This window comes from Carex rostrata, chromosome 3 (genome assembly GCF_964058835.1).
Source record: "Carex rostrata chromosome 3, lpCarRost1.2, whole genome shotgun sequence".
NCBI lineage: Eukaryota > Viridiplantae > Streptophyta > Magnoliopsida > Poales > Cyperaceae > Carex > Carex rostrata.
In genome coordinates, this window is record NC_135920.1 from 14,959,986 (window position 1) to 15,214,715 (window position 254,730).

The 254,730-nt window shown below is 34.9% G+C and overlaps 28 protein-coding genes across 41 annotated transcripts; 12 read left to right on the forward strand and 16 right to left on the reverse strand.

Moving 5' to 3' along the window:
• Positions 1-21,399: 21,399 nt before the first annotated feature.
• LOC144551721 (uncharacterized) lies at positions 21,400-22,643 on the reverse strand. Its single transcript, XM_078299799.1, has 2 exons — positions 22,189-22,643; positions 21,400-21,684 (listed from the first exon to the last, which is right to left on the reverse strand). Exons 1-2 carry the CDS (start codon positions 22,605-22,607, stop codon positions 21,534-21,536), a joined length of 570 nt encoding a protein of 189 aa, XP_078155925.1. The 5' UTR covers positions 22,608-22,643; the 3' UTR covers positions 21,400-21,533.
• Positions 22,644-24,489: 1,846 nt separating this feature from the next.
• LOC144551881 (putative invertase inhibitor) lies at positions 24,490-25,026 on the forward strand. The gene has a single exon (XM_078299980.1). It carries the CDS (start codon positions 24,490-24,492, stop codon positions 25,024-25,026), a length of 537 nt encoding a protein of 178 aa, XP_078156106.1.
• A 1,735-nt stretch (positions 25,027-26,761) lies between these two features.
• Positions 26,762-30,906, reverse strand: LOC144551722 (Pentatricopeptide repeat (PPR) superfamily protein). 3 transcript variants are annotated; one of them, XR_013510864.1, is made up of 7 exons: positions 29,187-29,428; positions 28,933-29,051; positions 28,546-28,722; positions 27,614-27,661; positions 27,431-27,495; positions 27,154-27,335; positions 26,762-26,788 (listed from the first exon to the last, which is right to left on the reverse strand). XR_013510864.1 is itself a non-coding variant. In XM_078299801.1 (7 exons), exons 2-7 carry the CDS (start codon positions 29,316-29,318, stop codon positions 27,292-27,294), a joined length of 585 nt encoding a protein of 194 aa, XP_078155927.1. In that variant the 5' UTR covers positions 29,319-29,335; positions 30,772-30,906; the 3' UTR covers positions 27,262-27,291. The 3 variants fall into 3 exon arrangements, 1 of the variants encoding a protein (XP_078155927.1); XR_013510863.1 differs by having other exon boundaries at positions 26,762-26,903; XM_078299801.1 differs by lacking the exon at positions 26,762-26,788 and adding an exon at positions 30,772-30,906 and having other exon boundaries at positions 27,262-27,335; positions 29,187-29,335.
• Positions 30,907-39,225: 8,319 nt separating this feature from the next.
• Positions 39,226-40,676, forward strand: LOC144552014 (peroxidase 57-like). The gene is made up of 3 exons (XM_078300125.1): positions 39,226-39,449; positions 39,557-39,896; positions 40,002-40,676. Exons 1-3 carry the CDS (start codon positions 39,246-39,248, stop codon positions 40,421-40,423), a joined length of 966 nt encoding a protein of 321 aa, XP_078156251.1. The 5' UTR covers positions 39,226-39,245; the 3' UTR covers positions 40,424-40,676.
• An 8,012-nt stretch (positions 40,677-48,688) lies between these two features.
• On the reverse strand, positions 48,689-54,539 carry LOC144551723 (Transducin/WD40 repeat-like superfamily protein). The gene is made up of 10 exons (XM_078299802.1): positions 54,121-54,539; positions 53,497-53,602; positions 53,011-53,071; positions 52,523-52,803; positions 52,155-52,294; positions 51,990-52,064; positions 51,130-51,220; positions 50,468-50,671; positions 49,842-49,886; positions 48,689-48,943 (listed from the first exon to the last, which is right to left on the reverse strand). The coding sequence occupies exons 1-10, from the start codon at positions 54,358-54,360 to the stop codon at positions 48,858-48,860; spliced, it is 1,329 nt and encodes a 442-aa protein (XP_078155928.1). The 5' UTR covers positions 54,361-54,539; the 3' UTR covers positions 48,689-48,857.
• Positions 54,540-58,022: 3,483 nt separating this feature from the next.
• On the reverse strand, positions 58,023-62,282 carry LOC144551729 (pseudouridine-5'-phosphate glycosidase-like). 3 transcript variants are annotated; one of them, XM_078299810.1, is made up of 13 exons: positions 62,216-62,282; positions 61,937-62,048; positions 61,560-61,670; positions 61,358-61,440; positions 61,064-61,123; positions 60,925-60,985; positions 60,708-60,814; positions 60,213-60,290; positions 59,937-59,982; positions 59,455-59,575; positions 58,777-58,862; positions 58,388-58,459; positions 58,023-58,288 (listed from the first exon to the last, which is right to left on the reverse strand). In XM_078299810.1, the coding sequence occupies exons 2-13, from the start codon at positions 62,043-62,045 to the stop codon at positions 58,266-58,268; spliced, it is 957 nt and encodes a 318-aa protein (XP_078155936.1). In that variant the 5' UTR covers positions 62,046-62,048; positions 62,216-62,282; the 3' UTR covers positions 58,023-58,265. The 3 variants fall into 3 exon arrangements, with proteins under 3 accessions (XP_078155936.1, XP_078155935.1, XP_078155934.1); XM_078299809.1 differs by having other exon boundaries at positions 61,937-62,068; positions 62,234-62,252; XM_078299808.1 differs by lacking the exon at positions 62,216-62,282 and having other exon boundaries at positions 61,937-62,084.
• Positions 62,283-65,441: 3,159 nt separating this feature from the next.
• On the forward strand, positions 65,442-73,094 carry LOC144551724 (SH2 domain-containing protein A-like). Of its 2 annotated transcripts, none has more exons than XM_078299803.1 (12): positions 65,442-65,737; positions 66,296-66,487; positions 66,995-67,195; positions 67,845-67,937; positions 68,384-68,461; positions 68,863-69,030; positions 69,523-69,936; positions 70,342-70,604; positions 71,146-71,308; positions 72,076-72,416; positions 72,714-72,776; positions 72,856-73,094. In XM_078299803.1, exons 1-12 carry the CDS (start codon positions 65,564-65,566, stop codon positions 72,881-72,883), a joined length of 2,178 nt encoding a protein of 725 aa, XP_078155929.1. In that variant the 5' UTR covers positions 65,442-65,563; the 3' UTR covers positions 72,884-73,094. The 2 variants fall into 2 exon arrangements, with proteins under 2 accessions (XP_078155929.1, XP_078155930.1); XM_078299804.1 differs by having other exon boundaries at positions 65,444-65,737; positions 72,714-72,781; positions 72,858-73,094.
• A 202-nt stretch (positions 73,095-73,296) lies between these two features.
• On the reverse strand, positions 73,297-75,994 carry LOC144551725 (Intron maturase, type II family protein). The gene has a single exon (XM_078299805.1). It carries the CDS (start codon positions 75,952-75,954, stop codon positions 73,819-73,821), a length of 2,136 nt encoding a protein of 711 aa, XP_078155931.1. The 5' UTR covers positions 75,955-75,994; the 3' UTR covers positions 73,297-73,818.
• A 5,342-nt stretch (positions 75,995-81,336) lies between these two features.
• LOC144551882 (zinc finger BED domain-containing protein RICESLEEPER 2-like) lies at positions 81,337-85,133 on the reverse strand. The gene is made up of 4 exons (XM_078299981.1): positions 85,113-85,133; positions 84,336-84,418; positions 82,244-84,231; positions 81,337-81,428 (listed from the first exon to the last, which is right to left on the reverse strand). Exons 1-4 carry the CDS (start codon positions 85,131-85,133, stop codon positions 81,337-81,339), a joined length of 2,184 nt encoding a protein of 727 aa, XP_078156107.1.
• Positions 85,134-86,025: 892 nt separating this feature from the next.
• LOC144551727 (monooxygenase 2-like) lies at positions 86,026-89,779 on the forward strand. The gene is made up of 6 exons (XM_078299807.1): positions 86,026-86,198; positions 86,558-86,704; positions 87,413-87,484; positions 87,974-88,139; positions 88,633-88,861; positions 89,249-89,779. Exons 1-6 carry the CDS (start codon positions 86,125-86,127, stop codon positions 89,752-89,754), a joined length of 1,194 nt encoding a protein of 397 aa, XP_078155933.1. The 5' UTR covers positions 86,026-86,124; the 3' UTR covers positions 89,755-89,779.
• A 1,679-nt stretch (positions 89,780-91,458) lies between these two features.
• On the reverse strand, positions 91,459-97,001 carry LOC144551730 (uncharacterized). The gene is made up of 11 exons (XM_078299811.1): positions 96,800-97,001; positions 96,621-96,683; positions 95,457-95,594; positions 94,773-94,875; positions 94,414-94,484; positions 94,212-94,316; positions 93,753-93,786; positions 93,076-93,176; positions 92,188-92,247; positions 91,811-92,011; positions 91,459-91,681 (listed from the first exon to the last, which is right to left on the reverse strand). Exons 1-11 carry the CDS (start codon positions 96,929-96,931, stop codon positions 91,571-91,573), a joined length of 1,119 nt encoding a protein of 372 aa, XP_078155937.1. The 5' UTR covers positions 96,932-97,001; the 3' UTR covers positions 91,459-91,570.
• A 1,642-nt stretch (positions 97,002-98,643) lies between these two features.
• LOC144551731 (ras-related protein RABH1b) lies at positions 98,644-102,948 on the forward strand. Its single transcript, XM_078299813.1, has 6 exons — positions 98,644-98,890; positions 99,367-99,437; positions 100,245-100,333; positions 100,599-100,710; positions 100,904-100,994; positions 102,417-102,948. Exons 1-6 carry the CDS (start codon positions 98,774-98,776, stop codon positions 102,558-102,560), a joined length of 624 nt encoding a protein of 207 aa, XP_078155939.1. The 5' UTR covers positions 98,644-98,773; the 3' UTR covers positions 102,561-102,948.
• A 3,502-nt stretch (positions 102,949-106,450) lies between these two features.
• LOC144551749 (phragmoplastin DRP1E-like) lies at positions 106,451-111,698 on the reverse strand. Its single transcript, XM_078299837.1, has 15 exons — positions 111,434-111,698; positions 111,285-111,348; positions 110,908-111,012; positions 110,227-110,328; positions 110,094-110,144; positions 109,947-110,008; positions 109,769-109,859; positions 109,598-109,662; positions 109,314-109,508; positions 108,919-109,038; positions 108,756-108,826; positions 108,055-108,280; positions 107,901-107,951; positions 107,210-107,614; positions 106,451-106,805 (listed from the first exon to the last, which is right to left on the reverse strand). The coding sequence occupies exons 1-15, from the start codon at positions 111,575-111,577 to the stop codon at positions 106,677-106,679; spliced, it is 1,881 nt and encodes a 626-aa protein (XP_078155963.1). The 5' UTR covers positions 111,578-111,698; the 3' UTR covers positions 106,451-106,676.
• Positions 111,699-114,433: 2,735 nt separating this feature from the next.
• LOC144551883 (uncharacterized) lies at positions 114,434-129,364 on the reverse strand. The gene is made up of 9 exons (XM_078299982.1): positions 129,314-129,364; positions 117,587-117,683; positions 117,198-117,377; positions 116,749-116,898; positions 116,623-116,691; positions 115,606-116,011; positions 115,235-115,345; positions 114,889-114,993; positions 114,434-114,627 (listed from the first exon to the last, which is right to left on the reverse strand). The coding sequence occupies exons 1-9, from the start codon at positions 129,337-129,339 to the stop codon at positions 114,434-114,436; spliced, it is 1,338 nt and encodes a 445-aa protein (XP_078156108.1). The 5' UTR covers positions 129,340-129,364.
• Positions 129,365-130,924: 1,560 nt separating this feature from the next.
• On the reverse strand, positions 130,925-133,440 carry LOC144551733 (haloacid dehalogenase-like hydrolase domain-containing protein Sgpp). Of its 2 annotated transcripts, none has more exons than XM_078299815.1 (5): positions 133,235-133,440; positions 133,025-133,139; positions 132,357-132,511; positions 131,754-132,015; positions 130,925-131,315 (listed from the first exon to the last, which is right to left on the reverse strand). In XM_078299815.1, the coding sequence occupies exons 1-5, from the start codon at positions 133,264-133,266 to the stop codon at positions 131,127-131,129; spliced, it is 753 nt and encodes a 250-aa protein (XP_078155941.1). In that variant the 5' UTR covers positions 133,267-133,440; the 3' UTR covers positions 130,925-131,126. The 2 variants fall into 2 exon arrangements, with proteins under 2 accessions (XP_078155941.1, XP_078155942.1); XM_078299816.1 differs by having other exon boundaries at positions 133,025-133,136; positions 133,235-133,425.
• Positions 133,441-135,602: 2,162 nt separating this feature from the next.
• Positions 135,603-139,542, reverse strand: LOC144551884 (haloacid dehalogenase-like hydrolase domain-containing protein Sgpp). The gene is made up of 5 exons (XM_078299983.1): positions 139,443-139,542; positions 137,160-137,293; positions 136,884-137,038; positions 136,492-136,753; positions 135,603-136,087 (listed from the first exon to the last, which is right to left on the reverse strand). Exons 1-5 carry the CDS (start codon positions 139,540-139,542, stop codon positions 135,899-135,901), a joined length of 840 nt encoding a protein of 279 aa, XP_078156109.1. The 3' UTR covers positions 135,603-135,898.
• Positions 139,543-141,119: 1,577 nt separating this feature from the next.
• LOC144551734 (replicase polyprotein 1ab protein) lies at positions 141,120-144,495 on the forward strand. Its single transcript, XM_078299817.1, has 4 exons — positions 141,120-141,630; positions 141,729-141,782; positions 141,936-142,061; positions 144,172-144,495. The coding sequence occupies exons 1-4, from the start codon at positions 141,247-141,249 to the stop codon at positions 144,346-144,348; spliced, it is 741 nt and encodes a 246-aa protein (XP_078155943.1). The 5' UTR covers positions 141,120-141,246; the 3' UTR covers positions 144,349-144,495.
• A 2,768-nt stretch (positions 144,496-147,263) lies between these two features.
• LOC144551750 (Man1-Src1p-carboxy-terminal domain protein) lies at positions 147,264-150,903 on the forward strand. Its single transcript, XM_078299839.1, has 9 exons — positions 147,264-147,604; positions 148,197-148,324; positions 148,876-148,947; positions 149,072-149,217; positions 149,590-149,704; positions 149,790-149,870; positions 149,988-150,128; positions 150,294-150,381; positions 150,516-150,903. Exons 1-9 carry the CDS (start codon positions 147,343-147,345, stop codon positions 150,653-150,655), a joined length of 1,173 nt encoding a protein of 390 aa, XP_078155965.1. The 5' UTR covers positions 147,264-147,342; the 3' UTR covers positions 150,656-150,903.
• A 1,487-nt stretch (positions 150,904-152,390) lies between these two features.
• On the forward strand, positions 152,391-157,330 carry LOC144551751 (putative methyltransferase PMT2). Its single transcript, XM_078299840.1, has 7 exons — positions 152,391-152,590; positions 153,406-154,041; positions 154,489-154,699; positions 155,207-155,498; positions 155,775-156,146; positions 156,496-156,573; positions 156,969-157,330. The coding sequence occupies exons 2-7, from the start codon at positions 153,406-153,408 to the stop codon at positions 157,195-157,197; spliced, it is 1,818 nt and encodes a 605-aa protein (XP_078155966.1). The 5' UTR covers positions 152,391-152,590; the 3' UTR covers positions 157,198-157,330.
• A 2,337-nt stretch (positions 157,331-159,667) lies between these two features.
• Positions 159,668-164,124, forward strand: TOM2A (tobamovirus multiplication 2A). 2 transcript variants are annotated; one of them, XM_078299841.1, is made up of 7 exons: positions 159,668-159,880; positions 159,972-160,231; positions 160,680-160,779; positions 161,187-161,267; positions 161,571-161,675; positions 162,490-162,693; positions 163,658-164,124. In XM_078299841.1, the coding sequence occupies exons 2-7, from the start codon at positions 159,984-159,986 to the stop codon at positions 163,766-163,768; spliced, it is 849 nt and encodes a 282-aa protein (XP_078155967.1). In that variant the 5' UTR covers positions 159,668-159,880; positions 159,972-159,983; the 3' UTR covers positions 163,769-164,124. The 2 variants fall into 2 exon arrangements, with proteins under 2 accessions (XP_078155967.1, XP_078155968.1); XM_078299842.1 differs by lacking the exon at positions 159,668-159,880 and having other exon boundaries at positions 159,905-160,231.
• Positions 164,125-168,417: 4,293 nt separating this feature from the next.
• On the reverse strand, positions 168,418-172,156 carry LOC144551753 (ribose-phosphate pyrophosphokinase 1). 2 transcript variants are annotated; one of them, XM_078299844.1, is made up of 9 exons: positions 171,948-172,097; positions 171,472-171,642; positions 170,871-171,073; positions 170,359-170,607; positions 169,860-170,003; positions 169,401-169,568; positions 169,245-169,314; positions 169,024-169,105; positions 168,418-168,860 (listed from the first exon to the last, which is right to left on the reverse strand). In XM_078299844.1, the coding sequence occupies exons 3-9, from the start codon at positions 170,871-170,873 to the stop codon at positions 168,680-168,682; spliced, it is 897 nt and encodes a 298-aa protein (XP_078155970.1). In that variant the 5' UTR covers positions 170,874-171,073; positions 171,472-171,642; positions 171,948-172,097; the 3' UTR covers positions 168,418-168,679. The 2 variants fall into 2 exon arrangements, with proteins under 2 accessions (XP_078155970.1, XP_078155969.1); XM_078299843.1 differs by lacking the exon at positions 170,871-171,073 and having other exon boundaries at positions 171,948-172,156.
• A 789-nt stretch (positions 172,157-172,945) lies between these two features.
• Positions 172,946-175,193, reverse strand: TOM2B (tobamovirus multiplication 2B). Of its 2 annotated transcripts, XM_078299819.1 has the most exons (4): positions 174,984-175,190; positions 174,768-174,833; positions 174,583-174,647; positions 172,946-173,218 (listed from the first exon to the last, which is right to left on the reverse strand). In XM_078299819.1, exons 1-4 carry the CDS (start codon positions 175,128-175,130, stop codon positions 173,092-173,094), a joined length of 405 nt encoding a protein of 134 aa, XP_078155945.1. In that variant the 5' UTR covers positions 175,131-175,190; the 3' UTR covers positions 172,946-173,091. The 2 variants fall into 2 exon arrangements, with proteins under 2 accessions (XP_078155945.1, XP_078155946.1); XM_078299820.1 differs by lacking the exon at positions 174,768-174,833 and having other exon boundaries at positions 174,984-175,193.
• A 209-nt stretch (positions 175,194-175,402) lies between these two features.
• On the forward strand, positions 175,403-178,072 carry LOC144551735 (NADH dehydrogenase ubiquinone 1 alpha subcomplex assembly factor-like protein (DUF498/DUF598)). The gene is made up of 6 exons (XM_078299818.1): positions 175,403-175,559; positions 175,678-175,749; positions 176,272-176,388; positions 177,054-177,088; positions 177,485-177,585; positions 177,816-178,072. Exons 1-6 carry the CDS (start codon positions 175,444-175,446, stop codon positions 177,900-177,902), a joined length of 528 nt encoding a protein of 175 aa, XP_078155944.1. The 5' UTR covers positions 175,403-175,443; the 3' UTR covers positions 177,903-178,072.
• A 4,480-nt stretch (positions 178,073-182,552) lies between these two features.
• PKP3 (plastidial pyruvate kinase 3) lies at positions 182,553-187,351 on the forward strand. Its single transcript, XM_078299848.1, has 12 exons — positions 182,553-182,963; positions 183,441-183,698; positions 184,117-184,282; positions 184,465-184,599; positions 184,711-184,821; positions 184,918-185,006; positions 185,084-185,146; positions 185,659-185,834; positions 186,326-186,428; positions 186,537-186,712; positions 186,783-186,891; positions 186,970-187,351. The coding sequence occupies exons 1-12, from the start codon at positions 182,751-182,753 to the stop codon at positions 187,075-187,077; spliced, it is 1,707 nt and encodes a 568-aa protein (XP_078155974.1). The 5' UTR covers positions 182,553-182,750; the 3' UTR covers positions 187,078-187,351.
• Positions 187,352-187,432: 81 nt separating this feature from the next.
• On the reverse strand, positions 187,433-190,617 carry LOC144551758 (protein NRT1/ PTR FAMILY 7.3-like). Of its 4 annotated transcripts, XM_078299851.1 has the most exons (5): positions 190,399-190,617; positions 190,085-190,226; positions 189,585-189,802; positions 188,692-189,245; positions 187,433-188,362 (listed from the first exon to the last, which is right to left on the reverse strand). In XM_078299851.1, the coding sequence occupies exons 4-5, from the start codon at positions 189,027-189,029 to the stop codon at positions 187,438-187,440; spliced, it is 1,263 nt and encodes a 420-aa protein (XP_078155977.1). In that variant the 5' UTR covers positions 189,030-189,245; positions 189,585-189,802; positions 190,085-190,226; positions 190,399-190,617; the 3' UTR covers positions 187,433-187,437. The 4 variants fall into 4 exon arrangements, with proteins under 4 accessions (XP_078155977.1, XP_078155979.1, XP_078155980.1 ...); XM_078299853.1 differs by lacking the exon at positions 190,085-190,226; XM_078299854.1 differs by lacking the exon at positions 188,692-189,245.
• A 2,716-nt stretch (positions 190,618-193,333) lies between these two features.
• LOC144551764 (putative U3 small nucleolar RNA-associated protein 11) lies at positions 193,334-197,580 on the reverse strand. 2 transcript variants are annotated; one of them, XM_078299862.1, is made up of 10 exons: positions 197,453-197,580; positions 195,450-195,547; positions 195,251-195,341; positions 195,050-195,141; positions 194,751-194,844; positions 194,581-194,660; positions 194,385-194,471; positions 194,184-194,283; positions 193,728-193,816; positions 193,334-193,617 (listed from the first exon to the last, which is right to left on the reverse strand). In XM_078299862.1, exons 2-10 carry the CDS (start codon positions 195,503-195,505, stop codon positions 193,614-193,616), a joined length of 693 nt encoding a protein of 230 aa, XP_078155988.1. In that variant the 5' UTR covers positions 195,506-195,547; positions 197,453-197,580; the 3' UTR covers positions 193,334-193,613. The 2 variants fall into 2 exon arrangements, with proteins under 2 accessions (XP_078155988.1, XP_078155989.1); XM_078299863.1 differs by lacking the exon at positions 197,453-197,580 and adding an exon at positions 195,965-196,146.
• Positions 197,581-217,988: 20,408 nt separating this feature from the next.
• Positions 217,989-223,020, forward strand: BSK2 (BR-signaling kinase 2). Its single transcript, XM_078299849.1, has 10 exons — positions 217,989-218,258; positions 218,365-218,591; positions 219,147-219,282; positions 219,664-219,797; positions 219,896-220,001; positions 220,193-220,278; positions 220,670-220,858; positions 221,584-221,742; positions 221,972-222,085; positions 222,208-223,020. The coding sequence occupies exons 1-10, from the start codon at positions 218,183-218,185 to the stop codon at positions 222,457-222,459; spliced, it is 1,479 nt and encodes a 492-aa protein (XP_078155975.1). The 5' UTR covers positions 217,989-218,182; the 3' UTR covers positions 222,460-223,020.
• Positions 223,021-223,229: 209 nt separating this feature from the next.
• Positions 223,230-225,357, reverse strand: LOC144551763 (F-box protein VBF-like). Its single transcript, XM_078299861.1, has 3 exons — positions 224,995-225,357; positions 224,776-224,897; positions 223,230-223,786 (listed from the first exon to the last, which is right to left on the reverse strand). Exons 1-3 carry the CDS (start codon positions 225,256-225,258, stop codon positions 223,300-223,302), a joined length of 873 nt encoding a protein of 290 aa, XP_078155987.1. The 5' UTR covers positions 225,259-225,357; the 3' UTR covers positions 223,230-223,299.
• Between the last annotated feature and the right edge of the window lie 29,373 nt (positions 225,358-254,730).

Sequence of the window (254,730 nt, forward strand, 5' to 3'; positions counted from 1 at the left end):
AACCCTAATAAGAAACTACAATTGGAGGTGTATACCGCACTCAAGTAGTGTCTCCAGATGGAAAGATAATTTGGCATTTACGACCCTAATACAACACTCTAATTAAATCATTTCGGAGCACACTTGTAGTGTCTCTAACTGACTAGACAATAGGGTATTTACAACCCTAATACAACACTCCAATTGAAGGTGTTAGGAGCATTCTTGTTGTGTCTCTATATATGGCCAGATAATAGGGCATTTACAACCGTAATACAACACTCCAATTGAAGGCGTTACGAGCACTCTTGTTGCGTCTCTATATGGCAAGATAATAGGGCATTTGCAACCTTAATGCAACACTCCATTTGAAGGTGTTTGGAGCACTCTAGTAGTGTCTCCAGATGGCAAGATAATAGGGCATTTACAACCCCAATATCATATTCCAATTGTATGTGTTAGGAGCACTCCTGTAGTGTCTCTATACGACAAGATAAAATGGCATTTATAACCCTAACATAGCACTCCAATTGAACGTGTTTGGAGCACTCTTATAGTGTCCCTATATGGCAAGATAATAGGGCATTTACAACCCTAATACAACACTCCAATTGAAGGTGTTACGAGCACTCTTGTTGTGTCTCTTTGTATGGCAAGATAATAGCGCATTCACAACCCTAATGCAACTCTCCAATTGCTGGTGTTTCAAGCACTCCTGTAGAGTCTCTGGATTGCAAGATAATAGGACATTTACAACGCTAGTACAACACTCCAATTGAAGGTGTTACGAGCACTCTTGTTGTGTCTCTCTATATGGCAAAATAATAGGGTATTTACAACCCTAATACAACACTCCAATTGAAGGTGTTTGGAGCACTCTTGTAGGGTCTCAATATGGCAAGATAATAGGTCATTTACAACACAAATACGACACTCCAATTGAAAGTGTTTGGAGCACTCTGGTAGCGTCTCTAGATGACCAGATAATAGGGCATTTACAACCCTAATAAAACACTCAAATTGAAGGTGTTTGAAGCACTCTTGTAGTGTCTCTAGATTGCAAGATAATAGGGTATTTACAACCCTAATACAACACTCCAATTGAAGGTGTTATGAGCATTCTTGTTGTGTCTCTATATATGGCAAGATAATAGGGCATTTACAACCGTAATACAACACTCCAATTGAAGGCGTTACGAGCACTCTTGTTGTCTCTATATGGCAAGATAATAGGACATTTACAACCCTAATACAACACTCCAATTGAAGGTGTTACGAGCACTCTCGTTGTGTCCCTTTATATGGCAAGATAATAGCGCATTTACAACCCTAATGCAACTCTCCAATTGCAGGTGTTTCAAGCACTCTTGTAGTGTCTCTAGATTGCAAGATAATAGGACATTTACAACCCTAATACAACACTCCAATTGAAGGTGTTACGAGCACTCTTGTTGTGATATGGCAAGATAATAGGGTATTTACAACCCTAATACAACACTCCAATTAAAGGTGTTTGGAGCACTCTTGTAGGGTCTCAATATGGCAAGGTAATATGGCATTTACAACACTAATACGACACTCCAATTGAAAGTGTTTGGAGCACTCTGGTAGCGTCTCTAGATGACCAGATAATAGGGCATTTACAACCCTAATAAAACACTCAAATTGAAGGTGTTTGAAGCACTCTTGTAGTGTGTCTGGATTGCAAGATAATACGGGTTTTATAACCCTAATACAACACTTCAATTGAAGGTGTTATGAGCATTCTTGTTGTGTCTCTATATATGGCAAGATAATATGGCATTTACAACTGTAATACAACACTCCAATTGATGGCGTTACGAGCACTCTTGTTGTCTCTATATGGCAAGAAAATAGGGCAATTACGACCGTAAAACAACACTCCAATTGAAGGCGTTACGAGGACTCTTGTTGTGTCTCTATATAGCAAGATAATAGGGCATTTACAACCGTAATACAACACTCCAATAGAAAGTATTTGGAGCACTCTTAAAGTGTCCCTATATGGGAAGATAATAGGACATTTACAAACTAATACAACACTCCAATTGAAGGCGTTACGAGCACTCTTGTAGTTCTCTAAATGGCAAGACAGTAGGGTATTTAGAACCCTAATACAATACTCCAATTGTAGGTGTTTGGAGCAGTCTAGTAGCGTATCTAGATGACAAGATAATAGGGCATTTACAACCATAATGCAACACTCAAATTGAAGGTGTTATGAGCACTCTTGTAGTGTCTCTATTTGGCAAGATAATAGGGCATTTACAACCCTAATACAGCACTCCAATTGAGGCATTTACAATCCTATTACGACACTCCAATTGAAGGTGTTTGGAGCTCTCCTGTAGTGTGTCTATATGGCAAGATAATAGGGCATTTACAAACATAATACAACACTCCAATTGAAGGTGTTATGAGAACTCTTGTTGTATCTCTATATGGAAAGATACTAGGGCATTTACAACCGTAATACAACACTCCAATTGAAGGTATTTGGAGCACTGTTGGAGGGTCTCTATATAGCAAGATAATAGAGCGTTTACAACCCTAATGCAACACTCCAATTGAAGGTGTTTGAAGCACTCTTGTAGTGTCTCTGGATTGCAAGATAATATGGCGTTTACAGCCCTAATAGAAAACTCCAATTGAAGGTGTTATGAGCACTCTTTTAGTGTCTCTATATGACAAGATAATAGACATTTACAATGCTAATACAACACTCCAATTGAAAGTGTTTGGAGCACTCTAGTAGCGTCTCTAGATGAGAAGATAATAGGGCATTTAGAACCCTAATGCAACACTCCAATTGAAGGTGTTTGAAGCACTCTTATTGTGTCTCTTTATGGCAAGGTAATAGGGCATTTACAACCCTAATACAACACTCAAATTGAAGGAGCACTCTTATTGTGTCTCTACATTGCTAGATAATATGGCATTTACAACCATAATCCAACACTCCAATAGACACTCCATTAGAAAGTATTTGGAGCACTCTTGTAGGGTCTCTATATGGCAAGATAATAAGGCATTTACAACCTTGATACGACACTCCAATTGAAAGTGTTTGAAGCACTCTTGTAATGTCTCTATACGACAAGATAATAGGGCATTTACAACCCTAATACAACACTCCAATTGAAGGGGATATGTGCACTCTTGTTGTGTCTCTATGTGGCAAGAGAATAGGGCATTTACAACCGTAATAGAACACTCCAATTGAAGGCGTTACTTGCACTCTTGTTGTCTCTCTATATGGCAAGATAATAAGGCATTTACAACTGTAATACAACACTCCAATTATTGAAGGCGTTACGAGCACACTTGTTGTGTCTCTCTATATACCAAGATAATAGGGAATTTACAACTGTAATACAACACTCCAATAGAATGTATTTGGAGCACTCTTGCAGGGTATATGGCAAGATAATAAGGCATTTACAACCCTAATACAACACTCGAATTTATGGTGTTTGGAGCACTCTTGTAGTGTCTCTATTTGGCAAGATAATAGGGCATTTACAACCCTAATACAACACTCCTATTGAAGGTGTTTGGAGCACTCTTGTAGTATCTCTATATCGCAAGATAATAGGGCATTTACAACCCTAATACAAAACTCCAATTGAAGGTGAGCACTCTTGTTGTGTCTCTATATAGCAAGATAATAGGGCATTTACAATCGCAATACAACACTCAATTGAAGGCGTTACGAGCACTCTTGTAGGGTCTCTATATGGCAAGATAATAGGGCATTTACAATCCTAATACGACACTCCCACAGAAGGTGTTTGGAGCACTCTAGTAGCGTGTCTAGATGACAAGAAAATATGGCATTTGCAACCCTAATACAACACTCCAATTGAAGGTGTTTGAAGCACTCTTGATGTGTCTCTATATGGAAAGATAATAGCGCATTTACAACCCTAATACAACACTCCAATTGAAGGTGTTATGAGCACTCTTGTAGTGTCTCTATATGGCAAGATAATAGGGCATTTGCAACCCTAATACAACAGTCCAATTGAAGATTTAATGAACACCCTTGTTGTGTCTCTATATGGCACGATAATATGGCATTTACAACCGTAATACAACACTCCAATAGAATGTATTTGGAGCACTCTTGTAGAGTCTCTATATGGCAAGATAATAATGCATTTACAACACTAATACGACACTCCAATTGAAAGTGTTTCAAGCACTCTTCCAGTGTCTCTATATGGCAAGATAATAGGGCATTTACAACCCTAATACAACACTCCAATGGAAAGTGGTTGGAGCAATCTTGTAGTGTCTCTGTATGGCAAGATAATAGGGCATTTACAACCGTAATACAACACTCCAATTGAAGGTATTTGGAGCACTCTTGTAAGGTATATGGCAAGATAATAGAGTTTTTACAACCCTAATGCAACACACCAATTGAAGGTGTTATGTGCACTCTTTTAGTGTCTCTACATGGCAAGATAATAGAGCATTTACAACCCTAATTCGACACACCCACAGAAGGTGCTTGGAGCACTCTAGTAAAGTCTCTAGATGACAAGATAATAGGGCATTTACAACCCTAATGCAACACTCCAATTGAAGGTGTTTGAAGCTCTCTTATTGTGTTTCTATATGGCAAGATAATAGGGCATTTACAACCCTAATACAACACTCAAATTGAAGGTGTTATGGGCACTCTTGATGTGTCTCTATATGGAAAGATAATAGCGCATTTACAACCCTAATACAACACTCCAATTGAAGGTGTTATGAGCACTCTTGTTGTGTCTCTATATGGCAAGATAATACGGTATTTACAACCGTAATACAACTCTCCAATAGAATGTATTTGGAGCACTCTTGTAGCGTCTCTAGATGACAAGATAATAGGGCATTTACAACCCTAATAAAATACTCCAATTGAAGGTGTTTAAAGCACTCTTGTAGTGTCTCTAGATTGCAAGATAAGAGGTCATTTACATTCCTAATACAACACTCATATTGAAGGTGTTATGAGCACTCTTTTAGTGTCTCTCTATGGTAAGATAATAGGGTATTTACAACCCTAATACAACACTCCAATTGAAGGTATTTGGAGCACTCTTGTAGTGTCTCTATATGGCAAGATAATTGGGCATTTACAACACTAATACAACACTCCAATAGAAGGTATTTGGAGCACTCTTATAGTATCTCTATATGGCAAGATAATAAGGCATTTACAACCATAACACCACACTCCAACTGAAGGTGTTTGGAGCACTCTAGTAGCGTCTCTAGATGACAAGATAATATGGCATTTACAACCCTAATGCAACACTCCAATTGAATGTGTTTGAAGCACTCTTGTACTGTCTCTATATGACAAGATAATAGGGCATTTGTAACCCTAATACAACACTCCAATTGAAGGTGTTACGATCACTCTTCTAGTGTCTCTATATGGCAAGATAATAGGGCATTTACAACTCTAGTACAACACTCCAATTGAAGGGGTTATGAGCACTCTTGTTGTGTCTCTGTATGGCAAGATAATAGGGCATTTACAACCGTAATACAACACTCCAATTGAAGGTGTTATGAGCACTCTTGTTGTGTCTATATGGCATGATAATAGGGCATTTACAACCGTAATAAAACACTCCAATAGATTGTATTTGGAGCACTCTTGTAGGGTCTCTATATGGCAAGATAATAAGGCATTGACAACCCTAATACAACACTCCAAGTGAAGGTGTTTGGAGCACTCTTATTGTGTCTCTATATGGCAAGTTAATATGTCATTTGCTACCCTCATACAATTGTCCAATTGAAGGTGTTTGGTACACTATAGTAGTGCCCCTATATGGCAAGATAATAGGGTATTTACAAACATAATACAACACTCCAATTGAAGGTGTTTGGTACACTCTAGTAGTAGCCCTATATGGCAAGATAATAGAGCATTTACAACCCTAATACAACACTCCAATTGAAGGTGTTTGGAGCAGTCTTGTAGTGTCTGTATAGGGCTGATATTAGGGCATTTACAAACCTAATACAACACTCCAATTGAAGGTGTAATGAGCACTTTTGTTGTGTCTCTATTTGGCAAAATAATAGGGCATTTACAACCCTAATACAATTGTCCAATTGAAGGTGTTTGGTACACTCTAGTAGTGTCCCTATATGGGAAGATAATAGAGCATTTACAAACTAATACAACACTCCAATTGAAGGCGTTACGAGCACTCTTGTAGTTCTCTAAATGGCAAGACAGTAGGGTATTTAGAACCCTAATACAATACTCCAATTGTAAGTGTTTGGAGCACGCTTGTAGTGTCTCTATATGGCAAGATAATAGGTCATTTACAACACCAATACAACACTGCAATTGAAGGTGTTTGGAGCACTCTTGTAGTGTCTCTATATGGCAAGATAATAGGGCATTTATAACCCTAATACAACACTCCAATTGAAGGTGTTTGGAGCACTCTTGTAGTGTCTCTATAGGGCATGATAATAGGGCATTTACAAACCTAATACAACACTCCAGTTGAAGGTGTTATGAACACTCTTGTTGTGTCTCTATATGACAAGATAATAGGGCATTTACAACCCCAATACAATTGTCCAATTGAAGGTGTTTGGTACACTCTAGTAGTGTTCCTATATGGCAAGATAATAGAGCATTTACAAACCTAGTACAACATTCCAATTGAATGCGTTATGAGCACTCTTGTAGTGTCTCTAAATGGCAAGACAGTAGGGTATTTAGAACTCTAATACAATACTCCAATTGTAGGTGTTTGGAGCACTCTTGTAGTGTCTCTATATGGCAAAATAATAAGGCATTTACAACCCTAATACAATACTCCAATTGAAGATGTTTGGAGCACTCTTGTAGTGTCTTTATATGGAAAGATAATAGGGCATTTACAACCCTAATACAACACTCCAATTGAAGGTATTTAGAGCACTCTTGTAGTGTCTCTATATGACAAGATAATAGGGCATTTAGAACCCTAATACAACACTCCAATTCAAAGTGGTTGGAGCACTCTTGTACTGCCTCTATATGGCAAGATAATATGGCATTTACAACCTTAATACAACACTCCAATTGAAGGTGTTTGGAGCGCTCTTGTAGTGTCTCTATATGGCATGATAATAGGGCATTTACAAACCTAATACAACATTCCAATTGAAGGTCTTATGAGTACTGTTCTTGTGTCTCTATATGGTAAGATAATTGGGCATTTACAACCGTAATACAACACTCCAATAGTAGGTATTTGGAGCACTCTTGTAGTGTCTCTATATGCAAGATAATAGGACATTTACAACCCTAATACGACACTCCAATTGAAAGCATTTGGAGCACTCTAGTAGCGTCTTTAGATGACAAGATAATAGGGCATTTACAACCCTAATGCAACATTCAAATTGAAGGTGGTTGAAGCATTCTTGTAGTTTTTCTATATTGCAAGATAATAGAGCATTTACAAACCTAATACAACACTTCATTGGAAGGTGTTTGAAGCACTCTTGTAGTGTCTCTAAATGGCTTGATAGTAGGATATTTACAATCCTAATACAAGACTCCAATTGAAGATGTTTGGAGCACTCTAATAATGTCTCTATATAGCCAGATAATACGGCATTCCAACCCTAATATAACACTCGAATTAAAGGTGTTTGGAGCACTCTTGTAGTGTTTCTAAATGGTAAGATAATAGGGTATTTACATCCCTAGTACAACACTCCAATTGTATGTGTTTGGAGCACTGTTGTAGTGTCTCTATATGGCAAGATAATATGACATTTACAACCCTAATACAACACTCCAATTAAATGTGTTTGGAGCACTTTTGTAGTGTCTCTATATGGCTAGATAATATGGTATGTACAACTCTAATACAACTCTCCAATTGAAGGCATTTGGAGCACCCTAGTAGTGTTCCAGATGGCAAAATAATGGGGTATTTACAATCCTAATAGAACACTCCAATTGAAGGTGTTTGGTGGACTATAGTAGTGTCTTGATATGGGAAGATAATGGCGCATTTACAACCCTAATACAACACTCCAATTGAAGGTGTTTGGAGCACTGTTGTAGTGTCTCTATATGGCAAAATAATATGGCATTTACAACTCTGATACGACACTCCTATTAAATATGGAGACACTACTAGAGTGTTGCATATACATTTAATTGGAGTATTGTATTGGGGTTGCAATTACCCTCTTGTCTTGCCATATGGAGACTGTACAAGAGTGCTATAAAGAACTTCAATTGGAGTGTTGTATTGGAAATCAAACTACCTTATTCTGTTGTCATCTGGAGACGCTACTAGAGTGCTACAAAGATCTTCAATTGGAGTATTTTATTGGGGTTGCAATTACCCTCTTCTTTTGCCATATGGAGACACTACTAGAGTGCTACAAAGACTTTCAATTAGAGTGTTGTATTAGAGTTGCAACTAACCTATTCTCTTGCCATATAGAGACACTATTAGTGTGCTGCAAAGACAAATTGGAGCATTGTATTGGGGTTGCCATTACCCTCTTCTGTTGTCATATGAAGACACTACTAGAGTGCTACAAAGACCATCCATTGTAGTGTTGTGTTAGGGTTGCAACGACCCTCTTCTCTTGTCATATGGCGACACTACTAGTGTGCTGCAAAGATGTTCAATTGGAGTGTTGTATTTGGGTTGCAACTTCTATTTTCTCTTGCATATGAAGAAACTACTAGAGTGTTGGAAATACCTTCGATTGGAGTATTGTATTATGGTTCCAATTATCCTCTTCTCTTGGCATATGGAGACTCTACAAAAGTGTTATAATGAATTTCAATTGGAATGTTGTATTAGGGTTCCAACTACCTTATTCTCTTGCCATATGGAAACTCTTATACTGCACTTCAAAAACTTTCAATTGGAGTGTTGTATTAGGGTTGCAATTACCCTCTTCTATTGCATATGTTGACACTATAATGTGCTCGAAAGACCCTCAATTGGTTTGTTGTATTAGGGTTGTAACCACCCTTTTCTCTAGCCATTTGGGGACACTACTAGTGTGGTACAAAGACCATCATTTGGAGTGTTGTATTAGGGTTACAACAACCCTCTTATGTTGTCATTTGGTGACACTACTAGAATGCTGCAAAGAACTTCAATTTGAGTGTTGTATTGGGGTTGCAATTATCCTCTTCTCTTGCCATATGAAGACACTACTAGTGTGCTACAAAGACCTTCAATAGGAGTGTTGTATTAGGCTTGCAACTACCTTAATTTCATGCCATATGGAGAAACTTCTACTGTGGTGCAAAGACCTTCAACTACCCTTGCCATTTGGGGACGATAGTAGAGTGCTGCAAAGATCTTCAATTGGAGTATTTTATTAGGGTTGCAATTACCCTCTTCTATTGCCATATGAAGACACTACTACACAGACCTTTAATTGGAGTGTTGTATGAAGGTTGCAACTACCCTATTATCTTGTCATATGTTGACACTATTAGTGTGCTGGAAAGACCTTCAATTGAAGTGTTTTATTGGGGTTGCAATTACACTCTTCTCATCCCATATGGAGACACTACTAGAGTGCTAGAAATATCTTCAATTGGAGTATTATATTAGGATTGCAACTACCCTCTTCTCATGCCATATGGAGACAATACTAGCATACTGCAAAGACCTTCAATTGGAGTGTTGTATTAGGGTTGCAACTACTCTCTTCTCTTGCATATGAAGACACTATTAGAGTGTTGCAAATACCTTCAATTGGAGTATTGTATTAGGCTTTCAATTACCCTCTTCTCTTGCCATATGGAGACTCTACAAGAGTGCTATAAAAAACTTCAATTAGAGTGTTGTATTAGGGTGTCAACTACCTTATTCTCTTGTCATCTGGAGATGCTCCAAGATCTTCAATTGGTATTTCATTGAGGTTGCAATTATCCTCTTCTCTTGCCATATGAAGAGACACTACTAGAATGCTATAAAGACCTTCAATTGGAGTGTTGTATTAGGGTTGCAACTACTCTATTCTCTTGCTATATGGAGACACTATTAGTGTGCTGCAAAGACCTTTATTTTGGGTGTTGTATTGGGTTGCAATTACTGTCTTCTCTTGCCAGATGGAGACACTACTAGAGTGCTAGAAATACCTTTAATTGGAGTATTGTATGAGGGTTGCAATGACCATCTTCTCTTGCCATATGGAGACACTACTAGTGTGTTGCAAAGACTTTCAATTGGAGTATTGTATTAGGACAACTACCCTCTTATTTTGCATATGGAGACGCTACTAGAGCAAATACCTTCAATTGGAGTATTGTACTATGTTGTGTATTTTAGGTATTGGATAATAGGTCAATTTAATACAGTTTTCACTTTTCAATTTATAAAACCTTAGTACACAATAATTAGTCAATTGCAAGCATACAACCTATCCTTGTAGTAGTTTAGGTATCGAACCAAAGACAACGAAAAATATTACTTTTTACTATATTAATTAATTCTAAACAATGGAATAAAAGTAAATAGGGGGTTTGTTTGAAAATTAGTTTTGTGGGTTCAATACCCAAAGTGAGAGTTGAATTTAAATAATTCAATTTAAAATAAACAAATAAAAAGAGTTTTGTGGTTTAATGAGATAGAAGTCTAGGGGCTTTCTACATGCAATCACTTGGTCAAATCAACACTTAATTGGTTTCTAAATTCATGTTTACTGTTATGGGGTTTATAAGCCTTAAATATTAATAAAAGTCGCTTTTGTGAATTAATGACATACCTAGATAATTCGGATTTCACGATTAAGTCATTCACCTTAGCTATCTAGACCATAACCACATGTTAACATAGTTTATTCCTAAATATCAATACTTCATGATTGAGTTCTTTATACTAATATTTGGTTCAATTCTAGAGGTCCCAATCAAATACAAGGCTTCACGATTAAGTCCTTATCTTAATTCAACATTTATTTCTTGTGGTTCCAGACTAAGAAATAGATTTGGTCATTTCTAATCTTAATCCTAAGGTTATTCATGTATATAAATTTGTACCATCAATTCTTTGATCCTAGCACCGTAAGTTTGTTAAACATAAGCGGGACACTAATTAACAAGCACACAAATCATACAAGCACATGAATTATAAGATCAACAAGAACAAACATACAAGCAAACAATCATCATAAAGAAAAATATCCAACTAAGGTAAATTTTAACACAAGTTCATGTTTAAAACCTAAGCCCCTAGAGGGGAAATCTAGCCTCTCATGGATGCGCTAACATCCAAAAGAAATACAAGAGTAAACATGATAAAAATTGAGAAAAACAAGAAAGAGAATATAGTACACCAATCTCCTCGCTTGCTACCCCTTGTCTTTACCTTAGCTCACTCAAGAAAGCCTTCAATCCTTCACTCCAATCGCCTTCAATCACGCGGAGAAGAGAGAAAAATGTAGAAAGATGTATAGAATAAAAGCTAAGTTGAAAGATGTCTTCCCCTGCTGTCTCCCTGCCAATATATAGCTATTTTCGTGCCTTAGAAAATAATGCCCCAAAATATGAAAGCAAATTTGAGGAGATATTGGGAAATCAGGCCAGATTGGCATTAGTGTGGCCTCGTGTGCGGCCTTCACAAATTCTCTGCGGCCAGTACAAAATTTCCTATGGCCTGCACAAAATGGAGAATCGGCTGGAAATCATTAAGGATGTTGTGCGACCCGCACAACTCTCTGTCTTAAAAGGCTTGATAAATTTCGAATTTTATTTTTCAACTTGAATTTATTTTGTGCGGCCCGCATAGAATTCCTACATACCATAAAAATACCTGCATAATTGTTCCTTTTACTCGATTTTTGCAATTTTAACAAGGCAAATGCAGTAACTTCATTCTTTGATATATTCTATACTAAACTAAGCTAAAATACAAGAGATTTGGTGTAGTTTTAGAGGTAAAACCCTAACTGAAAGTATATATAATTGAGGCTTATCATATTAGGGTTGTAATTACCCTCTTCTCTTGCCATATGGAGACTCTATAAGAGTGCTAAAAACTTCAATTGGAGTATTGTATTAGGGTTCCAACTACCTTATTATTTTTCCATATGGAGACTCTTCTACTGCACTGCAAAGACCTTCAATTGGAGTGTTGTATTAGAGTTGTAACTACCATCTTCTCTTGCATATGGAGACACTACTAGTGTGTTCCAAAGACCCTCAATTGGGTTGTTGTATTAGAATTGCAACCACCCTCTTCTCTGGCCATATGGGGACACTACTAGTGTGCTGCAAAGACCATTAATTGGAGTGTTGTATTAGGGTTACAACAACTCTCTAATGTTTCCATATGGAGACACTACTAAAATGCTTCAAAAAATTAAATTGGAGTGTTGTATTGGGGTTGCAATTACCCTCTTCTCTTGATATATGGAGAAACTACTAGAGTGCTACCTTCAATTGAATTGTTGTATTTACAACTACCATCTTCTTTTGCTATCTAGAGACACTGCTAGAGTGCTGAAAATACCTTCAATTGGAGTGTTGTATTAGGGTTGTAACTACCCTCTTGTCTTGTCATATGGAGACACTACTAGGGTGCTACAAAGATCTTCAATTGGAGTGTTGTATTAGAGTTACAATTGCCCTCTTCTCTTGTCTTATGGAGACACTACTAGAGTGCTACAAAGACATTCAATTGGAGTGTCGCATAAGGGTTGCAACAACTCTCTTCTCTGGTCTTATGGGGACACTACTAGTGTGCTGCAAACACTTTCAATTGGAGTGTTGTATTAGGGTTACTACTACCTTTGTCTGTTTCACTCGGGAGACACTACTAGAGTGCTGCAAATACCTTCAATTGAAGTGTTGTATTATGTTGCAATTACCCTCTTCTCTTTCTATTTGGAGACACTACTAGTGTGTTACAAAAACCTTTATTAGAGTGTTGTATTAAGTTTGCAACTTCCTTATTCTCTTGACATCTGGAGACGCTAGTAGAGTGCTACAAAGATCTTGAATTGGAGTATTTTATTGGGGTTGCAATTACCCTCTTCTCTTTTCATATGGAGACACTACTAGAGTGCTACAAAGACCTTCAATTGGAGTGTGGTATTAGGGTTGCAACATTTCTGTGTCCATTTGTTATGGAGGTTTGGTACCACGTGGCTGTTGGGTTTCGAGGGTGCTAAAATCTGTTTAGACTTAAGCTGTAGAAAGACCGTAAAACAAAAAAATTTACTTCTAACTCAAGCCGTGAATTAAAAGGGATATACTAGAAAGACCAAATGTGAGTTCCTTCACAAGTATTTCATTGCAAGGACCCTTTTAATTCTTTACATATCTACTCCTTAATTGATTTCTAAAACTTTAATCTACTTACCAATTAAACAGATTAATATAACATTTATACCTCATTTCCAAATTCATATTGGAATGCAAACCGAGCGAGAAGAGCGACTCAGGGAATGACTCGTCTCGGAGCACCAAATGTCTGATCCCTTTATCGGTTATCCACCAAGACTAACCGGAGAGCGGTTTATTTCTATTGCCAGAAATACCGTAAACTACAGGATTTAGTAAAAACACTATTCATTAGAAAAAGACAAAAACACGTAAACACGAACTTGTAGTTATTTAGATTCACTAATAAGCAAAACTGAAATACTGCAAAATTTGGGAAAACACTATTCATTAATCCCGCAAATAAACTTCTCAACAACCCAAAATATTATACGTGGGCTACGTATAACTTTCGTTTCTAACTGAAACACTATTTGCGAAAGAAAATTAAGAAAAAGAGAAAATAGATTACCGAATCGATTCGGTATCAAGTGTATTAGTAATTTTCTCTCTATTTATAGCCATATTTGGAGGTTGTGAAATGACCAAAATACCCCCATGTATGGTGATTTTGAGAGGAAGAAACAAAATTGGAATTTTGCACTTTGGCCCAAAATTCAATTTAATTCTTTTGGGCTTTCCGATTTGGGCTTTAATCATTAATTAAGGCTTAATTACTAATGGACTTTCGGTCCAAAATATTAATCCATAATTAACATTTAAAATCCAAATCAAACACATATAATTGTCATGTACAATTATACTTCTTTCGGTTATTGATTCGGTAACTTTTATACAACGTAAATAAATTAACCTTTTGTTTTTGTTTTGCCATTTTTACATGACATTTTTAATTTAATTATGTCACATATAATTAATTATAACCATCTCATTATTAATCATAATCAATTTCTAATTAATCAATAAGATTCTCCGATTAGCTCCTATACGGTGTGACCCAATAGGATATGTGTTATGTTGGTAAATAGAATTAAAACTGTTCTAACTTCTATAATCATAGGAGGCACTTGACAGAATGCACTATGACCATCCAATTACACAAATGATGTTGTACTGTACAATACCACGATCCATTAAATTATTTTACTCGTGTTAATCATTTGTCTCATAACTATCAAATCAGTTTCAAGGTAGGTGTGTGTCATTCTTACAAACTTAATATTTTCTTAATCTTGAGCATATTATCAAATATGATTATTCTTGTAATCATACCGCATGCAGATAATCTTACTCTATCAATAGGTCCAGTGATACTATAACTCGTATAGAGATATGAGGGATAATAGTACTTTTGGCAAACCATCACTTTCTCAGCATAAGTTATCTTTACCGAAGAACTACCATTATAACTGTTTTTTACAGACAGTGTTAGATAACAATCACACATACACATCTCTTAATAGGAAAGATAAATACCTCATACTTTAGAACTTAACACTAAATGACAATATTAATGACACGAACACAATTCCATTTAATGTTTCATTCGGGTTTGTCAAATATCATGTTCCTAGAACATGTATCTATGTGATTAAAATGACATCTCTTGTCAGTGGTCTGTAAAACTTGACCATCTTTTAATCCACATACTAACTTTGTAGCGGTTAATTAGTGTTCCTGCTAATTACCTTGGTTAGAGACTTTTAAGAATATATATCATCTATATTATGAAGTTTCACAATTTCAGTCATTGACTCGAAATGATTTGTTCACACAAAAGCGTATGCACAAAGTTTCAGTACAATAAATTGTACCTTTTAAACCTTAAATACACTTTCGAGTCAGATTGCAAGTGCACAATCCTATCGCATAGAATATTGTTGGGTATCGATCACAGGGACGGTTCAAGTCTTAACCAGATTCTACTTAAGTTATTTAAAAACTAGAAGTGAGAAAAGTTAGTTTGGGTATTTATGTTTCCTAAATAGTTCAACAACAGTAATTAACTACAAGGAAGAAAATAAATTTGGTTTAAATCAATAATAAAAAGGCGTTTCAAAGGTTTTAGATTTCATCTTCAACTCTACCTCTCAGCACCAGACGTGGACTGCGTCATTTCTGACGCGGGGCGTGTGGGCCTCGAGTTAATACATCATGCGTCTGTTTCTGCGTTGTTTCTTTATGTAAGGTTCTACTGACCGTACCTAATGTTCCTAAACCTCAACTCTCGTTTGTTGGCTTAAAAAACTTGGTAACGGAAATGCAATTTCACCTTCTTAGGTTTCCAACCCTAAACTCTCGTTTATTGGTATTCAACCTAAGTTATTTGTCAGGTTTACTAAAGGCATCCACCATCTCTCGAATAATGGAGAAGTTCACCTCTCAGTTACTATTTGGTCTCGCCTCACGGCTTGAAATCCTACCTCAGATACTTAGTTTAATTACAAGAAACATCAAGGCCATAATAATAGAAAAGATGGTATAGACATCTAACAGTAGACAAGAAGAATCATTCAAATAATTTCAATTAAGTAATTAAAATAATACTCAAACAAATAAACACAAATATTCAACACAGATTCAAACAACATGCATAATAAAACAGAGTATCAAACTACATCGTAACCCTAGAAACTAAATAAACTACTTAGACATGATCAAAAAGCAAATAAAACAAGTAAAATAAACAAGGGAATAAGAAATCATGATAAAACCCGGAGAGATCAAGCTTCCTGCCGGGCCTCCTTCTTCCAAACCCTCGAAACAAAGTGGAGAATAATGGTGGTTGTGTAAAGATTGCTTCCAAAAGGGAGAGGTCCCCGTCCTCCTGCTGCCTCCCCCTTATTTATGGCTATTTTGTGACTTGGGGAGCAATCAACCAAGGATGGAAGGTGAATCAATCAAGATCTCGTCAGATATGGCAATAAATATCAGCTGATGCTAAAATGATTTATGTGATTTGCACATTACAAATTCTGATTTATAACCTTCGTAGAATTGTAGATCTCGTTGTCCTCTTTCCAGCAAGCTTTTATTTGCCTAAAACGGAGTTCGTATGACCAAGATATGGTCAAAATATGAAAAGATGTCGAAAGCTAGAATTTCCATATATGCGCGGCCGCTCTGTCTGCTTTCTGCGCGACCCGCATCCTGCCTCTATTTATGCTATGAGCCAAACTTCAAATGGGCATAACTCATTATCCATAACTTTGTTTTCAGTGTTCTACCACTTTTCGGAAAGCTTGCGAGAAGATCTATAATTTGCTCAATTTTCTGAAATTTAAATAGACTTCGGCAGTAACTTGATTCTTGGTATAATTCTACACTAAACTAAACTAAATTAACCTAAATGCATAGAAATTGGTCAAGTTATTGATATAAAACCCTAGGCAAAAGTATACATAATTCATGGTCATCATGATTCATAAATATATTAATACTCAAGGCAACAAAATGACAATTTATTAATCACTCAATTCATGAACAAAGCTTTATATGATAAATTACTGTATTATTGATGAGTTTGGCTAGTATAACATTAGTGTCATTTCAACCTATATAACACTAACTCTAAAACCTATCAAATCGACTTCAAACGGTGAATTCAAACCGTTCAAACCGATCTACTTAATTAGTTGTGCATTTACATGCAAAATTTATATCGAATTTATTTAGTATTAAGTCAAATGTGTGAGTTTTAAGTTAATTTTAATACATTCATTTTTCAATATTTTTACCGCTTGATTTGATACTAAAATAACTCAAAAATATAAAAAAAAAATTGTATGTAAACGCATCACTCATAATGTAAATCGGTTTGAACGATTTGGATTAGTTGTTCAAAGTCAATTTGATAGGTTTTTAGAGTTGGTGTTATATAGGCTAAAATGACACTGATGTTATATTAGCCAAACTCATTATTGACTTCTAGAGTATTACAAACTAACAGTGGCTTCAACTTTAAACATGCCTATTTTCAAAATTGCCAGCACAGTTATGGAAATTTGGGAGGGATCATGGAAAATGGTAAAGGCACAAGGAAATATGACCAAAAAGGAATAAACCTCAAGATTTATTTGTACTATTTAGAACATTTGGAAGAGACGAAAATGGTAAAGATAACCAATAGAATATGAAAGACAACTAGTAGTACATGAAAAACAACTAAAAAAACATGAAAGACAATTAGAAGAACATGAAAGATAACCAGTACAAGATGAAAAACAACTAGAAGAAGATGAAAACAACTAGTAGAACATGAAAGACAACTGTAACGAGATGAAAAACAACTACTAGAAGATAAAAAAAACAATTAGAAAGAAAATGAAATCCAACTAGAAAAGTAGGCAGCAGCAGCAGTAGTGGTAGTGGTGGTGGTGGTGGTGGTGGCGGTGGTGGTAGTAGTAGTAGTAGATAAAAGGCAACCAGTAGAACTTTAAAGACAAACAGTACAAGATGGAAGACATTTAGAAGAAGATAAAAGACAACTAGTACAAGATAAAAGACAACTAGAAAAATATGAAAGACAAATAGTAGAACATGAAATACAATCAAACGAAGATGAAATATAACTAGTAGAAGATGAAAAACAACTAAAAGAACATGAATGACTACCAGTACCATATGAAAGACAAGAATAAGATGAAAAACGACTACTACAAGATGAAATACAACTAGAAGAATATGAAAGACAGCTATAAGAATATGAAATATAACTAGTAGAAGATGCAAGCCATTTAGAAGAAGAGAAAATACAAATAGAATAAGATATAATCAACCTGTAGTATATGAAAAACAACTAGTAAAATATGAATAATAATTAGAAGAACATGAAAGACAACCAGTACAAGATGAAAAACAACTAAAAAAAGATAAAAACAACTCGAAAAATATAAAACACAACCAGTATAGCATGAATGACAACTAGTACAAGATAAAAACTAAATAGAAGAAGATGAAACATAACTAGTAGAAAATGAAAGAGAAATAGAATAACAAGAAAGACAACATGTACAATATGAAACACAATTAGAAAAAAAAAAGTAAAAAAAACTAGTAGAAGTAAAAAAAACAACATGTACAACATGAAAGACTATCACTACAAGATGAAAGACAATTAAAAGAAGATGAAATATAACTAGAAGAAGATGAACTACAACCAATAGTAGATGACATACAACTAGTAGAGTAAGAAACACAATGCGTAGAACATGAAAGACAAATTGTACAAGATATGAAACAAAACTAGTACTAGATTAAAGACTATTAGAAAAAGATGAAAGACAACTAGTACAAAATGATATGTAGAAGATAAATAACAACTATAAGAAGATAAAATACAACCAGTAGTAGATGAAAGACAACCAGCAAAACATGAAAGATAACCAGTACAATATGTAACACATCTAGGAGAAGATAAAATCGACTAGTAGAAGATGAATGACTGATAGGGTGAAAATCAATGCTAATAATATTTATAACCCTAATGTTTACTCTATTGTTGATTCACAAGCGTATGAATCTATCGTATAGTATAGATTAGGGTGTCAATCCGTAAGGATGGTGTATTAAGAGATCTAAGATGTAAACTAAGGCCTAGGTTATCGGTTCTTCTAGGTTAGTTGATTGATTGTTGGTTGCTCGATTTTAATGTTAAATTACAACAGAGAAGTGGTAGTAGATTAAGTGTTTAGAAGATGGGCTTCTAGGGATTCAGACATTCTATCATTCAAACTTGTTTAATCTAGGTTCTGGTTGTCATAACAATTACGCACAGTCTGTCACCAACTGCATGCTACTGCTAATACCTGTCAGTTGTAAAGTTACTCAGTAGCATGCGGCTATGTCACCATCCGCACACGTCTGGGTAAACCGTACAAAGTCTGATTTCTGCTCCAATCGGAATCGCACACAATTTGATCAGAACCGCATATGCCCTGCACTGGTATTAATGCAATCTGAGAACTGCTAATCCTATTCTAGTGTTGATCTCCCGTCGGTCTCACAACACTTTAACTGAGTAAGTACTTATCAGGTACTTAGTACAATTGCATTAAGATTAATGATAAGTCCTAGTTACTAATATTTCACAATACCAATAATTAAGGTTACTCCACTATTAGTCATGGAATGCGACATTCGTCTTCTAAACCATATCCTAATAGATTCCTCACTGTAGTTCGAATACAAGCGGGCACCCTTTCGGTCTTTTCTACTTGTATCTAAGATACTTGTATTCTTAGAGTATTGGTTAACTTCCCAATTAAGCGTATGAATAGATTGCGCACTCCATACATACGAGGTCACTTTAAGCACACAATAAGCAAGAACATGAGGCATAAAATCTCAGTAAGAATTCAGATCATAGTGCAATGATAATTTATAAATGAACAACTAGATTAAACTCATAATTCAAGATTACATGTCTTCACCCTAGAATAGGGTTGCTTAGCCACTCATGGCGGGTTCAACAATAAAAGAGACAAAGTACATAAAGAAATAGAGCAATAAAGAGAGATGGAGGGAGAACACCTATGCTGTCCCTTATCTCATGCACGCTATCTTTACGCCTTGTCTCTTCTTCCTCTTCTAATGGAGACCTTGCTATTCATATTGATTTCTCATTTGCATAGCCTCCACTATAGTGAAACCCTAGTTCTAAGTGCTCACTAATGTGTATTTTTTTCTAGAATTCAAGAGAGAGATATTTCCCTGGCGTCCATTTGCTTATATAGGCCTTGATTGGGAAGTTAGATCTGTAATCGTTGTTCTTGCAGTTTTCTGCGTGCAGATGCCTGAATAGCATGCGGTTTGGCTGTGATCCACACAGGCGGCATAACCGTCTGCGATAGCACTTCCGGGTTGCATGCGGAAGAAGGCATCCGTGCGGCTGGGCTGAGTGTCAGAATTGCATCGTTTTATGGCTATTTTTGTTCCAATATCATTGAAAATATGCAATTCTCTAAAATTAAGTGAAATAACAAAAATGAATATGATTCTCTATAAAAATAAGCAATTGTAACTTGATAATTGGCAATAATTTAGGCTAAGTGATAGGGAAAATAACGACTTATTTGACCCCTATCAATGACAACTAAAAAAATACAAGATAACCAGTATAAGATGAAAGATAACTAGAAGGAGATGATAAACAACTAGTAGAATATAAAACACAACTAATAAAACATGAAAGAAAACTAGTAGAAGATGAAAGTCAACTAAAAGAAATTAAAACACAACTAATAGAAAATGAAAGACAACTAGAAGAACAAGAATGATAACCAATACAAGGTGAAAAACAACCAGAAAAAAAATATGAAAAACAACTAGTAGAAAATGTAAAACAACTATTATAACATGAAAGATAACCAATAGAATATGAAAAACAACTAGAAGAAGATTAAATACAACCAGTAGTAGATGACAGACAACTAGTATAATATGGATAAACTGTACAAGATAAAAGACAATTAGAAGAAGATGAAACACTACTAAAAGATAACAGACAATTAATACAAGATGAAAAACAACTAGTATAAGATGAAAGATAATTAAAAGAAGATGAATAGAACAAAAAATGCAATACAAAATGGTTGAGCTGTTGATAGTATGGATGTGTGTCAATCCAAATATTATTGTTTTCATGCACATGTGTGGGACAGTTAGAACCAGGCCCTCTCGTTAAATTCGCAATGATCGATTGGAACTATTAAATTATAGACTTGTTTTTTTTTTTTTTTTCTCATGATCACTGATCAGGGATATTATCCGATTTCAGCAACAGTGACAATATATAGGTAGATAATAATTAATGTCATTTAGGTCGTATTACTAATCCGATCTAATATTAATATCTCATAGCATGTATAAGATACCTACATAATTCAATTTATTAAAAGTAGCACCAGTACACATAACACCTCATTAGTAACAACTAACAACCGTTATTGATTTACTTTTCAGTGACGGTTTTTAATGAAGAATCGTTACTGATGTCAGTGACGATTTTATATAAAGAACCGTCATTAACATGTGTGACGATTTTCACATGAAGAACCGTCAAGGATGTTATTCAGCAATTGATAGCATATCGAACTTGTCTAAGTCGAAAGCAGCAATTGATAGCATATTATTCACAATCAGTACATATAGAATTAGCAAAGAGTATAGTAACACCACTTCAAAACTATGCTTCAGTCTTCAATCCAAAAATGCAAGGTGTGGAAAACAGTAGATGATAACTAAATTAGTTAGCTAGGTAGCTAACAACAGCCTCAGAGAGCAACGCTATCCTGGAAAATCCATCGTTCTCTTTGCTTAATGGCAATCCTGGCATGGCATCACAGCTTGCCGGTACACCCACTGCTTGTTCCACTACCGGCTTTGCGCCATCATATCTGTGAAAAATCGTAATATTAGAAGAAAAGTAAAAAGAAAAAGATGATTATTGTTTACTTTTTTTTTTAATTCGTTGGTTATATGATTAACGGACTCCACAACACTGACAGGCAAGTGATCTCCAGGTGTCATTATTGTATCACTGCAATCTAATTCAAATGGCTTTAAATCTGATAAAAAAATATTTTTTCCCTTGAAAAATTCAGCTATAATATCGACAGTTCGGTTTTGATTAGATGGTTTGGAGCAAGTAAAGATAGCAATATAGCTAAGTGCCTTTACAATAAGAATATAAGATAGCAGAATCTGGCACGGTTCATCACTGAGACAACTTTATCAAAATTAATCAAAGATTCTGCTCCAGTAAAGCATAGCCCAAGTTTCCAAGATATGAAAAACCAACACATAATTTTAATTGAAAGAAATTTAAAAGAGATGATCTGGTTAATTTGTGTTGCAATTTAGTAGGCCTATAATTAATTTGTGTTGCAATTAACAAGTACCTTCCTGCTGACACCGACTGTGCCGACCACCTGAGAGACGATATGACGTCATCATACAATTTCAAGCAAGTCTGAAGCCCCTTGCGAACAGGCTCAGACGAAGGAGTGGTCGAAGAGAAGGTGGTGGAGGTGAGCAGAGAGTTGATGTTCGATCTGACATTGGTTGCGTTGGAAATTGTGAAGTTGAGGGAAATGAGAGCGAGAAAATTGTAGTCAGCTGTGCGGCTACGTGAATCGGCAGCGAATGCATTGAAGCAGTAGTCAGGGGTTATGTAGAAGCCGCCGAGGTTGTTGCACAAGTGGTCTAGCGGCGTGGTTGTCTGACTCTGACTCTGACTGGTAGTTTCTTCACAGAGGGAGAAAGGTAGAGAGGATAAGAGGAGGAATGAGAAGAGGCAAAGGAGAACAGATGAGTTCATTTTTCTTTTCTCAAGGGAGATAACAGAGGAAGGTAGATAGATCATGAGGGAGATAACAGTTTGCTTAAGAAGGCACTTGTTTCTTTTGCAATTTGACCCCTGAAAGAGGCCGTCTTCTCAAATTTTTCTTTTCAGACCTGAGCATTATCAATGAACCGTTTTTTCTGGAGTTTGGTTCATCTCCAATCCCAACTAATTAATACGCAACTCACACGTCAGTGGTGACTCTTGTGTTTCCGAGTTACTTTTTTAATTTGACCCATTTCATGTCATGTACTTGAGACTAAAATTCATTTGGCAATCAGAAAATTAGAAAATGACTTTGGAGATAATGTCACGAACCTAACATGTTTGACTAATTGGAGAAGGATAGATCCTCTTTGTTTTCATTCAAACTGGAGAAAACCTACTGCTTTAAGAATTGAGATGGACCAATGTTGACGTGCACTGACCCACATGACATGACTAATGAATGAGGCACTGAGGCTAATATGCATATTAATATTTTTATTTTTATTTTTAAAATTCAAATAACCAACCTAATTAAACGGCTAAACCGTTTGATCTTCTATAAAGAACAAATTGATCCGTGATATGCATAGTCTCACTCTTATATAATTTTATTATAAACTAAACAATTGGCTCTAAACTGAGTTATCATCAGACGGGAAATGTCAATGGATGTTTCCAGTTCTTGGGAACGGAGATATAGCGGGCAATTTTTCAAAAGTTTGTCATAGCTTGTTAATTAGGCAATAGATATACTTTGGTCTTTCCAGATGGAGAAAAGCGCACATCATAGTTCATACCGTTCTTCCAAATTTGAAAGGCAGTTTTTGGTTGGTAAGAATCAAAATCGTCACTCTTTTCAATACCGGTGTGCTACTTTTCTTTTGTGTGTGTGTGTGTGTGTGTGATATAAATATAAAATATCAAATTATTAATCACAATCCAAAGGTGGGTATTGTAATTTTATTTTAATAATATATTATCAAGACTCTCAAATTAATTTATTAAAATAGATCCGGATCTAAACGTTATTTTATGAAATGATATAGGTTTTCATAAATTATCTAAGCGATTCAAATAGGATGGTGCCCACAGAATTTATTACAGCATTGTTTGTCTTGGTGACATATGTAGAGTAATTTTTGCCTATTAATTTGTGTATGAGAATCTGACAAATAAATAATAAATTATAAAAAAAAATCAAATCAAATCAAATTTTTTTATTTTGTCATTTCAAATAATTAATAACTAAAATACCCTCCTTCTCATCTTCTTCTTCTCCTACCTCTTCTTCTTCTTTATACTCTCCTCCCATGACCATGGTCATGTCAAAAATAAAAAAAATGAAGCTCTCAAATTATAAAGCCGAAAATTTAATTATATGCAAACTTCATTAAGGCAATTGTGGAAACTTGTAACAGGATAACCTCATAAGAATAATTTTAATTTTAAGTAGATGTAGATATGAAAATGTCTCCACTCGAACCGTACTCATCCACACCCCTACTCGGCATAAGCTAATAAGAATTGGTTCCAATCTGTTACTCTGCGATGCCAGGTTGGATGAACATTTTTTTGTAGTTGCATGCATTTACTCAATTCCCAATTCAGCAGTTGATCAGATATCAGAATCATTAATGCATCTGTCTTGAAGCTCATGACTTCCCTAGCCTACCTTATTAAATGACAGTCAATACCCACTTGCGTAAATTTATGTTGGATTGTACCTTGTAAAATAGTAAGAAAGATTTTAGTAAAAGTAAATAAAATAATTCAGAGTTAATGCTGCCAGATCAAATAAGGTAATTACATACTTATAACCACCCCTCTCTCTCTACCAGTCAAAATCCAATAACTGAAAGAACCCAAACAAATGGTAATCTCTCTTGTTCCCTTGTGGATCATCCTCCTCACACTCTCTCAGTGCATATCCGCCACAACTCTAAATGAAACATGCACCGATGCTTCCGGCTTCGTTCCCTACGAGTTTTGTATGGTAACCCTTCAATCAAACCCACACAGCAGTCATGCCAACACCACAACACTAGCCTTCATTACACTCAACTTGGCCATCATCAATGCCACCTCAACAAAAGCCAAAATAGACACTTCGCTGCACAATGTGCGAGAGCCTGCGCTAAAAAATGGGCTCCAAGCTTGTGATATCGTTTACTCAAACGCAATTATGGATTTGAAATCGACGGGTGATTTCCTACTGAGTTCGCAATACGAGACAGCAAAGGCGCTTGTGTCAGCTGCCAGTACAGCCGGGAACGAGTGTGGAGATGCATTAAAGCATACTGATACTGGCATGGCAAGCATGCCAAGGAGGAGGTTTTTAAGAAAGGAAAATGCGGATTTCGGGCTGCTGACGCTGCTTTTTCTTGGAGTTATTAATCCTCTGTTGTGATTAGTCTCTATGCTTCAATTTATTTTTAGGTTTTGGATTTGTGTACTGTCATGAATCTTTATTTGAGTTTTGTCCACTATTTTTCAGCCACAATTGGCCTCTCTCTTGCTGATTTTTTTAAACCCTAAATAAATTGCAATAGATTAATTTAAGAGAACACTAGTTTTTTTTTTTTTTTTTTTTTTTAAATAGCTAAACATTGAATAATATCCTCGGACAGCACAATCCTATCAATAAATTTCATTTTAAAATATTTCTATGGAATTTTATTTTATTGAAATCTAGAATTCAGTTCAAGAAAAAAATTATTCGGATTTAGAGATTAAACAATTATGGTGCGAGTAACAAATAGAATCCAATTTCAATCATCCACCGATACCGGGTTTGTTCGCTAAAACGTTGAGAAATTATAGTTTCTTGTTTCTCTCTTTCTAACCCCATGTTTGCTTAGTTGTTTCTGAGGTTGAATCATGTTTTTTCTTTGTCGCTAAATGACGAAGATGTTACCTAACCTTCAATATCTATCATTTAACTTCGTTATTAAACCAATGTTTTTATGACAAGCCAGAAAAAGAAATGGATCAGCCTAGTCCATCTTAGGCTAATTGGGCCCAATAACTGGACACCATAGGACCTCTTCTACTAAGCCCAAAATACCTAACGCCGAAGAAACAATCCTCTCTCTTTAATTCGGATTTCGGGATACAAATTTGCATTTGGAAATTGGCAATGCATTATATATCAATCCTGATCATTTCATTTGGGCTGTCTTAGTTAGTACCGGCTGGATTGGTATCCGTATCTGAATTCCAAATAATGCCCAAGTCACTTAAGTGTTTCATTTCATATTTAAAACCATGTAAACAGTTTTTGACTTCTTGTCCGTTACGATCATGATCTGATAAGCTGATTCATTCCAAAAGGGCGTAATGTAGAATGATTTGCAGATACCCCCAAGTTTTGTGAGACACTGTTAACAAGGCAAAGCGTAAGTACGCATTCTAAATGGTACTAGTAGATCAGGTTCACCCGATAAATTTCTCAACCCCGATAGCCGTCATTTTGGTTGATGCAAGTAATCTTTCGACTGGTTGAGCAGTTATAGCCATACGTCAGCATGCATTTCTAACACATCGAGTTAAATTTTGAGCGCTATTCATCACTACCATTAACTTGTTTCAAACGAATTGCTGCCATGTGCGAAATAACATGAATTTTGCTAGATAGAATGGCAAGGTAACATGAAGAGCAGATTTTAGCATTATACTGATATAGACTGAAAAGAAAAGGCACACAATTCTGCGAGGAAAATATGGAAAATTTACAGCATTCAAAAAGCAGATATCACGGTAATAAATTGCCCCTTCAAATAGACATCATTTGTAGCGCCAAATTTTTGAAATAAATTTCTTATGCTCGTGCAAAATAGAAGGAAAAAAAAAAAACCAGTATTTTTTCTTGATTTTTCAAAATTGGTTGATAACTTTAAATATGTTGACTACTGTGAAAAAAAATAATAATAAAGTATTTTACCCTGTAGGTGAACCAACATTTTTCTTGACGGATTTGTTGATGGATGAATTAACAACGAATGTGTTGAAATTCCACCTCTCCTGATGTATGTGCCCAATCTGGACTCCCAAATTATGTTTGGTCAGAAAGAAATTATTTTGCAGAATTAGTTCATAACTTGAATAGGTTTGACAAGCACAAATCCATCTCAACTATTGTGTCAAATACTGAAATTATCTACAAGATACTCCTGAAAAGAAATTCATTAACCATAAACAAAAACAAATAATGCCTATTAACAGTAACATACAATACTATTACCTTGGTAAGATTTCTAACAATTCATAGATATATGCCGAGTAAAACTAGGGTGTTCTTAAGTTCACCAAGCCCCTTTGTGAACTCAACTCTAAAACCTATTGGATTGGCTTCAAATGACAAATCTGAACTGTTAAAAACCCATCAACCTTACGAGTGATGTGTCTACATGCGAAAATTTAAACTTTTGAATTAATTTAGTATAAAGTCAAGCGGTCAAAACTCTAAGGTTTATAAATTAATTTCAATGTATTCATTTTTTGAACTTTTTTTTATTTATGCTAGTGATAACATTACCATGGTAAGATTTCTACAATTCATAGATAAATACTATTGATATGTTTTGCACCATCCACCAAGGAGAATGAAATACCAGGTCATCTTAATTTATATCGAACCTTTTCCCTTTCTTGCTTCTGTTGTTTTGAATGAAGATCATGAAATTTCATCTGCAAATACTAAATCTAGTATCGACTGAACTGCATTAAGAAAAAGGAAACAGCAAGTTGGAACAAATCCTCATTATGCTTATATACTAAATTCAATAAAAAAAGGATAGTGCCTTCATTAATACCTTCATCTTTTGGGATATTTGGCTGGTCTATCAAAAGTCTTCTAAGGTCGGCAATTTCAGAAGAACTGCAATAGTACATTCAATGACATAAAAATAATAGAAATAATCCACAATTTGAGAGGAACCAAAGTTAATTTTACAAACATTCAAACAAAATGTAGATTATAAAGTTTTTCAACTTGCCTACACTTCCATGTCAAAGAGGAAACTATCCCTGATTTAAGAGCAAACCTAGAAAAGAAAGTTAACCATATGATCAATTAATAATTATCCTATTAAATTGATGCGCGCGCGCACACACACACACACAGAGAAAGAGAGAGAGAGAGAGAGAGAGAGAGAGAGAGAGGCTCCACATCTTAGATAACCTGCTGCCAAGTCCTATGCCAGTAACCATAACACAGATGGCAGACCATGCCTTGAATCAAGTGTTTACTGACTCCGGGGACTTTCTGACACATAGATGGGAAAATTCATGCATTGTTTCAGCCAAATCACGGCACAAGAGTCCTCCCGAAGTGGTTAAGCTAAGATTACCAATCAAGGGTAATTGGATATTGGAAGCAAAAGCAACCCCTAGTATGCATGTTTTTCTTCCTTTTGCTGCAAAATAGATTACTCATCCATGATGTCATGACCACAAGAAATTTTCATTTCACCCCTGTATGTGGGCTATGCCAGAACTGCCCTTCAGAGAATACTATGCATGTTTGCCTACTCTGCCTGGCAACAATCAGCCGGTGAATGCTGGTTTCAGCACATACTGGCGTTTGAATACCAGCAATTGTGGATATTGTACCGCAATCCTACCTCTTATCTATGACAAAAGATTGCGCTCAGCGCTGTTTCACAGGCAGAACATGTGTGTGGATCAACATGGTTGTCTCAGAGGCAAAACTTTGCCTTTGTTGGTACTGATTTGTGCAAGGTTGCTGTCCCCTACAGGGACCCTTTGGATTGAAGATTGATAGCCAGTCAACACTATTTGGTTTTTGTTGTTTTGTGTGTGGTTGTTTGAGTTGTAATGTTAAATGCTATACAATGTTTAGATTTTCAATATACATACTTGACAGCTGCTGTCAAGTTTATCAAGAGAGGGAGAGAGAGAGTCATACTCAGCTTGATGCATCTCGCTTATTGATCTAAGGCCAACCAAGCAATCCTTTAGGCTCGACCAAGTACCAACCCGCAATTGCATTTGCTTAGATGTCGGTGAAGATCCCGACTTTACTAACTGATTAGCATCTCTTGCAATCTTATCAAGGGATTTTACAATTCCATGGAATTCTTTTCTGAAGATGCAATTGGAAAACAATAGTACATTTAAGTATTAATTGATGCAAAACAGGATAGATCATACGCTTAATTTAATATTCAAGCTCAATTGCGCAAGCAAAGGTTGGTCAAATGCTTAAATATAACTAAACTGAAACAATAACAAGTACATGTATTCTTAACTAAAAAGAAGAACAAATTTAGAAGGTACAGTAAAATAGAATTACAGAGTATCTCTCATCTGACAGAAATAGGTCTCTAAGCTCTCCAATTGTTTTGCCAGTAGCGCCTCCTTAATTCCAATAACATTTTGAAGTGAACCATAATTTTTAGACGCTCCAAGGACCTAATCAAATAATAGTAAACAAATCCAGAAATTGGAAGAAATAAGACATTACCCTTTTGTAAAGTCGAGTGAATGTCGAATGCAATTTGAACAATATGAGGAATAACCTCAGGCGGAAGGAAAAACCCCACGAACCTGAAGTCGATCAATGATTGAAGAAGCGTTGGTGAATGAAGAAAGAAGGCCTGCTTGCTGCTCATCCCACTTCTCCATCTCTTCTATCGCTCTCCTATATCTCTGCTGAATCTTTCTCATGGTAGTCTCCATTTTTGACTGAACACGCACTTCAAAGATGGAGGGTATAGCATTTGTTATAAGGTTAGTGACTGAACAAGCACTTGAACTTTTGAGTTTTCAGATGCAACCAGTGGCGAGGCTAGGAATTCAATCAAGGGTAGGCAAGCATAACTATATAAATAGTTGTAAAAAAAAAAATTTAACATGAATGAACATCAAAGATTTCAAATAAGTCAAAAGTTTATAACAAATATTCTTTTACATATCAAAAATAGGCAAAATATATTCATGCTACAAAATCAAGTCAATGGAGGGAGCGTTCCTCTACGGTTACTCATATTTTGCCATCATTGCATAATTTGTTCATCATCTACCTCATCAAATAACTCACTCTCAACGGAAGTAACCAAACAATCATTCAAGAATTGATCTCCCATTGAATTCCTTACTCGATTTTTCACATAATTCATCGCCGAAAATACCCTTTCTACACTAGCCGTAGCCACCGGCAATATCAATGCTAATTAGAGTTAAGCAAGAGTCTAAGCAATTCTAAATTTCTAATTATCCGATTCAATTCTAATCTGAGCCTCAGCCAAACCCTCTTAGCCTCATGTACTGTCTGATGTGATGTAAATAAGACTATCTCTGATGGTAAATAATAAAACACATTCATACTCTATTACATTATTGACTTGACCCCTTTTTATTCTTTTATTTTCTTGCCTGCCTGCATAAAACACATTCACTTCTCATATTTAATTTAAAGCTAGAATTGAAACTGTAAGCATAATTTGAATTTCAATTGGTTTTGAGTTACTCAAAAAGATGGTTCATCAATCATATTAAGGTTCTACAAAATCAGATCTGTACTGTTTAGGTCCTATCTAGTACTAGTTTGAACTGAATTGGTTTAGTTTTGTATGGTGCCCAATTGCACAATTCAGAGTGTAATTGAAGCCAATTTAGGTTTCATCAAGGAAAACTGAAGCTTAAGTGCTTCTTGTTCCACAACTGAAGGTAACTGATGCCTAATAACACAATCAGGTGTTTATTAGAAACATATGCACAGACCTTGATAGCTATTTCTCCAATAGCCCAACATATGCTTTCAAAATAAATGGCAAAGCCAAACCCTCTTAACCTCAAATGTAAACAAAATTAAGTAAAATAAAAGAATAAAAAGGGGTCAAGTCAATAAAGTACCACGTCCATACTAGCTAGCACAAGCTGGTTGTGGAAATATAGTAAAAAATTTCAGAATGCCTACCCCTGTTACACATTGCCCTCGCCAATGGAAGCAACGGGTGTAGCATTTGTTATAAGCTGACATGGTCAGCTATTAAACAGCCAGCATATGTGGTACAAACAAGGACAGAGAAGATCCATTTACAAACAGCCAGCCATTAATCACCCTTACAAAGAAAAAAAAAAACTACAGAAATGAAACCAAAAAGAGTAAAAATCTGGGAGAGGAATATACCAGAGGGACGATGGGAGAAGTGGAGCGCACAGGGGCGACTGGGAGAAGGCGAGAAAGGCACAGCCGTCGGGTTTGGAGCTTACTAGTTGGGTCGAGGGAGAGAGAGTTTGAGCGAGGTCGCGGCTGAGACCGCACCGGTGGGACTCGCAGATTAACTTAGAAACGATACCTATTCGGAGATAGCGCGGGGGCCAGTAATATGTGTGCTTTGAGATTCGTGCAAAATTAAAAGAACGGTCCGGATCCAATTACTACACGGAACAATACTCAGAATTCAAACATTTTTATTTTTTTACAGCCGCGAAAAATCCAACTTGAAAAATGTTGATCCGGGTTATTTGTTACAGTCTTTCTAATAAATTAAATTATATTGTATTACATCTATTTTCAAATAAATATATTCAACATTTCTAATATTTCAATACAAAAAATAAAAAATTTAAAAAAATTCTGTTTTTTTTTTTTTAAAAAAAAAATTAGAACCGTGAAATTTTTCCACGGCTTGGAATTAAAATTTCAAGCCGTGAAAAAATTTCACAGTTTGGGTATTTTTAAAAATCTTCCTAAACCATGGTTATTATTATTAAAATATTTTGCTAATGGGGTAATATTAAAAATGTCGGACGAGAATGTATGGATTTGGAGCTCCTGAGGGAAATATTTTGTCCGCACAACCTTTTTTTTCTATCCAATCTGCAGGAGCGGAACTAAAATTTTTTAATAGGAGTGACTGAAAATTAAAATGTAAATTGTAGTGAGCAGAATTTAAAACCAAGACCTCTCAACCATATAATAGAGTTTTAACCACTAGGCTACAACTAAACATATGTCAATTATTGAGGGTGGCTAGACTATATAAAGTGTTTAAAAAAGAAAAAATTTAATTAAATTCCTATACGTATAATTAAAATTTTAAAATTACCCCCACCTGTTATGGCAATGGTACGAAGTCGATCGGATGCTGAATCCACTGGGAGTGGTTCTATTGGAGATGGATCCTGGTGCAGGACAGCGCTGCAATTGGAAATTTGTCCGGGTCCGACTTGACATTTGTGAACGTGATCTCCTTCCGACAAAGCACTGGATGATGGCTCGTGATTCCTCAGGTTATGTTGCTTACCATGATTTATTTTTTGAAGGAGAATCTGAGCGTAATGATGCTGTCAAACCTAATCGATGGGGTGTGAAGATCGAAGGAGCTGGTCCTGTCACTGGCAAAGGGGGGAATAACAAACACCCTCCCCCTCCCCCTCATCCTCCTCCTACTGAGCAAGCTGATCCAATACAAGTGGTGACTGAAGAGGATGTGAAAGGCAAAAAGATAGCCTCAGAGTCAGGTTGTCATTCTGACGATCTTGACTTTCAAACTGAGGACTATACTTCGGATAAGGATAATGGTCTACTAGCTCATTTAAACCAGTACTATGGTTCCAGGCAGGCAGGTCCAGTGGGAGAACCTCATCCCCTGCATTCTGACCCTCAACCTCCTGCTCGTACGTCTCAACAAGTAGACAGTGATGAAGAACCACTTCAGCAGAGAGCTATTAGGCTCAAGTGGGGTGCTACAACAGCAACGCCCAAACCTGCGCCTATTCCAGTTGGTAGCCCTAACACCCCGGGAGCAAACTATAAGACAACTATCAGGCATCCTTCAGCCCAGCTTCGAAGCAAGAGTGTTGGAGCTTCCCCTCCTAAAGGTAGAAGTCTCCTCAAGCAGCCAGGGAAGCGCCGATCTCACAAAGCTTCTCCAAGTTATTGGTGGTCTAAGCTGGGCAAAACTCTGGGAGGCTCTTCTCGTAAGCACTTTGGTCCTACTGGCAGTCGCAAGGGGCTTCGCAGCACAACTCCCAAATGGCCAATCCCTAGCAGACCCCCAAGTCTAATGGGAGCTAGTCCGGACAAGCCTATCATCATCACTGAGATTGAGACTGACATTATCCCCACCCCTACCATCACACAAGAACATGTGAGTAGACCTTCCTTTCATCTCCCACGAAAGAGTCTGCGTATCCAATCGCAACCTGGGCCTACTTCTGTTCTCACCAAGGCAAAAAAAAAGACAGTAGTGTAACTGGTGCAGGTATCCCTTTAATCAATAATTTTTCGTTTAATCGATTAACTACTGATCAGGTAGTATAATTGTTTAGGGTGTACCAAATACAGCTAGGACATTCTGGTAATGATCAAAATACCATGATCACTGCTATCAAGCAGATGGATAGAGCTAGGTTTGAAATTCTAGTTAAGGAGCCCATCCTTAAAACTAAATCCACTTCTTCCAACCAGCTAGTAGTTGTAGAGAATATCGATGACATAGGTGCTGAGACTTCATTAGTTAAATCATGAATTTAAACTTGCTGAATTGGAATGTTAGGGGTTTAAATTCTAGTAGGAAAAGACAAATTTTACATGACCTTTTAGTTAAAGAACATATAGACATAGTCATGCTCCAAGAAACTAAAAAAAGAGGATTTTTCTCATAAAATATTTAGACAAATCTCTAATACTTTAGACTTATGGTTTTGGGTTCCATCTAGAGGTAGTTCAAAGGGTATTCTTTTTGGAGGCGATAGCAATAAAATCAAAGTGCTTAATTGGACAGCACATAGATTCTGCTTAGATCTCCGTCTAGAAAATAAATTGGACTCCCAAATATGGCAAATCACCATAGTATATGGTCCAGTAGATAGGTCACTTAAAAAATTGTTATGGGATGAATTAGATCTGATTAGAGTAAACTCCACTGAAAAATGGATGCTCTGTGGGGATTTTAATGTCATTAGAAATAGAAATGAGAAATCAGGTCCAAATTTTGACCTTAGGTCAAGTAGCTTGTTTAATGCATTTATTGGTAGACACAATCTCATAGAACATAAACTAGAAAATAGAAAGTTTACTTAGTCAAATGGATTAAGATTTGCTTTATTGGATAGACTGTTCACTACTCTTGATTGGGATTCTTGTTATCCTTCTAGTTTCATACAAGATGGGAATAGTTTTGGTTATGATCATTGTCCAATAATCATGCATACTTCCAATATACCCATTAAGACCCTTCATTAGTTTCAATTTGATCCATCTTGGCTTGAACAAGAGAATTTTAGGCAACTAGTCGAAAGGTGGTGCAATGACTTTCCTTTAGATCACAATGACTTAGCTAATAATTGGTAGGAGAAATTGAAGTATATGAAGAGAAAAATGTCTAGGGTGGACTAGGAACCTTTATGGGAAAAAAAAGAGGGATAAATCAGTCTTACTAAATAGATTGCATGAGTTAGACCTGATTCAAGATAGTAGACCCTTTTCTAATGAAGAATATGAAGAATGACTTCTATGTAAAACCCAATTAGAAAACTTATATCGAGAAGAGGAACTTTATTGGGCTACTAGAGCTAAACAAAGATGGTTAGAAGAGGGAGACCATAACACTAGATACTTTCACACCATTGCCTCGCATAGAAGGAAGACCAATAGGATTAATACCTTAGAAATAAATGGACAATCTACAACTAATCTACGAGATATTAAAAAACATGTAATTGACTATTATAAGACCATCCTAGGTACAACAGGGATAAAGTTTGGATTCATGAACTCAACCTTTTGGCCTCCAGAATCTCAACTTACAGATATTGACAATATCCACTTGACCCTTCCTTTCATAGAAACAGAAATCAAAAAGGCAATCTTTGAGTCTTCCTCTTCTAGGGCCCCGGGCCCAGATGGGTTTACATTTTTATTTTATCAGTCATTTTGGGACTTGGTCAAATCTGACTTGTTGGCTCTCTGTAAAGGATTTCATAGTCAAATTTTAGACTTAAACAAACTCAATAAGTCAATTATCTGTCTAATTCCAAAAGAACAGGATGCTTCCATTATTAACAAATTTCATCCTATCAGCCTAGTTAATTGTAGCTTTAAGATACTATCTAAAATCCTTACCAATAGATTAGAGAGCATAATGGAGAGGTTAATTGATCATAACCAATCTGCCTTTCTTAAGGGACGGTATATTTTAGATAATGTACTTATTAGCCAATAACTCATTCATTCTTGTCAAGCTCTCAATCAGCTTGGTGTCATAATCAAGGTTGATTTTGAGAAAGCATATGACACTATCCATTAGGAATATCTTTTGGAGCTGTTAAAACTTAGAGGTTTTAGCGATATGTGGATTCAATGGATACATGCTTGGTTACATAGTTCTCAGTCTTGTATTAATGACAATCAATGTTATAAAATGCGGTTTCTATGCGGTATGCGGAAGGCCACCGCATACCGCATATACGGTATACGGCCGCATATGCGGATTTTTATGCGGATTTATATATGCGGGTTTTTTTCATTTAATATTAAATATAACACCCTTAATTAAATATTTAATATTTTAATATGGTTTAATCTAATCAAATATTTGAATAAAATCATCTATATCAAATATATTTGAGCATTTAATTAAATTTCATTAACAATGCGAGGTCTCTAGTATTAATGAAATATGATTGATTAAAAAACATTTCATAAAAAATTTCAAAAACGGCTCCAGGCTTGAGCGCAACATTATAAATATTAAATTTGGGCTCCAAACCTTCGGCCCAACAAACATTCAGTGTATTGGTATTTAATAATAAAATAAGAGAATCGCTTGGGAGTTTGGACTTCGGAGGTATCCGGCATAATAGAAGTAATACTTAGTCCCACAGCACCAAAACAAAATAAATATAGCGTCGGGTAGCCTATAAAAGAAGCTGGATAGTAGAGGAGAAAGCATCTGACTGGACTGTTGTCCGGATGGATATTTAAATAGGGATTTCGGATTGTATCAGCTATGTGATCCGATATCCCTTAAGAATTAAAATATGTAAAATATTTGAAGTGGACTAAAATCCGCATATTAATCCGCATAGTCGGATTCTATGAGGTCGAGGACCGCATACGCATATGCGGCCGCATAGGCCGCATTTTATTACACTGATGACAATGGAAACTTAACCCCTTATTTCTTCTGTAAGAGAGGGGTTAGGCAAGGTGACCCTCTCTCCACTTTTTTCTTCATTTTAGCTACTGACACACTGAGTCACCTTTTCTCCAAGGGTAGACAAACTCAATTCTTAAAAGGTTTAGGTCCAGCATGTTAGAATGGCTTTCCTATTACCAACTGCCACTACGCAGACGATATCATTCTTTTTTTAGAGGCTGATGAGACTAATGTAGAATATGCTTGGTGGACTATGATAGTGTTTGAGGCTCTTTCAGGAGTTAAAATGAATTTACACAAAACAGAACTGTTTACCATTAATTCTGACTTAGGAGATCACTTAGCAGCCCTTTTTAGATGTAAACATGCTAAATTCGCTCTTAGATATCTAGGTTTGCCTCTTCACAAGGGTAAATTTACTAAGAAAGATTGGGATTTTCTCATTACAAAAGTAGAACAGAAATTACAAAATTGGAAGGGGAAAATGCTATCCATCGGGGGGAGGCTCACTTTGATCAACTTAGTGTTGTCCTCCATTCCCCTTTATACTCTCTCTATATACAAAATCCCCAAGTATGTAAAACAAAAATTAGATAGAATTCGATGTAGATTTCTATGGCAAGGTACTTCTAAGAGTAAGAAGAAATATGGCAAGGTACTTCTATGGAAAACCATTATCTGTCAAAAATATTACTCTACTCCACTCGTTCCTCCCTCTCCATTCTGGAAAGCCATTCTTTCCTTGCAAGATATAGGCAAGTGTAGTGTAGTATATCACCCTAGAAACCAATCTCAACTTAGTTTCTGGGCAGATTCATGGAATAATGAAATTCCATTAAAATTCCTTTACCCCCAGCTTTATGATATTTGTGCCTCTAAACACATTTCTCTTATAGATGTGCTTCATTCTCAAGGGGCAGCAGTTACATTTCAACGACAATTTGATCCTGTTACTCTTCAAGAATGGACCACTATTCTACACTCCCTTAGCTCACTCTCTTTTACTCATTTGCATGACAGGTTGACATGGAAATGGGAAGTATCTGGTTTGTTCACTGTGAAATATATATATATAATACTAAATTTTGGGGATGTATGCCTACTCCAATGCTGTGGTGGCAATTGCCTATCCCTTACAAAATTTAAATTTTCATGTGGCTATTGACTAAAAATCGTATTCTTACTAAACATAATCTCAGTAAAAAAGGGTGGACATGTAGCATTAAGTGCCGATTCTGTGATGCAAATGAAACTACTAATTATTTATTTCTTAAGTGTAGATTAGCTTAACACTTGTGGTTTTGGATGGGAAGAAGCCAAGAGCATTTTACTAATTGGTCCACTGTTCGGGATATTATTCAATTCGCTCCCTCCCTCCCTAAACATTCACAAACTGCATTTTTTATTTTATTCAGTGCTTTTTGTTGGACACTTTGGAAAATTAGGAATGATTCATGTTTTCAGCGCATTCAAAAGAAATCTTTTCGATCTATTGTTCTAATGATAGTATCTCTTGTTAACTATTGGACAGGTAAGGTTAAAAAGCACATTAGGGACTTGGTGATAGCTGACTGGTTGCCCAAGAGATTGAGGTTGTGCCGTTGCAAATCTGGGATCCAACTAAAGTTTGTGCTACTAGTGATCTTCAACTGGTGGTGTATTGACCCCCTGGTGATGGGGATGATGCCCCTGCCCCTTTTGCTGTTTAATGCTCCATATGGAAAGAATTAATCTATTATTGTACATATACTAGTTAGCCGAACTATGCTACTGTTATCTTTTGTTTGGTAGTTAGCTTTGTTGTTTTTGGTCTTTAAACATTTAGTGACTTTTGATTGTAATGTGTGGTACTTTGTTTCTTCAATGAAATGGGCATAAAAAGCCTTTTATCAAATATATATATATATATATATATATATATATATATATATATTTAAAATCACGGGGATTGTTTAGCCACCTTTGATTATTAGATCCGTTCTTGCCAGTAACCTTTAGTGAAAAATGAAAAAAATAAACAATAATAATTATACCTGACTTCATATATTTTTATTTTTATTATTTTTGGCATGGCAACAATGGCGCATTAATTTGCTTTCCACTTTCTTTCTTTTAAAAATTGAAGATAAAATATACACTAGTATTTACTTTAAAGGCCATCAGATTATTAACTAGTATATTTGTTTTTTGACAATATCAATTGATGGAGTAAACAACCTTAGTCCTTAGCGGTAAATATTGCATTACCATGATTTCATATTAAACATTAATTAATTGGTATTTTTTAATATTAAAAATACTTGCGTAAATAAAAACAGATAGTATTAATTTTTGAGAAAAACAATAAGAGTATAGCCTTCATTTCATTAATCATAGTTGGTTACACGTGATTGAATTTCTGAGAAGAAACCCTGGTAGATAGTATTAATTAACTTAAAGGCTTGATTGTTGTAGGTTTTATTAGAAGAATTTTATTCTCAAATCCTCGTAGATTTTTTTAAAGATGAATTTTCACAAATTTTATTAGAAGAATCCGTACCCATTAAATTTATCCCATCAAATCGCACGATTCCACAGTCTTCATTAAGAATTTACTATTTAACGAAACCCTTATCACTGTTAATTGGAGTTAAATAAATATAGAATTTGAAGAAGTACGTACTGATCATGTTAAGGGGAAGCACAAACCGAGCTGCATCTACAATTAATTTTTGCCATTTCGGTTTAATATCTCCCGTACGAAATATATATGCCCCTGTTCTGTTTATTTATTCTTAATTCTTAATTAATTATCTTCAAGAAGCAGAGCAGGATTGTTCTTTTTTTTTCCACAGTAGCCCAATTAATTAACAACGCCTAGCTAGTCAACACTCGCACAAACAACGATACAATTAATAATAATTACTTGGAAACAAAGCCCACAGTAATTTACGGTAAATTTATGCGTCTTCCCAAAAAAACACTTTTTATTTATTAAAAATAGTTCCTTTTGTTCAGTGAAAATAAATAATTATTAATGATAAAAAAAATTACAAAATATATATACGAATGTACAAATAATGTAAATTTTTATGTAGTTTTATTAAAGAGAGAACTAAATATTCTTAATAGGTAAGAGATGGACATACATTAAATGAACAGTCATAAACCCCGTCACTGACAAAAGGGTCCCTATGAATCAAAATGCATGTGGGGTCCGTGTGCAGTCACAGACTCATGCACAGTCGATGAAATGGGGGAAAACAAATAGGGGCACTGTATCTAAACCCTATTTATTTATTTACAAAAAGAGTCTATGAAGCGTACTTTACTGGAATGCAATTTAGTATATCCTATATATAATTGTGTCTCTCTTCCCACGTTCCCTATCTCTGGAGTTTAGACAGGATCTCAGAATTTCAATAGCTTCAAAATTAATTAAACTTCATCATTATATAAGTGTACTCGATCGCCACAAGCTCCTTTCAAACTAGTTCAAAATCAAGGAAGACAAAAGATGAGGTCTGCTTTAGTCTGTCTACTTTTGCTTAGCATGGCACTTTACTGCCATGCTCAACTGCAAAACGGCTTCTACCAGGGCAAATGTAATAGCAGTAATGTCGAGGCTGTCATTAAGCAATACGTATCACAGCGATTTGCGTCGGATCAAACTATAGTCGCTGGTCTCCTACGTTTGATGTTTCATGACTGCTTTGTTCATGTAAGATTTGCTAATTTGTTAATCATATATTTTCACTGCTTTTGCTGTAGTAATGTAACTGAAATGCATAGAATTATATATTTTGATTAATTGGGTGATTTTTTCAGGGTTGCGATGCATCAATACTACTGGATGGATCACAAAGCGAGAAGACAGCGATACCGAACAAGACGGTTTTTGGATTTGATCTGATCGACAAGATCAAAAGTGCTCTAGAGGCACTGTGCCCAGGTGTGGTCTCTTGTGCTGATATCATTATTGCGGCAACCAGAGATGCTACTGTTTTGGCTGGCGGGCAGCAATTTGATATCCAGACAGGGAGGAGGGACGGCACAATTTCTATGGCTTCGCTTGTAAATCTCCCGAGGCCAGACATTTCGGTTGACAATGCCATTAGTCTTTTCCAAACAAAAGGGCTCAACAGCTTCGACATGGTTGTTCTAATGGGTACGTATACCTGCATCTTTACGCTGTTTACGTTAAGAAGTACTTTTGAATTTGATATATATAATCACATTCATTACTGATTAACTGATTAATTACTACATGTAGGTGGTCACACTGTTGGAGTCACACATTGCTCAGTCATAAAAGACCGTCTATACAACTACCAAGGAACTGGCGGGCCCGATCCGTCAATGCCTGGGTGGTACGCGTGGTACATCCAGACATATGTTTGTCCGAAGGATGCCACGTGGGATAACATTGTTTACCTCGATGACTACTCGAGCCTTTATACTGTGGATCACAGCTATTACAAGCAGCTTGTGGATGGAAAGGGCATCCTCCCATTCGATGCAGAGATGGCGCACGCCTGGCAGACTGCTTGGGCTGTGAGCTTGCTGGCCGGCGATTGGTCCAGTGGCTTCCTCGGCATGTTCAGCCAGGCGTTGGTGAAGTTGGGTCAAGTCGATGTTATTACCGGAACACAAGGGGAGATCAGAACGGTTTGTAATAGTGTTAACTCAGGGTAGAACATCAATTAACTCAAAATGCTAGCTTTTGCTTGGAGATCAGATGATCAGCTAGCTGGCAAACAAGACGTACGCCATTAATTCTTTGGACATAAATATATATATTCTTTTTCTTTGATTTTAAAGGCAATATTATTAATTCTTTTTATTCCTTTTGTGTTTCTTATTTCTTTCTTTTTTGTGATTGCATGTAATTAAAGAAGAAGAGATTTTTGGGGAAATATATACAGTATGTAATGAATTCTCCAATAATACTAGCTAGGTTATTGAAAAGATGGACGCAGGGTTCTTGCCTGCGTTTTTTTTTTTTTTGTGTGTGTGTTTCTTCTTTTTATATATATTGACAGTATTTTGGGTAAATAATATGATTAGTAACAGGAATAAATGAAATAGAAAAGAAGGTAAAGTATATTTGCGCTTTTGAAATATGTATATATAGATCTGTTTAGAATAAGAGCACTTCATTGTGCACCCATATCATTAATTTGATTATTTAACATCACTATGCCAAAAGTTTTAAATAATGCCAGTAAAAGTTCTCCCTCATTTAAATGTAAGGTATAGTTAATATGGCCAATTTGGAAGCTCTTTTTAAGTTTCTATCGACCAATTTAAATTTTCAACGATCAAGTTTTGACGGCCTTTCTATTGAACAACCAAACACACGCGCGCGCGCACACATCTGCAACAAAAAATTTCTATATAATTGTAATGATCTTAGATGCCACAAGTATTAATTAGATTTAGATACATATACTAAAAAATATGGAGACAAACAATCTTTCTGACTTTCTTGCCTCCAAATTATTTTTATTGTTATCTTCGCCTCTATTCATAGGTGAAATGGTAATTAATTAGAGAAATGTTCTGGTACCCGGCCCGAGCCATTAAATCCGAGCTCGTCCCCGAACTGATTTAATTGGATTTTACTGTCCGCTAATAACAAAAATTTGTTAATTTTCCATTAATTAACGCATCGATGTTTTAACGCATTGCTATTTTACATTGATTACTTTAAATGTTAGCTTTGCACGGTTTTGTCTTGCGCTTTAATTTCGTGGACAGTCTGTTAGGAGGAGTTGTAATCACTAATCCCCGAGCTAGTCCCCCAGCTTATTAACAGTCATATAATCATTAATTAACTACTTACTTGAACGTACTTTAAAGTACTTTAAAGTACAATTTAAACTCAGTTAGCTCGGGGACGCGATGAGGGATTGGTTCTAATTTTAATTATGCAAATTAACAGCTTTTGATATTTAATAACTAAAAATACAATCTCCATTTTGAACAAGTAATCCATTAAATGAAGATTTTTCAATGTTTGTAAACACAGGTTTATATGCTTTAAAATGTGTTTGAAGAATAAGCTTTAAAATGTGTTTGTAAACACAGGTTTATATGTTTGTAACACAAATTTTTTAATTTTTGTAAACACATGTTTATATGCTTTAAAATGTGTTTGTAAACACAGGTTTATATTTTTGTAAAAAAAAATTCAATGTTTGTAAACACAGGTTTATATGCTTTAAAATGTATTTGAAGAATAAGCTTTAAAATGTGTTTGTAAACACAGGTTTATATATTTGTAACACAAATTTTTTAATTTTTGTAAACACAGGTTTATATGCTTTAAAATGTGTTTATAAACACAGGTTTATATGTTTGTAACAAATTTTTCAATGTTTGTAAACACAGGTTTATATGCTTTAAAATGTGTTTGTAAACACAGGTTTATATGCACAAATTTTCATTGCCAGTATATATTGGTTTACTTGTTTTACACACAGGTTTATATGCTTTAAAATGTGTTTGAAAAATAAGCTTTAAAATGTGTTTGTAAACACAGGTTTATATGTTTGTAAATACATATTTTTCAATGTTTGTAAACACAGGTTTATATGCACAAATTTTCAATGCTTTGTTTATATTGTTTGATTGTCAGTACATATTGATTTACATGTTTTACTTGTTCACATGTACTGCTCCTGGCACATTCTGCACAAATGAAGAAAATTTGTGCTGAGGGACGCCCTCGGGGATTAGTACAAATTTAGAGGTGTAAATTTCGTGCTCGGGGACGCGCTTGGGGATTGGTTCCAGTTTAGATCTGTAAATTTTTGCTCGGATACGAATTCGGAGATTCGTTTTTGTTTTTAAAAATGAAAATTTAACTCATTTACAATGAAAGTTAAACACTTGAACGCAGTAGATTAAACGTTTTTCTTTATATGTTTAAATTATACGATTGTTTCGTTGCATTTGGCGATGCTTTTGTTAAATTTGTTTAACAGAGTGTTTTTCTCTTCATGCAGCGAAATTCTATACAATAAAGAAAGATTGGTACTGTTATTGCGCTGTATGAAGTAAAACCTGATCTTTTTGTCGCCGATATTCTAGAAGGTTGAGGGACGCGCACTGATACTTTGTTTGAGATACAATTATCAGCTTCCAATTAATTAAGCTAACGAACCTTAATTTTTGTTGGGAAGAAGTAATGTTTTATAAGGAAATTGAAATAACATATTATTAATTTGTCTAATAAAATTAGTGCGATCACATAGTTGAAAAAAACAGATTATTGCACGCACATGGACGTTTCTTGTAAATTTGGTTATCACAATTGTAATTAAACATATGAAAGTTGACTTTAATCCTGCTGCTATTAATTGGAGCTCTAGTTATCGTTGTGTGACCGGCCAGGCACATGAAAATCCCTAACTCCGACATTTTTAATTATAACTTACTCTATCTATTTTTTTTTTCCCATTAACAAAAGCATGTCATTATTAATTTCGAGGTGGAAATGGAGTTTCTTAATACTGCGCACATGGGAAGCAATGTACGTACTATGGGCTAGCTAGGTGCAAGCTAGCTGTTCACGATTCATCACAGTAAACAATGTGAAATGGCACTACAATCTACAACCAACAGAAGAAGAAAAAAAATGTTTTCTTATTGTTTTTTTTAATCCACCGGGGGGCTCTTCTTTGTTTGCATGTATTAATTACTGGCTTACTGCCCCAGTAAAGCTAATTAAGTTTTATATTTACTAATAGTTTATTCAGTGAAATATCAGAGTGTGTATAAAATATGAATTACATTATACTTGTCGGATTTGAAAACAATAAATAATTTTCACGGTTGTCAAAATTATCAAATTATCTGTTGACAACAAATATCTCCATCAGTCAAGGATTAGTACACAAATGTTTTACTTGCATACGACTCAACTATACTTAGAAAAATGTAAATAGTCTTGTATTGCGAAAAGAGTAACTGTAAAAATATTAATTGAAGCATCAATCAATGCAACGAATCTTAGACAGGCAAAGTGAGGTGCACATGGTGCAGTGTGCCGGAGAGGATCTAAGCTGGCGGTAATCATAGGAAACAGTTCTTTCAGTCAAAGAACGCGATTTTTCAATAAGGAATGCCAGTTAAGGGTTCTCAATTAATTCCGCTGACATTCGTAGTAAAGAATATATTGAATAAAAGTGTTTGGTAGCTTGGACCACTGGTTGATTAGAGAACTTCAATATAAATTAGTTTTGAAATTCGCATCCCAACTGTTGATTATTAATTAATTAATATCATGTGTAATTAATGAGCAGGATTAATCCTTTTTCCCTTTCTTTTACTATTTTACGAGGTAACAGGTATATATAAGGTATTATCTAATTAATTAATCCGATCGACTCATCCAATTCGATAACAAAATCTATATATGAATACGTACGTACGTAAGATTTCATTGTTAAAATTGGATATATTGGGTCTTGATATGATTTAGAGTCAATCTAATGGTGTGCTTTTTGTCAAGAGAATTCTGTGCATTTCAAAATAAAGGGTAAATTGGTCATTTGCTTAGTTATTAACTGAATATTGAATATGTCGAATTGTATTTCTTGCAAGTAAGTAATTAGGCGTGTAACTGAATATTGATTAGTCCTAGACTTAATTCCTAATCAATTAAAAACTAACATCCTCACTAGTCAGTAGTCACTAGGTGATATATCATACTACCACATCTAGGAGGCATCGATATATTAAAGAGATGGTTTATTTTTACAGTGGATGTATCGATATATTAAAGAGATGGACGAATGTAATTAAATGTTATAAAATAATTTTAGAGCACTCATATTATACATACACTTTGTAAATTATGAAGGACACATCTATTTATTTTATAAATTGAGGTGGAAAGGAAAATTAAATTTTACAAACACTACGGTTCTTATCCGAATCCAAAATGGTGTGAAAAGCTGTAGAATAACAGAGTGACAACCATTTGCATTACATGATTGATTGTCATGTACACATTAGCCAATCTGTTTTGCGGGGTCAACTGTTGCTTCTAATATTATTAACAAAGTTCTTAACGATTTGAACAAAACTTCCACAATATCTACATATTTTGCTCTAAATGTGCTCAGCTCACTTTCATTCCTTTCATTTGAATCCGCCTCTAAAGACATAAAAATGGAGGCAGAGGTATGCTCAGTCAATGGGAGTCAATTAACTCTCTATTTTTTTCTTAAAAAAAAGATTTTCCACATAATTTAGAGTAAAATGGCATGAGTACTTTATAATTGACTTCATTCTAAAGCTTCAGGGCCAGATGGTCTGTCTTTCCAATTTTATCAATATTTTTGGAAAATTGTTAAGTTAGATTTGTTTAAGTTGTTTCAGGCTTTCTATAATCATGAGCTTGATGTATCAAAATTTAATTTAGCTTCAATCTGTCTAGTACCTAAAAAAACTGATGCAGTTATTGTAACGAATTTTAGGCCAATAAGTCTCATTAATTGTTGTTATAAATTAATAACTAAATTGTTAGCTGAGAGATTAGCCAAAGTTATGGACTCATTAATTGACCCTTCTCAGATTGCTTATATAAAAGGTAGGTTAATTCTTAATAACGTAGTTTGTGCACACGAAATACTACATCAAGTTAGAATTAAAAAACAAAAAGGAGTTTTATTTAAATTAGATTTCGAAAAGGCTTTTGATCATGTAAATTGGGATTTCTTACTAGAGGTCCTTCAAGCTAGAGGTTTTGGTTCTAGATTTATTACTTGGATTAAATTAACTTTGCAAGGTAGTAGAACATGTGTTAATTTAAATTGTTCTTTAGGACCATTCTTTTCTTGTAAAAGGGGTGTACGACAAGGAGATCCTCTATCCCTTTTTTTGTTTATTTTAGTTACTGGTGTACTTAACAAAATTTTACAAAGAGCTAAGTTAGGAGGTTATGCTGATGGGTTATGAAACTTTCCTAATGTAGACAATATTATGAATCTGCATTTTGCAGATGATACTTTACTATTCCTTAAAACTAATAAGGATGTTCTATTGCATATTAAATGGCTTCTTTTAGCCTTTGAGAATGTTTCAGGTCTTAAAATAAATTATGATAAAAGTGAAATGTACCCTCTCAATTTATCTGATTTAGAATGTGAGGAATTGGCCACTATTTTAGGATGCAAAGTATCTTCTTTACCACTTACCTATTTAGAGGTACCCATTAATAACAAAGCCTTAACTGATATAGATTGGCAACTTTTAATATATAAGATTGAAAAGAGACTTCAAAGTTGGAAAGGGTCTTTACTCTCTTTAGGAGGTAGAGTTACCCTCCTAAATTATGTGTTATCTGCAATTCCTTTATATTGGATGTCTATGTATAGATTACCCGTAAAAATTAGGAATAAGATAAATAAAATTAGACGTAAATTTCTTTGGCATGAGGGAAATTCCACAAGGAAAAAATATCACTTAGTAGCTTGGAGGGAGGTTTGTAAAAGTAAAGATCAAGGTGGTTTGGGTGTCTTAGATTTAAAGTTAATGAATCAATCTCTTTTAGCTAAATGGTGGATTAGATTTCTTAATAATTTGGTTCGTAGTACATGGAAATCAATACTTTTAAGTAAGTATGGAAATATAAGCAACCCTTGAGTGTGTTCTCCATTTTGGAGATCGATTTTAAAAGACCATGTGATGATTAACTTAGGTTTAAATAAAGAGATAGGTAATGGTAGGTCTACAGCTTTTTGGCTAGATAGGTGGTGTACTAAACATGCTCTACAGCATCAGTATCCCAATTTATTTTCAATTGTACCAATAGATTCGTGTCTGTGGCTGAGGCTTTTGCTAATTCTTATTTGCATCTTAGTTTTAGATGACAATTAACTGATATATATATAGAGGAATGGCTAGCTTTGCAAAATAGATTCTTTCATTTTACTCTATCTGACCAATTAGAAAATAGAATTATATGGCGATGGTCCACAGATGATAACTTTACCGTTGATTCCTTTTATAAATGGTTAGAATATGGGAGAATGCCTAATTCTGAATATAGACCATATGGAAATCTCATATTCCATTAAAAATTAAAATATTTTTATGGCTTGTTCGTAAGGACAAAATTTTGACTAAAACAAACTTAGTAAATAAAGGTTGGCAAGGTGATACGACATGTGTGTTCTGTGACCAAATAGAGAGTACATAACATCTTTTTGTTCAATGTTCTTACATTAGCTTAATTTGGACCTGGATAACCAAGCATAATAACTTTAGTTATAATTGTTAGACTTTAGAAGATTTATGGTTAATTGAACCTTTCAAGGATAGACTATTAATTGAATTATTACGAGGGGTTGTTTTATGGATTATTTGGTTAAAACGAAATAGATTATGCTTCAATGATAGTACCCCTTGTTCTGTTAGGATTCTAGGTACTAAGATTATTTCTTTAACTCAATTTTGGTGTCAATCTAGAAGTGATGATTCTTTATTTAAATTAAATCTTATAATGCCTTTTGATGTTAAGGATCTCCCAGATCTCCTTCTGTTGAAAGAAGCAAGAAGTCCAGAACCGACTCAAGCTTTGGACCTTCTGGTGCAGGGTTCTGGGGATGGCAAACCCCCATCTCCAATGTCTGACGACGAGGAGGATGAGGACTTATTAGATCTGTAGCTCTTAGTTTTATGCATGTTATGTTGTTTTGTGTTTTCTTATGATATTGCCTGCTTTTGTTTTGAATAGCTGTACAGACTTGCCGTATTTGATTTTGGTACCAATTTTAGGTACTGGGTCAGATATGCAATAGTTTTTTATTTCAAATGAAATCGGTGGTAAATACCAATATTTTTCAAAAAAAATAATTGACTTCATTCTCAGTAATAAAATTTCATGTGATTGACTCCATTCACATTTAACTCCCACACCTATAATTTGAAAGTCTAACTTCACCTCTACATAAACAATGATACAAGTCATATGACATGCATGAACCCCATAAACCGGAAAGTGTCGACCTATAGTCTGGTTTCACCTCTACATAGACAATGATACAACTCATATGACATGCATGAACCCCATACACTAGGACATGAATGCCAGTGTCGACGGTGCAATGCATGTCACAGGTGGTTCACTGTTCTCTCAAGATGTTGAACTATGTACAGCAACTACAGAAGCTTGACGCCTCTGTGGCAAAGGGTCTGGCCATCAATTGTTAAATAAAAAAATTGGCCAAAATATATGTTTACTCGCAATATAATTATGACCAAATAAATCTTTTGACGTGACTCGGTTACTTGTGTATGCTGCAATTGCCAAGGCAAAAAGAACAGAGATCACCTGCAATGCAGTACCCCTGCATAACACAATCTGATGGGCAACCAATAAGTTTTTTTTTTCTTATAAAGTCCTTGGGTCTGAAGCAGCGCAGCACCGGAGGACAAGGCCTGAAGGCAAAATATCATAAAGGACGACAAAGCAGTGCTTTTATGTTCTGTTAGCACTGATTTGGTGCTGAGGAATGAAATGTCTCTACATTCCAAGTCCTCAAATCCCATTCAATGAAATATCCTAATATAGACTTCAACAGCTGATACTAATCAAGACGAGCACGCATTAGCTTATAGCTGCTGAACAACTCAGTGAGAAGGGCCCGGTACACAATAGGTATTATCAACTGTTAATTCTGATTTTCTGCTCCAATCACTTCTATTAAATGGACAGCTCAGAATAAGACCAACCCTCTGTAACCATAGCAGCACATGAAGAACATACAGTCACCTTCTTATCCGTGCTTTAAACAAGGGCTTTCATCAAAAATTCAACAGATGACAACAGGAGCAAAGAGAATAACAAACACCCCCTTGTGTCCCAAATCCTCAGTCTTAAATCTCAATGAAGAATGAGAGGAAAAAGAAACATCACGAAATTACTAAAAGGAGCTCGAATCAATCTTCTCTCAACCTAAATTTTACATACTATAACACAACTCTTGTCCTGAAGCACATTTTTTTGGGAAACCACGCCTAAAGGACCCATCCTTTTCTTTTTCCTTGACCAAGTAACAACTATCCCCTCAAGCAAAATTGTTAGTTAAAAAAACAATAAATATAAAGCTTCATTTCACGATGCATTGACAGAAGGCACCAGCCAAAGTTTCACTCTTCTGTCATTGCCAGATGTTGCTAGAATGGAGGAAGCTACACCACCTGTTCAAATAAACAAATAGACATTAAACAAAGTCACACAGCTAAGAATACAGAACCAGATGAAGACATTCTCAATTTTTACCAGCCAAGTCTGGAATTACCACTCTTCTGTTACTCTTTTACATTAAACCCCCTAAACTACACAACTTTGTACATGCTGGCTGTTGTGCTCGGTCTAATTACAAAGTATCCGAGATCTGATCTTGTTCTCTTAACTTGGTAACCGATTGAAAGGGGAATTTACTTGTTATTTTTAGGTCTTATAATTGCTACTTTTGTTTTGTCCTTGTTAGATTCGTTTTAGGGATCTGGTCGTGCTAACAGTTAATAAAAGAAACAATTGGGAACATAAAATTCATTGGTGATGTATCAGCTTGAAAATTGCCAAAAATAGGTTTTAATTTTGAAATCCAGTGTTTGGAAATGTATCTATGTTATACATGTCATGCACATGAAAAATCATGACATTTGACACAAGTTTTACCGCTCATTACAAGACTCGAAATTTTGCAATGGTGCACATTTAATGGTTTTTGATGAAATATCAAATGGCGTGGAAATTGCATGAATTATGATTAGGGTTCTAAATAGCTAGCTATAGCTACGCAACAGCTGCGCTATAGCTTTTTCGGACCTCAAAAGCTATAACGCTATTAACCGCTTTTCTTTTATAATGATTCTAAATAGCTTTTTCGGACCTTAAAAGCTATAGCGCTATAATCTCTATTTAGAACCTTGATTATGATAAACAATCAATATATAAGGGCAACAACATGTCTATAACATTTTTCATTTTTTAGAAATTCTTTTGGCTTTATTTAAAAATTAGTCAAGATTGTAAAGTTAATCAACTGTCAACGGAAACCCAACAATAAAATATAGATACTATTATACTCACCATTAGGAATTGATTGAGGAGCCCAAGCAATGCCAGTAATATCACCTAAGATTAAAGAGGAAAAGTAAGATAATTGTCAGTAAGATGACAAATTAAAGAATCAGTAAATTTAAAGACATGAGAAGAGTAGGAAGAGAAGTTATAAACCCCATCAATTTTGAGGGTTCTGACAATCTCTGTCCTCCCCAACTCTCTCCCTGTTCCACTCAAAGTGTGGAGATCAGCCTTAGATCTGAAGGGTGGGTAGTACCATTCATTTATAATTTCCAGTACTAATGCAATCTCAGATTTTGAAAGTGTTGAATGAGCTGGACATACCACATGGTAGCAGTAAGCAATAAACAAGTGAATGGTACATAAATTTATTCTGCACCAAATACACCAATTATGCACCAAAAAAGTCTACTGAAAATCTCAGAAATTGTTTCAAACTACCAAACAACAAACCAGATCAATACTGACTCAATAGTCAAATCCAGAACTATTGTTTATTTTCTGTATCATTTTCAGACCGGAGTTAAATAAATGCCTCTACCTTTAGTTAAAACCATCTGCATCATCACCATAGGATGAATATACATAATACTAACACTACAGGGACTAATTTGTAAATGACGAGTACCAACCTTCATGTGCCTTTTCAGCCGTATCCAACACGGAGCCAGTTTCAGGGCACAACCATTGTAAGGTCGAACCACTAGTGACAGCCAGAACTCTGCCATTTGGTGAGATGCTCATATGATCATAGTGACATGTGACACCTTTAGCATCATGAAGAGGGATTGTGAACACCTTAAGAGTTTTTGGGTCTTCATCAAGATGGTATCGAACTGGAGATGAAGGCAGTGTTATTAGATTATGCAAAACTAGCACCAACAATTACTGTATTTTAAAGAAAACTCCAACATTTTTTGTATTTTGCAGTTAATACAGTCATATACAAACAACACGGGATGGCTAAAACTCGAGAAACATGATATGGTATTATTTTGGTTGTAGTTTGCAATTATAAATAATGATATGCGTTTAATCAAAAGAAATAATGATATGTGGCTTACAGAACAAATGCAATACTGAAAATTGGGGACCATAAATGCAAATATTGTTTTTCGAGTGAAAGTTGGAGGTCAAGCCATCCAACTACTTAATATCCACAAGGGATTTCCCCATCCGGTTTCGAAGCTGCAACCTCCCACATAGAGGGCATTGCCTTTGCCACAAGACCAAAGGATGGTTCTCATAAATGCATATATTGTTATGGAATTAATAATTGTGTCTGAAAAATTACCATTGATATTCCACATCCTAATGGTACCATCTTTTGACGCAGTTAGGATCTGCTCTGAAGTTGGCATGAAACACAGGCTGGTAACTGCACTCTGCAAAGGAACCATAAATTCATACAACACACAACATTGACATTAGTAATGATGTAATGACTACAATTAGCATCACTGTGCTTAATTTCAAGAAAATAGTGCCATAATGCAATATACTACCCCATCATGGAAGTACTTAGCAATGTATATCTTTTCTTTCTCTTTTTCATATTTCATATATCTTGTTCTGTTACTGAACTTTGATGAACTTGGTAAGTGCATTTTTGGTTTAACGGTGCATAACTGCTACCAACTATTCACTAGGTGCATAGAACCCCTTGTCAAATTCTAAACATGCATTTAACCCCTGTGACCTGTATAATACAGGCACTTCAGTTTAATTAAGGCAAATGATCTGTTTTGCCAAAATCACCCTTAATTGGCACAGGAAATGGAACTCCATTTAATAAAAATTCAGGGCAGGGAAAATGAGAATTGGTGGACAGTACAATAACAAGTAATAAATATAGGACATCGTCTTCTCATAAGTTAAAAGATCTTAAAAATTAAAAAGAAAATAGGGCAATGCAAATGAAGAATCTAAAATTTTCACATCTTAGGTTTATTGGCTTGAAGTAAATTGAGGACATATACGATATAATACATTCTTCAAGTAAATTGAGGACATATACAATATAATGCATTCTTCACTTCTTCTTCTTCTTTTTTAAAAAAGCTCTTATATCTTATGAGTTTTTTACGTGGTTTAGGGGTTAACAATGGCTATCTGCAATTAAGCCTGGCTTTTATTACACCAAGTAAATAGTACCTTGTGTCCTTTGAGTTGCATGACTTTGATGACTTCCTTAACTGACCCATCCTTTGAGTAAACAATCTCCCAAACCTAAATGCAAATGAAACAGCATTACCAGTGATATTTGACTCAAAATGTTCTTTGTTTCATTCTTCTGGTATATAAAAAAGGAGAACAGACCTTCACATCAGCAGTGAAAGCAGCAGCAGCTAAGAAACGGCCATTTGGCGAGATAGTAGCCATGTTGTTCTTCAGCTGGTTGGTCTCAACAGCCCCAAGAAGTTTACCAGTTTTGCCATCCCATACTTTTATCTCACTCGCTGCAACAAATCATAACATTACAGTCTAGACTAAAGAGGCCTCCAAAGGTATTGAGAAAAATAATCAGTGAAGTCAGAAAGTGATAAGTATATATACAATCAGGAAGTATACATTGTAAGGTAGCACCCATCCAAACCCATCCAAACACAAACATGCAAAAGAAAGAAAAAAATCACAGAAACGCCCATGTATGAATCCACCAACAATAAAGTAACAGGAGGAGCCACCTTCGGAACAAGATGCAATAATTGTGCTCCCATCAGCACTTCCATAGGAAGCAACTGCAGAAGACAGATTAAGCACTGATTCCATCCCATGGATCTTCGGATGCTCCCACTGGATCTCTGGCAGCGATGCCTTCCCCTTGACTGGCTTCCCGCTCACATCCCCGTAAGAGTACAGAGAAGAGCCCGCCAGTGCCTGACCTGCCACAACCACGGATGAAGCCCCATCAGAGAAGACAACTCCTGTGGGATGCACCCCCGCATGCAGGTTTACTCTGAGAGACCTGCTCAAAAGAAGAGGAGAATCATAATGGAAAGAGGGTTTGATTGGGCATCGTTTTAAAAAATAAATGAGAGGAAGAGCGCATGTGATATTAGCTTGCTTTGTGTCAGTGTATGATTTCTCCTTGTATCTAAATTTTAGGTTTGCAGAGACAAACGAGGAAGTATTTCTAAAGAACAAAGCGTTCTCAAAGAAACAATACACCTACTTGAAGCTTTTGCTAGAAGTATCATCAATCCTAAACAATCTTATGGCCCCGTCAGCACAAACTGAAAAACAAAAGATAGTTTTGATGTTACCATGATTTACATGAATATTCAGACCATGCTGCAGAGAAACAGATACCCATATAAGTAAAATGATACATCTAAACCTAAAAAACTAAGAATAATATCGAGTGATAACTTTTCTTTTTACCAAAAAAAAGAATAATCTCTGGCCTAGGAAATAATTATGAAAGGCTTGAGTGACATATATTGTGAGGTTAAGTAAAGTGTGCTCCCCAATTTGTAGAGGTAGGAGTTGTATGAAGGTTAATGGAGGAGGGGCAAACAGTTTTATACATTTCTCCGAGCTCCAAAGTAGGAAATGACCAGTATCAACCATTGAACATGCAACAGAGTTTCATATAAGATATTTGGAGATCTGAATTCTAAATTGGACACCATTAAGAGTTTTCAAAATTAAACCTCACCAGTGGCCAGGTTGTGGCCATCAGAGGAAAAGCAAAGAGCCGTGACAGAATCTGTATGGCCTTTGAGTGTGTTGAGGTCAAGTGCATGGTGCTTCTTGTTAGCATCCTGAAAACAAATCAGGAATAACCAGCAACATCAGTAATTATAATTACATTCATAGTTCTTCCATAAAATCATGATGGTGCCAGGATACAAGAAAGATCTCTGTCACAGAAGTCTAACAAAGCATCCCTGAATCTCTCATGGCCTCTCCAAAATAATGCAATTTCAGTTGGGGTATGTTGTGGGAATGCCAAATTCCTGAAGACCAAGACTGTAGCTGGGCAAGGAACAGACTGGTTCTTTGTTGTATTCTGTCTTTTGCTTTATTTTCAGATATGAGGGATGAGCTTGTAAATTTGTTAGAGATTTTAGATTTGACAAATTAGCTAGAGTAGATGGGTGCTGTGCTGTTATTAGATACTGATTGTGGGTGTAACAAAAATACTTGTTTCAGGGAGGAGAAAAAACAAAAAAGCGATCTCAGTCATCAGCGATCCTAATCGGATCAATTCACCAGCCATCACATTTGAGGAAACAAGGAAAAGAAAGACTGAAGAAGGGAGAGAGAAGCAATCAGTTACCCTGTCGGAGTGGTGATGGAGGTGGGAGCGTTGAGAGCCTTTCTTGGGAGGGGCATGCTTGGAGGGAGGAGCATTAGGCTTGGGATCGGGATCGGGAGGTGTGGACAGATGGGAGATTGTAACGACCTCGGCTCGCTTGCGACGGAGGTAATCCGCCAGGAAGAGAAGTGCGATGACCCCGCCGACTGCCGCTGAGAGCACCGGGACGGAGAGCGAAGATAACCATGGCGGAATCTCCATTTCGCGCCTAAACTTTGTTCTCCTTCTTATTGCTGCTTTCGTGACGAAAGATGAGAAAAACGATGACAGTCAGGTCAGGGGACAGGGAGTGTGGTCAAGTCAGGAACCAGGAAGCCTCTTACAAGGAATGACACTTTCGTTGGATTTCACGAATTCTCACATCAGCTGCTATAGTTTTCGAGTGCGTATCCTCTGAGATATTTCATATTTTGCGTGACCGACGTGTCCGGTGCCTATTCGGGGGTGACGTAGGGGGCCAGTATTATTTGAGCTTTGAGATTCGCATAGAACGTATTGGAACGGTTGAGATTTTCCAAAAAGTCATGCAAAATATGAGATATCTCAGAGAATGCGAATTTATAGTTTTCTGTCTATAAAAGATTGTTTACAATTCTTTTTTAATAAAGCTAGTGACCGACAGCTTAATAGTTCGAAAAAGGTTTGACGGAGTCAAAAATTCGTGATTCGGATATAATTTGAAAATAATTCGTTTTTGTAAACATCAAATTAGTATAATTCGGATATAATTTGAGAATAATTCATTTTTGTACACAACAAATAATATACTAAAATACTAAAATTGTAAAAAAAAATGAGATTGCTTTGTTCAATTTAATTTGTTTATTACTGTAAAAATATAAATTTTTACATAGACATATTTATTTAATTCTACTCTATAAGTCCTATCAATTTTATAGCTTAGTTTAATAAAAATTAGCATAGTAAGCAATATAAGAGCTTGATTTGAATTTTTTGCTCCAACATTTTATAGTAATGGGCCATTGTTGGAGCAAAAGCCTTGTATCCGGTGTACTGCCTATGTAATGGGCCTTGTCAATTGCTTAGTCCCACATGCAACAAAAAAAGTGCTGACACCACCAAGATATCTATAAAAAGGGTTGAGGTGCCTGGGGAGTAGGCCCTATTTGAACAAGGTCCATGAGTCGTCAAAACTCACGGCCTAAGCTTGTGGGCACTAGGCAGTGTTTTGCAAAAAAAAAAAAAAAAAAAAATTTCTAAATATCGCTAATAAATCGTTAAAAACGCGAATAATTCGTAAAATTCTTGTTTTTTCGGTCAAAATTTTGTTTGACCGAATAAATCGCGATTTGGTGCGGCTGCATCATAAAAACGTTTTATTCGTGAATTTAAAAATAAAAAATTTAACAATATGTACTCATTTAACATAAATTTTTAAATCTGTTCAAACTGGAGAATTATTCTTCGGATTCATATCTTCTTTCTGGAGAATAATTTTTTGATTTCAGGTATTCTCTTTTCCGAGAATTATTCTCCGGATTCGCGGTTCCAGAAATTAATTTTCCAAAAAAAGTATTTTATATAATTAATCTCATTTTTTTTATTAATTGGATAAATATATAAATTATTAGAATTTAAGATGATAATACCTAATTTAAATTATAGTTTTTATCAATGTTATTAGAACCTGACTGAACTGGTCAGTTTGATCGGAAAAAATCAAAACCGGTCACCTATCCAATTTGGTTCACTTAATGGATCAGATATGTTACTAAACTAGAGAAAAATGGTTGAACCAATTAACGTAAAAACCAAAGGCACAATTTTCTAGAAAGTTGATTCCGCACTCTCACTCATTAAACTCACATGGTCCCTTTGCTTTTTGATAATCTTCATATAAACTTGGTCCACAATGTTCTTTTAGAAACTCACTTTATGGCTGATGTAGTGATGTGTACCGGATCTTAACAAAAATAAAGCAAAAATAAATCATTCAAAAATTAAATGAAAAGTTAATTTTTAACTGGAAAAAGTGCATACTGCCGAGAGAAACAAAAGAAAGAGAAATATTTAGACATGATGATGTCAAGAAAGCTTCTCTTGCTTCTTTGTAGTTGTAGATGCCCCACCACAAGCTATCTGATGGCATGAAGATAATTTTCAATTGGTGCTTCTCTGATCAGCATTTGCTAAACAGTGCTCTCTTATTAAGAGCCCTACCTAGTGATTAACACTGTTACATTTCGGTGTTAATTTTCAATGTTTTTAATCTATAATCACCTTGTACTGGTTTATTTATTTCAGAACAATCATGATTTTCAAACTTTTTTTTTTTTTTAACAGAACCAATTCAGTTATGACTAATCTTTAGTAGAGCTCTTAAGATTATGCCAAGTAGAGAACCTATTCAAATAATGGACTCGAGAGGGTGGGTAATTATCATACAATTATCAGTTTTCCATAATTACATCTTCTTGGGTCAAAAAAGAAAGAAAGAAAGAAAGAAAGAAAAATTGATATTTTCTGATTAAATCCTTTTGCTCCAAAGACAGAGAGCAAGTAGACGTCATTCTTGCTAAGTTATCATCTATACAGGTGAACTGGTATTTATTAGTTGGGTCAAGTTGAAATTATAAATTTACTGAGACACAACGAAAAATATTGTGAGAATAAAAAGTTGATTGTGATTCATGACAAATGACATTGCATTTCTTATATTAGAGATATTAAACTTTTTATTTTGTTGTATGAGGCTATTTCAAATATATGTGTGAGACTATTTGCAAAAGTATATCACATAATCAAAATGTTAAACTTCTTTTATTTTTTGTTAGAAGAGAAAAGTAAATTAACAGTTTGATTTTCAGATAATAAGTTATGAGATGGGCAACAGTGAACCATGGAGTAAAATGAGTTGGTACTTCATGACACTATATTTTTATTTTGAAAATCCAAACGACCGATCCGAACCGCTCAACATGATCTCCACATTGAAATGTGCTTGGAGACCAAATTTTATATTTTTTGAAAAATTTTTACTATTTATTAAGCAATTTTAAAAATCGTTGATCCGATTGTCCAGAAATTTTTACTGTTTTTACTGTTCACAGGAAAACAACAATTTTCAAAATTACTTAATAAATAATAAAAAAAATCCAAAAAATATAAAATTTGGTCTCCAAGCACATTTAAATATGGAGATCACATCTAACGTTTGGATCAGTCGTTTGGACTTTCAAAATAAAAATACGGCGTGGAGTACAAACGTGTTTTACTTCATGGCTCACCGTAGCTCATCTCATAAGTTATATATGTTTTAAAAAATCAGCGATTGAACCACCGATCCAACCAGTGAACCATTGAACCAAAGTTTTGACGGTTTAATGTCCGGTCCGATTCTGATAACATTGGTTTTTATGGTTTGTTCTCCCTCTGTAAAAAGATGTCGGCAAAAATTGCTCTCGCTCTCTTCGCTCAGAGAACAACTAAAGCACTCTTCATATCACACAGTACTGGTGGTGGACTGGTGGATTTTAAGCCTAGATGTGTACGAACTGGAAGATACATCCAAATTCTCAAGTCAGTAAAATAAATAAATAAAAGAAAAATGTAAAGATTGTTCTTAGTAAAAGATGACTTAATCACTACTAAAGCACTCTTCATATCACACAGAGGCTGGTATTGATGTTGTGCCAGCATTTAAAAATGTTCAATGCATCCGTCATTTTCTTTTGGGCTAGAGGTGTTTCAGTGGTCATAGCTACAGATATATCATATATGGTACCTGCACTTAATGAAGGATTACTGGTACCTATCTTATCTTATCTTGAAAATAGATTAAACTGATTCAAGGAACGAGTATTCCTTAACTTTAATAAGTTCTCATGGTAGAAAAACACTGAACTCGGGTGCTCATTTAGAGACCAACATTATTGCTAAGCCTAGAGTAACCGTTCTGCACAATTTTTTCCTTACCTGCCCCCAACTAAATAAGTTATTTCAAAACTCAAAAATAAAGAACATAAACCTAAAAAAAATAATTGGATCATGTCCCTTGCCATCAACCAGGATTACGTTATTCTTGAAGAAAATGAAGCTTTCTGTCTGAATATTATGAAACATCGAGACAAACTTCACTGATCATGTTATAATGCTGACCTTGCGGTTCCTAAAAAGAACGGGTTAAAGAGAAACTTGATGAAATAAGTGAAGTAAATTATCTTGAAACAACAGACAGTAAATAAAAAAAAATGTCTTTGAATTATACCTTGTCTGAGTTTGGCCAAGGCGACTGATATTTTAGCACCCATTCGAGCATTGTTTTTCACAAGTGCAATGTCTATGCAGACCTTAAGAAAATACTAAAGTTATCAATAATAACTAGCATTATATTTACACAAGATATGAATTAATATGTTTTGATTTTTTGTACACCCCAACATCTTTTAGATGCTATTATGGAGAATTGAACCTGGGAGAGACGGGATCTCATGCCACTGCACTAAGCCTGCAGTTTGCTTCTTATGTTTTGAAGTACGCTGATACATTATATTATTTCTTTTCTGCTTCAAGTCAATTTTTTTTGCTTCAACCCATCTATTGTTCTAATAAAATAAAAATATATATAAATGCATAATAAAATAATTATAAGGATACTGGCTGCCAATGAGGCCCCACCAGTCAGCTCATTTACTCTTGCAAGCAAAAAAGGAGTGGCTTTGTTTCCTATTACATTCTTCTCCCTGATACAAATAAAATTGCACCAATCCAAAAATGTAATATGATAACGAATAGAACTAGGGTGTTCCTAAGTTCACCAAGTTCTTTTGTAAACTCAACTCTAAAACTTATCGGATTGGTTTAAAACGACGAATCCAAACCATTGAAATCCTTTACCTTACGAGTGATGTGTCTATGATATATGAATACTTGTGCAATGTATTCATTTTTAGAAGGAAGGTTTATAAATTAATTTTAATGTATTCATTTTTAGAACGCCTTTTGACCACTTGACTCTATACTAAATTAATTTGAAAGTTCAAAATTTTCACATGTAGACACATCACTCGTAAGGTAAAAGGATTTCAGCAGTTAGGATTCATCGTTTGAAACCAATCCAATAGATTTTAGAGTTGAGTTCACAAAGGAGCTTGGTGAACTTAGGAACACTCTAGTTCTACTCATATCATAACATTTAATATTACTTCAACAACAACAACAAGTCAACAACCAAGACTTTAGTCCCAAACAAGTTGGGGTAGGCTTTTTAATATTACTTCAATCAGTAAAATTGCTATGAAGAAAAAAAAATTAACAGGTACAAGAGAGCCATACTTGGCTTCTCTAAGGGCTTGTTGTATGGCCTCTTCAATCATATTTCCTGAAGCAGCATACTCTTTCGGAATTGGTACTGCAACAAGAATCCCTGTACCAAGACTTAGATTCGAGTTTGCATCTGCATGTATAAAACATGATCAAAAGATTATATTATTTGTGAAATATTTTTATAGCTCACCTTTTCCCTTGCCACATCAGTCAGACCCTATATCTTAGCATTTTTGCATTGCAGATAATAGTAAACCTTGAATAATTGTAAGCTGGCAGACAAAATAAGGTGTTTTTTCAATGCTAATTGTTAATAATGGTGTCCCTATTCTCTAATAAAGTGCTTTAATGTTGGGGGTTCTTTTTGAACAAATCATATAAGCTTTAGAGCCAGTTGTAAAATTTAGAAATGTAGTATTAGCATGATATTTTGACAAATACTGAAAGCAGGGTGTTCCTAATGCTCAGAATTATATAAACATAGTAGCAACCTATAAGCTTAGCACACTCCTCAGGAGAATCAACGCGACATGGTACCTGGACAAAACAAAGAACTCAACCTAAAATTACTGCATTGTCTCAAAGACTATCCATAAAAAAATAAACCATACAACAATTTTCTAAAGTTTCAGGTATCTAATTTTCCTTGCTCCATTCAATCAATGTTAGCTTTCTCTTACTTCTCGAGATGGTATAACATTAATCAAATCTTTTCATATTTTACAATGTAAAAACCATAAAATAGAAATATAGAAATTAGATGTGACCTGGCAACCACTAGTTTCAGTGAAAAAGGAAGGGAACTCATTTGATCCGTAGACAGCAACTGTAACACCTTGTGTTTCCTTCAAACAAAAAAGATAAAGATATTACTAATTTTAACCAAGAACTCCAATATTGGCTTAGAAACTACCCATGCCAATGCTCACCTAAAATAGCAATGTATGGTAAGTATTATCTTCAAAATGTTCAATAGTCTCAATTGAACCTCTATTAACCCTAAAAAATGCAATGATTTACAGCCTCAACTTGACCAATGTAACCGCAGTTAATGAACTCTGTAATTGAACTTAAGTTAGCACTTCATTCAGCCATATTAAACCATCAATTGTTGTTCAATTGATCGTAGAAAGAGCAAATAAGAATAGTTATGCCTTGATTGATACCGGTGCATTTGCACAAAGAAATGGCACCAAAAACCAATTTAAAAAAATCTTGTTTACTGAAATACGGGTGACTGAATGCTGAAAAATTAGCAGTACCAAATATTCAAGGGTCCTAGGTATATCCAAAATCGACTTAACACCAGCTGAGATCACTGTCACAGGAGTTTTTCCAAGCTCCGTCAAATCAGACGAAATGTCCATAGCTGCAAATGAGAAATATATGAGATCTGTAAAAATAGGCTCAAACAAACAACATAAATAACCAAGCCAAGTTTATAGTGCAACGCTACTATATTCAGTGCTTAGTACTTACTTTGTTCCCCATGCCTATGCACACCACCGATTCCTCCAGTAACAAATACTGGTATACCAACCTACATTTACAAAGAGGCATAAACTGATAACTAAGAAGACAATTCCTAATTTGATACAATGAACTCATATTGACAAACCTTATGGGCAAAGACCATAGTTGCAGAAACAGTTGTTGCACCATTACCACCAGCTGAAACCTATTAAAGTTCAACACGTAACTAATGTCCATAAATAAAATCATATAATAGGTTGAGATTCCAAAGCAAAAATCAAGGACCATTGTTAGAGATACTAACTTTTGAAGGTAAAATAACAGCTTATCAGAATAATATAGCACATTTGTTGTTTTATAACTTTGGTGCCAGAATAAGTGACAAACATTACACATTCCAGATTAAGAAGAAAGGGGTCAAAATCAATATTTTACTAACAATATGAGGAATATCTCTTCGAGCCGTTTTCTGAACTTTCCTACCAAGAATTGCCAATCTCTTTAACTGCTCCTCACTTAAACCTAAAATTCATATCAGATAGAATCATAAAAAAGGTAAGTAAATCTCAAAACTAATTCAACACACAACTCAACGAACAACCTGGAGAACACAAATAATCGAGTAAACCAGGAGGTAATACCAATAAATGGCGTGCCATCTAAAATGGCAATAGTGGCAGGAATAGCACCATTTTCTCTCACAATAGATTCAACCTCTTTTGCAGTTTCATAATTCTGTGGATATGGCATTCCTGAAAGATGAGAAAATAAAATCAAACAATTTATTAGACAACTAGTTATCTTAAATTAAACAAAACAATTTGCTGTCATGTTTGCTTTGCAGTTTGCTCTTTTGTAGTTTGCTATTGTCGTTCTTTTGTTCAGCTATCAGTACTTTGTATACATGCTTTGAGCTCTAGCTAGTTGGAGCTCTTCGCATTTGACATTATGGTTTCTTAATGAAATTGGTGGGCTACACCCACTTTTTCAAAAAAAAAAAACAAAACAATTTGCTTACCATGAGAGATGATGGTAGATTCTAAAGCAACAACAGGTTTTCCATTTACCAGAGCATGATAGACCTCTGGTGCCACCTTGATATGACCCTTCTCAGTGAACTGATTCATGTCCTAACAGAGGAAAAAAAGCACTTGAGCCAAATCAACCATGACCCTTGTGGAATTTTCAAGTAAATTATTATAAATTTGAATGATAAGAAGAAAAAGAAGAAACAAAGCAGTAGAACTGGCTTCGATTTGTCGAAAAGCTGATTCCAGTATTAAAACAGTGAACTTACCCTCAATGAGAGAAAAACGCACGAGATGAAGAGGCTGTAAAAGTGTCAGGCTCAGAGAAAAATAGCGAAATTTGAAGAAAGAGAATCACAAAATTATTCAAGCTCGACCAGGACAAGCAAGTAGAAACGGGAGAATTCTTAAAATAGGCCCAATAAGGCTCTTATCCATTATATATCTTTTGGGTCCCCAATTTTATATTCGGCCCAGCCTTTATAGGGCCCAGCATGCTATTAACGGTTTCAATTTTTATTCAGTGACTATATATATATATTCAGTGACTTGTATTTTTTGAACGCTTGGCAGAGGCTGCCAAGTTATTCAGTGACTTCTAGGAGCAGGTTGATACCAAAATTATGCCAAACAAGATATCTAGGCGTGTTCATCAGTTCAGTTCAGTTCAGTTGAAAGTGAAATAAAATAGGTAAACTAAAGTTTTATTCATTTTTCAAAAATAAAATCGAACCGAACTTAACCGATTAAATCAATCAACCTATTAAAACTCAAAATGGAAAAAAACTAAAGTAAATTTCAGTTTATTTGATTCAAACCAAGCTTAATTATTTTTTTATTTTTTTTTTTTAAAAAAAGGAGCAAGCTTTGTGTTAGCAGTAAAAAAAAAAACAGTACCAACCCGATAGAGCTGAAAAACTATCAACAGCCCAGAAGACGCCCACAACAAATAAAGCTATTTAATCCAAATTTAACACTTGCATTTGACCCATAATACACTCAATTACCCAAATACTTCACCAAATATACATATCTCCATTATTATGTTACGTAAGTAGTTGTCCTGATCCGTTAACAGCTGAGATTGAAAGATGAACTTTCAAATTGAATATCAGCTCTTCAATCATATAATCTATATTCTTTTGATTAAATACATCTATTTTATGTGTAGAAGTCTAAATTTAGTTAAAAACAAACTCGCCACAAGAACTGCTACATGGTTTGTCACAATTTAAATTGAATGAATTCTTAGTGATCCGTTTTCTTATTTTTCTTTACAACTATCTCCAATTCTTATAATTAAATTATTTCCTTATTTCTCTGTTTTCTCCATTTCATTTCTCATTTCCCTCCATAGTTTCAACAATGAAAATGGAAACTATAATATCTTTTTAGATTTTATTTAGGACTAATGTATCTTTATGAATAGATGAATAGCAGATCTTGTATTGATGGAAAAAATCATATCTTTCCGATCTGAATATATATGTAGAGAAAACCCTTATTTAAATCATTTAATCATATATTTCCCAATTTTGTTTATTTACATATTATTTCTTATCTAAATCGTTTAATAACATGTCTTGCTTGTGGAGAAAATTAGATATTAAATCGCAATGATACTTCAAGATTTTTTTTTATATTATATTTGATCCTTTTTTTTTCATTTGTTGTTGTTTCTTTTATTGTTATTTATTATTTGGATATCTATTTTTTCTCATTTGTGTCTTTTATTTTCATTTAAATATATATTTTCTTAATTTTGTGTGAATGTCAAATAAAAAGGTCTCTTTATATTCTATTCAATTTTATAATATAATATATTTCCGTTGCAACACACGGGCACGATACTAGTATATATATATATAGAGAGAGAGAGAGAGAGAGAGAGAGACTAATGTGCATTCGAATGTATATGGGCCGAAATACATACGGTCCAAATTCGACTTTTCAAAATCCAAATGATCGATCCGAACCGTTCATCTTGTTCTCCATATTAATATATGTTTGGAGACCAAATTTTACATTTTTCTGAATTTTTTTTACTATTTATTAAGTATTTTTTAAAACTGCTGTTTTGCTGTGAACAGTAAAAATTTCTGGACTATCGGATCAGCGATTTTAAAATTGCTTAATAAATAGTAAAAAAATTCCAAAAAATGTAAAATTTGGTCTCCAAGCACATTTCAATATGGAGATCATGTTGAGCGGTTCGGATCGGTTGTTTGGACCTTTCAGTTCGCAAAATATGAGTGTGAAGTAAAATAGTCACTTTACTTCGCAACTCACCGTAGCCCATCTCTCTCTCTCTCTCTCTCTCTCTATATATATATATATATATGAGGAGGGTTCAAATGCACCATCATTTTGGTGCTCCAATATGCTCCACGTCCTTTATCTCCATTTTCTAAGCCCGAACAGTCGATCTAAACCACTCAACATGATCTTCATAATAAAATATGCTTAGAGACCAAATTTTATATTTTTTAGAATTTTTTTACTATTTTTTTAGATAGGTACAATATGACTTTATCGGATAGTCCAGAATCTCCTTAAAAAGTTGATTTTGTGTCTATCTTAAAAAATAGTAAAAAAATTCTAAAAAATATAAAATTTAGTTCCCAAGTATATTTTATTATGAAGATCATGTTGAACGGTTTGAATCGACTGTTTGGACTTTGAAAATGGAGATAAAGGATGTAGTCCATGTAGAGTATATTGGAGCACCAAAATGATGGTGCATTTGAACCCTCCTCTATAAATAGAGTAAAACTAGGGTGTTCTTAAGCTTACCAAAGTGTTTGGTGAGCTTAACTCCAAAATCTATTATATCGGTTTCAAACGACAAATCTAAGCCGTTGAAATCCATCTACCTGTGAAGAATTTACATGCAAATATTTTAAGTGTTCGAATTATTTTAGTATAAAGTCAGGTGGTCAAAATTAGAAGGTTTATAAATTAATTTTAGTGCATTCATTATTTTAGCACTTGTTGACCACTTGACTTTATATAAAATTAATTCAAAATTCTAAAAACTTTACATGTAAATTCATCACTCATGAAGTAAATCGGTTTCAACGGTTTGAATTTATTGTTTGAAACTAATATAATAAGTTTTGGAGTTAAGCTCACCAAACACCTTGGTGAGTTTAAGAACACCCTAGTTCTACTCCTATGTGTGTGTGTGTGTGTGTGTGTGTGTGTGTGTGTGAGACAAGAACATTAAAGCGGAAGCGGAAGATCACTATTTGATACTAGATAATAATATTGAAGTTCCAAGTACGTCGTTATATCAAGGTTTTGTCGGTTTAAAACGCTTCTTAATCTGGGGACATCTATCAGGTCTCTTTTAGATATTCTCCACCTAATTCTTAAAAAGTAAAACCGAACAAATCAGCCGCTCCTTTCACAAAATATATGATGGACGGTCCAGATGAATCGCCGGTTCTTTCGCAAAATACCTAACTCCCTCTGGTCCAGTAGTCGGAACCTCTCAACTAGTAAAGACCGTTAACTGAAGGGGATAAAAAAATAATTAAGAAAAGAGAAATTTCTCAATTTTCCTGTTTATTCTTTCTCATTCTTTCCAACTGTGACTTGACTGTGAGCGACCATCCATGGGGAACGATAACGAACGAGACAGCGATGACAAGTACTGTACACTAAGAGATGTTCAAATAAGCCTCGATAGCGTTGCTCTTGAACAAGGTGAAGAGAACCGAGGGTTTTCTCTCTGCTTCTGGATCTATCTCTCAAATTCGGCGCGACCTTGCTCTGTGATTCTTCATCAGGTTACGAATTGTTTTTTGTTTTTTTGTTTTTTTCTTGCAGCTTCTGTTTTGCTAGCAAAGAAACTCCCGCCTCCGTTTCTGGGTTTTGGTGGAGCGTTAAACTGTTCTTGCTCCCGCTCCCGTCTTTGTAAATTGGGAACTTCTAAAATCAAGTTGTAGTGCCTATCATATATTCAAATTGGTACTGTCGAGGCTTTATCATTTTGTGCAATCTTAATCTTTGATTGAACTTGGATTTCTAATGATGACAAAAGTAAAATTGTAATGCTAGAAGCATTAGCCTATTATATCAAATTGGTATAGTACTATCCATTTCATTTTGCTTAATGTTTCTTCGAGTTTGTTAAGTTTGAAGATTCCTCCTTTGTAATCACAAAAAAATTAAATTAAAATTACTGTATTAAATAATTGTATGTCTTATAGAGGTTTTATAGAGCATTCACAGCTAGTATGGAGAGTGAATTGCAAGTTCTTTCCAAGTAACCCCTCAGATAATATCAAAACTACACAGGTAGAAATTTCCAATGATTAGACAAGTTGCCCTGGTTTGATTTCCAGACAAACCCGACGGCACAAGGTGATGTACCATTTGTTGCATTGAATGAAGAAAATAAATTGATCATTTTCCCATTACTGGGCCTGCATGAAGAGGCACCATGCCCCGGAAGTTCCTTCCCATGGAGAGGTGTGACCCACTTGTCAGCCTCTAATGTATGTCCCTTGGAGAGATGGGTTCACATTGGCTGTCAGGTATGCTTTGAGATCTTTTTTTTTTTTCTTTTTTGCAGCTAGACATTTCCTTTTGATATAGTTTTCCAAATATGCAATTAAATGAGAGAGGACCTGGCAGAACTTTTGATTTCCTAGGCCGTGGTAGGATATTTGCTAACTTTATAGAAACATTAGAACAATGTGAGTCCTTTGCGATCCTTGCTAACACTTTTTTGTTAGTAAGTGTTTTGGAAATTGCCTGTTTAACTATGGGTTCAAAAGATACATACGACAATGGAGGTGAGGGAAATGGAAGGATATTAGTTTTTAAGGCCATAAAGGTAAATGACACCTTTTATGCATGGAAGCAAAAAAAAAAAGACCATTCTTCTTAAAACAGCTTCTGCGTACAATGCAGCAATGATTGTATAATGTTTTCAAATTTCAAAGGTTGTACTAGCTTTGTCTTCTTACTTTGTCCTCTTGTGATTTACTGATCATGCTAGTAACTCTTATACTAATTACTTTGTACCATTATCTTTCCAGGTGACCCAAAAATACATGTGTCTTCATATTAATGGTATTATGGTAGCTGGGACGAACCTTGATTCCTTGTCTAATGGAAAAAACCAAAAAGATTCTTTTAAGCTCACGGCACTTGTTGGTAACAAGGGTAAAGTCGAGGGGTATGTCTACAATTCACAAGTTTTGCCTTCGCCAGTGTCAATAAAAAGCCAATACACAAGGGTAAGACTCTCCTCAAACACTTTTCTTTAACCAAGAATCACCACAGTTGGAGGCTACCAAAAAGCTGCAGAAGGAAGAAGACATGAAGATGACATGTCCAGAGGGATCTCAAAGGTTGGAGGCTCTTGTGGGTATAGCGGATAATTACATATGTGAAACCACATTAGGAGTTTATGTATATGTTTGGTACATGAGCTTGGGTTTTTCAAATGGAAATGAATAGAAATACGTAAATTATTGAGAGGGGTGTTATAAGTGGTACCAGGAACATGGGGTATTGATTAACATGGGGATGGAGGGATGAAAATAGATGAGGGTGTATGTGTAGGTGTCATAACTGGTTTCGTTTAATGGAAACTGGTGGTACTTGGTACCAGTTTTTTTCAAAAAAGAAAAAAAAGAAAGTACTACCAAGGTACATATTCATTATACATGTATGAATGCTGGCAAGCATACATGTGTTATAGTTTCTAAGCAAGGGTGCTGCCGTATTTGATCTTACTGGTACCAACTCTGCGTATTCTGCCTTTTGTCTTACTGCTATACAAGCTGGTCCCCCTAAGGATATTCTTCACTTAAATCATATTTTGTTTTGTGTCCACTATTCAATTGTATTACTAAATTTATTCTAAGAAATGGAAAATTACAGGATCAACCATTGAGGTTATTTCTTGACTATTCATCGCTCCCTGATGGGGTTGAGGCAGGCCCTGATGGAGTCTGGAACATTGTCGGTGGAAAGGTAAATTGATTCGATTTTTCTTCCAACAAAGTCAAACTACATAATCTTGGATTGTGTGCCATATCAGTTGCCACAATGATTGATGCAAAGCCGGTTTCTTTCTTTTGTTTATGTAATAATTTATTTAACTTTTATTTCATCTTATTTAGACATTTGAGAGTTTTTTATGCTTGAAATCAGGATTGTCCACATAAACTCAGAAAAGCTATGTCTAAGGCTATAACTAATAGCATTTACAGTAACTATTGCTACTGAAAATGCATGTACATCCAAAATCCCAGACTTACTCAATTCGTGAATCTTGGTTGGGTCCTTTAGTTCCTAGAGTTAGTATATTTCACAAATAGGTGCTTATAGATAACTCTTTATTTTTACTCTTTTGTAATTTGAGAATCCAAAACTCCTGAGGTATGAAATGATTCTTAATTTTAATTGTATGGATGCAGCCTTCTTGCCGGAGGAACTTCACTTTGGAGATACTATTGTTGAATGGTATTGGTCAACCTGTGTGCAGGGATATGGAGGTTGTTTTTTAGTTCTCATTTTTGTATCTGATTGAACCATTTTGCTCCTATGACTTACATTTTTTTTTTCTTCTGGGTTTCCTTTCGCATGACACCAATCCAAATCTGTAGGAATTAATTCTAGGGTGTCACTTAAGCTTTTGTAGGAGGGTGTATAACGGCTGTTCGGTAGCTTTACCTGACCTGGCTAACAATAATGGTCCAAAGCTGCATTTTGGTTAATCTAGTCTTAAAAAAAATTAATAAAACACAAAGTCAGACATGGAAAGAAGAGCAGCAATAATCTGTCCATATTTAAACCCAATATCATGAATTCTCAGTTATTGAGAAGCACATATGCAATGCTCCTCTTATTTCTTGATGAGAGATTTATCTTCTACTCTTTCACTCTTTTGTTTTAGATTATGGCAACTTTGGTTTACGCTGACAATGGAGCTCCTGTGGAAAAATCTAGAGATGATGGTGAAGACCCATTGTTACTCAGTTGTGATGGAGTGGAGTACCCGTCAACTAATCGGCCAGTTCCACTTGTATGCGGCCGTGCAGCCTTTAAGCTCAAAATGGCTCAGGTAAGGTTAACACAAGGCTTTTTGGGGGTTTCAGAAAGTTAGAACTAATGCCAAACAATCCCAAAGGAGAAGAGAGTTAAGAGAGAACAAAAAAGGAGAAATACTCTCCAATCATCATGCAAGCTGGTCAGATGTTCGATAGCCCATATCATGTGGTACATACTAATACATATTCATGGAAAAGAAAAAGGAAGAGCAAAAATAACCTAAAAAGGAGAAAATTGACTTTAACATTCATTATAAAAATGTCTGAAACACTGACCAAATTATTCCGTACATCATATGAATAGTAAAAGAGGGATGATTTGGACATCTTCTGCAAAACAAGTTGGGAAGTGTAAATATAAGAGATATTGAGGTTTCTTTTTCTTATTTTTATAGCTGGGGTACAGTTGAAATTGACCCTTAATAGAATTTGCTTCAGCTTTTACAATATAATCACATCATAAGCTTTGATTGTTCCTTTTCCCTTTTTGCCTTTTTAATTTTCAGTTATCATCTAAATCCGACAACAGGCTGTTCCGTGTTTTCTTTTACCCTTTTAGCACGCAAAGATACCCATTTCTTGAAACCTACTCCCAGCCAATTCGTTGCATTTCAAGGAGTAAACAGAGCCAACGTCCAACTGGGCCTGGGAGAAAACATTCACCGACTCCGCTTCCCTATGAAACCCCCTCATTGCGCAAAACCAGCAACGGGCATGTCAATGGCAGCATTTGTGGCCTTAAAAGAGAAGCTAGTAGGGAGATTCAGAATCATACTCAGACTCTTAATCAGAATCAAAACCATAATCCAAATCAGCATCAGAATGGAGGTGTAGAGAAGTTTGACCAGCCGGAGAAACGGCCCAAGATAGAATGCAAGACACCAACGATGCAAGAGGATGCACCTGGAAACTCTCTTGAGGTAATGGAAATATTTATCACATCTGACATTATTTCAAGTTTGCATTTAAGGGCCACTGTTAAGGTGCCTTTGGTGCTGATGACATGATAGTAATGTTACCTAACCAATGGCTGATACTTTACTACAGTGAAGTCTAAGTTTGTGCATTTCCCTCCAAATAAAGCACCTGGACCAAAAATCTTGGTACCTTACCAGTAAAACATGCTATTATGCTGGTGCCAGTTTGGTGTAAGACCAACCCCATTTTTCTTTGCTTTAGTTGTTGTTGTTGTTTTGTTTGTTATTTTGTTGTTTATTACCAGTAACCATAGAACTCTGCTACTACAAAACTCTCTCCACTGTTATGCCTCCTTTAATATCTGTTTGACTCATAAATTCTTATATCTTTTACTTTTGAACCATAAGGTATTGAATGCAAAGTCAAACAATGCTGATGCAGACGAAAGCTGTCCTTTGTCGGACTCAGATAGCAAGGGTGCTAATGAAGTCGTTGAGCCAAGATTGGGTGGACCTAGTGCTCTTGCTGACTCAATGGTGTTCAGGTATTGCTTGGAAGGCACATGGGAGAGGTCAATCATTCTGAGAGAGGCCTTGTCAACTGCATCTGATGATGACATTGCAGATTTCGCAAAGCGGGTCGGACTCTACACTGGGTGCTCCCACCACCGGTACTTGAATAATGGCCTCCATTTTTAAATTTTGAATTATTTTTTTCTTTCATCCTGTTTCTAGAGCCTCTCTGCCAGGGAACCATAGCTGAATTTAATCCAGTGATTTTCCTGGTTTGAGAGAGTTGGTGTGGTTGTGCTACGTGTTCTATCCCATTTTCTTTTGTTTTATTATTGTTCTTTTACTGCCTTTTCCAGTACTTCACTTCATTGCTGAGCTTAAATTGTAGCTTCTGTTTATTTCTTGCCTTCTGAACCATTTCACATCACAACTGGGAGTAAGTTGTGTTCTCAAATGCAAAGTGAGAGTTGATTAAAAAAAAATACTGCAAAGTTTGGTTAAAGTGAGGCTTAGTTGAACAGCTGAGGTTCACACGAGGCACAGTTGCTCAATTGAAGATTACTTGAGGATTAGTTGGGTTAAATCAAAGCTTATTGAACAATGACCAGTAGCAGTATATTAAGCCAAACCAGCATAAAATTATATAATGTTATTTTATTTCTTTCTTTGTATTCTCATTCCTTTTCCAATTGCTATTAGAAACCAAATATTGATGGCAAAGAAATTGATTGAAGAAGGGAATGAAATGTGGGCTACAATTTCCTTTGACAAAACTCGGGTGCTTTGGGCATGCGCAATTCCAGAGATCGTTAAGAAATTCATGTGCATCTCCAATTCCAAAAATAGGGGCTTGATGGAACAGGTTAGTTATTTTTTTGTGGGGTCTAGTTTTCTCAGCTACACTGCAGTTGGAAAAGCCATATCCTTTCCCTGGGAATGTTTGATTGGCTTTGCAATTGTTACAAGGGAATATTATTGCATATATTAGACCTTCACTTTTCCTCTCTTGGATCAAGGATTAAAAGTTTGGAACTCATATGTTTATAATTAATAAATATATCAGCACAAGGCAGTGAGTGGTTGGGGTATGAAGGGGGGAAAAAAGAACAGTTAGATTAGGTTTTTAATATTCTGGGAGGAATTGGTCCCTTTTTTAGTGTAGTGTACAGTACTTATTACATATTTCTTGTTTTAGATTTGAATTGAGCTAGCTCTAGTCAATAAATTTATTGTGACAGTCTTTGGCATGGCTGACAAAAATAACTATGAAGAAGGCAATATATGATTGAAACAAGTGTAATCAGAAGAAGCTTAAATATGTTTACTTCTGTAATAATTGATTAAACCCTTCGGTCGAATATTACAAGGATTGTCTTTGTACAGAACAAAACAACAACAAAAAGTACACAATATAAACATTAAAGGAAATAAAAAAGTAGGTTTCATTATTCTTAATTAAAAAACCAGACTATGAAAATGATAGAAATTACTGCAATAGTTGATCATGTTTTGGGAATTAATTCATTTCTGCAAACTTCAGAATCTTGCTGCATCTTATTGTATGTCACCAATTATTCCAAAATTATTAATATAATTATTTTAGAAGTCTGACCAATTGTAACAATTCAGGACATTGAGGTTTTAAGAGAAATAGCTGGCTGCAGTGAAGAAATAGGGAGAGAGGACTTTGAAAGACTGTGGTATTGGATGTATCCGGTCGCTCTTACGTTGGCAAGAGAGAGAATAAACAAGTTATGGGAATGTGTGATTCCTAGATGGATAGAAGGGTTTATCAGAAAGGAGGAAGCCGAAAATGCTCTGAAAGTCCCAATGCCTGAGAGATCAGGGACCTTTCTACTGAGATTCCCTACAACTAGAAGCTGGCCCCACCCAGACGCAGGCAATCTTGTAATTTCCTATGTTGGCTCCGATTTGCTGGTTCGTCATAAACTACTGGCTCTTAATTACAGGCAAGTTATAGCTTATCCTCATTATGAGTTCAACTTCCTAGTTTGTTTTTCTGACCCTAGAGTATAATGCGGACTTTGGTTGGCTTATTATTTTCCGATGATTATTTTACCTAACAGGCTAACACCTGAGTGTATATGTTAAAGGTTCCATATGTTAAAGGTGCCAATCTGCTGTGGAATCAATTGGAGTAGCAATGCTGATCTACACAATACATGCTCGTTGAAGTTACCTAGGTTGGTGATTACTATTTTCTTTTCATTGTTATTTAATTTTTGTACATTTTTGTTGTTTTGCAGTGATGAGAGGGGAGAGCTGCAACACTTGCTTCTAGAGGAACCCGAATTAACTCAAGTGGGGAGGTAGGGTTATTTTTCATTATGTTATTACATATTTCATTTCTTCGTTCATTTATTTCATGATAATGTGTGCTTCCAACAGAGTTAACCGCCCCGAGGTGTATTCATGAAGCGTTCACCTAACAATTTTGGAGCTGATTTGTTGTTAATGTTATAGAGATATTAAGAGGCATGGAGGACGTGCTATAGAAATATGTAATACAAGGCTAGAAGCTGATCATAGGAGTAGGATATGTATGTAAATTAGCTCATGTTTCAAATGGCTGTATGTTTGACTTGGATGAAGTAGAAAGGTGCAACTCATATAACAATATATTCTCCGAGATCTAATGTTATAATTGAAGAGGAAATTTGCGTGTTTGGACCGTTCCCAACTGCAAACTTGACATGAGTACAACAACTGAGAGGTTATTTTTAATTAATCCGAAATTTATTTCTTAGATGTTATTCGTGAAAACAAAATATGTATCAATACAAGGTCCATCAATTGCTAAGCTTACTGCTATAAAAAAACAAAAACTAGCACTTCGTTAAAAAGAATAGAAACACTTTTCTCAAGAAAAATTAAAAATAAGAACAATACGTAATTATCTATCAAGCATGGAAATGTACACGGCGTGGAACGCTCTATTTTTATGTCTGCACCGAATTATATTATCGCATAGCATATTGTTACTTAATATAATTATGTGTATCTTTCCTCAAAAAAATATTACATTATGTATTCTGCTGAATGAATCTTTAAACTTAATCAATCGTGATTTCCTCCCACCTTTATCTCACCACCTTCCAGAGGAAAAAGGGAAAAACAAATCATCCAATGTACGGTTCCACCTCAAAATTTGTACTTGAGCACCCTGTCACCGGGATACACCAAGAAAATGCATGTGGAAGGTACATGTGCATATAATAAGTATGAATATCCATATTCATTTCAAAACAATTTCACTAAGTAACCCTCCTTGTGCTTACCTGAGGATGCAACCAAGAGTTTACAATCCTGAAACTATCCATATAGATGCTCTTCATTATTTCTTTAATTATACTACCCCAACAAAAACAAATCTTTTCCATTTTCCTCTTCATTTGATCCCAAAATCTCCTCTTTGGCTTTATCCACATCACTCTCCTCCAAAGGTGGGAATAGAGATGCATTTTTCTTATAACTCCAAACAAGCATCGAAAGTGAATCTTGTGGGGATATAAGCCCTTCTTCTTTAATTAAGCAACGCAACTCCTCGAGTGTACTCGTATCAGTCAACTTGATATACTCCAACAAACCCCTTTCATGATCAGGCCGCCAACCTCCAGGGAAGGGTGTGTAATCAGGTTCGGGTACTGTTGACATCCGGGTATAATGCAATCCATCAATTGAATCCACCAAACCCATTCTGAGCAAATTGTGGTACTCTGGTGACTGCCCTTTTTTCTCCTTCAAGGGACGACTGAGATTCCTAGAAGCAATCTTGTACACTTTAGCTCTAGATCTTAACTTATATTTTGCTGCGTAAAGCTTCGCTAATGACCCACGGATAATATACGAGCAAAAATTTACCACTTTCTTTCGGTTGTCAGCATACCGATACCACTCTGCCATAGTTAACAGAAACTTGTTCATTTGTTGATTAGTGTGGGCCTGGGTGGCATGGAACATGCGAAAGCATGGTTGTGGATCAGGTTCACGGTCACCCTTTAGAAACTCCAGTTTGCGAAACTGTCTTATGCACTGTTTAAGACTCGCAGTAACTGACAAGAGTGTGCCAACTCCTTTCTCACTAATAATTTTCCCTCCTGAAGCTGTGTACCGCAGCGTAGGATACACGACTCGGCGACACAAAACATGGTCCATAAACATAATTCCTTTTGTTATGTGTTCTATGGGAAGAGATTCATTATCAAGTTTAAGTTGAAACCTTGTGTCACAAAATTCTATCATTTGCTTCCTGAGCACGGCAGCATCAGCACGGGGCCCACGAATACCGATTAGAAAGTGGGCACCAAATCGTATGTAGTCCATCTTGCGGGTCTTGTCAGGTCCGCTTGATGGCACAAACTCAGGCCAGGAGGTGTTCGCTTGCTCTTGGTCCCATGTGTCAGCCTTAGAAGGTTTATAAAACTCACTTATTCTCTCTTCCATCCATTTATCTAATTCATCTAGGCATATGTTAGCTAATAGGGGGCTAAGAACTCCGCAATGCCCCCAATCAGGTTGCTTCCGTGCTTCTTCAGGTGCAAACCCAAAGAAGGTCTGGAGCCAATAAGGATCAGGTTTTGGCTCATCATCGGCTAAAACCCGTTTCTTCTGGTTTTTTCTCTTCTTCTTTTTCTTCAAAGCCTCATCCATTGGATTTGCTGTTATGAGAGGCGTGAGAAGTGCTGCCCGGATCAAGTCCACTACCTTTTTATCTCGAATTTCTCGAATCAGTGCATTCAGTACCAGGTTAATTTTTGGACAATCGAAAAGTGTGCTCAAGTCTCCCTTCAGGTACCAGAGGTATCCAGCAAAGGAACGGCGAATGGTACGAATTGCAGTATGGGCAGTACGGCCAGGTCGAAAAGCAAAAGACTTTGATGAAAATCGGGATTCAAAAACAGGTTCCAGGATCAGCAACAATACCTCATGCACGAGCCTGTCTTGGAAGGGTGCTGGGCCCGGTGTTGCCATGAGAGCCTTTAGCTTTCGCTTGGAGAGAGTTGCTGGGTCGGTTTCGCGGGGCGAACGGATGAACGGCGTAAGCCGGTTGCCCCATTTAAACCGGCCATCTAGCACGGCATTGCGGAGTGCCACAAGGGAATGAAAAGTGGATGCGGGTATATTGGAACGGGGTAAGTAGGACCCGGTATCGTCTGCATGGGCTTTCTGGTAAGCAAGAAGCCATAACTCGAGGCGAGAGAGGTAAGAGGAGAGAGAAGGGGTAGTTGATGGGTCGCGAAAGGAGGAAACCCAGAGGGAGGCACAGAGTGAAATCGGATCTTCTTTTAAAAGGGTTGACGGATCGAAGGGGTCCGTGGTGAAGGTTAAGGAGGTGCGGGAGGGATGACGGCGAGTTGACGATTCAAACGGAGAGGGTTGGAACGGAGAGGGTTGGGAGTAAGGGTGCGAGGGGAGGGGAAGAGAGGAAAATCCACGGAGGTAAAAGGGGAGGCGACGGAGGAGAGAAGAGGGTAGCAGGGGAGGCATTGGACTGATGAGGCGGGGGTTTTAGGAGGGGAGGGAACGGAAGGGGAGGCTGCTCAGCTCTAATTGGGAGCCTCCAGGAGTGTTAGCGGGTCCACCCAGGCTATTGGGTCCGAAGTTGAGGGTATAAGGTCCGGCTTGAGGGTTAATGGGTCCGCCAGACTCTATGTGAGCCCCTGATCCGGTTTGTGTCGAACCCGTTAGGCGGACCTTATACCCGTTAGCGGATTAGCACTCATTGGGGGTGTGCTCATTGTTAGGGAAGCGTATTCTCTGCGGAGGTTTTACCTGCGCACAGCAGCGCAGTTGTTTTGATTGTTCTGGATCGGACGGACCAGATCAGATTTTGTCTGAATTTTAAAAAAACTCAAAATTTGGTGAACTCTTAATCCAGCCCGTCCGATTCGAAACGAACGGATCAGATCAAAACCATCGCACAGCACCGCAGGTAAAATCTCCGCAGAAGATAGCGTTTCCATTGTTAGATGAGTTGGTGAATATCCATAGAGAGCCTCACTCCAAAATAGTAATACGAGGCTTTGCTCTATGTTGAGTAGCCTAGTTGCAACCTGAATTCCAAATTGCATGACATTTTGCTAATTAAAAAAAAAAAATACTTTCTACTACTCAAAGTTGAACGGAATACAGTACGTGAATCCCAAATTGCATGAAATTTTGCTAAGTTTAAAAATATAGTTTCTTGTTTTATTCAAAGTTGATCACAATGCAGCAAGTCAGGGAATTTTTTGCAGTATGGAAAAATGTGATGACGAAACCCAAATAAATTGTGGATATAATTGATTCCGGTACAGGGGCATAGTGAATGGAGACTTACCGAGTGAAGGAGAGGAAGTCCGAGGAGACGAAGTGAAAGAAGGCAATGGGAGCAGTTAGTTCAGAGATCAGCACTGGAGAAGAAGAGGAGGGCAGCAGGATGCGGAGATAGAGAGAGAGCAGGGCGTCGTGGTGAATGGCGGAAATGGAAGCGTAGCAGAGGAAGGGAGCGGAGAGCTAAATCGACGGCCGAATAGAAGGTGAGATACGAACAAGCAGGTAAAAAATAGTATGATGTCATGTGACATCAACTTGAGAAACATGAGCCGTAGATGAAGCATCGAAGAGTAATGAGATGGGGTGGTACTGTTCCTCGCTACAGTACCACCTCCATTATACTTTAAGATATTATAATAACAAGTAAAAGAATCTACATTCAAAATTTACATCTCCACTGCAACAGTGCAAAATTTACATCCTCAATTTTTTAAATGTGTTTATTTTTATAAAATTGTGTAACATACGTACATGAAATTAATAAGTGAAAATAAAATATGAAATATCTGAATATATTTATCTGTAAAATTTGTTGCATTTAAAAAAACAAGTGGTATAATTTTGAACATATGAACAAGATAATTGAGTTACATGAAGTGAATTACTATACAACCGATAATTTTTATAATCAGTCAAACTGATATGAATTTGAAAATTTTAAAACATATGGAAATGAATATTCAAAATTTAGAAATTGAAAATATTATGAGATATAATATATAGCATCAATATCCGTATATATAATCTTAAAATTGAGAATTTGATAGAATATTGCAAATTACGGAAAACAATAAAATAGTATACATCAATTAAAAATATTGTATAATGATAGTAACGTCAATTTATATAGCGAAAATCACTACTTTTAAGTACGAAAAAGCGTATGCAAACTAGCCATTTTTTCGAATTATTTAATACAAACGTGTTTTTAGGCCATTTGGCAGGTTTTGGAGAAAGTTGTGTATTTAGGTCGAAAATAGAGCAAAAATGTTATATTTAGGTTATTTTTGAAGGTAGCGTCAAAATAGAGTATTACATAGAGCATACAACACCTCACACGAAGTGCACAACATGCAACATGGTGAAAAATGCAGAAAAATCGGCTAAGTCAGGTGTCGTGCGGACTGGGGTTTACCACATGCGGGCTCAATGCCTAGCCGCACGGGCACACAGATTCAACCCGTGGACTGTTTTGGTTGGATTAAATCTTAGCCGTTGGCGTGAATTTCAAGCAGTAGCCTTCTAGAAGAACGCACTTATTTTAATGCCAAGTTTTCTAAGATTGAAAGTCTATTCGTGGCATATTATTTACGGCATGAGAGGCTAAAAATAGCCTCCATGTCCACCACTTCCACATGGCTACACTATTTAGGAATACTATATAAAATCCTCATGTAATAGGATTTAGTGTGCGTGTTTTAGTTGTGCAACTCCATAAATTAAAGTAGAATAGTGTGCAAATTCTGGAGTAAAGAAGGGAAGCTCTTGAAGTCCAAGGCAGGAGAAGAATGCGTCATCTAAGGAGGCAATAGTTCTTCAATTTTCAAGGGTTGTGGTTATGTCTTTCTTATTTTATTTCTTTTATTTTGTCATGGCTTTAAGTAGCTAATCTTCTCATCTCTAGGGTTTAGATGTATTTGAATTCTATATTATTTCTTTATATATTTATTTTCCTCTTATGTCTATTTGAGATTTCGTTATTCTTTGAATTGTTATTGAATTGTATCATTGCATACATAGTTCTGTCTACTATATGCAAATGTCTTCCACATACTTATAGGTGTTAAGTCATTGTATTTCGACGTGAGAGAGATACAAGTAAGTACTATAAACACTTTGGCTAACGAGGCTTGGTAGCGGTTCAAAGACTAGGGTTAGAACCCAGTGGCCTCTGTTGGCAGGATATCGAGCATATATTGCATGTCGAATTATAATTAGAAATTTAATTATTACTTAGTAATAAGTAGGGTTTAGGGTTACTACTTACCGAGTAGTAGGGGATGTGATTAATTGGGTTAGTGTGAGTAAGTCAATTAGATTACATATCATGTGATAATCTGAATTGTTCCTCACAAGCCAATTGAAAGAGAAGAGAACCTTTCAAATACGCATACGATTGAAACCCTTATATCCATGGGGAATAATAGTACCAAAGTGCAGTTCTGTTTGCGAAATGGTCTATACCGCATGTGGCAGTGACAGTACCATATGTGGGTAGACATGAATATCATAAATATATTTTGATTAATTAGAAGGATATCATCTAAACCCTAGAGGCTCTCTATTTCTATGATTCACTTACATTTAGCACCTCCATCTAAAATCTAATCAGAGAAAACTGTAAAATCAAACCTAATCTATTATTATTTGTAAACGAAACCCAATCAAACCTGAGAATCTAGATTAGCATATGTTGTTAATTATTTAAAGATCTATCTATATGGATCAACACCCAATACTACTACACGGTATAATTATACGTTTGTGATCTAAATAAATATAGAATTAGAATAACTAAGTATATTTTTATATGTTACCATTTTAATCCATTAGTAACACGTTCGTGGAACTATTTACTCAAACGGTCTAATCAATCTAAGATTATCCTAGCAGTGCGTTATAACATAACATATCTTAGACTCTTACCCAACAATGACCGAAATTTTAAAAAAAAAATCTTACAGATTTTTTTTATTATTTTCTGTTTTTTTTTAAAGTTTGATAGTAACTACCAAGGATTTTTATTATTTTATTTTATGTTAATAAAAATTTCGGATGAATGCCTATTCAGACTCTCAATCTATACTAGTATTGTAAAAAACGGTCTTAATGGCCGTTAACGGTGGTCAAACCATTACGAATACAATTAATGGATGCATGTTTGCAGCTGAAAACAATTAATACAATTAATGGATGCATGTTTGCAGATGAAAACAATTAATCGGCTATTTTTCCGATTAATCATCTGTTTACCATTTAATCATCCGTTTATTTGTGTTTAGTTCCGTTTATTCCTATTTATTTATGTTTATTTCAGTAAATATTTATTTTTCACATTGACTTTTTTATGATAGTGTGTAATAATAGGTTTTATAAATCATATTTTGTAATTTTATCTGTGTTTGGACATACACTCAATATTTTTTATATATGTTTTTTCTTCTTGCTTACTGTTCAATTAGTACGACATGTTCATTTATGAAACTAAGTTGTTATCATAAACTAAATTTAGTGATTTTATATTTGAATGTTTCATTTCTTTCAAATAATATGTTATTAGTATTTGAAAATGCTTAATTCTTAAATTTATTTTTTATTAAATAAATGTGTTACTTACATGAAAATTCTTATGCATTAAAAAAATATAAACATAATGTCATGTTGTAATAATGAAACTAAGTTAAATTAAGTTTATTTGATAAGTTTAATGAGTTAAATAAATTATGATATATATATACATAAATTTAATAAAAATGTTAAATTGTCCACATAATTACGATTAATCGGCCGCATACTGACTAATTGTTTGGCGGTGCCTCGTCTATCCAACGACCGCATACCGTTATCTACAACACTTATGTATATATACCTCATGACAGTTTTCGGATAAAATCATTTCTGTAATTCTCGTCAACATCTACAGTTTTTAGATAAATATGTAATTAAGATGAGATTTAACATTTAAAAAATAATAGATTGGTGGGATCTCATAAACTTGCACTAACTCAAATTGTTTTGGTATGGTTCCTCAGAAACTTGCACCAACTCAAATCGTTTTGGTATGGTTCAATCTATTTTGTGAAAAGAAAAATATTTATTTTTCTATCTGGAAAAATAATTTAAATTTTTTTTAAATAAAATATCTTACTGGGAGTCTTTATTTATATCTCAATTTTTTTTTATTACCATCTTAATTTAAAAAAAAATCCATCCTCCACGCTGTACATTATTAGAAGTGCGCCTGCAGGGACGCTGTGTAACTCAATAGTTCTAATTTCTAAACTTCTAATAATGACAGAATTTAAAAAAATTAAGATGTGTAACTCAATATGTATGGACGCTAGGGGTGTCAATGGGTACGATACGGGGAGGGTGGAACCATTTTCATACCCATATCCACTAAGAATTGGTCTTACCCATACCCTACCCATACCCGTTAAGAATTTGTTTTACCCTACCCTACTCATACCCGTTATGATTAACGGGTAACGAAACGGTAGTGGGCGAATAACGAAAATACTAATATAATAGTTTTATTATTTTTACAAATAAACCATCAAAGTTCTAAGCTCATCATGTCATACATACGCAATCACAATGGCTAATATAAAAATGAAAATACAAATATGCAATCAATTCTAATTAATAACTTTTTATAAAGCAAAAATAAAATAAAAATCACATCTCTTCTAACAATTTCAATTCATTAAGTATATAACAAAACATTCAAATAAAATAATAATCCGTTTAGCATAATACTATTCTTATAACAAAGTGCATACATTTTCTCATGATGTCATTTTTAATAATATCTAATTATTGCTCAAATTTATCTTATGAAATGCCGCGCAAATCAATTTCACCATCAAGAAGAATAGATTCCGATATGGATGAGAGTGCTCCATCGACTACATTCGAAGATTCATCTGTTCATAATATAGTTAAGTTAGAAAAAAAAAAAAAACATCAAATAAAAATAAAAATAAAAACATAAGTAATTGATGATAGAATCACTGTATTCTCTTAACTGAAGCATCTTGCCTCACAATGTTAACTACATGTTTTTCTCCAGCAGACCAGAATTTTTTAGAATCTGAACCAGTCAGAGAAAAACTCGTACCAGTAGACATTAGGGTAACAATTTAGACTAAAGTAAAATATTATTACAATGTTAACTTCAAATCCCAGTTGCTTACAAAGTTTTATGGTCATGCGCCTTAGGGAGACCTAGTTTTGGAGCCTTCGAACTTGACGCAACCTGCTGCAGTTTTCTGAACAGCAGCTGGTACGCCAGTTCAAATGGCTTTTTCTCAAATTTTCCCCACACATTACCCCTTTAAAATTCTACATAACCCTCCCACATATATCTACTGACATTCCACAAAATATAAAGTAAAAATAAGCAAGCTAACATCTCTTTTTTAACACATTTCTTCAACAGTCCATAATTTCTCAGAATCTGGACTGGTCGGAGAAAACACTGTACCAGTAGAGATTAGGGTATTAATTTAGGCTAAACTAAAATACGATCACAATTTTAACTACAAACCCTAGTTTTCCCAAAATTTGAAGGTCGTATCCTTTTAGGAGACCCCATAAATTACTAAATTTACACCAATCCCCCTTAATTTACCAGAAATATATTTCTCACTTGGTGCTTTTGATAACAGACTTTTAAAAGTTACCAATTAGCTATAATATTGGTATTTATTTGTACTAATTTAGATTAATAGATATATACCTGTAGCAAATGCTCTTAGCCAATCTTGGGTACAAATCAAAGCTTCTACTGTTGTTGGACTTAGAGAACTTCTATAATCATCAAGAACCCTCCCTGCTGTGCTAAATGCAGATTCTGATGCAACTGTTGAAACAGGAGTGCCTAGAACATCTCGCACTAAATTGGACAGAATTGGATACTTTGAAGCGTTACACTTCCACCACGCTAAGATATCAAAACTATCATCATCCATGCCCGGAATGGTACGTTCTTCTAGGTACACATCTAGCTCTGATTTTGTGGGTTCGCTGGTATATGATTCTTGAATATACATTACAAGACCATGCCGTCGATTGCTATAGAGCCTCTGTGATGATTCCCCAGTATGGGAGCTAGCATTTTGGGCATTGGAATTAGACCCATGTGATCCATTTCGATTTCTTGAATCGATTACCACATATTCACTGAACAACTTGTGCAAGCAGGCCTTCACATTTGTCACATTGAATTCTGCTTCACCCGGTGTATTGTAAATTAATCGAAAATAATACTCAACCGATTTCAACTTGGACCGAGGATCTAAAATAGAGGCAATTGCCAATAACACACTACTATTACACCAATATTTTTGAAATTTCTCACACATTCGGGTTGCCATATTGACAACAAAAGAATGCTCGCTGATGAGTGAACTTCGTATACTCAAGTAAACCTCACAGAATTCATTAAAGAAGATATTAATAGTAGGATATTTGGTCCCAGAAATTCTCATGGTGGTATCATAAAAAATCTGTAGACACCCTACTATGACAACCACATTATCCCAATCTTTACTAGATGGAGCAAGCTTATAGTCACGATCAACATCAGCTAACCGAGAAAAAGCCTCACGGAACTTGAGAGAATTTATAAGCATCAAAAAGGTTGAATTCCATCTAGTTGGTACATCATAAAATAACTTGGTTTGTGGAGCACGTACCTGTCTTAATACCTTCTCAAATCTTTCTATTCTTGATGGAGAATGACGGATATATTTTACCGTCTCACGGATATTACGAATCACATCCCTCAAAGCCTCCAAACCATCTTGTACAATGATGTTCAAGATATGGGCACCACAACGCACATGAAATAGTTCACCATCAACAGGAAGTACATTTTTGGGTTTCAAAATATACAACATCTCCCTAACTACAGCATCATTGGTGGTACAGTTATCTAGAACAATGCTAAAGATTTTTTTATCAATATTCCAATCAAGTAGCTTTGCCATTATCACTTCACAGAGGTGTTCACTGGTGTGTGGAGATGGAACACGGACAAAGTTTAAAATTCTCTTTTGCATTTTCCAATTATCATCAATATAATGACATGTTAAGCAAAGAAAACCTTGAACACTGGCTGAGGTCCACATGTCCGTGGTAAGACTAACTCTACAATTAATCTTATCAAGGACATTGTACAAATTCACCTTCTCTTCTTGATAAAGTTTCACACAATCACTTCTAATTGTGTTTCTTTTGTTCAATCTAAATTGGGGTTGAAGGTTCTTAACAAAAACACGAAAAAAGAGATGATTGGCCATATTAAAAGGGTACTCGTGTGCCACAACCATCCTTGCATAATCTGACCTGCTTCTTTCCTGTTTAAACTCAAAACTTTCGACTTTTGTTGTACCATCTTCCTTGGTTTCATTTACTTTTAGAAGTTGCTGATGCACATCAATCTTTTGGCGCTTTACCCGTTTGTAAGCATCACAACTATGGTCCAAATGATATTTCAAATGACTCGTTCCCCTTTTAGCACCAGCTGAGAGTACTATCTTGCAGTGCTTACACTGAGCATTGTATGACCCATCAGGTAGTTCCTTCTTATCGAAATCAATCCACACCTTAGACCTTAGCTTTCTACCTTTGTTTTTGGCAGAATTCAATGTTGGATTCGCATCAGTATTGTTTTGTACATGTTCCACTTGCTCTCGTGACTCTCCATCCATTCCAAGAGGCATTCTATATTAAAGTGAAAATGATTTAACATCTAATTAGAAATTATGCAAAATATGAACAAAAAATTTCATTTTTTTTCAAAATAAATAGAGGATTTATATTCTTACTCATCGTCATGATCGATGCTATTATATGACTCTGTATCATCCTCGCCAATGTTAGGATCTTGTGTAGATGACATCGAAATATTCTGTAAATGGAATAATAATTATTTATGTAAGATTTAGATGCATTGTATGTTGATTTAACTTTATTATCATTATTTCCAAAAGACAACACGTCTTATACTATTAGTCTAAGAAAAATAAATGTAGAATAGCAAGTTGGTTTGGAATCTAATTATTTGCATATATAAAGTAATCCTAATCATACCTCAAATGAATTATTTCGTTTCTAAAATTTCCAAGACTACTAGGCAGTTGCAAAATGTTAGTAGATATATATGGGAGGGTTATGAAGAATTTTGAAGGGGTAATGTGTGGGGAAAATTTGAGAAAAAACCATTTGAACTGGTGTACCAGCTGCTGTTCAGAAAACTGCAGCAGGTTGCGTCAAGTTCGACGGCTCCAAAACTGGGTCTCCCTAAGGTGCACGACCATAAAACTTTGTGAGCAACTGGGATTTGAAGTTAACATTGTGGTAATATTTTACTTTAGTCTAAATTGTTATCCTAATGTCTACTGGTAGGAGTTCTTCTCTGACTGGTTCAGATTCTGAAAAATTCTGGACTGCTGAAGAAAAACATGCAGAAACAGGTGTTACATTGCTTATTTTTACTTGATATTTTGTGGGATACTAGTAGGCACATAGGGTAGTGTTGTGTAAAATTTTGAGGGGGTCATGTATGGGAAAATATTGAGAAAAAGTCATCCAAGCTGGCGTACCAGTATCAAGACCTTATCCATCTTTAACTAATTCAATCAAATATTTGGTTTAAGCATTTCATCAAACACCTTAATAGCATGAATATATTCAATCAAATAAAATCAAAAGTCTCAGCTGTAAGTATTTTACAAATTCTTTCTTACTAAATTACAAAGATCACTTACTATGTTCTAAGAAAGAAATCAAATTTTGAAGAGGCTTGGAGGAAGCTGATTGAGATATGAGCCAGGGTGTATCGTAATATCCAAGAGGCCAAGGACAGCTCAAGAAGAAAGAGGAAGATGATGGAAATGTGAGACCGACAGTAGATTATTTCCATTTGCAGAATTGTTAGAAAGGCAATAAGGATGAATAAGGAAGAAAACAAGGCAATAAATTCATTGATATATATGTGATTATATCTCTCCACTCTCCAGCGTTAGCATACAGCAATATGGAAAGAAGGGAAATAAATTATATAATATATTTCATGTAATTACCCGTTACCCAATGGGTACGAAATAACCTTTACCCGTACCCATATCCGTTTATCTAACGAAAAAAAATCTTTACCCATACTCATACCCAATAAACTAACGAAAAAAAAATCTTACCCATACCCGTCTTATCGAATACGATACGGGTAGGGTAAACGGGTAAACGGGTGTCATTGACACCCCTAATGGACGCTGTGCGCGCCAGGGACCCACTTCTAATAATGACATAATAGACATCTCCATGACTTTCTCATGACTTTCTCTGTCTTTTGTTGACCACATGCAAGCTCACTGATGCCTCAACGGTGATCATTTTTTTTTTTCTTCTTCTTCTTCTTACATCAGCAGTGATCTCATATGCCGTAATTCAATCCAATGTTATACACTCACTCTCATATATAAATAACAGAGACCCATCTTTCATCTCCTTTTCATTCTCATTTTTAATCTCAACAGAGATATTTCTTTTAAGCTCATCTGTTGTCTCAATAATTCTTGTTTTCAACTGCTGAAAAGGTGTTTTGAGAAAGAATTAATGGATACGGTAGAAGATATTGTGATAGTTGGTGCTGGCTTTGCTGGTCTGGCAACTGCACTTGGATTGCATAGGTATGCTCATTTATCTCTGTCTCTCTACCAGACAAGACTTGATATTATGTGGGATCGACCTTACCTTCTATTTGCTTTCAGAGGCCAATGATTTGGTACATTTGGAAGATATTTGTTCCATGCAAATCACTTGCCGTTTTAAATTTACATTGTTTTTTTATCTTTTCATGCATGATTATTCAGGAAAATGCAGAGACGGATTTAGGTTATAGCTGAGGTGGTTAAGTCAAACCATTAATTAGAAAATAACAATTTTGTCCACTATATTTTATAATTTTCAACTCCCTTTATAAAAGAAATTATACTACAATAATTTATTTAGCTCTTTAAATCTCAATTTTCTGGTTTTGTTCCCGTAGGAAAGGAGTGAAGAGCTTGGTTTTGGAATCATCACCCGCAATGCGTACCACGGGATTTGCATTCACAATTTGGACAAATGCATGGCGCGCATTAGATGCTCTTGGTGTTGGTGACAAAGTCAGGGATCATCATCTCTTGCTGGAAAGGTGAATGATGCATGAATTCTTTATTTTCTTGCCACCAATTTTGGTGCACTGATGTAGAGGAAATAATATATACATAACAGATAATCAGTTTACTACTGGTTTTTTTTTTTTGAGAAAATGTAATTAGGTCAGCTTCAGACCTTCACTGACACGGTAATTCTTTTTTATTTATTAAGGGACTGAAATGCTGTAATTGAGATACCAGAATTTTTTTTAATAATGGTATACTGGACCCTTAGTTACATTATCGAGTAAAGCTAGGGTGTTCTAAGCTCATCCAGTTCAAGTGTGCTCAACTCCAAAACCTATCACATGGATTTCAAATGATGAATTTAAATCTGAAACCGATCTACTTCACCAGTGATGCATTTACATGCAAAATTTATAAATTTTCGAACTAATATAGTACAAAGTCAAGCGGTCAAAAAATGATGATAATTAACTAATAAATCATATATTTTTTTACCGCTTGACTTTATACAAAATTAATTTTAAAATTTTACATGTTAGTCCATCACTCGTGTAGTTCGATTTTAACGGTTTGGATTCGTCGTTTGAAGTTAATTCAATAGGTTGGTGAGCTTAATAACACCCAAATTTTACTCCCATAAATATGCTTGTCGTAGTTTTTCCTTCAAAATCTAAGTATACAACTATATATACATGATAATTATTCAAGACTGAGCCTCTTTTATACAACTTGTACAGCATTACATTTTTGTCAGCAACATCAGGAGACATTTCTGCAAAAGTGGATCTAGACAAAACTCAAAGAAAAATGTAAGCAATACAGTAGTACCTTTATGAGAAATTTTATATATACACTGAAAGTAGGAAATTAAACTCGTGCATGGTTTCTTATTGAAGCTTATTGTACATTTTTGAACCATCTCTCCACCAAATTAATACCAATCATGTATGATGATACCCGTGTTGGAAATGGTTTTTCTTTTAAAATAAATTGAGATAGGGTCCAAGCCATGACACAACTTTTACTATGAAAGAGAGAGAATTTTACAAAAATATAAATTTTACAAACACAATACCTGTTTTCGGTTTTCTATTAAATATAAACTCCTGTTTTTCCAATGCCAGAATACCCATTTCGCTATTGGAGAGATAAAAATGATCCAAAAGATTTCTAGAAAAGATAGGGAATAACGGGAATATTAATTTGAATATCAAAATATTAAAAAGAACTATTTTAGTTCATATATCCATTTATGAATCTTAAAATTGACGATTCAATATGTCTTTCTTTTGAACAAGAGGAATGCATGAACTTCGTTGCGTACAGAGGGACTTCCTGTTGGAAACCTTAGCAGCAGAGCTACCAAAGGACACCATCAGATTTTCATCTAAAATTGTTCTAATTCAAGAAGATGGAAATCTTAAGCTCCTGCACTTGGCCGATGGCTCTATAATTAAAGCAAAGGTGCATAAAATCATAACACAATTAAAATTTCAATATAAATTTAACATAAAGTCAAGGGGTACACAAAAAGAAAAAAAAAAAGTTTATAAATTAATTTTAATTCGTTCATTGTTCATCATTTTTTTGACAGCTTGACTTTATACTAAATTTATTTCAAAATTATAAATTTGATATGCAAATGCCACACTCATGAAGTAGATCGGTTTTCACAAATTAATTAAATTCATCGTTTGAAGTCAATCTAATAGGTTTAGGAGAGCTTAAGAACACCTAGTTCCACGCCATGTAACATATCTGGTATACTCCAACAAAAAGAAACAAGAAATCGAGCAATAAAGATTTGTCATAGGAAATAACAAAATGGAAAAAATAGGGCAGTTCCAATACAATCTGTCCATTGCCATTAACTGAGCAAGCTAAATCAACAATCTAAGATGCTCATGCAGAAATATGATTTGGATAACTATAAGAATCTAGTGGCATTAAAATACAGGTATTAATAGGGTGTGATGGAATAAACTCGGTGGTGGCGAAATATCTAGGCCTAGAGAAGCCCTTATTCTCAGGCCGTTGCGCGACTAGAGGCATTTCTGAGCACCCAACTGGTCATGGTTTTAAACACGATTATCTTAACATAAATGGAGGAGGATTTCGTTATGGCTTCTTGCCCTGCTCTGAGAAAAACATATACTGGTTTTTCACTTGGTGTCCCTCTGAAAATGGTATATTATTACTCCCTTTTTCGGTAAAATACATCCATGCAACGTAGTTAAAACTACCTACAAACAAAAAAATGACTAAGCTAAGAGTTGAAAGCAACAGTTCAAGTATTTAGATTACAGCTACAAATTAACAGAGCAGCTAACAGTAATAAATTGAAGTTGTCATTCTAGGGATCCCAATGTAAAGACCATTTCTTTATCCTATCCACAAATCAAAAATCAAATGTAAAACTGCTAACCTGTACGTACCTTACTAAAAGTAATAAATTGAAGCTGTCATCCTAGGGATCCTAATGTAAAGACTATTTCTTTATCCTATCTACAAATCAAAAATCAAATGTAAAACTGCAAAAATTAAAAGCTAATTGCAACATTGGAACTTTTCAGGAGCAGAGAAGGTAGATGAAAGCATACAAAAGATGCGAGAATTCGTCCTAAAAATTTTAACAGCATCAAAAGTGCCCCGAGAAATAATTGAAGTGATAGAAAGAAGTGAGATGAGTGAGGTGGTGTCAAGTCCCTTGAGATACCGGTCCCCCATCTCTCTCTTATTTGGAAACATCACCAAAAGAAATGTATGTGTAATTGGTGATGCGCTCCATCCAATGACACCTGATTTAGGCCAAGGCGGTTGCACGTCTCTGGAAGACGGAGTTATTCTATCAAGGTATTTGGCCGATGCTGTTCATGATGGAAATGTTGAGGTGGGTTTGGAGAAATTTGAAAGAGATAGGAGGTGGAGGTGTGCAAATGTGGTTGCCAAATCTTATATCACGGGGTTCATACAACAAAGCAGTAACTGGTTTGTGAGCTTTTTAAGGGAGAAGCTTTTGGCCGGGATCATGGCTAGAGATCTGTTGAATGTATCAGACTATGATTGTGGGAAACTCTGAAATTAGTAACACATTATGAGATTCTCTGTGGATTGACTACGAATAAGTGAATAAGTTCAGATGTGACTAGCAAACAATTTCTTACTTTTTTTTTCTTGAATATTAATAATCAGTTCTGTATTCACTACGAATATGATTTCTCCATAGTTACTTTCTTCTGAAATACCCTTCATTTCAAGTTTCCTACATATCTCTAAAACAAAAAATTCCGGAACTCTTTCAAGCCTCCACTGGATTGACGAAGAGATCCAGTGTGGCTGCCAGGCCACGTCGTAGCAGGAATGATTAGATTAACAGATTTGGTGAGATATATGATCACTAGATTCCCACCATACCCCCTCTGCTCAATTGAATTGTATACATACTGTATCTTCATTTAAAGCGGCAATGCCCGACTTGTGCACATGCAAAACCGAGCCCAATTTCAATTTGAAAATAACAATGTTCAAGACGAGTGTTCAAGAAATATAGAATAAGTTTACAAGCTCACCTCCAAGCACTAAGACTAGGGGTTACAGTCGTGCACATAAAGTGCTCGATTAGATGTATCAGAGAGCAATGAAACCCCAAGCATATATACCTTCCACAACCCAGTGATGCTTTTGACCATTTCAGTCACTGCACCTCCTCTCTCTACTCTTCCACCGCCAAGGCCTGGCAAATGCCAGTCATGCACGTGAGGTGTTTGTTCTCGCAGCTAAGATGATTTCACTCGTATGATAAACTTCGTATGCACATCGTAAATTTTGGTTTGGATTGAGCCTGACCCGGCCAAGAAATTAAGCATTGGGTCGGGTAGGAGATTTGCCTCGGTCATGTTGAGACATGTCGGATTAGTGACTCTACCACGCGTTTCACCTTTCACCGCACAGTTCAAGCTGCCTAGTTTCTTTATTTTGATAATAATAAAGTACCTTAAAAGCACTTTTGCATCTGCTGTCAGTCGAGTAGCCAGCTTGGCCAATTGAGGACACAATTTGTGACTTAATTTTGTATTTTTCGATGCTTAGGGAATATTTTGAATTTGTTTTTTATTTTTTTATTTTAGGCACGATTTCCAGTTCTTTAACACTCAGAGACTTCATGTGTTATTTGAGAAAGAAGTCAAGTATCTTAGGTTATCACAACTTTCCGACATTCTACAACTACAAAGGAGAGTCTGATGATACGGGTTTCCGGCATGACTTCATACCGGAGACGATTGCGATTCACATGTTGAAAGGGAACTCGGAATGGACTAGAACGTTGAACTAGTTCAATGCTACAAGGGGTTGAGGCCTTCTCACCTTTATCGTGTGTGAACTTCATTATTGATTTTTTTAGGAGCTTATATTTTGTGTAATTTCAGTGAGTCCATGACATATATATATTTTGTCTAGCTAGATTTATTTTTCTTTTCTCCAAGTTAGACATATCTTCTTTGTTGGTTTGACGAATAACATCAATTTTTCTATTGTGTTTGCCATGGCTTGTAATGTTCATTTCATTAATCACCACATTCTGGAAGCTAGCATCAAATTTGATTTGTTTCAAAGTATATTTTAAGATTTAGTAAGTATGAATTTTATATAAATTGAAATTTCTTTGGAGGTAATACTGATGAGAAAAAATGCCTCATGGCCTCTTAGTCAAACGGGCCTTGTTGTATTCGGTAGACCAAGGCATAAAGCCAGGTTCAGTAACTAAAACACAATATTCGGTAGCTGAAGGCCCAAAGACCAGTTTAGTAATTCAAAACAGTATGAACATATACTAAGATATCTACCAAATTTACAGTTCTGGTCGACTGAATAATAAAATAAAATTGTGTCTGATATCATACTAATATCTCAAGCTGTGATTGTTTCTTTACCTTCTGACCACGTAAACCATTCCAAAAATCTCGAGCTCTCGTCACCTTTTTTCCCGGCAGTTGTAGCTCAGTTACCTTTGCATGGGTAAAAGAAGAAGACTAGTTTGAGAAATATAATACTAGAAATAAAACAAACAACAGGTAAAAATAAAAAAAAGTTAAGAAAAAGATATAATCATGTGCAATTCCGATTTAATTACTCACCTCAAGCCAGGAGTTACCAGCACAAGGAATCTGCAAAGCATCTCCAGAAAACAATATCTCATCTTTGTCGCTTGTTTTTACTTCCTCATGACACACTCTTGTGCTAATTACTTTAATATCAAGCAAATCAAACCCATTATTTTTACTATTTGAAACATGGATCTTTGCTCGGGTCCCAGGCCAACCAGCAAATGCCCGTACCTGAAATTCAGGGTTTTGTATTATTTACCAAAATTGAACAATTTAAAATATATTCGTAGGTAATGAGACTAATCAGTGCCAGTTGTGACTGTTACAAACGTTGGTTTGTGATAATTCGATTTGACCCCTAGTTATGATCAAACTTCAACAGATGTTTTCCTTTGTTGAACTCATACCTTGTTATGCAACACTGTTGCTTCTTGATCAAATAACAGCCAAGATTCTTCTGAGGTCAACTGCACGAACATCAAAGGCACAGTTAACACTTAACACGAATACTTTCACACTTTTACCAATTTGATCAACTTCAACAAAATAATATAGACCAACTTGATGAACTTTGTCGGAATTATCTCATAAAGTGAGGACTATTTGCAAACACTAGAAAGGAAAAGTCACCTGATAATTTCCTGATAATATAATTGAGCTTGATCCAAAAAACTTTTGATAAAATATGCAACAAAGAAAACTTACGAACATTAATTTGTGAGAGTAAGTTTGGACATACAAATTTAGAACTCCTAGCCAGGGGTGTTCATTGGATCCATTTTAGTTGGTTTTGACCCGAACCGACAAATTTTGGATTAAATGATGGTTTGTTCGGTTTAATCTCTTATTTCGGTTAAACCAAACAAACCCAAATTTACTTGAATTACTTCGGTTTTTTATATTTGGTTCGGTTTAATCTCTCTTATTTTAGTTCGACTGATATTTATCTTGATATTTGTTTATGTAATCATTAAAAGTATTTGTGTATGTATTGATTTTTGACCTTTTAAAATTTAATCTCTATTATTTTGGTTCAACCAAACAAACCGAAACTTGCTTGGGGTTTTTTAGCTTCGGTTGACAAATTTAATTCAGTTGGTTCAGTTAGATTTTTTAAACCGAATAAAATTTTGGTTTGATTATTTTAATTCAATTTTAACCGAACCGCAGTTTGAACACCCCTACTCCTAGCATAAATTAACTGTCAAATCAGGGTAATGTTGCATGCACTAACACTAGAAACATCACATGACGTACAAGCAAAAAAGTTGTCTAGGTTATGAAATAGAAAATACCTTAGGAGCCAATGTAGCTTTAGAGTCATCCTGAGGTAGTGCCTTTTCTTTTGCTGATCCATCAAGAATAAAGGGGAGCTCGCGAATAAGAAGCCCAGAACCTATTAAAGAAAATATTTTGACATATTAATTAATTAGAGGAACAAATACTTTGTGGTAATGTTCCATAGTCACATCTCAGTGCACAAGAGAAACTTTTAATTCTAAACTAACACCAGCCCAATATAGAGAAAAGATAATGCTCATTGATTAATACAAAAATAAGTTCCAAAAATAAGAAGGTTCCTTAAAAGACTGCAAGATATTCACAGGAAAATTGTCATGACGGATTAAAGAAACTTTATTGGTTCTTCAATTTTTTAGTGAGTCAACAGGAAGGATTCAGAAAAGAAAAGAAAATAGAGTGAGATATCATTTAGATAGCCAATGAAAATTTTCTAGATGTATCTAGACACTCTATAATCTTCTTAACAAATGCACAGCAAACGGGAATTTGTATAATCTGCATTAACTCAAATTTTGAGTTAAGATCTGGACCGTCTGATTTAAATTCGCACTAATATTAAAGGGCCCCATGTGCTATAGGTGAGGGCCAGATTTGCATAAAAAAACCAGTAAAAATAAAACAATAAACAAAAGAAAGTACAGTAACATAATCAATAAAAGGGAAGCAGTACCTAAGTCGAACAAAATTGATAGCAACTCTGGTGCCTGCACAAAGGGCAAGTCTCATAATAAGAGCAAAAATCAAGTTATGAGTATTTTCATAATATAAGTTCATTTTGGTATTTGATCAGGGAGCATTATTAAACACACATTGTTGCCAGAAGCCCATTTTGTCTCCTCTATTTTCTTAATTTCAATCTCTATATCCTCTCTTATTTTCCCAACCGAATTATGTAAGAAATCCACATGAATAACAGAAATCACATATGTCCGATCCCAATTTTAAGTGCTAAAAGATATTTTGATTTCTTTTCTTTTGGTTTGTTATGTTGAATTTAACTCTTGTTTGTATTAGATCTGTTGTCTGGAACATACAAAGGATAAACAAATCAAATCAAACAATTCATCACCTTCAAATACAAGAAAAGAAACAAAGAAAAGAAAAGAAAAAAAAATGGCATATATTATACCTTAATGGAATCGTCAACTTGGGTTTTTTCATAAGCAATGACAGGCCCAGCATCTAGTGCACGAATGGTGTATGCAAGGGATACTCCTGTTTCTGTAACACCATCCTAAAACATGAAAATTTATAAATTCTAGCAATTAACAAAGTATTTTTGAGAATTAATTAAGTTCAAGTGATGAAAAACAAACAAAGCTAAAAAATACCTGTAATGCCCTTTGAACAGGAGCAGCACCACGATATAGTGGTAGCAAGCTTGGGTGGATATTAACTGTCCCTGAAAAATAAAGATTGAACACACATAAACATACACACACCAAATGGTAAAAAATAAAATAAAAATAAAGACAATTTGGTTGACAACAAGAAAAAGATTAGCAGCATTCAAGTGAAATCTTAAGGACATAACGCAAGTACGCTAAAAGAAAATCCAAATTCGGTGCTAGAGTGCCATATCGTTTGGTTTAGTATGGCTGTATTGCTGTGCGTACTGATAAGCAGGTCGGCAACTAAACATGACAGCATTTGTTAAATCTAAGATATATTGAAATACAAGAATACTGACCACATAGTGGAATATCCAGAAACCTCTGAGGTAATATATTTCCATACGCTACCGTTATACAAAGATCGGGGTTAAGTCCCTTCAAATCTGAAAGAAAATCTGCCTACAGTAAAAGCACAAACTATCAAATTTCAATGTAATCGCTACATATCTTCTGGAAGTGCAATCGGTACCAGGCAGTAGCAGCACAAGCTCTGCTAATAATTGCGCATTTTTATTTCTTAAGACCAACTACCTTATTTACAAGGAAAAACAAAACAGTTTGACAATTACCGCTCTCATTATATAGTTTGTTTACCCAGTTTATGAATTCAATAACAGTCAGCACCAACATTTTGGTTTCCCAGCAGTAACAAAATATGAATAAGACTCCTATTTGGTTTGCGCAGCAATTACAGTCTTCTGAATCCGATACAGCTGAAATGTGTTCTGAATTTTACACAAGAAATCAAATTTCTTCCCTGTATCCCTTTTTCCCCAATAATTTGAGTGTTTATCACTCTCTTTGGAATAGATTTGAAAATCACAAACTCCGTTTTCAACAAAGTAACTAAACAAAGAAAAGCCAACAGAGGCTCTTTTGTCTGGGAAATTAATTATTACACAAATAACATCTAATTTGATCCATCAAAAGGTAAGTAAGGATCACACAAATAATAGATGAATATACGTTTGATTTGATACCTCCCCTGCTCGCTCAGGTGTGAAAATGAGTTCTTGAGGGAACCCTTGGTCAAGCGCAAGCTGTGCCACAGCAGAAGGCATCAACTTTTTTCTTCCTCTATCCCTGGTAGAAGGGGGCTGTGAAACAACTGCTGCCAACTAAGAAAAAGAACTAACTCCCATTAGAATTAGACACTGATACTTACTTTCTAAACCTAGTTTTGTTTCAGTCATTACTGATAGTGTGAATACTGGTCAGATTACAGTTCCTGATATTAGTAGACAAGTTTTGGCTATTGCAGATTCAAGCAAGGTTATCTTGCCTGAGTCTCATCAAATTAAGGACTTAGATAATTTAAATGGTTAAGTTTTTAAATTGGAATGCTAGAGGATTAGGATCATCAGTAAAAAGAAGATATTTGATTGATTTACTTAGAAATAATAAAATAGATATTGTTTGTGTTCAGGAGACTAAAAAGGAAGTTTCCATGAAAGAACTTTCAGATCATTGAGAAATTATATTACTCAATGGGTTTTTAAACCTTCTACATTACTCAATGGAATTTTAAACCTTCTACTGGCGCTTCAGGAGGTTTACTTTTTGGATATAATGATTCATTATTCTCATTGATTGCCTCTGGTGTTAGACAATTTTCTATTACTTTAAATTTTAGAAATAAAACTGATAATTTTGAGTGGTATTTTACCACTGTCTATTGGCCTTTAACATCTGAATCTCGAAGAGATTTGCTTCAGGAATTAACTGATATTAATAATTTAGGTGTTGATGCTTGGCTTATTATGGGGGATTTTAATATGATTAGAAGAAGGAATGAGAGAACTGGTTTAGCTTTTAATCATGTACTTAAAAATGCATAATAATAGTAGTTGTTAGTTTGATTAGTGTTTTTTGCAGGGTCTGTTATGCATAATTTCTTTAGTGAACTGTTAGAGGTTGTTCTGTTTAGTTTTTGTTGATATTTTGGTGATAAGGATGTAAGAACAGATGTAAACTTTGGTATTTGATTTTGGTACCTATTTTAGGTACCAAATCAGGTACTGTTTGGATTTCAATATGAAATCGGTGGTAAATATCACTATTATTCAAAAAAAAAAATAGACACTGATCCTACAAATCATGTCATTATTCCAAAACTGAAATGTTGCGAGATGAGATCCTAGTACCTTAAAAATGGCATCTGAGGCTTCTGAGGCGGCTATCAGTTTATGTAAAACTGAGGCTGATACCTGATAACATCCAATAAAAACAAAATTACTGTCAAAATGTATATCGTATACAAAAAGCACAGATATCGTGTAACTGAGAGAATAGAGTAGAGTTGAGGAGGGAGGAGGGAGTAGACCTGAGGGGAGCCGAGGAAGACGACATTCTTCTTCTTAGCGGGGGAGGAATGGAGCGGGAGCGGGAGCGGGAACGGGAACGGAGAGGAGGATGTCGCGCTGGCGCTGCAGCTACAGAGGAAGCGCCGGAGCATTGCCGGAGGGAACCACCCGCTCTTATCTCGTCGCTTTGGGCTTCTGTTATCTAGATAAACGGTGGATTAATTAAAGAGTTGCGTTGCGCTTGCGCAGTTGCGCCTAATCCGATCAGATCCGGTCCGGTTCACAAAACCCGGACCGAATTCGCATCTTGTCAGTGAATTTGTGTTAAATCTGGACTATTCATATTCAAATCCTTTTCCTTTTCCTTTTCTGCACGTCTCAAAGTACGAATTCCACATCCTCCCCGTACCGTAAAAGTGAATATTTTCGAATTAGTGGATCGGAACCCTTGTTTTAAATTTACACGAATCACAAAGCCCAAATAATACTGCCCTACCACTGCGCCATCTCTTAATAGTTAATAGGCAACGTATTGAGTTAATCTGGTCTGTCCGTTTAAATTTGCTCGAGTCCAAATTCTAGTGTTGCTCGCATCGGTCCTTATAATTTCATTTTTATAGTTTGTTTAAAAAAATATTTAAAAAAGTTGGGTCATATTATTCAAATGTTTTTTTAATGTGAAATAGTTATTCGGGATTCGAACAAGTAATCCACCAGATTTTTTTGCATATTATTTGATTTTTCTGTTTGATGTTAGTATAAATAAATTCATCCAAAAGTTCATGACAATATTTGGAGCCTATTTAATTTGTTGGTTGTGGTGTTTGTATCACTTGAAATGTGGATGCATTATTAAAATCATGACTATACACTCACAATTCAATGTACATGTACATGTACATGTATTTCTCGAACAAATTCATAACTATAATTAGAGCATATAATGTTGATTTGGTGAATTTATATCATAAATTGAGGCTATTATATTTATTAAAAGCATCAATTGACACAAGTAACCAGATTTAAATGTATTGCATCATCTGATATTTACTAGATCAATTTGAAAATTATCGACATATTCTTACTTAACATAACTCTTAGTAATGTATCTACAACTTGTTGTATAAATACTAGATTTTTTTTTTTATTAATTCTAGACTCATTTCAAGTGATTAAATAATCAAGATTGATAGCCATGCTTCAATTATAAACTAATACATATAGAAGCATTCATTAGATTAATTCGAAAATTATAAATATACTTTTATACATCATAATTTCTAGTAATGTATTTACAAACTATTCTATGCATCTTATATTTTATTTTTTTTAACTACGGACTCATTTCAAGTTATTAAATAATCAAAACTAGCATTCATTAATCAGGTTATGTTTGATTGTGAAGTAAAATAAATAAGGATTAAATTGCTTGCTTTATATTATTTCTCATATTTCACACCATGTTTGATAGTTTAAGTTATAGCTTAAATTAATATACTTGGAGGAGTACTAACATGTTGAGAAATGTATCTCTGTTTATGACAGCTTAAATTAATATACTTCGGTCCATTTGTCAAATAAACGTGCGTGATTTTATTGAAATCCTTCATTTCTATAATAAACAGATGTGTTATTTCTTTATTTAATGTTGTTTTATAATACACATTACATTACACGTATAAATTGTATTTATTTGTTACTAAAAAAAATATATATGATTTTATTAAAATATTTTTTATTTTATAAAAATATTACAAAAACCAAAGGTATTTCATATTAAACCGATGAACAGACTTCCCAGAGTATTTTTCAAAGAAGAAAAGAAACCCCCCTGCTCGTGAGAGAGGAAAGAAAAAGAGAGAGAGAGAGAGAGAGAGTACTTAATCAATTTCCTCTTCCCCAATTCGAGCAGAACAAAGTCCCAGCTCACTCGCTCTCTCCCCAATTCTTTCTCTCCTCTCTCTCCTCTTCCACCCCTTCGTTCTGAGATCGACATGGCACCGGTATCTGCTTTAGCCAAGTATAAACTGGTGTTCCTTGGTGATCAATCGGTCGGAAAGACCAGTATCATAACCAGGTTCATGTACGACAAGTTCGACAACACCTATCAGGTTTGATCCATCACTCTTATTGAAACTTATCGTGATTTCACATACCTATTATCAATTTATCATAGATGAATATTCCGTCCGATTGGATCAGATCTATTATAGTTTGATCTCGTTTCAAACAGATCTCTTTGTTAGTTATTTTAATTTCAGTTAATAGTTGCATCAGATCTGGATAAATGGACTTGAGATCTACTTTGACACGTTTTTCTTATATCCATTAATTCAAAGAAGTGTTAATAGCTATGATTATTTATAAGTACCTCTTTGAGAAGTTACATATTCAGTAAAATCATTCTCCTAATCAGTACTGTCAAGAGATGAAACCAGAAAGTAAGGGAAAGCATGAGTATTGGTGGAGGTCCTGGAGGAAAATTATAGACAGTCTTTTTTAATTAATTTCTTTATTGATTTGAATATGGAATATACTTCCTTTTACTTATTCCAATTGATGGATTTTTTATTCACTTATATTACAGGCTACCATTGGTATTGATTTTCTCTCAAAAACAATGTACTTGGAGGACCGTACAGTGAGGCTACAGCTTTGGTAAGCTTTAATTTTGTTGCATATTATATGTTTTGTGGGTTAATTTATACCCTTTTCCTGGTCTTTTATTACAAACTCTTCTTCTTGGCTTTATAAAAGTTTAAAGTAGGGTTAGACCTACTTCACAAAAAAAAAAACAATGTAGACTTTTATTTTCCCTCATTATTTAAAATTGTATAAGGATCTGAATAGTATGCAGAGGATGGTAAACAAATGAAATGAGGATAAGTCCAACAATATACATCTTTTCTGATCATGGAACAATTTGTTAGTAACTGTTGAGACTGTATCTCTTGGATCACGATCAACCAAGTATTGCGGTACCACTTGCACATGTACATACTGCCTGGTATATTGTGGTACAATATGGAATATTCGGCTAGAACTTGATTCTTAAAGCTCAATAAGGCAGTATCCCAAGCATAACCTTTGATTAATCACTACAGTACTAAAACAAACAAAAAACATCTACTATATGATGTTACCAGATCAGACTGGGATGTCATGATAAGCGCATATCAATATTGCTCTCAATAAGGCAGTATCCCAAGCATAACCTTTGATTAATCACTACAGTACTAAAACAAACAAAAAACATCTACTATATGATGTTACCAGATCAGACTGGGATGTCATGATAAGCGCATATCAATATTGCTTTACAAGAATGGGCTACTTTTTTATTCCTCATTTTTGTTTTCTATTAGAGCTTATGCTATCCCTTCATGCCTTGTTTGTATCACCTATTCTAGGCTCATTTCTTGTTCTCGTTCTTGATCTTATTATTATATAACATTTCAATTACAGGGATACAGCTGGACAAGAGCGATTCAGGAGTCTTATTCCCAGCTACATTCGTGACTCTTCAGTCGCTGTCATTGTTTATGATGTTGCCAGTATGTTATTTTATCATAGATCTATATCCAACTGGTAGAGCACATCACCTGCAATAGAATTTTCCATTTTTGGCTCAACGTTGATATTTAAGCCTCAAATTAAGCACTTAGACAAAAGAACTAACAAATCTTATCACATAGCATTAAAAAAAGAAGATAATTTGGCATTTTCAATTGATACAGTTCTGACTTTTCAGCTGCATCTGTCTACAACTTTTATAAGTAAATTTCATATTTAACTAATTTGCTTCATACAATGAGACAGGTAGACAATCATTTCTGAACACGTCCAAGTGGATTGAGGAGGTGCGCACAGAGAGGGGCAGTGATGTTATTATTGTTCTTGTGGGTAACAAGACTGACCTTGTTGACAAGAGGTACTTTATTTTTCATTCTACTAATTTTCCTTTAGAGCTGATGTTTTTTTTTTTTGGGTATAGTTTCCTGAATATTCAATTGAAGCCCCAATTAGCACAATTAACTATAAGCCTATTCATTTTAAGGATATGTGATCAAGCTTGTCTATTTATCAGACAATTAAATAATTTTTTGTGGCTGTGATGTAAAAAGGCAAGTATCTATAGAGGAAGGAGAAGCCAAAGCACAGGAGCTTGGTGTGATGTTTATTGAGACAAGTGCAAAAGCTGGGTTCAACATCAAGGTTCGTTTCTCTTTGTATGATGCTTGCAAGTATTATCTTTGACTTTTGTGCCTCGTTTGTAATATGCTGAAAATTTCAGTTGATACGGTATTGATACTAAAGACATGATACAATGGGCTTTTATTTTGGCAAGAACTGATGCTTCATCCCCACATCAATTTTTGTTATCACTGTAGCTTTATTGCCCAAAAAAGAATGCTGCCATGAAATCATACAAAAACACCACTTAAGAAATATAGTTACATGTATAGTTTGCCCAAATTGTTTGTATGCCATTATTGAGGTTTTCAGCCTGCTCCTAAACTCATGCTGGATGCCTTTTTTCCATTTAATGGCCCAATTGAGGGACTAATTAAGCTATTTTTTGGTGAAACCGAAAATATTTCCTCATTGACCTACTTATGACCAATACAGGACAAATTATATTATCTTTGCTCTTAACAAGAAACTGAATTGGATCCTTTGACAATCGAGCTGCTTGATGATCTTGATAATATTTTCAAGTTCACTCAATAAAGCTCCCAAGTCCGAATAATAGTTTATGAGTGAGACTATGGTACATTACAATGTGCAGATTGGTCCGTGCATTGTATTCATATCTCCGTTTTCGAAGTCCAAATAATCAATCCAAACCGTTCAACATTATTATCATATGAAAATATACTTGGAGATCAAGTTTTATATATTTTGGAATTTTTTTCTGTTTTTTTTAGACAATTAGAAAATCACTTGATCTAAAAATTCTAGACCATCTGAGAGTAGTGATTTTCTACCTACCTAAAAAAATAGTTAAAAGTTCCAAAAAATATAAAATTTGATCTCCAAGTATATTTTCATATGATAATAATGTTGAACGGTTCGGATTGATTATTTGGACATTGAAAACGGAGATATGAATCCAATGCACGGATCGATCAGCGCATTTGCAATGTACCATAGCCTCACTCATAGTTTATACACCTATTATTAGAAATATTAGCTTAGTTATTGAGTATCATTTGATTTTGCATCAAAGGTTGTTGAACTAAGACTTGTAAATTTATATCGTTTGATGAACAAAAAATTATGCTCTGGATCTCATTGTTTTCTACATGCATGATGTATATCATATCGATAACATCCAAAATCACGAGTTTTTTATTTCAAATTTTACCCCTTTCAATTGTTCATTGTCAAATAAGAATCCACTGTCAATAAATCCTAACCTGAGTCAAATATGGATCAAGGATTAAGAGTGGTTTTCTATTTTTAATCTGAAATTTGAAACGGCCTTGAAAGAAAACTGCATAGAGTTTGTCGTCTTTTCTTAATGAGTTGTACCAGTCCGCAAGCTACTTTGATGTGGAGATTACTTTATGATGCATGTTTCTTTTTAAAGGAAAAGAAAGATATACTAATGTGATCTTGTGGTGTGTTCTCCAGGCATTGTTCAGGAAAATAGCTGCAGCTCTGCCAGGAATGGAAACTCTAACTTCAACAAAGCAAGAGGATATGGTTGATGTTAATCTCAAGGCCTCCAATGCGAACTCCAGTTCTCAGCAACAGGCTGGTGGCTGCAGCTGCTAAAGGAGACAGGAAGAAAAGAACTTTTCACAAGTACTGAGTATTCTACTTTTTTATTCTATCCAGATTCTGTTGATAGCTCTTAGAAGTGTTCGATCAGTAGAGCTTTTGTTATAGTTTGGGTAAAGCCTTGTGTCTGTTTGTTAGCATTTCTTTTAGAACTCATAAGATGTTTTGGATATATGTTAGTATCTGAAGATGTTTTTCTTTTCTTTTTTTCTCTTTTTTTTTTTTTTTTTTTTTTTTTCTCTCTTTTTTTCTCTTGGCCAGTGGCAAAGTTAAAGTTAGGTCAGATTGGTGCCTTGTGGTTATATGTTTGTGAGGACAATTAAGGATTTAAGGGGACAAGTATAGGTGTTGTTACGAGTAATATGATGCAGAATTTTTGCTTAACCTTAGTATTATTGCTGTTGGCTTTGCTGTGATTATTGTACATCTGTTTTTTGTTATGGTCTCAAACTCGAGTAGTAGTTTTTTTTTTTCCTGAGAGGTAAATTAGGTCCATGACGTGTATTGGCATTAATTATCATAATCAAAATTTGTTGTGGTATATGCATTGTTTAATGCTATAATTATGACATTAATCCTGTGTCCTTCACCTGTACACTAAAACTTGCCAGTATCAACAGTTTCTTCTCCCTTTATTGAGGTAAAGCTTAATTTTATTGGCTTGGTCTTGTGCATTGTGGCACTCCAAGAAGTTTTTATATATGCAACTTCCATCATGCCTTCAATAATGGAAAAGAAGAATGAGAATTTGTTAACTTTATTTTTCTTACGAGAAATTGAACCTAAATGTTTGTGCTTTTCTTAAGTTCAGATTTGAATTTTCAGCAGCTTCTGATATCTTGCTGCAGCGTATTTATTCATGAGTTCAAGAGGTAATGGCAGTGGTCGGGTGGTTCAGAAAACATCTGATGGAAAAGTAGAAAGAAAAAAAAATATAAAACAGACAACTAAGTTCTATTTTGTTTTGAATTGCTATAATTCAAACTTATAGATGAATGATCGCTTTTTGGTTTGAGCAATGATACCAATGAACTGTTTGTTACAACAGCGACACAATTTTCTGAATTCTAATCAACTGATGTATTGAACCAATATATCTTTCTGAAGAACCAGCTTAGCCGATTAAAGATTTACCAAATCCAGTCGGTGTTAAGAAAATAAAAGCAAACGGTGCAAGAGGAATGATCTGGCATTTCTTTCTTTGATAAACACTCCAGAGTGACCGAGTCTTGATCTTCTCTATTTCGTGTAAAAGATGCTAAACGCTAGCTGAAGCGGGTTCGAGATTTTCATTATATTTGTTTCTTCATCAAGTGATCATGGTAAAGACTAAAGAATAGACTGCACTGCACGGCCATAAAAGATCCGGTCGATAGTTTGTCGACTAGAGTCTAGAGATAATTCATATATTATTGAGTCATAGAAGCTGAAAGTGAAAGGTACACTTAATTGATTGGTTTGTCAAAACTGGCAGGCCCAAAACACACATAATTAGGTGATTAATTAAGTGATGCCAAATCAAGGACTAATTACAAAGAGACAAAGAGGCATGTGGTCTTTGTTAGGACAGATCAGGATATGGTGCAAAGACAAAGCGCACTTATGCTGCTAAAAGTTAAAAAAAACACACAGAATTTTTCTTTAAAATAATTCCACTGATTATTAAAGAAGTAATAAAAAAAAGTTAGTAGAACGAGCCATATTTTTCTTCGCAATAAAAAATTTCATTGATGATTTTTCTTCGCAAGTGCCGGGAAATTAAGCCATATTTCGGGCGGCACTTCATAAGCGTCGATAAAAAGCTCTGCAAACGCCGGCAAAGATTTTTGCCGACTCTTATATTCCCAGCACTTGTCTAAACGCCGGGAAAAGTATTTAGTGCTGTTTTTTAAAGTATTTAGTGGCGTTTTTAAACACTGGCAAAGGTACATTTTCTTTTAGTGTCTTAAGCTCATCAAGTTTTTTCAAAATCTATCGAATTGACTTCAAACAAGTAATTTAAGTCCTTGAAATTGATCTACTTCACTATTGATATGTTCACATGTAAAATTTATAAAATTTTAAATTAATTAATATGAAATCAAATTGTTAAATTACAATGAAAAACAAATGTACTAAAAGTAAAGTTAAGTTATATTTTTTTTTCCGGCAACTTGACTTTATACTAAAACATATTCAATGGTTCGGATTGATCTTTTGAAACCAATTCAACAAATTTTGAAATTAAATTCATTAAATAGCTTGATGAGCGTCAAAAAACGCCGTAATTCAACTATAAAAAAAAGAGTTAGTAAGCAGCTCGCTCTACTCGTTTTAGCTTTAACGCCACCATCCCACTGTGAGCGAAGCAAGTGAATGAAACGAGAACTCGTGCACTAATTAAAATATATTTTTGGAGGGGCCGGATACAAGCAAAGGCTAAGGTCTGTTCTTATAATTATTTATTATCTATCGGTGTATCACCAGACACCAGCTATGGCATGATTGATATTATATTATATATCTCGCTTATTTATTAGTTATATCCCAGGATGACGTGTCTTTAGAACGCCGAACAAAAAGTTCACAAAAAAATTGAAGCTCTTCATTGAAAGAAAGTCAATCGGAGTATACATGGAACAATTAATACCACCCCAGAATTTTTTTTCCCATATACAATCTAATTGATTTTGACAAGAAAATAAAAATTGAGAACACCAGGAACAAGAATACACTCTAAATTAATTCTTCTTTCCATTTAAAAAAATAATAATAATTCTTCTTTCTATAAAAAAAAAGGCGACTCTAAATCAGAGACATCACAAAAAAAAATCTTCAATTGCATGCGGATGCAGTATTACTTGGTTACATAACTAACTTTTAAGAGTGATATCGATTTCACTTTTAGAGTTAAAAAAAAAACAAAAAAAACCAAACAAATCACAAAACAAAAGGCATCTTCATCCAAATCTACCTTGTGCCCGCTGCTTTCCATGCCAAGTTATTACCACCTTGACCTGGCATAGCTGCTCTACCAGAACACCTCCTTGTGGGTTCCACATCGTCCACATGGCATTTTCTCCTCCTACCGCGTCGCATGAACCGGTACATCCACCCCGAGCTTGAGGAACTTGACCTTGCTTTATCTTTTCTAGCGCGTCCAAAAAATGAATACACAAAGGAGAACTTTCCCTTCTTTTTCGAGCAAGTGGTGGCAGGACCAGCCTGAGGAGTATGGAAGAAATGTAACTTTGTTTCTTGAAACGAGGCAGGGACATAAGGGGACACGGATCGGGGGAAGAGAATTGGTGCTGGTTGGGAAGAAGAAGAAGAGAGAGGTGGTGGAGAGGAACTAGTGTCGGGTTTATTGTTCGGGGAGTACTTATCAGAGGAGACTAGGGGTAGGAGACGGTCATGGAGGCATGCGCCACACACACCGGCACCGTTGTGGTAGGGATGGAGCTTGCACTTCATAGATGATGATGAATAATAGAGATTGACTAGTGGTTAGATGTTGTTTTCTTTTGGAGTGTGTGGTTGATACATGAATAGAAGGGGAGGTATTGTTTGCTTCCGGGCTTTATGTTTTATTGCTAGGTTGGTTGGTTAGCGATGGCGAAATGGAGAATTGGAGATGGGTGAGGAGAAGACTTAAGACTTTGGTGTGTGCTGGTTCCATTTGGATATATAGCAGTTAAATTGAACAAGTTTTGGATTCTTCTTGCATGGAACTGTAGTCAAAAGTTGGTGTCTTGAACTAAAATCATACCTAAAGTACAGTCAAACTGTTAAAAGATAAGGTTGGCGTCGCCCGATAACAAACGCTTTTGCCACGCACAACCTGTACCACTTTTACAGAACATTTATTTGCTTTTTAGCTTTCAAAAAGATAAAATCAGATCTTATTGGTTTGCTCTTTGTCAAAATCAAGTTAACTCAAATTAGCCATTCAGTGACAGTAATAAATTAATAAATTTTCACAAACAAGAATAAAAGAAATAGAGGACAGGTGAGCAGCAATCCTGAAAATGCCACACTGACATTGATGACATAACAACAAAGAAATGATAACCAAAGTGGTTACACATACTATAATACAAAAGGTGACATTCAGCCTCAATCATGATAGGTTTATCGGGCCCACGACACAGCATCTATCTCGTCTCTAGCTGACTTATACAGCTCCAGCCTCCTTGCACACTGTTGTCTCCTCTCCATCAAGGCCGGATCTTCATCCAACATCTGAGCTAACTGCTTTGCCTGAATATTTGCAAAAAAATTAAATAAAGGGGATTAATCAATTTATAAAAGACTTGTACCCCTACTTATTTGAAAATTAAGTTCATCCGTATTTTATTTCTAAGAGTTCTTTTTCTATTGATCTTTCTTGTGCCATTTGCACAATTGGCAATAATTGTTGCCAAGTTAGGCCAAGTTAAAACAAAACTGAGGCACAATTATACAGAGGGGTTAATGACATGAAATCAAATATTGGGTAAAGGGCACAAAACCACTCTCGGCTTTTGGGAATACGAGTCAAAACATCAATGAGACCAAAGTCTACATGGGACTTGATTACGTGTAACTGCAGACAAACCAGCGTAATTGATCTTAATCAACACTACTAGCAAAGCTAAAAGTAGAAAGGTTATGATATTTTGTACCTCCTTTCTCCCCACTTGAGTGTAGAAGTAGTTTAGTAATGACCGTTTTGCCTCTCTGACTTGACAATGAACCACAGCCTTTGGTATAGTATTCTTAAGTGTCTCCGCAACCATCCCAATATAAGACGACACATTTGAGGCTATTCTCCTGAAGTGAGACTCACTGTACCGATCCAAGGTAGGAGCACTGTTATTGGCAGAGTTGGCAGGAGTGGACCCGCGTGCATCGGGCCCTGCCTTCTCCACTTCTTGTGGAAGCTTCCTGAAGAATTCTACAGTTAGATAAGAGGCCTCCATGTCCACAAGCCGTACTGTTGTTTTCCGGCTCTCCTCACGAAACTTTTCTAAGGAGTGGTAAGAGGCAGCAGCAAGCTCGGTTTGTAAGGTTGGAAAACGTCTCAGCTCCTGACAATGTGAAATGAGTTCTCAGTCTATCATAATTATAAAAAAATGACAAAACTACTCATATCAGTATGTGCTTGGAAGAATATTATGCTGATAAAAAAAACCTGATTTGCACAAAGGTACGTGACCAAATTGATCATGTACTATAAATTGCATCCAGGTACATATCTAGGTTGGTATAGCTGATTTTGTGTCTCAAGAAATGATCCCCATTTCAACCCTCTTATATAATTTAATTATAAAAATTTCTTTATGAGCAACACAGGATGACATTTCAATCGCCTACCTGAGTCTCTGCTATTGACTTTCTAACCAGTTCCTTCAAAACATAGTGTACCTGACATTAAAAATATAAAAAAATGAATCAGGGAATAGAAAAGTAAGATATCATTTGTGTGATTGGAGAGTGTATGTGGGAGGGGGAGGGGGGGGGGACTAACAGCATCTACAGAAGCTTCTGCAGGGCCTCTAAAGTAATTAAGAGAACTCTCAATGAGGCGGCGATAACCTTGCTCAGGAGCAATCAAGTGGGGCTGGTAACCATCTGCCTCTGATACAACTTTCCTAACATTGTTTAATGACAGGTGCCGGTCGAAAGGAAGTTTTCTCAGAGCAGTCGGGAGCTGGTTATCAAAGACCCCATAAATCCGGTCACCTCCTGGTCGCCTATATGCATATATAGTCAACATTGTTTACTCAGTAGAGAGTACAGAAAACCTCGAGTAAAAAACTTAACAATAATCAAGTTATAGAAGATAAGATATAAGTGACCTCAACAAATACTGAGTATCCCTAGGGTACCTGACCATGTAGAATACTCACAGCCAGGCCAAAATCAATTCGGTCTGCTTCGAAATTCATGCCAGATTAAAATAATTGACTCATATCTCATTCTACACGGTCAGTTATTGCACTGAATCTGTATTCACAAATACTACCCAAGTAACATTCTTTGGACATACTTGATATCAAACCTAAAGTGAGCCCTCAACCTCATAAGGTTTATTTGCCAACAAACATATTTAATAAGAATCCTCCTCCTGAAAAAGAAAACTGGGACACATGTCGGTAACATGCAACAAGCAATATTTCAGTCAATAAATGTATGGGCCCTGTAAGGCAAGAATTAGCTGCAATTTACCCTCCATCAAGATGTTCCTTAAAAATCTTGTCGAAGGCACGGCAAAGCTCCAGAATCAGGTACAGCTGAGCCTGTAAGCATGCCAATCCAAGCAAAATGAGGCCCAGGTCATACTACAGCAACATAACAACACAAATAATAAGAAGATTTATGTAAAACTTACTCCTGCATCACCAGCAATAGGCCTTCCTAGATGATTCATCTCTGATTCCAGCTCATCAATTGTTTTGTTTATTAGCAAGGTGATACTTGGAATCTGTGCCCTGATCACAGCCTCTAGGTGCTAAAAAGAGTGAACATAAGACAAAGCAAAATTAACTTAATTTAAACCATTTTACAAGCAATTCAGATAATGGTTTCAACTTTGAGTACATCTCATGGTTCATGTGGGCACTATAGCAAAATCCTTAATAAACATACATTATTTGGGTAGTTTTGCACAACGAAAATAGCTTCCTTATTTTCACATCAACAATATGTTAACAAATGTCTTGTATTTTCCCGTCCCTTTATTTGCAAAAAAAAAAAAAAGGTGTGAAATTGATGTATTATGCACACCTTTGAAAGGAGCTGTGCGAGATATTCTGAACCCATTTTGCTGGACAAGTGAGAGTAATCAGGACTACTAGCAAAATATTCTCTTTCCTTCCTCCTTGCAATTATCATATCTACGTTTCTATTTATGTCAGCTTGTGAGCGGTTCACGATTCCAACCCATGGATGTTGCAGTTTGTAGGCTCTCCCTTCAAGTACCTATGTTAGACAAAGCAACATAATATCTGCATAATTTAATGAATATCTTTAGTGGAAAAAAAGGTGCAAAGAAATGAGAGAAGATGTACATCAAGTGCGTTTGTCCCCTTATCCATCAGATCAAGCTTGGTCATGACACCGAATGTCCTATCACCTAAATCGAATTATTACAAGCTCAATATTAATACAAAAACACAGTAATTAAAGCACATTATCATTGTTAGTAGTTAGTACTATAACATTACTATTTGAAATAGTACCTGTAGGGTCAACTTCCCTAGCAAGCTTAATGGCATCAGATGTTGCAATATCTTGATTAGCAGGGGAGATGGCCAAAATAATACTATTGGGCTACAAATTAAAATCAGATATCAATATGTCTTCCTCAGATCATCTTATAAAAATATTTTACTCAACAAATTGATGATTTAATTTTACCTTCTCAACATAAGAACGGACCATACTCTCAATTTCTTGGACAATGGTCTCAGGCTGTCCCTCTGTAAAATCAGTAGGATTTCATGAAAAATTTCAAGCGGGAACTGTAATGCAAGAACCAATAAACAAAGCAATCAACATACATACCCACAGCAACTTTTGTTAAGCCAGGAAGATCAATCAGAGTCAAGTTGACAACTGTGAAAGAGCACAATGTTATATCACTGCATGATATATGGAGAATCTTTCAGTGGATGAAATATCAAGAAAATACAAGTACCATTTGGAGAGTAAATGCTGAGATGAATTGGAACAGGGGATATCTGTTTTGTCTTTCCTGTGATTCGATCTGTCTCATCTTGTATTTCTTTTCTTACGAGGGCTGATGAAGAAATAAGAAAGAGTTGTGTAATTCTTACATGTAGGAAATGAAAAAGTTAATGCTTCAGACTGTGCATGTTGGAAATGAATAAGTTAATGCTTCAGACTTTGTGGTCTCAAAGTTCAAACTACAACAACAAAAACAATACTTTGAAAATTGCAACAATCATTTACCGAATTAACAAAAAGCACAAAACATCACTCATAGTTGCAACTAAAAACTGATATTTCTCATTAGCAACGAACACATTTATTTGCGCGCGCACACACACACACCATAGAGTTTAAACAATGCTTTCAAATCAAGACAGATTTATCTGAGCAAGCTGCCTGTGGCTTTTTGCATCCGACTTCATGACAGGTTCTCACCAGACTGAATACAACATGAATTGGCCTGACTTGATTCTAGGCAAATTTTGAACTATCTTAAGAAAAACAAGAGGAAACAAACATCTAGACTTAAGGACAGAAGCAAAATGCAACATTTAACATGTTGCTAATTGCAACCATGAATATTTTGGATTAGTATTGAACCTGCACAATATAACATTAACAAAAAAATTAACAAAAACTGCCATACCAAAATCAGTAAATTTCCTCTTGGGCAAGTGAAGGAACTCAGCATACTCCTGCCCGCCTTCTGTTTTATGTAATTGCAATACCAATGGCCTCCTAGTCACAATACCTTCAAAAAATTATAAAAGTTTGTATGAGTTTCCAACAAGTGACAAATGGCAGGCATGCACATGAAAGTATGATTTATCCATTATTAGTCACTTTCAATTCTATTTTGAACACCCATCCTCTTTTGGAAGGATAGGCCTGTACTGCTTTTCTTCGTGGGGCATATGAGATATTTTGAGAATGTTCAGTTGCCAATAGGTGATCAATGCTGGAACATACAACAATAAATAATAAAATTATCTAAACTAAACACAACAATTAACAAGTTCAGACCGGATCCACGAGGAAGGAAGTCACGGCCAACTATGCTCTCCAAAACAGACGACTTGCCAGAGCTCTGACAACAAGAGGGGAAACGAAAATTACAACTATATTAATCAAATTCGACAATTCATCAAAGAAAAATCACTCAACAATTATACCTGTCCACCAACAACGGCGACTGAGGGAAGCGCCTCCCACAGAGTGGGTAGCGAGAAGCCATCGGCGCCACCATGGTCGCCTAGCACCGTACACGCTCTCTGTATCTTGTTCACTAGTCCGATCAAGCTATCCATGGTCGCCATGGCAAAAACCCTAACCCTAGATTTTCAAAAGAATTTGAAACTTGAAATACAGAGAAAGCTATGCAACAAGCTCGGGGTCACTGTCTCAGTGAATGGTTCGATAGCATAGCAAGCAGTAAGTAAAAAGGAGCATATTTGTCTTCCTGTGTGTTTATTTTATTTTGTATTTTCTCAAAAAAGCTTAGTCATGTTATCTCCAGTTTTTGATACCTCCTTTTCCGATACGATGTTCATATATGGTTTACTCGTCAATCCAACGGTTTAAAAAAGGACTGGACTCTAGCCAATTTCCTGACACTGGAGAGAAGTGGGAGAAAAAAATGATAAATAGGGCAGCACTGGCGGCATAGTGGTATTTTGGGCCCATGAGACGATGAACAAACGGTCGGATAAGGACAGCGACAGGTGTCGGAAGATGATTCGTCTAATCTAATGGGGTCCACGGAGCGGACTGTTTTTTCAAATGGTTTCAAAAAAATTTCAGAGATTTTCAACGCGTTTGTTTCTGGTCCGGATTTCCTTGGGAGGTAAGTCTAGTCTGCTGTTACCTGTTCTGTTAGCGGTCCGGTTCTCATGAATCTTTGCATTTTTTGTTCTGTTAGAGCAAACAGTAATTTATTAAAGAATCAAAATTTAATTAGATTTAATAAGCACCGTTTTCATCTAGAAAGGTAAAATAAGAAAGAGATTGGGATAAAAAAAAGAAAAATAAAAGAGAATTTTTCATATATAGAAATATTAATTGTAGACAATATTTACAAATAACATTTTTTGTCCGTGAACATTATTATTCATAAAGACATCTACGTGGCGTGGAGCGTGGTTCATAAATAATGAATGCAAAAGTGGAGCCACTCCACTTGGGTCCATGAGGTATATATTGAGGTGGCATTGTGGCAATCTACCCTGATTTTAAAAAAAGATTTTAAAAATTAAAAATGTGCTTTTGTTACTATTGGAAAAAATAACTTTCTGTTTCGAAATAATTGTAAACTACGCCTCACCATAAAAATATTTATAATAGAACTAGGGTATTATTAAGCTCACCAAGGTGTTTAGTGAGCTTAATTCCAAAATCTATTATATTAGTTTCAAACAATAAATTCAAACCGTTGAAACTAATTTATTTCACGAGTGATGAATTTACATATAAAGTTTACAATTTCAAATTAATTTTGTATAAAGTTAAGTGGTCAAAAAGTGTTAAAAATATTAATGCATTAGAATTAATTTATAAATCTTCTAATTTTGACCTGTTGACTTTATACTAAAATAATTTGAAAACTTAAAATCTTTACATGTAAATGAATTTTTTTCATAAACCATAATTAATAAAAACGAATTTTACAGAACCAATATGATTGGTTTTTTTTTCAAAAACCATAAGGACCGTATGGTCCCTACGGTCTCCAAAATTGCATTTTTTTCATACCGTATGGATCATACGGTCTTACCTTTTTTTTTCTTTTTTTTTAAACAGAAATTTTTTAAATTTTTTTATTTTTTGTATTAAAATATTAGAAAATATTGAATATATTTTTTTGAAAATAGATGAAATATAATATAATTTGATTTATTAGAAAGACTGCAACAAATAACCTGGATCAATATTTTTCAGATCGGATTTTTCGTGGCTGTAAGAAAAATTAATATATTTCTTTATGTGTTATTGGAAAAAAAATAAAAATGCTTAGATTCTGAGTTATTGATCCCAGTTCAAAAGTCACTTCTAGATAATCCAGAAAATATTGTGATCCTTCTAGAACATTTAATTTATAAAAAGTTGTATCTGTTTTGATAATTCTTTTTGAATAACAATCATTAAATAACTTAAAGTTTTTGTTTTTTTTCAAAAATAGATACAACTTTTCATAAATTAAATGTACTGGAAGGATCACAATATTTTCTGAATTACCTAGATTTTCTTTTGAACCGGGATCAATAACTCAGAATCTAAGCATTTTTATTTTTTTCCAATAACACATAAAGAAATATATTAATTTTTCTTACAGCCGCGAAAAATCCGATCTGAAAAATATTGATCCGAGTTATTTGTTGCAGTCTTTCTAATAAATCAAATTATATTATATTTCATCTATTTTCAAAGAAATATATTCAATATTTCTAATATTTTAATACAATTTTTTTTTTTTTTTAAATTTCTGTTTAAAAGAAGAAGAAGTAAGACTGTGTGGTCCATACGGTCTGAAAAAATACAATTTTGGAGACTGTAGGGACCATACGGTCCTTATGGTTTTTGAAAAAAAAAACAATCATATTGATTCCGTAAAATTCGTTTTATTAATTATGGTTTATGAAAAAAAATTCCATGTAAATTCATCACCTGAGGTAAATGAATTTCAAAGGTTTAAAATTTGTTGTTTGAAGCCGATATAATATATTTTGAAGTTAAGCTCACCAAACACCTTGGTGGACTTAAGAACACCCTAGTTTTACTCAAAATTTTATATAGGATCATTAGTTCTCCCAGGTCACTGACAATTCAGATTAATTCCAACCGCACCAATTTTAATCGGGTGCCTATGGAACTGTGGGCCCGTTTTGAGATTCGTGCCAGATTAATCTGATCCGTTTGTTGACAATTGTATTGTGTCGGGTACCTGGAAGATCTGAATTCAGAGAAAATAGGGTCATTGTTGACGCTATTATTACAAAATTGCTATATATATAACACGAAATAATTCCAGTGACCAAAATCAATTCTCTAAAACTAAACATGATCAGTTATACAACCTAACTGGTAACTCAAACAAGAATTAATACATTTTTTTTTTAGGATTTCTTAACAAAGTTTGATTACATCAAGTGTAGAACTCCAAAATAGTACACAGAATATCAATAATTGTGTTTTAGGCGGTGAGTAGACAGTATATCACAAATAGTAGAATTCCAAAATTTACATTTGTTTTGGTCTTGAAATAACAACTGGATGGTTCCACCGGTTGTGCACAGAGTCACGCAGAAGAAGCTATTATCATCTTTAAAGTTTCCTCTATCTCTTGAATCATCCAATGCATCAAAAATTCTATCTGCAACTCAAAAAGGTATTATCAAGTAAGACTCGGGCCCATTGGGCTTGGCTTATATTGGGCCGAAATAGACTCAACAGTTTGTGCACGCTAGCCTAGGTGTTCTAACAGCGGTACTGGTATTTGCTTGTACCGGACTGGAGGAGTCAGGTGGTTTGCTGGTTTACTGGTTCCAGTCTGCTGCTCTGCTGGTACGAATCTGATCTCATTAGTTTTGTTTAATTAAGACCTAACAAAAATAATTATGAAGGATTGTCTTACACTCTTCGTGGGTGGTTAAAGCACCGCGTAAATGTCTTGTGCCCAACCTCAACATTATTTTATCATTCTTCAAAGAAATTGAGACTATTTTTAGTTGAACCTTCCCTGCATAATTGTAAAAAAAAAATAAGAAACAATGAATCAGCACTTCTTTGATCTTAGTTTAAAGCAAGGATTTCTGTGTTCTGTACACATGTCAAAGCAGTACTGTGATTATTTATTATATATATTTTTATCTTTGTTTGTCACTATTCAATGTTCAAGTTAAGCCTAAATTAATTCTCTATTGGTGTCAATAACTAAATAATATTGTATATATTTAATAGATTTGTTTTGGGTTTCCTACCAGTAGGCATGCAAAGATGCATTCTTGCACCTCTTTGGAGAAACTTGTAACCCTCAGGAAAACTGCTGTTACTTTCTGCTCTCTGTTTTAGTGCGGCTGCCCCTCTCAAGCCTAAACAAGGACATAAATTAAACTACAAATTTAGCAATTAACATAAGATGAGCTTAATAAATGACATATTGAATATAAATATCTTTAAATAATTCACAACTACTGCTGAATTTTTGTTTTTAAATAGTGAATGACCTTATTTAAGAAGATCCTGAGTTTAAATCTCCTGACTAATATGTTTATTTATTAATGCAAAATTAAATAAAAAACTAAGTAAACATTGATTGTGGTTATTTACCCTAGAAAGCTGGTACACTTACAAGTTGCGGCTGTAGCTGTTAATGTAAGCATATCAGCAGAGCTTCGGCTCTCCAGCCCCATTCTTATAGCGGATGTGACTTGGTTTCTTTTTGCACCAATTAACTCAGCTGCTTCAGCACAGACGGTGGCTACCAATGCCGCGGCTGAAGCGACAACTGTGTTCATTTCATTGAAAGCACCATCTCTTTGTTTAGGCAAACAAAAGCGGTTTGATGAGATATATGATGTTTCTATCTTTGAATTTGCCACCGTGCCAGCTATTGCTGCTGCTAACCTGGCCACAGCAAGGGCCGCATGGATCTGTGCCTCATGGAACCGAAGCACTTCCTTTCTCTTTCTTCTACAGCTCTTGGAGAGGCTAGAGAAGATCTCCTCTCTTAGCCACTTCATGTTACCCACTTGTACCTAAGTAAGATAAATGCAACACAAATAAATTATTTTTCTATTTCTTATTGCAGCTTTTTTTCATGAATGATTTATACCTTTGAATTGTACTATTTGTCTTTCAGTTTCCTTCATGTATTGTTTTAAATACATAACAACATTTTTTGTCCTCTATAGTTTTTCTTAAATTCAAATCTAAAATTTGCAAAAAAGAAAAGTACTTTCACTCTTTCAAGGAAAGAGTAATTTGTTGGGAAAATCAAATTCAGCATAGTTTGTCACTAACAATTTGGAGGAGAGTTAATTAATGCCCTCCATTTTTTGAAAAATCAACTTAAATAACAAATTAAATAAATAAAAATCTTTATGTTTTATCTATATCACTTTACTATTTACAAGTAAAAGATCTTAGTCTTCTGGTTTCATATTGATAAGCATCAGAGAAAAATTAAAACACAGCAACCGTGTCCCCACCAGTTTTATTATTCATAATCATTTTTTTTTTTAAATTGAAGCCATCCATGGAGACATTAAAGACAAAGCAATTGAACCCGTCACTAATTTAATTTCTTTCTGAAGGACCACGTGCTACAAATATGAAGGTACTTTTGTTATGAAATATATGTACTTACCCGACTAGTTTGGATGGTTGTATGGTTTTGATGAGCCGAATGATTGGATTTCAGATCAGAAAGCACAGCCTGTAGGAAGTAGATTGAAAGTTAGTCAATTAAGTTTTTCAAGGTTCATATCTTTTAATACTTATTTTGAGGAATTCCATAATTTTGTACCAAAAGCTGGTCAAGTTGGTCCATTGAGCTTTGGTTATATCCAACCAAACTTTTATCCCTTTCTTGCCCTTGCGCTTCTTCATCCGATTCACTATTTTCATGTGATGTAACAAGACTCTGTAGAGAGAAAAAGGACTTAAAGTTACATTCCCGTCCCTTGCCTAGTGAACAGTTCAAATTAGTATAGAAGTGCAGAATACATTTTTATATATGTACAAGTTGTTTGATTTGTGGGAATCCTGTTTTACTGCCTGGTCTGTAACAGTGCATAACAGATTGTGCTGTTGTAAGTATTCTTAGCTTATTTGTAATGACCTATATCTTCTGCTTCATTTATATTCAACCAGATCTCTAGGTATAATCAAGCAGTCTTGAATAAATAGATAATTAGAGAATTCTGATAGATAGCTGCATACATTTGTAGAGAGAATTTGAAAGAAATTAGAGGAAGAGGGACTCCAAGATCTAGAGAGGAACTCCATAGCTTCATGTGGGCTGTCTGGTACGTTCAAGGGATAACACTTGGACAACTGTGATTTGCCTTTGGATCTCTCTGTACCAGTTAGTTGCTCATCTATTCTTTGCATCCTTTCATTCTAGAAAATGATACTAATAATTAGAGTACATCAAAATTTTGAAGCATGTATGTAGCCATAAATTGAAGTATGTTTCCCAAGGATTTATCCTAGATCAATTCTAACAGGTCATTGCAGAAATGACTTAAAAATAATGAAACTTAACAATCGTGTAGTTTTTTCAACCAGAAATAATTTTACTGATAGAAGATGTAAAACTTTTTTCTTACTGCTGTTTGAGAGGGAACAGATCGGCTTCTTTGAGAAATGATTTTTCCAAACTTCATGCTTCTTCTCGGCTGATCCATAATTTTAGCCTTCTTGGATCTGCAGGGAGATATCATTAAGCAATTATAAAATGGTACATTTCCTGGTGGTACCAATTGGAGATATACGAGTAAACTGGAAGCAGATGTAATTTATTTCTAATTGAGCATTTGGCCTTTGGAACTATTGTCTTTTCAGAACAGAACGGACTAATGATAATTGAACTATGATATTTAACATAAGTACTCCCTGTACCAAACTAAAGAACAGTATTAATAGACAAAAAATAAATGAATTATGGGAAAGACTCGGTTAAAAGTGCTCCAAGGTTGTACTGTTAAGGTATCAGTACAGAATCTTAGCTCTAGCTATGCTGAGGTTCTTACTTTTTTTCTTTTTCTTTTTCTTTTTCTTTTCTTTGTCGGTGTTAATTGTTTTTGGTAGAAGATTTGTGGAACTGTGAGGTTGGGGGTGCTATGGAAGCTAGCAGTTATATAATCTTACTTAAACTAGAAATTCTTTCTTTATTTATATTCCACGTACCTCGGAGCTCTATCTGTGTACATCCCAAAACTAGAATGTTCAAAGTCACTAGGCAACTTTGAACATACAAATTAAGTAATTTTCTATTCCCACTTGGATCATATTTAATATCTATTTTCTAACTTTAGTGACTCTTTTCTTTCCCCAATGTTCTGAGAAATAATGGGTTTCCACAATACATGCCAGTACGCCACCTAAAACTTCTGCATCAGTGCACAGATCCTCCTGAAATGCGTATATTATATACGCAGTTCTAGGGTACATCCATGGTACATTCAGTTATATCTTTAAAAGTATTGCTGGTGTTGTTTTCAACTGTGTACAAAAGTATATTTCAGGACATCAAAACAAAAAAAAAATTAAGAACTGCACTTGTATTTTCTATTATTTAAATATTCTGTGTCTAAAATTGGAACCAATTTGAATTAATTAGCTTTCCATCTAACAAATAAAAGTTCTTGAGTCTTGACAGTTGAGTTTAAACAGTTTTTTATGTATTACCAATCAAATTCTACACTGACTCTAACTTGATAGACACATTAGCCCAATGATATAGAAGAACACATCTAAATGATTCCACAACTTTCCAATTTAATAAAATTAGACCCCAGGAAAACTTGGGATTGTTTATATATTTTGTAATGCAATGGACACAAATTGAAGTTTTTATAAGTCTAGACGACTAGAATAGCCTTCAGAACCACTCACAATCATAGCAGATCGAAAGGGAGGTCTAGAACTTGTAGAAATTCCACATCCGATTACAAGACTTTTAGTAGTAGTATTTTATATTTCATAATTTGCCCAAAAACTTAGATTGAATTCAAATTTAAGACTCTTTTTAATTTTCTTCACCATCAGTTTCAAGTTACTCAAAATAGTTACAACTCAAACATGACACACAATTTGGGTTTGCTGGTAAATTACAATTTGCTACAATTCAGCCTTGTTTGGAAGTAATGAAAGCCATAATCTTTAATCCTTTTCCATTGAAATCCCACTTTGGCAGTCTGGATTGCTATTTCGGTATCAGAGGAACTTGTGTCTTGTCAGGAGGTCTCAGCTGCAAAGTGAGATCAGAAACCACCTGTGGAAGGATGTGAGACAGCTTTTCCTTTGAATTGCTTGCCAGCTGACCGGTTCAAGATACAAAAGAGCAAGAGATAATAAGGGTCCCGAGAGTCTATTGTGTTATTGGTCTCTTCAATATAAGGTACCAATTACCTGATTATAATTCTTTTACTGTTACTCTTGGCTGGTTCTCATTGTACCATTATCTGTTCATCAAGATATACATACCTACAAATTCATTAACAGTTATACGAATATTTAAATATATTAGTATGTAAATGCTTCATACCAGTACCTGTTGCTTTTGTAGTGGTGTTAAGAATTACCATGTTAACTAAATCCAATGTATAACTTGGTAGTTTGATAATGGATTAGAATTCATTGTTACCTGAATGTATAATAGGTTTTGATTCCAATTTACTAAATCTAGTAGATAACTGAAATCAACAGATCTGATATTGAAAGAAGTAGAAACATGTGACAACATGTCTATAAAGTATTTTTTTTTGGAGTTTTCAGTGAATACTTGTAGATTTAATATATACGCAAAATACATGTAAAAACTGAAAACCAAATATAATAATAACTAGGTGGTCCAGCATTGGTTAGTAGGTACAATAAAAAAAACATGTGAATTGCATTTCCTTCTTCTGGTTATCTTGAACTTGTTGTAGGATCAGTCAAGGTCAATTGGTAGATCTGGTGGTCCATGTATGATCTGTAAAATACAATAATTCTGAAAGGAGAAAACAACAAGAAGTAAGAACAAAAAAGAAAGCTCCATACACAGAACAATGTCATGTGGTCACCCAAATTAGGAACACAAACTTCTCCTGTCGAGAACCACCATAGCAGTCTGCTACCGCTCTTCCGCTGCTAGACAGCCTGTAGCGGTAGGGCTGTCAAAAAAGCTCGCGGCTCGTGGCTCGGTCGTGGCTCGCTTCTAGCTCGCTCGGTAGTGGACCGAGCTGTTAACGAGCCAGGTCGGCTCAGGCTCGGGCCAAAATAAACGAGCTGAGCCAAGAGTCAACTCGGACCGGGCCAGCTCGGCTCGTTAAGCTACAGTGAATTTAGGATTTAGTCCAGTATAATTTCAAGTCCAGTCCCATTTTTAAAGGCGCAATTATGCAAAATTGATGTATTTTCGGTTTGGGAAGAAAGAATATGACTTTAGTTGCTTGAAGATGTGCCTGCTGGATAATTTCTTAAATTTTTTGAATGGGATTTCTTATTTTTTTATTTTTGAATTTGTATAATAACAGCCCAATAAAGCCCAACGAGCCAGCTCGTCAGCTCGCGAGCTAGCTCGGGCTGGCTTGTCACAAGCTAAGTCAGAGGTTTTGGCTCGGGTGACCTAGGTCCAGCTCGCTCGGTCCAGGCTCGGGCCAAAATAAACGTTTACAGCCCTATGTAGCGACACCAGAAAATTGAGATAGGGGGCTGGAGAAATAAGTGTTCTGTAATTTCATTTTATGAGGGGGGCTAATACTATATTTTTTTGTAACATTAATATTTTTAAGGGAAAAAACTGAAAATTTCAATTTATAGCGAGGGGTTGCTTACTGCTCAGCACCCCTTCCCCTCTACCTACTTCTGCCCCTGCAGACAGCTTGACGAGTTTCTAAAACAGTATCGCTGAAAAAAATACTTTAAAACTAAATAAGGTGGTCCAGAACTAGAATAAGTGCGAGATAGAGGGAACAAACAAAGTGAAAAGAAAACCTGTATAGTATACTGGTACCAGATGAACATGAGACAAAAAAGTTAAAAGACTTGTATCCTGTGAAGAGACTTCTCTTTATTTTTCTCTTTTTAAGTCCTTTCGAATGTCTTATTTTAAGTTTTTGATGAATTTAGAAATGGACAACTAGAAGTAATATCAATTGGTTTTGACAAAATTTTGTTTTTCTGTTTCAGTCTAGGCGTCAACCGAAACTGTACTGGTATGCAGTATGGAAATCTAACTGTAGAGCTGCAAATAATGACTTGAAAAAGTTGCACAGCATGGAACATAACACCGAATTAAAACTGAGCAATCTTTTAGAGCAAGTTATTAATAGACTATTGGCTAGTAGTATTAGAGATTAGAGAATCCACCTTTGCTCAACTCCTAATGTACCAGCTGATACTTCTTAATTTTTTATACAGCTTCAGAATCATGCATTCAGTTATTTTAACTCATTGGCCTACGAATTTTCTGTTGAGGTTTTGGAATATCCAGATTCCAACCTTTTTTTTCAGTAAATTAAAATAAACAGGGTTGTTATATGACTAGTTTTAGTCTTATCTGTTTGTACAAAAGTCACCTCAGAAATCATGTGTTGAGATTTATGTATGTTTATCGTTTATTAGAATAGTTTTGGGGAGCTTATCGGTAAATAGTCCATTATGAAATAGTCTAGGGGTTATTTGTAAGAGTGCTTTGTAAGGCTCTATATAAGCTCAAATCATTAATAAATAAAGTAACTTTTTGAATAAAATATATATGGTAAACCTAACCCTAGCTACAGTGCCGCGCTGCTACAGTGCCACGTTGCTACAGTAACTGCGCCGCTCCTAGGGCTGGGCAAAAAAACTCGAACTCGTAACTCGCTCATTTACAGCTCGTTTAACTCGGCTCATTTATAGCTCAGCTCATTTACAACTCGAGTTGGCCAACTCGTTTAATAAATGAGCCGAGTTCGAGTTGGTCCTAACTCGCTCATTTATAACTAGAGTTGCAAATTATTGGTCACAATAAATTCCAAAATAATCAAACCCGAATCTCTAGACTGTTATTTGTGCTTTGAGATTCGTGCAAAATATGTTTGAACTTGTGTTGTAATACTATCACTGGTTAAACGAGTTGTGAGCCAACTCGAGTTGATAACGAGCTGAGTTTGAACTTGTGTTGTAATACTATCACTGGTTAAATGAGTTGTGAGCCAACTCGAGTTGATAACGAGCCGAGTTCGAGTTGGCTCTACAACTCGTTATTACCATCTCAACTCGAGTTGGCTCGCTCGTTTATTAAACAAACCGAGTTCGAGTTGGGGGTAACTCGCTCAAACTCGGCTCATTTACAGCCCTAGCCGCTCCTCTCTTCTCTTCCGTCGCTCGGTCTTTTCTTCTTCTAGAGTCGGCCGGCCACCAAAGGTAGCCTCTTTGTGTTGATTGGCCGGTGTGGGGGGCTTAAACCCCACAACACCCGAGAAGCGGGATTGGATCGGGCTTTCGATCGTGTTTGGGCTCGAATCTTGATGAGATAGGTCAAGATCGGGTCGAGGAAGAGAAGAAGAAAGGGGGGAGATGGTTTAGATCCGTCTTGAGGGTGTAAGATTGGGTCTTTCCGAGAGATCGGGGGATCGGATCAAGAAAGGGAAGGAAGTCGCGTGTTATCTGTGTGATCGAGACTTGGTCGCCTCGAGATGATGCATGAAAAGAGTCACATGAGGATACATGCTGAGCCAAGTGGAACTCCAAGTGCGCGATCAGCTTTGGTCGCCTCGAGATCAGGTATGACAGATGCCCAGGGGGAGACTCGCATGTGTTACAACTGCGGGGAAACAGGTCATCTGATCAAGGTTTGTCCTAAGTCACCAAATGCGATAAATGCAGGTGGTAGGGGGCAGTCTGGGAACTGTGAACACAGCTGTGGGAGCCGAAGAGGTGGAAGAGGAGGCAACCGGGCAAATCTGATGGTTGCAAAGGAAGTGAAAGAAGCTCTTGTGGGGTTATCAGAGGAGGATCTGATCATGGAGATAGTCAGGAGGAGGCAGAAAAGAGCAAGTGAAGGGAAGAGTGTGGTCGCTGACACACTTGCTCTTGCCGCTATACCCACTACTAGATCATCGGATTGGATAGTAGACTCTGGTGCATCTCGCCATGTGACTGGTACTGCTAGGGAGTTTTCTTCCTATACTCACCTAGCAGTCAAAGATAACATTCAGATAGCCGATGGTACGGTCCAGAACGTGGTTGGTAAGGGTACTGTTAGATGTACCGATTCAGTGACTCTGACCAATGTGTTGCATGCTCCTTCCTTTCCCGTAAACCTGGTGTCCATTAGTGCTATTATTCGTGAGCAGAAATGCATTGTAACCTTTGATATTCCGAAGATGATCTTTCAGGAGAAAGGGACAGGTCGGATACTTGGAACGGGCACATGGCGTGATGGGTTGTGATACATGGATAGAAAATGGATGAACACAACGCTGGCATCTGTGGTCGATAGAGTGGGGGCAGGAGGATCTGGGGTGAGTGTAGAGGATGAGTTGCTTCTGATTCATCGGCGGATGGGGCACTCTTCCTTCAGCCTACTGGAACGTTTGTATCCATCAAAATATGAGAAAGCTGACAAACAAAAACTTGTGTGTGATGGATGTGAGTTTGGGAAGCATACAAGGAGTTCGTATATAAGCTCAGGAAGTAGGAGTTCTCATACCTTTGATCTGGTACACTCGGATGTATAGGGGCCTTGCTCAACAACTTCGATGAATGGATATAGTTTTTGTGACTTTCATCGATTGTTATTCTCGTGTTACATGGTTGTACTTGATGAAGAACAAGAGTGATGTACTTGCTTGCTTCAAGGATTTCCATAAGGCGACTCAGACTCAGTTTGGTGCTGTGGTGAAGGCATTGAGATTTGATAATGGAACCGAATATACAAACAAGACATTCAAGGAGTATTTGTCAGTTCATGGGATACATCATCAGACCACGTGCCCTTACACACCAGCACAAAATGGAGTGGTAGAGAGGAAGAATAGACACTTGTTGGAGGTAGCCCGGTGCATGATGATCTTCATGAATGTTCCAAAACATTTGTGGAGACAAGCAATCCAGACAGCCGCACAATTGATCAACAGAATGCCATCTAGAGTGTTGGACTGGCAGACTCCGTGTGTGATGTTAAAAGGAGATAATGGGGGTATTCTTCCTCCAAAGGTATTTGGCTGTGTGTGCTTTGTGAAAGACAACAGACCAACAGTGGGAAAGTTGGATCCCAGAGCGGTGAAATGCATCTTTGTGGATTACTCTGGTACTCAAAAGGGTTATGTGTGTTGGAGTCCAGTAGAGAGAAGATTGTTTGTGAGTATGGATGTTACATTTCGTGAGCTCGAACCTTACTACTCCTCAGAGACTACATCACCCTTTGGAGACTCGCTCGATACAGGATGTATGAGGCGAGAGGGGGAGAGTAGTAGTGATGGTGAGAGGAGAATGGTGAGTGTGAGTGGTATTCCTTGCCCACTGATGGATTCGGCTAGGATTGAGCCGGAAAAGATGGATTCGGCTAGGATTGAGTCGGAAAAGGAGGATTCGGCTAGGGTTGAGCCGGAAAAGGAGGATTTGGTCAGGGTTGAGCCGCAAAGAGAGGATTCGGCTGTGGGTGAGCCGGAAGTTGAGAGGAATGGACCCGAAGGTGGTAGAACTCAGGCTCAGGGGGAGTCGAGATATCGTAAGGTGTATGTGAGAAGAAATAAATAGAGTGAGGGAGCCGTGCCTACAGTGCCACCTGTGCCAAGTCCCTGTCTAATCCGACTCCTGAGACACTTACACCATCCACCTCAGACTCAGAATACACAGGTGCTATGATTCCTCTCTCTACTCCTCCCACTCCTCTATCAGTAAGAAGGACTCCTCGCGAGAATGCGGGCATTCCTCCTGACCGATATGGTTTTCCGCATGAGATTACTCAATTTGTCTCTTACTCACACATATCACCGGTACATAGAGCATTCATTGCATCATTAGACACTGTCTCTATCCCTAAGTATTGGCAGGTTGCTAAAGGAGATCCGAAGTGGAAAGCAGCCATGCTAGAAGAACTCAGTGCCCTTTGCAAGAACAAAACCTGGGAACTCGTGTCACTACCACCAGGCAAGAAGGTTGTTGGATGCAAATGGGTCTTCACAGTAAAGCAGAATCCAGAGGATCTGATTGAGCGCTACAAGGCTCGGTTCGTGGCGAAGGGGTACAGTCAGACCTATGGCATTGACTATGATGAGACCTTTGCACCAGTGGCGAAGATGAGCACAGTGAGGACACTGATTTCCATGGCAGTGAATGGTGGATGGCAGTTACACCAACTCGATGTGAAGAATGCATTTCTCCATGGTGATTTGTTGGAGGAGGTGTACATGGAGGTTCCACCAGGATTTGGCACAAACCAGACAGAGGGTAAGGTGTGCAGACTAAAGAAGTCACTCTATGGGTTGAAGCAGTCCCCTCGGGCCTGGTTTGATAGGTTCAGGAAGGTTATGGTAGGCATGGGCTATCAACAAATCAATGCTGACCACACGGTGTTTTCTTGACAACATGGTGATCACATTACTATGCTGGCTGTGTATGTTGATGATATGATCATTACCGGGGATAATGAGGAGGAAATTGCACAGTTGAAAGCAAAATTGGGGAAGGAATTCGAGGTGAAGGATTTGGGACAGCTTAGGTACTTCCTTGGGATCGAGGTGGCTCGCGAAGCAGAGGGGATTGTTCTATCGAAGTATGTCCTAGACTTGCTTACAGAGACAGGCATGTTGGGGTGCAGGCCTGCAGTTTCTCCAATTGATGTGAAGGCCAAGATAAGTGCAGAGGCAGGAGAACAGGTTGATCATGAGAGATACCAGAGACTAGTAGGCAGATTGATCTATTTGACACATACTCGTCCCGATATCTCATTTGCAGTGAGCGTAGTGAGCCGCTACATGCATGACCCTAGGAAGGGCTATATGGACGCAGTGTATCACATTCTAAGGTACCTGAAGAGTGCACCGGGGAAGGGCTTGATTTTCAGGCAGAATGGACACATGAACATTGAGGGCTATTGTGACTCTGACTGGGCCAATTGCCAAGATGACAGGATGTCCACAGCTGGCTATTGCATGTTCGTAGGGGGCAACTTGGTCTCTTGGAAGAGCAAGAAGCAGCCAGTTGTTGCGAGATCGATAGCAGAAGCCGAGTACAGGGCTATGGCATTGGGAGTTGCAGAGATGGTGTGGCTGAAGAGGTTGTTGGAAGAGCTCAAGGTGAATCATGGAGCTAAAATGAAATTGTGGTGCAATAGCAAGTCAGCGATCAGCATTGCCAACAATCCTGTACAGCATGACAGAACCAAGCATGTGGAGATCGATAGGTTCTTCATAAAGGAAAAGCTAGAAAGTGGACTATTGGAGCTGAGTCATGTAGCTACTGGAGATCGAGTAGCTGGCTGCCTCACCAAAGGACTTAGCTCAATAGATCTAGATAGGTTTTGTGACAAGATGGGCTTGATGGATATCTTTTGCCCATCTTGAGGGGGAGTGTTGAGATTTATGTATGTTTATCGTTTATTAGAATAGTTTTGGGGGGCTTATCGGTAAATAGGCCATTATGAAATAGTCTATGGATTATTTGTAAGAGTGCTTTGTAAGGCTCTATATAAGCCCAAATCATTAATCAATAAAGTAACTTTTTGGCTGAAATCTATATCATGTTTTGCTGTTCATCACATTCACACCATTGATTTATCTCATCCATCATCACCACCGTTGATAGACTCAAGGACATCAGTAATATTATATTGTTATGGATTAGGTTTTCAAAAAGAATATATTGTTATGGATTAGTATGCTTTCCAATTTCCCCTCATATGAAATACAAAGAAACAATACCAATCCAAATATCTACTTTTTGTGTGATATTTTAGGTGTTGTTATTTCTTTTTGAAATGAGGTGTGGGAGTCAAGTCATTCAACATCTTTTATTTCAACCTTTGTAATAAAATGTTTTTCTCTATTTAGGTTTCGAATTTGTAACTTGTTACATCTTAGAAGTGTTTTTGCCACTAAATCACACTAAATCAAATGCTAATTCTTAGATATAAAGTAGAATTAGATAAGATTCAAATATATTGTTATGAATTTGAATCTCACCTAATTCTACTTTATAAATCAATTAATAGAATATATCAATAATAAAAAAGAACTAAAATCAAAATGTGGAAGATTAAATAAAAGTTAAAATTTACTACTTTGGCTTTGATTTTCAATTCATGTTATGACATTTATATACAACGTAAACCATCTTTAATTTTTTTTTTTATTGAAAGTCTATAGGCCATAGGCGATTACATTCATCCAACGATTTACAAAGTAGCTATTAAATAGGTTTTTTGTTTAAATTAAAAAGTATGAAACCTATACATTGAGCTACTTATAAAATCATATAATTTGCTATGTCAGAAACTAATAGATATGTGAAGTCAAAGAATGCGAATTGGTCTATTCGTGCCCAATTAGCAAGTAGGTGGACATTTCGATTTCCTTCTCTGAGAATGTAGACACAACAGTAATTTTTGAGTTGCATGTGATATATAATCATTCCTTAATGAAGAAAAGTCTTCTTCTTTCCAAAATCGATACCACTTAGAGAAATGCGCAACCGAGGGGCACTGAATCAAATCGGACCGGGATAGTCATCATTCAGAGAGGAGGAAGGAGAGGGCACTGAATCAAACTAGACCGAGACAGTCACCACTCAGCTAAAAAGGCACTGAATCAAACCAGACTGGAAACTGAATCAACCGGACCGGCACAGTCACCACTCAAAGAGGAGAAAGAAGAAGAAAAAAAAGGAAAAAAACAAAAAAAGAAGAGAAAGGAGACAACTCTTTGCAATCTCGTTATAGGCAACAACCATAAGCATGTACCTTATTCACATATATAGTTATAATAGATAAAAGGAGATCGATGCTACCAAGTGTCGTCACGAAGCAGGGAAAGGTGGTCTTGAGCGCAATCCGAGGTCGGAGGAAGCGGAGACGAAAAATTCATATCATCGCCGTCGGATTGTGACGAGGACGACGGAGTAAAACGAGGCAGAGTAAATGAGCCGTGACTAGATCCGAAGTGGAAGCGTCGGCTCAATGGAAACGAGGTGATAGTAGTTGGTGAAGCGTCACCTCGAAAGGAGAACCTTGTCAGCTCGTCGGCTCGGCTCGAAAGAAGGACCTCATCGGCTTGGCTCGAAAAGAGAACCTCCTCTACCCAGTAAGTGAGTGAGGCAAGAGACGGCGGGGCAGAGGCGGAGGAGGACGCCTCCGACTCTCAAAACGACAGCGAACCCTAATCCTAGCTTTATTTTCTTTTTCTTTTTCGCTTCTGTCTCGCGTTAGACTCAAACCACCTTTAAATTGTTTCTTGATAAAAAAAATGTTGTCATGATTATTAAATAATCACACATAATTAATTTGTAGATTGATTAATGAAAATTGAATATAAAATATGATTGTTTGTTATACTATTTTGAACCTCTCTAATCCTATCAATATATTGATGAAGTTGCTTAATTATTGAATTATATGAATTGAGCCTTCATTCTTCATCTCTGACACGTGGTTGGAAGTTTCTGGTGCATCTCAATGCGCTCTTTAATATAGTTTTGTATATTATTTACAAGATGATGAGACGATAATTTTTTTTTTTTTTTTTGTGTTTAGATGATTAATGAGAAAATTATTTTTGTTTCCATTTCGTTTCTTTGTCTACTCTCCTGGTCCATCCAAACAAGGTGTTATAGAAAGGTTCCAGAACATTCGAAATTGATTAGTATTCTAACTTGTAAGTGTTGTTGGAAGTACATTTGGTGTTCAGCAATCAGTACCATGCACCTTTATTATTATTAAGAAGCAGCATCTACAGACTACAAGCGGCGCACCACACGCATCATCATGCGACGCTCCACCTAAAGTCCTAAATTAGGAAAGGACAGTTTGCATGTGCGCCGAAACAATCTTTCATTTCCGATAGAAGAAAGTGCAGATGGAGATCGAGGTCATGGGAAATGCGCGCTCAAGATCAAGATTGTATTTTTATTTTTATAAAAAAATATTTATAAAATTTTGAATGAGAGAGAGAGGTAAATAGCAATGCTTTTAAGATTAACTTTCCTTTTTGAAAATTTTGAATTCAAGTACTATTAATTGGGTCACCTATTTCTACCAGCTAAACCGAATCAATGATTCAATTGTTACTATTTTTAAAGAGAAAAAAAAAATCATCAATGTGTTTCATTTTTGCTGACAAATTAAAAGAAAAGGTTAGAATTTGTACGTTGGTGAATGGTGGATAGGTTGCATTTGGATGGGAGATCCCGTGCCTCTGCTCCCTCTCCCTCTCCCTGATTGACACGATCGAGCCCTTTTTGAGATGAGATGAGATCCCGTGCCCCTGCTCCCTGATCGACACGAGGCTCAACGACAGATCATTCCTCCCTCAGTTGTCACCACTAACTGACATATATTATATTATATTGTAGGTTTTATCTAATCTAAACAAACAAGCACAGCACGCGCTCCCAAATTACGGATATCCATCGATCCACCTTCTACCGTGCTTTCATCTTCGATTTTTTCTCCCCGAAAAAGATTTCTCAAATTCTTTGTAACTTTTCTTTTGAGGAGTAAGTATAAAGAAATTTAGAGCTGCACAAATTATTTGTATAATCACTCGTTATCAATTCAAGTTGAAACTAATTTGAGTTGTTTTTTTTTTTGTATAGTTGACGATAACACCAGTAAATTTTTTTACTATTATGAAATATTATGAAATTTACTAATCTGGTTTGAAAACTGCTGATTTTAGTAAATTTCTGCAGCATTAAAATCAGCGGTTTTCAAACCAACTTAATAAATAGTAAAAAAATTTCAAAAAATATAAAATTTGGTCTCCAAGTAGATTATAGTATAGATTAAACATCTAACGGTTTGAATTTGTTGTTTGAACATCACACGGCTAAATATAGCCCCGGCAGCACTTGGGTAGAACTGCTACCAGCAGTAATTTAGCCGGACTCTATATATATATATATATATATGTATGATATGATATGACTACAGTATTTGTAAAGTTGAAAAGGAAAAAATAAGACTACAGTTCATATTTATCATAAAAAAATTAAAATTTAATATATTAATTGACCGGGCTGGGCCGAAAGATCCATGAACAACTTACGCATCTTGGGCCGAACGGTGAGGAGGAGAGGTGAATTCATATCCAGTGCAATACCAATACCTGACCTGACCGTCTAGAATGAAATCAGATTCAGGCGTTTCAGTTTGGCAAGGTTGAGATTGTTCTACCTCCTCAGAAACCTAAGAGGATATGGATTCCTGAGAGGTAGCGCCAATGGCCTAGGCATCTGTGTTGTATAATAACAATGTACACATTTGTTGGAGACAACAGATTTTATCAGCACCATAAAAAATAGACATTTACCAGTTGAAAAATTTGAGAAATTTTGGGACCAGTTGCCAGTTGTGCTCCTGTTATGGCATCAAGAGACACACCTATTGGGGTCAGAGATTTTCCCTTTCCCTTTTCGGCACTTGCAAGTTGCGAATACAAATTTAAGAACATGCATGATTGAATCAATCTTTTCTTTTAAGGGTCGCCTCAATAATTTGGATGAACTGACATAAATAAAATAAGAAAATTTTGTCCGAGCAATGAAATAGAGCTCCATAGTGTTTGACTGTTATAACCTTGGATTCACATTGATGGTTGTTTTCCTTTTTAACTATGTTTTTCTTGCTGTTCTATTACAATAAAACATGCTTAATGGACATTTATTTAAGAGTTTAATCAAGTTACATAAAGCTTATTATCAAGACATCATAAAATTACATCAGGATAAATACTAAATTAGGTGTACCAGATACTGAATTAATGCACTGGATCTTTGCTCCATTAAAGAAATAGAAATTACAGGGTCTTAAATCTTGTTGTTTGTTTTCATCAATTGATTTGTCCAACATATGAGGAACAGTCAACATTTTGAGGCTTCCTAAACAAAGTATATATATCTTTGGATTTTCGAATACTGTTATTATATTTTAGTTGCATCCACCTAATGTTTGTTACTATCTCAAGCCTCAAGTTTATTGGCTATCGAAGGCTCGAGCTCTTGCAGTATGTTCCATAAACTTGAATCTTCATAATCCTTTATCAAGAGACTTGCTCCTGCATCCTTTAAAACTTGCTCAGGATTTCTTGTGGCTAGACCTACTACAGGCATCCCTGCTGCCACACCAGCTCTGATCCCTGACGCAGAATCCTTAATTCATGTAAAAAAACCAAAAACCAGTTAACACTAGTTATTGTTTATAAAGAGCCCCTGAAATCCTAGAACATGACTTCAATGTATTAGTACAAACTTTTTGCAATTAATTCTTGGGGCCTTGTGTTAGAAAGAAACGTCACTAGGCAATAGGCATCGCCTAAATTTGGTAATGTCTTTCTTGGGTCTTACAAACAGTTTTTAACAAAAATACCAGGAAACACAAATGAAATAAAAAGAGGGAAAGCAAAAAGGAAGAGACTCTAGTAACAATGCACCAACAATGGCCATGAACCAGCATTACAATTCAACATTGGCTACACAATTTAGTACTAATGGGGTTGAATTGGGCTGAGCTGTACAATTAAGGGTGCCAAAAGACATCCCAGTCTGATATTGTAACTTACCAATGGTAAAAAAGCTGATGAGTCATACCTCAAATATAAATGTGTTGTCAGGGGATGCATGTAGAAGCTCAAGTCCCTTCAGGTATGGGTCAGGAAATGGCTTGGCCCTTTCACACTCACTACCAATTACAAGAAATTGAAAAAAATCGGAGAGATTAAGAATAGATATCATTAGTTCCGCATTTGCCCTTGGAGCATTAGTCACGGCTGCACGTTTCAACCCATGATCTTCAACCCATTTACACAACTTGTGGAGGCCGTCAACGGGCTTTAGTTGCTCTTTCGCCAAACTGAAATTTTAAAAATTACATTTAGCTCTTGATTCAACACAGGTTTTATGAAACTTTTCTGCGGGCTTCTTGGACTAGAGATCAATGCTCAAGGCTTAAGGTGTCACAATTAGGTAACTTCATTTAGTAAACAAAAGAAGAGGCAAAATGGGATTAAATATGCTGCAAATGTGTTGTCAGCTTTGATTTGCACTTTTGCTATGTTCTGAGGGTGTTATTGCTTAATCAAGACAAACAACCCGCCTTCATTTTGATTTTCATTGGCTCGTCATTAATCAATTCTAAATTATTTACAAATATTAGAAGTAATTCACTGTTAACAGTAGAGGAGACTTTATAACCTGCGAAACAAAGCTTCTTTATCGTCCATGAATTTCATGGATTTATCGTGATCCCAGTCGGGAAATAAAATTTTTCCAAGCTCTTCATTGTGCATCCCGCTTATGTTCGCACTGTAGAACTCTTCAGTTATTGGTTCGCCATTGTTGAACCCTACCTGCCAAAGCTTCGGCTTTGTTATTATCTATACGAGTCAATACTTACATGATCATATTAAAGAGGTCATGTTATATTTATATCCGGTACCAATAACTTGAATGTTGTTTCGTAGTTTAATTGCTTAATTTAGCCCAGTTGAGAACAATTGGGACTTAAACATCGACATTATGCCAGATATCATTTAAAAATATAATCTCAATACAGTGCCAGTATGGGACTGTACATAGCAGCCAAAAGTCTAACTGGAAGGCCAAAATTACAGTGTTTCCCCTATAAATATATCTCAAGCCTTTCATAACAACATACAGAAATGAATTTAAGTAATAACTAATAACTAAGTGTTAACTCATGAATAATTTATCTGGAGGGATAAATCTCACATCACATGGTATGTAATTTAGCAATATATTAACTGGACAAGAGCAGCATGGTAATCCCTACTTGGGAAGAATTAAACAATAGCAAGATGGGTTAAAACTTAAAAGAGAAAAGTGGTGTGCAAAGAAGATACCTCTTGAAGCATCTTGCGAAATGCATAGTAATGAATGGGGTCAGAATCAGTGAGTGTGCCATCTATATCGAACAAAATTGCTCCTAATGGAGCAAGCTTTGAGAAGGCTTCCCTGCTAAAGAAATGCATGTAACAAGTGCCAACTCTATTTTCTGATTTTCCATAAAAAAAAAAAAAAAAAATTGGAGAACCCAAAGAAAGAAATGTTACCTCTCAGCGTGACAGTTGATGGTGATAGACATGCTCCTGATAATTATGAGAGCTCAAAGAAATGTCGAGAATAAATCAGTTGATTAGAGAAAACCCTAATTAATTGGAGAAGTATTAAATAGTCGATGGTGGGATGGAATATTTTTTCTTTTTCTTTTTTTGTGGCGGAGTCGCGGAGAGCCCGAAGAAATTGAAATTCGTATCCTCTGCATTAATGCAGAGCTTCTGTATCATATTGACTCTTTTTAAAATCAGACGATCGAGATTCATTGACTTAAAATGACTCTTTTTAAAATCAGACGATCGAGATTCATTGACTTAAAAGATTCCTTTTTGAGGTAATGCAGAGGATACGCATTCGAAAAAATGGCGAGAATGAATCAGTTATGAGAAGAAATGACGAGAATCCAAAAAGCTTTGTATGTGGGGAGAATTTATTCTTCAACGACAAATATAGCATCTCAACTTTCAATTTTAAAAGGGAGAATTTCATGTATCATCTCAAAAATCTTGAAATTACGTATTTTTCCTCTAAAATTTATTATATCATATTTACCTGAAGTAAAAACTAACAAATTTACCCATTTATTGATATTTCTAATAGAAACTCATTTTAAATATATGAATGACCTATTTTGCCTTCTCTCTCTTTTTTTCCATGGCCTGACTGTTTATTATACCACTGTTCAAGTTAACTATTTCTGTGTGGGTTTTTTTATACCACTGTGAGATTAATGCCCCCTAGGTGTGTCAATGACACCCTTTTATCTGTTTACTTGATCTGTATCGTATTCGAAAACACAAGGGTAAGATTTTTTTTTTCAGTTAGTTTATCGAGTACGAATAAAGGTAATGATTTTTTTCGTTATTTTACCCGTTATCATATAAGATAATTTTTAAAAATAAAATTATATATATAGATATATATCAATAGCACCCAAGCCTTACTTTATATGAGTAAGGCTTGGGTGCTATGGATAGCATAGAGGGCTACGATGCTACGGCTCAATATTCGAGTTTTCAAAATTCTAACGGTCGATCGGAACCGTTCATCTTGTTCTCCATATTAATGTGTTTGGAGACCAAATTTTATATTTTTTGAAAATTTTTTACTATTTGTTTAGCTATGTAGAAAATCACTTGATCTAAAAAATTATGCACCATTCAGATATTTGATTTTCTACCTATCTAAAAAAATAGTACAAATTTTCCAAAAAATGTAAAATTTGGTCTCCAAACACATATTAATATGGAGAACAAAATGAACAGTTCGGATCAACCATTTGAATTTTGAAAACTCGAATATTGAGCCGTAGCACCGTAGTCCTCTATGCTATCCATAGCACCCAAGCCTTACTCTATATATATAGAGAGAGAGAGAGAGAGAGAGTATGGCTAAATTGCTACCGGTAGCACTTCGACCTAAGTGCTTATGGGGTCATATCTTAGTATTTGATGTTCAAACAACAAATCCAAACCGTTAGATGTTCAATCTATATTAAAATGTGCTTGGAGACCAAATGTTATATTTTTTAGAATTTTTTTTCTATTTATTAAGCTGGTTTGAAAACCGCTGTTTTTATTAAATTTTTGCAGCATTGAAAAATTAAAGTTGACTTGACTGGGACAAATCAAAGTTGAGTAACCAATTTGTAACAAAGTACAAAATTTAGTGACCTCTAGAGAAATTTACCCCATTTTTTGTATAAAGATGATACATGATACAATAAAGTTTTGTATTTTATTAAATTTTTATAATACAAATTAGTTGTATTCATTATTATTATTTTTCTTGTTTTGAAAAATATTTTATCACAAGTACAAATCAAGATGTCAATGACATTTTTTTTATCCGTTTACCCGACCCGTACCGTATTTGAAAAGGCGGGTAAGTGTAGAGATATTTTTTCGTTATTATTACGAGTACAGATATAAAAATGCCTCCACCCGACCCATACCGTACCCGTTGACACCCCTACCACCACCACCCACCCACCCAACACACCCCCCCCCCCCCCCCCCCCCCCCCCACACACACACACACACACACAACCGAGCCTTCCGCCATGGTTGGTATAATGTTCTGAAAACTTCTATATGAATGCTTGGTTCTGATAAATTTTACTGAGACAGTCAGACAGAGCAGGTTGCTTTGATACAATCTCTATTACAAAGCTTATACATCTCTATCTATAGCTAATTATTCTTTTTTTTACTGAGACAGAGCAGGTTGCAAACTTTATACCTTTATACCTTAATTAATCTAATTATAACTGCTAATTGATTTGTGTGCATTGTTGACTAATCTCTCAATTAGCGACAAGCTGTACAAGTATGTTCCATTTATTTAAGAGTTTAATCAAGTTAATGGATGGAACTCATTTATTTACATAAAGCTTATTATCAAGATATCATAAAATTACAGTAGGATAAATACTAAATTAGGGGCTCCAGATACTAAAATGCTTGCATCTCTGCTCCATTAAAGAATTAGAAATTACAGGGTCTTAAATCTTGTTGTTTGTTTTCATCAATTGATTTGTGCAACATATGAGGAACAATAAACATTTTCAGGCTTCCTAAACAAAGTATATATATCTTTGTAATTTCGGAATATAACAGTTACTATATTTTAGTTGCATCCACCTAATGTTTGTTACTATCTCAAGCCTCAAGTTTCTTGGCTATCGAAGGCTCGAGCTCTTGCAGTATGTTCCATAAACTTGAATCTTCATAATCCTTTATCAAGAGACTTGCTCCTGCATCCTTTAAAACTTGCTCAGGATTTCTTGTGGCTAGACCTACTACAGGCATCCCTGCTGCCACACCAGCTCTGATCCCTGACGCAGAATCCTTAATTCATTTAAAAAAAACCAAAAACCAGTTAACACTAGTTAATGTTTATAAAGAGCCCCTGAAATCCTAGAACATGACTTCAATGTATTAGAACAAACTTTTTGCAATTAATTATTGGTGTATTGGGTTAGAAAGAAACATGGCTTGGCATCGCCTGAATTTGGAGAATGTCTTTTTGTGGGTATGATAAAAACAAAACTATCAAAAAGGGAATTACAAAATGTTTTTAACAGAAGTACCAGGAAACACAAATGAAAAGAGAGAAAGCAAAAGGGAAGAAACTCTATTGACAATGCACCAACGATCGATGGCCGTGAACCAGAATTACAATTCTAAATGGGGTTGAATTGGGGTTGGCTGTACAAATTAAGGGGGTAAAAAAGCTGATGAGTCATGCATACCTCAAATATAAATGTGTTGTCAGGGGATACATGTAGAAGCTCAAGTCCCTTCAGGTATGGGTCAGGAAATGGCTTAGCCCTTTCACACTCACAACCTATTACAAGAAATTGAAAAAAATCTGAGAGATTAAGAATAGATATCATTAGTTCCGCATTTGCCCTTGGAGCATTAGTCACGGCTGCGCGTTTCAACCCATGATCTTCAACCCATTTACACAACTTGTGGAGGCCTTCAACGGGCTTTATATGCTCTTTTGCCAAACTGAAATTTTAAAAATTATATATATTATTTAACTTTTGATTCAACACGTACAGGTTTTATGAATTCGAGATCAATGCTCAAGGCAGGCTTAATTAAGGTGTCTCAATTAGGAGACTTAATTTATAACTACCTGCGAAACAAAGCTTCTTTATCATCGAAGAATTTGATGGATTTATTGTGATCCCAGTCGGGAAATAAAATTTTTCCAATTTCTTCATTGTGACTCCCACTTATGTTCTCACTGTAGAACTCTTCAGTTATTGGTTCACCATTGTTGAACCCTACCTGTAAAAGCTTCAGCTTTGTTAGTATTTAAGTAATTATATTTCAAGCCTTCCATAACAATAAAGAAAGAGAAATAAATCTGAATGAATTTAAGTGATGCATGTCGGAATAATTAAGATACCTCTTGAAGCAATTTGCGAAATGCGTAGTAATGAATGGGGTCAGAATCACAAAGAGTGCCATCTATATCGAACAAAATTGCTTCTAATGGAGCAAGCTTAGAGAAAGCTTCCCTTTCCCTGCTAAAGAAATGCACTTATTAATTACAATCTGATTCTTCTAATTAAAGAGAGAAGATTATATATATATGTTACAAATGAGATCGAGAGAGGTTGATCATAACAAATGAGATCGAGAGAAGCCAAAGAAAAATGTTACGTACGTACCTATGACTATGAGCGTGAGAGTTGATGGCGATAGACATGCTCGATCTTAGTAATTAATTAGGAGAATTAATTGGAGAAGAATTAAATAGTGGAATTTTAGAAGCCAAAAAGGTTGGTTTGGTACTTTGGTTTGTGAGGTGAATTTAATTATTCCCGAACGACAAATATGAAATATATACAGCTGCATCTCAACTTTCAATTTTCAAAATATAGCTAGACTCTTCTTATTTGCTTTTATCTCTCCATTAGGCATTAGGCATTAGGCATTAGCAGCCTCTCAAACAGAATCCCATTCCCAGCACGTTTCCAAAATCTGGGAGAACAAGTTCCTTTTGAATTCTCATACAAAATCATATTACAGCATCTCCATTACAATTTTTTTTAGATTTTTAGCTGACGTACGTGGTGATTTATATTTTAATTTCAGAGATATATCTTAATTTCTTATTTAGAAACTATTCGACAAAATTTCATATTTAAAAAACTGTATCTAATCACAACGCTGGCGAAACAATTTGCTTAAATTATTTCTTCCTGTTTATGTGTTCTATTTAGAAACTCTAAAATTAATCTAAAAATTGTGAATGTTTAGAAATTTTAGAGTCTTTAATTTCTAAATAGTGATGGACAGTTATTTCAAAATTCATTTTATTGAGCAACATGATGATGATGTTCTTAGTGCTACTCTTTAAAATATTAAAATTGAAAAAAAAAAAAAAGGGTTCTCAAAAGAGGGCAAGATTATTTATTTTAAAATTGACACACATTTTTTGTACAAATTTTAACGTATTATACAAAACGTTATTATATTTTGTTTGTCAATATTGTGCCGCAACGGATTGCATGGCATAGAATCGAATCTGTTTCCAGCATATATTATATTATGTGAACAATTATATAGTAAATTAGAAATTCTGAGCAATTTTATTTTTATTTGGTGATCTTGATTGCCATATTCTAATTACATAACAAATAAATACTCCGCATTTGAAATATGAAAAATGGCAATCAAAGACAAATCAATATACTATCAATCAAATCAAAAGTTCTTTAAATGATATTTAAAAAATAAGAATAAATCAAGACAAGAAAAGGACATACTAAATAGACTTTGTGGCGAGTACGTGTATAAATAAATTTAGATTTTTATACATAAAAACACATAAAAAAGATACATAGAATCAAAAGAAGGCATACTATTTGATTGGAGGGTTGATATTCAATTCAAAATTTTCTCTTTTAATTTCAGCCATTGACGAATTAGGATATCTACGTGCTTAATATAAGAAAGAGTTATCTTTATATTATTTGATTTCAACCATTCAATATGATATCTATATAAAAATATAGATAAAAAAATAGATTTTAGATTTCTTTTTTTTTAAAGGTATAAAATTACTTTCCATAAAAATTATAAACCATTCGAAAAACAGTAATTTCCTACTTATTTACATAATAATAAAAATTTAAAATTTGTAAAATTTGTTCATTAAGTATTTTTATATAAACTAAAAATGTAAAATTTGTTCATCAAGTATTTTTATATAAAAAACATATTTAATGGTTTGAATTTTAAAAATAAAGATATGAATTTGTGGCATAGATCGATCCATAATATGCATATTACCATATAGCCTCACTTAGAGTGAAAAAAAACGTGTTGTTTCACACTATGCTGTGAATAACACGCCGTGATTTTGGTATCGTGCAGTGCCGTGACCGAGTTAATTTTTCACATGTCATGTCGTGGCGTGACCAAAATGTCAAGAAGTGGTCACGACACACGAATGATCATGCCACGTGAGTCACGCCGTGTCTAAACATGTCATGTCCAAATGTGACTCGCGTGACCATTTGATCATAATTTAGATTAGTTTATTCAAGATTCACTATTTGGTTAAGATCTAATGATTTTAATTACACGTGACTCGCGTGAGGTGTGGCCACGTGCTGTGTCGTGACTAGATCTTTCACATAACGTGTCAAAAATTTTAAAAATTTATCACAACACGGAATACGCGAGTCACAACATGTAACCAACACGCGTGCCGTGCCATTCTGTGCTGTAACTGTGTTGTACCGTGCCATTCCGAGACGAAACCGGCTCTGCCATGCCATTTTTCCCAGTCTAACCTCACTCAAAATAAAATTGATACTTGCAGAGGATGTTGCCGTTCATTAAAAGAAAATTCATCCAATATGCAATGGAGTGTAACCTGCAACCTGGAAAAGCCTCAATACGACACATATTTTGCAATTTTGGACGTGAAATTCCTCTAGAAATGAATTAGGAAAAGTGTGATTCGGAAACAACAAAAACATCAAAGAAATAAGAAAAGCACTTTTATTGGAAAAACTATGATAAACAGATTCAACATTCTTTCAATTATATTTTTCATCCTGAAAGCAAAACAGAATTAAGTCCCGCTAATTTGTTTTTTGTCATTATATTGTTCAAGGCCCAAATATTATGGGAATGGGCCAGAACTCCGCTAATTTGTTTTTTGTCATTATATTGTTCAAGGCCCAAATATTATGGGAATGGGCCGGAACTCCGCTAATTTATTATGATCCAGACATTCTCACTCCAGTCTCAAGTTCTACTGAAACGGAGATAGCCGGTTTCTCGGCTACTAAGTACTAACCCAGTTTGAGTTTAGTCAATTGACTGCCACAAGGAGGGGTGCAAACGGATCGGATACGGATCGGATAGTGCTCAACCCATATCCGTATCCGTATTCTTTTTTCGGATACGGATACGGATCGGATAGTAACCGGATACGGATACGGATCGGATATTAAACGGATACGGATACGGATCGGATATTTTCGGATACGAATACAGATACGGATATAATTCGGATTTCTAATTCAAAATATATATCTAATTAACTTGTTACACCATTACAAAATATATATCTTATTAACTAAAATTCACCAACATAACTATACAATACAAAAGATAAATAGACACAAAATTTTTTTCTCAAATCTTAACATATCCGGATGGAATATGCTAGCATGCTATGCATAGCATAGAACTCCTCCATGCAACAACTCGGATTTTGAGTTTTCAAAATCCTAATGGTCGATCCGAACCGTTCATCTTGTTCTCCATATTAATATGTGTTTGGAGACCAAATTTTACATTTTTTGGAATTTTTTTACTATTTCTTTAGATTTATTGAAAATTGCTGTTTTTTTATGGTCCAGATTTGCTGAAAACAGCGATTTTCAATAAATCTATAGAAATAGTAAAAAAATTCCAAAAAATGTAAAATTTGGTCTTCAAATACATATTAATATGGAGAACAAGATGAATGGTTCGGATCGACCATTAGGATTTTGAAAACTCGAAATCCAAGTTGTTGCATGGAGGGGTTCTATGCTATGCATATCATGCTAGCATATTCCTATCCGGATATCCGAAAAATTAAAATATCCGGATCCGGATAATTATCCGTATCCGTATCCGTATCCGATTCCGAAACTCAACCCGTATCCGTATCCGAATCTGCATAAAAAAAATCCGTATCCGTATCCGAATCCGCAACTATCCGTATCCGAATATCCGAATCCGCAAAAATTCGGATACGGATCCGGATTCGGACGGGTAATATCCGACCCGTTTGCACCCCTACACAAGGGCACAAAGGAGAACACTTGTTGAAGAACTGAACATACAATCATACATACATCCATTTCGGTCTGAAAGAGATACGATCTGCCCAAACACAAAATTAAACCCTTCTCAAGTCTCAACCAGAGAAGCTAAGATCTTTCACGAAGGCTCGAAGCCCAAATACTGATACGCATCTCCAAATGGCGACTACGACACGTTGGCCATGTCATCCTCTTCACCTATCTCAACACCATCACCGTTTCTCCACCTTGCACTACCGCCGCCGCCGCTACGACGTCACCGTCCGCGCGTTTGGTCGGGGTGACATAGACGGCTTCATGCGCCGGATCTCCTCTGGCGAGGCTCTGAAGGACGCTTGGCGCGGCGCCAACGAAGGGGCAGAACGACTCGCTTTCGAGGCTCGTCTAGCTGCTCAACGAATCGATCGTAAGTACTCCGTCTCACGCCGGCTGGATGAGGTGGCGCGCTCTGCCTCCGTCAAGGCGCGAGAAATTGACGCTGAGCTGGGGATTGGTCGGTGGTGGAAATCTTTCACGGCTGATTTCTCGAGAAACTGGCCTAGGGTTGGCTACTTTTATACTCCCTGTTCATTTGCTCCTATAACAATTGCTCAAGAATACTTCAAGAGTTACTTATTATCCACTTGTTTTGCAATTTGCAGTACCGGAGAGAGCTCAATGGTTACTCAAAAACACCGATTGGCAGGGGTTTAGTTGTGAGTGCTTTTGAACTATCTCTATTGTAATTTTACCTTTTACGAACTTAATTGCCAATATATAGAAGTTTGTGAAGCCAACTATTCGATTTACTAATTAATTATTGGAAAATAACAAAATTAGCTTATACTCTTGTCCTTGATTTTGTGCAGACACTGTTTTTTGTGTGGTTTTTTTTGTCGGGATGGTTCTTCAGGTTCTTTATTTTAGCGACATGGGTTCTACCATTTGCTGCTCCTCTTCTTATCGGCGCCTTTGCTAACAACTTTGCCATTGAGGTACTAATTCTTTTCTTTACACTGGAAATCAGAAAATTTGTACCCCATGATTTTTTTCCCCCTATATTGCTCTAAATATTATTAATTCAGCTTGGATGAGACTGAACTTTCATCTAGCTTGAGGACCATTTAAGTTTTTCTATTTAGGTTTAAGTTATAATATGGAACTTGAAAAATTTCTCTGTTGGTTTTCTTATGCATGCAAAAAGTCGCTCACCCCATGTAACTTAGAATTAGTTCTTGGGAATGTTTTGTTACGCACATGAACTATTGACAGGATTTTTCGATCAAATTCTGGTAGGCACATGTCAACTGTCAAGATCCTTAAGGACTTGAATGGTCTGGTGACGAATCCTAATGGAGGAGCAAATTAATTTTTAGAACAGTTAATTGATATCTTTTACGTTGGTTCGTTGAGAACATAGGTGGCTCAGCGAGGAGATTTAGTTGTTTTACTAGGTACGTGCGCAGCATCAAATGATATTTTTTTATTTTTTATTTTTTTACTTTTTGGAGTTTCTGGCCCTAATTTTGGTAATATCTTCAAAACAATCTTTCCCTTTTGATTGTTATGAACTTGATGTCTATTTATTCATAGAAAGCCTTCTCATTGTTAATTTCGTTTTCTTGACGAGATACTTATCAAGTCTATATTGGCATGTCATAGTTATGGGTTAAAGAACCAATGCTTATAGGTTTAGAGGAGGGTTCAAATGCCTCCATGTTTTTGTGCCTCCATCATGCCTCCATCTCTCTCCATTATTTTCAAAGTTCAAACAGTCGATCCGAACCGCTCAACCTAACCTCCATACTAAAATATGTTTGGAGACCAAATTTTATATTTTTAGGAATTTTTTTACTATTTTTTTAGATAGATAAAAAAATACTGTTTTTATATGGTTCAGATTTACTAATTTTGTACGTACCTAAGAAAATAGTAAAAAAATTCCTAAAAATATAAAATTTGGTCTCCAAACATATTTTAGTATGGAGGTTAGGTTGAACGGTTCGGATCGACTGTTTGAACTTTGAAAATGATGGAGAGAGATGGAGGCACAAAAACATGGAGGCATTCGAACCCTCCTCATAGGTTTATGTTAATAAGGACTAGGTTTACTCCAAATTTATAAGTTTCTGGTTGATACAAAGTTCTTTTTTATACCTAATTTGGCACTTAGTTTTTTATAGTTGACACGTCAGTGGACGTAGGTCAAAACTTTAATATTTGTTGGTCAGTATATCTGTATGTGAAGGTTGACACTAGGATAGTTATACATAGGCACTTCATTCATTGCCTGTAGGTTAACAGCTGACGAGCAATTGTAGGTTTTGACCTCCTAGGTTGGGAAAGCAGATATAACTATAACTACTATTGGCGGTTGACACATTTTTTTAACAGTACCAGTAGGTGAAAACACTAACTATTGTTAGGCTGACAAATGTTTACTCATAGGTTTGTAGTTCAATATTATTGTAGGAATTTCTCTACCAGTATATTTATATTTCTTATTGTAGGTTGGCACTTATTTTTAAGGTTTGCAACTTATTATAGTTTTCTTTTTTGAAAAAAACAACATCTAGTAGTAGTGGCATCATCCATTGTTGATGAAACCACATAAGTTCATAACTTAGTTATTATAGTTAGATCAACTCCTTGAATTGTGAATAAGTTTTGTTAGAATAACAACAGAAATACAAATACCACCCTAATAATTTTATTAGGAAGCTTGCGGGTTGATTTGAAAGATTATCAACTTTTGAATTAGCTTGAAGCATAAAGGCACATTTATTTCTCATATTTTTTTTATTGTCAGACCCACTCTGGCATTTTATTTGCATTATCGTCTCTGCTCTTCAATTTTTAAATATTTTTATCTTGCATGATACGTAATTTCATATGCTGTTAGCTGATTATAATTTAACAGTAATTACTTGCCCTTTTATATTTATGGCCCATTAATTCTGGTAAATATGTCTCTCACGGAAAGCCCTGAGAATAATTAGCATGCCCCTTCATATTTGTTATTCAATCAATGCGTAAATTGTATAAGATAGCGTAACTGTATACATTTTCATTTTCTTATCTGTTTTAAATTTTGTCAATAAACAGGGTGCATGTCCTGCTTGTAGGACACGATTTGTAGGCTACCGAAACCAAGTTATTAGATGCAGAAACTGCCAGAATATAGTGTGGCAACCAAAGGACAAATCAAGAGGAAGCAATGGAGGTTCTTCCCGTAACAATTCAGAGCCTGATATCATTGATGTTGAAATTGAAGAAAAATAGGGGAAATTTGAATGGGAAAATGTTGAAAAGAAGTTTTGTGTTCATTTTTGAGAGAAATGACCATGTTAGGTAGGGAATTCTGTAATATGAGTGTCCTTTTGATCTTTCCTTTTTCATTTGTAATTTTTAGTAAATAGAATTTTTATAGTAGTTGATTGCTACATCAGGTAAATAATTTTGAAGGCTTGCTGTGGAGAAAATTTTATAAAATAACATTCACTGTCAAAAGATCAAACATAATTACCTTCTTTAAATATTAATTTATTAACAAGGTGTTCTTGTGGGACGTCTTTTTATTTTGCTAATAATTTGTATACTTTCTTGATAATAGTGACACTATATAATGAGGAGGGATTCAATTATACCCTTTTGTGATGACATTGGATTATATCTTACATTTTTAAAGTCCTAACAGTCGATTCAAATCGTTCAATATGATGGATATATTAAAACCGTCCAACATGATGAAAATATTAAAATGTGATTAGATTTTACATTTTTTTACTATTTATTAAGATATGGAATCTAAAAAAGAAAAGTTTCCAAGGATGTCGGTACTTAGTGGATGATGCAAATATGCCTTTAATATTTTATTGTATTTAATCTTTGATATGATATGTGCCAGTGTAAATGAACCATACAAAGGAAAAATATAGTAATTTTGTTAAATACTTAATAAATAGTAAATAAAAATTAAAAAAAAATGTAATTTGATCGGTTTTTTATGTAAAATTCGGAAAAAAAAATGTAAAGATTGTTTTTTATGGAGCTAATGTTATCTCTTTCTGGAAAAAAAATAAAGACAACTGACGTCCCACTTATTATTCTTGAAAATCGGGTTTCTTATTTTTGTTTAAATGGCGTCATATTTTACATGAATTAAAAGATTTAATTTAAATTGTATTTTGTAGCAACATTCTATGCTTTTGTTGTCTTTTATTTTGCTAGTATAATAGTTGGAGGCTGATAATTAACCCCACACCTCCCACCCCGCAATTAACCCCGCACAAAATGCCAAAAAACTCCAGCTGTCATTTTTTTTTCATAAGGTATTAATACTTACGTACAGAAGTATTTATCTCTAAGAACGAAAGTATTTATCTCTAAGTACGAAAGTATTTAGGGGACCATGCACATTTTTTTCATGGAGGGTGGGGGGAATCTCAAATCACATGGGGGGACCATGCACGTTTTTAGAGGTGGGTTTTTTTTATCTCATTTCAATCTCGTCCACATTTCTCACAATCTATGAGAAATTTTGCGAATCTAAAACCACGAACGTTTTCTACGTAATTTTCTCTTTCAAATGAGATCCATGATGACATACTTTCGAGCAAGTCGTTATAGAAGTATTTATCCCTCATCGTGTAAGTATTTATATCTATACTTGAAAGTATTTTTTTGCATATAATACTTATAATACATGATATTAATACTTTCATATGTCAGTATAAATACTTATAATACATGATATTAATACTTTCATATGTCAGTATAAATACTTATAATAATTAATATTAATACTTTCATATGTCAGTATAAATACTTATAATAATTGATACTAATACTTTCATATGTCAGTATAAATACTTATAATACATGATATTAATACTTTCATATGTCAGTATAAATACTTATAATACATGATATTAATACTTTCATATGTCAGTATAAATACTTATAATACATGATATTAATACTTTCATACGTCAGTATAAATACTTATAATAATTGATAGTAATATTTTCATATGTCTGTATAGATATAAATACTTGGATAATGAGGGATAAATACTTCTGTAACGAGTTGTCCGAAAGTATGTCATCATGGATCTCATTTGAAAGAGAAAATTACGTAGAAAACGTTCGTGGTTTTAGATTCGCAAAATTTTTCATAAATCGTGAGAAATGCGAACGAGATTGAAATGAGATGAAACTAATTTGGAGAGAGATAGAGTGGGGGGATGGTGGGGGGATGGAATGGGGGGAGTAATATAATTGTTCATAATAGTTTGGTAATATTTTTGGGGTTTTATATATGTGAGAAATAAATTAGTATATGATAAACATGTAATGTTAATTGAGAAGGGATCCAATTACATCATTTTATGGTGACACATCTTGACACTATAATTTTACAAGTTATTAGATTAAAAAAAAATTACAAGTTATTTTTACAATTTAAAATTTAAATAGTCTTATTAGATGTTGATGTAATTTGGATAATGTTTTGGATGTAGAACGATAGATGTAATTTTACGTTTTAATTAATGAAAATTATACTTGACTGCCACTATTAAGGGTTTAAAAAAAAATTCTAACAGTTGATCCGAACCGTTCAACATAGTTTCTATATTAAAACGTGCTTGGAGGAAATTTTTTGACATTTTTTTTGAAATTATTTTACTAATTTTTTAAATCCATTGTTTGCAATAGTTAAGAATAGTCTGAAAACAACAATTTTATACCAACCTTAATAAAGAGTAAAAAAAAAAAATTCAAAAAATATAAAATTTGGTCTCCAATAACTTTTTAATATAGAGATCATGTTGACGGTTTAGACCAACTATTTGTATTTTGAAATTGCAGAAATAATTTATAAACATACGGTGTTAAGATGTCCCCTCTTCATATTAATTATATGTTAATTTTGTCTTGGTTAAAATACAGTAGAGATATCGTAACAGAGTCGAATTCTTATATATAATCATATTTGCTTCTTTGGAAAAAACATTCAAATGTTTAACAGAAAAAAGAGAAGAGACAATTCGAGGGTAAATATGGGCATATGGCATTGTTCCTGTCTACCTTCGTGTCATTACGTATTCATAGAATCTAAGGTATTTCAAATTCTGGGTTTGAATTTGGACCGTCAGATCTGTTTTGACACGAATATTAAAGAGGACTGCGCTTAGTGCTTTTGCTTGCTTCATCCGACGAACTTGCTCCAAAAATCTCTGTTCAGACTTCAGACTTAACCCCTCGACCTCAATCCATGGAAACCTCCATGGCGAAGAAGCGATCGAGGAAAAATAAACCTCGGGATACCACCTCTTCCCATAGCTTACCCTTCTTGAACGAACCCTCTACCTCCCTCTTCCCGTCTAAAGGAGAGCTCTTACGCCTGGTTGCGGTGCTCGCGATCGCCGCCTCCGTCTCAGCCACCTGCCACTTCATCATCCAATTCCTCAACCGCCGTCCAAAGCCTTTCTGCGACAGTGTCGATCTGCTTCCTCCCGATTCCTTGTACCGACAAGGTGAGTAACATGACCTAGCTATAACTGTTTGTAGCAGACCAAGAGCAGTTTTTCCTGTCTCTGCACCAAATTATCTATAATTAAACTCTCTTTGAGAGCATTTTCGGATTAACTGTCAAATGGGTTAGTCATAAGACCTTTGTGAAACTAAGAAGTGATTACAACTTGTTTGTACCGACATGGAACTTCAGTGAATCAGTATATTGTATCTTAGTTTGTATATTAGCCCATATCTTTAAGGAATGCATTGGCAATCCTGTGGTTCTGTACCAATTCTGGGTTGGTTTAGATTGTGTTTTTCTGATTTCTGTTTGCCTCAATTTTATACATTAATGGGTGTTCCCGTACAGTGGTGCACCATAGAGGTTCTGTATAAAAGATTGGTCCACTGCAAAAGAAAAAGAAGGTCGGTAGTAACATACTTGGATTGATAAGCTGCCAGTCCAAATGCTATGTTATCAGCTGTAATTGAAATTTCAGTTTCACAACTTAATTACTGGCAACTGAGATAGTTATAAAGTTGGCTTTGATTAATTTACATTGTTTTATGAAGCATATGAAGTTTCTGAGTTATTTCCAACAAAATGTACAGACTTTTGCGAGCCTTGCCCCACAAATGCACATTGCCATGATGGGAAGTTTGAGTGTGTTCGTGGATACCAGAAACACGGGAAGATGTGCATAGAAGATGGTGTAATTAACCGCAGAGCCAAAGAACTTGTATAACTTTAAATTTGTATTACTTCTTATCGTTATGATTATGAGAAGTCTTTTGTGTGACTCTGCAAAGCCTGGATTACTGCAATACCTCAAATTATCATGTGTCCCTATAAAATGTTGAATTGAAGCATCACCAACTTTGTACCCCTTTTAAATGAAAATACTCCCACGTTGGCACCTTGTTTTCCTCTGAGCAATACCCCAAAAAGCACGCCTTTCTTTATAACATGTCCTTAGTGGAAGAAAGAGGTAGAGGAGATGGCTTTGGGCATCTTTATAGGGATGGGGGGGGGGGGGGGGGGGGGGGGGGGGGGTTTGAGGGGCAGACTGGGCAGTTTTTATGCAGTGAGGGGTGTGTAAGACTAAGATAATAACATTTGCGAGAGAGTATATGAGATATTTCGTTGAATCTAATTGTTCATGGCATATCTGTCCTTTATGTTGGGGTTTATTTGTTAAGAGTTAACAATAGCCTTTCATGCTTAGATTGCTCCTCATTCGATATGATCAAAATTTGGATATGCATTTTTAATCATTCTTAGTAATTGCAGTCAGAATTGCTGGAGCAGTACATCTGTGATGCACATGCAAGGGTCCTCTGTGGAGAAGCTGGGAATATCTGGGTCTGTTATAGCTTGTATGTATTTTTTAATTAATTGATAAATGGGTTATGAAATACATAAGGCGTTACATTTTCAGCCAAATTTTCTAATCCTGTTTCTCATCCTTTTTTGTGTGTTGGTTCAGTTTCAGGAGGCTGATGTTGCAAGGACACTTGATGAACAAATTGCAAAGAGATTTTCTTTTTTGAAGGATGATGATCTCGAGTATGCAAAACTTAAGTCAATGGAGAGAGTAGAAAGCTCCCTTGAGAGAAGAGACAACTTCAATGGGTATCAGCTTCTTATTAATCTGATTTTTGTGCTGATTTTAAGCTGTATCCACCTGCTAGCATGACAATGGGACTCATTGGACCAAACTCTTATATATGTCTACTTTATTGGTGTTCAATTACTCAGTGAGGGGTAAATGAGATAATTTCAACTAAATCTAACAGTAATCGGAACTTCAAAAATGCGTAGATGCAGAATTTAGGACATGTATTTAGGGCTAAATCAGAGCTCATTGGGAGCTTCATTTATGTAATTGAAGAGTTTGGTTGATTGCACTGTAGAAGGAATACAGGTTATGGCAATTCCAAGGTACCTTAACCAAACTTAAAATATTTAAATAAGCTGACCTAATTTTTTACTTGTTATTCATAGAATAAAAGAGATCAAGTGTCCTGAATCTCTGGCCGTGCTCCACAAATCGACTAGCTGCTTGATGCGTCAGTGGATACATAGGAATATTGGACTAATTATTTTATCTACCTTTTTGGTATGTTTTCCTGGACCGTTTATCTTTCTCAGCATATATGTATTCCATTTTAAGCTAAAAAACTAAGCTGGGAAAATCCCGACAGCTCATAGTGTCTTTGCGCATTTTATGGAGAATTCATCAGAGAAGAGTTTTGTCCAAGAGAACTGAACAACTGTACAATCAGGTAGTGTGATATTTCTCCTTGTTCTGGATATTGTGTACACACTTTAGTATTCTATTTTTTCTCTATAACCTACACATAATAATTTTCAGATGTTAAGTGTTTTTTCTTGTTTAACAGGTGTGTGATATCCTTGAAGATAATGCATTAAATTGCTGCAAAGGAGATAGAAATGAAAGTGAGCCTTGGGTGGTTGCTTCTTGGTTAAGAGATCATCTGCTTCTCCCAAAGGAAAGAAAAAATGTCTTGTTATGGAAGAAGGTACCTTTTCTGTTGCCGCAATTTTTTGTTGTTATGTAAAAGTTTCTGTTATCCTTGCATTCCTTTCTTGCACATATCCATAATTTTATTACAAGAATTTAATTGCCTTTGTCATTTTTTTTTTGTACTGATTCACAATCTTATTAATCTCTGTTTTGCATATAGGTAGAGGAGTTGATACAGGAAGATTCACGAATAGACCAATACCCAAGGATTATCAAAGGAGAGTCAAAGATTGTTCTAGAATGGCAAGGTACATACATCTTCCTTTCCTGCTTGTACCCATCAATTTGTTGCAAAATTTTAATTGCCAAGGTTCTTTTTCTATAACTGTACCAATGCATAATTTTGTTAACCTGCTAATTAAAAGATGCTCATGTTCCTTAGTTGATGGTACACTGAGCTCCAAGATTAAAAGGATGCAAGCCGCGGAGAAGTCCAGGTCAGGTGGTAATGTCAGTGCAAGTTCTATGCATCAAGAGAAGAAAGACAGGAAACCTATATTTGGTGTGAAGCTATTTTCATAGACCAGTTGATCAAAGAGGCATTGGAGTACTATTTGTATTACCTTGTAGATCAAAGAGGCGTTTCGTGACCAGATTACTCAACCATTGAAACAGTACTCCATTCCTCAGCATAATGTTTGCCCATATATCGCGTTTCTCTCCACCGAAATTTTCTTTCGTTTTTGCTACATCCACCTTGTATAACTATTTGTATCTTTACCAAAATTCCACACATTTTGTATTGGATTAGTGAACTGTATCTGTGAATATCTCAGGTGTTTTTTTTTTTTTTTATCAAACTTCATTGAAATGTTCATCAGATTGAATCGGATTGGATTTGGTCAATCTCTTTTTTACTGTAATTTCATACCCTGTTAGCTGAATTATGGCGAAAGTTTACCTCTTCAAATTCGAACCCTTTTTACCCCCCACTCGTTGACGTGAAACTGCAAGTCTGCAACCTCCATAAAATAACATTTTTTTTTGTTTTTTTACCTGAATTAGGGTTAGTTTGCCGTTTAGTATTCCCATGGATATATATTTTTATAAAAGTGAATATTGGTGGGAAATTAGCACTGCAAAAACTGCATTTTTAAGTTCCTCTAGTGTGAATGGTATTTCCAAAGATTGTTGCTCAGTATCAGTGAGTTTCTGTGTATCATCCCAGGAATCAGTATCAATGTGTGCGCAAGTTATTCCAGGTATGCCAAACAGGTTTTTATATATGCCTTTAGGATCAAAGCATAAAAAGATGAATGGATAATAGCTAATAACTAAACTGCATAAAAAGATGGAGAAAAATGCAAATAAGACAGAGAACGAGAGAATGTATCAAAAAAAAAAAAAATTTGCTCAAACTTTGCATGTTTACAAATAAAGACCCAGATGTCTTGCTAACTGCAACTAAAACCTGATAATAGAAACCAAAAATGAGCTGTATCGATCTGCGCTTACTGAACTAAATCCATGACAAAGCATGGTTCAATTTAGTAAATGTAAGCCCTGACGAAGGGCGGCATTGAAATTCTGTTGTGAGTATGGCTAATATAATATCAGTCTCATTTCAGTCTATATAATGTCAATTCCAAAACCCATTAAATCGAGTTCAAATGGTGAATCCAAACCGTTCAAAACTATTTACTTTAAAAATGCACGATGTTATCCGATGTCACCAAAAAAAGATGTCAGCATTGAAATTCTGTTGTGAGTATGGTTAATATAATATCAGTGTCATTTCAGTCTATATAATGTCAATTCCAAAACCCATTAAATCGAGTTCAAATGGTGAATCCAAACCGTTCAAAACAATGTACTTTGAAAATGCACGATGTTATCCGATGTCATCCGATCTCACCTCATATAACTTGTAAGAATATATCGTAATATGTTTCTACAAGTAATGTAGCCGGACTAAGTATAATTAATGTCATACATCGAACTAGATATACTTTACACATTGATAAATATTTGTTAATATTTTATTTTTTATAATTTTCAGTTACATCGATATTATTAAATTTAAGAATAACTAATAGCCTTCAACGATTGATCCATTAACTAACATCCCATTCCAGCGTCGACCAATGAGACATTTTCGCCCATCAATGATCATCGCGAATTCGTATACCCTCAGGTTACCTGACCGAGTAGAATTGAATCGGACGGTCTGGAAATAGAAATTTTTAACTTGGCACGCATCTCAAAGCACAAATAATACTGCCCCATTTCAATTGTGTTGAGTCAGGTACCTGGGAAGATTCGGATCCGCCGATCGCCTCGTCTCACCAGGAGTCAGCACGGTACCCCGTTAGAACTTTAGAACTTAATAAAACGAAGTTGCACTTACAAAGCGGCCCCGTAAGCCAGATCCAGGCCGCAATTTTTGCATCCTCCAATTGAAAAGTGGTCTCGCTTCCTGGATGCTCTATATATGCCTTTCGGATTTCTCCATCTAAGGTTTGTCGTCGTCTTCTCCTCCTCCTCCTCCTCCTCTCGGGATCCAGTGATTTCTTTATATATTATGTGTATTTAGGGAGTTGAGTTTAATTTGAGTTTCACAGCTTCAGTGAGATACTCTTTCACTGGACAATGAGAAGCGTAGTCGATGTTCATTAGATCATACTACCTCCCGCTCAGATTTCGATCTAAATGAGGTTTTCATGAGCAAAACTATCGATTGAGAAACATTAGTTTGTTATTCAAATTGGGCGTTCTTGTTTCAGTGCGTCATGCACTGACAGTTTACGTTGACCACAAATTCTTTATAATTTCAGACAATGAATTAATAGATTAATTTCAAGAGCTTAGTATAATTCATATTTTTTTTTTTAAAATAAGGCATGAAATGCCCGTTCCATTAGATGAAACATAGAACCATTTCAAAACAAACCATCCAGTATCCGACTCAGTATCTAATTTTGCTAAAGTAGACATAGTAGAGCAAAATACAAATGCTCTACGCTTAAGAATCCACCAAAAAACAGTAATTGACAATCCTAAATCTAAGCCTCCTAACTTGGGGCTAAGGTAAGTTTCAGATCCTATTACTGGATAGTATAATTCATATTTATATAGTTGTACTGGAAATAGTATCATACATAATTGTAAGAGGTGATAACTTAGACTGTTGAAGGAATCAGAAGGTTGATTTTGAATATTTGTAGTTATCTGACTATTATAGTTAATATTTTTACCAGTCGTCTAGCTGTTACAGATTGTCAATTTAAATCAGAAAACTTAATAAAAGTGAAGTTCTTTATTGTTTGTGGCAGATGAGGAACTCCAAAGTGCATGCGGGCAACCGCAGAACCCGTAGTTCCCTATCAGTAATTGCACTATGCAGTCTATGTTGTTTCTTCTATGTACTCGGTGCTTGGCAAAAAAGTGGTACGGGTCGTGGTGACAGCATAGCACTTCGGGTAACTAAAGAAACCGATTGTTCCATCCTACCAAATCTCTATTTTGAAACCCACCACAACCGAGCCGAGACCACATTGACCACAGTCAACGTTTTTGAACCCTGTGAGGTGCACTATGCTGATTATACCCCTTGTCAGGATCCAACTCGTGCAATGAGACTTCCAAAAGAGAATATGATATATAGAGAGAGGCACTGCCCCTCTGAAAAGGAGAAATTACGTTGCTTGATACCCGCTCCCAAAGGATATGTAACTCCGTTCCCGTGGCCTAAAAGCCGTGATTTTGTACCATATAAAAATGTACCGTATAAGAGTCTTACTGTTGACAAGGCAGCGCAGAACTGGGTGCAGATTGACGGAGATTTTTTCAAGTTCCCTGGAGGGGGTTCAATGTTTCCTCAAGGAGCTGATGCATACATTGATGAGCTGGCAACTGTTGTACCTATCAAGGATGGAATGATTAGAACCGCACTTGATACTGGCTGTGGGGTATGCTTTAACATTTTCATTTTGACAAACATATATATTTATGCTTTTGTGCACTATATTGATGTATAATACGGTGTAAAAAAAAATAAGTACACACCAAATAAACATACAGACAGTTCTTACAACTTGTTAGTAAAATTGTGAAGGGTATTGTAGGAGGGATACATGCACCCTAGGGGTGGAGCTAGGAAATATGATAGGATCAGACATGATCATACGATTGTTTGCAATTACAAAAAAAAATTTACAATTTTTCTTTTCAAAAAATTATTGCAAAAGTTAGCATTTTTCTTTTCTTTTGATGGGGTGTTGTGGGTGAGGGGTAGGGGGCAAGTGCCTTACTCTGTCTGCGTGCACCTTTTATTGCAAGCGTAAATGACTGGTACTGTATCAAAGCCAGAAAAAGAGCATATAAATGTGCTAATTATAAATTTTTATTTTTTATAGGTTGCTAGTTTTGGGGCTTACCTCTTGATGAGAAATGTATTGACTATGTCATTTGCACCACATGACTCTCATGAAGCCCAGGTGCAATTTGCACTGGAGAGAGGAGTACCAGCTGTTATTGGGGTATTCGGTACCATGAAGCTGCCTTACCCGTCTCGGTCCTTTGACATGGCACATTGTTCCCACTGTCTCGTTCCCTGGACATCAAATGGTTAGTAACAAAAGTGAGGGATACCAGTGCCATACCACCTTATACTTATCAAGTGTCATCTCCCAAACCCGCACCAGTCATGAGTCAATGATAAATTTGGTATTTGTTGATGCATTCCGTGAAGTTTCTGCCCAAAAAATGGAGGGAAAAAAATGTTCCAACAAGGCTGCAGCTGGCTGCTACTATTAATGTACTGAACCAGTCATTTTGCAACCCTTGCTCAGCTTGGTGACTTTTTTTTTAGCATCCTGGCTTTGCTAGTTCTAGAGATGCACTTGCATTATACAGATAGAAACTGTAGTGCATCAAGACCTTCCATTTTCATATTTTTATTAATATTTAACTAATTAGTGATATTCATTTCTGCCGGTTTCTTCTATTGAGATTTTCTGTAGTGTTGTACTGCTACAGAAGTGCAAAAATTATTACACTAGGCCTGGATTTAGGGTTCTTTTTGTAATAGCCCCTAGTTTGATTTGATTTCTGTGATTTTTGGCTTCTATGCAGACGGAATGTACATGATGGAAGTGGATCGAGTTCTGAGACCAGGGGGATACTGGATCCTCTCAGGACCTCCTGTCAATTGGAAACAGAACTACCAATCATGGAAGAGACCAAAAAAAGAACTGGAGGAGGACTTTAGAAGGATCGAGAGCCTTGCTGAGTTATTGTGCTGGGAGAAAAAGTATGAGAAGGGTAACATTATTATTTGGCAGAAAAAAATGAGCTCTACTGAGTGCAGTAGAAGAAAAGATAATTCTATCAGGATGTGTGCATCTTCTGATCCTGACAATGTCTGGTATGTTCTTTTGTTCTCTTGAAACCATTCATTCTTGGGCCTTAAATCCTCAACAGATCACATATTTTGCTGGAGATAGAAGCATTTGCAAGCTATATGCTTGTACACCTGTATCCCTTGGCTCCAAATTTTAATAGTGATATCTAAAATTCTCATATTTAAAGAAACAGTAAAATATGCATGGCATTCTGAGGTTTCCAGCATTGCACAGCTAAATTTCTTTTTTGCTCATTGCAACATTATTTTGGTTTTTTTATTATTCAATTTTTTCTCCAGGTATAAAAAAATGGAAGTATGCGTAACTCCTTACTCAGATGAAGATGCCATACCGCGAAGGCCTTTCCCTGAGAGGCTCTTTGCGGTCCCACCAAGAGTTTCTCAGGGGCAAGTTCAAGGCATCACAACCGAATTATACCAACAGGATACTATGCTTTGGAAAAAGCATGTGAATGCATATAGGAGGATAAACAAGCTTATTGGATCTGGACGTTACCGCAACATAATGGACATGAATGCAGGTCTGGGAAGCTTTGCAGCTGCTATTCAGTCACCCAATTCATGGGTCATGAATGTGGTCCCCACTGTGTCAGAAAGGAATACTCTAGGTGTTATATATGAACGAGGTCTGATTGGCATATATCATGATTGGTGAGTTTGTTCTGTTCTTTGGCTTTTTTTTACATTGCTCAATGGTTTGACTAATATTCTTACTGAGATCGAGAACCTTAATCAGTTTGACTAATATCCTTAAATTTACTTGAAGACATAGTAGTCCACAAAATGTGGGTAATAGATGAGGTTGTATGTCAACTTCCGCTAAACTAGGAGTGTACAATATATATGTGATATTTCTTTTCATATTTTACAGAGGACTAAGGTCTATGACATACTTCTCGTGTTTTGTAGGCCCAACCTGAAATTATTTATATTTCAATGTGTCGCACTATTCTGTTACCATTCAATCAGGTGTAATGCTAACCTTGTTGGGTTTTCTCAGGTGTGAAGCCTTCTCTACTTATCCGAGGACATATGATTTGATACATGGAAGTGGGCTCTTCAGCTTATATCACCAAAAGTAACCTTCTCTCATCTGTTTAAAGATTTTGATATTAAAATGAGGGTCACAGAAGCCTTTGTAATATAAGCATAGAATTATGATTCAAAAACATTTTTTTCTTTTTACCAGAAGATGTTGACACATACCAGTATGATGCTTAATTAGTGCTTACTGTATCCTTTTTTAATAAGTTGGAATATGATTGTGACCACTCACAATCATATCTCCTAATTATTACCCGGGGCATTACTTTATTCAAATGTTATATATCTCATCCATAATGGTAGAAAGTATACATAACAGACTAACAGCATACTGTACTAAAGAATGGTGTGTGTGGCAATGAAAATCATCAGCCTTTTTTTTTACTCTTCCTAAACTTGGATTCTGAATTTATTGCTGAAAACAAACAGGTGTGAGATGGAAGACATCCTTTTAGAAATGGACCGCATCTTGCGACCAGAAGGAGCGGTTATACTCCGGGACCATGCTGATGTCTTAAACCGGATTAAAAAAATTGTCACAGGCATGAGATGGAAGACAAAAATGCTCGACCATGAAGACGGGCCACTCGTGCCAGAGAAAATTTTGATTTGCGTGAAGGAGTACTGGGTTGGCACTGGAGATGATTCTATCTTGTAGATAATAGTACCAAGTTTTGTTGAGACGGTTTATCTTTTTGTTGCATCCTTCCCTGTGATTAGAATGTAGTGTCAGAAGCAAAATTCTGTAAAAAGAGAAATTGCTGTTTATTGCATCTTTTAGCTTTATTTAAGTAGTGTTTGTTTCTCAATCAACCACTTGTTTTAACTTTTGTACGAAAGAAAAATTAATAGAACATGAGCATTGCAGCTCAGGATACACAACAGCATTTCCTTTTTCAGAGAGTAAGATTTGTTATCTTGATATTTCAGAGGCAGAGAAATTTTATCCAGAAATTCATGTAGATTCTTGCCAAATGCCAATGCTTTGCCATTTTTGGTAAGATGGTGGTGCTGCTTGTATTTTGTTGACACAGAGTCAGATCAAAATTTGAAGATGGTTGTCATAAAAATTGAGCCGATAATTGCAATTTAGTTATGATCTCATTGTCGCTTTGCTTCGTGGGAGATTGTTGCATGATAATCACAGTAGTCAGTAGAGGGGCGGGGGTGCAGGCATTTATATACTGCAAATGTTGATTTATACTCTCATAGTATTAATTACCAAAATAAATTGTTTAGGAATGCAAACATAAGAAAAATGCATTTATTACCAAAATAAAAAGGAAGTGGACTGCGTTGGAAAACTTAGAATCAGTATCAGGGTAGAGTAACTAAGAGCCCATATGACTTATATATATCCGAAATTTCATTTTCAGTATCTAAGGTATGATGGACAAATGTCTGTACGAAATATGATAGCGGGAAATTTATAAACACAACTGAGACATTAAAAAATAATGAAGAAGAAATATTTATTAAAAAATAATAAACGATGCATGATAATCGTAAAATATAAATTATAAAATCCAGCAAGATTTATTTAAATTTCTTTCATTGATAATTTGATATGCAAGATCTCCCTCCTTAAAATTGTTTTTTTTTTTAATGTTATTGTCTTATCAAATGTCAAGTTCATCGCCGGAGTCTATACTAAACTTGTCATTTCCACATAATTAATTCGTCATCAACCTAATACTTATCTCTTATATTAACTACTACTCTCTTAAGTTAGGATCAACCAACTTGACAATGATTATAGATTTCCAACGCTCAAAGGACCACACTACACTACGACTACGTCAGCAGACAGCGAATCAAATATCTGACTGTTTAAGAGAATTATCGGCAACAGAGAAAAAGGACGAAATTGTCCCCACATTCCTGATCGGCCCGGCACATTCCTGAATTCCACTAATTACTGTGAACGTGGCAGCTTCTACTCTGGAAAAAAACCAGGCAAATCCAACCTGGACCGGACATCATTTATTGATTAAATTGAGGGCATTTTCGTCTTTTCCTTTGAACAGTAAAGAATTGCAATTGTCCGAAAGGAACCGGACACTCATAAACCGCCCAAGTGTCGAGTCCACCATCCTGACCGTTCATCATGGACAAGCGCGATGGAGACATGCCACGTGGTGGACCCCCTACCCTTTATCCATCGTAGTAGAAGCTACTAAGTATATCCAGCGCATGGTCGGAAAAAAGAATTCCTCATTTCAAATCATGGACCTTTTTCAGATAAACCCTGTCATAACATTTTTACCCGAAGACACGGTCAGTGACAGAATCAATGTACAAAACACATAAATTCGATAAAGAATAACAACATTTTGGATCAGAACTGAAATAACTACAATAGCGAAATTTAAAATTAGTAAATAAAAGTAAAGGAAAAATAGGAGTTTTCAAATTAATGAAAATGATACTACTTAAATTAGTAAAAATATTGTTTGGATTATACATTTTTAATAATGAATAGTTATAATTGAAATGAAAAAAATAGTGTTAATAAGGTGATAATTAAGAGGAAAGATAGACAAACTTCTCATTCAAACATAGAATTACATTATTTATATTGTCTTACACATTATTTTTTTTGTTCTTTTAATGTTGCGAAAAGCTCTCTGCTAGAGTTGGAAGAGACCGAACTTGATTTAGACGAGTTTGATCTATCTGACTTCTTAAGTGATTTGGCTGATATTGAAGCTTTAGATGGTACTGCCATTTTTTGCTTTACTTCTACTTTTGATAATTCTACTGATTCATCATATTATGCTAGTTGTGATGATTGTTCCTTCTGTCATGGATTGTGATTACTTATTTAGTTAGTTTACTATGTTGTTACCTGTTATGTTTTATGGGTGTTTTTTGTTTAAATTTCTTAGTTTTTTTTTTTCTGACATCTAAGAGTTATATTTTAGCATTTTAGTTTATGTATGTTTTATTTTCAGTGGTTACTATAGTGATCATTGTTTTTTGTAAGATTCATTATCTTTGTTTCAATATGAAACATATGATACTCCCCACTGTTATAAAAAAAAAATGTTGCCAAAACCACGAGTTCATTTTATATCACTTAAATTTATTATGAGAAAGACGTGGTATTTTATTGCATTCATGATTTTAAACATAAGAGAAACTTAAATGTAAATAAAGAATATTGCAAGGACCATAATGAAGTTTCCAAATTAAAAATTGGGTAACCACAGATCGATACTTCGGTGAGAACTGGGGAGGAAGGAAAAAAAAAAATTCGCCTTCTTTCTTTCTTTCTTTCTTTCCCTCCGCCTCTTGGCCCTCTCTTCCTCAACCTTATCTCTGATCGCCTGCCAATCAAGGTAAATGATCATAACAATATCACAAAATTTACACAAAATTTTGATGCGTTCTGATTTTCGGTTATAACTTAGACTTTTCTTGTTCTCGAAGGATCGTGAAATCATGGCTTGTTGTCGATTTTTTGGGTGCCTATTGAAGCTTTTGAATTTCATCCTAACGCTTGCTGGATTGGCGATGATTGGGTATGGAACATATTTGCTAGTCGAATGGATAAAACTCTCTTCTGATACCGACGGCCACGATGCGGTGTCACCTTCGAGTAATGCCTTGCCGATCTTGATTCTCGGCCGTCCGATGCTCGGAGCTGTTGCTCTCTCAGATGACATTCTCGATTATCTCCCAAAAGCATGGTACAACGTTCTTCTATTCTTTGCCTTATGTTTTCTTGACATCTGGTGTTTTTTTTTTTCTTTTGTCGTTTTCCACCTAGAACGATTAGAATTGAGGATACAGATCCGCACTATAATTATTCAATATTAATTTTTTAAAGCAGGATTTCATCAGTTTTATTTCTGGTGTATTCTGTCTAATTTAAAATAATTCTAGGTTAAATTTTGAACTGGTGAATAAACCAAACAAGTTGATTTTGACCTTTCATTAATATCATTGAATTGAATTTGTTAGTAATACTTCTGTTATTATTATATAATAATGGGGGTACAGACAGTATGATGTATATAAATACAAGCTTGTACTTTTTGTTATTTTAGATGACATCATTGATTTTACATGACCATACCATTCTTAAATATTGTTTCAGATTATTAGTATCATAATTCTGTATCATTATTTTTTCAGGTTCATATTAGTGTTCATTGGTATCGGAGCTATTGTATTTCTTGTATCACTCTTCGGTTGTTGTGGTGCATGGTGTAGAAATCGATGCTGCTTATCATTTGTATCCTTGTCTTTACCAGGCAGCTTAATTTTTTATTTGTAATCTTATATAATTTTATTTCCTAAAATGCTAGTAGCAATGCAGAGCTACCTTGCCTTTGTTGTTCTCCCCCCTTTTGTCCATTTATGTCTTTCAATTTTGTTCTGATCTGTGATTAATGCATAAAGAGGCTTATTTAGTCTCAATTACTATAGATTTGTCCGGATTGTGAAAAAAAAAAAAAAATTGGCCAGAACGAAGGAGGGACTTGGGCTTTCTGTAATCTGGTAACATTAATAGATGCTCCCAAATAATTCAAATTTTCCTTTTCTTGGAATTCGGTGAAGTTAATTTTCATTTCAAATTTACCTTCAGATTTGTAGATCAAATATTTTTATTGTTTGTTTTCCTTAATTTCACATGAACAGTACTCTTTTTTGGTAATTCTTTTGTTTGCTGCTGAGCTGGGTGCTGCTGCATTTATCTTCTTCGATCACAGCTGGAAAGATGTACTTATTCTTTTTCTGACCTTTTTAAAATGCTCAATTGCAAAAATCCATGACTACTTGGTAGTAGGACTACTACTTCGAGAACAATAATAAGTTACCTACATAGTCTTGTACATGGAAATTTTAGGTATTTTTGCATATTCAACTCCCACAACAGCTAAGGTTTGGGAGCAGTTGTGCATAATTTTGGAGTTCATGAGGGGCATAGTGCTGCTATTGAGAAGTTGATTAGGGTTTCTGTATTTACCGTTCCCTTTTGGTACTTCTTTAGTAACATGTATGTAATATTGGCCTTGCTTGCAGGTAATTCCTGATGACAAAACAGGGAACTTCGATACAATTTATGCTTTCTTGGAGCAGAATTGGAATATTGCGAAATGGGTTGCTCTAGGTGTTGTCATTTACGAGGTATGTGGTAGTTCACTAACATTACCTTTGAGAAATTTGTCTATGCTGAGCCTGAAGTATCAACAGGTGGCCAAAGAAATTCCTTGTTAGTGTTAGCACGGCACTGCACCAGACATTGTCAATGTCATACCTCCAACATGTTGCAACTATTGTGCAATTTGGTAACTTTATCCAACATATCCAACGGATAATTTTAGCTTCTTGATTTTATTTCTGGGCTTTTATATTTCATTAAGATGATTTGAAGCCCATTTTTCAAATGTGATAGTATTTGTATTGATATATAGAGTGAGGCTATGGTGCTATGCATTGCGTGGATTGGTCTATGGATCAATATCTCCTTTTCCAAAGTCCAAACAGCCGATCTGAACTGTTCAACATGATATCCATATGAATATGCACGCACTTGTAGATCAAATTTTACATTTTTTACAATTTTTTTTTTACTATTTCTTTAGATAGGTAAAAAAACCCCTTGTTTTAAAGATTCTAGAACATTTAAAAGTAGTGATTTTCTACCTATCTAAAAAGACAGTAACAGATCCTAGAAAATGAAAATTTTAGCCTGTAGGTACATTGTTAATACACAGATCACTCTGAACGGTTCAAATCAACTATTTGAACTTTAAAAACAAAAATATTGATCCATAGTACAAACCTATCCGCACTTTGCATAGTACCATGGCCTCATTCTTCATATATGTATAGTAGCTAAAATTAACAAACATTGATCTATCCCAAGTCACCTAACCAATTACTTCATTTTCTATATAGTCTATACCAGTTTTAATCTTGACATTTTTACAAAACACAGGTTTTGCTATTTTTGTTGGCATTGATAGTGAGAGCAGGAAACAGACCTGATGATTATGACAGTGATGATGAGTACATCAACCCGAGAATGAATATTCGTCAACCTCTGATCCCTCGTCAGAATATTGCTACTGGCGTGCCAGTACCAACTCTTGACCAACGCCCCAGAAGCAACGACCCTTGGAGCCAGCGCATGAGGGAGAAGGTACAATATTACCATTTGCTGTTGTTTATTATTTTCAAAATTATTTTTGCACCACTATGAATATCTGAGCTGCCTTGAAATTTATTCTTGATGATTTGATACTTACTTTATAGATTGCATATTTTGTTTATTCCTGGAGAACATGGCAGTTTCATAGGGTTTGTCTTGTTTTTGTTTTTGTTTTTTTATCGGGGGAACTGTTTGTCTATTTTGTTTTATTTGTTTAGGGGGTATGGGATACCTATTTTATTCTGGAAAAAGAAGAGGTCATTTTGGATAAAGTGGAAGTGCTTCAAATTTTTTGAAGATCTTATTCCTGCTCTTTGCCAGAGTAGTTTTTCTTCCAAAAGAAAGCCAAAGTTCTTCCATCTTTTATGAGAGAAAAATCTCCATTTCTCTTTTTATAATCATTTCTTCTATTAATATAGTTTATTTAAAGAATGACGATCTTGCTGATCTATTCCTGAAGAAATGTGATACCAAATAGGTTAATAGGGCCTTCGTTATTTGGAATAGAGCTAAACGAAGTTGCAGTTTACTGGTTAAGTGTTAAACTTTTACACTAGAAAAGCAGGACACGTTTTCTGTTAAATGTTGTTATATGATTTTGAATTGAAAGTTAAAAGAGTACCATGTAGATGGAGAAACTGCAGTCAAGTAATGTCCAATTTGCATTTGTCATGTTTAACATCAAAGTCACGGTATTAGGGTTTTAAATTTTTGTTATCTAGAGCAGAACTTGATGAAAAAGACTTATTCAGGTGTTAAATATAAAAATTGGATGGATGGTATATTGTACAAATAATAAATTGAGTGATGCAAAAATTAACACAAAATAACATTGGGATAAGCCGAGAGAAAATTGTCAGATAAGAATGAGAAATAAGAATATTCCTTGTTCCATTAGCTCACTTTTTACACTTGACTTCATTCTATTTTTTTTTTTTTTTTTTCTGTTGCACAGTATGGGCTGGATACTTCTGAGTTCACTTACAACCCTTCGGATTCAAGCCGGCACCAGCAGCAACCACCCCAACAGGCTGAAGAGAGGAAAGGCGGTTGCACAATTATGTGAGAGGCATCAAATAAATTGTCACGAGTTTGATACCTGTAAACGTAGTTTTCTTTTAGGTACAGCTTTTGCAAATTGGTTATCTTCCCCACCTCACCTTCATCTTCTGTAGAGCATAACATGTCTAATTTAATTTTTCCTATTATTTCGTTATGAAATAAAGGAAGACTTGTGTGCATATTTGATTTTTTTTTTTTTTTTTTTTTTTTTTTGTGATTGGTGAGACAATATATGTTTCCGGAGCCTTGTGTTTGTGTTTCATGTATAATTGATTTTGATCGGTTTTGTATCAATGTTTAAAGAACATAACCGTTTTAGGTGGTGCCTTGCTGGTGTTATTGAGTTATTTTCAATTTAAATTGTATGTTATTGCTTGGTATTGAAATGAACTAGATCCCTTTATCTGTCCCCTCAATTACAGCTGCTTAAAAACAGCATCTGTACTGATCAGTGCTCACTGCTGGTAGAGAGGGAAGGTCGGGACTTATGAGGAACTGAATTTGGTAAAACTCAAGTGGTTCTACCATAACCAAAATTATTATCCTTTGCATGTTGTTTATGATAGGAACCGTATACATATTTTTATGAACTTGTAGATCAAATCAAAGTCTATTCTAATTCATTTTTTAAATCGGCACATTTCAATATCAGCAGCTAAATATATATATATATATGTATGTATATTTTTTTTTTTGAATAAAAATCAGGGTCATGCCCTCATTTGCCGACATTTGTAAAAATACCCAATTAGCTAAATCTTTTAATAATAATAATAACAAGCTTTGAGTCAAATTAATAAAAATGTCCAAACCGTAGAAAATTTTCACGGTTTGGGTTTTTTTTTTTTTTTGGCAAAACAATTTTTTTTTTAAATTTTTAAATTTTTTGTATTGAAATATTAGAAATGTTGAATATATTTTTTTGAAAATAGATGGAATATAATATAATTTGATTTATTAGAAAGACTGTAACAAATAAACCAATCAACATTTTTCAGGCCGGATTTTTCGCGGTTGTAAGAAAAATTAATATATTTCTTTATGTGTTATTGGAAAAAAAAAATGCTTGGATTCTGAGTTATTGATCCCGGTTCAAAAGTCACTTCTTGGTAATACATAAAATATTGTAATCCTTCTAGTACATTTAATTTCTAAAAAGTTGTATCTATTTTGATAATTCTTTTTTAATAACAATCATTAAATAACTTAAAGTTTTTGTTTTTTTTCAAAAATAGATACAACTTTTTAGAAATTAAATGTACTAGACGGATGACAATATTTTATGTATTACCTAGAAGTGACTTTTGAACCGGGATCAATAACTCAGAATCCAAGCATTTTTATTTTTTTTTCCAATAACACAAAGAAATATATTAATTTTTCTTACAACAGCGAAAAATCCGGCCTGAAAAATGTTGATCGGATTATTTGTTGCAGTTTTTCTAATAAATAAAATTATATTGTATTCCATCTATTTTTAAAAAAAATATATTCAATATTTATAATATTTCAATACAAAAAAATTCTGTTTTTGCAAAAAAAAAAAAAAAAACAAGACCGGTTTCAATGTAACCGGATGAATTCATTGAAACCAGTTTTGGCTTCTTTTTTTTTACAAAATAGAAAAAAAATTCTATTGAAATATTAGAAATTTTGAATATATTTCTTTGAAAATAGATGAAATACAATATAATTTGATTTATTAAAAAGACTGCAACAAATAATCCGGATCAACATTTTTCAGGCCAATTTTTTCTCGGCTGTAAAAAAAATTAATATATTTCTTTATGTGTTATTTTAAAAAAATAAAAATGCTTGGATTCTGAGTTATTGATCCCGGTTTAAAAGTCACTTCTAAGTAATACAGAAAATATTGTGATCCTTCTAGTACATTTAATTTCTAAAAGGTTGTATCTATTTTGAGAATTCTTTTTGAATAACAATCATTAAATAACTTAAAGTTTTTGTTGTTTTTTAAAAAAAAAAAGATACATTTTTTTTAAATTAAATGTACTAGAAGGATGACAATATTTTATGTATTACCTAGAAGTGACTTTTAAACCGAGATCAATAACTCAGAATCCAAGCATTTTTAATTTTTTTCTAATAACACATAAATAAATATATTATTTTTTCTTATAGCCGCGAAAAATCCGGCCTGAAAAATGTTGATCGAGTGATTTGTTACAGTATTTCTAATAAATCAAATTATATTGTATTCTATCTATTTTCAAAGAAATATATTCAACATTTCTAATATTTTAATACAAAAAATAAAAAAATTTAAAAAATTTCTGTTTTGCCAAAAAAAAAAAATCCAAACCGTGAAAATTTTCCACGGTTTAGGCATTTTTATTAATTTGACTCAAAGCTTGTTATTATTATTAAAAGATTTAGCTAATTGGGTATTTTTAAAAATGTTGGCCTCATTTGTATTGAAATCAAGTTCAGTTACATAAGAGTAGTAACTACCAGGAAATAAACACAGAAAAAGCTCAAACATTTGAGCTATTGCAATTTAAAGACAGTAAAGGAAATACTTTGAAAAATAAGGAGTAAACAGTAAAAAAAACGCCTGTTAAGAACTGCTGAAGCTTGAAGCTGTTGTTGTTGCTGAAAAAAACTATTTGTAATCCTTCATCTCCATATACATCAATTGATCTACCACTTCCTGTGCCAGTTGTTGTATTTCTTTGTTCGTCTCTCTGAAAACTCTTGCTCCCCTCTCCCTCCACAGCACGATGTATGTATGTATATATGTATGTATCTATAGAAATAGGCTAATATACAATCGATTGTTTCTAACCTCTCGTACAACCAAGTCGTTTTTCAATTTTTAAAATCCAAATGATCGATCCAAACTGTTAGATGTGATCTCCATATTAAAATGTGCTAGGAGACCAAATTTTACATTATTTTTGGAATTTTTTTACTATTTTTTAAGCCACTTTGAAAATCGCTGATCCAACGGTAGCTTCTGATTTTATTGTTTGGTTAAGCCACCGTTGGATCAACGATTTTCAAAGTGGCTTAATAAATAGTAAAAAAATTCCAAAAATATAAAATTTGGTCTCCTAGCACATTTTAATATGAAGATCACATCTAACGGTTTGGATCGATCATTTGGGCTTTAAAAATCAGAAAACAACTTAGTTGTACGGGAGGCTAGGAACAATCGATTGTATATTAGCCTCTCTCTCTCTATATATATGTATATAGAGAGAGAGAGAGTAAGGCTACGGTGCTATGGTTTGCATAGAGGACTACGGTGCTACGGCTCAATATTCAAGTTTTCAAAATCCTAACAGTCAATCTGAACCGTTCATCTTGCTCTTCATATTAATATGTGTTTGGAGATCAAATTTTACATTTTTTGAAATTTTTTTTTACTATTTTTTACATTCTCAATATCCTGACACATCAGCTCCTCTGGAGGATAGGGATGAACCTGGAAGCATCTTGGCTATATTGGAATATTGGTATTATAATGTTTTTTTTTATCCGTCTAGGTTATAATGATAATTGCATTATAATGTTCAATTTAAATTTCTATTATACTGTTAACTGTTAACTGGTAACTTGTTTATTTAAAATGTTTTTCTTTGTATTATTGAAATTTCTGAGTCCATTGTTTAATTTCTATTGTTAATTAATTCAAGTTTGAACGAGAGACTAATTTAAAGGGCAAAAGATCAAGAGAGCGCGCTTAAAAATAGCAAATTCTGTGATACTAAATATCACTAAACGACAAGTCATTCTCGCGTGTGTACCAATTGGTACCGTTGGCACCGTGGATACTAAACTTATAGCAAGTCTGTCTCTGTCTTTAGTACCAATTGGAACCGTTGTCATGGTTAAAAATACAGTTTTTTTTATTGGTCTGATAAATTTGGAAAATGAAGATTTTGCAAAGCAATTGGTCTGATAAAAATACAGTTCCAACGCACTCTATAGCTGCTTTGGTGAAAATTAATTATTAATCAAAATAAATTTATGTTACATAAAAACATCATTAACCATATTTTATGGGGAAAATAATATAAGGGCTAATTTGGTCTTTTACAATCTTTCTTCTAAGTTCTAATAAGACATTATTTTATTGCATTGATCTCACTTTCTTAATCCTCACATCTTGCTGAACAATCACTCCTTAGTCAAGATTAAAATTTTAATCCTGCCTCCCTTAAGGAAGGTTGCCGAACACCAATGAGCTTAAGCCTATCAGAATTCTGAGGTTAATCTCAAAAATGACCAAGAGCTAGAAAATGTTTTTGTATAAAATTAAAGAGTTGAAAATTCTTGAAAAATGAATGCACAAAGTAACTTTCCAACGTCTATATTTTATGATCAATGGCTAATGATTCCTTTTTCATGCCACCATATACAATTCTCTCTTATTTTTCTTAACCGGAATGAAGGAATGAATGAGCTTAAGCCTATCAGAATTCTGAGGTTAATCTCAAAACTGACCAAGAGCTAGAAAATGTTCTACATTTGTAATTTGTTTAAGCTCATTTTGTATAAAATTAAGAGTTAGAAAATTCTTGAAAAATGAATGCACAATAGTAATTTTCCAACCTCTTTAGTCTTTACTATGCACAAAATGAACTCCAAGTTCGTGTATATAGGTACATGATAATAAGTCAATCAAAATCAAGTAATCAACAATTCAAACTTGTTTGAAATCAATTCTATGGTTCATGTACATTCCTGGAGGAGTTTAACCCAACAACACAGATTGCAACATAGCGCTTCTTGGAATCTTGGTATAGCATTTTGTTACCTTGACTTATTGCCATAAGCTAGCTTACAAGCAATGTCTGAACAAAACCGGAAACAAAACTGCCAAATTTTACTGTATGAAGAATTTGAATTGAAAAAAGAAAACAGAAAAAAAGAAAGAAATGCAACTCATTCATTGAAAGATGCTGCTAACAGAGCAATCATCATGAACACGCCAAATGGTCTCGCCTAAGATATTTGCAACTGAAAGAACTGTCAATTGAGGAAAGCTTTTCTGCTCAAGCAGAGGTATGGTATTTGTTATAATGACCTCCTGAAATAATCCGCTCGATAGCCTCTCTATTGCCGGTGGACTTCAAAAATATGATAATAATAGTACAGTATTAGAAAGCATGTACCAGATAATATTGACCTTTATTAGTTCTAGAAAAGTAAGCAAAAGATGCTTTTGAATGTTACCAAACCTGTACTGGTGAAGTCTTATACCAGTACAGTAACCAACTTCTCTTTTAGTACCTGAAAACAGCATGGGTGCTACAAGCGTACACTTCTCTTGCTCCTTCTTGGTGTAATAAAGCTGCACCCTTTGCAATTGTTCCTGGGTTCAAGTAGCTAGAATATTAATCTAAATTAGTATTAAAAGGTCCATGCAAGAGCGGGCCCATTGAATGCCAAATGTTTTTTTCAAGAATCTTTTCAGGCCATAATTAGGAGTTGCATCAAACTATGGAACTAACCAGCTGTATCAATCATATCATCCACCATAACAGCAACTTTTCCTTTAACATCCCCAATAAGATTCAATACCTGCAAAATCACAAACAACCCTTTAAGCATATAATAATACCTTTTTATTTTTGAAGAGAACAAAAATATTGTAAGAAACAAGAAACCTCAGCAACGTTGTGGCCCTGACGCCTCTTATCAACAATGGCAAGAGGTGCATCTGACAATTTTTTTGCAAACGCACGTGCTCTAGCGACACCCCCTACATCTGGAGAGACCACAACCAGATCATCAGAACAGATCATCTTGCTCGCCAAGTAATCCAATATAACAGGCTAGACTTTCCAAAAAAAAAAAACCACGGAAACAAACACAGAAGAAAATCAGATGGATAATTAGCTCAGGACAACACTTCAACTTTCATGAAAAACACCTTCCGTTATGTGATACTATTTTGCCTTTGTGTGAAATTTTATAATAATAAGCCTATACATTGTTGTTCATTAACTTAAGAGCTACAGTACCCAGTAGTTTTCTTTTATTCTTTTTCTTTTTTCTGCATAATTGGAACATTTCTTATATCTAGAAGAAACATTTGTTTCAAGTAACTCTCTAAAAGTTTTTACCTGACCATAGACGTGATCAACTGGGATGTCAAAATAGCCCATGGATTGACCAGAATGAAGATCACATGCAAGCACACGATGTGCACCAGCTTCTGTGATAAGGTTCGCGACAAGTTTGGCCGCAATTGACTCACGGCCTTGTGTCTAAATAATGAATAAAGAAGAGTTATCAGCTTTGCAATTAATTAATGTCTTAAATGAACAGTAACCACAAGTGTCCCTACAGAACTGCATAACCACACATGTATATCTTTGCATTATGTCCCCAAAGTACAATCTTCCCAAATAAATGCCGCAAAGAATTGGGTGAGACATGAACAAAAAAGAACAAGCATCTGGAATTTCTCTGAGAGGATATAATAATGTCATTTATCTCAATTTTCTATTTCAAAATAAGAACTGTATTAACACATCTTTTGAGGATAGAACATTTCCTGTCATTCAAACAAAAAAAAAGTCAGAAATTTTACTTGAGAGGAAAAAAGTTCAGGTGATACACCTTTCTATCTGCTCTAGCATACCCAAAATAAGGTATCACAGCTGTGATGTTTTTCGCAGATGCTCTACGGCAAGCATCAATCATAATCAACAGCTCCATCAAATTTTCATTTGCTGGGGGGCATGTAGGTTGCACCAAGAATACATCACAGCCTCTCACACTCTCTTGTAGTTGAACATAGATTTCACCATCAGCAAATCTCTTTATTTTTATTTTTCCAAGTTCTAAACCAAGGTAGTCTGCTATCTCCTGGAATGAATCAGAGAGATTGTGTATTAGCTAGTACTGAAAAGGAAACAAATAAATAAATGAAATAGGGTATATATGGCTATAGAATATCTTATTGATTGTAGAGGTACAACAAAATTACAATAAATATATAAACAAGAATAATTTCGTAAGATGGAACCATTATTTATTGTATATACAAAAGGAGCAAACATTTTCGAAACTATAATGAACCACAAGGATCCATTGAAATTGTTGAAATCCAAATAGCTTACAGAAATTACCATCCGAAAAGGTGAACTAAATCCACTCAAAGTGTGAACTAAGAATTAAATCCACTTGAACTTTCAGTTCACCAACTTGAATAGTTCGCTTTTGCTGGTTAGTGGATTTTGGTTTAGCTGTTCATATTTCACCTTTCTGCTGGGAAAAGTGATTGACTGATTGTTCAGAAGTGGTAACTGTGGCCAGTAACACCAATCTACAACTGAGACAGAACCACTATTTAGAATACTGTACAAAATTATAACTAAAGGTTGACAACTTTAACCCCATCTCTTGGTCAAAGACAAATTGAATTAAAGCTGACCTAGTAATTTTAAATGATGTTTTGCATGAATTTTTTGGGTGTTGTTTGCCAAAATCCTGACTATGAAGCCTAATTTGCAAAATATCCTGCTAAGTATGGCTACAAACTTAAGTTATTCATGCTGAGCTAACATTTAGACATCATTTCATTTATATCTTTATAGAATTTCAAAAACAGATGTATGCAAAATGGATGCATGCGGTGCATACATAAGTGCATATAATGATATAATTCCAGTACAATTGCAAACAAGAACAACTAGAATTGTCTAAATGGTGGACTTGCAATTAACCGACCTGAGCAAGTGCAGGATTAGCTGTTCCAGAAAAGATACACAGCCGAGAATTCTGCTTTCCTATATCGTCTTGAAAACAATGCATCCCCGTAAGCATTCTATCATTTATAACAGGCATGCATGGAGGCACCAATCCATTATCAAATCCGAGAGAACCGTGGAGGCTGCATCTCTGCATAAATAAATAAATAAATATAAATAAAATAAAATTCTCATCTGTACTGTTGAAGCACCTGAAAATGGTTGAAATTGTTGAGAAATATCTCTGCAACACGTCTTCAAACAACACTAACCCTCTTTCCTCGGTCATTTATGTAGAGAAAAGCAATTAGAAAGAAGTGTACTCTAAGCATGCATGAAATTTCTTGTTTACAGATTAGTACACTGATATTTTGAATTGTTCAAGGGCGAACAGAAAATGTAGCGCATAAAGAGGCAAAGTGAACAAAGAGGAGAAAGAAAGGTGGAGAGACTGACAGGCACGTGGCGACGATAGGGGGTAGCGAATCGATGCTGAGGCCGATCGGAACTAAGGTTTATAGAACGACGGGAGATTGAAGAAGAGGTAGGGGACGAGACCAAGGAAGCCATGCCCGGTTTCTCTTTTTCGCGCTCTTTCAAACCAGGGCCAGGCCGAGGCGGAGAGAAATAGAATGGAAAGAAAGATAGGAGGCGAGAGATTGTCATGACTTACCTTTCCACTTGGCAATTTTTTGACTAACTTTTTCGACTTTAATTTGTTGAATGATGTCAGCGCCGCTCCAGCAATTTGGACCGTTCTCCATTCCGTTTCTGTTAAATGAAAGCAATGAACGGTTCTGATCGTCGCGGCACGACTTTAATTTGACTGGATAGTTTTGGAATTCATATCTCAAATTTTGAGGAGAGAATATGCTATTTTTTCTTTTGAAAAAACAGGTTTTTTCTCATTCAACCATTCTGTATTTTTTTATGTGCAAATTCGACGAAGATCAAACAGCATATTTGCGGGAAAACGTAATAGAGTCATAACGGATGCAGCCCAAACAGATCCAATAACAGAAGATAAAGCTAGAAGCTTAGTCAGTTGAGATACTGTTATGCAAAACTTAAGACAGTTAGAGAATGTTTGTTAGGGAGTTAGTTAGTGTAACAAACTCTTCACTTGTATGTTTTGATTAGCTGTGAGATGGCTATTAGTGATGTAATCTTTCCCTGTAACTAGACAAATCAATCAAGAAAATTCAGAAAAATTCTTTTTCTCTGTTTACAATTTCAAAACGCTCTCTGAGATGACAAGTTGAAACTCTTAAAATTTCTTCTTCAGCAAATATGAGATCGAGGCCGTTAATTTTTGAGACTGCACGAATCTCAATGATTATTGGACCAACAGAAGCATGAATAGAACAATAGAAATGTTGAGGTATGTTAACATGATCATTAGCTAATATGTTATTCTGTAAGGTTCATTTTTTGAAGAAAAAAAATAATGTCCATTTGTATTACTATGTATTCAGTAACTTGCATTCTATAATTAAGGTTCATAATTCGTCATTTAACATTCAAAGCAACAATACAAATTAAGATGTGATTCAATGTACATTTCCACTGCTATGCCTATGACATGCGATGATGTTAATGGTCAATCACTTCTTTTAACTTGACATCCTTCCTTCGGTTTCTCTTCTTGCTGATAGGAGCATACAGATCTTAGCTGAGAGTTCTCCATGTTCGACAGCAGCTGACTTATGGTCTTAATTTGAGCAGCACTGTAATATCAAATGATCAATCAGGATCCTTACCAAACTATATACATTAAGCAAAAAACACTTTAGCAGTTCAATTAAAATGATAAAGAACAAACATGCTTCAATCAACATCGGAAATTTTGCCCCAACCAATTTTTAAATCCAAATTTAATTACAATATGATTTAGTGACTCAATCGAGTTTTTGTAAACTGGTCAAGGATAGTGCTGTAAGATAAAAGGAGTTATGGGAAGTCTTAAAGGTGAGCTATTATTTGCATAGAGTCTTGAAGTTTCTGATATTTGTAGCAACCGCAAGCAAATTTCTGTGCTTTCGCTGATGCAGTAAAATCTGGGGTGCTATTTGCAAAAGAGCACAGTATATAATAACAAGGAACCAAAAGATCAAGGGTGATTAATTTCACAAGGTCACTAAACTATACCTCATGTTGCATTTGCTCACACAACTTAGAATTGTCCCTCCATAGCAACTACACTTTAGTTTTGTCCAAATTGGATATGTTAATTCAGAAATTTAAATTACAAGTAAAATAACTTGTGTATTAATATGTCAAATTATCAATAGCATGAAATACAATTTGAAACTGTTTCCAGTTACAATCTTGAGAAATATCTATGTAATTATGTTTCAGAAATCCAAAGTTCTTATAATTAATTCCATACAATTGTGCAAGTAGAAAACTTATATGTAACAAATCAAGCTTTAATTGAATTTGTAATGAACAGAATCACCCGTTTTGAATCAAAATGGAAGTATAGTGGTCAGCACGGGTAAAATGAAGTGACCAAATTGAAAGACAAGGTATATTCAATAGAAAAGGAAAAACATTTGGCAGTAATTATTTGACAAATATTGGCGATGAATTTGAGACCGTCAGATTGTATGGTTATCTAGATATGATCAATGACGAAAAATGACCAGTCACATGATAGATGATATTACAGCTTCAGTCCCTCTCCTACTCCCATTCTCTTTCTAATTCACTCTCAACTACTGCTCCACCGTCACCGTCACCCTCGCTCAGAGTACTTATCCACCTTGGCCAAAACCTCATCAATCCTTTTATATACCACCTGGACTCTCTCTACCTCCCAAGCAAGAACTCAGCTGCCAAGTCGTCCTCTATTCCCAACCTTTGCACAACTTGGCTTGCCATTTAGACAACCATCCAAGATTAACAATCAACATAACAAGCTGTTCCATGATAGTGTTTTCCCACTCTCTCCACCATCATTCAAGATTACTAAAGACTTGCTTTCGACAGGAGAAAATGGTCTAGTCAATAAGTTCATTCATAATTTTATTTCATGATTATTGTTGAATAGGTAGTAAACTAAACTAGGGGTGAGTGTGAGAGGGCACACCTATTCAAACTGCTTTCCATGTAAGCATCCAAAGAAGAAATGACATGAGGCAGTTGCTGCAGAACCTGAGATAAAAGGAACTTTTTTAAAATAGATAGATAGAGAGCGCCTTCCTATAGAAATTCTCACCACTTAAAATAAAATTAAAATTAAAATTAAAATTGAGTGGGTTTATTTTGACATACATGGTCAGTACTTTTTGCAAGAGAAGCTTTAGCCAGGAGATTTTTAGGAAGTTTTACTAATTCTGCCTGTAGAGAAGAAAATTTCAGCAAAAACACATTCACATTTTATAAGAACAAATTAAGTGATCACCAAACTATATCAGCTGGGGGACATGTAATATGTAGCAGATAGAAGCATCCCAATAATAAAATAAGGGAGGGGAGAAGCAATAATACCTGAGCAGGAGAGGAGTGTTGCATGAGGTGGAGGAGATTGGAGGTGGATTGCACGGCTTGAGAAATCTGCTCCGCCACTGTCGCCTTCGTGCTGTCTTCTCTGTTGCTGTTGCTACTTCCTCCTACGCCACCCCTCATCGTCGCCATCGATTCCCCTCCCCTTTCTGCACACCAAATTTCGTCTGCTCTCTTGTTTGTTTGTATTTTTCAGTATTTCGAGGGGCCGCCGGGCCGGGTAATTGAGAATTCTCAAGTAAAAGAGTTTAATTCCATATCAAAATGCTTTGGCATTATTATGTGTATTTCATTTTGGATCGTCGAACCAAGTCGTCGAGTTCGGCCCAAAACCAGGTTAAACCCAACCCAATAAACACACCGTAACCGTAGACCGTAGTAGGCAAACAAAAAAGAGAAAAGAGAGGCGCAGACGCAATCCGACAAAGTAGGAAAGAAAGAGAGAATGGCGATGGGGGGAGGAGGTAGGCAGAAGATAGCATCAATGGTGCCGTATCTTGTCAAGACGCTTAGAAAGCAGCCTCTTAGTCCCACTACCAATCACACTCTCCCTTCTCTCAGGTCACTTCTCCTCTCTTTTCTTCTCCTCCCCTTTTCTCCATTTTTTACCTCGATTTATTAAATGCGGAAGACCCTGCAATATTTTCTGTGACCAGCACTGATTTGAGAGTCGTTGCAGGAGAGCATTTTCGCTCTATGATCAGATCAATCTCATAGATGGTGTCCCCGATGATCAGCTTCGTTTCCAAGGGTAATTTCATTATTTATCACCTGCCTTCTTTTATTTCAAAGTTTTGTTCTGTGTTTATGAGATAATTCTTCATTCATTTACTTCAATTTGGTACGTCTATCAGTCACAAAGAAAATTTAATGAGAAGCAAGTCAAGAGTTATAAAAGCCTTTATGTGATGCTTACAAAGAAAAAAAAAATGAAAATAATAACAACAAGTTCCAAGAATATTTAACATTTTCCGTAATGTAAATGACTATTGAAGTTTTTCTTTCCAAAAAAAAAAAAATAAATAAACAAGAAGCTCCAAGTAAGTATTTAGGTCCGGAACAACTAAGGCTAGTAATTATTTATTCTTAGTTTCTTCTCAAATAAGATCATAATTTGAGTGTAAATTGAATAGAAAAGTTGTTGGATGTGCTTTTGCGGCTAATTAGGATTGAAAGTAGTGTCATTTGCCTATCAAATATTGAGAGGTTACGAATAAATTAGGATTGAAAGTAGTGTCATTTGCGGCTAATTAACAACATCAAGATGTGATAGGTACACAGATACTGGATTCACAATTAATGGTTCAAAATATGAAGGTAGCTTGCTTATAGTGGAGAATAAAATAATGGCGTGGGCTCCTAAGAAATTTTCCGATATAACCCCTCAAAGGTATGTCCTTGATTCCTTTTATTAGATAAGCCATGTGCACAAGTCATGTATCTCCTTGTAGGTTGTAAAAAGTTAGAATTCCTATTTACAATTTCTTTCTCTGAGCATTACAATTCATTTTTCTTGAGTTTAGTTTACTTGTAATTTTGACCAATGTGAAAGGACACAATTCTGGAAAATTCTGAACTGATGCGACATAACTGCTTAACCTGACCCTAACCTGAGCTGGACCCATCTTGAAGCACCTGAACATGAACAAATCTGGAAGCCAACAGCTCGCTAGCAAGCAATCCAGTCTGACCCAAATGTGACATGAACTGAACTTGAACTACCTGTTGCCCAAACAGAAATCATGATGCTCCTAAACAATTTCTTCTGAGATAAACCTGAATCCCTTAACTGATCAGCCTGATCCAGAACCAAAGAAAAACTTAACTGACTTGAAAGCCGATAAGACCTGCACAAATGATGTGAGAATTAGAAAATGACACAAACGGCTTCATTTAACTGGTCATTTGCCAACTTTTGACTGTTCTCTTTATATGTATTCACTTGTGAAGTTCTAGTGTGTCAGACTCAGAGAAGCATATTCTTCATGCATGTCCTTTTCTTTTCTAGTTTGAAACTTATGAATGCTAATTATTATTTTTTTATCACTTGTGCAGCCTCTCAATCTTTCAAATTGTTCGACCAGTTCCAGGTAATATTCTTCTTGTAAGCATTATTTTTGCTCCTTTTTTAATTCATTTAAACCCCCCCTCCTCATTCTCTGATCCTGCAATGAATACATCTTTTCAAAAGGAGAACATTGTGTATCCCTGACATTATAACCCTATGAAACATAAAAAATTCAAATTGCATATATGCCTCTACCTAGTTATACATGAAAAAAACCGACACTACCCTCCTCTTTTTCCCAGATAATTTACTGAAAGCTAGAATGTTAGGATCTTTATTGAAGAACTAGGATAAGATGGATATTGGATTGTAATATCTCCTTGCCTTGCTGGAATGTGCACGTTTTTTTTTTTTTTACTTTCTATGGATGTATGGTTTCTGTATGAACATGATATTATTGTTTTGTTCATTGGTGCAGAAATTCTGATTCTTGGTTGTGGAAGAAATATCATACCAGTGGACCCAGAGCTTCGCCGTTTCATTCGTTCAACTGGCATGAAACTGGAAGCTGTTGATTCGGTACTTATCTTACATGTTGTAACACTGACTTTTTTTTCCCCATCTGGTATGAAATTAATTTGCTGTTACTTCGATGTTACATTGTACTTGCTAGCACCTTGGCAGTTGCTTGAGATGTCAATAGGTCTTTTCTATTGTTCCCCAACCTGACCTGACCTGTATACCATCTGGGTTAGGCATTTAGTTTTTATGTCTGTCTGATTTATATTTTTCCTCACTTTCCTCTGCAGAGAAATGCTTCATCTACGTATAATATTTTGAATGAAGAGGGTAGACATGTTGCTGCTGCTCTTCTGCCTTATGGGGTTGAATCTTGAATTTTCCGATTTCTGTGCTCAAAGAAGGGAATTTCTCATGAAATTGTAGGAATGTATTAGTCTTTTTCTTTCTAGTGTCAAATATTTCCTTGTTTCTTTATAATCATTCTGTGCATATAGATTGCCAATTATGCTTTTTACGTTATGTTATGAAAATAAGTGTTATTTACGTACGCCATCTATTTGCGTTTGTGGTGCACCAAATTCCAGAAAAGAAAAAAGAAAACTTAATTTATAATGTTACCAAAATTGACTATTTAGAGCCCGATTCCTCTCTGTTATCATTTGCTGAGGTTTTTTTTTTGTTGTTGTTGTCATTCAAAGCCCGTAGGCACCTTACATTACATCAGAGTTCACTCATTACTACCTAATAAACATATTTAAATCAAGAGACAAGGTTTCTATTCACAACACTTTGTCCACAACACTAATCTGGTCTGATTTTAATTATCATTAACTGTCAGTCCCACTAATTAATGTGTTTTTAAAGCTGTCCAATTTTAACGACCTTTCTTTTATACTCATTTCCTAATCTGTCTTTTTTTTTTCAAAATAAACTTCTGATCTCTCTCTACAAAAACAAAATTGGCTCTCCCATCACCCCACCCACCCCTCCCGATCTCATTGCTCTCTCTTCTCTCAACTCCGCTCCTGTCACTACCGTCTCTCTAGTTTCGATCTCTCTCTCCGTCTAGTTCTCGGGATTGGCAGCGATAACTTTTGACGTCATCTCTCCACGCAAGGCATCGTGCTCAACTCTGTCGTGTGAGTAATATCGAATCTCACATTATTTCAATGTCTAATTTGAATTTAATATTTAAATTCAAAATTACATAGATTGTTTTTGACAAAGAAACCTAGAGATCTATTCTCTATATTTCATTAATTGGGACATAAGATGTGTCAGTTTTACATAAGGTAAAAAACAAATTAGTTTAAACATCGATTAAGAAGAGAGGCGATATGGAGTATTGATCTTGTTATTTTACAGTATTCACCCTGTTAATTTTACAATATTAATCTTGTAGAAATATGGAGGAAAGAGATGATAGAAAGGTGATATGAGGTATTGATCTTGTCATTTTACAGTATTCAGCCTGTTAATTTTATATTATTCGTCTTGTAATTTTACAGTATTCATCTTGTGAAAATCTGGAGGAAAGAGATGATAGAGAGGCAATATGGAGCATTGTTCTTGTGATTTTACAATATTCACCCTATTAATTTTACAGTATTCATCTTGTGATTTTACAGTATTCATCTTGTGAACAGTTACTAATGTTTAACAATGTAGTTGTTAATATTTTATTAGTTGTTAACAATAGTTTGCATCTGTTAGTTCTACTGTTTACATCTTTTAAATTTATAGTATTGAATTTTTGCAGTGTGTTATCTTGGTTTTATAGTGTTTTAGGTTTCAGATTTACAGTTTTATTATAGTTTGCATCTGTTAGTTTTATAGTTTACATTTGAAAAATTTACAGTATTGAAGTTCTATAGTTTGCATCTTTATGTTCTACAGTATGTGTAGTTTTAATTTGTAGGATATAGATGCATATATAAATATTAATAATTGAAGAAAAAAATTATGAATTTTTTTTCAAAAAAATTAAAATTAATTTTAATTTTGAAAAATAAAATTTGATTCAAAAAAATTAATTTTGTATAATTTCCGGGATTATTTTGAAAAAAATTGCAAGTTTCAGAAGTGGTTCAATTTTAAAATGTTTCAGAAGGTTTTAAAATTGTCATTAGAGAAGTACATCAAGTGGTCCGGCATCAAGTAAAGTTAGTTTGGCAAATTGTGCAAGTTGCAATTACACAGAGTATGTTTTTTGTAAGATTTGTTATAAATTCAAAGTATTTTTTTTGTAAAATTTGTTATACAAGTTACAGCATTGAATTAATAATTTTACAAGATTTATACAAGTCAAATGATAATTTTTCTGCGGACCAAAAAATTGTAGACAATTAGACGCTTCCTTTACCCTTCATCTTTTTGCGAAATTGTTCTGACTTGTCTATATATGGACACAAGAGAAAGATTTGTGTTCTTGCCGCAAATACCAAACTTGAAGGATCTCCTCAAAAGCACTCCATTCTGCGTTAATTGGTGGTTGAGAACTCCAGCAAATGTTCACCAATTCTCAGAAGCACTATTGCAATCTCAACCTCCCCTTCATTTAAATAATACTAATAATGCTAATATATTGTAATCTTTTATTTATACGCAAGATGATATTTTAATTTTTTGAACATCGTTGATACTTATCAATGATGTTAAAACGTATTTATTAAAAGAATATAATCCGAATATATTATTTTGACCAAGAAATTAATTCATCTCGGATATAAGATTTGATATTCCGTTCTCTCATTTTACACGGCTTTCGCATCTCAATTCTCACGCATGCTGCATTTTCAACATCGAGTATTTTCATTTGTACGCAGTTTACTTGATACTTACAAGAAAACATAAAAAATAAATCTTTGGATGGAGAAGTTTTCCACATCAAAGAACAAAAAATATTGTATAAGCACGCAAAACTTGACTTACAAAGAAAAAGGGAAATTTTAAGTACACCCCTCAAAAAATCTTGAAATTATATATTTTCCCTTATGAAATTCATAATATCATATTTATCCTTATAATCAAACACACAAATTTATCCAATTTATGACCGTTTCTATCATGATTCATTTTAGTCCTCATTTAAAAATATATAGCATGTGTAATAGACCTAATTAATTAGTCTGTGAGAGCGAATGGTTCATTTCTCTACTTCTAACGCGTACACCGTAACATTTAAATATACGTTTATGTGTGCGCCACAGGTAGAAAAATGAATAATTTGCTCTCACAAGCATGTTGATAGGAAGATAGAACATTTCTTACACATACTATATATTTTTATTTTTTCAGAAAAAGGTAAAATATGAACTCTATAAAATTGAAATGAATTTTAATAAAAATAATAAATAAATTTGTGAGTTTTTAAAATTTAAAAGAGTAAATATGATATTATAATAAAAAATATCGTAATTTTATAGATTTTCGGGGAGTGAACCTGAAATTCACCAATGTAGAATGATGTACCATCACTCCATCACACCTCCATTAATAATAATAAATTAGGAGTCAGCTTGTTCCTTTGTTCAAAATTATTATTCTATATGTGACCTATGTTGACATGCTTTACAGATTGGATCACACCAATGAGGTCTCAGAGGATCAAAGCTGGATTCCTTGATTCGGTGATCTGTACCCACCTTCTATGCCTCGGTCTTAACGACAAATTAAAAAAAAATATTTATACATATTACAATTAAGTGTATTACAGCACTATATTGAACATGACCAGATATTTAAGAACTAGCATCTAGATCACTGGTGTACACAGTACAGTTGTCAGTTGGGGGTTCGGCTGTAATGTAATGTTCTCACAAATGGCTCCAAAATATGTTATTGTCATTCAATAACATATTTTTCTGAAAATGATTTTTATTTAATATTTTTTCCATTTATTTTAACAGCCTCGGAGTTCATTGGTTTTGGCACGCTGTTTGTCGCATATTCCATTTGTTTACCTTCTACACCTGGTGTATACCGTATAGCGAAATATTTTCTGCTCCATAAGTAAATAAAAGTCACCAAATAAGTCAAAAGAAATAGATCAAATTATGAAACTATATATTTATATAGTACTTCCTCTACAATCATTATACAGATAATTTCTTTACAAATGACGAGTTGATCAAATGACACATTTTTTTATTTGTAGTATTTTGAAAAATTCAAAATTCAAAATTCAGAAGTGATTGACCTTTAAAAAAAATATGAAATCTAGCAAACAAATAGATTATAAAAAATGATAGTATCATTTTTGCGTGACTTTTTCGCAAAAATACGATACTTGTGTATGCCTAAAAAGAAATAATATGCACATCCAGTATACATAAAAAGAGAGCGCACATGCTCAAGTCATGTAAATCATAAAAGAGAAAGACACGCCGACCAATAAAAAGAGAAATATCAAAGGATTCAAGTCAAACCGAAATTAAAAAAAAAAGTAGTTTTTGAAAAAGTGTGTGACAAAATATGCAATAGTGAGCATGCAGACAAAAGAAAGAAACTTTTTATTTCACGCACTAAAAAAAATCAGATAAATATGTGTATTTCTCAGAAATAACACACAGACTAGATATGTAATTTCAACTAAATTTTAAAATTTCACGCATTAAATTTACGTATAAATACTAAAATTCAAAATTAAATAAAAGACAAATTGCTTTTGAATTTTGATTTCTCTGAAATGCTAACTATAGGAAATTCAGATCAAATTAACGTAACTCGGGGGACATTGTCTAATGGTCTAGTACGGATTATACGGCATTGAAAATCCTTATATGAAAATCAGGCACTCCATATACGACCAAGTTCCAGGTGTAAACAAATAATGATTAGTTATCGAGGCAGAAGTAGAGAGTCCGAATCTGCTGTCAATATCAACCGTTCAAATGTTTTCTGCACAGATCTCGAAAAAAAGTAAATTTTCATGCACAAATCTCAAGAAAGACCAACGGTACGGATTGGGATTACAGGGTCCTGTAATTCCCAAAGAGTAAAGAATTACAGCAGATTTATTTTTAGAAGTAGAACGCCCTCGTCTGTACCTTTTCTAACCCGTTCCCCCTTGGCGCCTCCAACTCTGCTGGAGTCTCTCTTTCTCTTCTCTTTCTCTTTCCTGTACGTGGCACTTGGCACGCTTCTTAAACCCCGCCTCCCTCAGTGCCGACTCACAACCCGAAACATATTTTATTTTCTTCTCCGACATTTAACAGCTCCAGATGGCGGCGATGGAAATCGGTAGCATGGCGGCGCAGATCTCTCCGGTCACTCGTACGAACTCGGCTTCTCGGCGCGTCAACCAGAGTATAGCTAGGACCAGATCGTGGGCCCCGCCTGTTAGTCGGAGAAATCTCGTAGTGAGGTCTGTCAAGACCAGCGACGCCAACGCCAAGGTCGCTGATCTCGCTTCACCCAATGGCGTTGTAAACCCCGTGAGTAGTAAAAATGAATTCAAAGCTCTTTTGTTTGGTGGATCGGAGCGAGTCCAGAAATTTTCGTTATTTTTCTTTCTTTTATGTTTGCTGCTGCGGTATTTATCTGCGTTTACGTGGGCTTTTAACATAACTAAAAGGCATAATTAGAGCTATTACAATGTTTCGTTAGCTAATCGTCATTGGAATTGGAAACTGGTTGTAAGAATTGGTTAGCTCTGGCAAAAACTCTAGATCCTTTAGAGGGGATTAAGGGAAGCTTAAGATCAGGATACATTTTGTATGAACTAACTGTGATCTGGCTGGAATTAGTGTCTAAGTCTCGGTCATGCCTTATTTTATCTTCAGGAAATGACGTAAAATATTTTAAAGTAACCTGTAAAGAATAATTAATAATAGCAACGGGTTTGGTCAAATTCTCTATTATATTTCAGAATTATTCTGTTGTTAGCTATAAACTATTTTGCTGTTTTTCAGGAAACAACTGACTCGACACAAGACACCGGATCTGTGTTTATAAATCCAGCAAGGAAAACAAAGATTGTATGCACAATTGGCCCGAGCTCAAACACTCGAGAGATGATATGGAAACTGGCTGAGGTTGGGATGAATGTGGCACGCATGAATATGTCCCATGGGGACCACAAATCCCATAAGAAGGTTATTGACTTGGTGAAGGAGTACAATGCCGAAAATAAGGATGGCAATGTCATCGCCATCATGCTTGACACCAAGGTAGTGTCCTTTTCATTAATTGTGCTTTAAGGATTAATGCTTGTTCTATTCGGGGCAAGTGAAGTGCCGTAATTACTCAAGTGGAAATAATAGGAAATGCTTTAATAGTGTTGATTTTGAACTGGTTTTATTTCTAGATGAGGAAGAAGAGCAAAAACAATTTCTTGCCAAGCCTTGCATGAACACAAATTCCAACTTGTTAAAAATCTCCATCCATATCATTCATTATTAATGGACTTCTAAAATTGGCCAGGGTACAAAAAGTACAATAGTTACATGGAGATGACATTTTTCACCTATCCTGGTAGAGCCCATTTATAATTGGCACCTTATTATATTAACACGACCCTGTTAGGACTAGGAAAGTATATGTATTCTGTATTTCCTATTAGTAAAATGATATGTTGTGCTATTGCAGGGACCTGAGGTCAGGAGTGGAGACCTTACTGAGCCAATCATGCTCAAGGAAGGACAAGAATTAAATTTTACCATAAACCGTGGCTTGATCAATGAAAATACCATTGGTGTAAATTATGATGATTTTGTGAATGATGTGGAAGTTGGTGATACCCTTTTGGTAGATGGTAATCTCTAATTTCTTTTGAAGTTGTGAAAAATCAGTGAAAGGATTGGTTTCCTACTATGCATATCCTAGTGGACTAAAAAATATACTGATGCATTGTCTGAAAGTAGGATATTGGCAGTTCAAATTCTTTTGTGCTGTTAACTTATATATACTTGTTTGACCAATAATTCACCCATGTAGGAGGTATGATGTCACTTGTTGTGAGGGCCAAGACAGCTGATACAGTTAAATGTGAAGTGATAGATGGTGGTGAACTTAAATCAAGGCGCCATCTAAATGTGCGTGGCAAGAGTGCCACGCTTCCATCTATAACAGGTAACAAGCCCCTAAACTGTACAATATGAAAGTTTTACAAATTTATTCATCTCTAGTGTTGATGCCGTGCCTTTTTATTTTTTATGTGTTTTACTATTACAACTTCTATAGAGAAGGACTGGGAAGACATCAAATTTGGGGTGGAAAACAAGGTTGATTTCTATGCTGTCTCATTTGTGAAGGATGCTGAAGTGGTGCATGAGCTGAAAGATTTCCTAAAAGGTAATTGTTAGTTAACCCGAAATGTTATATTTTATTCTTGCATATGTTTTAATTAATGTTCCTTTGTAATTTCTTTTGTTTATCTTCAATTGGCAGGTTGCAATGCTGATATACACGTGGTTGTGAAAATAGAAAGTGCCGATGCAATACCAAATCTTCAATCTATTATCTCTGCATCTGATGGGGTTAGAATCCTTTTCTTTCAATCATATTCATATGTTTGAGCCATAAGTTACAAATCCAACTTTAAATGTCCTTGTAGGCAATGGTAGCTCGTGGGGATCTTGGGGCTGAGCTTCCAATTGAAGACGTTCCCATGTTACAGGTGATTTTAATTATTTTCTGTTTTACATTGGATTGTCATTGGCATCAGATTATTCATTTACCAAAATACTTGTTAAGATAAGTAAAGGCAAGTTTTTTCTAATCATAGTTTATTGGGTATTGTTGTGGCCTTGTGGGTAAGATTCTTTAAAAATAGCTTATTGGATGCTGGTCTGAGTGAGGTTTTTTATTGATAGCCTATTTGGTGTGTATGTGGGAAAGCCTTTTGACTCTTCTCACCATGGAACTTCCAAAAATGAATATGAGTATGGTGGTTTCCTTACAGCTGTGGCTCCAAAGGACCATTTTTTTTTTTTTTTTTGAGAATTGGATATTTGTCCCTGGTCATTTCTTTTCATGTCTACAGCTTGCTAAATTGTAGTTAGAAATTACACATATATGCCCAAAATACAGGACTCAAATTCTGTCGGAGAACTTTTGTTCAGATCATAAAGATTTTAGCTCCAGGCATAGAAAGCTCTGACAAGTGGTCTTGTTTGTAAAATATAATAGGAGGAAATAATAATGAGGTGCCGAAGCATGGAGAAGCCAGTGATTGTCGCGACAAATATGCTAGAGAGCATGATAGACCATCCCACTCCAACCAGAGCCGAGGTCTCTGACATAGCCATAGCTGTCAAAGAAGGTGCTGATGCCATCATGCTTTCTGGCGAAACTGCTCACGGCAAGTAAGTCCTCTTTACATAATGGGTTTGAACTGAATTCTGTTTTTTTCGTAATATTTCTTTTTGCACCCTTCATTCAGTTTGGTGTTCAATTGCAATATCTTTAGAGCAATTTATCATATACTGTTGCAAAATGTCACATTCTTGGATATCCAGGGCTGAATGGGAAATATCATGTATACCGTTACCAAAACATAGAAACATAACAATTTACTGGCGAAGCACAATTTCTTTTGTACTCCTTGTCCGTTTAATTGAGAAGTTGCCCTAGTACCTTAACCCTGAACCATAATGGCACTAGAATACTGTGCTCATTGTAGGTTTTATGGGTACATGTGATATTATTTTATTTAGCTTTTCTTTTAACTTTAGTTGAGCCATAAAGATTTTAGCTCCAGGCATAGAAAGCTCTGACAAGTGGTCTTGTTCCTCTTGACAAAGTTGCATATGTTGCATTATTTAATCTTCTTCCCCTTCCTCTTGTTTTTACTTAGGTTCCCACTAAAAGCTGTAACAGTGATGCATACAGTGGCGCTAAGAACTGAATCAACTATATCAGCTAGAACCACCTTAACTGCTCCTTCAACACCTATCCAGGTAAATTGTTTTTCTCTTTTCTTTTCTTTGTTGACATTCTTCATTTATGAAACCAGACAGAATATTCTTGTTCATTACCTTTTGCTTTTCCTATCTCTTTTATTGAAGACTTTAGGCAGCAGCGAATTTACTCCACATGAGATGAGTACAATGTTTGCCCTTCATGCAACCACCATGGCAAATGCACTGCACACACCTATTATTGTTTTCACACAGACCGGGTCCATGGCTGTGCTATTGAGCCACTTCCGCCCCGCTTCTACAATTTTCGCATTTACAAACCAGTAAGTTAGCAATGAGATTTGGGAAAAATGATATTTGAGAGGAATATAATACATGATTTCTGCCTTGTAGAGAGAGAATAAAGCAGAGACTTGTGCTATATCAAGGTGTAGTGCCTGTACAAATGGAGTTCTCGAATGATGCTGAAGAGACTTTCTCTAGAGCTGTAGAAGCTTTGCTGGTACTCAATTCTACATTTCATTTACCATGATTAATGTCTTGGAACAAATGTTAACTTTGTAAACTTGGTGATGAACAGAATGGGAAGCATATAAAGAAAGGAGATTATGTGACTCTTGTTCAGAGTGGAGTGAAATCCATCTGGAGACGTGAATCAACTCACCATATCCAAGTGCGTAAAGTTTAAGTGACTGACAAGGAGTGTGGAAACAACAAATGCTGCATTTGTTGAATATTGTTTTGTTATTTAGGGTTGCCAATGCAGAACTTCTATAGAAGACGAAAAAGTCTCCTTATAAAATTATAAAATGTTTGCCTTGGCAAAGTGCCTTTAGTTTTATAGCGGAGCTTTTAGTAGTTAGGGGTTTATTTGGTGGTTTCTTGTTTGAGTTGAATTATTATAACTGAGCTTAAATTTGATGTACTATCATAATATATTTTTTAAAAAATTGCGTTTTAAATGAATCAAGAGAAAAAAAGACTTTATCAACATCCTGTACAACTTGAGATAGCTTATTATTGATTATGATTTTAGTAAAATAAATCTCTACAACTTTAAACTGGACACGACCTCTATTTCTTCAATGCGGGCCACCTCTTCCTCTCCATTGATTATCACCGAAATCCCGATTTCTTCATTATGTCCAGCAAACTGTACACCTCTATACCTCTTAGCACACACCACAAACAGAATGAAACCAAATGCGTTGAGTAACCCAATAAGAAAATAGAACTTGTCCATATGACCTTTGTTGAGGTTCTCTGAAATCCAACTATCTCTGCTCCCTTTTCCCGACGCCTTAACGATAACTATCACGATTATTTCACTCAAGTAGCTCCCTGCTGACATAGATGCAACATATAATGCACTCGCAAAGCTCTTTAATCCATCAGGGCTCTCCTTATTGAAGAACTCCATCATGCCAACATAGGTAAAAGCCTCTGAGGCTCCAACCAACATATATTGAGGCATTTGCCATAGAATACTTAAATTACTGGAATCATTGCACCTACCGGCGCATACTCTTTTGGCATGTTTCAACCTATAAACTTCGACAAGTCCAGCTGAAAACATTGCCATGATTGAGACTAAGAACCCGATTCCCATTCTTCGTAGCTCGGTGAGGTCCTTTTTGAAAACTTTCAACATGAAAGGGGAGATGCAGAATTGATAGAGAGCAATGAAACATGATGCGCCAAATATCTCAAACACATTCATGCTACCGGGTGGTATTTGGAGTTTGGAAACAGTGGAGTTCATGGCTTCTCCTTGCTCGATAAAAACTGATGACATTTGGTTATATGCAATCGAGTATACTACAGTACAAAGCCAGATTGGGAAGAGGCGAAGGATGCATTTCACCTCTTCTACTTGTGTCACTGTGCACGGCGTCCATTGATTGGAGGATCCTTTTGGTGTACTTTCAGAAGATAGCACTGGATGCCGTGCCACAGCAGCTTTGTCTAAACACCTGCGGAAAAGGAAGAACTAATTGTATCAGAGAAGTGTAAACATGTGCCCGCTATGTCAATTAATTTAACCAGCTCGAGATTAAGTGCATTTAAAGAAATTGACAAGGACTCACTAAGACATGCTATTTGGCCGTGAGATGATAATATTATAAGTCTTACATAACCAAAATGGAGTCAATTAGGCATACATTTTATAAAATTGGAACTAAAAAAGGGATTGACTGGAGTTGATTACTTCACTTGAGTATGACATACATTTTATCTTTACAAATTATTCGAATAAAAATTAAGTCGTTATTTTGTTAATTCAGAAGGTATATTAAATTACTTGAATTCCGGAGTATGGACGATCTTTCTCCCTCCAATCGTGGAACAAATCTTCCCATCGACCTCATACAAGTGCTCTGCCAGTGGTGCCTTAACCTTTCTATTCTTGAATGATGCAACTATAACTTGGCTTATCCTGATTAGTGGGTTCCCTCCCGGCTTGAAGTACCTAAAACGTAACGTTCCTGAAAAGAAAAGAATGATACCGAAAAAAGATGCAGCAGCAGAAAAGGCAAAAGAAAGTGCCCACCGGCCCTCGTCTTGCAAGTACGCAAGTGCAATATCAGAAAATAAACTTCCAACATTGTTTGCCACAAAAAAGTAACTAAAGAACGCCATTTTGGATTTTTGTTCTTCGGGGGACTCTGCATCAAATTAGTCTGCACCAAAGGCCGTCATTGCTGGTTGGTATCCACCATTTTCTAGAGCGATTTGGTAAATTGACATGTAGAAAAGAAGTATCTCAAAATGAGTTGGTGCTTTACAGCCATTTGAGTTTGAGTTGCATGATTTTTTGAGGATGAAGTAGGACGAGAAGGATAGTTCCACCAAGCCCTGGAATCATGTCCGAATATATTTCAAAAGGTTAATTCTGTTAATCTTCTTAGAAATTACTTTTTTTGCATATCACCGAATTAATTTCATCATGGCATCATGTGCTTGAGGTTCTCTTGGAATTGAAATGCATTGGATTAATAAGAAAATTAACTCTCCTGGTTTTCTAAATGTAACCTTTTGGTATGGTCATAATAGATCTGTTTCGTTATTATTTAACTATGCCATAGATGCTATACTAATACTCTTGCTTAAAATGACTAAATGAGAGTAACAAAGCCTCTGATTAATGCACCCAGTTCAAACATAGAAACAGTTTTCATTGTGATTGACACTTACAGTAAAAAAGAGGAGCTGAAAGATGATGCAAGTCTTGTATCTGCCCCAGTACGAATCACTGATATATGCCCCGACCATAGAGAACACATATGCTGTTCCGGCCCAATTGCTCACATGATTCGCTGCAACTGCATTCTCCATTTGCATCACTCTGGTCAGAAACAATACCAAATTTGCCGAGACCCCAAAGAATGCAAGTGTTACCAACCCTTGATTCACTGTTAATCAAATTAAAGATCTCAACACTTGTTATCACAAGAAAATTAATATGAACAAAAAGGATGTAGGAGTGTATATGCTAAAATTGACTGCATGACAACAGAGAAGTGACATAACATAAAAGGTGTTTCTCTTTAGTTTCTTGCTCTGTGCTATTAATTGTCAATTGGTATTTGGTTCAAGTTCAGTTATAATTTTAAACAGACCCTTTAACTAGCTGGGAGAACTTAAAAATATAATATATAGCATGGACATCAATGGCATTGGCAGAAATTGGATACCCAATAGGAGCACTGCAGCAATCCAACCACCAGATTTGCTTCGGACAGAGGGATTCCCGTACCAATCAACCGAATCATCCCTGGTGTGTTCTATTTTTCTATCCTTTTCCTTCACACACCTCCTGTTAGGTGTCTCTTGTGGCTGCAAAAATATAAGCAATAGAATTTCCCTAATTTGAATTTGTCAAACTTCCTGTACAAATTCTTATAAATTAATTGATTTAATTTCCCTCTCCTTTTCCAAGTTTCGATCGAGAGAGAGCAAGGGTTAATTAGTTCTAATTGATAAGCATGCATGCACTTAATTATATTACCTCTACAGCTGCCGTGTCTTGAGCCATGGATCAACCTCTTCAAATCTTTGGAGAATGCAGAATGCTCCCTCTATATATATATAGCCACTCAGGAAAGGCTTCAAGTGTAGGTTTTTTTTTTTTGGTTTTTATATAGAAAGAGAAAGAGAAAGAGCAGAGGAGGTCTTTGAAAATCATTTATCTAAAAGTTGGTTTTTGTAACAGTAGTTAAGTTGTTAACTGCAGTCTAGACTCTAGACTCTAGACTAGAGTGGCAATTATTCCTATTGCCCAGAGTCAGAGCGACTCTCTTCTTGCTGGCACATGTCTATGTGGCCAAATATGTAACCAAATTTTGCAAAATAAAAAACTACATGGAGGATTGTCAAAACTCAAAACTCAAAACAATGGGAGTGGATATCAGGATATGGAGGCAGTAGCAATTAATGGCTCACAAAGCGTGAGTGGACCAGATGTGCAGAGGGCAAGAAAGCTGACAGCATGGAGGATTAAGCCAAAAATGGTTTGGCGAAGAAACAAGAAAGAAGAGTGGAGGAGAAAACACTACACCAAAAGTTACACAGGAGGGGGGTTACTCAGGCTCCACAGACAAACTGGGTATCCAAAGAAATGAAACAAAAAGAGGTAACACGAAGGGTTACAGTACAGAGAGGAACAACATCAAGGCCAAGATGTGGTGTGGCAGCAACATTGACCACAGTCAACGTTTTTGAACCCTCCTCCTCTGTGAGGTGTACTATGCTCAATTGCTCTTTGTGAGGATCCTCTGAGATATCTCATATTTTGCGTGACTTTTCGGAAAATCCCAACCGTTACAATGCGTTCTGCGCGAATCTCAAAGCTCAAATAATATGGCCCCCTACGTCACCCCCGAATAGGCACCGGACACGTCGGTCACGCAAAATATGAGATATCTCAGAGGAGACGCACTCTTATTCGGCGGGGCTTCTACTTCATTTCTTCATTCTTCCTTTTTTTTAAGAGAAACGGTACAATTTAACCTTTTTAGATGGCATGAAAATTTTGGGTTTCCATATGCGCACCGTGCAGTTTCTCAAACAGTAACTTTTTTGTTTTTATAAACTATTAGTAAACTAATAAGGAGTTAGGCTAATATGACATTGGTGTTATTTGAAACTAAATAATATCAAATCTTAAACTCTTAGATCTGCTTTAAGATTCGTACAAAATAAAGTGCTTGAACAGTAAAAGCGGATATTACGAATCTTAAAGCAGATTTAAGGGTTTAAAATTTGGTGTTATTTAGTTTCAAATAACACCAATGTCATATTAGCCTAACTCACTAATAAGATTGTACCAGTTTCACGATATCTGTGCGTAGGATTGAAATTTTTTAACATGCTTTTAGACACTGCCCACAATACATTCATTTTTTTTTTGTGATTGCTCGAGATATATAGCAGTAATGATAAAACAAATAGACCAAATCAAAATTTTGTATGTTGTTCTTATCACTTGGTCGAAGATTTTTTTTTTTTGGCAGAGAGTTTATAAACATAAAAAAATGTGTGACTTTTTTTATTTTTAATTCTTCTGATTCCTAAGCGAACAATATATATAGTTAAAAAAAAAAATATTTCCCATTGTTTAATATTAAGATTAGCGCATTATTTAATTCTTCTTATTCCTAATATAAAATCGAAGATTGCTTTTACTAATTATGACAACTTTATATTATCCTCTAAAATATAGCCGTCAAATAGTAACGAGTTTGCCGTGAAACTCAAGGAAATTCCTAATTAGTGTAATATTTTCCGAGCAATTTGGACGAATATATATGCTTTAAATTTTTGTATGTGATTAAATATCATCTGAACAAACATATTTTTAATTTTTTTTATTTAAATAAATTCTCTTTAGTCATTAACTTCACTTTTTGCGAGTCAATAAAAACAGTTTAAATAGCATTCAATATATATAATATATTTTAACTATTACAAAATTTACAGTTTTTTCAAAAAAAAAAAAAAAATATATATATATATATATATATATATATATTTGTACACTAAATGTATAAATAATAAGTTATTTTATGTTTTCCTTTGTGTCCATTATAATGATATTTATTGTAATTATATAGAACTGTTTAATTATGGATTTAAAATTCATAATGAAGCACGGAGCGTTAAAGTTCGGAACTTATTTAATACAAATAAAATATTAATTATATTAAGACAAAAACATTTCTAATATAAAATGCTTCACAAATCATGATAAATCTTGCACTTTAGTGAATTTTATTTTTGGTTACATGCAACTTAATTTTGTGGATATATTTTTGTAACAACACCGAGTCGAGATTCCGATCAATCGTTACTGCAATCAAGTCCAACTTAGCGCATCTCTATTGTGGATTTCAGTGCTTTTATCTCTCCTTCCATCGATGCGAAGCGCTTTCAAATTTTGAAAAACAATCATCTATTTGAAGTTCGCCGTCTTCAAAGTTGAAAAAATAGTTCATTTTTTTTGCTTGTAAAATTAAAATTAACTTCATTATTATTTTACCAAATTATTAATAAATTTAGAGATGTAGATGCTGTTGAATTCGTATCCTCTGCATTAATTCAAAAAAGAATCTTTTGAGTTAATGCATCTGGACCGTCTGATCAGCTTTATAATATTAAAGACCACCCAATATTTTAGGCAGGAGCTGAATGGGCTCCGTTTATAACCACCGATATGTATTAACTCAAAAAATACTGTTTTGAGTTAATGTTAGGCTGACTTATACAGTCTTCCGAATTATTTCTCTGGCCACTTCACATGCGCCGGAGAGATAAAAAAACCTCCATTACATGTCTTGCATGTAAATTTGTGGCTATTATTCAAGTTACAAAATACCACCGTGCCAATTGAAGATACGCTCAAACTCTTCCATACTTTACAGAGTCCAAAATTGAAAAATAAAATATAGATGGCACCGGCATATATATGGCAAAAACAGTTTTGTAAACAATTCACAAGAAAAAGAAAAACACAAACAAGAGATTCAAAATTGCACATTGAAAATCAAAATTTTCATCAACATACATATCCCTACATTCAAATTTGCTTAGTAGCACAAAAAAGGTTTGTGGGGGGGGTGTTGGAGACACAACAGAACTGGCTTTCTAGATTAATATGGCATCCAAGTAAAAGCTCAATTTAAATCAATCAAGTGATACAAGCACATTACACAGAGCTTCCCAAAATTACCTGAAGAACATAAAAGTTGCAATTAGTAAACCAAACAACAAGCTCATTTGCTTAAAAAATCAAATTAAATAATAATAAGAGCTCAATTTAAAAAAGAAAGAAAGAAAAACCTCTTCCTTTCTGTTCGCCATTTATAAACAGGTTTGTCTGTAGGAGAAGTCATCTCTTCCTCCTTGAGTTTTCGCACACGTCCAGGTTTCTGTTTCAAACACAAATATAAATTGAGAGAGAGAGCACACTAGTTAAACTGTCAAAGTATAATTGCCAATGTATAATGATATATCTCTGCACCTTTACCATAATCTAATGTTGGTGTTGTTTACACTTTACACATCACAAAACATGTATGGTGCTAGTTATAAACATAAAAATGCTGGTTATTTGTTTCACATGCAACCAACTGGGATGTCATTCTCAAAACACAAGAGAAAAGACGAAAGACAAACATCTGACATTGTACTGCATATCTAATAATAACAACAACAACAATAATATTATTGTTTTAATATAGCTTAAGTTCAGGATATAAACATTTCATAAAAGAGAAAATATTTAATTGCAAAAACCTGCAACTCCTTTTTCAATGCCATTTCAGAGTACAATTTCTCCAGCTTTCTAACCCTCTCTTTCCTCTCATTTAGCTCCTTGTATGATACTTCTGTTTTCCTGAAGCCCCATAATAAAACGAGCTTAGTCTCAAAGCTTCCACTGAGATTATATTCTGCTAAATTTTGCAAACCTATAATAAACTCTGGGCATTTATTTACCGTTTTATATTGTCGGGGATACATTCGAATCTGGGTAGCCTTTTATCTTGGTCAGCAGCTCTTGCTTTTATTTCTTTAGCCTCTTCCCTAACATCACAACACAACAGGCCATAATCAGGAAGACTTAAAAAGGCACTATAAAATCAATGGTATAGCAGACTCGTACAATTATGCAATAATAATTCAAAAGTAGTACCTATCTTCTGCAAAATAGACGTGCTTGTTTAGAGGCTTTTCATCTAGTACATGAAGTGCTGAACTTAATCTCTCAACTTTCTACAATATAATAAAGCATTATTTGAATAACGGGAACAGCAGAAAATGGCACAAAAAGGTCAAAAGAACTGAAATAGCATTCTAATCAACCTTCTTTTCACTTTGAAGCTTTTGAAGAACATAGCCAATATCTTGAGTTTCCATCACCAAAAGCTCCTCTGCTGTGTACTTATTAGCTTCGCTCCTAATAAATGCAAAATTATAATATAAATCCTACTAAGTATACTTATTTCAATTTGAAGCCAGCATAAAAGTTCCTTCTATGGATTCAGATTATACCTGATATGGCATTTCAAAAACAAAATCTTGAATGCCCTTATCTACAGTAATAATATACATAATGTATCATTTTTAAAAGTAAATTATATTTGACATTAAAAATAGTACACCTGGGTCTATGAATTCCATCGACAATCTTTGTATGAACCATCTTAAAATAGAACTCATCTGGGTTCCTAAACGATGCCTTCTCTCTTAATTTCTACAAATTCAAAGAAGAACATTACAAGAACACTTAATCCATGCTAATTACAAACACATCAACACATTAATAATGAAGATTCCACCAAACTAATTAAAAAGTTGCATACCTTAAGGGTTTCTTCCTTCTTGTGAAAATTCTTTGCTCTCAAAACATAGTCTTTGTGCTTTTCAAGAAGCCCGAATTTCTTCCTCGATTCACTGTCAAGCATACACAAATCAGCAAGTAATGATAGCACTAGTACTCACAATTTCAAAGCAATCATATCATTCAGTTTGTATCGCTGTGAAAAGTAAGAATCAACTCACGGCTGAGCTCGCTCCTTGTGGGCCCTTCGAGGTATAGCATTTCTCAGAGAAGACATTGTTGAAAAAACTTAAACAAACACCAATCCACCAAATTACACCTGCAAAAACATTGATTGGGTATAAAACGAGAGATTAGACCAGGTATTGGGGTTCAGGGTTTAAGGAGGTGCGGAGAGATAAGCAGGGCCGGGGGCCGGATGCAGGATTTCTGCCAGGGGGGGGCAGAAATTAGAGTTCAAGTAAACCCTAAACCCTAAACCCTTAATTCAAGTAAACCCTAAATCCTAATTCAAGTAAATTATGGTTCAAGTCAATTTATCATAATTCAATGAATTTAAGTAAATTATGGTTCACATCAATTTATTCTAATTCAATGAATAAATTAGAGTTCAAGACAATTTATTCTAATTCAATAAATTAGGGTTGAATTCAATTTATCATTATTCAATGAATTCAAGTAAATTTGAGTGAATTTCAAAACCATTTACAAAATTAGGTAAGAGAGCGAAATTTACCGTGAATTTTCGATATCGCTCCGAAGTGCTGCCGCGAGGCAGAGAACGACTTGGTGTGCTCCGAGTGAGAGAGAGAGAGAGAGTCGAGAGAGGGTGAGTCAGCGAGTCAGAGATGCGCCGAACTTCTTCTTTTTTCCGTTCGATTTCGTTTTCAAATTCCAGTCGTGAAAATGAGAGAGCTGCTGGCTGCGTTTTCTTCCCTAAATTCCATTTTTGTTTGTTTTGTTCATTTTGGTCTATTTTAATTGTTGGGCTTCAGCAGCAACTAAAAGCTTCAGTAGAAATTGTTGGGCTTCATCTATTTCTCATTTTTATTTAACTAAAAGTTTTTGGGTTCAGCAGAAATTATATTGGGCTCTAGGGAGGGGCAGACCAGAAATAAATCTGATTTTTGCACTATTTTTAAAAATTCAGGGGCAACTGCCTCCTCCTGTGCTACAGTAGGTCCGCCCCTGGAGATAAGAAAAGATTGGCGGCAGGCGAAAGGGCGATCGAGCCGGAATCCATATCCTCTGCATTAACGCAACTTTTGAGTTTAAGTGTTTGAACCGTTGGATTTCATCTACGGTTTAGATTTAATTAGACTCTATCAAAGACCCCTTCAAAATTCGCCCTTCTCCAGTTGCGAAGTTTGAACAACACTCTTTCTCAAGTCCGTACCGTTCTACTTTGTTCGGACAATCTTACATCTAACAAACATGTCATTTCTGTTAATTAAGAACTTTCTATAATTCATTGTGGAGAGGGCGAGGTTGAAATCGAAAAGAGCGACCTTCTCCATTTGTGTGGCCCAGGTAGGGAGAGTAGAGGCAACAACGAGCATGGAAGTGGAAGGGACGGAGAAGAGGAGCTTTGGGTTTAAAATTGCAGTGGAGGAAGGTTTGAATTGGATGCGGAAAGCTTGAGCTTGAGCTTGCCTGGGGAGGGAAATGAAGAGGTGATAGACCTAGTGGCCATGATTGTACTTGCCATGGCTTGATTGGAATTGGAAAAATCATATTTCTCTCAAACTAAGTGGAAGAAAAGAGCAAAGAAGGAGAAGGGTACGAACCAGAGAAGAAAAAAGTGTTGTTCAAACTTTACAACTGGAGAAGGACGAATTTTGACGAGCCTTCGATAGGGTCTAATTGAATCTAAACCGTAGATGAAATTCAACGGTTCAAATCCTTTAACTCAAAAGTTGCGTTAACGCAGAGGATATGTATTCATCGAGTCGTCCTGTAAACAAATCTGACCATCAGAATCGTCTGTGGTGCCCACAGTGTATCTGATGCAGTTGCTGACCCAACTGAACAACTTTACTTTTTTCAAAGTAATAGATAATTTTTAAGGAACTAGAAAGACAGAAACATTTTTGATTCCATAGAAAAGAGGGGGGAGGAGAGGAGAAGAGAGAAAAATCCTACTAAACGGAATTGGTGTTTATGCTTTAACTCGAGAAGGAGGTGCGGAGAGATAAGAGGGGGGGAGAGGGAAAGAGAGATATACCTTAACCTAAAACGCTGCCAGTGATCGAAAACAACCACAGCCAAATTGGGATGACTGACAGCCTAAAGTCCGCACAATTGGAATTTCGACGAGAAAAACCTTACTTAACGGCTTGCTTCCGGAATGAGGAAATACACTCTGATCGGAATGAGCAGTTTCTTGCTCAAATGAGAATTGGAATCGGAATTCTTCCTCGTCTCTTGATCAGAACGAAAGTCTTAAAGGGAGATGACTCGATTTGATGGGATTTGAGAGGGGATATTTCCTCCAGCGAAATCACGGCAAAATTGATGGTATTTGGTGAGAAAAGATTTTGTTTAGGTGAAATTACATCATTGCCCTCGTCACTGGCTGATTTTGCACCACTGCCCTATCGTTTTTGTGATCGTGTTGAAGAAAATAGAGAAGAAGAGGAAGAGTTTTTGTGATTTTGCACCAATGCCCTATCGTTTTTTGTTATTTCTTCCTCTAGTTATGAAGGCAGTAAGTACTTGATAAATTAAGTCAATGGCAGCACTTTATAAATTAAGTAAACTTGTGGAGTGTTTTTAGATTGTCGTATATTGAATTCTCTTATGCAGTTTAAATCTTCTGATCAGTAAAATTCAATTTCAAATCCATTCTAATCACTTCTTTTCTATTGAATTGAATTCTATTTTTATTAGGTTTTATTTCCACGGAACGAGTCCTTTCTCCCTCAAACGACAAATGAAATGAGAATTCACACTCGTCGCCTGATTGGAATGGAAATCAGATGATTTGATTTGGCGGAATTTGAGAGGATACTTCCTCCAACGAAATCACAACAAACTCGAAAGCTATTTGACGAGAATTGATTCTGTGTCGATGAAATCATGGTGTGGGCCGAATCGCAAGTCGCTGTGATTTTCAGCTTGGCTTTTGTCTTCGTCTTTCTCTGGACTTGGTTTTAAACTTTTCATTTCTTTCATTTGAAAGAAAGCAATCCATTTTATGTGATAATAGCACATATTATTAGTTTAATGAATTTTGAGAGCTTTCTTTTCCTATCAAATATTAAATTCTTTTGTCTGCTTTACTTCTTCATATCTGTAAAATTCAATTTCAAATCTATCTAATTGTTTCTTTTCTTTTAAATTGAATTCCATTTTCTATAATTATTGTTCCGGTCACAACTCATCTATAATTTTGTTAAGGACGAATTCAGATACAGTTAGCTATTTGACGGAATAAGATCCGGACCGTTTATTTTAATATGACGCATCACGCATCGCAAAGACCCTGCATCTAATACAAGTTTGATAAATAAAACGTTCGACTGAGGTTAAATCATGAGAAATAAATATGTTGACAGGAACATGTTATTCCAATTTCAATCATTCAAATTTTTTCATGCACAAATTAATAAAAATCAACAGTTAGAACCAGAATAACATAAACCCTATTATTCTTTTGGAATAAGTAAAACAAGTTACCAACAGGTTTATTTTCTAACTTAGGTACGGTACAGCTGGGATACTCTTTCTGCTTTCGGAGGCCCAAAAGATCCTTATGTTATCTAGCCAAAATCACCCCTCTTTTATTTTTCCTTGAAAAAATTAAGTTTTGCTTATAACGATGTCTAGTCATTAGTCAACCGTAAGTTTATGGCAGAGATGACATCACTTTATTATTATTTAATGTAAACTTGTTGTTTTCAGAAACGATTAAAAAAAACCTTGTCATGCTTGTACTTTTAGAATTTGTATCCTCTGCATTAACTCAAAAATGAATATTTTGAGTTAATAAATCTCAATCATTCAATCTGTCTTAAGATTTGTGCAGATTAGATCTACACTAATATTGAAAGACTCTCTACTTTTATAAACAGGTGCTAAATTAGCTCCGTTTAAAATTAGACAGTTGAGATTTATTAACTCAAAAGATTACCTTTCGAGTTAATGCAGAGGATCTCTAATAATAGAAGCTGTAGGAATGGCGAGGGGAGACTGCTAATGGCGAAAATGGCGACAAAATAGGCGATTGAAAAAAAAAAAAAAAAAAAAAAAAAAGAGAAAAAAAAAAGGGAAAAAAGAAAAAGAAAAAGCAAAACAGGCAATGAATAACAAAATCATCCCGTCTCGTCAGGCCAATGCGTTCTCTCTCCTCTCCACGGTAGATCCAGCTCAGCCCATTGAGGTAAAGGCCTTACAGAAACGGGCTGAATCAAGGTTGCCAATGGCGATTGGGCCTTCCTCTTTCAAATCCAAATTGTTACAACCAGCGAAGCCGAATAGCGACAAGCTAGAGTCACGCCAGAAGGTCGTGTCGTACTGGCATCCTCGCGGCGTTTCTGTTCCATCTCTCACCACTCGAGGCAGCATCGTACGTAACAAAATCTCTTTGCTTCGCGCCTCTTCTTCTCCATCTAACCCTATCTGCTTCAAATGTGCTGATCGAGGTCATACTGTGCCCGAGTGTCGCAATGTGGTGCTGTGTTTTCTCTGCAATCAACTAGGTCATCGATCGAGAGAGTGTCGATCGGTGACTAACAATCCTCCGACTCCGCGCAAATCTCCCCGCACAGTGACAGCTCGCCCTCCCGATCAACCTTCTTCCACCGATCCTGCTCTAAAACCTAATCCTCTTTCTCCGATCATGAGTTCTCATGCCATGCGAGCCCCGATTCGTACTCTATACTCTACTGAGGCAAGTGACCTTGAAGAACAAGCGTTTCACCGTAGTTTCTTCCTCACAGATCATCTCAACTGGGGGCGATCAAGATCGAACAGGCCCTAACAAAACTGGTCGGTTATTTCCACTGGTTTGCCAGTAAATTTGATGAACACCGGCTCCTGATCGAAGCTCCCAACCCCCAATGGCTCGACGCGACTCTGAGCAGAGGTTATGTCCTCTTGGATAACATTCAGTTCCGGGTCTCACCATGGGATCCATGTTACTGTGAAGGTCTCCGCATGATTCCACAATGGGTGCGAGTCAGGGGTTTCCCTGCCAAGTTCTGGCAATGGGAGGAGTTTGAGAAAATCTTTACTGACTTTGGCGCGACTGTCTTGGAGATGGATCATGGCACTCGCATCAAGCGCGATCGGCAAGTTGCTAGGTTGCGACTGGGGATGTGTGACCCTTTACTCCTCCCTTCTACTCACTGGGTGCTTCATCGCGACTCTGGCGGCTATCTGTCCAGGTTTGACCTCATCTTTGAACTTGAACAGCCTAAAAATGCTGGTGTTAATGCTTGGGTGAAAAAAGGTCAGTCGAATGATCTGGTGCCTTCCAAACCAGGGTCTAAAGGGCTCTCCATCCCTGAGAAATCGGGGACATCCCAGAATACCTCTCGCAAGGCATCTTCGGCACCCGGTAATGGTTCTGGTACTGCTACTGGGGCAAGCGCTGACAAGAAAGGGAAATCTGTTGCTCCCGTCGAAGAAGACCACATGTCTGAGTCAGACGATGACACTGAGTATGGTCTCCTTGAGGGGATAGCTCCTCAGTTCCCAGGGGGTCCTTCTCATGCATACTTCCCTCAATGGATTCCCAATTCTTATGGACCAGGGTCTGGTCGTAATACTTCTTCCTACGCCCCATACTTTGGAGAGGAATTCGGCCCCTATGAAGAAATTGAAGTTGAACCCAATCCAAAAACCTCTCTGATTCCTGACAACAACCCGGTGGAACAGCCACCTCAAGCAATTGAAGTTGAACCCCCTCTGACAACCTCTCTGCTACCTGACAGCAACTCTTTGGAACAACCACCTCCTCCCCTTGGGGCCACTTCTACGATCCTTTCCCCTGTTTCTCCAAAGCCTCTGGGGATAAATACTGCCCCCTTAGTTGCTCCAGAAGCCGATGTTGTTGAACCCCCGGTGGCGCTTCCAATGGAAGTGTCACACTCCCCTCTTGCGTCTGACTCCACCACTTCATGGAGGGATGCGGAGGGATTTGGACTCATACCCAATGTGTCTATTGCATCCTTGCCACACACAGAGGTTCTCCTTCATACCCCTCAAGGAAATTTTCAATGCAAGAGGAGTGACATACTGGAGACCCTTACAACTCAGCTCCCTCTGTCTCCAGCAGTGGATCAGCAAGCCCAAGCTACCCTGCAAGCTGTCCAGGCTATTGCCAATCTTATGTCACAGTTGGTCACTCCCTTGTTGGCGCAACACGCGTCTTCCCCCTTCGCTAAAACCTCTCCATTGACGGTTAATACTGCTACTCCTGAAATGCCTGAGGCTCCTCATGGTTCAAGGAAAAGGAGGAGCAAAACTGGTATCCCCATTCAACCGAGGAGGAGTGTCCGCATTATTTCTCAAGGAGGGGACACAGTTCCGGTGCTTGACAGAGCTACTGCCCGAGTGCAGTCCAAATACAATCTTAGGAGTGGCTCCAAAGGTATCTCTCTTTTACATAGGTTTCCTTACAATAGGATGACATATGCTGAGGTAGCTGCCTTGTTTCAGGCATATAAAATAACATTGGGTTGTGGTGAGCTAGATGCTCCTACCATTGTTACAGCTTTAAAAGAATTGGATAGGGCAGATTTTGATCAGTTGATCAAGCAGGCTTTTGACAATTTGAAATTGCATGGATCTGAACATGGCCTTCAGATTGTTCGAAATGAATTGGGACAATTAGTGGTTAAATGAAAATACTCAATTGGAATGCTCGGGGGCTGAATGCCCCCAAAAAACGTAGAATTCTTAGGGATTTGTTGGTAGATAATAAAGTAGATCTTGTAGCTATACAGGAAACCAAGAAAGATTCATTTACTCATAGAGCCTTACGATCTATTTCTAGTAAATTTGATAAATGGATTTGGTTAGAATCTAAGGGTAGATCTGGTGGAATTTTATTTGGGTGTGATAGTGATAATTACTCTGTGATAGATTCTGTTGTACATACATACTCATTAGATATTTGGTTGCAAAATAGACAGGATAGATGCTCTTGGATGCTTACTATAGTATATGCTCCTATTGATAGGGCTCTCAAATCTGAATTTTGGACTGAACTTAGGCAGAGTAGAATAGGTAGATCTGATAAATGGATGGCGTGTGGTGATTTTAATGCTATTAGAGCTAGACATGAAAAATCTGGTCACCATTTTGATGTGAGACTCAGTGGAAAATTTAATGATTTCATAGATGATCATCATTTAATTGAGCTCAAGCTGCCACATAAGAAATTCACTTGGGCTAGTGGTAGGAATAGAGCATTGTTGGATAGATACTTGGTTAGTGTAGATTGGCTAGATTCATTTCCTGATGTTATCGTGCAACACCTGAGCTCAATTGGATCTGATCATAATCCTTTGTTACTCTCCACTGGGTCTCCTTCAATGACTAAACACCAATTTAAATTTGATCCAGAATGGCTGAAAAATGAGGAGTTGGTTCAACTCATCATTAAATGGTGGCAGGAATATGACTTGTCTGACTTTCGGATGGGCCTTTCTTGGCACAAAAAAACCAAATATCTTAGGCAAAAAATTCAAGGCTGGGCTAAGAATTATTATGGTGCCAAAAAGAAATTGAAGAAAGCCATCTTGGATCAAATTACAAAATTGGAATTAATTAGAGATGACAGAGATTTTGATTCCCATGAAATGACCTTATGGCTCCACTTGAAATCTCAACTAGATGATATATATCTTGAGGAGGAGAGATATTGGCAGATTCGGGCTAAACAACAATGGTTACGGAGTGGTGATCAAAACACCAAATATTTTCACAGAGTGGCTAATACAAGACATAGGAAGAATAAAATTCTCTCTTTAGAAATTAATAACCAGCTTACCAATAACTCAGTAGAAATTCAAGCTCATGTTCAATCATATTATAAAGATTTGTTAGGGTCTACTGGATACACCTTTGGTCAATTGGGATCTGATGTCTGGAACCCCACTGATCAAGTGACAGCTCTTGAAAATGATCTTCTCACACAACCTTTCGTGGAGAGTGAGATCCATCGAGCAATATTTGAATCAGATCCCAATGGGGCCCCAGGGCCAGATGGTTTCACTTTTAAATTTTATCAATTCTTTTGGGAAATAGTGAAGTTTGATTTGATTAAACTCTGTCATCAATTCTATGCTGGTCAGTTAGACTTGCAATTCCTCAATAAATCCATTATATGTCTTATCCCTAAAGAATTAGATGCACAAGTGATCAAAAAATTTCGACCAATAAGCTTAGTTAATTGTAGTTTTAAAATGCTCTCAAAAATTTTGACCTATCGACTTGAACCCATTCTTCAAAGACTTATTGATAATCATCAATCTGCATTCCTCAAAGGGAGATATATTCTTGATAATGTGGTCCTAAGTCATGAAATTATACATCACTGCAAAAATACTGGCTCCCAAGGGGTAGTAGTTAAAGTTGATTTTGAGAAGGCATATGACAAGATCAACTGGAACTACTTACTCACACTCATGCATGGCAGAGGATTTGCAGATTTATGGATCCAATGGATGGCTCAATGGCTTGTGAGCTCTCAATCCTGTGTCAATATAAATGGAGAGCTCACTCCTTATTTCTTTTGTAAACGAGGGGTCCGACAAGGTGACCCCTTATCTCCTTATCTATTTAATCTCGCTGCAGATTCTCTTAGTAAAATGTTTCAGATCAGTAGGGAACAGGATACCATCATTGGTCTCGGGCCTCCATGTGATCGTCAGCATGCAGTGACTAACTGTCACTATGCTGATGACACTATACTTTTCTTACAAGCTACACCTCATAATGTTGAAAGAGCCTGGTGGACCATGATGTTATTTGAATCTGTCTCTGGCATTAAAATCAATTTAGATAAAACTGACATGTTCCCTATTAATCTAGACACCATAGAAGCTTTGAGGTTAGCTGCAATTTTTAAATGTCACCTTTCTAAGTTTCCATTCAAATACTTAGGGATTCCATTATCTGATGCTCCCCTTATGAATAAGAATTGGGGATTTTTAATAGACCAATTCAGGCACAAACTTCAGGGCTGGAAAGGACAATCTCTGTCCCTCGGGGGGAGAATTACACTATTGAATTCTGTACTGTCCGCTGTCCCTCTCTATACCTTGTCCTTCTATAAAATACCTGCTCAGATTTTACGTGAAATTGATCAAATACGGCGCCAATTTCTCTGGCAAGGTACTCAATCCAAACGAAAATATGCTTTGATGTGTTGGCAGGACCTTTGCATTGCCAAACAATTTGGGGGGATGGGGATTCTTGATCTCCAACACATGAATTGGGCTCTATTATTGAAATGGTGGTGGAGATTTAAGGATCCCACCTATTCCAACCTCTGAAAAACTGTTCTTCAGGCTAACCTGTCATTGACCATTCCCATGTCACCCTTTTGGAAAGCAATACAGGCCTTGTCCCATCTGTGTAACTTAGGTATCTCTTATCATCCGGGGGCTTCAGGTGCGGTGGCCTTTTGGTCGGATACCTGGTTCCAACATTGCCCCTTGAAATTACTTTTTTCTCAATTATATGCAATATGTGTAACACCTGATGTTTCAGTTCAGGAGGTAGTTGCTACACAAGGGCAATGTTTAAAATTTCGACGCAACCTAACTGGAATTCTTTTTCAGGATTGGCTTCAATTGTTAAATATTCTCAGTTCCACTTCGTTTACACATGACTTGGATCAGTTAGCATGGGCTTGGGATTCTAAAGGCAAATACACTGTCAAAACCATGTACCAATTTTTTAATTTTCAAGGGGTTCAGCCGCTGAAACCTCTCCTTTGGTGGAAATTACCAGTTCCTCCTAAGATCCGGGCTTTTATGTGGCTTATGAGCAAAAATAAAATATTGACCAAACTTAAATTGCAGGAAAAGGGATGGCAAGGTGATACAACCTGTCAGTTTTGTCAACATGCAGAGGATGCTGATCATCTCTTTTTTCAGTGTTTCTTTGCACAGGCCATATGGTTTTATATGGGCACATGCCAACACTTTAGACACCAATGGCATTCTCTGGATGATGTGTTAGATTTTGCTTTACAGTTAGATAAAAAAACTCGAACTGCTTTCCTTCTTGTAGTTAGTGCTGTTATTTGGTGCCTTTGGAAAAAACGCAATGATTTGTGTTTTAGCCACTCAGTAACTCATTCTTGCAGGGATGTCATTCTTACCATTGTTTCTATCGTAATTTATTGGACAGGGCAATTGAAGGAAGATCTCCATGCGGCGGTCAATGATTGGCTCCCTCGGGACTTGGATGAGGTACCCATTCAGATGACTTCCCCTGAGACAGCGAGGATGGTGCAATGGATCTCTGACGACTCTCCTTGAAGCACTGGGATACGCTAGCTGTGGGTTTTTAGTCGCTCAGTTTTGGCTTAATGTAGTGCTATTATGCTCTTTGCCTTTAGGTTTGATTACTGGCCTGCGTGCCTTATTTTGGTATTACTTATGGATTTGTTCTAGTATAGGCATGTGTGCCTCTTTTGGACCTACTGTTCTTTGCCTTTTTTATTTTTTCTTCTAGTAGTCTGATATTTTGTATGTAAGAACTTTGAAAGTTTCATGGTAATGAAACGGGCATTTGCCTTTTTAAAAAAAAAAAAGTTAATGCAGAGGATACGCATTCGTACTTTTAACTCTACTGAAAATTTCCCAGTTGTGTCCTTCAAGAATGTGCTAATTGAATTATAGGTCTCGTACGATACTCTAGCATATGATACGCGTATTAATAAAATGCAATCGCATTTCTCTCCAGCATTAATTGAGGATCCAATTCGTCAATTAGTAGTATAACCAAGTAAATGGATTATGCTTTCATTTTAGAGCCGGAGCTAACTTCATCATTTTCAGAGTCCAGCACAAGAGAGAGGAACAAGGGTTTTTTTTTTCATAATTGCCACGTCGGCTAGATGTGATTTCACCTACAGAAAGTCAGAAAGCACGACGCCAGTGTCTATGATTGACTTCCCCAATCCACGCAAGCCACCTTGTATTACATCACATGTGATTTTTTGCATGTAGTATACATACTAGTATCTAGATTAAAAATAATAATAATAACTTGGATGTTACGAACAATACTAGCGGTTAAAATTAAAAATGCACCGATATTAACTTTTTGGACGAGAGGGCATTTTATCCAAAAACCAAATATGCTGATTTAAATTGATCCAATCCGATCGACTCAATCCGACCGGTATCCTTTACATCAAACTGATCAGATTTGACTCTAACTCAATTTGGCCGGTGTGATACCACTTTTAATATGAAAAATCTAAAGATATTGATATTGATAATTAAATTAAAGATATCGACTTGTACGTTATAACTTAATAGCGGTATTCAAAACTATTATGTGAGAGATGCGCGTGCTTTCTATTGCTTGAGCGCAGAAACCAGAAAGGTAAGACTTAAGAGGAAGAAAGCTAGCCAGTGTTTATTGACTCATTAAAATGTATAAAACAAATCTTTCAACTTCTATTATATATTGAAAATTTGAAAATATAAATATCGACATCTAACAAAGAAATATTGACATACGTCTTTTTTAATATGAATTAATTTTTTTTTCTAAGAAGTGATAGAAATTAGCATGCTACTGATTTCAAATTAATCAATAAATTAAGTTAATTTCACTAAGTGAGATAATCAAGAGTACTCTTTTGAATAGTACTCTAGAGAATGTTTTTATTGGTCATGAACAGCACAACTGGACGCTAGTAATTATTATAAAACAAAACAAAACAATATTGGGGAGAGGCTTAATTTTATTTCTATATTATATCTCAATCTCAATGTCCTCTTGAACCATTTACAATACCTCTATTAATAGGCTAGAGAATGTAAATGAAAAGTCATAGAATTAACATGAGAATTAATACAAAAATTAAATTTAATAGAAAATGGATGAGGTGGAGAAGGTGAAATGTCTACTATTTATTATTTCATAATAGTAAGAAAATTTTTTCCAAGTTTAAAATATTGTGTGTTGCGACACCGGATCAGATTCAAATCATGTATGGAGAAGTATTTTGGTGATAATTCATGTCGATATTTTATTTGTAGTATTTAAAAAATAAATTTTAAATAGTAGCATAGTTCTCAGAAAATTTCAGAACATAGCAAGGACGTTATGGACTTGTGGTTTATAGCGTCCGACCAATCTACCAATTTTGTTTTTAACCCATGTTATAGTTTCAAGTGTCCAACATTTTTTTTTTTTTTTTGTATGAATGTTGCTGTTCAATTAGTACATTGTTTTACTATAAAATGTCTAGTTAATTGGTAGAAAAATAGAATCATTATTTTTTTTTAAATTAGATATTTTATTTTCAATTAGAAGTGAAATTATTTCTCAAAATATTTTTGCAAATTATTGTTGACTTGAGAAGTGTTTTGGCGACAAATCACATGCCACAGAGGATCTTGCTCTTCTTATCACATCGAATGTCCGTCCATTCGGCGAATCACATACTCTGATATATCTCATATTTTGCGTGACTTTTTTTGGAAAATCTTAACCGTTCAAATACATCTGCACGAATCTCAAAGCTCAAATAACACTGGCCCCCGAATAGGCACCGGACACGTCGGTCACGCAAAATATGAGATATCTCAGAGGATACGCACTCCTATTCGGCGGGGCATCTACTTCACAGTTCACACTTGTATGTTTTCTTCATTCAGCATTTTCACATTCTTCCTTTTTTGTTAAGAGAAACGGCACAATTTCACCTTTTTAGATGGCATGAAAATTTCGAGTTTCTATATCCGCACTGTGCAGTTTCTCAAATAGTAACTTTTTTATAAATTGCTAGTAAACTAATATAATATGATTCTACAAGTTTCACGATATCTGTGCATAGGATTGAAATTTTTTAACATGCTTTTAGACACTGCCCCCAATACATTTTTTTTTTTTTTGTGATTGCTCGAGATATATAGCAGTAATCATAAAACAAATAGACCAAATCAAAATTTTGTATGTTGTTCTTATCACATGATCGAAGAATCCATACATCCTTACCGGTTTAAGATTTTTTTTTTTTTTTTTTTTGCAGAGAGTTTATAAACATAAAAAAAATGTGTGATTTTTTTTTTTTAATTCTTCTGATTCATAAGCGAACAATATATATAGTTAAAAAAAAATTCCCGCGGTTTAATATTAAGATTAGCGCATTATTTAATTCTTCTGATTTCTAATATAAAAATCGAAGATTGCTTTTTATTAATTATGACAGTTTTATATTACCTCTAAAATATAGCCGTCAAATAGTAACGAGTTTGCCGTGAAACGCAAGGAAGTCCTAAGTGTAACATTTTCCGAGTCAATAAAATTTTTTAAACTAAATTTCTCTTTAGTCATTAACTTCACTTTTTACGAGTCAATAAAAACACTGTAAGTAGCATTCAATATATATAATATATCATTTGGGATCAAGTTACAACAATTTTTGAGTTATAACAAGTTACCACAACTATTTTTTACATTTTCAAAGTCCAAATCATTGATCCAAACCGTTAGATGTGATCTCCACAATAAAATATGCTTGGAGACCAAATTATACATTTTTTAGAATTTTTTTACTATTTATTAAGATGAGTACAAAATTCAATGATTTAAATTTGACTAGTTTTTTATAGCACAAACTTAATATTTCTCTTCATCTTCTCACTTTTTCATATTCTCTTCTCTTTATATTTGATATCTTTTCTATTTTCGTTTTGTTGTATGAATCGGTAACAGAGATCAAACGAAAATGTCATATCGGGGGATCTATGCATGGGAGCCACGTGGCTCTAATGACACGTTGGCCATTTCTATTTTTAATTTAACATTTTTATGCAAATAACCTTTTAATTCTAAAAATTGCAAAGAAGTCCATAATAATTTCAGAATTAATACATAATTAATATATATATAGAGAGAGAGACTAATGTGCATTCGAATGTATAGAGGTCGAAATACATACAGTTCAAATTCGACTTTTCAAAATTCAAACGGTCAATCCGAACAATTCATCTTGTTCTCCATATTAATATGTGCTTGGAGACCAAATTTTACATTTTTCTGAATTTTTTTACTATTTATTAAGTATTTTACAAAATTATTGATTCAACGGTGGCTGCTGATTTTACTATTTTGTTAAGCCACCGTTGGATCAACAATTTTGTAAAATACTTAAATAACAATAAATGAAAAAAAAAGACAAATATAACATGATTTTTTTTTAAATATCATTGCGATTTAATATCTAATTTTCTCCACAAGTGAGACATGTCATTAAACGATTTAGATGATAATGTAAAGAAACAAATTTGAAAAACATGTAATTAAGTGATTCAAATAAGAATTTTTTCTACGTATATATCTTTGATGAAAATTATTTTAACAATAAAAATTTCTTTACATATTATTTCTCTACACAGAAGTTCTAGATATTCTTCATTTTCTCTTCAGATTAGAAATATTTATTGCTTTTGTTAGCACAAGATCTACTATTCATCTATTCACAAAAATACAATAATCCTAAACAAAATACGGAAAGATGTGATTGTTTTTATTTTCATTGTGAAAACAATAGAGGAAGAGGAGAAATGAAGGAATCAAATCCTTTGTCCACCGGTGGGCAGATGGGCAGAATTTTTCTTCCATTTATGAAAACTAACCAATCATGATTTGCCCCGTTTTGGACCTCTCAATGATGGTTTTCACAATAATTAAATACATCCATCATTAATATTTTTAAGCATAGAAAAATTGATTCACGTGATAAAAAAATAGAAAATAAAAATACAGTTTGTCTTTATGAAATCTCCATTTTAATATTATGACACAAGTAAAATAAATTTATAACAAATTATTACAAGGTATATTTTTTTTATGAAAAAAAAAAAAGTTATATGGAAGAGAGTTTCAATACAATAAATTTTATGTGCAATTTGAGTTATAAATTTTTTATATTAAAAAGTAAACTTTGAACATTTATAGCACAAATATAAGAATTAGCCTATGAACAACTTTTTTTTTCTTTGGGATTCTGATTGAACGGTTTGGATTCAAACTCAAATATTATGTTACCTCAGAGGATATTGATCAGAAGCCGAAGCGTATCATATTCATTATTTATTTATTTTGGTCATAAGCCCAAATCAAACCTTCCCAGTTATTGAGGAATAAAAGCAAATGGGGCTTTTAAAGGCTTAAAGTTACTCTAAAACTTCATAACTTTGGGCCCTTGTGATGAACCCACAAAAAACATGCATATTCATATTATTATAGTTTTCCTTTCGGGGAAATATATCATTATAGTTTAATTAAGTAGTTCAATAAAGATTTAAAATTTGGAAACATTACCATTATGTAGTTCAATAAAGATTTAAAATTTTCCTAGTATCATGGCAAGAGGTGTGTGCAGACAAGGATTAAGGAGGGTTAGGATTGATGAATTTAAAGACTATTAATTGTGCCTTGTTGGCTAAGTGGTGGTATAGGTTTAATGATCCTAGGGTAAATGGGAAGTGGAAATGCATTCTAAAATCTAAGTATGGTTTGTTAGGTTGTACAACTACTATGTCTGCTTTTTGTTCGGGGGTGTGTAAACGTAAGCATATAGTGGACTTAGGTTTTAGCAAAGAACTTGGTAATGGAGCTGATATATTGTTTTGGTGTGATAGATGGTTAAGTGATTGTGCTTTATGTGATTTATATCCAAACCTATTTTCAATAGCTGTAGATATTACCATTTCAGTGGCCGATGTATGCGCTGAGGGTACTGTAAATTTGGTATTTAGAAGACAATTGGTAGGGGATTTTAGGGAAGAATGGATAAAGTTGTGTGATCAATTAGGTCGGGTGCGAATCTTTAGGGATAGAAAGGATAGACTTTTTTGGAGATGGGATGGTCAAGGTAAATTTACGGTTCACTCTTTCTACAAGTGGTTGGAGTTTGGATGAATTAGGAATAGAGATTATGATACTATATGGATGGTACATATTCCTTTTAAGATCAAAATTTTTCTATGGTTAGTTAAGAAAAAAAGTGTACTTACTAGGGTGACTTTGAGTACACGAGGATGACAAGGGGATATGTCTTGTGTGTTTTGTGGTGCAGCTGAAACTATAGATCATTTGTTTGTGCAGTGTCCTTTTATTCGAAGTATTTGGAATTGGATAGCTAATTTTAACAATTTTTCTTTTGATTATTCAACTATTGATGAATTATGGTTTATTGACAAAGATATTTCCTTGAAAGATAGGTTATTAGTAGAATTACTTAGAGGAGCAGTGTTATGGTCAGTATGGTTAGCTAGAAATAAGTTATGTTTCCAAGGGATTACAACAAATTCCAAATTAGTAGGGGCTCAAATTATAGCTTTAGCGTATTTTTGGGTGAATACTAAGTGTTCGGGTTCACTATTGAAGTTATCTTTATTGCTTCCTACTAATGTTGATCAAATTGTGGTATATTATGTGAATTCATCATTGCAGATGGGGCAGCATGGGCAGGAAGAGGTAATCAGGGGGTTGCTGCCTATCGCTGGATCCGACCAAAACATGCATCAAAGTGAAGTAATAGAAGAGTAGCCTCAGTTTGGTTTTGTTTTTGGCGATTTCTGCTTATAAAGGGTTGTTTTGCAATATTTTAGTTTTTGTGTTTAGTTAGAGATCTTTGTTTTTCTAGGTTAGATGCTATGTTGCATTTGGTATTGTTTTGGATGTATGTTTTACATTTGTAGCTTGTTTCTTACAGGATCTGGTACCAGATGTTTGGTACCGACTCCTATGACATTGTAGGTTTCTTTATATAAGAAATCGGTGGTTTTATCCACTTTTATCAAAAAAAAATTGTAGTTCAATAAAGATTGACAAAAAAAGTAGTTCGGTATATGTTACCCAATTCAAATTAAAATTGCATTGATATTTAAGATTTTTAGTGAAATTGATATAACGGAGTTGGGATTAGTTATTGTCAGGCAGGACGGAACTAGAAATTCATGATAGAAGGTATTTAAATTAAAATGAACAATATATTGTTAGTGATAATTAAATTCAAACTCTCCACAATCACAATATAAGCTCTAACCACTTGGAGTTCTAAAAAAATAGAATTCAATTAAATTTCAATATACATAACTAAAAAATTTAAATCAGGCATAATTTGTATTTCTGCTAGACTAACCAGAACCAGAACCAGAAGCAGAAAATGTCTTGTGTGATGAAATGCTTAAATTGGAGTTATGTTATGCATGCTTAAGTATGTTTCACCTGGTGCTGAGAGTGGGGGACGGCTATAAATGCTGAGAAATAATAATGCCATAATGGTGATTGGTGAACTTATTAGGTTGCCTTTCACTTGTAATAAAAGTGTTTCAATTGAAACATTTATCTTATTTGGAAATCCAACCATGAATATTCTTGGACACAAAAGGTGATGGCTATTAATTTCATGATGAACCAATTCATGCATGTTAGGCACCACACCAATAAAGTTCTTAAAACCTCATCATTACTTGTATATGTTGGAGCTCATATTATACTGATCATGAAATTCCCTTATATATATATATATATATATATGAGTAGAACTAGGGTGTTCTTAAGCTCACCAAAGTGTTTGGTGAGCTTGACTCCAAAATCCATCAAATCGGTTTCAAATGACGAATCCGAACCGTTGAAACCCGCCTATTTTACTTGTGATGCGTCTACATGTGAAATTTTTAAACTTTCGAATTAATTTAGTATAAAGTCAAGCGGTCAAAACATGTTCAAAAAATGAATGCACTAAAATTAATTTATTAACCTTCTAATTTTGACCAATTGACTTTATACTAAACTAATTCGAAAGTTAAAAAATTTCACATGTAGACACATCACACGTAAAATAGACGGGTTCTAACGATTCGGATTTGTCATTTGAAACCGATTTGACGGGCTTTGGAGTCAAGCTCACCAAACACTTTGGTGAGCTTAAGAACACCCTAGTTCTACTCATATATATATATAGGACTTGGCTACGGTGCTATGGATTGTATAGAGGCCTCCCGTACTACGGCTCAATAATATATATATATATATTTATATGTTTTTATAACGAAAAAACCTACATAAAATTAACTAGTTACTTTTGAATTCGATAAAAATAATAACAAAATTTTCCACTTTACCATCTAAAGACCCTCGGTATATTTCTATATATAAATGATATTCTTTTATAATAAATTGAAAAGGACACCTCTAACTATTTAATTCCGAACAGTCGCTGTCCATCATGATGTTTTTTTTTTTTTTTTTTTTTTGGTAATAATTGTGAGTCGATCCTTCAATAATAACATCATCGTTGATGAATGATGATATTAGACACCGGTGACGGTTGTTGTTTAAAGGAACCGTCACTTATAAATGCACATTAATTATTAACATGTTTTGTCATCACTCATTGCACTGACTTTAATTACTTCTCTATTTTGATATTTCTCTCGCATTTATGGACAATTATATTTTCAAAATTTTCAGATCAACTTTATACTATTCATATATTTTTACTTTAAATTATATAAAAATTTTGAAAAAAAAAGAAGAAGAAGGTCAATTGTTGGCCATATAATTATGTGAGTACATCTGCATATTTTGACTCACACTAGTCGTTTTGTTGGGGAAGGCTCCAAACAAGATAGAGAGGTAGAGATAGAGATAGATGTCCATTTGAAATAATTGAGAGAGGCTATATCTCATATATTAATTACAGTTACAGGTATCATACTCTTAATAACACCATTACCATACCTTGGTGGGAGAAAAACAAGATAAATCCTGTAACATGACTGAACAACTGAACATATATATATATATATATTGTTATATTTAATTTAAATTTGTAAATGTAAAATGTTGAATGATGGCTGTAGAGTGCAGTGAGAGACAAGCGGAGGACATGAGGAGAGTGGCCCCATAATTTGCCAAGAAAAGACGAGACATGCTCGTCACCCTGCCACACGGACGTACCCCCATTTTCCTATAGTCCTTAGTCCTATACTATACTGACAGTCACAGACAGATACAACTCTATCATGAGTTGCCATTGCCATTGCTTTTTTTTGTTGGTTTTTCTGTGGAATTAAATATGCTCATTTTTGGCTGTCAATTAAGAGAGGCAGACCTGTCTAGACTCATCATTTATATTCTATTCATAATTTCATATTACCTTTTTTCTCGGTTCCATCATTTGTTTTGGATCTAATCAATAATCACCAGAGAATCACTGCTTCTCTGCCGGTTTTACTTAATTTTACTGTTGAACTAACCTGCCCTTCTTAGGAGTTAGGAGACGTAAAAAGTAATTCATTTGTTTTATGATAATTAAAATTTTATATTTTTGAAAATAAAAAAAGTTTTGTAAGGTAGAATTAGAAAAAACAAGGAGTAATTAAGGAGAGTTGACTTGTAATACTTGTAATTACAAGGGGATCTTAAATTCTATTGGTAGGCTACCGCCAGCGCTGAACCAATCACAACACAACCCACGTTGTCTCAAATCTCAATTTCATTCCAATAATCACCATTTTCCATGATTAGGAGACACTTACAGTTTGGCAAGCTGCGCGCTGTCAGGGACCACACATGACATGAATTGAAACACCCTTTTATTTAATTTATAGTTGCAAATAAATTCAAATCATGGATAATTAATTGGCAGTACAGTTGCATGGCTGTTTTGGCTCTATTGTTCATGCGCTGCATCAAGTATCAATATCTCACCTTCTTTTGTGTGCCAGCCCAGTGCCTCTGCCTCTGCCTCCTCATTCTATTCAATAAATAAAACTGATGTTTCCACTCATTTATTGAATTTTAATTGGTTCAGATGTCTCCACTTTCATGTGCTCTCGTGCTCGATGGAACATATTTTGGTACATGAAAATGTCATAATTACAAATATTTTTTCTTGTAGATAAAGATAAAAGAAATGTTTAATTCAAGCGGAGTCCACGTACGGCTTGTTATTAATTAAGTAGGCTTAATTAAAAGCAGAAAACAGTCATAACCGTCATCTGAAATTTTGGAGAAGCTTTTAAAAAAGAAGTTTTTAAATATAAGGTTTTCCTATAAAAAAAAGCTAGAATTTTTTTTTTTTTTAATAGGCTTCCTCTTCTCCAAATGTCATGAAGAATTATATATATATATATTTTTTTTAAATTTCATCCTACTACGAGACAAGTTAGACACAACATAATTATTTATATCAACTTTAGTTTTAATGATAATATTAAGATATAACTACTCTACTAATATTTCTATAAGGTTTTTTTTTTTTTTGGAAAAATCAAAATGTGATAGATAAAATTGAAAAAGATGAAAACAAAGGGATCTGGTTCGAAAGTTTGATTTCTATTTTTTCAATTTGAAATGATGAAATCATACAAGTTTATTGTTAGCACTGTTGTAAATAATGGTATGTTTTTATCGGACGAATATAGTACTGCCAAACGATTAATCAGTACGTGACCGATTAATCGGAATTTTACGAACAATTTTATATTTTCATTAAAATTATGTGCATATACTCATAATTTATTAGAAATGATTAATTTAACTTATTAATCTTCTCAAATAAACTAATTTTAACTTAATTTTCTTGATTAATAAAGTTTTATAAAATTATCATTCGGTAAAAATCCATATAAGTCGAGTAAAATATGTAATAAATTAATCGGGCAAATTGATCAATTTAATGGATTAAACAGCCCAATATATAATAGATTATTATCCAATAAATAACCGTTTAAAATACCTACGGGTCTTGTAATCACAGAAAAGACTAAATTGCAATAAACAACTGATTAAACGTGAATAAACCAAAATAAATGAAAATAATAAAAAATAAATGCGAATATTAAAAAATAATCCACTGATTAATAAAAAATTTTCAAAAATACACCTCAGTCACCGTCGGAAAACAAATCATAGGCCATATTACAAAAGTCTGCCTTATTCATAGTACGAATATCCAAAGTATTGTCATTTGGAAAAAATCCATATAAATCGAGACAAAATATGTAACATATTAATCGGACAAATCGGTCGATTTAACGGAAAGCAAATCATTATCCTAAATACCTAGGAGTCTTATAATCACAACAAAAATACTATATGTAATAAACGATGAATTAATCGAGAATAAACCAAAATAAATGAAAATAATCAGAAATAAACGCAAATATTCAAAGACAATCGACTAATTAATAAATTTTTTTTCACAAATACACCTCAATCACCGTGGGAAAAATATATGATAAGCCATATTAGGAAAGTCTGCCTTGTACATAGCAATGTTGTAAAAAAAAATCCGTTTAGACCGATTAATCGTTCGATTAGTCATTGGCGGTAGCCAAACTGTCACTGATTTTCCCGATTTATCAGCCGATTATTTTTGATTATAGCCGATTATTCTCAATTAATCGCTTAACAGTACCATGTCCGTCCGATAACCGCATACCGTTATACAACACTTATACATAGTGTGAACATGCAAAGTCTGGTCCACACCGTTATACAACACTGATACATAGTATGAACATGCAAAGTCTGGTCCTATTGTTTGATTATTTTCAACTTTATTCATGTAATGCAAAATTTTGATTATTTTTTTCCCAAACACAAAAAAAAGTTGGTCCAAATATTGTATAACTAGTATAATTGCAGTGAAATTCATTGCAGAGGAAGCAGGAAAAATAAATGCACAATGTTCGAAGGATACATCGGATCCTCTCTGTGCAGCGTCTTCTCTCGAACCCTGCCTCTAGGGGTGTCAATGGGTACGATACGGGGAGGGTGGAACCATTTTCATACCCATACCCACTAAGAATTGACCTTACCCATACCCTACCCATACCCGTTAAGAATTTGTCTTACCCTACCCTACCCATACCCGTTATGATTAACGGGTAACGAAACGGTAGTGGGCGAATAACGAAAATATCAATATAATGGTTCGGATAGCATATGGTCAATTTTGTCATTTGTTACATTATTTCTTCTAACATTTCATTCCATCTCATTCAATTATTAAATATATATATTCATAGTATAACCTTGAAAAAGCTGACATGTAATGCAAAATTCAGACGCTAACACCTGAGCTGACATTAATGGATTACTTATTTATATCAAACAATACATTATTGTCAGAAAATAAGGTGAGGATATATTTTCTTTGAAACATGGAATATTTCCATTTGTAGAATTGAGAAAAAGACAATAACGATGAATAAGACAGAAAACAAGAAAATGAATTCGTTGATATATATGTTTCTAGCGTTGATACAGGCATACAACAATATGAAAAGAAGAAAAATAAATAAATTGGATATAATATTGAAATATTTATATATAATATATTTCATATAATTACCCATTACCCAACGGGTACGAAATAACCTTTACCCGTACCCATACCCGTTTATCTAACGAAAAAAAATCTTTACCCATACCCATATCCAATAAACTAACGAAAAAAAAATCTTACCCATACCCGTCTTATCGAATACGATACGGGTAGGGTAAATGGGTAAACGGGTGTCATTGACACCCCTACCTGCCTCCCTCCATCTCTGCTCTCCTCTCTTCTATTCTCCTCTCCTCTTCTCTTCTCTTCACTGCTCTCTCTCACTCCCACCTCTCTCTTACCACCTCACTTTCTCTCCCTAGGGTTTCATCCCTTCCTCTTATGTTCTCCCATCGTTAATCACTTCAACCTACAGATCTCTTTCCCTCACTCTCTCTCTAAATGGGTTGTTTTCAATCAAAGGCCACCATTCCACCATCCGACGAACCAGAACCTCTCCCGGACAAGGCAGATCTTGGTAAGAGCAGAAACCGAAACTCACCTCTCTCTCTCTCTGGTGTCTCTTTTTCTGTGCTTGATTTTATTCTGTTTTTGTTTTTTTTGTTTTTGTTTTTGTTTTCAAGCGAATGGAGATGGTACTGGAGGCGATCAAGATAAGGTGCCAGCTTTCAAGGAGTACGGTCTAGTTGAGCTAAGAGCCGCGACAAAGGGGTTTAGCACGGACTTGATTGTGTCGGAGAGTGGAGAGAAGGCACCCAATGTTGTGTACAGAGGAAGGCTTGACGGAGGTCGGCTTATAGCTGTCAAGAGATTTTCTAAACAGTCATGGCCAGATCCGCAACAGTTTGTGGTAAGCAAAGATGACACTGGGTGGAACGGAAGGAAAAATGAAGGAGCTTTCTTTTGGTTTGCCTTTTGGGTTTGGTTGGGTTTTCTTCTTAATTTGCCCCACTGTTGTGTATTAGTATTACAACTGGTCCCACTCTATAAAGGGGGGGGGGGGGGGGTAACTTAAAAGTGAAATAGCATGGAAGAGATTAGCTATAATTAGTAGCATCAATGGGGAAACAACTTGAGTGCTTGTGCTAGATAGATGAGTATGTGTTTACCTACAATTAGAACTAATGTAAGATTGATTTCAGGGGCAATTCCTAATACTTCCTTTTATAACCCCACAACAATGAATAATCTTACAGGTGCTCCTCTCCCAATTTCAGTTAAGTATATATTCGTCTTCCTCATTTTCTCATTGCAGTGATTAGAGAAAAATGAAGGGTGTCAGTCATCTTTTGAAGAATGCTGTATTGGAAATAATATCTTTTGCATGTATAAATTTGGAAAACTATCCTTGCTATATTTTGATCGTAATTTTTGTAATGTTTTATTTCTGTTAATGAAAATGTAGGCGGAGGCAGCAGGAGTAGGAAAGGTGAGACATAAACGCCTTGTCAATTTGATAGGATGCTGTTCTGAAGGAGATGAGAGGCTTCTAGTGGCGGAGTACATGCCAAATGATACTCTTTCCAAGCATCTATTCCATTGTATATTTCTGATTTATATATATATATATTTTTTTTAATTACTAAATTTACTTGTTCATTTTTATTTTATTTTTATTTTGGGGTGGGGGGATAAGCTTGTACATATGCTAGGTTGAAGTACTGACTCTTACCCAAAAAGGAGTAAACTTGAAAAGAAAAAAAAATCTGATGTTTAAAATAAAAGAACATATGTGAAAAATGATCCAAAGAAACTACTCGTACAAGGTACCTATCACTGTGGCGTGGTTACATAGTGGTCCTGAAAATCGTTACTAAAACCACTGTTATACTTTTAATGGTCAAGTAGCTTTAATTGAGTTTTTCTGCCAAGTGAAAATGCCATGTCTGAACAAAAGTCTATTCTTCCTTGAATTTGTACAGGGGATAAACAGCCGTTGCCTTGGGAAATGCGATTAAGGGTTGCTCATTATATTGCACAAGCACTTGATCATTGCAATACTGAAAACAGGAGGCTTTATCACGACTTGAATGCCTACAGGGTTCTCTTTGATGAGGTACAAAATAAAATCTTTGTAAAATTACAAAGAACTTGGAAAGGGTTTCAAGAAAATTTGAGAATAACCATTCCGTTTCATGCGTTGTTTTTTAACAGGAAGGTGATCCTAGATTGTCAAGTTTTGGATTGATGAAGAATAGCCGTGATGGGAAGAGCTATAGTACAAACTTGGCCTATACCCCTCCTGAATTTTTACGAACAGGTCTTCAGTTGTGTTTAGTTTAATAACAAAGACAGTTTATTACTTCCACTTACTAACCATACATGTATCCACACACACATAATTGGACAGACAAAGAAGGTAAAAAATATAATTAGTACAGGTACTTCTAATGCCAAGTTTGTTGTACTTAATTATTTATTTTTGTTTGTTTTATTCTTCTTCTTCTTCAGGAAGAGTTATTCCAGAAAGTGTGATATATAGCTATGGAACAGTTCTATTGGATCTCCTAAGTGGCAAGCACATTCCTCCTAGCCATGTATGATTTTATTCTTCATTTTTGAGTGCACATGGTTATCTTGAATATTTTTCTTCGGAGCACTAGAGGAGATCATTATATAGTATATGGCCATGACGTTGTATTCTTAGTGGTTGTCTACTTCCACTAAACACTACTGTAGCTTTTTACCTGATGCATAAATAAAGCAAGTCCATTACTAGGTTCATGGAAAGAATAAATTATTAGGAAATGTGCAATTGCACCTCAATTCCCAATATACAACTATGCCTCTCCCATCTACCTCGTGCAATTTAACACAAAGCTGAAAGAATACTACACATTGTTGAATTTGTATTTCACATTTGTGTACACACTGGTACATTTATGTTTCTGAGAGTGGTATGTTAAATTGGCTTGTGTACCTTTTCAGGCATTAGACTTAATAAGAGGAAAGAATATATTACTTTTGATAGACTCATCATTGGAAGGCCAATATGCAAATGAAGATGCCACCAAATTAATTGATCTTTCTTCAAAATGCCTTCAATTCGAGGCCAGAGACCGACCCAACATTAAGTACCTTCTCTCTTCAGTTGGCCCTCTTCAGAAGCAAAAAGAGGTAGAAATTAAATATTACAATCAAATTCAAGTTAAACCCCCAATTAGCCCTTGAATTTATGCCATAATTTCAGTCTGTTACCTCTGAGTTCATCCTTTTCTTTGTAACATGACTTCTTTATCCTCAATTAAACCCTCAGAGGTGCAATTGCCTCTATTAATTTATGTCACACTCTGGTGTTCCTTCAGTTAGCACAGCTTATTAACTCCTTTTGGATGGAGAGGACTCCTTTAAGGTTTCCTCATCATCGTTGAGCCTTATGTCGCTCAGCATAGATAGGATTAAAATTTAAAAGTGTGCGGGTCAACAACACTTGCTCAGAAAATTGAAATTTTATGATTGTGAGCTTGATTGTTTACCTGAAAGCATGTGGCATCTCAGCTCTCTCTGTATACTACAGTTCTTTGATTGCAAAAAAAGGTATTCATGCCAAGAGTGGGGGAACTTCAAACTCTACAATGGCCAGATTTGATTAATCTATTTTGCCCAATTTCACTTCAACTAACCCCTAATTGCGCAATTCTCAATTTTTAGCAAATTGATTCTCGTACAATTGCACCAAAACTTATGAATAAAGTAAATGAAAAAATGAATGGTAATTGGGGGTAAAATTGGTATTTATGCAGTGTCTGTAACAAAACCTAAAAAAACAATGTTTTAGAGCTAATATACTAATAATCTCCTTCATGGCCTTTATTTTTATTTTTTTATCCCAATCATTTCAGGTGGCATCTCATGTGCTATTGGGCATAACGAAGACAACATCTGTTCTGCCAACAATTCTATCTCCACTTGGAAAAGCATGCTCAACCATGGACCTCACAGCTGTTCATGATATATTGTTGAAAACTGGTTACAAGGATGAAGAAGGTGCCGAAAATGAGGTACATTTCAATCACTATGCATTGCTTGTATGAGATTTATTTGGTTTCTTTTGGTGACAAGTGAGCTTTAGGCGAAACTACTACACTAAGCTTAGGACAATTTGATACTTTTAAGCATTATAAATTATATAACTCATTAGTGCTGATAGTAAAGACATTTTGGTTAAGACAATTTTATGCATCCTAGATGGAGCTTTGTTCTTAGCATAGTGCATTTTGAATGTTTTAGCTTTCATTTCAAGAATGGACCCAGCAAGTGCAAGAGATGCTCAATACAAAGAAATTTGGCGATATTGCATTTCGAGACAAGGATTTTAAGACAGCCATTGAGTATTATTCAAAGGTAATTTATGTTATTTTTTTTCTTGAAATATGTATACATTGTGAATAATTAGTTTGCCAGTATGTTAGAAATCTGTAATGAAAACACAACTTATGTGTAATGACCATATTGCCCTTGCGCAGTTGGTGGGCATGATGTCGGTACCATCAGCCACAGTTTTTGCACGAAGAAGCTTTTCATATTTAATGAATGGGCAGTCTGAGCTGGCACTGAGGGATGCGATGCAGGCGCAAGTGTGCATGCCGGAGTGGCCAACAGCCTTTTACCTCCAAGCTCTTGCTTTGTCCAAACTTGGCATGGAGACTGATGCACAAGATATGTTAAATGACGGTGCCACCTTCGAGGCAAAGAAGCATAACAGCTGGCGTGGCTGAAAAATGCCATGTATACCCCTTGAAAATCTCACACTATCCAGTGTGCTCCAATAAAAGAGGATTTCCTGATTACCCTCACTGGACATAGGAACCCTTGTCAACTTTTCTAAAAGACGATCATATCAATCCACTCATACTTCAAGGAGTGAACTAAATGGGATTTTTTGATCTTTCTTTTTCTTCTGAGTTTCTGAAATGTACTGGAAAAGAGGTCATGGGGTGTAAGGGGGATATTTTTCTTTTTGCTGGATATAAGGGGTATTATGAGGTTTTGCAGGGGATACAATGAAGTTCTTTTAACATAATACTTTGAGATTGTTGTGTGAAAATTGCACAATGTAATGCCAATGGAGGGTGCTTGGGTTTATTGCAGGGTTGCAATTGTGATTTCCTTTTAATTATGAAAACTGCCACCGAGATTAGATTAGATTAGGTTGTGTGTTTTAGCTGAGATTCGAGATATGTAGTGAGTGGTGGCAATTTTGCTGACCCGTGTACTTAGGTGGTATGTATATGATGGGATTTTACTTTAGTAACAATTTCTATATTGTGGCTTGGGAATTTTTTGTTTAGTTGTTGAAAATGGGCCTGGGTGGTGGTTTGCTGCATCTTACATTTGTTCTACCGTTTACATTTATTAAAATTTGGGTGCTCATCTTTCTAGCTTGTCTCCAATAATATGTCGCAAAAAAAAAAAATGTTTACATATTGTTTACATGCATTCATATTCAAGTAAGAGAAAATGTTTTTCAATTTTTCAATCTGAACAATACACAACCATAATATGTTTTTCAAATAGCATTTGTAAGGAAATAATAGTAAAAAATAATAATATAATTTCTAATGTTTAGGTCTGATCTCAATTCCTTGCACAATTATCATATTTTCCAATAGAGATCCTTCAATAGATTGCAACTTCATCTCCACCTCTCCATCTTCTTCTTTATCAACATAAAATGTTCCCATCTCTACCTCTATCCATCCGTCATCTCTTTCCTTGGCGGTTATTTCGACATTGTTGTCAAATTCTGACTTCTCAAATAGACCCTTGAAAGTAAAACGGTTAAGGTCAAACTGTTCTTTTGCTGACGTGTATTTAACGTAAAACGGTTCAAGGTAAACCGTGCTTTTGCGGATTTGTCTACCAACAGTGACAGATGTTTGTTGCCTCATTCTGCCAATTGAATAGGAAATATCTCTACAAGTCTTAGTTAATTTGTAGACTAAGTATGCACCGTATCTTGTATTAGAAGATAGTGATTTACTGTCAATCTTGCCCACGATGTTCAATCGGACTGGGAATATTCGCTCAACTACTTCAGCAAACCTATTTAATTATTGAATAGACTTAATTACAAGTTAAACAAAATTAAATATTCGATCAAACCTTTTGTAAGAATTTTTTTAATATATTCAGTCACACAATTAATTAATCAACAATAACATTGAATAATTAAATATATTATATTTTATCTTATTTGGAGAAAATTTTATATAAGCTACCTTTCTTACTTTCTAATAATAAATTAAGGTCGCTAATTTTTAAAATTTATACTAACAAAACTTTCATAATGATTTGTCCGCTGTTCTTCCTAACTATCGATTTAAATTATTTTTATGCCATATTTAGAAACAACACAGTAATTTGGCCGTTTCAAATTCTTGGGGAATCAAAAAGCAATTTGCTGTTGTGAACAAAAGATCTTCAGAAAAAAAAAAAAACGGTTATGTTTTGTAAAATTGATGTGAAGTATTCCCCTCTCAGTTTTTTTCAGTACCATTGAAAGCTATTACGTTACAGTATAAACAACAAGTGGTACATAATTAATCCCACGCATCCACATAATTAAAAAAAAAACTAATTTATATCTATATGAGAATCAGACAGAATAATTATTATTGAATTATAGAATTTTAAAATCTGACTGATCTGATATTCATATATACTATATATATAAGCGGATGTTACTAAGTTTACAAATAATATTCGTTTTCATTCATGATTTAAATCCGAATAATTCACAATATTTATATTATCTTTTATTTACTTTCTGAAAATATTGATATATATTGTTTCTATTGTACAAAATTAGAAATATTTAGAACTTAGTAATAATATGTGCGGAATTCATTCAACTTAAAAAAAAAAAGTTAAATAATTTTCTATTCATACAATGAGTTGTAGGTACATTCGTTTATGTTAAAACTAACGTCTCCTTAACAACAACAATTAATTAATAAGATAAAAATTCTAAAAGAAAAAAAAATATAAGATGATCAAAATTATTTTTCTTCTCAAGAAACAAAAAAATATACCTCGAATCAGGGTGAGAAATTCGCCTCCAATACAAATAATGCGTATCTGTCGAAGCTATTTTTAGTAAGCTTGTCGATATCATGTAGCATTTTGCTCCACTAGATATCTCTAGTCCAAAGCTCTACAAAAATTAAGGAGTCGATCATCTTCATTAGAAACCACAAATTCGATAAAGGTATTAATTTCAGCATTAAGAAATTAGCAAAAGAGAAAAATACCATTGTGCCTCTGTCGATGAGTACATGGTTTTTAGAGAGTTTAAAGAAAAGATCTTTTTTGGAAGTGAACATGACAGGATTCACGACTCGAGATAGAATGGAAACAAAATCCGATGGAAGAAAAGCTTGCCACATGACGTCGGAGTTCACGACTGATCGAAAGCGGGTGGCGGTAAGAGAGAAATTGTAAGCATCACGAGGAAAGGTGAGAGATAATACATGATAAAGACAGTCCTCAGGAAGATAATCAATGAGAGAGTCCATCTTTGTCTCGTTTGATTTCGATAGAAATCACAAACACAAATCCGAATTTGTTTTGATGGAGTTTTATAAGAGTATTTGTTCTCGTATGTATAACTCTTTGTTCCATTTTTCTTTATTATGATGGTTAAAAATAGGCATGGCTGCATGGCGGTAATGACAAAATTAACCATACCTTTGTTTTATTTTATTTTTATTTATGGTCGATGATATTTTATGTTAGGCCGGATTGAGAAAAAAATGTGCCACATATAGAAATATGATGATATTAGCAAAAGTGAGGTCAGACCACGAGAGGCTGGATTATGCTGCACATGAAGCAAGATTTTTTTTTTTTTTTTGAAGCACAGTAAATGAAGTAAGCCACCTCTTGGGAACGGTCCAAGTAAGAGACTTTGATCAATGTTACTAAATATAATTAATTAAATAAGGAAGAGTTGGTTTTACAAAATAGAATAATAATATAAATTGGTATAACAAATCAAAATAACTTCAAAATAACTATTTTATGGAATTAGATACACTTTTAATCTATAATTTTTATTTTTATTTTTTAAGAACTATTATTTAAATGATCAAGTTAATCCGTTGTTAATGGATTCCCCCGTTGAAATAAACCCCTTCTTTTTTTGTTCAAGCTATTATATATTTAAGTGTCCATTTTTCTATTCATGGCCTATATCAAAATTATTGTTGGGTTTTGTTTCTCGAGATCTTATAAAACATGGTAGCCCATTTAACCCAGCCCAGCATCATACAAATAAACTTTTTTTTTTCCTCTCTCTTTAATTCGGCTCAATTTTTTGGTTCATGTCCATATAACAAAATTATTAGACATAGCGCATGTCATGAATTAATGATGAATGGGATCAACGAGCGATAGGAAAAATGTGAGGGCATTAGTTATGTCAAAGTATGGCTTTTTATTTTTAAAAGAAAATTTAATAGGAGACTTTAAATACAATTTTATGTATTTACAAATAGGTTAATTAGAAGATTGAACACATTTTATACATGTTGCATTTTATACATGTTGCATTTTATACATATTGCATTTTATGTATTACTGGCTAGCCTCCATCATATATTTACTAGTCATTTTTAAAACACATCTAGCAAAGCAATAATAAAATTAAAATGCATGCGTTCATTCCATACCCATATTTTAACTAACAATTAATATAGGCATCAACAACATATATATACATATACAAGTACTCCAACATATATATATATAGAGTACAGCTAACGCGCTTCCTCTAGCATATGGGCCGAAATGCTTCCGGTGAAAATTTGAAATTTCAAAATCCAAAAAGTCGATCTGAACCGTTCATTTTCTTCTCCATATTAATATCTACTTGGAGACCAAATTTTACATTTTTTTGAAATTTTTTACTATTTATTAAGCCACTTTGAAAATCGCTGATCCAATGGTTTTACTGTTTTGTTAAGCCACCGTTGGATCAGCGATTTTCAAAGTGACTTAATAAATAGTAAAAAATTTCAGAAAAATGTAAAATTTGGTCTCCAAGCAGATATTAATATGGAGAAGGAGATGAACGGTTCAGATCGACTTTTTGGATTTTGAAATTTCAAATTTCCACCGGAAGCATTTCGGCCCATATGCTAGAGGAAGCGCGTTAGCCGTACTCTATATATATATATATATATATATATATATATATAGAGGTTGGCTAAGATCAAAGTGGTAGTTCCTGAGCTTTGGTGCTACCAATTCGTTTTTTAATTTTCAAAGTTCAAAACGTCGATCCGAATCGTTCAAGTTGTTCTCCATATTAAATTGTGCTTGGAGACCAAATTTTATATTTTTCTGAATTTTTTTACTATTTATTAAGCCACTTTGAAAACAGCTGATCCAACGGTGGCTTCTGATTTTACTGTTTTGTTAAGCCACCGTTGGATCAGCGATTTTCAAAGTGGCTTAATAAATAGTAAAAAAATTCAGAAAAATGTAAAATTTGGTCTCCAAGCACAATTTAATATGGAGAACAACTTGAACGGTTCGGATCGACGTTTTGAACTTTGAAAATTAAAAAATGAATTGGTAGCACCAAAGCTCAGGAACTACCACTTTGATCTTAGCTAACCTCTCTCTCTCTATATATATATAGAGAGAGATGGGCTACCATACATTGCAATGTATTGACTCCTTTGTGCATTGCAATCTAAAACGTTGGTTTCGCTTCAAAAAACGTGTAGATCAATGCATCGTAGCATATATATATATATATATATATACACACACTAGTAATCGTACCCATGCACAGCAACGGAAACAAATTATGTAGTAGAAAACATTAAGCTCCTTAATAAGGAGGAGAGATAATTTAAATCAAATTTGTAGAGAAAAATAGTTAAATACTATATTTATCTACAAGATAACACATGTGAACTCTAGTGTAGTGATAATAATTTTGGCACCAACAGAACCCACCTGGGTTCGAATCCCGCCTTTAGCAGAAAAAAAGAAAAAGGGTGCGCGGTGCACAGGTTCGGTCCACAGGTGCCGTGCGTGGTTCAGAGGCGCGGTCCACGGGTGCGGCGCGCGGTCTACAGGCACTGGGATCATATGCGGCGCAGCACTGGGATCATATGCGGCGCGACCAATGCATACTTAAGTGTTGAAGCTCATAATTTGGAAAATTCATTTATGTGCGATCTGGAAATTCAACGGTTGAGCATCATTCCGAAAAAAACAGTAAATCAGGATCCTTGCAGGATCTAGACATTAAGCTCCTTAATAAGAAGGAGAGATATATAGAGTTGGGCTACGGTGAGTTGCGAAGTAAAGCGACTATTTTATTTCACGCTCATATTTTGCGATTTTAAAGTTCAAAATATCGATCCGAACCGCTCAACATGATCTCCATATTGAAATGTGCTTGGAGATCAAATTTTACATTTTTTGGAATTTTTTTTACTATTTATTAAGCCACTTTGAAAATCGCCGATCTAGCGGTCCAGAAATTTTTACTGTTTTTACTGTTCACCCGGATTTTCAGATTTTCAAAGTGGCTTAATAAATAGTAAAAACATTTCCAAAAAGGTAAAATTTAGTTTTCAAGCATATTTTAATATAGATTAAACATCTAACGGTTTGGATCGGCTATTTGAACTTTAAAAATGAAGATATTGCGTGAAGTAAAAACATGTTTTACTTTGCAACTCACCGTAGCCTTACTATATATATATATAAACTGATGATAAAATAGTGTCTTCCCAGTGCTAAGTACTTACACGGTATTTAAACTGATGATAATTTCAATAATAACTTACACCATTGAATACGGATGTCATGTAGTTCATGTCGTTGTACGACATTTTGAACATACGACACTGCATGAATAAATGTAAACATATGAATAACATATATATATAATTAAGAACTTAATCTGAAAGCATGATAGAAACAAGTGATTGACAAATTTTTGAAAAAGAATATGCATAATTTTTGAAATAAGTTACAAGGAAATACTCAATTAAAATATTTCTTACATGAAATATTCTGACCTACAGTGCTCTTCTTTCTGGTGTGTGCAGATCTCTCTAGAAGATGCATGACTTAAAAGTCTTAAAAAGATCAGTATAATGTACGTACCTAGAAGTAGGTAAAGAAAAGTATTTTGTATTTTAAATTATATGTATTTTGCTTACTGCTGTAATGTATAAACAATAAAAAATAAATTTAAACTTAGCATCAGTTTTAAAAAAAAATCTAAAAAGAGAGTAGACATAATAAATCACAACGACGAGCGAGACGTTATCATTCACATCGACCTATGGTCCTCCCTGTGTGAATAAAGTTTAAGTTCTTTATACAAATTAAGCAACCGTAAATTATTTAGATCGTTATGGTTAATTGGCACACCGCCCCCTATCCTGAATTCTTTCAGTCATTAAGCCTCAATAGCTATTCAATAACAGGTCATATATATGGGTTCAACAGGCCTTGATAACATCTAGGTATATACTTAAACAAAATAAAATGTCTTTATAATTAGCAGTGACTGTTTTATTTTCTAAAATCGCTAATTGGAAGTTCCAGCAATAGCTGTTTATTGACCAAGACCGCCACTAACTGACATATCTTAGTATTTAGTTAGGTGATGAGAACATGCTCTGCAACTTTATGTGAATTATCGTGGCAGACTAGAATGAAAACTGCTTAAAATGACGTGACAATCAATGTCAACTTTTATAGATTTATGTCATTATAATTAAGTTCGGTGTGTTTTTAATAGAGTCAAAAGTGTGTTTGAATTATATATGTTTATTTGTGGATTTTTGGAATTGAGAGTCTTTTTGGAGTCTCTATAAGGTTATTAAATGTGTTTTGGTATTAGTAAAAGTTATTGAGAGTTATAATAATAATTAAGTAGCTTCTAGAAAAAGAAATATATATAGCTACATAAGAACTCAAAGTCATTTTTTAATGAGATTATTGAGTTATTATATATGAATTGTAATATTTGAGTTGAGTTTAATTACCTCTTGTTCTCTGTTGAGTACACTTTTATTGTTTCTTTTGAGTGATGTTTCGTTGAACTAACTATTGTTTTTGTGGTTTTCTGTAACCGGACCGTGTCAATAGTTTACAACGTCTCTCTAGCTACTATGAACTATATATAACGTGAATGAACTACTAAGGTCCTTGTTTTTCAGCAATTTGTGCTTCAAAACTTGGATGTTTCTATTTGGTCAAGTAAAAAGTGTCAGGACTCAGGTGTGTTTGTTTCAATAATATATGCACTAATAGTGACATTTATTTTGCAATTTATTATTTCTATATAAGATAGCATATTAGCATATATGTACGTACCATTGAATTTTTTTGTCCATCCTGATTTTTAAATGAAAAACAGCAGTATATTCATTTATAAATGTTTAATAATTCTATATTTATTTTATGAATATATATGCATTCACAATAAATAGCCAAAATTATGAGTTCACATCCAATTTCCCATCATACATACATTCTAATTTTTTTGTTAAGTTCAAAACTGAAGGTTTATTAACGTCTTAAAAAATTGTGGAAGGATATAGTTTTGGCCCCACTAGAATTTCACTCATTGTGTGCGAACTTATTTGCATTCACTAATAATGAGTGAATCACATGGAATCAATATTATGTTAATCTCACGTGTTTTCTGCTAACTTGTGTTTAATTAGGAATCTCTGGTTTCAAACTTAAAGCAAAAATACAGATATTTGATGAATGAGAAGACATGAGTGCATGTGTTTTGATACTATTACAAATAAATTCAGTTAGAAAATAAATATATAATTGTCAAATAACTGAAAACATAATATTGCTATCTTGTATTTTAAAAATCGAGATATGAAAAAATTGATTATTTGGTACGAGTATAAGTTGAGTGTTCCTAAGTTTATTAAGTCTCTTTGTGAACTCAATTCTAAAATTTATCAAATTGACTTGAAATAACAAATCCGAATAGTTAAAACTCATCCACTTTTAGAATTATGTGTCTACATATAAAAATATTGAACTTTCGAATTAATTTAATATAAAGTCAAGCTGTCAAACTTAAAATGTTTATAAATTAATTTTAATACATTCATTTTTGTATCTTTTTTTTACCACTTGATTATATACACAATTAATTTAAAATTTAAAATTTTATATGTAGGTATATCACTCGTAACAGTTCGAATTTGTCATTTAAAATCAATTCGATAAATTTTACAGCTGAATTAAAAAAAAATTGGTGAATTTAGGAACATCTGGTCCTACTCATTTGATACCACACTCTCACCAGTATGGAAGTGAAGCCACTTTGAGAGTCGACCGACGAAACAGTTGCTTAGGGTTTCTCCTAGGGTTTCACCTAAGCTCCACCTCTTGGTTGCTTAACGCTGCTTCTTTGCTGCTTGAAGCGATGGTCAAGCACTCCTCCGCCTCTCTGCCACTTCCTCTATCGCTGCCGTTTCATTTGCCGCCACTAGTACAAAAAACCCTTTCACTGACCCTCAATCACCGACGGTTTTAACGTGTCACAGTCAGTGTAGAATCGTAAATAATAAGAATTTCAATACTGACTGTTCAATTGTAAACAATCGTCAGTGAATCAACACTGACTGTTTTTTTTTTAAAACCGTCAGTGTTGATCACAACCTACACCGACCCTTTTATTAAAAAACAGTCAGTGTTGAGCTGTACACCAACACCGACCTTTTTATTAAAAAAAACAGTCAGTGTTGCTTCACCCTACAGTGACTGTTTTTCAAAAAAACCGTCAGTGTTGAGCGGTATACCAACACTGACTGTTGTGTTAAAGGAAGGGTCAGTGTTGCCTCACCTTACAATGACTGTTTTTTTAGTAAAAGGGTCAGTGTTGATAGTATACTCTACAGTGACTGTTTTTTAAATAAAAAGGTCAGTGTTTCTTTGTATTGACACAAATATTATAGTAATTCAAAATTTGTATTACTACATAAAAAAGTTCATATCGTTCAATTTGTATTGACATAAATATTAAATAAACTTGAAAATTTTAAAATTGGACTAAATTAGTTCAAACTTCAATTGAATAGTCTGAATTTCAAAGTTACCAATTTTAGGTACCATAGATGATATACGAACTACACATCTTTTTGATTAATGCATGCATATATGCATGTTGTACCCTAAAATATTGCCAATTAAATAAACAGAAATTGGTAATAATTTAAATACTTGGAAAGACGCCAAATGGTTTAAAATCTTCCCAAAATGAAGGGAAATGACATATTAAAATTCATGGTAATATTCTACATTTAAAATCATGAATTTTGATATAAAATTCAGATTCTAACTCCAAATGGTTAAAGAGTTATGAATTTTCAAAGTTTCTGATGACATGGCAACCTCTGATTGGTGCCACCTCAGCCTGGGTACCCCTAGCATTAAACCTAGTTATTCTGGGTGCAATTTAGGGTATACCAAACCTAAACCTGACCCCTGGGACCCATTGTCAGCCTCTCAGTATAAAATTCGCTGAATACTGGAGATGGCTGAACTCAGTACATGAGAAATGAATTATATACACCGGGTTGACAGTGTATTGGTGCACCATGCGCCCAGATCAGCCAAACCAGGCTAAGGAACGCTGAGTTTAAACTCAGCGCCTTTGATCCCTTCAAATCGCGTGCACCCAGAGTGCCATACACCGTGCCACTGCCCTCTACACGGCCTATAGTGCGCCAAGCGCAAGTGAAGTAAGGGACAGAGTAAAGAGAGAGGAGAGGGCATGTCAGGGCCACTGACGAGTGGGCCCCTTGCCCTGACAACTCCTTCTTCCTCCTCCGCGTCTCCTGAGCTTCAATTGGAGCTTGAAATTCATGGAAATTGAAAAGGAATTGAGCAGATGCTCACCTAAACTTGAAAGAGGTTCACTTCCTCTACTCCTTGCTGTATTCTCTCAAGCCTAAGCGGCGACTACCCTCTCTAAACGAGGCCGAGAAGGAAGGAAGGTGATAAAATGGGATAGTCGATTGGAATCATCTCAAGCTTTGAGACTTAGCAGGGTAATGCCTAGTGCCAACACGATGACCTTACAGGTGTCAATTTGGTCTAACCAAGCCCAATTTTATGAGAATTATGAATCGATACTGTAAGGAATCCGAGTAATGGCTAAGGCACCAACCCAGCTGTCTAAACGGTAAATTGGGCTTTAGCACATGATAAACAAGTGAAGGCGATGCCATGTGTCCATGCTTTGCACCCTGAAGCGCAATAATCAAGACAGGCACAAGTTAAGCTTAAAATCAGCTCGGTACAGCACACCATATGCACTAACGGCTAATGAACAGCTCATAGGTCCCCTGGACACGTGTCAAATGGACCTGAGGTCATGCCAAAATAGGATAATATACTCCTGGAGGCTGGGAGCATGCATTCCCTCATACCTCTTCTACATGTCAAGAAATCAAGGGCTATTGATGCCCAGAACTGTTTTCAATGCAATCCAAAGGCTGAAATGCATCCAACACACGATTGATGATGCATTTAAATACAATTGGGTGACCCCCTGCACAAATGCTCATGGAAAGATGCCAATTAAGCACAGACATTTGATCAAACACTGAGGGCCAAGATGAGACCACCTCAGCTGGAGCAGTTCTAAACCCTAGCTCTTTGCCTATAAAAGGGCACCCCAAATGAAGCACAAAAAAAGAGAGACAGCTAGAGAGAAAACACACACATCAAGCTCTATACACACAGTAGCATATTACACACACAAACACACACATTTACACACACACAAGTGGTGCACACACACACCATAAGCTTCCTCTGTGATAAACATGTCTAATTCATAGGTAATTAGAGCTTGGATTCAATGTAAGGTCCCTAGGGACTATGTCATGTATTTTTTTCATTAATAAAGTTTCTTATTCTTGCTATTTGATCTTCTTTTCTTATATCTTTTGCTTCTTTTCTGTTCTGATACAATAACCTTCCTTTAAAACACCTAAATAATGTACATAAACATTTAAAATACAAAAATATGCTGTTTTAATACAAATCTTTCATAAAAAGTTACATTTTTGTACATTTTTCTCTATTTTCTTTCACTTTCTTCTTTTCTGTCTCCTCTGATCATTTTTGCAAATTAATTAAGGGCTAGAATGAGTGTAGTGAGCAAGTGGGCATCCTTGCTCATCCTTGTCTAGTTTTTCTATGTTGCGTTAATTTTTTATTTTTATTTTGTATCTTTTAGCATGGTGCATGATGATTAAATTATTGGCATGTATAACCAGATATATAATAAAATAATAATGGCGTAATTAAATACTTTTCTAATTAAATAATATTTTAAATTTTGAAACTATTTTTTCACATGGAAATCTGTAAATTTTTGTCTAAATAAAGGTATGGGGTATTAAACGTAGATAAGAAAATTACCTAGTTTGGTGGGTAATTTAGATTAATTACGTAGGACATTTTGCAAGTAATTAGAAATAGAGTACTGGTTAAAAATGAAAACGACAGTTTCTTTAACTTTCTTCTTTCATACTGATATGATCCTTTTCTTCTCTCTTCAAGTCAGAGAAGATTTACAGCCAAATCAGGAGTATTTAGTCATTCCACATAATTTTAAAATTTTAATGATCCATATTGCTTCATAAAATACTAAATATGTTGTAACTTAATGGTTATAATTCTAATTTGTGTTGTGAAAACTTGGATTTAAATTCTAACAACCACACATTATGCATTTTACATTTCAGTCCCTTAATCAAAAAATTTTTGTTCTGCACTTGCTCCTAGTTAGAAGAACACGGATCCTCTATGGCTCTCTAACAGGCCTAGGATTCGTTGCCACCCGTAGCTGTACTGCAACGATCCAAAATTTTGCACTGAAATATATATCCAGAGGAGCTCATATGCATGATCATATGAGCTACTAGCATAGTATAGTGGATTAGTGGGGATTGATTTACGTATATATATATATGATATATCCAGCATGGAGCGAGAGAATGTTACTAGCTAGCTAGGCTGGCATATATGTGAGCATGACTAGGGTTTTTTCGGCGGAAAAGGATAAGAAATCGACCCTGCACTACTGAGCATGTCTACTGGTATCACAGATATATAGTTTTACTTTACACAAACTTTTGTCTTTTCTGTGTTTGAAAAGCATTTTACGTACGTTTCTACCCCTACCGTCAGTTTGATTATTAGCTACTAATTTGTTTTATTAGTGTGGCTCCACAAGTAGCGGATTAAAAAAAGAAACAGAAATTTAAAAAATAGCCAATTATATATGATTATTTATATGTTCTTACTATTTTAGCAGGATCAATGCACTACACACTTAAATTTCTGTAGATTAATTATATTCAAACTAACATTTTTTTAAATCTGTATGGCCGGCCGGGGACCTGTAAATTAATATCTAATATATTGTGTGCAATTGTTAGACTAATTTAGTAATTTATGTCAAAGAACATTAATTATTTCCAAAAACAGAATGTCAAGGAACATTTCCTCCAATACAAGTTGCGAATTAGTTGAACTGGTGTACTTTGAATCTGTGCAATACTTGGCGAAATGAAACCGACCAATTTTTTTTTTTTTTTTATTTAAAGCGACTTTAATTTGACATAGAATTTGGAACCTCTTGATGGGAAAAAAAATATACAAAAGGGTTTGAAAAGCAGAGGTCATGCATGGCCGATAGCTGCTTATGGACCTTTTGGTACCATTTTTCAAATAAAAACAGCAAAGTCTATTGTTCTGATGAATTCAAAGTACAAGAGATTACAAGTGGAGCATTAATTATATTTGTTTCTATAAGTTAAATTATATATGCAATAGTTGTATATACTATATATTAAATCTGAAGTTATATATATATGTCTAAAGATAGTATCTATATAGGGTGAGACAAAAGTTGCCGAAAGCACCACAGAGAGAGAATGGGTTAGGATACGATATTTGTTTCTTGTATTTTGTTTGCTCACTCATGAAGGCAAGATGATGAATTGACAATAGTGTGGTAAATTCGTGCCGTGTCTTTAATTTGTTGAAACTAATACGTTATAATTATTGTTACAATTTTTGTTAAGAGCTGTGTAGTGTTGTGATTAAAACATTTTTTTTATGTGTCATATTGTGTCGTGACTAAAATGCTCAGTAGTGGTAATGATCAACGAATATTTACGCCATGTGTGTCATGCCATGTAGAGGCATAGCCAAATTTTCAGACTATGGAGATCAAGCACATAAATTTTCCTACTACGAATGGGAATCAATTTCACACTGTCCATAATATTTTAGTTTAAACTATATTCAAAATAGTCTAAATGTAAAAAAAAATTGAAAATGAATGGGGGTCAATTTATTGAATGTGGATTCGCCCTGATACCGTGAGACTCCTATTGGATCTTCTTAGATTTGTCTCTGGTCGTGACCGAGTCATGTTGTGACCAAACGTGCCGTGATCGAGTCACGTTTGGTCACATTTTCATCAACATACATAGATACCAGGTGCACATTATTGAGTACGGTTAAAATGGGAAATATATCTACATTACATTTGAGGATGAATAACTTTAAATCTTACTGCAAATTTTCACGTTTTCAGTATGCATCATCTAGTTTTCTGCATTCGTACGTTGCACGTCCCCTCAAGGCCTCAACACACACACACTACAATCACTGTACAATATTTGGTCACGTTTTTATCAGCATACACATATATATCTGGCTGTACGTTATTGGATACGGTTAAAATCTGAAATATAAGCATGTCACATTCGCTGATGCATAATTGCTCTTTAGAAATTTTCACTTTTTCAGTCTGCATCAAGGTTCTAAATAGCGATTATAGCGTCATAGCGAGGAGACCAAAAAAAAAAGCTATTGTGAATAGCGTAGCTATAGCGGAAGCTATCACACATAGCGATTTCCCTTTTCAAACTTTATATTATATATTTCTACTAATTATCAACATAATTAATATTAGAGAATTGATGTAACAACTAAATGACAACTAATCTAAGTCTATACTTTTTATCAATTATGCAAATAAGAAAGAAAAAAAATCTAAAAAGTAACATTATTTAATAGTTTATACTTCATGGTATTACATATTATAATAGACAAAGAGCAATTAATTTCATAAGGTAAATGAAGTCAATATACATATTTAAACATTTTATAATTATAATAATAATCAAAATCAGCTTTCAATTGAAACGAACGATAATAATTTTATAAATGAATACTATAAAAAGAGTAATCAAAATGAAGAATTAGTATTTGAATATTTCTCGATATAGAATGATAGAATAAATCACAAATAAAAATAGAAGCATATAGTTTGGTTTAGTATACTTATCGTAGAAGACCATGTAGCATTAGAAATAAGAATAGAAGTACAGAAGTCCATATAAATTGCAAAAAAAAAACCATGTAGCATAGCGGTAGCTATAGCGGGTCTCATATAGCGGTAATAGCGGTCAGCTATTATAGCTATAGCGGTCGTAGCTGAGTTAGCGCAATTTTATCTCATAACTTAGCGTTTATGCTCCGAAAAAGCTATAGCGTAGCTGTAGTACCGCTATAGCTAGCTATTTAGAAGCCTGGTCTGCATTCACACATTGCACACCCCCCCTAACGCACACGATGCAATCAAGCTTTTTTTCCCAATTCTTTCAATCTTGACCATATGATCAAGATCTAGTTGTCTGATTCAAATCGTGACTGACGTTCGTATTCTGTATCATGTCATACTGTGATCAGAATGATTCTCGTGCCGTGTCTTTTTCGTTAATAAATGATCACGGCACAAAAACAATTACAGCACGTAACTAACATACCACTTGTATCATGTCGTTCTGTGATATAGCTGTTACGTTCCGTAACGGAACCAACTCCAACGTATCATTTTTTTTCACTCTGATGACACCGTACGTAGTTGTCGGTGCTCTATTCTACAATTGCTATGACCGCAAAAAATGGTTGTAGCAAATATAATTTCGACAAGATTCTTGTATTTAGTTATAGAGTGATGCTTCTATGGACATAAGGGCCTATTTGTAAAATGAATATATTTTTATTTTCAAAGTTCAAACAGCCGATCCGAACCATTCATCTTGTTCTCCATATTAATATATCTTTGGAGACCAAATTTTACATTTTTCTGAATTTATTTACTATTTATTAAGATGGGTATAAAAAATATCAAATTCAGACCATTGAATTTTGTACCCATCTTAATAAATAGTAAAAAAAAATCAAAAAAATGTAAAATTTGGTCTCCAAGCACATATTAATATGGAGAACAAGATGAACGGTTCGGATCGACTGTTTGAACTTTAAAAATAAAAATATGTTCATTTTACAAATAGGTCCTTATGTCCATAGAAGGCTTTGCCTTAGTTATATGTAGTCTTGTCGTCAAATCATATCATAAAAAATAGGATCCTCATAATTATTCCCGCACTCTATCTTTCTATTTGTCTCTGCATTTAACTTTCAAGACACCGCAAAAGCTTTAGCACTGATTTTTTTTCTTCTGAAATATTAATCTCCATGCACAAAAGTAGTTATACCTAAAAACGGAAGTATTTATACTTATAAGGTGAATAATTTTTATATAAATAACTCTCTCTCTAACCAAATCTCAAACTACATGGGGGACCATACACATTTTTAGAGGTGAATTTTTTTTTCTTCATTCAATTTCGTCTATATTTCTGACGATCTATGAGGAATTTTGCAAATCTAAATCTATGAACGTCTTCTACGCAATTTTCTCTTTCAAATGAGATATATGATGATATACTTTCGGACTCGTCGTCACACAAATATTTATACATCGTCGTGCAAGTATTTATACCTATACTTTCAAGTACTTTTTACACATGACACTGATTGACATATGAAAGTATTAATATCAAGTATTACAAGTATTTATACCTATGTGGTCAACTATTTTTGTTAAAGAAAGATTAACGCATGGACGATTGGGGAAGGTTGATGCGGGGATGCGGGGTCTCCATTACTTCATTTGATGAAGGTTGACGTGGGGACTTGGAAAAGGGGTGGCCATATCAAGTTACGCATGCAAGTATTAATTTCTTATATTTTAGTATTTCTACTTATAAAAGTTAACGCATGACGAGTGTGGCAACTAGGGTTGGCAAAAAAGCTTGTAGCTTATGACTCGATCGTAACTTGCACCTGGCTCACACGCTAACAACTCACTCAACACTGAGCCGAGCTGTTAACGAGCCATCTCGCCTAACTCGGTCCAGAACTAACGAGTTCAAGCTGGGGCCTAGCTTGCTCGCCAGCTCGCGAGCTAGCTCGGCTAGGCATCAATTTGTGAATTTGTATGAATTTGTGTGCATTTTATACTATCCAGCTCAGTTGAGCTCGATCCAAAAAGTTTGTAGAATTCATTTCCTTCTTAAAATAAGATCCAGTCAGACCCTGCAAGCCAGCTTGGACTGGTTTGTCATGATTTTAAGCTAAGATTTTAGCTTAGATGCCCTAGGTCCAGCTCGCTCGGCTGTAGCTCGGTCCAGAATTAACAAGCTGAGCTAGAGCCTAGCTCGGACCGAGCCAGCTTGTTGCCACCCCTAGTGGCAACTGGAAAAGGAGAACCATATAATTAGTGAGAATCATAGTACAATTTTTCTTTAATGGAAGTGCGAGAATAAATAGAGATATAGTGGTATGGGAATGATTATAATTATTCTAAAAAATATTGTCGAAACTATATATAATACATAATGAAAAAGAGAAGGGTCAATAGGTGGAATCTTGTCCATTACTTGAGATGACTTGTACCGATTTTTTTATAAATATTCAAAGAAATAATTAAATTTTAAAAACTAACCAAAATTGTGCAGGAATTCAAAATCTATTCAAACCGCAAATTTTTTTTGTGGTAATTCAGTCTAAAACCGCAAAATTTTTTTGCGGTTTTACAATTCCAAAACCACGGTTAAAAAAAAAACAAAAATAATAATTTTTTTTTTGCGGTTTTACAATTCCAAAACCACAGTTAAAAAAAACAACAAAAAAAAAATCGTAAAAAAATTTGCGGTTTCAATATTTTTTTTCATTTTTATAAATAACCACAGTTAAACAAAAACCGCAAAAAAATATTTATAATTTATTTATTTTTTGTATTGAAATATTAGAAATATTTAATAATTTTATTTGAAAATAGATGGAATACTATATAATTTGATTTATCAGAAAGACTGCTACAAATAACCCGGATCAACATTTTTGATGCTGAATTTTTTGCGGCTGTAAGAAAAATTAATATATTTATTTATGAGTTATTGGAAAAAAAAAACAAAAATGCTTGGATTCTGAGTTATTGATCCCGGTTTAAAACTCACTTCTAGGTAATACATAAAATATTGTAATACTTCTAGTACATTTAATTTATAAAAAGTTGTATCTATTTTGAGAATTCTTTTTAATAACAATCATTAAATAACTTAAAATTTTTGTTTTCTTCAAAAATAGATACAACTTTTTAGAAATTAAATGCACTAGAAGGATGACAATATTTTATGTATTTACTTAGAAATGACTTTTGAATTGGGATCAATAACTGAGAATCCAAACATTTTTCTTTCAATAACACATAAAGAAATATATTAATTTTTCTTACAGCTGCAAAAAATCCGACATGAAAAATGTTGATTTAGGTTATTTGTAGCAGTATTTCTAATAAATCAAATTATATAGTATTCCATCTATTTTAAAAAATATATATTAAATATTTTTAATATTTCAATACAAAAAATAAATAAATTATAAATATTTCTATTTAAAAAAAAAATCTGAAAAATGAAAAAAAATTGAAACTGCAAAAAAAATTTGTGATTTTTTTTTTAAACCGTGGTTTTGGAATTCTAAAACCGCAATTTTTTTTACGGTTTTAGACTAAATTACCGCAAAAAAATTTGCGATTTGAGTAGATTTCGAATAATCTTCCACAACTTTGGTTAGTTTTTGAAATTTAATTATTTTTTTGGATATTTATAAAAAAATTGGTGACTTGTAGATTTCGATTATTAGCATAAGATTATATTAATTTTTAGCTTTTTTACGATAACAAAATATATGGCAATGCAATCCAACAAATTACATGCATGAATTTCGACTAATTCTGAACACATTTTGAATGACTTAATCATCAAAACTAACTGTATTGTGCTTCAGATAATACCTAAAACTAACACAACTTATCATCACAGCAATTTCCTAATGATATATGTCAAGTTTCACGTTAAAAATAGGTGTAGTATATAATGTACTGCAAATTGCATGTACGGTATTTTTCTATTAATTCTACCTGAAATATTACCCAATACTAATAAAGCAATTAAGTCAAAATGCATCAATTTTATTGCAAAAATTTCAAGTAATGTAAATTAGCAAATTGCATACATATATATAATTTGATACCTTTTTTTTATTAATTCCACGCATATTTCAAGTGATACATATCAACAAAACTTACTGTTATACTCGAAATAATATCTAAATCCTACACAAATTTATTATCAGAACAATTTCAAAATATATATATACATATATATCAATTTTTACGCCAAATATATAGCTTTAACTGCGAATTGCATGTATAATAGATATTTTCCATTATTCTGGGATAATTTAATGTGATTAAACCATCAAAATTGATAGGTACATACACATCAACTATTATCTAATGCTTTCACAAATTATTATTAGAACAATTTTTAAAGAATGTATCAACTTTTAAGCAAACGAAAAATAGTAATATATTTACAACAAATTAATAATATGCATGCTGGATGTATTTTTGTATTTATTTAGGTAATATATTTAATTATTTAAAGTAATTAAATAATCGAAACTGATAGTTTTGCTCCAAGTAATATCTCAAACTTACACAAATTATTTTTAGTGCAATTAATTTGAAAGAGCATATTAATTTTATTTTGCCTAAATAGCCGCAAGATATTATTGTACAACAAATTACAGTCATAATAGATGTTTTTCGCTTAATGTTGGAATAATATCAAGTGATTAAACCAAAATGTTAAGAATTATACACTATATATTATCTAATATTTACACAAATAATTATTAAAACAATTTCTTAAGAATAATCAAATTTTACGCAAATAAAATCTCTAGTGTTACAATTCAACAAATTGCGTGCATAAATGCATTTGTTTAGTCTAATTATTTGATCACTTCAAATATGCTTACAATTTCATCTAAAAGTACATGTTTTAACACATAGCACTATACGTACTTTAAGAATATTGATTCTAGGTACATGCATTTATAATTCATTCTTAATGCATATATGCATTCTAAATATATATATATATATTCTATCTAGTTGTTTTCATACTTAAAAACTTATTACCATTTGTTTAGTTATTTGAATGTGTGAGCTTAACAAAACTACTGAATATATGTATTAAAAAATAGGCAAAAAAAAAAAAAAAAAAAGCTGAATCGAAATCTGCGGGGGGACAAATCAGGGAATTCAGGTAAACTATTTTTTCTTAAAAAAAGAAAAAGAAAAAGTGTGTACGCAAAAAGTAGCATGTATTGTCCAAAAAAGCCTTTACAATATTCTCCACCGTGTGTACACAATCCATGTAAGCTTAAAAGGGGCTCATCTTAGTTTGAGAGTCTTCTAATTAAAAGTGGAGTACAGACGCATGAGCGTTGAATCAAGAAAACAGTCTCTATCTGGTTTATTTGCTTTTGACTACTTTTTGAAGAATTATGTTAGAATTTGAACCTTAATAGTTGTGGCTAATATTGTTAGTTTAAACAACAAATGAACTGACCAACAAATAATCCTATCAACTTTATTTCATCATTTGTGTCTGCCTAATTAGGAAATACTTCGCGCGCGACTGCGTGCTGCTTGTCTGATTCATTAAACTTTTTATCATATCAAGAGAAATATCAAGTATTTATGCGTGACATATCAAGTATTTATACATAGCATATTAAGTATTTATATTTAATATATCAAGTATGTATATCTATATGCATCACATATTAAGTCGTCTTTGATGAGGCCGGGTTTCAATACCTCATCATGCATGCTTCATGTTTTATATTTTCGTTTTTAAAGTCCAAACTGTTGATCCGAACTGCTCAACATGATATCCATATTAAAATATGCTTGGAGACCAAACTTTATAATATTTGAAATGTTTTTACTAGTTTTTAAGATAGATACAAAATCACTATTTTTAGACTGTGCATTTGGTAACTATCTTAAAAATAGTAAAAAAAAATCTAAAATTTTTAAAATATGGTCTCCAAGCATATTTTAGAATGGATATTATGTTGAGCAGTTCAAATCGAAAGTTTGAACTTTAAAAATAAAAATATAAAACACGAGACATGATGAAATATGCAAATTCATGAGATATTGGAACCCTATAACATATTAAAAAGAAGAAAAAAAATAAAAAAATCAACTGATATACTCTTTTAAATATGGATGTGACTAGATGTACTCTTTTAAGAGGCACTGTAAAGATGACGTCAAGCCGGCCGTTAACCCATTTACCAACAATATAAATTATGCTAATTTGATAGGGGCCGTCTAATTGTCCACAGTCTTTTGTCCACCATTTGTCCACAGCTTTGACTTGCGCGAATACTGTAAAATTACTTCTACATGCTGTATAATTATACAATATATCACATAAAATATATCAGTTAATCACAAAACATCCAGCAACTATTTGAAGTGGTCCCATGATAGTTAGAAAAAGATTACAACTTGCACAACATGACAAAATAAATGTACTTTCAAACTGTACTTTCGGAAATTACAGTTATAAGAAGTTATTGACAGTTAGAGTTAGTTATTAGCAGTTATTAGCGTCCACACTGGGTTGAATCTTGTATACTATAAAATTAAATCTTGTATACTGTAAAATTGAATCTTGTATACTGTAAAATTGAATCTTGTATACTATAAAATTAAATCTTGTATACTGTAAAATTGAATCTTATGTACTGTAAAATTGAATCTTGTATACAGTAAAATTTTCAATTGAATCTTGTATACTGTAAAATTGAATCTTCTACACAGTAAAATTTACAATTGAATCTTGTATACTGTAAAATTGAATCTTGTATACTGTAAAAATTAAAACTTGTATACAGTAGAATTTTCAATTGAATCTTGCATACTGTAAAATATATACTGTAAAATTTTCAAATAATACTGTAAATTTTCAATTGAATCTTGTATACTGTAAAATTTTCACATAATACTGTAAAATTTATAAAACTAAACCATAAAATAATACCATCTATACTGTAAGATAAAATGTAACAAATGCTACATTTCAGTTTAAACTACAACCTACAAATAATCATGTATACTGTAAAATTGCAAAATATAAACCATAAAATAATACCATGTATACTCTAAAATTGCTAAATCTATACATACATACATCCATCATCACACAAAAAATATGTTCACCACAAAACAACATATGTTCACCACAAACAACATCTGTTCAACACAAGATAAACATATTCACCGCGACATTCAGAATAGCATAATAGCAACAAAAAAACTATGGACAAATAACTTTTACATTAGAAACCTCTTGTGTTCATTATTCGGATGAGTAAAAAGCGTCTCTATCTTCTATTTCCTCTATATTTTCACAAGATGAATACTGTCAAATTAACAAATCATATCTTTCTTTCAGATTTCCACAAGATGAATGCTATAAAATGACAAGATGAATACTGTAAAATTAACAAGGCAATACTGTAAAATTAACAGATTAATACTCCATATCGCCTCTCTATCATCTATTTCCTCCAAATTTCCACAAGATGAATACTGTAAAATGACAAGATGAATACTGTAAAATTAACGGGGCAATACAATAAAATTAACAGATCAATACTCCATATCGCCTCTCTATCATCTTTTTCATCCAGATTTCATTTGAAATGCTAGATCTGTTACTGCATACAACGAAAACAACAAATTCAACATAAAACTTACTAGATTTGAATTTTGCCGTGCTCTTCAACAAAAACAACTTCTATTCGATCGCGCTCCACGATTGAAGGTTCCATTGCGATCATGTATAAAAAATGAGATCGAGTCAGTAATCTCAATTAGTCGGAGGTTGCCAAGTAGGAGAGTTTTCGGCCTTGTTACTTGAAGAAGTATTTTAAAAATTGATAATATAACCTAATTGACAAAGCATTAATAATCTGAATAAACTTATGTAGGTTTGTTATAAATAAACTTATGTAGGTTTGCTATGATTTATTTAGATGCATAAGATAGAATAAAATGAAAACTGTGAGAAGAAGCAACGGAAATAAAAAAAGATGTTTAGTACAGGACACATGCAGTACCAGGTATGTATATCAATGCATATCAATACAGTATTTGTACGATTTATATTAAATACTCACGGAGATCAGATGGCAAACTTCAACGGACTGGAAAAAAGCACCTAAGAAGGACCCCAAGCATGTGAGAAAATCCATTTCTCTAAGAAGAATTTTGTCGAACACCTGGCAAGCATGGTTGAAACAATGCTCCAATCAATTTCTTCTTGTGATTTCTGCCTCTCCAAATCGCACTGACTTTCAGATCTGAAGTGGTATTGGTTAATTGACTACTTCAGATTGAATTTCACCAGATCTAGGAGTTAATCAAAAGCATACCAGTTCTAGTAGTGGCAGTCAACGCTGTCTTACCTATTTCAGTTTGAATTTCGCCTTATCTGAAGCAGTATAGGTTAATTGATTTCAAACGTTCTAGTATGGAGGAGGTACGCGCCAAAGGAGGAGTTGAAGCTGTAGCGGTAACCTCACCAAAGTCTGCATCGTATGTGGAAATAGAGGAGATATACGGGATGGAGGAGACAAGTTCATCGGGTACGGCATAGAGGAGACGAGTTCGTCGGAGAAAGTGTGGGAGGTAGAGGGGGAGATGGGGTCAGAGAGGACTGAGGGGAATGAGGAAGATCGATGATGAGGTAGAGGGGGAAAAAGGTTATTAAATAAGAAAATTAGAGGCGGACCAGTAAAAAGAAGTTAACGACAGTTTAACTATACCCGATTAGGCGTTGTGGACAAATGGTGGACAAAATGGTGTGGACAGAAACATTTTCTCAATTTGATATCTTATAGCGCAGTTCATTCTTGCACTGGTCGGCAGGTTTTGCTTTGATATCGTCCTTTCTGACACGACACATCAATATTCATGTCAGTTCCTTGTCATTCCCTAGTTAGATGCATGCAAATTCTCAATATATTAGATTATAATTAACCATACTGCAAAATCACTATCTCTTTCAATGAATAGAATAACATAATAAAGTATATATAAATATTAATTTATTGGAGTGCTAATTATGTTAAGGTAAATATATAGGAGCCTACTAAATATGGATCTTATAGATTGCGTTCTGATTTTACCGCAGTAAAGTGTTCATTGTTCATACACTATATTCAAATAAGATAAAAAGGAAAATAAAGGACAACTGGAAAGTTAGAGAGTGGTAGTAATGTTTCTCCCGTCTTGTTTATTTTTTTTTTATTTTTCAGCAACCAGCAACAGAAAGTCAGGATTCAATTCAAAGCTAATATAATATTTTATTTTGAATGATGATTAGTGTGTACTTGTTTGTAGCTACACTATTGTCTATTGGAGTATATGATGATGGAGAAAGGTGGAAAGATAATAAAGAGATATATATATAGTCAAAAAGAAGAAGAGAGGATCAGCTAATGCATATGGGCAATGTTCATACAAAAGCGTATGCATAAAGTTTCAGCATAACAAGTTATACCTTTTAAATCTTGGTTACACCTTTTGAATCAGATTGCAAGTGCACAATCCTATCGAGCAGTATATTCAAATATCGATTCAAGGGACGGTTTAATTAATAATCAGATTCTACTTAAGTTAATTAAAGACTAGAAGTGAGAAAAAGTTGGTTTGTGTATTTATGTTTCCTAAATAGTTCAACAACAGTAATTAAATGCAAGGAATAAAATAAACTTGGTTTAAATCAATAATAAAAGACGTTTTCAGAGTTTCAGACTCATCTCAGTTCTGCCTCTCAGTCCCTGACACGGGCCATGTAATTTCCTACACGGGTCGTGTTAGGTTACACGGGCCGGATACTATCGTACACGGTCCGTGTGGACTTCGAGTTAATGCACCAGTTACTATTTCTTTGTGTTGTTCCTTTGTATAGGGTTCTACTGACCAAACCTAATGTTCATAAACCTCAACTGTCGTATGCTGGTTCATAAAACTTGGTATGGAGTTGCAATATTTACCCTCATCGGGTTCTAGACCTCAACTTTCGTATTGGTCCGAATTACCTAGTTGCTTGTTTGGTATTCTAAAGGTAACAACTTATCTGTCGATAAGAGAAAATGTTCACCTTTCGGCTACTATTTGGTTTCACCTTTCGGATCACTAAACCTACCTCATGTACTTAGTTTTGGTTGAAAGATTATAAAGGGTAAAATGCACTTTAGATGTGATCATGCATCTAGTGACAAACCAATAAAAATCAAACAACTTAATCTAAGCAATTAAAATCAAACACAATCAAACAAACACAAATTTCAACACAAAAATCCAATAACTATTGTGCAAAATAAAACATTTGATTACATCTTAACCCTAGAAACAAAGAAATCTACTCAAATAATTCTAAAACAAGTAAAAGAAATGATAAAAAAATAGCCATGACAAAACCCGAAGTACTAAGAAGATTCGTCGAAAACTCACGTCTTTCGCTTCTCAACTTCGTCGCCCAGCTTAGCCGCCAAGTCCAAACCCTAGAAAATGCTTCTCTGCTCCAGAATTAGCTCTCAGGAGCAAGAAATCTTGCTTATAAGCTTTTCTGGCCGACCTTCCTTCAATAGGCCTTGTTTTCAAATTCTGGATTTGTTTCCGGAATTGCCTAACACGGGCTGTATAGAATTTCCAAAAATGCCTGTGTCTTTTGCTCAGATTTTAGATCTTCTCGCAAGTTTTCCAAAAAGTGGACATACACTCAAAATGGAGTTACGAGTCAAAATCTATGACTGTTTTAAGTTCAGCTCCTGAAATTTCAGCATCAGGTGTCCTGATCGTGTCTGTGGTCGGACAGAGGGTTGTACGGTTCGCGTAGAATGCTATACGGCCCGTGTAAAAACTTCTTAAATTTCAGATTCTTCCTCAATTTCGCCTGATTCCTGCAAAATAAGAACAAACTTGCAGCAGTACCACATTCTATAGATATTTCAATGAAATACGACTAATTTAATAGTTTTAAACACATGTTTTGGTACAAAATACAGGTCGGAATATAGATAAGTTTGCGAGATATCAAGTAACATGAAAAAACTCAGATACTAACAAATACTACACCAAAGTTCACAAAACAAGTTTTTCAGAAAGGCCCCTAAGTAAAAACATTTTTTTTTCAAAAAAGTCTCCAAGAAAGGTTGAATCCGTGAATGACAGTGAGAACAAATTAAGGGGGCCAAATCCTTCATAAATTGGCAATTTGTAATTTTGCCCATTAAATTAGTTATATTTACATAAATCACTATACTTTCTATCCTGCATTATAAATTAAAATTATACTACACTAGATTATTCAACCTTAGCAATCTTAATTTTTTTTAGCTTCGCTCCGATTCTCAAGCCCTCGCTATTATCAATTGGATGATTTTACAATGTCTTTGTGGGTGTCGCGATGTTGTATCATGTGTAGTGTTTTTAAATGTGGCTGCATGGACCGTATATGTATATGCAGTCGACAACTACATTCAGAATTTCATATTCCCTCTTATACATTTTTGAATATGCGACTACATATGCGGTCATGCAGTCCATATAGTTGCTTCAAATCCAAAAATGACTCCAAAACTAATTGTTTTTGGGGAGCCTTGAATCCACAATCTATGGAAGTGTGGAATGTTAGTTTGTAATAATCTAGAAGTCAATAATACGATAATTTATCATAAAGCTTTGTTCATGAATTGAATGTTTATCATTTTGTTGCCTTGAGTATTATTGCATTTATGGATCATTTCGAGTTCATGGCTGAAATTGTGAAACTCCATAATATAGATGATATATACTCTTAAATAGTCACTGACCAAGGTAATTAGCAGGAACACTAATTACCGCGATAAGGTTAGTATGTGGATTAAAAGATGGTTAAGTTTTACAAACCACCTGACACGAGATGTCATTTTAATCACATAGATACATGTTCTAGGAACATAGTATTTGACAGACCCCGAATGAAACATTAAATAGAATTGTGTTCGTGTCATTAATGTTTTCATTCAGTGTTAAGTTCTAAAGTATGAGGTATTCATCTTTCCTACTAAGAAATGTATATATGTGATTGTTATCAAACGCTGTCGGTAAAATGCAGTTATAACGGTAGCTCTTCGGTATACATGGCTTAGCTAAGGTAGTGATGGTCTACCAAAAGTACTATTGTCCCTCGTATCTCTATACGAGCTATAGCATCACTGGGCCCCTTGGTAGAGTTAGATTATCTGCATGCGGTATAATTACAAGAGTAATTATATTTGATAATTTGCTCAAGATCAAGAAAAGATTAAGTTTGCAAGGATGACACACATCTACATTGAAACTAATCTGATAGCTATGAGACAAAAGAACTGACACAAGTAAATAGTTTACTGGATCGTGATATTGTACAGTACAGCATCTGTGTAATTGGATGGTCATGATGTGTTGCCAGATACCACTCATGATTATAGAATTTAAAACAGTTTTAACTCTGTTTACCAACATAACACAGATCCTATTGGGTCACACCATATAGGAGCTACTCGGAGAATCTTACTGATTAATTATAAATTGATTATAATTAATATTAAGATGGTTATAATTAATTATACGTGATATAATTACATTATAAATGTCATTTAGAATGACAAGCAGAAACAACGGTTAATTTATAAACGTACACGTTACATTGTATAAAAGTTACCGAACAACAACTGAAAAGAAATATAATTGTATATGACAATTATATATATTTGATTTGGATTTTAATTTGTTAATTATGGATTTGAATTATGGGTTTAAAAGCCCAAAATAATGAAAGCCTTAATTAAAATTAAAAGCCCAAAGTCAAAGCCCAAAATCAAAGCCTTTTACTATTCATGCCTTAATGGGCCAAGGGCAAAATGGTCATTTCACACCTATGACACCTTGCATGACACCTTAAGGTGTAGAAGGATGGAGAAGAGTGTGGAAGGGGTATTTTGGTCTTTTCACATATTAAAGGATGAGGTGTCAAGGGTTTTTGGTAAATAGATTTGTTTTGAGGGGTATTTCGGTCTTTTGCGAACCTCCTCAAAACACTATAAATAGAGGGGTGAGGGTAGAGAGAAAACTTACTAATTCACATGTTAATCTGATTACTTCGTTAATCAGAATTTCTCTCTTCCCCGATTTCGGTTATTACGAGATTCGGAAAATATATTTTTGCAAACTCTGCGGTATTTCTTGTTTTGCTTTTAAGTGAAACAGAATAACTTGGAGTCTTAAATATATTTAATCTGTCCCTATTTCGGTGAATAGTGTTTCTACAGAATTCCGCGGTTTATAGTATTTCTGGCAGAAGAAATAAACCGCTCTCCGGTTAGTCCTGGTGGATAACCGATAGAGGTATCACACGTGTGATACTCCGAGTCGATTCCTTCCTTGGTGTAGCTCTTCTCGCTCGGTCTGCATTCCAACAAGGTATAAATTGTTATATTAATGTATTTAATTGGTAAATAGATTTAATGCTTTAGAAAATCAATCATGGAGTAGATTTGTAAATAGGATTAAACGGATCTTCTTGATTCATTTAATCCGTAGCTTAAGGTAGATGTAAATTTTTTTTTCTTTTACTCTTTCCGCACCTTAAGCTAAACCAATGGGTTTGAACCGTCAAAAACCCAATATGGAAAAGAGTACAAACCACTAGGCAAGAACATCATTGTATTATAAGTTAGTTTTTTATTTTATCTATATTTTTTAACAATTCATAGTAAAACTGTTTATGTACTTCTGTATTAAAATCCGTATGTACAGTAACTTTCTACATATATGAACAAAATCTTATTTAAAAACACTGATCACGTGGAAGAAAAATAACATGCAAAAATTTTTAGGTGAGGTACGAGTGTACAACACTGGAATGACATTCTGTGCCAAGCAAAAATATAATATATATATAGCATAAAAAAAAATCAGAACATCCTTGTTCTGAAATTTTTTATATTTACTTAGATTGCAAATCCAATATGCAGACCCAATTACTGAGACCACACAGAACATTTATATAATTGGGTTCCGCATAACCAATCTACAAACCCAACTATTTTTTTTACATAACATTTATTAATAAAAAATGAAAAAAACTTTGGTTTCTGTGAAAAATTTTAGAATTTGCCACTTTTGATTTCTCAAACTTTGAGATATCTCATAGGATGTGAATTCCGAACAAAAAAAAATGAAAAAGGTAAAACTTTGAAATATCTCAAGTTTGTAATTATTGTGCGGACTGCACCCACAAAAAAAGGAAAAAGTTGGGGCCGCAGGAGCATTCTGCGGACCTCAAGTCTGAAGCCACAGATTGTATGTACGGACCCCATTAATTGATACCGTAGATTGGCTATGCGGCCTGGGTATTCCTGGAATTCCCTCAAATCCATGATATTTTGTTTTTTTATGCTACAAATAATATTTTTGAGCAATTGGGTTTCTGAAATTTTTAAATCTACCATTATGAAAAATTAATAAACCAAAAGACCACCATTTGGTGGGAATTTTAATTTTGCCCTGGCCGCAGTCCATAGATTCAGACCCCCTTCCTGGAGGCTGCATCCTGTAGTTATGGATCCTGAATGGGGGCTTCATCTAAGAGTTGCGGCCCCCTTTTTTTTCTAGAGAAGTTTTAAGTGGTTTGGTTTAGAAACTTGTATTTTTTTTTAATTGTCTAGTAATATTTATTATGCTTTATTTATTTTGATTTTTGAAAATAACATCAAAATGGTATTAAGTTATGTGTCAAATGTCGTTATGTTGAGTTGAAAAATGAAGAAACAATAAATAGAATAATATCATGCTTAAAATAAAAGTATGCCTAACAAACATGAAATAAATATCCATTACAATAAAAGTACTCCTAAATAATATTATTGTAAGAGTATGGCTTGGGCGCTATGGATAGCATATGGACATCCGTGCTACGGTCTCAAAAACATATCGTATAAACTTCAAAGTTTGATTTAAGTAGCTCAATAAATTGGTTATATAATAATCTTGTGGAATACTAATTTTTACTATTTTTTGTGATTTATGAAAGATGGCAAAAAAAACCTAAAATATTGATAATTTTCTTTTATTTTTAGGTCATCTTTCATAAATCATAAAAAATAGTAAAAATTAGTATTATACAAGCTTATTATATAACTAATTTATTGAGCTACTTAAATCAAAGTTTAAAGTTTATACGATATATTTTTGAGGTCGTAGCACAGATATCCTTATGCTATCCATAGCACCCAAGCCTTACTCTTCTTGGAAATACTACAAAAAACAAGCAATGCAATCAAAACATAAAATTGACTCCTAGAAAATATACATTGCTTGCCTCTCAAGCTGAAAATTGACAAACAAAAAAAATACTGTTATTATTAAGTCCAATAATTCTTTTGAAAGTTGGAATTGAATTTAAAAAGATGAATTACGTACCTACCTCGTGCATCTCGAGCAGCTCTGTTTTGTCTTTCCTGTGTACCTCAGCCGGCTTGGTGTCCTCTCCTCCTATTATATAGTAAATCCAGTCAAATCGGAAACCTATTTTGTTGCCTTCGATCCAAACTAATATTTTTGTCATTTGGAACAAGGGCAGGGGCATTGTTTTCCGATCATTCCGACTGATTGTCATACACATTCCATTCACCCCTCCATGTGTTAATCAGTGTCTGAATATGATAATAGTGATGTACAAACATGCCATTCACCCTAAATCATATTGTGGTTTTGTTCAAGAGTGTTTATTAATTTGTTCTTTTAATTTCCTTTCAAACACCGTAAACATTTGTAAACTTATATAATTTTAATTTATTTAGTATATTATCGGTTGATAATCGTCAACTGAACTTCACAAAAAAGCCAATATTCTCGTCTTTGTCATCAAGATTTGTGCAAGTGACAGAGAATTAATTATTCTAAATAATATAGTAAATTTCGCCGGAGGTCACTAAACTTTATACTTTGTCACGAATTGGTTACTCAACTTTGATTTGTCTCAATCAAGTTACTCAACTTTTCATTTGTCTCAAATTGGTCACTTTATAACTTTTTCGTCCAAAACGCTAATGGAATATTCTCATTTTGTCCAAAATTCTAACAGAATGAGCATATTCCGTCAAAATACTAACAAAATGAGAATATTCCGTTAACATTTTAGATGAAAAAGCTATAGAGTGATCAATTTGAGACAAATAAAAAGTTGAGTGACTTAATTGGTCACTCTATAAATTTTCCGTCCAAAACGCTAACGGAATATTCTCATTCTGTCCAAAACGCTAACAGGATATACTCATTATGTCCAAAATTCTAATGGAATGAACATATTATGTCAAAATACTAACGGAATGAGAATATCCCGTTAACATTTTAGATGGAAAAGTTATAGAGTGATCAATTTGAAACAAATAAAAAGTTGAGTAACTTAATTGGTGCCTCTATAACTTTTCCGTATAAAATGCTAACGGAATATTCTCATTCCGTCCAAAACGCTAACATGATATACTCATTATATCCAAAATTCTAACAGAATGAGCATATTATGTCAAAATACTAACGGAATGGGAATATCCCGTTAACATTTTAGATGAAAAAGTTATAGAGTGATCAATTTGAAACAAATAAAAAGTTGAGTAACTTAATTGATCACTCTATAACTTTTCCGTCCAAAATGCTAACGGAATATTCTCATTCCGTCCAAAATGCTAACAGAATATACTCATTATGTCCAAAATTCTAACGGAATAAGTATACTCTGCCAAAATACTAACGTAATGAGAATATTCCTTTAATATATTTGATAAAAAAGTTATAGAGTGATCAAATTGAGACAAATAAAAAGTTGAGTGACTTAGATGAAACAAATTAAAGTTAAGTGACTAATTCATAACATAGTACAAAGTTTAGTAACCTCTGGGCAAATAAATTTACCCTAAATAAAAAGTAGTGAGGTGCTAATAATTGGACTCCCTCGCTTTTCGCTTATCAACTAACATGTGTGTGTGCGCATTATGTTGGTTGCAAATTTCTACCAACTTAAATTGTTTCGACAAATATGAACAATGTACAAATTTAAATTTAATTGATGCAAGAACATTTGGTACTTGCAGGTAATGTGACGCACATCTTTTGGTAGGCAAACTGAGATATATGCATTTTAAATTTTAATCTCTATTTGAATTTTCTAGTTATGCCCTTCAATTCTATGGAAGCAAATAACAATGTTTATAATAACCATATACAATGAAACAAGGCAAGCTCCGCAAACGATAACTAATTCTGTGCATCGATCCGTGGAAACAGGGTTTTGAGGAGATGATCATCAAGTGAACTGAAAATGCATTAATTTACTTTTGAGAGCAGCCAATGTGTTACGTACAGTGAGTTTGACAAATGTAGCCTTTGAATGAGGTGTTTTACATAAAAAGTATAAAACTAATATTGATAAGTGTACTTTCCGACAGGCTGATGTCGACAAACAACAAACAGTACAGTGTACAGAGCATAGGAATAGGATTCTTCCGTTACGCTTTAGTCGCGTTGTACCGTTTCATTCCAAATGGCGCCAAGCCGCCAACGCCAACACACGGTT

Coding starts and splice junctions, on each gene's coding strand:
- LOC144551721 (XM_078299799.1), bottom strand. CDS start 22,607: ATGAACTCATCTGTTCTCCTTTGCCTCTTCTCATTCCTCCTCTTATCC. Junction 21,685..22,188: donor CAGTCGGTGTCAGCAGGAAG/GTACTTGTTAAT, acceptor GATTTTTCACAG/ATATGATGGCGCAAAGCCGG.
- LOC144551881 (XM_078299980.1), top strand. CDS start 24,490: ATGGTAATCTCTCTTGTTCCCTTGTGGATCATCCTCCTCACACTCTCT.
- LOC144551722 (XM_078299801.1), bottom strand. CDS start 29,318: ATGGAGACTACCATGAGAAAGATTCAGCAGAGATATAGGAGAGCGATA. Junction 28,723..28,932: donor TGTCAGATGAGAGATACTCT/GTAATTCTATTT, acceptor TTGCATCTTCAG/AAAAGAATTCCATGGAATTG. Junction 27,336..27,430: donor AAATATCCCAAAAGATGAAG/GTATTAATGAAG, acceptor TTCTTAATGCAG/TTCAGTCGATACTAGATTTA.
- LOC144552014 (XM_078300125.1), top strand. CDS start 39,246: ATGAGGTCTGCTTTAGTCTGTCTACTTTTGCTTAGCATGGCACTTTAC. Junction 39,450..39,556: donor TTCATGACTGCTTTGTTCAT/GTAAGATTTGCT, acceptor TGATTTTTTCAG/GGTTGCGATGCATCAATACT. Junction 39,897..40,001: donor CGACATGGTTGTTCTAATGG/GTACGTATACCT, acceptor TACTACATGTAG/GTGGTCACACTGTTGGAGTC.
- LOC144551723 (XM_078299802.1), bottom strand. CDS start 54,360: ATGGAGATTCCGCCATGGTTATCTTCGCTCTCCGTCCCGGTGCTCTCA. Junction 50,672..51,129: donor TAGGATGTGGAATATCAATG/GTAATTTTTCAG, acceptor CTTCATCTCCAG/TTCGATACCATCTTGATGAA. Junction 48,944..49,841: donor TCCTCAATCAATTCCTAATG/GTGAGTATAATA, acceptor TTATTTGAACAG/GTGGTGTAGCTTCCTCCATT.
- LOC144551729 (XM_078299810.1), bottom strand. CDS start 62,045: ATGAATCAGTTCACTGAGAAGGGTCATATCAAGGTGGCACCAGAGGTC. Junction 61,671..61,936: donor ATCTACCATCATCTCTCATG/GTAAGCAAATTG, acceptor CTCATCTTTCAG/GAATGCCATATCCACAGAAT. Junction 58,289..58,387: donor CTTGGCCAAACTCAGACAAG/GTATAATTCAAA, acceptor CGTTCTTTTTAG/GAACCGCAAGGTCAGCATTA.
- LOC144551724 (XM_078299803.1), top strand. CDS start 65,564: ATGGGGAACGATAACGAACGAGACAGCGATGACAAGTACTGTACACTA. Junction 68,462..68,862: donor CTGTGTGCAGGGATATGGAG/GTTGTTTTTTAG, acceptor CTTTTGTTTTAG/ATTATGGCAACTTTGGTTTA. Junction 71,309..72,075: donor ATAGGGGCTTGATGGAACAG/GTTAGTTATTTT, acceptor GTAACAATTCAG/GACATTGAGGTTTTAAGAGA.
- LOC144551725 (XM_078299805.1), bottom strand. CDS start 75,954: ATGCCTCCCCTGCTACCCTCTTCTCTCCTCCGTCGCCTCCCCTTTTAC.
- LOC144551882 (XM_078299981.1), bottom strand. CDS start 85,133: ATGGATAAGGTCTTGATACTG. Junction 84,419..85,112: donor TGGATAAGGTCTTGATACTG/GTACGCCAGCTT, acceptor TTCCATTTACAG/AATATTTCGATGTCATCTAC. Junction 81,429..82,243: donor GCTAAGAGCATTTGCTACAG/GTATATATCTAT, acceptor TATTATGAACAG/ATGAATCTTCGAATGTAGTC.
- LOC144551727 (XM_078299807.1), top strand. CDS start 86,125: ATGGATACGGTAGAAGATATTGTGATAGTTGGTGCTGGCTTTGCTGGT. Junction 86,199..86,557: donor ACTGCACTTGGATTGCATAG/GTATGCTCATTT, acceptor TTGTTCCCGTAG/GAAAGGAGTGAAGAGCTTGG. Junction 88,140..88,632: donor GCTCTATAATTAAAGCAAAG/GTGCATAAAATC, acceptor ATTAAAATACAG/GTATTAATAGGGTGTGATGG.
- LOC144551730 (XM_078299811.1), bottom strand. CDS start 96,931: ATGCTCCGGCGCTTCCTCTGTAGCTGCAGCGCCAGCGCGACATCCTCC. Junction 96,684..96,799: donor TCTTCCTCGGCTCCCCTCAG/GTCTACTCCCTC, acceptor GGATGTTATCAG/GTATCAGCCTCAGTTTTACA. Junction 95,595..96,620: donor CCTCAGATGCCATTTTTAAG/GTACTAGGATCT, acceptor TCTTTTTCTTAG/TTGGCAGCAGTTGTTTCACA.
- LOC144551731 (XM_078299813.1), top strand. CDS start 98,774: ATGGCACCGGTATCTGCTTTAGCCAAGTATAAACTGGTGTTCCTTGGT. Junction 99,438..100,244: donor ACAGTGAGGCTACAGCTTTG/GTAAGCTTTAAT, acceptor TTTCAATTACAG/GGATACAGCTGGACAAGAGC. Junction 100,995..102,416: donor AAGCTGGGTTCAACATCAAG/GTTCGTTTCTCT, acceptor TGTGTTCTCCAG/GCATTGTTCAGGAAAATAGC.
- LOC144551749 (XM_078299837.1), bottom strand. CDS start 111,577: ATGGCGACCATGGATAGCTTGATCGGACTAGTGAACAAGATACAGAGA. Junction 110,009..110,093: donor CTTAACAAAAGTTGCTGTGG/GTATGTATGTTG, acceptor CTGATTTTACAG/AGGGACAGCCTGAGACCATT. Junction 107,952..108,054: donor CAGAAGCTTCTGTAGATGCT/GTTAGTCCCCCC, acceptor TTTTAATGTCAG/GTACACTATGTTTTGAAGGA.
- LOC144551883 (XM_078299982.1), bottom strand. CDS start 129,339: ATGCAACCTATCCACCATTCACCAAC. Junction 116,692..116,748: donor GAATTCCTCAAAATAAGTAT/TAAAAGATATGA, acceptor TACTTCCTACAG/GCTGTGCTTTCTGATCTGAA. Junction 115,346..115,605: donor AACAGCTACAGCCGCAACTT/GTAAGTGTACCA, acceptor GTCCTTGTTTAG/GCTTGAGAGGGGCAGCCGCA.
- LOC144551733 (XM_078299815.1), bottom strand. CDS start 133,266: ATGTCTATCACCATCAACTGTCACGCTGAGAG. Junction 132,512..133,024: donor TTCGCAAGATGCTTCAAGAG/GTATCTTCTTTG, acceptor AAGCTTTGGCAG/GTAGGGTTCAACAATGGCGA. Junction 132,016..132,356: donor AAAGAAGCTTTGTTTCGCAG/GTTATAAAGTCT, acceptor TTAAAATTTCAG/TTTGGCGAAAGAGCAACTAA.
- LOC144551884 (XM_078299983.1), bottom strand. CDS start 139,542: ATGGCATGGCAGAGCCGGTTTCGTCTCGGAATGGCACGGTACAACACA. Junction 137,039..137,159: donor TTCGCAAATTGCTTCAAGAG/GTATCTTAATTA, acceptor AAGCTTTTACAG/GTAGGGTTCAACAATGGTGA. Junction 136,088..136,491: donor ACAACACATTTATATTTGAG/GTATGCATGACT, acceptor AAATGAATTAAG/GATTCTGCGTCAGGGATCAG.
- LOC144551734 (XM_078299817.1), top strand. CDS start 141,247: ATGGCGACTACGACACGTTGGCCATGTCATCCTCTTCACCTATCTCAA. Junction 141,783..141,935: donor CGATTGGCAGGGGTTTAGTT/GTGAGTGCTTTT, acceptor GATTTTGTGCAG/ACACTGTTTTTTGTGTGGTT. Junction 142,062..144,171: donor CTAACAACTTTGCCATTGAG/GTACTAATTCTT, acceptor GTCAATAAACAG/GGTGCATGTCCTGCTTGTAG.
- LOC144551750 (XM_078299839.1), top strand. CDS start 147,343: ATGGAAACCTCCATGGCGAAGAAGCGATCGAGGAAAAATAAACCTCGG. Junction 148,325..148,875: donor ACCGCAGAGCCAAAGAACTT/GTATAACTTTAA, acceptor TAGTAATTGCAG/TCAGAATTGCTGGAGCAGTA. Junction 150,129..150,293: donor ATGTCTTGTTATGGAAGAAG/GTACCTTTTCTG, acceptor TTTTGCATATAG/GTAGAGGAGTTGATACAGGA.
- LOC144551751 (XM_078299840.1), top strand. CDS start 153,406: ATGAGGAACTCCAAAGTGCATGCGGGCAACCGCAGAACCCGTAGTTCC. Junction 154,700..155,206: donor CGTTCCCTGGACATCAAATG/GTTAGTAACAAA, acceptor GCTTCTATGCAG/ACGGAATGTACATGATGGAA. Junction 156,147..156,495: donor ATTGGCATATATCATGATTG/GTGAGTTTGTTC, acceptor GGGTTTTCTCAG/GTGTGAAGCCTTCTCTACTT.
- TOM2A (XM_078299841.1), top strand. CDS start 159,984: ATGGCTTGTTGTCGATTTTTTGGGTGCCTATTGAAGCTTTTGAATTTC. Junction 160,780..161,186: donor ATCGATGCTGCTTATCATTT/GTATCCTTGTCT, acceptor TCACATGAACAG/TACTCTTTTTTGGTAATTCT. Junction 162,694..163,657: donor GCCAGCGCATGAGGGAGAAG/GTACAATATTAC, acceptor TCTGTTGCACAG/TATGGGCTGGATACTTCTGA.
- LOC144551753 (XM_078299843.1), bottom strand. CDS start 172,061: ATGGCTTCCTTGGTCTCGTCCCCTACCTCTTCTTCAATCTCCCGTCGT. Junction 170,004..170,358: donor ATGCTAGAGCAGATAGAAAG/GTGTATCACCTG, acceptor TTCATTATTTAG/ACACAAGGCCGTGAGTCAAT. Junction 169,569..169,859: donor TTGATCACGTCTATGGTCAG/GTAAAAACTTTT, acceptor TGGAAAGTCTAG/CCTGTTATATTGGATTACTT.
- TOM2B (XM_078299819.1), bottom strand. CDS start 175,130: ATGGCGACGATGAGGGGTGGCGTAGGAGGAAGTAGCAACAGCAACAGA. Junction 174,648..174,767: donor TTGCAAAAAGTACTGACCAT/GTATGTCAAAAT, acceptor CTTTTATCTCAG/GTTCTGCAGCAACTGCCTCA. Junction 173,219..174,582: donor ATGGAAAGCAGTTTGAATAG/GTGTGCCCTCTC, acceptor TTGATATTACAG/TGCTGCTCAAATTAAGACCA.
- LOC144551735 (XM_078299818.1), top strand. CDS start 175,444: ATGGCGATGGGGGGAGGAGGTAGGCAGAAGATAGCATCAATGGTGCCG. Junction 175,750..176,271: donor GATCAGCTTCGTTTCCAAGG/GTAATTTCATTA, acceptor AAGATGTGATAG/GTACACAGATACTGGATTCA. Junction 177,089..177,484: donor AATTGTTCGACCAGTTCCAG/GTAATATTCTTC, acceptor TCATTGGTGCAG/AAATTCTGATTCTTGGTTGT.
- PKP3 (XM_078299848.1), top strand. CDS start 182,751: ATGGCGGCGATGGAAATCGGTAGCATGGCGGCGCAGATCTCTCCGGTC. Junction 183,699..184,116: donor CCATCATGCTTGACACCAAG/GTAGTGTCCTTT, acceptor GTGCTATTGCAG/GGACCTGAGGTCAGGAGTGG. Junction 185,007..185,083: donor TTATCTCTGCATCTGATGGG/GTTAGAATCCTT, acceptor ATGTCCTTGTAG/GCAATGGTAGCTCGTGGGGA.
- LOC144551758 (XM_078299853.1), bottom strand. CDS start 189,029: ATGGCGTTCTTTAGTTACTTTTTTGTGGCAAACAATGTTGGAAGTTTA. Junction 188,363..188,691: donor GTCCATACTCCGGAATTCAA/GTAATTTAATAT, acceptor CCTTTTCCGCAG/GTGTTTAGACAAAGCTGCTG.
- LOC144551764 (XM_078299862.1), bottom strand. CDS start 195,505: ATGTCTTCTCTGAGAAATGCTATACCTCGAAGGGCCCACAAGGAGCGA. Junction 194,284..194,384: donor ATCCCCGACAATATAAAACG/GTAAATAAATGC, acceptor ATGGGGCTTCAG/GAAAACAGAAGTATCATACA. Junction 193,817..194,183: donor CATTGAAAAAGGAGTTGCAG/GTTTTTGCAATT, acceptor TGTTTGAAACAG/AAACCTGGACGTGTGCGAAA.
- BSK2 (XM_078299849.1), top strand. CDS start 218,183: ATGGGTTGTTTTCAATCAAAGGCCACCATTCCACCATCCGACGAACCA. Junction 218,259..218,364: donor CCCGGACAAGGCAGATCTTG/GTAAGAGCAGAA, acceptor TTTGTTTTCAAG/CGAATGGAGATGGTACTGGA. Junction 218,592..219,146: donor CAGATCCGCAACAGTTTGTG/GTAAGCAAAGAT, acceptor ATGAAAATGTAG/GCGGAGGCAGCAGGAGTAGG.
- LOC144551763 (XM_078299861.1), bottom strand. CDS start 225,258: ATGGACTCTCTCATTGATTATCTTCCTGAGGACTGTCTTTATCATGTA. Junction 224,898..224,994: donor TCATCGACAGAGGCACAATG/GTATTTTTCTCT, acceptor TAATTTTTGTAG/AGCTTTGGACTAGAGATATC. Junction 223,787..224,775: donor ATTTCTCACCCTGATTCGAG/GTATATTTTTTT, acceptor ATAATTAAATAG/GTTTGCTGAAGTAGTTGAGC.